The sequence below is a fragment of the Mustela putorius genome, unplaced genomic scaffold (genome assembly GCF_011764305.1).
Source record: "Mustela putorius furo isolate JIRA1106 unplaced genomic scaffold, ASM1176430v1.1 tig00003937_pilon_pilon_pilon, whole genome shotgun sequence".
In the NCBI taxonomy this organism is placed as follows: Eukaryota; Metazoa; Chordata; class Mammalia; order Carnivora; family Mustelidae; genus Mustela; species Mustela putorius.
The window spans coordinates 6,340,072-6,628,429 of record NW_025422082.1 but is presented as its reverse complement, the minus strand read 5'-3'; the positions used below and the strand labels follow the sequence as shown (position 1 = coordinate 6,628,429).

The 288,358-nt window shown below is 43.2% G+C and overlaps 1 protein-coding gene and 1 long non-coding RNA gene across 2 annotated transcripts; both read left to right on the top strand.

Moving 5' to 3' along the window:
• The first annotated feature begins 61,433 nt into the window (after positions 1–61,433).
• EBF2 (EBF transcription factor 2) lies at positions 61,434–256,175 on the top strand. Its single transcript, XM_004763239.3, has 16 exons — positions 61,434–62,130; positions 64,606–64,762; positions 65,776–65,839; positions 66,135–66,190; positions 66,680–66,753; positions 72,872–72,940; positions 199,268–199,349; positions 214,276–214,393; positions 215,902–216,032; positions 216,966–217,092; positions 236,275–236,363; positions 237,714–237,779; positions 237,861–238,038; positions 239,643–239,828; positions 247,944–248,111; positions 252,950–256,175. The coding sequence occupies exons 1-16, from the start codon at positions 62,000–62,002 to the stop codon at positions 252,979–252,981; spliced, it is 1,728 nt and encodes a 575-aa protein (XP_004763296.1). The 5' UTR covers positions 61,434–61,999; the 3' UTR covers positions 252,982–256,175.
• A 13,619-nt stretch (positions 256,176–269,794) lies between these two features.
• On the top strand, positions 269,795–271,039 carry LOC101687067. Its single transcript, XR_200253.3, has 2 exons — positions 269,795–269,916; positions 270,946–271,039. It is a non-coding gene; the product is annotated as an uncharacterized LOC101687067 (long non-coding RNA).
• The last annotated feature ends 17,319 nt before the right edge of the window (positions 271,040–288,358 follow it).

The following is a 288,358-nucleotide window of genomic DNA, read 5'->3' as shown; positions in this document are numbered from 1 at the left end:
CTAATAATGCCTGAATTTGGAAGAGGCATCTACAAAGAATAGGCCAAGGGAATCACAGTGAAAACAAATGAATGAACCACTCATGCTCAACCTGCTGCCAACTTGAAATAGTGTTGTTTACCTCTTAGTCCTTATTCTGAACCCAAAACTCAAGGCTTGGGGTGGGGGGATGAGTGAACTTGAAGTAGGTGATGGAGATTAAGGAGGGCACTTGTGATGAGCACTGGGTGTTGTATGGCAGTGTTGAATCACTATGTTGTACACACAAAACTAATATAACACTGTATGTTAACTTGCTGGAATTAAGATTAAAACACACACACACACACACACAAACAAAATAACCCTCAAGGCTTGAACCAAACCAAAGAATGGTGAAGCCAACACTCTAAGATAGATCTGGGCTGTGACCAACATCATTCCATTCTCAATTCTTGCCTCATATTACTACAGTTCAGAACACCTCTATACAATGAGTGCAGCTCTCAGAGATGGAAAGGAAGTGTGTGTGTGTGTGTGTGTGTGTGTGTGTGTGTAAGAGAGAGAGAGAGGAATGAGTTATTGCTGGGGAGAATTACATTGCTTCCTGGTTCATCCTGGAAAGAACACTCAAGGAAATACTGTAGGCAGTCAGGGAGTCCCGGTCTCCAGGATTCTATCTTTTTATGTATTTCAATTGATAATTAAATCCAAGAAAGAGGCAGTGGAAGTGGGAGAGGATTCCATTTGGGTCCAGCAAAGACAGAGTAGATGATAATGAAAATTGGATTCACAGCTATGTAATATCATCCTAATATCCAAGTGATGGCCTGAGAAGTCCTGGTTATGTGAAATAATAGATTTTATTGTGTAAAATTGAACTGAGTCAGAATTTTTGGTTAATTGTCCTTGATAACTGCTAAAGATCGGGAAGGTAACTGGAGCATCATTAAAACCATGTGAAGCCCAAAGGATGGGGCTGACATAATGGGTAAGCTAAACCAGTGAAGTGGGAAGCAAGTCCAAAAAGCTCTTGAGCAACAAAGATAAAGGCCATTGTGAGGGATGATAGAAATAAGTAATAATAAATAAATAAGTAATAGAAATGGAACATAGAGCTTTGGAGATTCAACCCAAGGTTTATGGCAATTCCTTAAGAAACAGAACAACTCAAATTAAAGCCATAATCAAAGATAAAATTGAAGAAAGCTTTTTGGAAAAAAGCATTAAATACTTAAATAAAAAAGAATCATTCTGTTTCAAAGTGAGTCTTTGAAAAAAAGCATCTCACTTCCAGGAAAAAGTTTTGAATGACAAGGATAAAGAAAAATATTTTATGTGTTACTTTGACTTGAAAACTGATACCCTACAAGGAAACAAAACTAGACTGGTCACAGACTTCTCTTTTGCAAAAAGTATCCGCAATAATAGTGTCCTGAGTATTTTGTATGTTGTAACATTTGCTTCACATGAGAATAACATAAAGATATTCTTTGGCATGTAGAGCTCACAAAATATACTAACCAGGTGTTCTTGAGAAATATTGCTTGATATCACCAACTTAAAGATAAATCAAAATTAAGGACTCAAGCATGGGTAAGTTATCCTACTAAAACACACACACACACACACACACAAAACCTTCAGAAGAAGAATTTTCTTGGTTTAGGGTCAAACTCAGGCATTCGGGTGGACTGCATTCCAGGTGAGTTTTACAGGCTGGGGATGAAACTCAACATGCTGAGTTCTTACCCCGGCCATCCCTCTGCTTTGACTTCTCCTCTGGGCCAGGAAATGGGCTTCTTGCTTCCTATCCTTCTACCTGTGGTTAGCATGTATAGTTTTGTTATGACCACTAACAGTAATGACCTAAACTGGTATGCTCTCCAAAAAAACGGCTTTATTTTGCATGTTTGGAACTGCGGGCTAAGATAATGGGGGAGGGGTGGGAATAACCTCTTGGCAGAGCTGCACAGACCAAGAGAATAATTTTTTGCATCTAAAAATCTCATATTACAGAAGTGGTTATTTTGTATTTTAGTTAATTTGATTAGTTAATTTTTAAATTTTATTTATATATATATTTTTTTATTTTTAAAGACTTGGAATTTCAGGGCTAATTTTTTAAAAGAATTTTTACCATCACAGCAAAATTGAGAGGAAGATAGAGAGATTTCTCATTGACCCCTGTCCCTACACATGCACAGCCTCCTGCACTATCAACATCCCCTACCAGAGTAGCACGTTGGTTATAATTTTCAACCTACAGTGACCCATCATAGTCACTCAGAATCCACAGTTCACCTGAGGGTTTATGCTTGGTGTTGTACTTTCTATGGGTCTGGACAGTCATATAATGTCTTGTGTCCACCATTAGGGGCATCACAGTATCCTACAAAGTACTTTCACTGCCCTAAAATCTTTTTGCTCTGCCTATTCATCCTTCTGTCCCTCAAGCCCTGGAAACTGCAGACCTTTTTACTGTCTCTAGCTTTGCCTTTTCCAGAATGTTATAAAGTTGGGATCATACAGTTTGTAGCCTTTTCAGATGGGCTTCTTTTCCTTGATAATATGCATCTAAGTTTCCTCCCTGTTTCTGCATGGCTTAATAGCTCATTTCTTTTTAGTGGTGACTAATATTGCTTTGCCAGGTGTACCTGATTTATCTATTCACGTACTGAAGGACATCTTGCTTGCTTCCAAGTTTAGTCAATTATGAATAAAGCTGTTATAAACATTCACATGCAAGTTTTCAACTTTTTTGGTTAAATATGAAGGAGCACACTTGCTGATGGTATGGTAAGAACATGTTTAGTTTTGTAAGAAACTGCCCAACTGTCTTCCAAAGTGGCTGTACCATTTCCCATTCCCACCAGTGAGGAATGAGGGTTCCTGTGACTCCACGTCCTCACCAGCACTTGGTGGTGTCGGTGTTCTGGATTCCGGCTCTTCTGCTAGATGTGTGGTGACTTCTCGTTGTGTTAATTTGCCTTTCTCTGAGGACATAGGATGTGGAGCATCTGTTGGTATACGTATTTGCCCTCTGTGCATCTTCTACAGTGAGGTGTCTGTTAAGGCTTTTGGGCCATTTTTAAAATCAGATTGTTTTCTTACTGTTGAGTTTTCAGTGTTCTTCATATATTTTGGGTAGCAGTCCTTTAATCAGATGTGTCATTTGCAGTATTTTCTCCCAGTCTGTGGCATGTATTTTCTTTCTTTTGACATTGTCTTTCACAGAGCAGAGCATTTTAATTTTAATGAAGCCTAGCTCATCATTTTTTTTTTCTTTTGTGATCATGCCTTTGGTGTCGTATCTAAAAAATCATTGCCAAATGCAGGGTCATTGAGATTTCCTCCTGCGTCATCTCCTAAGAGCTTTATGGTTTTGTGTTTTACATTTATGTCTGTGATCCATTTTGAGTTAACTTTTGTGAGGGGTGAAAAATCTGTGTATGCCTTTTTTTTTTTTTGCATGTAGATATCCAGGCATCCGGACACCATTTGCTGAAAAATCTATCTTTGCTCGACTGCCTTATCTTTGCTCCTTTGTCAAAGATCAGTTGATGATAGGGGCGCCTGGGTGGCTCAGTTGGTTAAGCAGCTGCCTTCGGCTCTAGGTCATGATCCCAGTGTCCTGGGATCGAGTCCCACATCGGGCTCCTTGCTCCGCAGGGAGCCTGCTTCTCTCTCTGACTCTGCCTTCCACTCTGTCTGCCTGTGCTCGCTCTCGCTCGCTCTCTCTCTGACAAATAAATAAATAAAATCTTTAAAAAATAAAAAAGATCAGTTGATGATATTTCTGGGATTGTCTATTCTTTTGCCAATATAATTTTTTTTTTTTTTTTTTTTTACTTGTTTTACTTTTGACAAAGTAATGTGCCACCTGGTGGTCATCATGTTCCACCTTTTCCTAGTATAGCTAACCCAGGTGGTGACCGTACTGTTACTGCACTGCAGACCGCTGGAGCCCAGAAGTATAAAACACTGAGTGTTGTTCCCGTGTTGTCACCCGCTAGCCCCTGTGGAGCCCATTCCTCCTACGCATCTAAATGTTCACTCTTCCCCTGTGTCCTCCCTCTGTGCCCTCTCATGCCATGGCCTTGTTAACCTCTCTACTGTCCTTCCAGCATCCAAGCTCTCTCCTGGAGGTGGGTGTGGAGGCAGCAGCAGACCCTAATGTCCAGTGTGTCCCTGGAAGGACATCAAGACCTTCCAATTCTTTAGGGTGACCCATCCCTGAGACAAGGAACATGTTCCTGGCAGTCTCACTGCCTTTCCTTGAACACCTTAGACATATTGAGGCTACCAGGGTCTTTGGTCAAAGACCCACTTCCAGAAAAGAATAAGAAGGGGGTGCCTGTGTGGCTCAGCTGTTAAGTCATTAAGTTCAGGTCATGATCCCAGGACCCTAGGATTGAGCCCTGCATAGGGCTCCCTGCTCAGCAAGAAGCCTGCTTCTCCCTCTCCTACTCCCTCTGCTTGTGTTCCCTTTCTCACTGTGTCTCTCTCTGTCAAATAAATAAAATCTTTTAGAAAACAAAGAAAAGAGTAAGAAGACAAAGAAAGAGGAGGTTCAGGGATGGGGAAAACCAAGAGAAGCAAGGCTTGAAAACACATCGGTGAACTGGGGTATCTGTGACTTAAATAATTTTGTTTAATTTCTCTTATTACTCAATTAGCGCTTGTTGTGGAAGATTTGGAAACTTGACAAGTGAAAAGAAGGAAATAAGAACGTCTTCATAATCCTACCATCAGGAGACAGCCACTGTTTATATCTTAGTTTAGAAACTTAAATACACATTTCCCTACATGATAAAGCCCCTATTTCTATTATTGTCATTCTTAGGACTTGTGAATCTTTCTGTATTAATCACTTAAAAACAAGTATATATGTGGTATCAATAAAATAGATTTTAAGGGTAGGGGTGGAAGAAATGAGTGAAAGAAACCAAAAGGTAAAAAAAAAAAAAAAAAAAGACATGAAACACATTGGTGGTCATATATACATACATTCAGGAGATCTGAAGGAATAATATTTGACTGGAACAGTCACCAAAAAATAGATTTTAAGAGAAAAAAACAAAATGTTTATGGTGATAAGTTCTGGGTGACAGTACTCAAAGGATTGCTATTTTCCCTCTTGCATTTTAAAAGCTTTTCAGGGGTGCCTGGATGGTGGGTTAAGCCTCTGCCTTCAGCTCAGGTCATGGTCTCACGGTCCTGGGATGGAGCCCTGAATCTGGCTCTCTGCTCAGCAGGGAGCCTGCTTCCTCCTCTCTCTCTGCCTGCCTCTTTGCCTGCTTGTGATCTCTGTCAAATAAATAATTTTTAAAAATCTTTAAAAGCTTTTCGAACTTTTTACAGCAAACCCATATTATTTCTATAGTTAAAATAATGGTGTTAAAATTTTTTTAAAAAGATTTTATTTATTTATTTATTTATTAGAGAGAGTGAAGGCTAGAAAGAGAGCACACCCAGAAGAAGAGGGAGAGAGAGAAGCTGGCTCCTGCCTGAGCAGGGAGCCTGATGTGGGGCTTGATCCCAGGACCCTAGGATCATGAACTGAGTTGAAGACAAATGCTTAACAAACTGAGCCATCCAGGCCCCCTGGTGTTTAAAATGTAAGAAGTAATATAGAATCTTTATTGAATAAAACAATGTACCCAGCAAAAAGAAGGGGAAAAACAAAAGCTTAATGGGAAATTATTTCCTGGTGGTGAGATTATGGATACTTTTTTTCCTTTCTGACTTTTTTGTATCCTTTCAATGTTTATAGTGAAATGAAAATTAATATAAAATTTAATGTAGGAGCTTATGTATGCATTAAAGAAACAGTCTTTATGAAGCTGTATGAGGAGTTCTAGTGTAATCTGAGTGGACGTACCCAGATTGAGCCTGAGGAAAGTCTGTCAAGTCATCTGTGGGGCCCCTGGGAAGATAAGTTTCCAACTCGAACTTGGGTCCTAATGGAAGCTATGGAGTTTCCACAGATAGCTTTGGTTTGTGACCTTGACGAACAGTAAAGGAGTAGACTCTTTTAATTATGGCCAACAACTTCCCAGGGGAAGCAGAACCTAAGATTATGTGCTTGACCCGTGCCTCTGACACCAAGCCCCAACTTCCAAAAGTGGTATACAAAGGGTCACTTCCAGCACTTCTGCTTTGTGGCAGCATCCTTTCTTTTCTTTTCTTTTTAAGAGAGAATGAGAGAGAGAGGGTGCATGTGCACGTGCATGCATGTGCGGCGGGGTGGGTGTGGAGGGTGCAGAGAGGGGCAGAGGGAGAGGGAGAGGGAGAGAGAGAATCTCAAGGAGGCTCCATGCCCAGTGATGTCTGGCAGCTTTTTTTTTTTTTTAAGAATTGGAAGGAGTATACAATGAGATAGGAGGGAAACCAAGAGAGTGGTTTCATGGAAGCAAAGAACATTTTTTTAAAAAAGATTTTATTTATTTATTTGACAGACAGAGATCACAAGTAGGCAGAGAGGCAGGCAGAGAGAGAGAGAGAGGAGGAAGCAGGCTCCCTGCAGAGCAGAGAGCCCAATGCGGGGCTTGATTCCAGGACCCTGAGATCATGACCTGAGCCGAAAGCAGAGGCTTAATCCACTGAGCCACCCAGGTGCCCGTCTGGCAGCTTTTTGAAAGGAAAGTGCCTGCCCTGCTCCTTTTCTGGGCAGGTGCACTGTTCCCTCCTCAGTCCCCACCAGGTGATCCGGACTGGGGTCACTTCTAGAGGTGACAGCGAGAGGCATCCGGAGGCAAGGTTGATTTGAGAGTAAGCAAGAACCCCAAATGGCCATTGACAAATATATGTGACATATACGTACAATGGGATATTATTCAGCCTTATAAAGGAAAGAAGTCCTGTCACAGACTGCAACATGGATGGACCTGGAAGACATTATGCCAAGTGACACGAGCCAGTCACAGAAGGACAAGTACTTCATGTTTCCACTTATAGAAGGCATCTAAAATAGCCACACGTGTAGAAGTAAACAGTAGATGGTGGTTACTGAGGGGCAGGGGAGGAGGGATAGGGAGTAGATGTTTAATGGGTACCCAAGAGGAGCAAGTTCCAGAAACCTGCTGTACAACATAGCGCTGGCAGTTAACAATGCCGCATTGTGCACTGACAAATTTGCTAAGGGTGAATTTCACGTTCAGTGTTCTTACCACAAAAACAGAGCGAAACGAAACAAAACCCACAGCAACAGCAAAGGGGCACAAGGAAACTTTTGGAGGTGACGTGAATGTTTTATATCTTGATTGTGGTGATGGTGACATGAGTGTATGCTTATTGGTCAAATTCGAATTGTGTCCACTAATTATAGGCAAGGTTTTGTTTTGTTTTGTTTTTGTTTTTGTTTTTGTATACAATTATACCTCCAGGAAGCTGGGGGAAAAGAAGCATGCTCAGATCAAGGGCTGGAGAAGGCATGAGTGAATGCCTTGGGGACCGCAAAGCTGGTGCCAAATTGAGGAGACAAGCTTCTCAGTTGAGAGAGATCGTCCTGAGGTGGGCTCTCTTCCAGGACTGCATGCTGTAAGGAGGTAGAAGCAGGATAGTACAGCACTCAGCGGGAGATAATCTAGATGAGGAGACAAGACTCATAACCCAAAATAGGAGCTACCACCTTACCCTTGCTGCATCCCCAGGGCACACTGCTTCCTGCTCCTGCCTGCCTCTGAGATGCTCACAGTGTCCCATCACCCAGACAGAGGGAAGGGCAGGTGTATTACAAACTTGGGTTCTATTTTTTTTTTTTTTAAGATTTTATTTATTTATTTGACAGAGAGAGATCACAAGTAGGCAGAGAGGCAGGCAGAGAGAGAGAGAGGGAAGCAGGCTCCCCGCTGAGCAGAGAGCCCAATGTGGGACTCGATCCCAGGACCCTAAGATCATGACCTGAGCCGAAGGCAGCGGCTTAACCCACTGAGCCATCCAGGCGCCCCCAAACTTGGGTTCTAAAGACAGAAACTGAGGTAGAGCCTCCACGGTGGGGCAGGCAGGGAGATGGTCTGTTCAGTGCCCCTGGCAGGTGGCCGGCTGTAGAGTTGAGAAATCAGAGCCTGAGACTCTCACCACCATGTTCTCTATTCATACATTCGTGTCTCTGTTGATATCAAATCATGGGCATTGTTGGTGGAAGGAAAGCTCAAGTCCAACAGGAACCAGTGAGAAAGGAAGAGCTTCATTATTCGCCCATTCTGAGTTCACCATAATTATTGACGTCTGGTATTACAAAGGACTCAACAGAAAAACCTCTAGTACGCTTGCAGAGGGGAGCACAGTAGCAATTCAAATTCCAGTCCTTATCTCTCACGGCCATGGCTTAATGGAAATGGCAGCAACTCCCCAGATTAAAAGGCCTGGCTTACCTTCATTATTTCATTACAGTGTCTGCCCAGCCTTGCAGAAACAGAGAGTTGCCTGCAGTGCTATGTTGCTCACAGGCTGGGCCCAGCCCCAATCTGCAAATGCAGGGACCTGGAGGGCGAGAGAAAGCTCTTGGGTCTGCCCTCGCTGATCTTACAAGGGAAAAGGAGAGAGATGAGTTGAAGTACACACATCTGGTCAACTGTCCCCTGGGGTTTTGTGAAGTGACTTCCCCAGTCATGCCTGATCATTTGGGGGATGCTCGTTGAAATTATTCAACAACCATTTATTGAGTGCCTACTATGTGCCTGGCACCAAGCTACGTGTCAGAGATGCAAAAACTGAGAAGCCACAACCCATGGTCTCAGTGAACTCACCCTTGGTCCTAGTGGGACATTTGTGTTCTTCTCTGTAGCTCTTGACCTTTGTGCTCTCCTGTCACGACCTTTTTCCACTTGTATTCAAAACCAACTCTGAAAGTGCATGAGGAGACAGTTTGCCCAGTATCAGGTAATATTTATCACGTCCTTATTATGTGCTAGGGATGTTAATATTAGTTATCTGCAGGCGTTATCTCAGATCTCATGGAAATAAGTAGATGCTATAATCACTATCTCCATTTCACAGATGAGGAAACTGAGGGACAGAGAAATTAAGAAATTAGCCAAATGACATACAGATAACATCGGGTAGAAGTCTAGAAATCTCTTGCACCTGGGTGGCTCAGCTGATTAAGCATCTGCCTTTGGCTCCTGTCATGATCCCAGGGTTCTGGGATTGAGTCCCACATTGGGCTTCTTGCTCTGCTGGGAGCCTGTTTCTCCCTATGCCTCTCTCTCTCATGAATAAATAAATAAAATCTCAAAAAAAAATAACTCTAGAACATTCAAAACTATTGTCCTCTCTTATTCAAGTTGTAAGGATGGGAACTCTTAGGTCAGTAGGCTGTGGGTTCAGTCTGCGTGGGGTAGGGGGCTCAGACGTATGAATAAAACACATCTACTGTGGTCCACGTAAGGACAGACTTAACAGAGTAGGTCCAGCTGATGTCAATGGAAGAAAGTCTGTGCCCGGCTCCAGAGTTGGATGACCTGTGATAGACTGGGAAGTGGGCCACTCAGTTTGGGAAATGCAACCAGAGGTGACGGGCAGCCTTGGGGACAGGTGATTGTCATGTGGCAATGGAAAAGTCTAGGAACTGGAAATGTGTGGAAATCCAGCTAGACAACCAGGTGGTCATAGACAGAAGAGTCTGGGACAGGTAATTCCTGGGCACATTAATGAGCAGAGCAAGGTTCTTGACTACCTGGCAGATTATTGATACAGGATCTTAGGTGTACTTAGGATCCCAATAAATAGGTCCCCTTTTCTCTACTTGAGTTTTAATCCAATTAAAAGATAGGAATCAGACAACAGAGGCCTTCATCTTACTGATAAAGCTGATATTGAAAAATTGCTTATATCAGTAGGGGAGGGAGTGTCCTAATACTGAATCCCAGAATAAAGCAGACTTACTCCTTAGTCACAGCAACACCTGGCCACCTTGGGCCTCTTCAATAGGGGACAGGACTATTTCATCACAAGGACGAAAGTACAGAGGACTCATGCTATCTGTGGGCAGCGGGGAGTCAAGTTTTGTACGCCCAACATGTTTATTCCCCAATAAGTTACCCTCCTCCCAAGGGCATACCAGTGGGGCGTCTACACATAAGGACCCAGCAGGAGGATGCAGATTCCCCCATATTCCTGCTTCTGTTAACATGGGACACTGGGGAGCAAGAGAGAGACACCATTGTTAGGACTGCAAGGCAAAGTGAAGGACAAGTTACAGAAGTAAGGCAAAGGTCCAGGTGCTTGAACTGGAACAAAGATCAGGAAGTCAGCGAAAATGTTGCAGGGTAAGTTTCTACATATTGGATCAAATTCCCAGCCAGGAAAAGTCACCAGTTGCAACAGCTTTCTAACTGGCTGTTCTCTGTCCACTACGGCTCCGCTATGGTCTGTTTGCCACACGGCAGCCAGAAAGGACTTTTGAAATTCAGAACATAGCACTCATCTCCTCAGTCCTTTCAGTATCTGCCCACTGCCTGGCCTGCCAGGCACCACACCACCTGTCTCTTCTCAGTGCTTACAACTCCCCTGCTATTCTTCTCTACCCTTGTATGAACTTCAGCCCTACTGGCCTTATTTGGGTCTCTTGAACGCTCCAAAAGTTGTTCTTGCCTAAGAACTTCTGCATCTGTCATCCTCTTGGACTGACAGATTACTCTGCAATTTAGTAGTTGACTAACACCACCATTGTATTATTTTTCATGATTTTATGGGTCGGAAATCTGGGCAGAGCTCAACTGGGCAGTTCTTCCATTCCTCATGATGTTGATGTGAGTCACCTGCTGATATTCAGCTGGTGGCTGGTCTGGTCTGGCAGGTCTAAGATGACCTTACTCATATGTCAGTCTCTGGGCAGGGACAGCTGGAAGGCTCTGGAAGGTTCTGGAAGGTCAGGCCCTTCTCAGGAGTTTGACTTCTCACTTGGGTCAGGGGTCCCAGAATAAGTGTCCCAAGAGATAAGAAGTGGAAGCTGCCTATCTCTGATGGCCTGGAAACTGACCCAGCATCTGTCCTGCTATATTCTATTGGTCAAGGCAGTCCTGGAGCCTAGACAGATTCAGAGGATCCAGCTAGATTCATAGATCCCATCTGTCAATGGGGAGAGAGGCAGAGAATATGTGGCTCTCCATCGTTTGCTCCAGAGTGAAATGCTCTTGTCCCAGATGTTCATTTCCCCAGCTTTTTAATGCTCAGGCCTCAGCTCAAATGTTACCCCTTACCATTGTATGGGATCACTGGGCCCCACTGCCCATCCCATGCTCTGATGCTATCACATGGCGTATTTTTTATCGTCTTTGACTTCAAAGTTGTCATCATTTGAAATTAATGCGTTTATCTGTCTTTCCCCCCAAGTGGCATGCAAACTGGAAGCTTGTCTTGTTCACCTTTTTCCTCAAGGGCCTAGAACAGTGTCTGGCACATAGTAAGCACTTAGAAATATTGTGAAATGAATGGAGGGTTAGAGAACTGGCCAATTTGGAAAGTACTGGCTCCTGTCTTTCAGCCCAATTCCATCACACTTTCTTTAAATAAACATATGTAGGTGTCCTTCTGGACCTGCTTCCTTACCTGCTTAGACCAGCCATTCTCAACTTGCCTGCCATTAGAATCATCATGATAGCTTTTAAAATTCCAATGCCTACCCACTGGCTAAGCAAAAATTTATTTGAAATGAATAGAAGACCTAAATGTAAAAACAAAATGATAAAACTCCAAGGAGAAAACATAGGGGCAAATTGTCATGACTTCAGATTTCAGAATGGAATGACACCAAAAACAAAATCAGTGAAAGATGAAAATAGATGAATCATATTTCATCAAAATAAAAAAAAATGGTGTGTCAAAGGGCACTATCAAGAAAATGAAAAACCCCTCTACAGAATGGGAGAAAATATTTGCAAATCATGTATCTGGTAAGGATTTGATATCCAGAATATATGCAGACCTCCTACAGCTCAACAACAATAAAAAGACAAGCCAACCAACTTAAAAATGGGACTTAGATGGACATTTCTCCAAAAAAGATATACACATGGACAACAAGAACATCAAAAGTTATTCAACAATGTTACTCATAATAAAAGAAATGCATATGAAAAGCACAAAGAAAACCAATTTATACCCACTAGAATGCTATTAAAAAAAAAAAAAAGAGGGATTGCAATACAACTCTTGGTAAGTACGTGGAGAAACTGGGATGCCTGGGTGATTCAGTCGGCTGGGCATCAGCCTTCAGCTTGGTTCATGATCCCAGAGTCTTGGGATCGAGTCCCACAGTGGACTCCTTGCTCAGCGGGGAGTCTGCTTATGCTGTCTCGCGCGCTCTCTCTCTCTGACAAATAAACAAAATCTTAAAAAAAAAAAAAAAGAAGGATGTGGAGAAATTGGAACATTTTTGGAAGGATTATGATATGATAACAGCCACTATAGAAAACTGCTTGGCAGATCTTCCCAAAGTTAAGTTTACCACATGATCCAGCAATTCTACTTCTATGTATGCAACCAAAAAATTTGAAATCAGATATTCAAAAAAAGAATTTGTACTTGAATGTTCACAGCAGAATTCTTTACAATAGAATATAACATGACATTCTTTGCAATAGGGAAAAAAGCAGAAACAACTCCCATGTCCATCCCCTGGACAACACTGGACAAACAAAACATGGCTTATCCATGCACTGGGGTATTATTCAGCTATGAAAAGAATGAGGTGCTGACACGTGCTGCAACATGGCTAAACCACGAGAAGGTGATGCTACATGAAAGATAGCAGACACCAAAGGTCACATATCCTGTATGAGTCTTTTTATATGGAATATCCCCAATAGGTAAATCCAGAGGCTGAAAGCAGATTAGTGGTTGTGAGGGTGTTTCACCCTCAGGGGCTCTGTGTTCCCTCTTACTCAACCTGCTCAGGTATTGAATTGTTTTGTATCATCAAGTGTGCTGATTTCAGAGAGCGATGCGGTGACTCACAGGAAGGTTAGTCGCTTTCCAACCATTAAAGCACAATTTGAATACACATCACTTCATTGTTCTCTAATGATTCAGAAGAACTATGGCATCCTAGAGTGTCTTCAATAATCTCTTCAAGCCTGTAAAGAGAGCATGTGCTTTAGCATCACTTAGTGTGCTGATAAAAATATGCAAATTTCTGGGCCCCAATCCAGACCCGTGAAATCTGAGCTGCTGGGATTAGAGACCAGGAATTAAAAAACAAACAAACAAAAAAACACTCTGTGTTTATTTATTTAAAAAAGATTTCATTTATTTACTTGACACCCCTACACTCTGTGTTTATAAAGGTGGCTCTCAGGGTGCTTGGGTGGCTCAGTCAGTGAAACGTCCGCCTTCAGCTTAGGTCAAGATCCCAAGGTCCTGGGATGGAGTCCTGCATCAGGCTCCTTGCTCAGTGGGGAGCCTGTTTCTCCCACTCCCTCTGCACCTCACCCTGCTCATGTTTCTCTCTTTCTCAAGTAAATAAACAAAATCCTAAAAAAAAAGAAACGCTTTAAAAATTAATTAATTAATTAATTTAAAAAAGTAAATAAAAAGTGGCTCTTCGGGGTGCCTGGGTGACTCAGTGGCTTAAGCCACTGCCTTCGGCTCGGGTCGTGATCTCAGGGTCCTGGCTTCGGGCTATCTGCTCAGTGGGGGGCCTGCTTCCCTTCCTCTCTCTCTGCCTGCCTCTCTGCCTGCTTGTGATCTCTCTCTATCAAATGAATAAATAAAATCTTTAAAAAAAAAAGTGGCTCTTCTGTACACTACTGGAGAATGACTTCTTTAGTTCATCTCTCTGAGCATTCAATTCACTGTGTAGGAGCCATAGAAAGTAGGAGAGTGAGTCGAAATTGTTTTGCTTCTCTGACACATATTGGATATAATTTTTCTTTAGTGACTGGCTATTATTAGTTTCTAACTTGTTATCTGCACATCTGCCTAAGAACAGGGGGTGTAAAGTTCAGTGATATAATACCCTAACAGAGTACTTGACTGTCTATCTGAAAATGTATTCATATATTCTTTCTGAAATGGTGCCAAAAAAGTTTTACGCAAATGATTTTGTATCTTCAAGAGATATACCTATTTCCTGTTTTCAGCAGGGTACTTTGTCCTCATTGGATCCCAAACATCTCTAGTATCAGTAATAGCTGTCATTCTGTCCTCTCCGTTTATTTCCCGCGCTTGCACGCTACACAACTTACTCTCCATTAAGTGGCGCTCTTTCGCCAATGCGAGGGGCTGAATTGACATTGAGTGCCCCCACCGTGGGAAAAATTAACTCACAGCTCTATAGCTAGCGTTTGTTCATGATTCAGAGAATATTTTTTTATCCTCAAAAGTGACTACAAAATTAGAAACAATCAGGACTTCTCAATTGTTTAAAGAACACCATTTATTTAAGTGAAATCTTGTGTTCAGATTTGAATGAAATCCAGAATAGAGCATGCGGGAAGGAGGTGGGCAGGACGGCAGAGGTGGGGGTGAGCTGGTAGGGATGGCACTGCATCTCCTCGGGGAGAGGTTATCATTTGGGCAGGAGTGCTGGCCTGGTGATAGAGGCCATTGCACCAATTCTGGACATACAGTGTCTTCAAGGTCCAGACGCAGGGCAAGGTTAGGCTTCATCCTAAGAATCCCAACTTGGAAGTCCAATCCAGGGAGTGGTATGTGACACGTAGAGACGCCAGGCATCCACGTGGGTTCAGCTAGAGGAATACATGTACACTCATGACATTGGCCTCTAAAGGCCGGGAAGCAGGAAATACGTGGGGAGCTTTGACACTCAGGAATGATGAGAGTTGACAGAGGTGCTGGGAACACAGCCAAGCAGGCTAGGTTCAGTGCAGGACATGGGCCTTGGGGGTAAATGAGGTGAAAGGCATGGGAACTGAGAATTTAGGTCAAGAGCTCAGGCAAATGGACCTAGCAGACATCATGTTTCAGGACCCTGGCAGGTCACCACATCTACTGTCACACTTAGTTTGACCAGAAGTCCTAATTAGACACCTGGGAAATGCATTGCACTCAATGGCTGGATGTACTCCTTGGAAGTAGTAGTAATACAGGCTTTCAAGAGGGATTGCTTTAAAAAGGGAGGTACGTCAACAAATCAAGACCTCACAGTATTTCCAAATGCCATATTGAATTTTGCCCAAACTGATTATGGCTTCAGAAGAGGGAGATTTTTAGTGTCGAAGAGAGCTCTTTGGTCTCTTTTGATGTCTATCCTCCATTTCTCTCTCTCTCTCTCCTGCCTTCTAGCTACAATTACTGGGATCAGTCTCCTGCCACATTCCCCTTTCGGGTCCCTCGTGACTTCCTTCATTACTCACTCTTCCAGGACTCTGGATACTCACAGGGGAAGTTTTCTTCTCGTGGATGTTTCCAGTTCCCTGTTGTGCTGGGTCTCCTTCCAGAATGTTATTTATTTCCTCTTGAGGCTTAGTCTTTTTTTTTTTTTTTTAAGATTTTATTCATTTATTTGAGAAAGAGCAAGCACAAGAGGGAGGAGGGGCCGTGGGGGAAGGAGAAGCAGATTCCCCGCTGAGTGAGGAGCTGGATGGAGGGCTTGATCCCAGCACCCCATGACCTGGGCCAAAGTCAGACATTTAACAGACTGAGCCACCCAGGTACCCTGTGGCTGTCTTAAGCTCATCATATGCACATTTATCCAAATGATAAATGGTGTCATTCTCTACCTCATTTCCCTGGATTTTATCTTTCGTAGCTCCCAGCTACTGTGTCAATGGCTGCTTTCCATTCTTAGATATGGGCCTAACTCAATATTGTTTTGTTTTTTTAAAAAAATATTTATTTATTTGACAGGGCATGGGCAGAGAGGGGAAGAGTGAGCTCACATAAGTGGGGGCGGGGGGCAGCAGAGGGAGAGAGAGAGAAACAGGCTCTCTGCTGAGCAGGGAGCCTGATGTGGGGCTCAAACCTGGGACCCTGGGATCATGACCCTAGCCAAGTCATCCAGGTGCCCCTACCTCAAGAATTATAACCATATCTTTACCCCCAGCATCTAACCCACTTTATGAGGAGCAAGCCCACAGGGCCAGCCCAAGCCCCACTACACAGAACTCCATTCTCCCAGTATTGACCTAAATCCACACTATTGGGATCCTGTCTTGGGTTTTTTTCCATAGTTTTTCCAATTTCTCTACCTAGTGCTTCAAGCTCCCTGAAGAAGCTGAGTTTTCCTATGAAGCAAAAGTACTTGGCAATGGTCCTGGTTTCCTGTCTAGCTCTTACTAGCTCTTTTCTCTGCAATAGGAGGATGAAGAGCACTAGTCACTAGCCAGTCATCTGGTGCTTCTCAGATAATTTCCCAGAACAACCACTCTGCTCTGCCTGCACCTCCATTATTCCCCCAAAACTCTTGTGGCCATGTCCCATTCTCCTAATATTAATGCTTTATTTATTCACACTTGAACTTCCCAGGTTTTTTGTTTGTTTGTTTGTTTGTTTTCCTATCAACTTTTAGGCATTTTTTCCTGCTATTTCTATAAAAATAAATTAATTCATTATTTTTAAGCTCAATCCATGTAAATGTCACATCTCCAGTTTTGCCTTAAAAAAATAAAATTCATTAGAACACAGCTATGCTCATTCATTTATATATTGTCAATGCTGCTTTTGTACAAAGGAGCTGAGGATTGTGACAGACAAAGCTTAAAATATTTACTGTCTGATTCTTTTTCTAAAATTCTTTTAAAGATTTATTTATTTGACACACAGAGAGAGCAAGCACAAGCAGAGGGAGAGGGAGAAGTGGGCTCCCCCTTGAGGAGGGAGCCCAACACAGCACCCCATCTGGGGACCCTGGGATCATGATCTGAGGGGAAGGCAGATGCTTCATCCGCTGAGCCACCCAGGCACCCCTACTATCTGGTTCCTTACAGAAAATTCTGTTGACCTCTAATCTTGTCTATCCCTCTGTTTTTTAAATTTTAGTTTTGTTTATTTATTTTTTGTTTTATCAAAAAGAGATATGCTTCTTGTAGAAGATTTTAAAGAACACAAAAACAGAAAAAAGCTGTCCACGATCATATCATCCGAAGGGCGGTAGAGTTCCTTCCGATCTTTCCTCTGTGGCGTTTTCTTCACAGTTTTTCTTTTTCTTTTTTAAAAAAGATTATTTATTTATTTGAGAAAGAGAGCATGAGTGGGGGAAAAGGGCAGAGGGACAAGCAGACTCCCCGCTGAGCTGGGACACTGATGCAGGATTTGACTCCAGGACCCTGGGATCATGACCTGAGCCAAAGGCAGACACTTCACAGACTGACCCACCTAGGTGTCCCTCTTTACAGTTTTTCTGATAGATTTCATTTTTTTATTTCATCCCAAAGTATTTCAGGATGTCTCTCTAAAAGATAAGTACTCTTTAAGAAATATAAATAAATTATCATTATATCATCTGTAAATAACAGTAATTCCATAGTGTTATCATATATCCAGTTAGTATTCAAATTTCCAATTACTTAAAAAATAACATACTGAATGATAATCCGGATCCATATTAAGTTTAGACAGGATATGAGACTGATGTGTCTTTTTAAACTTTTTTTTTAAAGGTTTATGTATTTGAGCAAGAGAGAGCACAAAGGAGAGGGAGGTGCAGGGACCCTGAAGTGGGGCTCGAAGCCAGGACCCTGGGATCATGACCTGAGCCAAAGGCAGATGCTTACGGCAACTGAGCTACCCAGGCACCCCTGATATGTCTTTTTTTAAAAAATTGAGATAAAAGTTACACATACCCATAAAAATTATGAATACATATGCACATAGTATTTACACATGATTAAAGCTGCTATAAAATATTTTGTACAGGTGTTTTTATGGACATATATTTTCATTTTCCTTGGATAAGTATGTAATAACGGAGTAGTTCTGTTACAGCGGAGGTGTATGTTTAAGTTTACAGGAAGCTTTCATACTGTTTTCAGGGAGATTTTTTCATTTTGCACCTCCACCAGAACTATCGTGTGGCTGCCCTAGGGTGCGTAGCATTAATTTCCCACCCAAAATAAGTCTGCATGTCAAGAGTGAAGATGCTGTACACACCAAGACGGTATGAAAAGATTTATGACTTACATGATGGGACTTTCTGGGGCAAGCAGGTAGGCCCAGGCAGGCCCTAACTGCTTTTTTTTTTTTTAAAAGATATCATTTCTTTATTTGAGAGAAAGAGAAACAGAGCACAAGCAGTGGGAGGGGCTGAGGGAGAAGCAGACACCCCACTGAGCAGGGAGCCAGATATGGGGCTTGATCCTGGGACTCGGGGATCATGACCTGAGCCAAAGGCAGATGTCCCATGACTGAGCCACCCAGGCACCCAAGGTCCTGACTGTCTTGAGTGAAGGAGGAGGGTGAATGGCATGTGGATTTGGTTTTTTTTTTTTTGTGGCTAGAGGGGCAGGCAGGTCAGCAAGGGGGGCTTGTTGGTTTGGCTTCCAGCAGTGCCAAGGGGGGGACCTGTGGGCTTTCTTATAGAACTGCCTGTATATGGGATGAAAGGAAGAATGTCAGGCTTGCAATCTATCAGCAGTCAGACATCAAAAATAGCATTGGCCTCATTAGTATACTACCTATGCTTGTGTTTATATATAAATGCATGTACTTACAGACAGTTTGTACTTGGTTTGATTTCTAAAACCCAGTCCAACAACATCTGTTTTTTAATGAAATATTTAATCCATTTACATTTAATGATATTATTGACATGCTATGGGTTGAAGTCTACCAAATCATTATTTGCTCAATCTATTCTTTATTTGTTTTTCCGTCTCTCCTTTCCTGCCTGCTTTTTGAGCAAATCAAATTTTGTTTAGTATTGCATTTTGATTTCTTAGGCTTTTTATGTACACTTTTTAGTATATTTAAATATTTTACTGGTTACAATATGTATCACTCATTTATCATAGACTACTTAGAGTTAATATTGTATTATTTCACATAAAATATAAATATCTTACAACAGCATAATTCCATTGGCTGTGATTGTTCTCGTTATTCTGTCTGCCTGACAAGTGACCCCAAAATTTAGTGAAATAAGCAAACATTTATTATGCTTATGGATTCTGTGGGTCAGAAATTTGGACAGGATACAGCTGGGGATGAATTCTCTCTCTTCATTCATATCCAGAAACTCAGCTAGAAGACTTGAACCCTGGGGACAGGAATTATCCAAAGGCTCATTTATTTGTTTATCTGGCATTTGACTCTGGTTGTCTGGGTCTGTCAGCTGGAACTACACACAGCCTCTCTATGGGGCTTTGTGGCAATATGAGGACTGCATTACAGAATGAGCATCTGAGAGAAAGACAGACTTGGGGGGAAGCCTAACTAGCCTTTATGATCTAGCTTTGGAAGTCACTCTGTATCTTTTGCCACATTCTACTTGTCAAGGCAGCTGTTGCAAAGCCCAGGCCATATTCAAGGGGAAGGAAATTAGACTTCACCCTGTTATGGAAGGAGTGTCAAGGAGCAACTATGGGACCAGAAGGATTTCTTGGCCTTTTTTGAAAAAATACACTTGACCACAGTCTGCCCTCTGGCCACAGTTTCTCCCCTCTCGCATATAAAATAGGTTCCCTCCTTCCCTGTGACTTCCTGAAGTCTCGTACTTGGATATGATCAGGTTCAGTCTCAATGTCTAGAGTGTCATGCTCTCCATCAGACCCACATGTGGATGAGGCACCTTGAGGGTACACCTTGTCTGCAAATCATATCTCCATGATACCTCCTGAAGGCCTGTAAACTAAAGAGACAAGTTATCTGCTTCCCCACCCAAACCAATGGCAGTGGGACGTGGGACAACTATATGACAAGGAGTACAGACGCTGATATTCAGAAGATGAGAGGACACAGGAGGTATCCAAGAGGAACTGGTCCATGGTCATTGTGAAATCCAGCCAGAGACATGTTCCCAGTTCCTTGATTGGGTCCTGATCCTTCTTTCTGGGAATGGTTCTCCATGGTCCTTGTCTCTACCCTCAGCTCTTTCTTCTACCCTTTATGTCATCTTTTCTTTTTTGTGCGAAATGCCCAGTGTTTGAAGTTGCAGTGTTTTTCGATGCTTCCTGTTGGTAGTGGTTTGGAGGTCCATGGGCTTCTTTTCATTTTGCATCATCTATCTCTCTTTTTAGTTCAAGCTGAGAGTGTTTTCATTACTGCAATTCTCTTTAAAGCTTTGTGATCTTTCTATGAATTTATGTGAGATCACATTAGACAAAAGCCATACCCAGACATTTCATGGAGATAAATTCTTCTCTGTTTTGAGATTCCTGTAAAGCTGCAGAGGGTCAACATTCTTAACATTCTTAGAAACTGTACTGTCAAACAACAACAAAAAAAGGAACTGTACTGTACTGTCACAGGAAAATATTTGTAGCATGCTCCTGGGATCCTCAGAGAACTTTTAGTCTTACTGAATATTTCTTGGAGGCAACTATTTAGATCTCACTGAGGTCTTAACAGATGACCACATAATCACACATAGGATTTGATCATTGTTCTAATGCTCCTTCTACATTTGAGAATTTTGAAAATGTTGGAACTAATAAATTGATCTTTTTAAAAAAGATTTTATTTATTTATTTAATTATTTACTTACTTACTTATTTATTTGAGAGAGAGAGCACATAAGCAGGAGGTGGGACAGAGGGAGAGAGAGAGAGAATCTCAAGCTTACTCCACACTGAGTACGGAGAGCTATGTGGGGCTTGATCTCATGACCCTGAGATCATGACCTGCTCTGAAATCAAGAGTCAGATGCTTAACTGACTGAGCCACCCAGGTGCCTCTAGATTTTTTTTAACCTAGGAAATTCTGGATCCTTCATATTTTCTATAAATTTCACTTAAAAAGCGGATGATTCACTGTTCAGCTCATGTCTCGCCTCCCTCATTTTACGATAGGGAGCTAGAAGAATCCGGGAAGAGCCTCTGACACCCTCCCTGGGATTCTCCTTGAAGAGAGTATCCAGGTTATTAGGTATAATTTATATTTTACACATTACCCTAGGCAGCACTGTTGCAAAATTTTCTACCAATATATAATAAAGCCCCTTTCCTTCAATTTCCAATAATATTTCCTTCGTGTTTCTTTCAGCTTGCTGACGATTTTCTCAAGAGTCATCAGACTTCTGTTAACAGTGTTCCTGAGGCCCTTCTCACTTTCATTAACACTCTGCTCGAAGTCCTTCCAGCTTCTACCCGCTGCCTGGTCCCAGAGCCACTCCCACGTGCTTTGGTTTAATTTGTTTGTTTATTTTGTACATTACAAAGTACGGCACTCTCTCTTCTAGTTAATTTGGTTGCATGAGCAAAAGCAATGCGTATTAGACTCATGAATTCTGCGGGTCAGGAACTTGGACAGGACACAGTGGGGATGGTTGGTCTTTGCTTCTCAGTGTTGGGAACTCAGCCAGAGGACTTGAAAGCCCGGGCCTGGAAACGTCTAAAAGATCATTCATTCCTTTGCCTCGCAGTTGATGTTGGTTCTTGGCTGGGACATTAGCCGGGGCTATTAGCTGAAACATTTACATGTGAGCTCCCCAGGTGGCCTGGGCTCCTTTACAACACGGTTACAAGGGTTCCAAGAGAAAAAACCCAGGTGAGTGGCATATCGCCCTTTATGACTTAGCTCTGGGAGTGTTATCCCTATCAATGATCGTATCCACAGAATTTTAATTTATAGAGTTGACTTGAGTGATGACGCAGAGAAATCAGTGCCATCGAAAACAGAATTTATTCCCTATAGTTTCCTAGAGAAGGAAGCATGCAATGCCAGGTTGGGCAACCAGGGAAAGCACCACGTTTGTCAGGAGGCAGAAGCAAGAGCTAGGGGAAAGCATGCCGAGGGCTTTTACTATGTTTTTGGTAGGAGAGGCAAAGAAAGCCAGGGACAGCACTTAAGGACTGATAATCTTCTCCAGGGTGATCTCCAGTGGTCCCGTCCCAGGCCCTGAGGTGATCCAGGGCCAGGTAAGAGAGTTAGGGAAAGAAAGGTGTTTGGAGATACATCTCAGGAGCAGTTGGTCTACATACAAAGGACATGTTTCTGAGTGGTTTTGCATGACCTTGGGAACTCGCTGGGCCCTGGGGAGGCAGTCTCTCCCCAACCAGCAAGGTCTCCCAAGATGTCAAAACATCATAAAATAAAAAACACCATGAACATAATATTTTTTGCCACATTCAAATTTTTGAGGACGTCATGGAGTCCAGCTCATGTTCAAGAAGAAGGTCATTGGGGGCACTTGGGTGACTCAGTGGGTTAAAGCCTCTGTCTTCTGCTCGGGTCATGATCCCAGGGTCCTGGGATTGAGCCCCGCATCAGGCTCTCTGCTTAGCAGAGAGCCTGCTTCCTCCTCTCTCTCTGACTGCTTCTGTGACTACTTGTGACCTCTCTCTCTCTCTGTCAAATAAATAAAAAATATCTTTAAAAAATTAAAAAAGAAAAAGAAGAAGGTCATTGCACTCCAGCTTTTGAAAGCAGCATCGATTGTCTGGAAGAACATGTGACAATAACCTGTTGTGGGCATGTTCCACACCCCCCCCCAGTCTGCCACACCTGTGCTTTCTGTTACTGCTGTCAAGTGTCTCATTTCTGCACATACTATAAAGCCCGCAATACTATGCTATGAATTTTGCTTTAAACAGTCAGTTGCCCTTTAAAGCAATTAAGAGAAGGGGAAGAAGACCATTTTACAGTCCGTCCCTCACTTACCATTTTCAATATTCTTCCTATAAACCCCTGCTCTGGAATCGACTTCCTGAAACATGCAGAATATTTATTTGGCATTTATTGTAGACAGCGTCTACTTTGAAAAATTATTTTAACTGTCAATTCTCCGAAATTATTGGGCTGTGGATGGCTTTCTGGTGGTTTGCTTTGAGAAAGTCACCCCCACTACTCTCGGTCTCCTCGGCTTATGCGTCGCCCGGGACCATTGTCCTCTGGAGGCTCCCCTCCACTCTTATCCCCACTGCCCTGTCATTTACATGGGACTGTACTTGTCTGATTTCTTGATTTGAATTCTGCGTTTTGCTCTTCTCGCCTCCATTCTGTCATGTAAGGTAGTTCCCGAGTCCCTGTAAGTTGGTAGGTGAGTGTAGACGCTTGGTGAAATTCAGTTTTGGTATCTCCGGTAGCCTACTTCACGGTAGTGCTGTGTTAGTCCGTCGGGAGTCGCACACTAGCTGGTGTTCTCTTCTTCTGTGATATGGCCAACTGCTGTCTTGGATATCTATATTCACTGGCTCGTTAGGGGTGCAGCCTTAGTTGTTTTTTTTTTTTTTTTTTAGTTGAGCTCCTAGTATGCATATGAATTTGGTAGCCTGGTTTTTATATCTGAATAGATACTGTATAGAATGGGATTTTCATTAGGTGTCTTGGGATCTAAGTTAGAGGCTCTTCCTCTCTAAACAAGACTGTTTAAAAAAACATTTTGATTTTAATAAAACAGAAGCTGTTGGACACCAGGAGACATGACCTTTGTTAAGATTATTTTCCAGGCCAGATAGGACCTATACTCTGGTCCTTTGTCCATGAGTTGTAGTCTACCCTAATTCAAATGATGTTTGAGCCCTAGAACTGATATGGAACTAGGACAGAGTGAAAGTTTTTTTTTTTTTTTTAAGATTTATTGATTTATTTATTCGTCAGAGAGAGAGTGAGAGAGAGAGAGAGAATGAGAGAGCACAAGCAAGTGGATCCATAGGCAGAGGGAGAAGAAGAAGGGTCCCCACTTATCAAGGAACCTGACATGGGGCTTGATCCCAGGACCCTGAGATCATGACCTGAGCCAAAGGCAGACACTTAACTGCCTGAGCCACCCAGGCATCTCTGAGTGAAAGGTTTGACCCCAAACCTTCAGCTCCAACCTCTGCAAATATGACAGGGTAACTATTCTGAGATGAGGAAACATCAGGAAATATCTTACTATTTCACTAACAGCAAAAGTTACAAGCTTATCAATTCATCTAAGTTTGGTTTTTTTTCATCTTATTTGAAGCACTGATAACAAAACATTTTCTAATCTCGTATATGTGTAACTATATGTATATATCCTGTAACATTTGATTATTTATCTACCTATCTTCATATCTATCCACCATCTGTCTTTTCACTGACCCATCTTTCTATCCTAAGGGCCCTTGGGTGGGTCTGGTCTTGTCCGGTTTAAGAACAAGGAATTATAATTTAGATTGTTGATTGGCCCACTTCCTTACCTTCCGCTCCATGGTTTGAGTCTCAAAGTCTCAGTCCTAAAAAACCCTAGAGAGCTTTTCCAACCAGGGCCCGGGAGAATGGCTCCTGCCAAGAAAAGGTGGTGAGGAGAAGAAGAAAGGCATGCTGCCATCAACAAGGTAGGGATCGGAGAACACACCATAAACATTCACCAGCACACTCAAAGAGATCCAGGAATTTGGAGATGGGAACCCCAGATGTGCGCCTTGACCCAGGCTCAACACAGCTGTCTGGGCCAAAGGAATAAAGAATGTTCCATACCGTATCCCTGGGCAGTTGTCCAGAAAACATAGCAAGGATGACAACTCACTAAATAAGCTCTAGACGTTGGTTTCCTATGTGCCTTTCGCCATTTTCAAAAATCTATAGACAATTAATGTGGGTGAGAACTATCGGCTGATTGTCAAATAAAGGTATAAAATTGCAAATAGAAAAAAAAACCCACAAAAATCTACCACCTCCCCATTAAAACAAACCCTAGAGGGCTGGATCTGGTTTTCTTACTCCTTCCCACTTCACATCAGTGGCAATAAACACATTTCCCCCATTACTAATTACAAGGTGAGTAAGTTTCTTGAAAATGAGTACTCCTTTAAGCAAAGAAGGAGACACAATAAAGAGAGATTCAGAGAACAAAAGACAATATTCGCAGTCTTGTTAATGTCAGTTTTGTTTGATTCTCAAGAGAAGGACAAATGCTCATGTTTTGGAATTAAGGTTGGGGGAAGGTCGAGGCCACAGAGGTAATTTTCCTGGGGAATCTTCCTAATCGCAGGTTATTAAAAACCTTTCTTAGACATCATTTGAAATGACTATGTAATAACCTCTATAGATTCACTGGAGTTTACTTAATGTTCCCATTAACTGTGAGCATATAAGTTGCTTGCAGAATTTTTCATATATATATTCACATATTTTTGCTGAGATGAACACCTTCCAGCAGGGAGTTGGAGCAATGCAGTTTTCAGCTTTCTGGTCTCGGGGTGCAGGAGGGCACTAAGGAGCTGTTGGCCGTGCCTGGACCTCCCCTCTGCCCGGTAGTCTATTCTCTTCATAATATGCTTTGCTCTTTCCATTAGTATCACTCAGCCTTTGCCATATTTGTTGCAAGTTTATTTCCCAGTTTGCTACTTGCCTTTTAGGGTTTTCGAAAAGTTAAATGTTGAAATTTTTTAAAAAGATTTTATTTATTTATTTGACAGACAGAGACCACAAGTAGGCAGAGAGTCAGGCAGAGAGAGAGGGGGAAGTTGGCTCCCTGTTGAGCAGAGAGCCCGATGTGGGGCTCGATCCCAGGACCCTGAGATCATGACCTGAGCTGAAGGCAGAGGCTTTAACCCACTGAGCCACCCAGGCGCTCCTAAATGTTGAATTTTTTAAAAAGATTTTTTAGTTAGTTAATTTTAGAGAGAGAGAATGGGAACACATGTGGGAAGAGGGGCAGAGGGATCGAGAGAATTCTCAAGCCGACTTCCCACTGAATGCAGAGCCCCATGTGGAGCTCGATCTAACAACCCTGAGATCATTACCTGGGCTGAAACCAAGAGTCAGACTCTTAACCAGCTGAGCCACCCAGACATCCCTTAACTTGTTTTTATGCTTAGGAAGTCCCTACCCAGAAATCATACATTCATTTATATACTCCCTTATTCCTCTGTCCCTCCTTTCTTCCTTTCTTACCTTCCCCTCCTATTTCTTTCTCCTCCTCTTTCTTTCTTTCACTTTGAAACATTTAACTCTTTAACTTCTTAGAATTGGTTTGGGGTTTGGATATGAGAGAAGGATTCATATGCATTTCTTCCTTTTGTAATCAAACATCTCAGCGACAAAAACAAAAAAGACAGCTGAAATTTAAAAAAAAAATCTCGGCGACTTTTATTGAATAATTGAAATTCTTAAAAAGTAAAGCATTTTTTCAAAGAGCAGATTTTGATTTTTCTAGTCTGCGGCTCTTGGCAACTTAGTTCTTTGACTGAACAGTGTTCAGAGATTTGCTTCAATATTTCAAAGGTCTATCAGAAATCAGTTTGGGGCAACTGGGTGTTTGAGCTGAAGGTTTGGGGTCAAACCTTTCACTCAGGGATGCTTGGGTGGCTCAGGCAGTTAAGCGTCTGGCTTCGGCTCAGGTCATGATTCCAGGGTCCTGTGATCAAGCCCAGCATTGGGCTCCCTGCTCAGCAGAGAGCCTGCTTCTCCCTCTCCCTCTGCTACTCCCCCTGCTTGTGCTTTCTCTCTATCTCTGCCAAATAAATAAATAAATAAAATCTTTTAAAAAAGAAAGGGAAAAAAAAAGAAATCAGTTTATCCTTTAGAAAAAAAGTTTTATTCACGACAAAATTTCTTTTTCCTTTTTCTTTTTAACTTTTTATTAGAATTTTTTCAACTCAATTCAATATAGCTGATCAAACATGTCCTGAGCACCTGTAGGTACCCGTACATGGCTCTGGATTCTTCATGGCAGTAACACTGACAAATAGAGAATAATCAATAATTGAAGTTTTATGAATAAAACCTTTCAAAACTAAGATCTACAGAGGAGAAGTTGTAGACTGAGGACATGTTGCGGCATCTCTTGAAGTCAGGGACCACGTCTGTTTATTTTTGTATACTCACTCAGCCCCGCGCCTGGTGCCCGGGACCTGGCAAACACTCCCATGATTTGTTGAAGAAAGTTGACTTGAAAAGAACTTCTGGCTGCTGAAAAGGCTATGAGCCACAGCACTGCTTATTCCTTTTCTCTGGGGATAGAGTTTTTAAGCCCCTATGGGAGGCAGAGAATCCAAATGTCCTATATTTGAGCATATTTTTCTAGAGAGGATTAATATTTTTTTAACTCTGAGAAGATTCTATACTGCCACTCCCTCCCAATGAAGAAACATTGTCCTTACTAAAATATACTCCCGTGAAGATTCTGCCAAAAAAACCTCATTTGATTCACGTAACCATTCTGTAAGACCTAGATTCTAGGAAGGCAGAGGGTGTATTTTTAAACAGAAATAGCACTTGGTTCCTTCAAGGAGCTTGAAAATGTGCTCTCTCCTTCCCCAAGTGCCTCAGAGGTTATTGGTACAGAAAGAACCCCAGATGGAGGGTAAGTGCTAATAAAATTCACCAGGTGGATCAATCAATTGGAGACATCACCTGTTCTAGTGTGTTCTGAGTGACTTAACAGTAGGCTGTCTTCACCACCCGTGTAGGCTGGGAATGTTCAGGAAACTTCCCTCTGAGGGCACACCCCTCCAGCCCTCCATGAGAACAGTTGCAGCGGTGACCAGCCTCTGGAAAACATCAGCCTAGCTACACGGCAGGCCTGGCTGGAGAGAACAGAGCCTCTCACTACCTTACCATCCCCGCAGCCCACATGCTCTGTGTGTGATGGCTGCCATCCTGGGTGGGCTGTCGCAGGGTGGTCCCGTTTGTACAAGCTGCTCTGGGTGTGGTAACCTCCCAGGAAGACTTTGGTCACTAATGCACGTATACGCGCGCGCGCGCACACACACACACATCCCTGTCTGGAGACTGTGGTACCAGGAACGATGGAGACTTATACAAAACAAACAAACAAACAAAAAACCGTGATGAGCCCTGGGTGATGCACGGTGGTGTTGAATGACTATATTGTACACCTGACATGAATATCACACTGTAGACTAATTCTAAAAACAAACCAACACAAAACCCAGGAATGAGAACTCATAAAGTTTCAATGCCGAAATGGTCTGTGATATGCAGATGCTTCTTCCAAGGAAAAGAAATACCAAAATATGCTTGTCCTAGTGAAATCTTTTTTTTTTTTTTAAACCAAAGGCCCTGCCTAGGGTGAATTTGAGAGACTGAGCAGGCCACCTTGCGTTCGGTGTGAGGCTCGGCTCCACTTGGCCACTCCGGGCGCCGTGTGGAAATGTCCACTAGATGGCGCCCCAGTCCAGGCAAATAGTCTCCAGTCTTGGCAGGGAGACAGATTTTGGTATTAATGCCAAAGTCCTGGAGGCAAATTAACACAAGGCCTATTGATTCTTCACCTAGATATTTCAGTTTCTACTAGAAGAATTCCCTTCTCTCTCTCACTCCATACTCATTTTTTTTTTTAAGCAGGCAGCAAAAAAAAGAAAGACTGATGTTCTGTTGTTTATTTAACCATGTTCCTAAAAAGATGTGTATAGACTGGATTAATTACATTACACACTTCAGGAAATGATTTTTAAATTATTGGCAATGAGGGGTGCCTAGGTGGCTTAGTCGTTAATTGTCTGCCTTCAGCTCAGGTCATGATGCCAGGATCCTGGGATCGAGCCCCGCATGGGGCTCTCTGCTCATCAGGAAGCATACTTCTCTCTCTCTCATTCCCCTGCTTGTGTTCCCTCTCTCACTGTGTCTCTCTCTGTCAAAGTAAATAAATAAAATCTTTTAAAAAATAAAAATTAAAAATTAAATTACTAGCAATGATTCCTACCACTTTATCTGTGTGGTAAAAGACATCCTTGATTGGAGTCAGATAAAGGCATCTTAGGGACAAGGTTCTTCCTGAGCTGTGACACTAGCTAGGTCTCAGGGTCTCAGTTTCTTCACTGAGGGTAAGAGTAAAACTCAGCAGACTATTAAAAAAAAATGACAACAAAGAACTCTCTTTTATTCGCTGGTGATGCAGTCCAAAATATTTACTGGTGAAACCAGATGTGGAATTTATTTTAAAGTATACTAGGGGAATAAAAAGGTATTCGACGACAGAAAGACTAACACGTCTTTGAAAATGAGTGGGGGTCTGTGTGCTAGTGTGCCTACCTTTGTACCTTAAATGTTCCAAAATGAAAGGTTAGAACACATTCAGCCATGACGAGGCTAGTGTAAGTATGGAACCAGATGTTCTAAGTGCTAAATGATTGTAAATTACTGTTCATCTTTCCTGGGCCTCAATCATCTATGAGATGAGGGATTTGGACCAGCTTAATGGTAAATTCTTCTCATAGTCTTATTTTTATGAATGTTAAATGTTATAAGTGGTGCTCATCTGGGAGCAGGTGTCTACTTGGTCAGGCCTCAGTCTCCTAGGATAGAGCTTCCTTGGCCATCCCAATCTAAACTCAGGCCCTCAGACTTCATAGGCAATATTAGGGTTATCTTCTTCATTATATTTATCACTACTGACATTATAGACTGAATGTGCCCCCCATCCCATTTATATGTTGAAGCCCTAATCCCCAACATGACTGTATTTGGAGATAGAGCCTCCAAGAAGGTAATTAAGGTTCAATGGGACCATGAAGGTGGGGCCCTTAGCCAACAGGACCAAAGAGGAGGAGACACCGTGGTTGTGTGCAGGGAGGGAAGGCCATGTGAGGACACGGCAGGAGGGTGGCCGGCTGCAAACCACAGACAGCGGTCTCGGGAGAAACCAACCCTGCCGACACTTTGATCTTGGACATCCAGCCTCCGGAACTGTGAGAACATTGACTTCTGTTGCTCGACCCACTCAGCCTGCGGTGTTTTGTTATGGCAGCTCTATTGGACGAACATGGTCAGAAATGATCTTTCTGGTTTGCTTCTGTTTCTAATCTGGCTCCCCACCCAGAATGTACACCGGGTGGGACGGTGCCTGGCACGGAGGATGGCCCCAAGGAACATATGCTCAGTGTATACACGAATGAGCTTCAGATGCATCAGAGCACATGCCCTATGTTTGGTTTGAAGCTCAAAGTCCCTAGGTCAATTAGATGTGCCCCCCCGCCTTGAACTATGAATTTTACAAATGTGAAATAGAGAATTTGAACTTGGAGGGCACAGGTGGTGGAGGAGGGGGAGCATCACTGACAAAACCTTGCTGGCCATCCTTCATCATTAGCCATTCCTCGCCCTGAGCCTTGCAGAATGTTCAGCCGTGCTCTAGGAACCAGAATGTTCTTCACCTGGGGGGAGGTGTCCAGTTGCAGAACACACTGTAGCCATGAGTGAACCCCTCATCCTATTTGTTCTGACCTACAGTGCAATTTCACCAAGGATTTGTGTTGTCAGAAGAGTGACCACACAGACTGGGGAACAAGACAGTCCCATTCACATTCAAGTGCCTGGATGTTAGAGGGCGCAGTTCTCCTGGATTCCAGAGAGTGTCCTCTAAACACCAAGACTGTTAATCACAAACAATTGCCATTGTTGCAAGTGAAAATAGCACTTATTGTTGCATGTTATTTATGTTTTCTTCTACACCTTGTTTTTATTTTGTATTTATTTTTAAAGATTTATTTATTTATTTTAGTTGGGGTGTAAGATGCAGAGGGAGAGAAAGAATCCTCAAGCAGACTCCGACAAGTCTGACTCAGGCTTGATCCCATGACCCATGAGATCATGACCTGAGCTCAAATCAAGAGTCAGGTGCTTAACCAACGGAACGATCCAGGCACCCCTAGATCTTGTTTTTTAGAATAAACTTAATTTTGGACTAATTTTAGATTTGTAGAAAAGTTGCCAAGAGAGACCCCCTTCTCTCAGCTTCCCCTAAGGTAACGGATCTTTCGTTGTTATGGTACATTTTTCAAACCAAATTCCAGACTTTGTTTGGCTTCTAGAGTTTTTCCATTTGTATCCCCTTTCTGCTCCGGGATCCCATCCAGGACACCACACTGCATTTCCTTGTCCTGTCTACCTTGTGTTTAGGCTGTGACAGCATTTCCGTCTTTCTGTACTTTTCATGAACAAGACATTTTTTTGAAAGATTTTCTTTCTTTATTTGACAGAGAGAGAGAGAGAGAGGGAGAGAACAAGTAGGCAGAGAAGCAGGCAGGGGCAGAGGGAGAAGCAGGATCTCTGCTGAGCAGAGAGCCTGGCATGGGGCTTGATCCCAGGACCCTGGAACCATGACCTAAGCTGAAGACAGATGCTTAACCAACTGAGCCACCCAGGCACCCCTGACTGAGACAGTTTTGAGAATGCTCAGGTTTTTGGAATGTGCCCCAGTCTGGGTTTGTCTGACATTTTCCTCATGATCAGGTGAGGTCACAGGCATATCACTGAGATGAAGACCATTCTCATCACAGCATATCTGGGGTGTATCATGGCCACATGACATCATGGGTCAGGTTCACCTGACCACTTGTCACGTGAGTGAGACTTTTCTTTTTCAAACATGACAAAGTCATGTTTGTCAGGCTTCTTCTCTGTAAAGTTATTATTTTTCCCTTTCCCAGTTTGTTCTTTGAAAGCAAGTCACTAATTCCAGCCCACCCCAGCTCTCTCCTAGAGTGGAGCAGTTGCTACAGGTTACTAGGACTCCTCTACAAGCGACCTGTATCGCTCCTCCCTATTTATTGATTTATTCACTCACTTGTCCCCGTCAGTAGAGACTCATGCAAAAAATAATGATTTTCTACATTGACACAGTTCTGTCCACATGTAAACAGACGCTAGGTTGTTAAAAACTAACTGTGAACCGGAGTGCTTCTCCAGGTGGGAACAGATGAGCCCACCTGTTCCACGTGGGCTTGGGCTCCGTGGTGCCATCTTCGTTCTACTCTAAGCTCTGCTTGAGCCTCGTGGGGACCGGGTTCTCATCTTCCCTTCCCTGCCGGTGCTGGCCCAGACCATCCATGAGGTGTTTTCAGGGCTGTCCTTCCCTCATTTGGGATGCCTGATTTGATCTCCCTCCTGCTTCTTCTAAATAAATTTTGGGAGGGATTAATTTTAGATTGACAGCAACGTTGCAAAGATAGTCGAGTTCCTGTGACCCCTCGCCCTGTGCCAGCCTCCCCTGTCATGATGTCATGGTCATGGCACATTTGTCAAAATGAATGTGAGGGATATGGACTGCATTTCCCCCATTGACCTAAGTCATCTAGGGGATAGGCCTGCCCTTTTTCTGTCCCTGTGCCCTAGGATCCCCCCAGCCTAGCGTAGAGTCAGGTTCTGTTTGCCCAAAGGAGGGCCAGACATGAATATCCTTGAAATCTCTTGTTCAGGTGGAAGCTGCTCCCAAGACATCAAAGGGTTAACTGATGGGCCCCAGATACCCTTTAGATTTTAGGGTGTACCTCCTAGTATATTTCAATGAACAAATACATTCATTTAACTTATTACTGCCCTTTTTGGTTTTGTGACCTATAGTCATGCAGTTCTTGCTTCCGTCTTGCAGAAGATGGTGGCCACAGGTGCTTCCTTTCCTACATTCAGTTCTATAAGCATTTATTAATGACCACGCCTGCTGTTCCTTACCCTCCCCCTACTCTCCCCCCCCCCACCCGGGTGGCCCCGTAGCCCTGTAGCCAAAACACCCTTGCTGCTTCCCACACACGTGGCCTCAGGGGCTCATTGTAGCCAAGCCTCTTCTGAGATGTACTCCCAACCTGGACCCAGTTAGATCATCCTGCCATGTCCTCTCAGATCACCCCAAAGTCTCCTTGACGTCTGTGATATCTTGATGTCTGTGGTGTCTTAACGTCTGTGATCCCAGACATCCCATTTTTATGGTGACCAATATTTAAGGCCTGCCTTTATGGGTGGTGGGGGAAGACATGTTTCTCCCAGGGAGGGACTCCGTACCTGGTTCCCTGCTTTGTCTCCAGGGCCTAGCCCAGAGTCCGGGCTAGGGTGTGAGTTCAAGTTCAGAATGAATACATGAATGAGTAGAATGAAAGATGAGTGGATAAAAAGCATAAGCAAATTCGTTTTTACAGTTTCAGGAGAGGACAAAAGGCATTTAGTTGGTGAGGTCAGGTAGCATTCCTGGAGGAGCCGGCATCTGTCACTGTCTTGTAGGATGGAAATTCTGAGCTGATGTGCTGGGCACTGCTGATGAGAATAAGCATTAGCAAGAGTGTGGAGCAGGAGCGAGGGATGGATGAGTAAGGGCCACAGGGAGTAATCCAATTTGGCTAAAATCTAGGACAGATGTGAGAGAGAAGAGGGAGAGAAGAGCGTATTATGACAAGGGGCGCTATAGGATCAATGGCTAGATGAACTCAACAACTACTTAGTAACTAATTTAAAACAGAGCAAGAGTTAAACAAAGACCAGATGATCATCTGTTCAAAAATACAGTGCCAAGTATTCTACACTGGATCAGAGTTTGAAGTAGACAATAATCCTAAAGTCTCCTTCCAATGAAATTCCATGATTTCGTGATTCTGGGGATAAGTAGAGTTGAAGATCCCTGACCAAGGGAGGGACATGACTAAACTCAGCTTTAGGAAGAGAAAACTAGTAAGGATCAATTCTAAAAGGAGCTGGTCTGCAGGTTTGGAGTTTGGGAAGGAGGTCAGGCAAGAGATGTGGATGGAGCCTCATCTTGTTAGACAGAAGAGGTGGTTGGAACTGTGGGTGGAGGTTGATCATTTGGGAGACAGCAGAGCAGGAGAAGGGAAGAAAGCAGGGCATAGAGATGGGAGGTGCTCCTAGGAAGTCAGAGAGGTGAGATAGGCAGAGAATAGTCCAGGGTCATGAAAGCAGTGGGAAAAGCTTCTCACAAAAGAGACGTTACTCTACAGGCTCAGGTCCATCATGAACAGGCGGGTGGATGGTGCCACGAGGGTCACTGCTCACCTTGGAGTAAGCAGTTTTGGGAAAAGAGTGGGTGAGAGGCCAAATTGAGGAGAACGTGGGACACGTAAGCAAGGGGGAGATGGCAGAGGTGATGTGGCTTCTGGAAGGTGAGTGAACAGCAGGGAGGAGAGCAGAAGCTTGTGGAAAGAGGGGTGCAGGGACTAGAGCTGGGGTTTCGTAAGTGAGAACAAACACAGTCCCACGTAGACATGTGAAAGGAGGGGAATCTGGAGAGGAGAAGCCAAAGAGGGGAAGCCAAGAGTTGACAGCTTGTGGTTCCAGAGGAGTGGGGAATCTTGGGGCCGAGGCTGGTTTTGGCAACAAAAGCAGGCTCCATCTTTTGCCGAGTCTGCAATGTGGAGGTGAAAGAGGGAGGTGAGGGTCCAGAGACGTTGGACGGTCAAGGCAAGAAAACAAGTCTGTGTGACCTCAATGAAATGGGAGATGAAGTTATTTCTAAGAGTTGGGAGCTGAGGTGGGCGGGACGTCTCTGGAGGAGGACGGGAGACCTGGAAGAGAGTTTAATGGTCAGCAGGAAATGAATAAAAGAATTCCCAAGTGTCACTGGGAACGAACGCAGGCTGCTGAGGTTTGTGCTTCCCTGTGCTCGGCACCCAGGAACCGGAAAGGAGGAGGCGAAATAGATCAGCACAGGCTTCCCTGACTTGTGTGTTCACGGAGAAGGAAGATGTGAGTGAATTTGCGACACGTGATAGGATGAGAAGTGACAAGAAGGAAGACAGCACATGCCTCAAGGTCAGAGAGTGGGAAAGGTGCATGTCTGCGGTGTGTCATCCGTGTGTCTGGGGCTTACAGTACCCACAGCGTTCTCCGTCTTGGTCCTACACATGACACAGCAGCACTGGACACCAGTGGGCCTGACATGTGGGTCTGTGGCGGTCCCAGGGACAGTGTGGACATCTGGGGTAGGTTCTGGAGGATGAGAGCAGAAGAAGGCAGATCCCAGGGGTTGGCCAAGAGGATGGTCCACAGGTGAGCCACACTTCGGGGGGAATCTCAGAACAATTCTGGGGGTCTCTGAGATGGTCTGGCATTCCCAGCAAGTTTGAAGCCAGAGAACATAGTCTTTTAACATTCCTATTGCGACTATACTTAGTGCCACGCTGATGTGGCCCAAGGAATACAGAAAATCCTAACTACCTCATAGCACCATGTGCTTTAAATGCGATAATATAGGGAGGGCATTCCCAGAGTGTCTGAAGGATACTCCATAAATGTCAGTCCCCTTCGTCCCAGCCCTCAGCATCACACTAGGTCATGCACAGGAACAAAGAACGTGTGGACTTTGCTCACAATGAGCTCGCATTCTAGTTGGGAAGAGAAAACACTGACTGTATGGCAGAAGAGGCTACACAGCCTTCCCCGCTTGAAACAGTGATACCTCAGTCACCTGCCAAACCTGGTAAGACTGAGGTTATGAGAAGGACTTGGGGGAGAGAGCTGGAAGAGGCCTGGGTGATTCTCATGGGCTCTAGAAGAGGTGCCCTGTGAGTCAGACCTTGAATTGGGGAGGGAGATTTAGAAAAGCAGGGTATGGTGTGTATTCAGGGCGGGAGAGGCAGATGATACTAGCCATGGTGAGGAAAGGCACCTCCCAAGTGTTTTGAGGTGTAGGCTACTGTGCTAGGCAATCATCCCTCATAGCAATCCCAGGAGATACATCCTTAAGTTTCTTCTGGCTACAAGTCACAGAAGCCTGACTCCAGTCAGCTGCAAAATCAGGCATTTTCCTGGCTCGGCTACCTGGATATGTGGGAGGGTTTCTCCCGCTGCTCTGGCTCTGTTTCTCAGTGCATCTTCCCCCCACCTGCCCCACTCAGCAGCTGCCTCTCCCCTCAGGACTGCAATGTATTTCCTCCATGCTCACCAGGAAGAGGGGGCTTGGCAGTCGGTGGCTTTCACTAAAGAGTCAAAAAGCTTCTGTTTTAGAGGCCTTCATCCTGGCTATCCTGAAACCAGCCACTCACAGTGGGGATGGAGCCTGCAGTAGTCTAGAGGGCTGGTCCCCAGTGGGGATGGAGCCTTCAGTAGTCTGGAGTGCTGATCTTCAGTGGGGATGGAGCCTGCCTTAGTCTAGAGTGCTGGTCCCCAGTGGAGGTGGAGCCTGCAGCAGTCTAAAGTGCTGGTCCCCAGTGGGGATGGCACCTGCAGTTGCCTTGAGTGCCGGTCCTCAAGCAGGTTGCATCAGAAGAGCCTTGGACTCGGGGCACCTGAGTAGCTCAGTGGGTTAAAGCCGCTGCTTTCGGCTCGGGTCATGATCCCAGGGTCCTGGGATTGAGCCCCACATCGGGCTCTCTGCTCAGCGGGGAGCCTGCTTCCCCTTCTCTCTCTGCTGTCTCTGCCTGTTTGTGATCTCTGTCAAATAAATAAATAAAATATTAAAAAAGAAGAAGAAGAAGAAGAAGAAGAAGAAGAAGAAGAAGAAGAAGAAGAAGAAGAAGAAGAAGAAGAAGAGAAGAAGAAGAAGAACCCTGGACTGCTGGACTGCTTGTTGGGACAAACTACTGGGCTCCACCCCCAGATGGTCTGATGGCGCTGGTCTGGGATGGCCTGAGATTTGACACTTCCGAAAGTTCCCAGAACTTGCTGCAGGTCCAGCCACTACACTTGAGACCTGCTGGTTCAGATGCATGGACGGGGATGGCACAGATGTGGAGAGGTCAATATTAATGCCTTCTATGGACCATCTCGTCTCTACCTTATACACAAGGAAATTGAGGCTGAGAAATTTCAAGTATCCAAGTTCATGCAGTCTGATGTGAAAGCCTGTGCTCACCACTGAGCAGGAGGCCTTTCTTGTGCAGAAGACCTCAGCAGTAGGGCATGAGATAGGCCAGACAGGCTGTAAAGATGTTAGAGGTTCTTGAAAGCCAAAGGAGCTTCAACTTGAAACCCTGGGCTGTAAGGAGCCATCATAAGGTCTTAAGGAAGAGTGTTTTATGAAGATTGGTCTGGAGGTGAAACTTCCATTTATTTTTTATGCAATTCAGTTAATTGTTATGTTGAGAGTCTTTTTTTGTTCCTGAATTGCAATAGAAATGGACTTTATTCACTTCTTTATTTAAAGTCAGATAGGCATCTGACTATAAAGGGAAAAGTTTCCCTTGTGTCATAGGTAGAATTCTCAATTGCAAGCAATAGAATCTGGCTTTAGCTCCTTTAAAGCAGACAAGGAAGTTACTAGAAAGCATATCAGGCAGCTCCCAGAATCATAGAGAGGGCTAGAGAACCAGATTTTGAGGCTAAGCAGCCGGGAACCATGCCCAAAACCATGCTGTGGAAACTGGAAACCTCTATGGCTAAACTGAGCACCAGAGACAGCTCCGTACTTGATGCTCTGCTCTGTGCCAGGAGCGCAGACTGACGGAAGTGGCCTCCCCTGCGAGCTACAGCCCCTCCTCTGTGCCGGAGGAGGGTCTGGCTGTTCCTGCCAGGCTGCCGCCGCTGCCTGGTGCCTGCCTCACGTGCTCCAGACCTTACGTCCAGGGCATGAGCCTCCACGGCAGAGGGGGAGTCCCGCGCCCCGTCCAGCACCAGGGAGGAAGGCGGGGGGTGTAGAGCATCCTTAGGTTCCACCATGGAGATCAGACCCTGCCTCCTGTTCAGACTCCCCTGAGGGTATCATGGGTTGAGCTGTGTCCTCTCCAAATTTCTATGCTGAAGCCCGAAGCCCCAGCAGCCCAGAATGTGACTGTGTTTGGAGACAGGGCCTCCGAAGAGGTCATCTTGTTAAAGGGAGGGTGTTAGAGGGGCTCTGATCCAGTCTGACTAGTGTCCTTACAAGAAGAGAAACTGCTGGAACACCGAGGAAACCAAGTGCGTGCGTACACAGAAGAAAGACCACATGAGGACACAGCCAGAGGGTGGTGGTCTGCAGGCCAAGGACAGAGGCCTCAGGAGAAACCAACCCCACCTTCACCTTGACCTCAGATTTCCAGCCTCCAGAGCTGGGAGACCATGGATGTCTGTTCCGTGAGCCCACCAGGCTGTGGTATTTTGTGGCATTTTGTTATGGTGGCGTGAGCAGAAGACAGAAGGTAGTGCTGAGCAGGGGAAGGGGAAGCAAAAGGGGGTAGAGTGTTGAAGAGCCAAAACAGATGACAAATGTGCCTGTGCTCTCCCCACCCCAACTTGCCAGAGGCTGTTCCATGTCACTCACAAGAATGGGTGAAGATTTGCTAAAAGGGAGACCTTCGGGAAGAAAGACCTGGAGGATTAAGAAAGGGCAGCGTTTTGAGCAGGAAGGCATTGAAGGCTCCCCCCGAGACGGACTTCCTACATGCTCCGTCAACCCGTGTGGAGAAGCGTGGGAGTCCTGGGTCTGTGTATTCTTGGGAACCTCCAAAACTGGCAAGGCCAAATTGGAGTTGGCAAATGCACGTGCCCCTGGCAGCCGAAATTCACAAGCTCAGTGGCGCGCACCGAGGGTCTGGGCTCCTTCCCAGGACGCACCGGTTACCAGCACACACAGACCGCCTTGCCAGTTGTAAAGCTCCCTGGGAGAGCCAGGCATAAACACATGCCTTGGCTGAGGGGACCTGCTTTCTGAGCTGAGGTTTGTGGCCTTTGGTTTTGTGTTTTCCCAGTTTGCACGTCTGTCATCTTCACCTTACCTTCTTCTTTCGTTTCCTTTTTATAAGTGGGTAAGCGTCTCTTGTTTCTATCCAGCCACATGTTAAGTGCTGGGGGACTGAGGGAGGAACAAGGAGCAGACGGAGCACCCCACCCCTCACCATGAGGGGCCAGGGATTCAACTGGGGAGAGGTGTGTTTCAGCATCAGAGGAAAAATCCAGACAGTGTAGTCCAGTCTCTTTCTTCTCTGCCTTTGGACTCCAGCTCATGATCCCAAAAGGTCCTATAGCTACTGAAGTTCTTAATAAGCCAGAAGCTACTGGCATTTGGGCAATCGGAGGACTTCAGCCGCTGGTGGAAAAGCAGGAGGATGAGGGCTGGTGGAGGGAGGCCAGGGAGAGCGGGGTGTGTGTGAGGGTGTCACGTAACCACGAAGGTTTGGATCCTGTCCCCTTGCCCATCTCTGGCCTCCTGAAGCCGGAGGTCCAGGACCTTCTGAGTGGCCTCGCTAGAGTCCTGCGTTACAAATCCTGTGGCCTGAGCCAACAGACAGTCTGGCGCTAATTGTCCTACCTCCGCCCGCTGCCTGCTATGTGACCTCGGGTGAAGCATCTGACCTCCCTGGGTCTGTTTCCCTTTCTGTAAAATGGGGTTAATAACATTGACCTATCCCAGAGAGTTAGCCCGGGAGGCATCACTAATAAAACTTGTCATAAAAGTCTTTGTTCCCCTAAGGCTCTGGAGCCCTGAAAAGAGAGGATTTGGAAGCTGTGAACACGGCCCAGGAAGGCAAGGGCTGCTGGCAAGAGGCTGCAGGCTCTGGGGGTGGGCACATTGGAGGAGTGAGTCCTCCAGCATTGACAGGCTGTGCCCTGTGTGAAGGGCAAGCCTCTGATATCCATTCCTTGCCGTGAAACCACTCAGGACATCAGCAGCAACTCACAGGAGTGGCATCAGCTTCTGGCACTTTCTATCTCTCAAGGGCAAGGATCTTTCCAACAGCCCGCAGGTGGAAGTTGCATGCAAATCATGAATGAAAACCCAAACTTTGTCAAGAGTTTGTTTCTGTGTAGTGAACAGGGGTCAGGGAAAGAGTGCTGCCTTCTGCAGTGTTTAGACTGAACTGACCACGGCTTCTCACAGAGGGCGGAGGGTCCGCCTACCCCAAAGCTGTGTGTGTCTGTGTTTGCACGTGTGTGTGTGTGTATGTAGATGTGTGTGGAGGTACTCTGTATGTGTATGTCTGTCTGTCCGTGTGCGTATGTGGGCATGTGTGTGTGTGGGGAGGTGTATTGCGTCTGTATGTGTAGATGTATGCGCACATGTGCACATACATGCACACACACAGGCCCACACATGCACCACAGGCATGTCTGTGTGCTTACCTGGGAGTGTGCATGCAGCCATGTAAGTTTATATGTAAGCATGCATGTGTGCACATGTGTATCCGAAGGCATGTTCATGTATACATGTGCGTACATGTGCCCGCATATGTGTATGTGCACACGTGTAGGTACATAGATGCATGTATGTGTATAAGTGTGCATATCTGTGCGTGTGCAAACGTGGGTCTATATGGTGCCCACACGTGCATCTCTATACATGTAAGTACACACATACATGCATATGCATGTGCACATGAATATGTACATTTACACACATGTACATGGGGGTGGTTAGAGAGCACGGGCTTGTCTCCATGCCTCTCTCAGAGTTGTGTTCAAGTGAAAGAAGCCAGCACACGTGTGCCCAGCCAATGTCGCTAATGCTGAGGGCTGGCGGCAGGGATAGTGTGTGAGCGCTCGGAAGGATGTGAGGAGGGGCAGCCCCGGGGAGGCAGAGCCCTGCGTCATCTCTCTGAAAGGTCCCTGAGCCAGCCTTTCACATTTCATAAGCCCAGAACGGTCCAAGTCAGGCAGTGGTTTATGCTTATAATCTTAGAGACGCCATGAATGTGTCACAACAAAATTTAGTTTGTATTTTGTATTTATGACAATTAGGGAAATCCTTTGAATTTAGCTTTCAAGGTGGTTCTTTAAAATATATTCTTCAGAGTAGCCCTTGGAATCTTTTTTTTTTACGTTGTTTTCCTTGCTACCTTTTCTAGGATTGGTAATGGAGATTCAGTGGATGAAGCCCAGGCCTGAAAACAAGCAAACTTAGGAAGTTGGTCTCTAAGTCCGTCTGTCTAGTTATGTGTGAAGCTAACTTCTTTAGAGCTGTTTGGTCCTTGAGTTGTTACTTGGCCATTCTGAGTCTTAATTTTCTCATCTCTAACGTGAGGACAATAATAGTAACAGCCTGATAGGATTGCTGGAAAGATATAAGATACTAACAAGCTTCCCAGCCTGCGTGCCCGTGTACAACCTGCTGTGAGATAATGAACCCCTCCCACAGAGCAGAGAGTCTCCCCTCAGGTCTGGTAGCCAGCCTTCGGCCATGAGCTGTGTCTAGGGCATTGGCAACATAATGGTGAGTGAAAAGATAATGCCGAGTCTCCTGTTAAAAATTCGTGAAGAATCTCAAGATGGTAAAAGAGAACATGAAATCAAGGGTGGGGTCCTTCTGATGGCGGGGCCCTGTATGATTGCCCAGGCTATACGTCCACAAAGCTGAATCTGCCTGCTGGTGTCAAGCGTGATGAGTGACATCAGCTCTTGCTCCATTTCAGTGTGTTGAGGGGATCATGGGGTCTGAACCTTCAAAACTGAAATCAACAACAGTAGTGAGCCCTTGAATGTTCCTCTGCCCACCACTGGCAAGGGGCCAGTGGGGCTACAGCAGTGTTCATAGTGTTCATGTTCCAAGTGTCCAGTGTGCTGGTGGGGAGGGGGACTGGCAGGGGACTCAGGTGCTCCTGGTGTGTCTTGCTTCAGGGGACAGTCAAATGCTTTTCAAATGCTTTTCAAATGCTATGAGATACTAATGCTTTGTCTTTACTCAAATCAGATGCTTCTGTTTACCTGAGGATGATGTGTCCTTTCTCAGTGTCACCTGAGCTAACTGTAGTGACCCCTTCTCACAATACGTGTATGTCCCAACATTAAAATGTCATCATGATTTTGAAATATTCATCATTAACAAGGTTCGATGGGGTTCAAAGCACTAACATTATCACAAGAAATGATGTTATATTTGTCAATAAAAGAACTTACAGTTTCTTCAACTATAATTTCAACTGTTGTATGTTTTTGAATGGTTGTATAAATGGTTTAAAATTTTTTGACCTTATTGTGTGAACAAAATTTCTCTTCAGTGGTGAACATCAAGAATTCAAAAGGACACCTTTAAAAAGATTTGGTCAGGAATTGTGCATAGACATTTCAAACCTAGAATTTGATATTTAAAAGATCTGGTCAGAGCAGGAAGCTTAAATTTCTCATGAAACATTTTCTCTGGGTATCACAATGTGCAACTGTTGACAACCACCAAGCAACACATACCAAGAGCTTCTTTGCACATAGCAAAAGATTCATAATATTAGCTTTGTCATTAATGCTATTGTCATCATTATTATACAGATATCAAGGACAGCTCTGAGCTAGTTGTCAGAAATTGTGAGTTGGAGGCATGCTTCCATTACAAATTACCTAATGACTCTAAATGAGTGTGCTTGTCTTTTTCATGTCTGCTTAAAATGCAGATAACATTACCTACTCAACCTGTCCAACGTTCAAAGTTAGGAGACTCAGATTAGAAACTCAACATCAAAGTCGCTGAGAAAAAGGAACTATTTTGCAGTTCTGTCCTTTCTCTTCCTTTAACTCAGTGCTGTCCCACCACATGGGTCTACTGAAATTCACATTCATTAAAATGAAATATAACTGAAAATCTGGTTTCTCAGTTCTACTCTTCCAGTGCTCAGAGCCACATGTGGCTGATGGCTACCATCTTGGACAGCACAGCTCGACTACTGGTTACCCCTTCATACAAAATATTCACTTTCTTTCTGCTTCCTGTCCCACTTGTGGATGAGGTAGGGAAGATTTAAGGTTTTACAGAAGCTTTTCTTCCCCTTAAGATTTTATTTCTTTATTTGAGAGAGAACATGCCTGGGGGTGGGGGGGGTGTGGAGCAGGGGCAGAAGAAGAGGGAGAAGCAGTCTCCTTGCCTCAGAGAAGGGAGCTCTAGGCAGGGTTCCATCCAAGAACTCTGAGATCATGACCCGAGCCAGAGGCAGACACTTAACCAACAGAGCCACCCACGTATTCCAAATTCTTCACAGAGTCTTAACCCATAATAGGTATAAATATTTAAAAATCCTGAGTTCTGCTGTCCTTGGTATGGGAAGCTGCCACTGGTGGTGGGATATGGACTTGGAGGGGTTTACTTTGGCTTCCCTGAGCTTCTTGCCCAGGCACTGGGCATTTCAGATGGGGTGAGGTGTTATAAGTAGTAATGAAGGAAAAGAAAACAGGACTGTGGCTTCATAAGCATGATATTCTTACCATCCTGTTATCTTTTTTTTTTCTTACAATTTTATTTTTAAGTAATCTCTACACCTAACATCGGGCTCAAACTCATAGCCTCAAGATCAAGAGTCACATGCTCTTCTGAGTGAACCAGTCGGGTGTCCCCTGATGGCATCTTGATCTTTATCATCACCCAACGTAATCATCAAACTTTTTATTTAAACCACTCTTGTGGACCTTCTATGTTTCTCATGCTCATTAAATAAATCCCGAGTGGAGGGAGTCTGAAACTGTTCCCAGAGCTGTCCCCTTACCACACCCATAACTGGGCATCTGTTACCCAAACCATAAAGGAAAACGGTTTTGCTGAAAGTTCTGAATGCAATATGGCTGGTGAACTTCGGGAGTCTGGCTGAAGTCTAGGACACCCCGGTGAAGTCTAGGACTAGTCCTGTGTAGTGTTTGAATCGTGGTTAAACTGTACCCATGCCACTTCCCCACTTCCCCAGAACATAAAATAGGGGGGAGGAATTATTTGCATAATTGCCACGAGGGGAATCTTCTCTCTGATCCGTTCTGGATCAAATTAGTGTTTCCTTTGGCTGTTAGTTATTATTTAGTCAAATCAGCTGAGGCAGTTTGAGGAGAACATGGACTTTTTCCATTACTTTTGGAAAAGGCTCAAAGTAGATTTGTACACTCTGTGAACTTCCAGCGACCACCACATTTCCCTTCCCTTCCTTCCATCTTTATCTCTCTCTTTTCGACATAAATCCTTGCATCCCTGGGAGGGGTGTCCCATTTCTCACACAGAATTCGGAAGGAGCCCTTGAGTGTCCAAGAGTGATCCTTCAGGAGCCCACCAGGGCTGGCCCCCTTCATTCAACACACGCTGGGCACAGTAAAGAGAAGTTTGCTCTGCAATTTGGACTTGAAAAATGAAATTGGGAAAGTTTCCAACTGTGACAGACCCCTTGCTGGAGGGACATCGAATCTGCTAAACTCCTCACTCTCTAAATGGACTTTGTTTACTCGCAGCAAACTTGCTGTGTTCATTTGCTGGGGCTACTATAAGGAAGTACTGTAAATGAGGGGCTGAGACAACAGAAATGTACCATCTCATAGTCCTGGAGGCTGGAAGTCTGAGATCCAGACTGTGCCCCAAGTAGGGGCACATGGCCTTGAGACCAAGCTAGAGGCAGAGTTGGTTCCTTCTAAGGGCCATGAAGAGAAGTCTGTTTCAATCCTCTGCTCTAGCTTCTGGGAGTCGGCTGGTGATCTTTAGTTTTCCCTAACTTGAAGAAACATTACTCCGATTTGTGCCCTCATATTCACATGGAAGTCTCTCAGTGTGTCTGTGTATATATTTCTTTCCCCCCTCTTTTTTTTTTAGAGTGGGGAGGGGCAGAGGGAGAGGGAGAGAGAGAATCTTAAACAGGCTCCACATTCAGCATGGAGCCCCACATGGGACTTGATCTCATGACCCTGAGATCATGACCTGAGCCTAAATCAAGAGTCAAATGCTTAACTGACTGAGCCATCTGGGCACCCCTCTTTCCCCTTTTCATAAGGACATCAGTCATATTGGATTAGGGGCTACCCTCTTGACCTCATCTTAACTAATTATATCTGCAAAGACACTCTATGTCCAAAGAAGGCCATGTTCTGGGACACTGGAGGTCTAAGACTACAACATATGGGGGGACACAATTCAAACTTACTGTCAAGCAAGTGTTGTATGCCAGGAAAGAGGGTGTGAGGGGCTAAAAAAGGGGGGGAAATGAGGGATACAGTCAAGGAGTGTAAGAGAGATATGTGTGACATCCAAAAGAAAGTTTTGGGAAAGATGTTAAACAAGCCTAGACAGGGCTCAGGTATCCTACTTGCTGGAGGATATGCTACTGTTCCCCCTTGGCAACTCCCAACAGAATGGCAGAGAGACAAAATTTGCATTTTTAAAAGGTTTTATTATTTATTTGAGAGAAAGAAAGATCACGAGCACGGAGAATGGCAGAGAGAGAGGGAGAAGCTGACCCCCGCCCCTGAGCGGGGGACTTGGGGCTCGATCCCAGGAACCTGAGTTCATGACCTGAGCTGAAGGCAGTCTCTAAACTGACTAAGCCACCCAGGTGTTTCCAGCATTTGCCCTTTAATATTTAAGAAAGCTCGTGATTCAGGCTGGAGTGGGCACTGTAGTGTGCTGTCCTTTAGCACAGAGATGCTCAGTCCCCAGCTACTTGGAGGGGTGGCTGCTGATAGCTCATAGTTGGTTCCTTCTCTACAAATCATTCTTGCCCAAAGGAAGCTACCTCCAGCAAGGTCGAGCCCCCTCCCTACCTCCCCCAGCTCCCCCTCCCCTGCATCCTGTGATGCCTTGATGCAAAAGTACAAAAGCCTAGTCCCTTCCTTTGATTTAGGATGTCTCTTAAGGACCATCCCAACTTCAGTGCTCCTTGAAGTGGTCAGCTTCCCCCTTTGCCCGATTCTAATTCCCTTGCTCCTTTACAAGTTTGGATTCCAAGAGTACTTCCCAATACAACTTCTGCTCTCAAATCTGAGTCTCAGAATCTGTTTCCTTGGGATCTCAACCCATAACAGTGGGTATTAGGAGTGGTCCTAGGAAGCAGGCCCTAAAAATGGGGTTACTTACCTGCTGGCAGGCTGGTGTATGGGCTGGAACACTGGTGGCAGGTGAGTCCGGAGAGGCCCTCGCACAAGGCTATTGTGCAAGAAGATGGTCCTGGTGACTGAGACAACTCGGGCCTCTGAGATGAGCCGGTCTCTGCTCAGGCTGCTGTAACAAAATACCACAGACTGGACGGCTTCAATAACACACACTTATTTTTCACAGCTCTGGAAAATGGAAAGTCCAAGGTCAAGGTGCGAGCAGATTCGATTCTTAGTGGGGGCCTGCTCAGTGGTTTGCAGATGGCCGCCTTCTTGTTTGTCCTCAGAGTCCAGGGAAAGCTCTCCAGTCTCTGACAAAGCCACTAATCCCATCACGAGGGCCTCACCCTCATGACCTCATCTAAACCTCTTTACCTCCAACAGCTCCTTCTCCAAATACCACTACATGTGGAGTTAGGGCTTCAACATATGAATTGTTGGGGGCAGTGCACAGACATTCAGTCTAACAACATCCAGGGTAGTAGTCATTTCAAGCTCTGTGGAAGTGGATCCCTATTGCTGAGAGCAGTTGATGCCTTAGAGAAGACCATGAAGGACTGAGGGAGATTGATCGTCACATGGAGTCTCAGATGTCAAGAGTTCTGATCGAGAAGAATGGGGCCCTGAGGGATTGGAAGGTGACTTCTACACTTGGACATCTTGAATTCCCAGAGTTCTGTGAAGATCCTGGGCCTGAATAAATGACCACTGCTCTATTTGCATGCAAATGCACAGGCCTCCACCCTACAAGATGGCACATAGCCCTCTCAGGACCTACCCATTGGACCAAGGTCCTACCATAACAGGGCCAGGAAAGCATTGAGCCCACTGACAGAAGACTATGCCCCCAACCAGCCACAGGGCTCCCACCCTGTGTATTAACAAGAGCCAGGAGACTCTGTGTGAGGATGAATCCTGAGGGCACTGGGCCAAGGTGGGTAGAGCACAGAGTTGGGGAAGGAGGATCTGTGGATATGGGGCGCACTGTAGTATTTAGTATGCTGTCAAAGTCCAGGGTCCCTGAAACTTTGCAATCTTGGGAGACATTGCTAGCATACTTGAAATGGTTTGAAGAAGCTTGTCAAAGACAATAGAAGAAGGAGTCAAAAGCTTCACTGAAGAGGGCATGCCATGTAAGGCTGGAAAACTCACCAGCCAGCCATATTCCCTGGAGAACCTGGAGGGCATTCTGTTCACCAAGGCATAAGGAATGCCAGAGGGAGCATCGGCATTTTGGAGAAATTTGTGGAGTTAGGGGAGGGGAGGAGGCTGACCTCTGGTGGCCAGGGCAGGTGGCAGGAGAGCTCTTAGGTGATTGCAAGGGGGATGAGAAGCTTTCTAAATAACAGAGGCCAAGTAGAGGCACATGGCCTTGAGACCAAGCTAGAGGCAATGATCAGAGCTAGCAAAGTCAGAGCACCAGCCAGAGGGCCTGACACAGAAAGAAGGACAGAGATGGTTAGGAGGACATGGCATTGTTGTATAAATGAGCCAAAGCTGGCCCCTGCATGTTGCCTCTAGGTTGTTTATTTCTTCTGAGCAGACTGAGATCATGAGCACAGAAGCCTGCTGTGGTCAAAATCCAAACTTTAAATTTAAAGCATCCACTTGCTTTAAATATAGCACAAGTAGATTTTAAGCCATGGAGACCCTGCTTACTTGGCGTACCCTGCAGAACATCTGTATCCAGCATCTGCTGGCCAAAGAGAAGGCAAACCCGGGGGGCCACTAAACCCTGGAAGCCATGGCTGCCCTTTGGAGCTCTCCCAAACCAGAGACTGCTCTCTGTGCTGCTGAGTGACATCTCCCAGACACCTACCACCCTCTCACTCCTTTCTCTCCAGCGAGTTTTCTCACATTCTTTCTCTCCAGATGGTGGTCCCTGGTCTCTGGAAAGTCTCTGGTCCTCAGGGATTTCCCTTGCACACAAGCCTATCAAAGCACTGCCCAAAGAAGCTCATTATGTGTTACTGCCCCCTGTGGTCATATAATTTCATGCCCTAGTGCTGGGTGTGTTGGCTGGTGAGAGGCCATGGAAGGGAAGTGACCTCCATGGAAGAAGGCTACCATCTCATGACCAGCTGTCAAAGGCACAGGCTCTGTGCCTTGACTTGGGTCATCTCTGAAGGCCATTTTGGTTTCAGACTTCCCGGTAGAAGTGAACTTCTCCCTCTGCCCAGTCTTCCTCCGCTCACACCCTCTCAGTGACTGTTGACAAGGACATTCCTCAATCAACTTTCTGCAGCCCAGACTTCATCTCAGAGTTACTTTTCCAGGGATCCAACCCATTATCTTCTCTCTCATCCTTTCACCCCACTATTTTTCCTCTTTCTTTCTCCTCTTTCTTCCCCGTTTCCCTTAAGCATAGGGTGACCATATATCCTGGTTTGCTGGGGACAGTACTATTTTACTACTGCAAATTGGATGATTCACCTAGCCAGTATTTCCTTTAATTATTAAAAGGATCTTGACTTAGACTTTAAATTAGGTGATCACAATTCACTGAATTCACCTCTTCTTCCTCACACACACATTTCTCACCTGTATTACAGTTTACTAGGTGATGGGAATAGAGAACTGAGTAAGAGATTCCAATCCTCTGAGCCCATGCTTCAAATTCCTATTGAAGTTGCCAAAAGAATATTATAATAAAAAGACATATTATAGCTGGAAACTAGAAAAATTAACCATTGTTATACTATAAACTTCGCGGAATTTCTCCAAAATATATTGCAGGTGAGACTGGATCGAGGGAAGGGTCTGCCTAGACAGGTGTTTCTTTTGTATTCATTTCAAGTATTTTCTTCAGTTGAAAAACTACTAGGGCCCAGTGGCAGTCAACCCACCAACATACCCTAACTCAAAGCAGCTGGGACTGCAGATGGTCTGGGAGAATTTCATTCTCTCTGTGCCACAGAGCCATGCACTGGACATAGTGAGGGTGTCAGGGTGAGGGAACTATTCTGGCACTCTGAATAGATATCTATTTGGGGTTGTATCCTAAATACAGCTTGTGCCCTGCAGAGACTGGCCACAGTAAGGGCAGAGGAGCCCCCAAAACAAAAGGTCACTGCTCTAATAGAACAATGTTCCCAGATTAACACAATACACATGAAAATAAAACTCTCAGACATAAGGATGATGCTCTTTCTTTTTTTAAAATGAAGATTTTATTTATTTGCTAGAGAGAGAGAGCATAAGCAGGGGGAGCAGCAGGCAGAGGCAGAGGGAAAAGCAGATTTCCCTGAAGAACAAGGAGCCCAGTGCAATCTTGATCCCGGGACCTTGGGATCATGACCTGAGCTGAAGGCAGACACTGAGCCACCCAAGCACCCTAAGATGATGCTCTTTTTAGTATAGCTGCATCTTGCTATAGCTACCTCATCATTTTCCATCGAATGAAAATCCCAAATTTAGTAAAGTAAAACATATAGTAATTCTAAGTATTTCTCTTCTTTCTTCTGAGTCCTAGAGGAGCTCAACAAAATCCATACAAGACTCTATCTCAACTCCCATTACCTGAAAACAGAAGAAGAAGAAGAGCTAAAATACATCCTTATCCATTTTGTAGATGAAATGGAAGTACAGAAGGTGTCCTTGTTCAGGATACTCAAGCGGACTTGCCCCCAGAAGAAGTGAAATCACTGGATAGTCATAGTTTTTTGACATTTAAAGAGATTATTTATTTATTTATTTATTTTTAAAAGAGAAGGATCAGTCTGCTGCAGCTGTGTAGAATCACTGGAAAAATAAGAGTTGCAGCAATGTAACTCTTAAATAATTGTCATCACAATGAGAGTAAAGAATTCACTGGGAGCTGACCCTTATTGTCAACACTCTGTGAGGGGAATATAAGCAATTCTTGGAGATTATTACCAAACAGAACTGTAATGGAGGCAGTGATGTTGTTGTAAAAAATGATAATATCCATATATCATTTCCCAAAAATTACTTCAAGAGGTACTTTGGTGAACTGAGAAGTGTGTCTAAATGAAGAGCTGAAGACTATACACAGGGTCATGAAAACAACTTTTCTGGAAAAATGATTCCAGGTTCCTGTCGAAGCTTTATTTCAAAGTTGCCATGAAGAGTGTCCTGAGCTGGTCATTTCAGAGACTGTTCTCTTGGGGTGCCTGGGTGGCTCAGTGGGTTGGGCCTCTCTGCCTTTGGTCAGGTCATGATCTCAGGGTCCTGGAATTAAGCCCTACATCAGGCTCTCTGCTCAGCGGGGAGCCTGCTTCCCCCTCTTTCTCTGCCTGCTGTTCTTCCTACTTGTGATCTCTCTTTCTCTGTGTCAAATAAATAAATAAATCTTAAAAAAAAAAAACGACTGTTCTCTTGGAAAATAAAATTTCAGAAGAAATTTGATACAAGAAAAGGATGCCAGTTAATATCAGATTCCTCTCAAAACTCACAACTCAGAAGGTGCTTTTAGTTTCAGTAAAGTCTATCAAAAATTGCTTAAGAATGCCAAGCATTCCCTAGAAAGATGTGTAAGTTATATCACATACATAAGGAAGTTCTGTCCTAAACCAGATTTGGGAAAATTTCCTTTCTTACCATGCTACAATTTAGCAATCACATTTTTGTGTCTTGTTCAGTAGAGAAAACAAAATTTAGATCATTATCTTAGACCATGTTACAAGTTAAACTCAAGAGAGATTAAGCACATGAATATGAAAGCTAAAACTATAATAAAAGTGTCAGGGTATTTCTTTGTGACCTTGAAGACAGGGAGACTTTTTAAATAAGACCAGAAATCACAAAAATAAATGGAATCAATAATATAAAAATGAAGAATTTCTGGTAAAAAGAAAAAAAGATGATACTGACCAAGTTGTGGATAAATGACAAGAGATAATAGTTGTAACATCTAAAACTCTCCACTGATTAATATCTCAGCGTACAAGGTACTCCTGCAAATCATCAACACCAACAATGGCAGTAGCAAAAAGCATTAGCAGCAATAATCTCCAAGACTGAAAATCCAATGGGAGAATGAGGAATGCTAGGAAGAAGTGGTTAACTGGAGGGGGACCCCAATGGCTTAGAAGTATCTGAAGAGATGCTCAACCCCATGAGCAATTAAAGAAATGCACATTAAAGCAACAGTGAGGTATAACTTTATATATATCAGCTTGGCCAAAATTAGAAAGTCAGATAATAATAATTTTTTTGGCACACTGTTGATGGGAATGTAAACTGGAATAGTCTTGAAGAATTAAAACAAAATAGAACAAAAATTCAAAGATGTAACAATGGAAATGAGAATTATTTCAGATATAGAAAATTAAAATTACAGCAGAAAACAAGGTATATCTCTATGGCTGTACACTTTAAAATACCAATGATATAAATAATTTTCTATGAGAATAAAAATTATCCAAATATACTCATCAAGAGAGAAAACTTGAATAAATCAAGTCATCAAATAAATTAGATAACTTATCAAATAAATTAGATAAATTAGATAAGGTATCATATGGGAAAATACTGTTAATTTATAAAAAACATAGGTCATATGCTATTTAAACTAATCCTGAACATAAGAAAGGATAGAGGTTATATATATATTTTTAAAGACTTTATTTAGGGGCGCCTGGGTGGCTCAGTGGGTTAAGCCTCTGCCTTTGGCTCAGGTCATGATCTCAATGTCCTGGAATCAACCCTCACATCAGACTCTGTGCTCAGTGGAGAGCCTGCTTCCCTCTCCCTTCCTCTCTGCCTGCTGCTCCGCCTTCTCGTGATCTCCCTCTGTCAAATAAAAAAATAAAATCTTTTTTAAAAAAGGACTTTATTTATTAGAGAAAGAGAAATATGGCATACAAGCAGGGGGAGCAGCAGAGGGAGAGAGAGAAGCAGGCTCTTCACTGACCAGGGACCCCAATGCAGGGCTCAGTCCAAGGATCCTGGGATCATGATCGAACCGAAGGCAGATGCTTAACTGACTGAGCCACCCAGGTGCCCCAAGATGATTTTTTACAGTATTTGTGTAACCTTGATACTAAAACCTGATGTGCTAGTTAGAGTTTGGCACAAAAATATTAACTGTTCTAAACATATAAGCAGGAAGAAATTCAATAAGGGAAATTTGGAGCTTGCAAAAGTGTTGGAATAATTGGAGAGGCAGACTCTAAGTAGGTATTTAGGAATGACTCACAGAGCATTAAAGAAGTTAACCTCCAGGACCAGAAGTCATAGGTGATGGGAATGAATTCTGAGTGTCAAGAGATTAAATACATCACAGACTTGCAAAGACAGATTTAACAAGAGAAACTGTAGATCAATTTTCATATTTCCCACAGTAATATAAATTCCACAAGGGCACAGATGGGGCATTGTTTGGCATGGCATCTCCGGCAAGTGAGGTTTGATAAATTCATAATGAATGAATAAATGATTGTTCCTGTTGGGTTTATTATAGAAATGCAAGGACAGACTAACATTAGTAAATGTGTTAATAATTAATCTTAATAATAGAAAGAGGAGAAAAGTACTATATTCAATCTAATAAGTGCTAAGAGTGTACTTGATACAATTCAACATATATTCTTGACCTGAATTCTTAAAAACCGAAGAAACATACTTAATTAATAATATTTGACACAATAGTCAAATTAATAATGGCATATTACAAAAGTATCTGTAATATTCAGACAAAGACAAAGTTTATCTCCAACACTTCTACTATTTGCCTTTATATTGGAGGTCCTAGCCAATGTGATAAAACAAGTAAAATAAATCATGTGTATTTGTTGGAAAGAAAGAAACCAAATATCAATAAGTAGGTAATATAATTGTTTATTTGGGAAGTCTAACTGAATCAGTTAAACTACAACAACTAATAAGAGATAAATAAGATGACTGATTGCATCATAAACAATTTCCCTTTTTTCAGCAATAACCAGTTAGTAACTATAATTGAAAAAAATATATTCACAAACTACCTAGCAATAATTTAAATAAAAATTTGCTAGAACCATATGAAGAATACTATAAAGTTTTACTGTAGGGCATAAAAGAAAATGGATAGTACATGGTTTTTCTAGTTTCTAAATATATCCCAAATTTCCAATTCGAATTTAAAAATCTCAATATTTATTTTATATATATAGTGACAATTCACATTTAGGGGGAAATTGTGGATTATTTAATAAGTGCTATTAGTACAAATAACAATTTGGTGACAGAAGTTTGACTTCTATTTCATAACATAAACCACAATAGAGTTGATGGCATAGAGTTGATATATAAACATCAAATACATTTTGAATGAAAGACAGAATAAATTAAATATTTAGATGCATTATAACTAATCTATTTAAATTAGTCTTTCAAAATGTTGGTGCATACTGATGAAAGTGGAACCAAGACCACAGAAACAAATTTGGTTATTAAGGGAAAAAATTTTAATTAAAAAAAGAGATCATAAAAAAATAGAGGTCAATATTAAAATTATTTTAGAATGGGGAAAGATTACCTGAGAATAACTCAAAAGGAAAATATTATAAAGGGAAAGATGAACAGATAAAATCACATACAATTAAAGACACCTTTTTTTTTTTCTCGTGGGTTTGTTTGTCTAATACAAGGACCATTCCTAACTCCCATCTCTGAGGCCTATCAGAAAGACTGTGGAAAAGTGGGTGCTTGCTTTCTCAGCTACCCATCTGACTATGGATACAATACGTGATTTAGTTATAGCCAAGGTGACATAGGACTGTATCTGGAAAAGCTTTTACTTTACTACACAAAGGTACAGAATTTTCTGGTATCTCTTGTTCTTCTTGCTTCCTGCCTTGAATATGTGCTATGATGTCTGCTTCTGTATCAACTATACTAACACCATGAGATAGTGAACATGAGATTAAAAACATTATGCAGAGGATGATGGGGTGAAGAGCTAAGGAAATGGGGTAGTTTATGGCACTAGTGAGCATTACACCTAACCTGGGGCCATCTGCCCCCAGACTTCTTGTTATATTAGATAATTAAGTGTCTTTATTGCTCAAGTCACTGTTGGCCACTGAATTTGTTATTTGTAGATGAAAACATTCTAAGGGAAATACACAACTATAGCCACCACCAAAAAATTCCATAAATACAATTAAAGGCAAACAAAGACTGGGGAAATATTTGTAATATATGTGATACATTAAAATGCAATATCTTTATTAACATAAGAATTTGCATCTCCCCAAAGATGTATGATGACCACAAATGGATAAAAAATAGTTTCCCCGAGTGGAAATTCATGAAAGAGAGATAAAATGCAAATAAAAATACCAAAAGACATATAATATCGGCAGAGTTTTAAATAAGAAAGTAATTTAAGGATTAAGGAAGGTTGGACTGGGGGCATAAGAGAGTGTAAATTTAATCTCTTAAGAGGACAATCTGCTGATCTGTATATAGGCTTCAAAACAGGCATAGTCTTGAATTTGCAGTTTTACATTAAGGACTTTATCTTAAGGAAAGAATTACAGTTATGTGAAAAGCTATAGCCACAGAGATGTTCATCACAGTATTGCTTATAATGGTGAAGGATTAGAAACAATTTAACTTCAACAACAGCAAACCAATTAAACAATTTATGGTATGACTTCTCCAGATAATGAAATACTACGTCCAATATTAAGTGTTACCGTAGGGAAATATTTAATGATATGGAAATATATGTTATAAGTGAGTCAAAAGATTACAAATCAGAATATGAAGATATGCATAGGAGAAAGACTGGCAGGAAACCCACTGAAATATTAGCAAGAGCTGATGTTGATGCGGTTAGGGATGGTTATGAATTTATTCTGTCGTGGTTGTTCTTGTTTTCATATATATTTTTTCCCTGCAATACACATGCACTGCCTTTGCGTAAAAGGCGCAGTTTAAAAGGGGGATTCTAGCAGGCTCCAGTCCTGCTGAAAACAAAATCTTGGGACCCACTCCTCCTTCTGTCCTCTTCCCCCCTTTTCTGCGAACTCCAGGCTTGCTCCCTCCGGCTTCTTCCGCCTCCTTGCTTCCCTGACCCCCAGCTTCCTTCACCGACGTCTCCGGGAAGCGCTGCTCAGGAGCTCAGCTCCGCGGAGAGGGTGACCCCGCGCTCCAGGGGTGCCGCGTCTCCCGCGGAGGGTGCTGAGCCGGAAGAGAGGCTCCTGGCTCTCCCTGAACACCGGTCAACTGGTGTCTGTCACACTAGCCGGAAGACCTTTCCAGAGCTCTTTGTGATCTTCTTCAGCTCCCCGGCGATTCCCGCGATCCCTGACGCCTGCCGGTCTGCTGCGGTCCCCACAGCTAACCACACTCGGCTCCTTGCGACAGGCTTGCGACCTGTCAACTGCGGCGCGAAAAGGCAGCGCAGAGCCCCCAAAAGCGAACTCCTAGGGAGTCGCATTCCCTCCGCGGGAAGCCCGGCCAGTTGACTGCCGTCCGTGCCCTCTGACACCTGCGAGCACCAGACTCCAAAGCACTTTCTTAGATCTAATTCCACGCTAAACCCAATGACGCGGCGCCCACGGCGGGAGCCAGCCCCGTGCCAGGCCAAAGAGCTGTAAAGACAAGTGAGTCCGAATTCTGGTCTCAAGAAGCCCGCAGGCCCGGCAGAGAGAAAAACCACCCTCACAGGAGACTCACGAGACCCAGGGAGGTACAAGAAACACCATCACGCTCATTTTACAGATGCAGACGTTGAAGGCAAACGAGAGTTTCTTGAACACTTACTACGGGCCGGATACTCTCATCTAAACCACTTTCTTACCCCTAAAGCAAGTGTAGCTCTGGAGGCCTAAATATCCCCCATTTTATCCATAAGGAAACTGGGAATCAGAGGAATAACACTCCCATTTCACTGGTTTGGAAACGGAGGCTCAGAGAGACAGATCAAATCCCCAAGACCTCGCCGGTAAATGCACGGCTCTAACCCGGGTCTGCCGACACCAAAGCTGGAAGAGTTTCTCCTTGGTCACGTAGCCGGCCCTGTAGGGACCATTGGAGCGCCCCAGCTTGTCCTGGGTCAGAGCCGAAGTGCGGAGTTACCAGGGCTTCGTGGCCTTTAGTCCAGCGCCCCCTACACGGAGCGCCCGGCATTGCTCAAAACCCCGCTCGAATTGCAGCCTGCCGCTGGGACCGCTCCCACGCGTGAGACCGCCAAGCCTGTGACCCCCTTCGGCTCTCCTTCGGGAAACCAGAATAAATGGAAGTAAGCCGCCCCTTGAAGGGTGGGACGGAGCTGCTCAGCCCGGCGAACTAGCTCTGTGTTCCCAGCGGGTTCTGAGGTTTCACAGCCAGCGCCACGTCCTGCACGTCCTGGACCCACCAGCCCCCAAATGAGTGTCTAGTTCCTGGAGGTGAGGGGGTGTAGGGGGTCCCCATCGGACAGAGACGGAGTTCCTGGGCCTTGGGTCGCATTGGAGGAGATTCCACAGTTAAAGTCCTGTTTACGCTTTTGAAGACAACTTGAAAGCATGCGTTTCGCCCAAGTGCTCTTTTTTTCTCGATTTTTCTCTCTTGCCACCTGAAGGGTATGATGCGGGCGGAGGTGACAGTGATGTTTGTGTGTTGGAGGAAGAGATCTTAGTGCCAAATGGAAATTCTAGCTGGTGCCGTATTTGTAGTTGTTACCGCACTCCTCCACTCCCAACTCTGGAGGGGGGAGTTGGGAAGACAAGTGTCTTATGGAGAAGGAAGTTGGATCTGGAAGCCAAGAGTGTGTTTCTTGGGGGCCAGGAGGAAGAAGGGGACCTGGGGAGGATGAGTGGGAGCCTTTTGTCACTCCTCCACTATCCGAGGAGGGTGGTGCCTGCTGGGGGGCTGCGATCCCCTGCGCACAGAGTGCGGAGCGACGGGGCCGGAGTGAGCGCGTGTACATGTGTGTACGTGAAGTGTACGTGTGAAATGTGGCGGCGCCCGCCGCGGCGGAGTTGTATGCTCGGCAAAAATATGAATAATCAACACATCGCTCACACCTCCGCCGAGAGCTGGGAGGGAGCTGGGAGGTCCCGAGGGCTTTCCCCAGCCGGCTGGCGGGAGGCGGGGACCACCAGGAAAAGAGGGGGGCATTTCAGAGTGGCTCTTCAGTTATCTTTCGCCTCAACTGAGCTGAGAAACCGAAAAAAGGGAGAGTGGGAAGAAGTCATATTTATACTTTTTCTGTTTAAAGGCCTTATATTGCATGCCAAATGTGGTGTATTGAAGGTGGAAGACTAGCATGGGTCTTTGTCCCCAGTTTTCCAGTTTATTGGTCGAGAGGCCATCTCCCATCCAATTTTGTACATTTGTAAACTGGGAGCAAATAATCCCACTGCAAATATTGCTGCTGAGTTTAAGGATACTGTGTGGCAGTACCTAGCTCCCAGAAGTGCTGGGTGAACGTCCAGCCTCGGTTATCCTGCATCTTACTCTCCGCCTTATCTTGAGTGAAGACCTACTGGACTAGGTCTCTTAATGCTGGTCAATTAGCCCCTCGATTGCTATACCTTAACTGCTGTGGTGACCGAGATGCCAACGTCTCTGCACATAGGTACCTGGAAGGGGTGGCAACCCACCAGTTCACCCCATCACAGCGCGCCAAGCCCGGGCTTGACGCTCAGGCCACCCCACCCACCCAGGAAGCCAGGCCCCCTGGTTCTCTTGGAGGCTGCACAAAGCACCTCTTTCTCTACAGATCACCTGCCTCCCTACACACACACCTCCTGGACAGCCATTCCCAAGCAGCCGCCGGCCCAGTTCCAACGCCAGCTCTCCCAACGTCCAAACTCGGCTGCTGCTTCGCAAATTTGTTCTCTTGACCTTTCTGCTTCTTTGCCTCGGTTCGGGGTCTGATGCTTTCTGCACCTGGATAAGAAAATGGGAAGAAAAGGTGTTTCAGACAGATGATACTAAGGGGAAAGGGAGCAAGCCAGAGAGGGGGAAGAAAAAGTGGAGAGGGGAGGAAGAGGTTTCTGGAGTTGCTAAGTGCTAGGGCAGAGCCAATTCTGGCTCTTTCGGTCGTTTTGGGCAAACTCATTGTAGTGACCCGAGTGGCCTGGGTGCAAGCAGTATCGTGTGTCTATAAAATGTTCTTCCGTGCCTCAGCATTTCTGCAGCTGTTCCTGTTGCAGTCCTCTTCACTATGCAAAAACAAATCAAGAAGCGAATATAACTTTTTACCAAATTGTCCTGAAAGAGAATTGTTCCGCATGGATGGTGGAGTCCTCCTGAAATTTTTGTGGTGCATTTGTGAATACAGTAGTATCTTTCCCCCCTCCCTCTCTAGGGAATTTTTATTTATGAAGCATACAAGTCCAGTTTCTGCAAGACAAATATCCGCGTTGAAATTTGAAGTGCGAGTTAGTAGAGTTGGATAATTTTCTAAAATACCCGCGAAGAATTGTGAGCTAAATATTCGGCAGGATTCTGAGATGGAGGGCAAATCCATTGATTTCTATTCCAGCAAATAAAAAGAAAATGTTCCAACTAAAACAAACAAACAATTTGGAAAAATCACTGAGAGGCTTACTTTTTCCATTTACAAAACCCAGACTGACTGACTGTCCCTATGGATCGAATTCCCTGGGTACCAGCCAGGCTCTGTTCTTTGGGCTGCATAGACCCAGGCGCCTCCGTGAGTGTCTGAGGGGTGTGGGTGAAGGTCAGGTTGCAAGGGAGGGGTGTTTTCACACTTCTGATTTCACCCCAGGGTACTGCCTGACGAGAACGAGGCTTGGTGAACAATTTTCTAAGAAAAATTTCCGAACCTCTGACCCAGAGGAGAGATGCGGCGCCCAGGAGACTGGACCGAACGATATTAGGGGAAATGGGCCTTAAAACCGATCCGGAGGAAATTGAACATACCGCACTAAGGCGCCGATGTGAAACGTGAACGGATAGAAGACTGGGGAGTTCCTTGGGAAGAGTGAACAAAGAAGCGGACGGGGTAAAAGACGGAACACCCCCACCCCCACCTCAATTTTTTGTAAATAAGAGTGTCGTAAAGAATTTTAGTAGTGGTCATTTTAGATTTTTCTCTTGACCCTGGCAAGGGGCAGAACGAAGCTCGCGGGCGGGAATCAGGGATGCGCGCGCGGGCTCCGCACCCCCGCAGTGCAGTCCTTCCCGGGGCCGCAGCTGCGCCAGCCGGGCCCCCGCGCGGCTCAGAGGATTTCTGTGGCGTGCTCTAAAAGGAGGTTTGTTAGGGGGTAGCCGGCGGCTACAGAGACGAGAGTGACCCTCCAGGAGCAACGGCTCACTTCACCATCAACCAACGCTCCTTCTGCGCGGGTGGCCAACTCTGAGTCCATCCTCCCCCAGACAAACACAGAGCTAATTAAACCCAACTCATTTGGCAGAGACGCTCCCTGCTCCCCAAAGGTCAAGGCGCCGCCTCGTTGGGACCAAGGCTTCTTCCCCCTTTTCCTTGTCCCCTCAGCCCTCCTTCCGTGCTAGCCCAGGAACTTCATCTCCGCCCAGAGGGAACTTGGACGCCCGCGGCTCGCAGCCGGTGGGCCCGCGGCAGTACAGGGCTGTTTGCCCGGAGCTCCCCAAGCCGCTCAGTGAGGGCGCCCCTAGCGCAACCGGCTCGGGAGTGGAGGGTGGTGAGGTGCAGCTCCCACTCTTCCCAGGTCAAAGTTCCGGGGTCTCGGCTCTCCCAGGCTACCTCCTTGCTGGGCACGGCGGCGGCAGAACTTCTCTCTGGGAGGTGGGGTGGGGGCGCCCGCGCTGCGCGGCCGTCTGGTTTGGGGCGGGCGGCAGTGAGCCGGTAGAAAGGACCAATTCATTCGCTTCCTGAGGGGCATAATTTGGGTGGCAGCTGTTGCGGGAGAGAAGTGCCAGCGTCCTCGACCCTGGCTCTGCCCTTTAACCCCAGCTACTCCGGACCTGAGGGCCAGGCTGTCCCGCCAGGCTCAGGTCCACGGTTGCCTTGCGGTCCCTCGGACTTCGCTCGGTACCTCTCTAGGGCAGCGTGGAGGTGCAGCAGATCAGAGGCCCCTTGAAAAAAAATCTCCGGGCTCATGAACACATCTTGAAGAACTCAAGGGCTGTTCCACACTCTCCGCCGCCACCAGAGGCATGGGCTCCGCTTGGCACAGACCGCAGATGAGAATGGGGTGGGTGGTTTAGGTTCAGAGAGATTTAAAAGAGAGCGGGCCAGGGTAGAAGACTCTGAGAGCTTAGTGTTTGCACGGACCGAAATATCCATAAAGCCTGCCTATAATAGAAAATTGCCAGATTGAAACAGAGTAGAAATTTCAATCCTACAAATTTCTCTCCCACCCTCCTTCCTTCTATGGACAACTCCTATCTTTATTTTTACAACAGTCCCGTGCCATATTCTGGCCCCCAGTCTTTTTTCATTGCTCCATTTTGTCCAACAGGACCAAGCCGGAGCCCTGGGGTCTCAGTGCCACAATCAGCACAACCCAGAGGCGGGGGTTTCACCTTCTCCGCCCCCTAAATTAACTACCCCATCCCTGGCCCCTGGATTTGTACATAAAGGGTTCGCTCACCCTCCCCCATCTCCTCCTCTTTGGTTTTCAAGTGAATATCTGTAATAGAGACCTGCGCATCCTGAGCGCGATCCGCGGGCGCAGTCTAGGGTTGCGGTTTGCCCCTGGGGTAGAGGAGAGGCGCAGACCGGTCCCTCTCTCAAGAGAGCAGCATTTTCTGAAAGTGCGAGCTTCCAGTCCGCTCTGGCAAAGGAGTTGCAAGGCGCTGTGTCCTCTAGCGGCAAACTCTCGCAGTTCATTTCTGAGCGCTCTCCTACACCTAAGGGATCTGGTCGAGAGTCAATTCACGCTCAAATTTGAGTCCTAAAAGGGGGGAAAGTCTCCTGAATGTAATCCAGGCTTTAGCCAAGGCCCTCTCAGTAATGAAGCCGGGAGGCTCGGGCGCAGTCGCTCGAACTGTGGAACAGCTGATTTGTCTCCTCCATGGCAGATGGTCTTTGAGCACAGATTTGCATTCATTGTCTTCAAATCTGTTTTCGCGCTGGTGTTCTAGATTTCAGCAGCAGATCTACGCGCAGATCAGAATACAAAAGGAGAAGCAAGAAAATAACACCCAGCCAGGAGGATTTTTAATAGGCACCCCGAGCTGCCCGGCATAGTTAAAAAGCCGTCTAGGGTTTCAGCTGTTTGGCTGAGCCGCCGCCGCCTCCCGGCCACCAGCCCGTGAGCAGCAACGCGGCGACCGCGCGCGGTGGGCAGAGTTTCCGCGATTTCCCCGATGCTTCCCTGCGGCTCCTCTGCTGGCTTCCCGGGGCTTTGGGAACTGGAGTGGGGTGGAATGGGGAGCTCCCGGGACAACGCCGGGAAGCTCTAGCGCTCAGCGAACCACGAGCTGTCAGCAAGCTCTCATCTGCACTGGTGCGACTCTGGCTCGTGTCTGCCCGGGGGTATTTTCCTTAGCTCCTTGACCGTTTTCCGTGACACTCTATTTATTTGAATAGCACTTGAGCCTCGCTTGTCCCCCACCCTGCGGCTTTCATTCATACATCCTCCTCTCTCAACAACTTGTAAACCGCACACAAAATCTGAGTGTCACCACGAAACTCCGGGAGACTTGGGGAGAGCCATTCAGGGTACTGGGTTGCTTTGGGGAACGTTTGCACAAAACATAAGTACTTGTGGTCACACTCTCCGCTTCTTCACAAACATGCACACAGATTCAAGTCCCGAGAATAAGAATGAATATGCCTCCCCGCAGGCTACAAAAATTTGCATCTAGTGGCGCGATCCACGGAAGCTTCTCGCTCCCGCGGCCAGACTGAGCCGGCACATCCCAACCTGCAGGGCCCGACTACTCAGCTTGATTTGGGGGCCCCAGCCCACGCACGCACACGGGGTTCGGGGAAGGACGCAGCGTCCACAGCTTTCTGTCCCCTTTCACCTCCCGGACTCCCAGCAACGCCGAGCGTGGCGCGCGCCGCCGGAGGACGTCGGCCCGGCCTGCCCAGCGCCGGCCAATCCCGAGCGTCCATGCAAATGAGGCTCCTTATCGGGCCGCGGCTCCGCCTCCCGCGGTTGCGGCCGTGGTAACCCATTCATGGGGCCCGCGCAAGGCTGCAGCCCCGTTCCGCGGTGCTCGCAGCCACCGCCTCCTCTCCGCTCCGGGTCTTTCCCTTCCTTTTACAACTGATCCTGTTGGGGATTTTTTTTTTTTTTTTTCTAAATTCGAGCGGTGGGGAGGAGGAGCAGGGAGGGGGGACCAGGAGGAAGGGGAGCGATTAGGCAGCCATCAATCTCCTCCTGTTTCTCCCAGAACAGGTGATGCTTCTAAATTGTGATCACTTTCTGGAGGCAGCGCTGCAGCTGGAAGGATGCGAGCGACCTAGGACGGAGGCCCTGAGGCGGCAGATCTGAACTTGCGCAGGATAAATAGCAAACTTTAACTACATCAGCCCGCACCTCACGCGCGGAGCAAAGGACGGGTTATCTCTTTTTACCGCCCCCTCCCCCCCAAGAGAGACTCAAACTTCGGCTCTTGATCCCCTTTCTTGGATTGCTCTGGAGGAGACGTTTTGGTGTTTGGTGACAGCATTGGGAACAGTAGGGACAGTGTTGTAACTCGTATTTTTAAAGCGACAGTAGACCAGACTTTTTAAATGTTTGGGATTCAAGATACTTTAGGAAGAGGACCAGCTCTGAAAGAGAAGTCGCTGGGTGCCGAGATGGATTCGGTCAGGTCCTGGGTCCGGAATGTCGGCGTGGTGGACGCCAATGTCGCGGCGCAGAGGTAATGATACGGCCTCACCATTATTATGTTCTTAAAGTCTTTTCTTCGTTCCCTTTCTCGCTCTCACCGTCTGTCTGTCTGTGTGCCCCCTCTGTCTCCCCCCATCTGTCGTCCTGGCCCTGCGCGCTGGAGCTGGACTTGGGGCAAGCAGGTCGCTGCAATTAGGGGGACACTTACCCCGCAGCCAACACTCGAGTTTCCGAACTGCCTAGGTCGTTTGTGTTTCTCCCCCACTCCTTCCCCACAGACCACTCTTTGGGAAGAAAAATAACAAAGTGGCATCCAACGCCTTGCGGCTCAGCCCTTAGTCCAGCGATGCGGGCCCAGCCGGGAGCTGAGTGCGAGGACGCGAGCTGGCAGCGGCGGCCGCCGGAGAGCCGGGCTTCCCGGCGCCTCCCGGGTTTCGCCACGCCGCTCGCAAGCGCCTCTCCTCCCGCATCTTGCCGGGTGATTCCTGAAGGCCGGAAGCCCCGCGGCCAGATGGCGGCGGCGACGCGAGGAGTGGGAGAGGCCGGAGCCGCTGCCGGGAAGGCAAAGCGGCCGGGAGCTCCGGGGCGGGGGCAGGCTGGAGGTCCAGGCGCAGAGATAAAACAGTGGACCAGACCTAAGGAAGAGGGGGGTGAGGGGAGACAAGAGATTAAAAAGGGAAGAGGAAGGAATAACAGTAGAAAGAGCTGCAGAAGACGAAGAAAGGCGAGGAGAGGAGACCGGCGGCAAACGCAGCCTTTAGTTTTGCTAGTTACTGAAGTTGACTTTGTTTCTAAGAGTCCGCGTGCTGAGATAGTAAACGCCTTGTCTAGGGTGCCACCCCACGAAGACATTCTGGTCCCTTTCCCTCATCACCACTACTGAGCTGGGATTTATGGTTTCTGCGTCCTTGCCTTCGAAAGACAGCCTTCCTCCCACAAACCCCAAAGAGCCTACGAACTTCTTCCCACGACTCCAGCCTTCCTATCCTCTCCCCTGGCCATCTCCCTCTAAGTCCTGACATCACTCAGAGAAATGCCTCCTTTCCCAGACAGGCCACATCTCCAGGTGTCCCGGGTAGAGCGAACCAGCCGCCACCCTCCGAGGAGAGGAGACCCGGGCGGCCGCAGCTCTCTCCCTTCTCCAGGAGCCCGGGGCGCTGCCATCCCCCCACCCCCACCCCAGGCAGACGGCACAAGGCAGAGACGCCTTTCCGCCGAGGTCTGGGGTCTCTTAGAGCTTCCGCCGAGGGAAATCAGGCAGCTTCGCAGACCCGGCTCCGAAGCGCATTTCCTTAGCCAAGCACCTTAAAGACACCTCCCCTACTTTCCTCCTTTACCCGGATCAAATAATTGTTAAACTTGTAATACGCAGCCCGAGTGACGGACTCTAGCCAGAATTCTACGCCATTCAGAAGAGTGAAAATGCTCGCGCCCTGGGGTAGGAGGCCCAGAGATCCCAGCGCCGCGGGGCAGCCCTGGCCATCTGCGCGCTCGCCTGGGCCCCGAGACTTCTGTTAAATGTGATCTGGCGGCTAGTTTGTCCCCGGCCGCGACAGGTCTGCAGGGAGGTGTGTGCACACATTCAAAACGCTCGAGGGCGCCTCCCGGGTCCTCCAACTTGGGTTTCGAGGTCAGCGGGTTTGGCTGTCGCCGCCAGGAGATGCAGCTTAAGCAGGGATCCCCCTGGCCCCAGGCGAGGACACTCTCCGCCTCTTAATAACATTTTGCCTTCTCCAAGCGCAGCAGTTCTGGGGGCGGGGTCCTAGTATCACTTCGTCCGCAGTGGCCCGCGATCCTTGGTCCTGGGGGATTCCACTCTGCCACTGTCCGGGGAGCAACTTTTCGGAAGAGCGAGGGAAGCGGGAGGAGAGGCCTCTCCCGGTAGGTTGAGGCTTGGGCTCTGGGTTTTCTGCCCGGTCCCAGGGGGTTCCCCACCCACCAAATTTTGGGAGAGAGCAAGGAAGGCGTAGTGACCGGTAGCAATAGGTCAGTTATCTCCAATGAAGATGAAGGAAAAGGGTCGCTTCTTCAAAAGTAAGGAGGCATTTATTGCTCTGATCCCAGGGGCCTAGTTCCAAATCGTGATCCAGCTAGGGGCTTTACCTGAGAGTGAGGATAGGGACGGCCCTATGGGGATAGGACTCGGGCTGCCACCTCTGGGGTTGTTTGGGACATTGGTCCGCATTGGGGATTTTTCGGTCTCCAGTAAAGGCCAGACTGTGAGCTGCAGAGCGCTGGGATGCCCCGGAGGTTGGAACAGCCCGTGGTGGCGGTGTACAGGACGGTGGTCCCCTTAAGCCGACCCCTGTGCCCACTGCAATTACTCGAAAGCATTCCCTTTTCTTACATTCAATTGCAAAAAGGTCTGAGGGGCCCAGAACTCTGGACCGGGGACCAGAACCCTTGACAACCCCACTCCCCGTGGTATTTGTGTGGGCACGTTGGTAATGTGGTGTCTTTCTCTCCTTCCCTCTGTCTGGTGTCCCCCGTGTCTCTTCCTGCTCAGCGGAGTCGCCCTGTCTCGGGCCCACTTTGAGAAGCAGCCTCCCTCCAACTTGAGGAAATCCAACTTCTTTCACTTCGTTCTGGCGCTCTATGACAGGCAGGGGCAGCCGGTGGAGATTGAGCGCACAGCCTTCGTTGATTTTGTGGAGAACGACAAAGTAAGCGAGGTCCCCCTCTTCTCCTTACGGCCTGATAACTACCTCCTTGCACAATACTAAAGATTCCATCTGTCATTCAAGACACCTTTCCACTCATATCATCAGGAATGATAAATCCAGGCTTCTGGCCCCAGCCTCTGAGTCAGTCAATTTCGGGTACCTCCTCACTGCGGGGGTGCTGGCGGCTGTATGAACCCAGCCTCTGGGTCATTAGCAGAGCCTGCGCATGGACTGACCATGGAGCAACCCCCCTTCAAACCAGAGCATGTCCTTTTCCGGGGTTATTCTATTTTATACACACCTGCCAGCGCCCGCGGAGTGGAGACCTAGAGCCCAGTCTTGACCCGCCTTCCCTATTTTGAGCCCACTTTTCCATTCTCGCTCCCCTGTGCAGTGTCCACGCTGACCCAGGCTTGAGTTTGGGGGCTGGATTCGATCTCTGATGAAATGGACATGTGACAAAAGGAAAGTCTTTTGCCCTCTCTGGGCCTGTGGAGCTTTAGGGCAGAAGCTTCCTGAGGTCCCCCTCGAATTTGGGCCCTGGTCCCTGAGCTTGTGGACCCAGAAGCTCCAGTCTTGACGGGATAGAGCCAAATGCTGCCATTGCCAATGGACAGGTCCCTGCATCTTTCTGCCAAGGGAAGTCTTGGGACTCCTTAAGGAGGGACAGAGACCCATTGGGTTGGGAGGGGCCGGTTTAAAGGCATCCTTGGTGGGGTGTCCTATTGTCAGCTCCTGGGGGGCTTCGTCACACTTCTGAGGACATTTTTAAGGGGGAGAGACAGAGGGGTGGCCCAGGGTCAAGTGGCCAGAGCCATAGCAAGTTTCAGAGGTTGGCCCAGGGCAGACGCTAGTGCCCTTTGACCTGGGGCTGGGCAGGGGGTTGTTCAAAGCTGAGGAGTGAGCGGCAGGAAAGGCGGTGGGAAGCCGTACAGGGCGAGCTCTCTAGTTTTTCCTTCACTGCGTGGGGGGTGCTGGAAGGCAAGGGACTCGAACATTGCCTGTCTTTTCAGGAACAAGGCAACGAGAAGACCAACAACGGCACCCACTATAAGTTACAGCTCCTCTACAGCAATGGTAAGCACATAGCGTTGGCGGTGCCTGCTCATTTCTCTTGCTAGGAGGGCGACTGACCACGTCGCAGTTGCTTGCAGTCAGCCTCCAGACAGGGGAACGCAGGGCTGCAGGAGGCTCAGGCAGGGCCAGAGGCAAGTGCGTCGTCTTTGCTCCCAGGACGGCATAGCCCAAGTGCTTGCGGGAATTGGGGAGCCCGGGGCTGCTGCTGGACTTCCATCCCCCGGAGCAGGGACTGGTTTGGGTGCTGCCAGCGGCTCCGTGGCCCTTACCTCTTGCCCCCACCCCTCCCCCACAGGCGTCCGCACGGAGCAGGACCTATACGTCAGGCTCATCGACTCAGTCACCAAGCAGGTGAGCGGGCACCGGTCTCCTTTACTCTCGGGCACCCCTGACCCCCCAGCACCGCACCTCCCTCCCCACCCCTACCCCCCACGATTGCCTGGGTCGGACTTCACATGCCTCTCCACATCAACTAGCACCTTGTCCAACCTGGAGAGCCATTTTTTCCCATTCTCCCCACCGTGTCCTCTTTCTTTCTGGTTGGGGTTGGGGATAGGAGAGCAAAGGGGTGAAGAGAGGAAGCAATTGGTGGGAGATCCCATCCTCCCAAACGTTCCCTTTTGCAGGAAATATGTCCTCACTAGGGCAAACTTCTCTATTATTCTTTCGCTTGAATTAATCAGGCCACAGCTCAGGTTCTGTGCTAACTCCTAATGAAGTAGTGGGCAGAGGGGAAACATCAGTTCTGTGCTCGTTCTGAAGTCCCCTTTCCTTTGTCTCTCCATGGCCCTCCTGTGTTCTCTTCCTGCTTCCCCACAAACTCCCCACACTCCTTTGCAGCCCATAGCTTACGAGGGACAAAATAAGAATCCAGAAATGTGCCGCGTTCTCCTGACCCATGAAGTGATGTGCAGGTAAGTGTCTCTTTTTCCTGCGGGCTTTGCTGGAAAGCGGGACAGGTGAGCCGCGCTGGCCGGCTTGGCTTGCGTGCCTCCCAGCCATTGACTTTCAGGAGTGGTGGCTCCAAGGGATGGAGGCCTTACCCCTGGGGGCTGATCTGCCAGAACTACCCCCTTAAAGGCCAGATTCTTAGAGCATATCCCTTAGGACTCCAAAAGGAAACTAAGAACCACTCAGGATTTTAAAGCCCGCCGTCTCAGGAGTTTCCTCCGTTATGAGGAATGTCTCTGTTGTCCCGAGGTCAGTGGCAGCGCAGGGAGGGGCCGGGCAGCTCCAGACCAAGTTTGGGGTTGCAGACTTTGGGACTCTACCCGAGGTCCGCATGGCTAGGTTCCAGCCTGTTCTGCACGCTCCTGGTAGATTTCCAGGAGGGGCTACTTGTGGAGTATGGAGTCAAAGCACTGGAACAGACTTGCAGGCTGGGAGAGGAACTACCCGAGGGTGAATCCCCCCAACCCCAACCACAGTGGCACATTTCTGTGATGCCGAAGGGTTTCCTTCCTCCGGGGATGTCGCTTCTCCAAAGATTTCCCTTGTCAGGGGAGTTTCTGAGGTCAGGAGAAACTACTGGAGAGAAAAAGCAGTCCCGTTGACCACTAGTGGGAGAGGCGGGGAGACGACCTCATCACAGGGGTCCAGAGCAACAGTTGGATTCCGAGCATCAAGTTGTGAGCGGTGTAGTCTCCAGATCCCTGCATTTTCCCCCATCTTCTTTCCGGAGACCAATCGTTCCATTTAAGTCCCTTCTTCTGCTTGACTAGAGAAGAGAATTAAAAATTAGAAGAAATTCATCCACACACTTAATTATCCATCCTTTGAACAAACTTTTGAGTACTGGGGACCCACCACAGCAAAAGAGAAACAGAAACTCTGGAAAGAGGTGGCTATTTGACTATAAACATTTAAATGTCAAGGTCATACACGTTTTTCTTCCTCCCAAATCTCGGATTGAAGAGAAAAGCCTGTTCTTCCTTACTCTGCTGTTGTCCCAGTGAACGTCCACCAGCTCCAGACTTGCTAGTTTTGGATAATTGCAGGCCATCTGATTTAGTTTGGACTGTTTTATGGGCAGCTCCCAGCTGCCTGGACTCCCTCCCAACCCAGTCAGAAAGAAACCATAACAATCAGCCATGTTTGTTTTGGTTTTGACCAAGTATTAGAAAAACAAACTTTGCCAAATGCAAAGTTCAATTCTGCCCATGGCCTCAGCGGAGGGGAATGGCGTTTCCCTGCCTGAGTAGCTGGGAGAGGCCATGGGTAATGGAGTGAGCAGATAGCCACTCCATTATCCCAGGGTCCCTGATAGATTCCTTCAAAAAGGAAATGCAATTCCAAGAAGAGCTTGCATGTAATACCTGAGATTAAATGGAACACTTTGATTTGGTTGGGTAATTGAAGGACTTTTTTTTTTTTTATCCCTCTTTATACTTTTAAATGTCTTTGTTTGGAGAGATTATCTTCTTAAAAGAAAGGAAAACAAACCCCCAAACTGACCCATTGTCTGACAAATTATACCTATCACTTTAAATAACACTCGCACGCCCCATCCAGCTGTAGTTAAGGCTGACATTTTTATTTTTAAGCCCAATCAAATCCTCCTCATTTTATGCTGTTTAAGTAACAGCATCAATTTTTAAAGCCTCTAGTTTAGTCTGCATTAGTAACACAATATAAAAATTTAATGTACTGTAACTTCTCTGCATCTGAGACCTGGGAAGACGTTCTGTGATTTTCTTCCCCAAACTAGAATTTAAAACAAATATTAATTATGGATAAATAAATGATCCATTGGATGAGTACTGTGTATGGGGTGTGTGTGTGTTGTGTGTGTGTGTGTTTTGTGTGTGTGTGTGTGTGTGTGTGTTTTGGGAGATAGTTGGGGTGATGGCAAATATTGGATGTAATCAGAGGGGAAGATCTCAATTTGTCAGTTAGAGCTGGTTGATTGTCCAGTAAGTGAAAAAAGTTCCTTCTCCCACATTTTAGGGGCCAGGGAGAGCAGCCAGTGATTGAAGGATGAATCAGATGAGCTGTTCTGAGGGGTTATTTCCTACTCTTCGTTCCCTTTGGTCTTGGGCATACCTGAAAATTTCCTTGAATGGTTTTATGTTCTGTAATCCTTAGGAAAAGAAAAAAAAAGCTCATAAATTGGCATTGAGCTTTCAGAGAGAACAAAATAAATCTCTTTAGGAATAACTTTTTCTCCCTTCCCCAGTTGTCTCTGCTCCTCTCTTCCCTGCTTTAGTTCATTTTGCCAATTATTAGCAAGGAGAGATCTAGTTGTTATGTTGCTGCCAGCCAGCCCTGTGCCCTCAATGCTCAGAGGGTTAAAAGATATTATAATTTGAACAGAAGTCGTCTCAAGGCCTACAGCTGGCTAATAACAGAGCTGTATTGAGCGCGAGCAAACCCCACAGCTGTGACTTTTCGCCACAAGGCGCAGGCTAGACAGGGTCCTAATCAGATGGGCCAGCCGGGCAGTGGGGCCAGTGTCTTTACCGGCCAGATGGTGTGAATTTAGACACTTTTGTTATGCAATCGCAGGGAGGAGTTGGGGAGAAGAAAACAAAACAAAAGCCACCATGCTGTGCGCTTATTTGAGTTTGAAATTAGAGACAGATTTTTGAAAGTTGAGGCTTGAATTTTAAAAACGATTTTGGAGGGGAAAGGGCACATTCGCTTGTCTTGAACAGGAGTTTGACTGACTGGACACCCTGTGTCCAAGGCTGGGGCTTTTTTTCTTCTTCAGCCATCCTTTGGCCCCCTTTCTTCTTCCTTTTGGAAAAATGCAGGTAAGATTCATGATTGGGATGCGATTTTCCATATTCCCCCAGCCTCATCACCAACTTGGTTTATTTTTTCTCTTTCCCTCTCTAGAGACTCTGTGAGCTGGGGAGGACCAGAGAATCCTGTAGCATTTGAGGGAAAAGGTTGAGAGTGTTTCAGGGAAAAGGTTCTCTGAGTTAAGAATTAGAATAAAATAAATCAAACACAGCCAAACTGCGGAGTGGAGGACCAACCTGCATTTTCACTCATTAGGGAGAAAAAGCCCTTCTGAGCCTCGCTGTGGTAGTTAGGAACACAATCAACCTAGTGCCAAGTTCAGTTTCCTCTTCTCTTTGTTTATTTTCCCCCTTCCTTTCCTATTTTACAGTCTTGAAATCTTCTGATTTAAAGAAACACCGGGAACATCAGCCCTAGAGCATTGCTTGTTAGAAGATAACCCTATAAAGCCTTTTCACTAAAGTAGCTGAACCTGAAGTTGGTTGCACAGGCTTTGTCTCTACGGCAAAGGGAGAGGAGAATGGAGTTTGTTATCTGAGTAATTCAGGGCCCCAGTCCTTCTCATCCACCAAACACATATCTGATCCCAGGACGATTGTTTGCAGACGGGGGTTCATGAATGTCTTCTACTTTCCACTTCCCCTTGCTTATGTTAATATTACTGGCATGAGGATGGAATGTCATTTAAGAAACCAGATTTAAACAAAAAAGTAACTAAGACATCTTAATGAGAACTTTTTTTTTTTTTTAATAAAGAAAGGAAAAGAAGTAGTTTTGCCTCACCCCGAGAAATTTTGAGAGGGGCTCAGATGGAGCACATGCAGTCCATTCCTATTATTTTTATTCCTTTACTATTATAGCCTGGACCAAGTAAGTATCTCCTATATCTCTTCTGTGCTATTAACATTAGAGATTGTACTTAAATATGTTACCATTGGAACATGAAAGATTGAGTCCTAAGGTTTCTCTGCATTTTTCCTTGAATATCATTTCCTTCCTCTATGAGAGGCACCAGGCTTACATTTTTATCTGTTTTTCTATTCCTTCGGAGAAAATCCCCATGGAAAGCAGCTGAATTCAGCTCAGCAATTCTGCAAACTTACTCAGCCTCTTCAGAATCATTCCTTCTCAAACTAAACAGATTGGCACAATCTGACAGTCTGTGCTCTTGTAATTAAATTGTACTGGTGTCGCACACATATTTGGGTTAGATTGACATACTACTGATGTCAAAGGGGAGTCTAGCTAGAAGGTCTTTAGGTAACAAGCATGCCTGGGCTTCTGAAATCGTGCTGCTAAGAAAAAAAAGCTTTGCCTGAGCTACAGAGGTATTCTGCTGACATCAGCAACAGAAGTAGGGAGAGGTGGGTGAGGGGAGTGGTAGGGTGGTGGAAGAGAGACAAGGGCTTTGGGAGGTGGGAAGGCAGCTGGCCAGCATTTTTATTGGTGTTAATCTTGGGATGCATTGAAATTTTAAAAGTTAAGACCCAATATAATTTCAAAGGCAAAATAGTATTTCAGAAAGTCCCCAGTGGCAAGCTCTGGTATTTAAGAACATTGAGACAGTTTTTCTTTTACTTCCTTCTAATTTGATTAAATTTCTTAAAACCTCCTAGCGCTCATTTGGTGAAACTTGTTTAGCACTTCTCCAGTCTATCTTGCTCTTGGAGAAAGGTAGAGTAAGTCGCCAGGTTATCCCACACACCCTTGTAGGAGTGACCTTGAAAAGTTTTACAAAGACTTCTTTATTTGTTTGTTTGTTTTTTTTAATTCTGTGGAGGACCAGAGAAGGCAAGTGGACTGGAGGGAGCCACAAAGCAAACTGTGTTTGGACTGGTGGTAGGTCTCAGAGTCCCTGTTGCCTTGTGGTCTCGCTCTTTGCCTTGTTTTGTCATCACTTCCAAAGAGGTCTTGGGGATTTCACTGCCTCACTGCTTCCGAAACAAAGAAGGGCCTCTGGAGATAATCTAGTCCAGTACTTTAATTTTATATATAAGGTTGGCAAAGCCCAGAGGGATTAAACAGATTTGACTACCTTCTCTCAGCTGCTTGGTGACAGTGTCTATGGGACGCCAGAGCCCTGATTCTCACTTCAGCCATCTTTCCATTGTGTTGCTTTGCTCTCAAACAGATTGTAGGAAGGGCAGTGCTGACATCTAGTTTGCTTATTTCCTGATAGTTATGAGGCATAGTCTCCGACCAGTGTGGATGGTCATTTTTTTTTTTTTTCTATGCAATGTCAAGGCCATGTTCTTAAGCAACCCTGTTGATGGTAGACCAGGTGCTTGAATGAGCCAAGAGGTATTTGGAAGCCTGAGGTCTGGTGGCAGTGGGCAGCCTCAAGGGGAGGTGATTTTCCAGTGCTTCCCCACCACCCAGTCTCCTTTGCTTTTGTCACATCTGTCTAGGTCCTTCTTAAAGACACCTTTGGATCGGAGCGTTTTGCTCACGGCTTAGGTCTGACAGAGTCCTTCCTGTCTGCTGTAGTTGCTGTATGGCTTCTTCTTTTCTTTCTCTCTCCCAGATAATTCCACAAGCCTTTCTCTAGCATCTACCAGGTATCCAGCACTTTGCTAGGTGGAAGTCTTGGGAGGTAGCAGCTTCAGGATGGGACTTACACAGGAAGTCCCAATTCTGTTCTTGACGTTGGTGGATATCATGGGAAAGATCATTTTAGTTCTCTCTACCTCATTTTGTGTCTCTCTGCCTCATTTTCTCCCAATTTTACAATGTACATCATGGTTCTGGTCTTCCTCCTTCATCTTTAGAAAATGAGAGAAATGGATAAATAACTAAATGTTCATAAAGTATACTGAGTTCTCTGGAAAGATATTATTATTATACACATAAGGTTGATAAAGCCAGGCAGCTACTCGGGGTCTATTTTATGCCTTCTCCTTTCCCTTCTTTCTTCAAATATTTATTAAGACACACAGATCTAAAAGATACAATCATAAAATCAGTCCACATGGAACTGGAAGTGACCTTATAAATTAAAAAATCCAACGCCCGTGGTTCAGAATACAGGTATGGCTCCTGGGAAAGTTGTGATTTGCTGAAAATTACCCAGTTATAAGCCATAGAGTGAGAATTTGAGAGAGTATCTCTGGGCTTAGGGTTCAGTGTTGTGTTTAAACATAGCCATAAATCCTGAGCTCAAGCAACTGAATGCTAAGAGGTTATCTAGGACATAATCACTTTTGTGAATGTTTCTACATTGTATGCTCATTGTATTTTGTTGATTTTAACAAATTTCTTTTATTCTCTTGGTTCCTTCCCAATCTACAGTCGATGTTGTGAGAAGAAAAGTTGTGGGAACAGAAATGAGACTCCTTCAGACCCCGTCATCATCGACAGGTAGGGGGGAGAAAGCGATTGAAGCGATTATTCCTGGTTTCTTTCCTTTATGAATCTCAACGCTGAGTACCAATTGCTTGGGATTTGCCATAAGGTTGGTTTCATGTCTTCAAGGCAAAGCCAGTCCAACATGTGTTTTCTTGTTCTGGTTGACCTTTCTTGGAAGAAGTCAGAACCTTCTTTTCTGAACCCGTGTCTCTAAATCTATGATGGGATTCTTTTCCAGGTGCACTGATGTCAACCTAATAAGGAGTATGTGGATGGTAAAGGATTCCTGCTCTCCTATCTGGCAGAGCTGGGTCTCAGTAAGTTTCTTGGGAGAGGCAGTGTACCCCAAGTTAAGCGGCAACTCCTTTATTATTCTCGGTGATTGCTGTTGGGTTTGAAGACTATCAGTTTAGATTACAGTTTAGGGGATTGTGACAAGCTCTCTCTTGCACTGAGGGAGATTCTGTTTTACCACAGAGCATTGCATTTTGGGTCTTATGTTATATTCAGAGTGGGAAAGATTCTCTGGGACAAGATGCTAATTCATTGAAATGTGATTTAGGCATCCTCAGCTGTCTGTTTTTGTGATTGGAAACAGAACTTACAAACCAATGAAGAAATACCAAATTAACTTCCAGCAATCATGTAATTTTTAAGAAATCCCCTATTCCCACCCCTAATTTTTTCTCTTTCGTTAAAAAACGGAATAATTCCCTATTGCTTCTTTCTTTGGGTTTTCATGTTTCTAGCCAGGTCCTGAAATGGATTGGAGAGACCACAGTCTCCAAAGTTGTTATTCCAATATTCCAATGAATTCTCAGCTGGGAGAATGGAACCTCTGGCATTCTTCCCAGAAAGCCAGCTTGGTTTCTTTGTGGAAAGTATAGCATAGCCCTAGGAATGAGGAGCCTGGAATACTGATCCTGTCCTCACTCCTGACCTTGGACAAAGCACTCAGCATCTCTGCTCTTCAGTGGTATGACCGAAGGGTACTGTCTGCCACTCTAGGTTTCAGGAGGCTCCAGAAGTATCTACCCATGGCAGTTTTGCAGTCTTCTCTGAGATGCTTAGAAGAGGATAATAACCAAATGTCAAATGTTTGTTGGTTGTAGGAGTACTTTTGCCATCATAGGAGTTTCAGGTGAGACTCATTTTAGGGAGCTGCTTGGAATTTCCTTTTTGGTTTTGGTTTCTCTTTTTTTCTGAAAGTGCATGGAAGCTCCCAATGGAAGAGTTGTGAGAACTCTTTGGGGTCAGCCATCTTCCTCATTTGACAGATGGAAACTGGCCCAAGAATGCTGATATGACTTGCCTATGATTGCACAGCTGAGTGGAATAAAGCTGGTCCTAGAACACAGCCATCCGTCCTTCTTGGCTCATGTTCCCTTTGCTGCCACAGCCTCCTTCTCCTGGCACTGTCTGTCTTGACTTATGTGACTTGGATGTGTTGATTGCACATGGCCCCATTTCCCAACATCCCAGGATGCCCTAAGGATCCCTGGGGGGAAATATGAAGCCTATGAGAACAAGCTAGATGCAGACCCTGTCCCTCCTGGCATGCACACTGACCTCACCAATCATCTCTCCTTCACACACTTTTGCTCCCTTTCAAGATGCTCCTCCAACCTCATGACAAGTACCTCTTTTCTTGTGGTGAATAACCCACAAACCAGCTTTAGAAATGGTTGCAAACATATAAATGCTGAGCTGCACCTTACATCTCATCAGCACACATCCTGAAGACTCCTCATGGAGCCGTTCTTGCATTAAGAAACCCAAGGAGCCTGCACCTGAGGATAAAGCCAAACATATTTACATTTTCATCCTATGTGAACACATTACATGTACAAGAGAAGGTAGTCTTTTATCTACATCTCTGTGTAGAGTCTCCACATAGAGAAGAGTTTCAAATTAGGTGCTTTCATTGTTTGTGCTAGAATGCCTTGCATTCTTCTCAGAAGGTGGACATTGTATTTTGGCTGCATGTGATAGAGCTTTATGTGGCAATGGCATTTATTTTTTACTATCATTTGCAGAGCAAAACAGCCCAGTGATGTCTCTGCATCACTTGAAATATGTATTACTTTTGAAATGTTACTCATCTACACATGGAGACATAAATATCCAAGAGTACAGGTAAATTGGCCATCATCAGGTGTTTCAAGAACCCATTTTATGATAAACAGATGCATTTGTTCTGTCTTACTCACTGTCAGGCTTTTGTTTGATGACATTGTTCCTTCTGGTTTTATTATTGCTCCTGGATATCTTTGTGACTTACCTTTGCCTTCTTCCCTTCATTGTGGAAGTAACAGGAGCTAGAGTCAGGTTTCCATTTGTTGGAAGTGAGAGGGGTGGTTTGTGTCATTCAGGGGTTTGGTTGAGTTGTGCGTTCACTCCCTGTGTTCAACGTCTGCCAATTAGAGATGTTGAGATTCCCCCATGAGCACCAAACGGGTGCAAAGTAGTCTATTTCGGATTTCCTCTGAGTAAATATAGAACTCTCATCTTTGCCCTTGTTCCTATAATGCCAACTAATTATCTCCTCCCCCTGCTCACTCAGTCTAACCAGATGCAGTTAATTTACACTGTCTCTCTTTGAGTTTTCTCACACAACAGGCACGCTCCACTCTGGCTCCAGGGAAGCCTGTTTATTCCCTTGGAATTGTGCATGTTCAGAGAAAGGAATGGGGAGCTCAAGGGTGGTTCCCAAAGTTTTCACCACAAAGGACCCCTTCTGTTGTTTCCCTTGGCTAACCCAGCATTTTAAGATTTTGTCTGCTAAACTGCAGTTAACAAGTAATCATTCAGTTGTAATTCCATTTTTATTAATCAAAGACATACAGCAGAATGGGAAGGAAAACCTCATTCCAGAAATGTCCGTGATCTCATCAATGGCCAATGAGAAGTTTTGACTGGGATGAGGCAACCAGTGTTAGCACACTGAGTCCGTAGACTTCCAGCTCAAACACAAAACAACTTGACTTTTTACTTAGCCCATGTGACCACATCCTGGGCAGATACTCAGTTTCCAATAGGCTGTTTGAAGTGTGAAAAATAGCTTTTACTACTCTGTGGCTCCTTCACTGAGAGTCATTGGATTTATAAAAGGACATCACCCATTAGAGATTTGGTTCTTCGTTTCCTAAAACTTAGCCCCAGACCAGGGTTTTTTGTTTTTTCGTTTGTTTTTTTCTACTAAATTATTCCCTGCCCTGATTTCTCTAGAAGCTTATCTGTCTTTTCAGCATGCTTTTGTGAATTCCTGGGCAGCCACACCCCTCTCCAAAAGGCCAGGCCAACACACGGCTCAGCAGGACTTGCTGCTGAATCATGGACCCCCAGCAGAGCCTTCCTTCTGTGTACAAATGTGTGCATATGTAGAGTGGCAATGGGTTTATCAGCTTTTAGTGTAAAAATCCAAAGTTCCTATTGGAAAAGAAAAAAAAACAAAACAAAACAAAACAGCAGAGCAGAACAAAACAAAACCAACAATGAAACCATAATCCTTACTTGGGTCTTCAGCCTTAATCTTGTTTATAAAGATCTGTGTGTGGTAAATAAAAATTAAAAGGCTCAAGCCTGATTTGTATTTTGTGGTCTCAGAGCTAATCCAACCTTATTTATTCTGGGCTGTATTCTTCTCAGACTCTCTTCTCTGTCTGGAAGCCTGTTCTGAATATCTACTGAAACTCTGGGGTTCTTAGGATAATCTGGTGCTCCATGGGAAGAGTGTTTTAGGGACAGGTTCACCACTGTAGGTGAGTGAAAAAGAATCCTTACTCTTCCAGTTCTTACAGCCCCATCAAAAGTCAGATGGATGGCGAGGGCAAGAGTTCTTTTTGAGTCTTTGTAGGTTGTCCCTGCCCCTGTGTATAGTGGTGTGATATTTTCTCTTCAAAGGGCACATCAGCCTATGTTTCACATCCTAAATATCCCAGCTTTTGGTCTTGGGACATTGGTCTCCACATTTCCAAACTCCGTTTCCAGGAGTGCCGTTTTCTGTGTTGATGTATTTCTGTTTATTTTCTTTTTCAAGAAGCCAGACAAACAACAAAATGAACCTCATTCGAAAGGTTGACTTGAAAAGATCTGGCATATAGGTATGCACAAGGGGGTTTTCCTGATGTTATCTTCCTTTTTTTTTAAATTAAAAAAAATTTTTTTTTAAGATTTTATTTATTTATTTGACAGACAGAGACCACAAGTAGGCAGAGAGGCAACAGAGAGAGAGAGAGAGAGAGGAGGAAGCATGCTCCCTGCTGAGGAGAGAGCCCTATGTGGGGCTCGATCCCAGGACCCTGGGATTGTGACCTGAGCCAAAGGCAGAGGCTTTAACTCACTGAGCCACCCAAGCGCCCCCACCTTTTTTTAAAATAAGCTTTTCGTTGTGGAAAAATACACTCAACCGAAAATTGACCTTCTTAACCATTTTTAAGCATGCAGCTAAGTGGTTTAGGTTCATGCACATTGTTGTGCAGTGAGTGCCACCATGCCTCTACAGAACTCTTGTATCTTACAAAACTAAACCTCTGTCCCCATTGAGCACTAACTGTCCACTCTCCCCCACCTCCAGCCCCTGACAGCCCCCATTCCACTTTCTGTCTCTGTGAGTTTAACTACTTTGGGGACCTCACATAAGCAAAGTCATACTGTGTTTGTCCTTTTGTGACTGGCTTATTTCACTTAGCCTAATGTCCTGAAGCTTCGCTCATGTTGTACCATGTGTCAAAAGTTGCCTTCCTTTCTAAAGCTGAATAATACTCCATTCTGAATATATCATGTTTGTTTATCTACTCATCGGTCGATGGACACTTGGGTTCCTCCAGTCTTTGAGCTATTTGTGAACAATGCTGCTACGAACATTGGTGTACAAGTATCTCTTTGATTCTTTGTTTTCCCTTCTTTTGGATATATATATCCAGAAGTGGAATTGCTGGGCCATATGATAATTTGAGGAACGACCAAACCGTTTCCATAGCAGCTACCTCATTTTATGTTCCCACCAACCATGCACAAAGGGCCCAATTTCTTCACATCCCCACATAACGGGACATTTTCTTTCTTTCAAGATTATATTTATTTATTTATTTATGTGTTTATTTATTTGTGTATTTATGTATTTGAGAGGGAGAGGGCGCAAGGGCATGTGTGTGGGAACAGGGGGAAGAGCAGAGGGAGGGAGAAGGAGGGAAAGAATCTCAAGCAGACTCCCTGCTGAGCCCAGAGCCTGACACAGGGCTTGATCCCACAACCCTGAGATCATGACCTGAACTGAAACCAAGAGTTGGATGCTGAACTGACCCAGCCACCCAGGCACCGCTTTTTTTTTTTTTTTTTTTTTTTAAATAGTTATAATCCCAAGTTTTTCTCCTATTGTCATCTTGATAGGCATCTTCACCTGGTGCTTTCCCCTCTGGTTCAGGCTTCCTGTTTGCTCTTTCTCTGCCACTTGGTAAATCCTTTTCTTGCCTCTTTCTACCTCATCAACTGCCTTGTTCCATTGGAGTGCATGCTTAGATCCTCCTTCCTTTGGCCCATACTTGTTATTCCACTCTTCAGTGTATCGCTTAACTCCAGCAAAGTATCATTTGTGGGATGGGAACTTCCAGAGAACAACTGTGGGGGGTAAAGCCCTTACTGACCTTCCATGCATGCTAGAGGGTATTGCATTCAACCTGAACACTAGAATTTTTGTTAATTTATCATATGAACTCCACATTAATCTCTCTTTGATTTATGGTGAAGATTCAGCTTCGAACCTCACTATTTCCTCTAGCGTAGAAGCAGTATTTGGATGGTAGTTGGAGTTGAGTTCTTGCTGAGATTTATGTCCACAAAGCCAAGAGGGTTCCTGCCGTCTTAGGCCACTCAGGCTGGTTTTCAATCTGTGACCACTCCCTCCCTTTCTCTGGAAATGGACAAGCCTGATACATCAGTAGACATACCTCCTGAACAAAGACTTCTGTCTCCGAGAAGGTTGGGTAAGACCAGTGCTCAACATTTAATTGGCACTTACTGGATGATGGGCATGTGCTAAGCAGTTGTGCTTGTTAAATAATCTTCTTAATAATCTTCAATGGTTGATAAAAGTTTCAATTATATGGAGGAAAAAATGAGTCTTAAAGGAGTTGGAGAACTTAGCCAAGGTCACAGGCTAGTTTCAGTGGTGAAATTAGAGTGTAGTTAATGGGTAGAAGTTCCAGAGAAAAAGACTTTTGTCTAAAGGAAGGAAAAACTTCCAGAATTCAGAGCTGTGTAAGAGTGGAAAAACCTGGGACTATGGTCTGGAGGCACTCTTGATGGGATCTTAGAGAAGGGGTCTGTTTTTTGGGAAGTGGTGGGCACTGCTGGCTTCTGAAGTGCCATTTAACTTTGAGGTTGTACAAGTCACATTCATGTGTGACAGGTTTGATGGAATATCAGTCCTCAGTCCCCATGGCAGAAAGGCAGCACTGTATAGCTAGATATGGCCTTGGACTAGGAATAGGATGCCTGCTTCTGGCCCCAGATCATTCACTAACTGGCTGTCTAATATTACAGAGGTCACAAGTTGCTCTTTGGGTCTCAGTTTCCCCATCTGTAAAAAGAAGTGCATTGGATTAATGGATGACCTTCACATTACCTTCCAGCTCTGAATTCTCTGATTGTAGCTGAGGGCCCAGGTTTGGGGCCTGAATGCTAATTCAGCAGCCTTGCTCATAAATAATTTACAGGAGCTATTAATGTGCGCCTTCCATGCCCAGTCTCCCCATCTCTGGTGTGGGGAAGCCCAGTGCTATGAAAAGTCTACAAAAACCTGGCCCTGGGCTATTTTTTTTTTTTAAGCGAAAATTCCATTTTCTCAGAGAGGGTGTAGATTTTCTTACTAAAAAACACAGATTATCTTCCTAAAGTGAATGCATCATTCTTTCTTGTTCTTTGTCCTTTGTTGTCTAGTAAAACCTTTGCTAGTGTCTTGGCCATTTTAGGGGGACACAGATAGAAGGGACTCTTCCACTTGCTGGTGTAGAAAAAAACATGCCTTTTGGTTGAAACACATCATGGGATGACAGCCTGGACCAAGTGGTAAATAAGAAATGAAATTTCCTTTGAGAAAATCCCTCTCTTCCTGCTGATTAAAGAGATGGCACAGAAGAGTTATGAAGTTTACTTCTGTTCTTGGGTTAGTGTTTAAGAGTTATCCTTATTCTATTCGATGGACCAGCCTTCTTAGACTTGCAGAACTTTAAGATTTGGCACAGATGAGCTCAATCATCTGTGCATCAGGTCACTCCATCATTCATTCATTGAGGATATATTTCTGTTGTTCAACTAGTTAGCAAATTATTTGTGAACTCCTGGCACTAAAAGACCGTCAGAGAATATAACTGCCATGGTTCCTGTTCTCATGGAACTGACAGCTTAAACAGTCACACATTTATTTACCAACTGTGAAAAGTACAGGGAAGACTAGGTGAATGGCTGGCAGGTAAGTTCTAACTTTCTAGTCCCATCATTTCTTTCCTCATGAATCAAAACGGAATCAAAATCTGTTTCATCAAGCAGACCTTGAATATGTCCTCCCTCCCTTTGCACATACCAGCTCTACCTGGAGTACCCACCCCAAACTCCGTCGGTTTAAATCCTGTCCATTTTTTAAGACCTGCTTCAGATTCTGCCTCCTCAAAGATTTCAGTTCTTGGGGCACCTGGGTGGCTCAGTGGGTTAAAGCCTCTGCCTTCGGCTCAGGTCATGATCCCAGGGTCCTGGAATCAAGCCCCACATCGGGCTCTCTGCTCAGCGGGAAGCCTGCTTTTTCCTCTCTCTCTCTGCCTGCCTCTTTGCCTACTTGTGATCTCTGTCTATTAAATAAATAAATAAAATCTTACCCACCCCCCAAAAAAGATATCAGTTCTTATAGCCAGAGTCTTCTCACGTGACCTTTGACACCTGTGCTTCCTCTTGTTAGGATGTATAGATATGATCATTTCTTAAATCTATTTGGGTTTGCCTGACATTTGCAAGCATATTGTAATTCTTGGATGCCAGATGCCATGTGTCACTTAAGTCTATCTTTTTTTTTTTTTTTTTTTTTAGTTTTATGATGGTGCTGATAACACTGCCTTTCTCAATGAGTTGTGGTATTAAAAACATTAGTGTGTGTAAGGTGACTACCACAGTACATAACAGAAGAGATGCTAAAAAAAAAGTCATGTCAATTATTACCTTGTATCTTCCACAGTGTCTATCAAGTGGCTTGGATACTACAGTCATTCAGTAAATATTGGCAGACTAATCTGTGACTGCCAAGCCTTGAAGAGTTTGGATGACAGAGTCCTTTGCCAATTCATATAGGACCTTTCCTGTAACTAGTTGTATTTGACTGTTGCTTAGCAGTCTTACCCCCAGTGGCAGACAGGTAAAAAACAATGCCAGGAACAGATATCTAGGGTTGTGAGGCAGAATGAATCACTCAATAAATGTTTATCAAGGGTCTCTTATATTATAGACTTTGAAAGGTGCTCTTAGGGATAAGAACATTGAATACGAAGCTGTCCCATCATCTGAGCTTGCAGTTCAGATGGAAAAACAAAGGATGTGCAGAAAAAAAAAAAATGTGATGCAATGGAAAATGTAAAAACTTCCATAAAAGAGGCAGAGATTTAAGCTCTGAAGACCTAGATTTTCATGTAGGTAGAGGTGTAAAGGGTGATGACTGTAACTTAGACATTCCTGGTTGAGGCCAAAGGTCATTCTAGGAGGAAAGTATGTAGGAGAAGATATATGAAAGGAAAGGCTGCTCGTAGTTTTACAAGTGCAGGGATATGTGTGAAGGGGGAGCAGTAGGAGAAGTAAGAAAGATTATTTGGGTCCAGATTTTGTAAGATTTTATATGGCTGTACAAAAGTATTTTGACGTATTTTGTTGTTCGGTGGAAAGACATCAGAAGATTTTGAGTAATGCAATTTCATGGTCAGGTCAATATTTTGGAGAGATAACTCTGAAGATGAATTAGAAAATCGGGAATGGAAGTAAGGGAACCTATTAGGAAGGTGTTACCAATAGTTCACAAATACTTTTCTTTTTGTGCCTTTTTGGGGGAATTTATCAGTTTATCTGCCAGAGCTTGGGCATATTTCCAGTGCCTTGTACCATCAGGAATTGGGAAGATGGGCAGCTTCAAATTTTGTGGCTTCCTATAAAAATATCCCAGTTTCTGATTTATTTCTTTCATCTTCTTCTGGATGTGCTCCCTTCTACCACCAGTAGTGGTTGGGACTTGGGTTTCCCTGCCAGATAGCAGTCACTGGAGGTAAAAGACCCATTTTCTCACCTCTCCACATTTCACTTCCCCTCCCCCAATACACCCACCACTCCAAAGCTTTTGCTGATGTTGCCACTTGTCCCCATGAGTACACGTCCTTTGTTCACTGGAAAGCTCAGATCCTTTGCAAAGAACTGCTGTTGTACCATCTGGCAATCTGTGAATTTTTTAGTAGCCTGGATGTTTGTGAGAAAGCCGAAACTCAGAGGCCAGAATCCAAACCATTTACAAGTAATTCTTTAGAAAAGAGGTGAAAAAACCCAAACCAGCTCATCTTTACTAGCATTCTTTCATCCAGAGTGCTTGCACAGGTCCCCTGGACCAATTCCCAGTGAAAATCAAAGGACCAAGTGGTTGTATGCAGTTATGCAGAACAAATAATGATATGCTTCAATGTCCAGCTTCTTCCTCATAAAATTGCATGATGTGATTAAATAGCAGGATTGCCAGGAAGAGGATGAGTCAAGAGTAGAAGAACAGTATTCCAAAGTTGTTCTGTGCTAATAATAAGAAATAGATGTTTATTTCTAGGAAAGGTATTTCTTTTCAGAGTTGCCTAGCGGGCTCTCAGGGGGAACAAAGGACTTGTACCTGGAGAAAGATTGATAAGACTACACATTCATTTAGAGAGAACCTTCTAGAACTTCCAGTTCTTTCTTTCTTTTTCTATGTGAGGAAATGGGACTAGATAAGTTCTTCTGGCTCTATTTTTTACTAGCCAAGAGGCTAACAAGCCAAATGGTTGGGAAATATGAGATATCCCAAGGAGATAAGAAGGAAGTTACCCACAAATGATTTTCCAGACTTGAGGTTCTACCCATTAGGACTGGATTAGATGATTTGTTGATAGAAATCTTAGAAGAATTGTTCTCTGTTGCTCTGTTCTTCATATTGACCTAGGATTGCAATTGGAGGGGGTGTTTGCTTGAAAGGAAAGTGGTTGGGTGACAAGAGGCTCAAAGCATGTCAGGCAGCCTAGACCCAAGTCTATAAAGAGTGAGCATTTCATCAGCCTGGACTGGGTAATTAATTAAATCATTGTCTTCCAGGAAGGTTTTGTTCTAAAACTCTCCCAGCCCCCTCAAGACCACCAAGGAGCCAGAACTGGTGAGAAATGCTGCAGCTGCTCACATATAACAGGAGCTTTTGAAAAGGAAATAGGGAGAAATTCCTAATCCCACTGATAGGAGGGCAGGAATGGAAGAATTTGCAGGGATGGATCCAGATGGAGTCAGGCCAGCACTTTGGGGTTAACACCTGCATTTTTTGAGGCACAGAGGGTGCCAGGAGTTTTTAGAAAGAGAACTCACAAAATGGTCATGCATTCTGGGTCGTTGTACCTTCACATGCTGCTATGCACACAGAGGCCCTCCTATAAAGCCCTGAGGTGGGTCTCTATGGAGACAAAGAGAAAGCCTTTTTGTTTGTTTTGGGTCCAGATTTGTACAGGTGTGCAGGACATTTTCCTGATTGATTTAAAGCTATGCACGTGACTCATCTTAGCTACATACTGGGACTGTCACCCCACGTTTCAGATGAGAAAACTCAGTTGAAGAGCAACTTGTTCAATGGCCATGCAGCAAGCAGGTCAAAGATTCAGCTGGGATTAGAGGCAAGATCTCTAGATCCTAGGACAAAACTGTGGCAGTCTATGCAAGGAGAGGACAGGAGATACAATGGTATTCATGCCGAATACAGTGTCACTGAGTCTCAAAGCTTCTAATTGGACTGGAGCATTGGAGGATTCATCACCTTTCCGGCATCATGCCATGGGTCAGACTGATGACATTTTCCTTTGCTATAATCAGTAATTTTGTATGTAGCCAGTTTGTTCTGTGTAAAAGGCTGTACGCCCAACACAGATTTATGACATGTGGTTCATATGCTTGAGGTGGCTATTATTCCTGCAATGTGATAATAAGTGTAGCAGAATCTGGCTTCAGACCTAGGTTTGACCACTCTTCTATGCCAGTCATCCCTTTACCCACTCATTCATTTCCTGCCTCTCATTGAGTTTGAATTTGCCAGATTTAGCAAATAAAAATAGGGGATGCCCAGTTAAATTTAAATATCACATAAACTTGAGTGATTTTTTTTTTTTGGTGTAAATACATCCTAATTAAATTTGTATTTCAAATAAACAGCAAATATATTTTCAGGATAAACCTTTCCCAGGCAATATTTTGGATATACTTAGACTAAAAAAAAAAAAAAAAATCCTTCGTCGTTATCTGAAATTCAAAATTAACTGAACTTCCTGTATTTTATTTGGCAACTCTACCTGAATCCCAGTTTCTTATCTGAAAAATAGGAGACTTAGGGCTGCCTCACAGCACCGGGATGGGGGAGAGACGATGTGTGAGAGCTCTGCTCCATGATTGACCCTAGGGCTGATCAACACATGCTTGGTTCCTTCCTTTCCATGTTTTGTTTTGTTTTTTGTTTTTATTCCTCCCTTCAGACAGGGGTCTTCATTACCTTCTTGTCTATGTGGAAGTTGACTCCCACTTAGGAGATTCATTTAGGAGGCTGATAGGTGAGCAGAAAGCAAGATTGGGAACCATCAGCATTCCCTGACTGCCTCACCCCCCCCACCCTGCCGCCCTCAGTCTTTGCCAGTTTCTCCACCCAGACCCCCTCCTCAGAGTTCTGTCTCTTGTCTCTTTTTGTCACCTCTCAGTGCCTTGCTCTCATGCTCTGTCTAGACCCTGTTTTATGGACTTGTCGCCTCTCTTGCATTGCTTTTGCTTAGTGTCCACTGTCCATCTCCTGTTCACTTTCATTCTGACTTCCCTGAAAGCCTTTGTTCAGCGTTCCCTAAGTCTCCCTCAGCGCTTCCAACATGTGGGATTGTTTAGGCTCGAGTGATAAATTGCCCAGAGTTAAAGGTAAAGGGGAAGCTCCTCTTTCCCCACTTGGTCCTGGCTGACGTTTGAACAAGAGCCAGACTTGACTTCGATTTAATGCTAACAGTTCACTTGATGCTTGCCCAAGTAAATGTAGAGTGGCTAATGCATTTTATCATCCAGATGTTGAGTCACAAGATGAAGGATAACTACCACTTATACATATATCTGGGTAATTTAGTGAACTGAAAAAAAAAAATCCAACTTTGAAAATTTGGTGTCATTTTTGAGTCAACCTATGTTGAAAAATGGATGGCAGATTCCAAAACGGTCCTCTTGCTTTCTTCACTTCCCTTGCACCCCACCCACGCCCCATCTCCCTCTTTTTACCTTTCTTTTTACTTCCTGCCTCTGGTTTTCGGGTCTCCCTTGCATCCCTGCTGCTGCCCCCCCGGCCCCCCCCCCCCTGCACCTTGCCTCGCATTTTCAGTGAGGTGTCTAACCTTGATTCCGACACAGGCTGTCAGAAACATTTCCGCGAGCAACTTGTACCCTAATGCCTCTCTCCTCAATCCCCTCTTTCTTCTTTTCGGTCCCTGATGAAGAATGAAACGCTGGCTTCACTGTAGGTGTTCCATTTATAACTCCGGCTTGGCGGTTTTCACTTCGAGTGGAGTCCATTGAGCTTGTAAATTGTATTGGATCAGTGAGCCCGTAATGAGACCTCCAAACCCAAACAGTAGAAGTCTGCTGGGATTTTATTGTTCATAAAGCTTCTTCCCTGGGGAGGGATAGAGTCATTAGGTGTGCACTGTGTTTAATATTTGGTCATGACAGGAAGCAATAATTTTCTATTTTTATGGTGGCTTCTGAGTTTTTAAAGCAATTGTCTAATTCCCATCACTGAGACTGGAAGCAAATTAACCAGACAGTGAGGTAAGCCTGGATGTGATTTTGGTCGGGGTCTATCTGGTTTAGCATCTTTCTCCATCTTGTGCCTGACCTCCACTACTCTGATGGCTGGCACCTGCCTGCTCATGGGTGTAACTTAGGATCTAGAGTCCTGCAAACTCTTCTTGTCAGGTAGAAATGCTCTTTCTCCAAAGAGGATGTGGAGCTGTGGGCTCTTCTGAGAAGCCCTCCCCTGTCCTTTCAGACCATCCCTTCTTTAGATGAGACAAGCGTGTCAAGTTTTTCAAACCCTGAAAAAGGCTGCCTCCCCACTTTGTAACCTCGAATGAGGCAGCTGGATTTGAGTGAGATATGAGGTTACATCCGAGTGATTTGGATTTGAGTGAGAGATCTCTTCTAAAAGTTTGCAAACTCATCCCAGCATCAAGAAGCCCCTGGTCAAGGTGTTAGGTTTCCTTGCTTCATGAAGGCGGTGGGGGAATGCTTTGGTTTAGAAACCTCTGGAACAGAGCCCAAGCCTGAGTATCTGCAGACCAGGACAGAAAGATCAGTTTGGTGAGTTGGCATGATTTCTGTCAGTTGGGCCATCCTGACCTGTGATACTGGAACAGGAGGTAGAGATTTTCCAAGGACATGGGCTCAGCTGTTCCCCACTCACATCCGTAAAGGGCCATAACTAGTAGATGACTCCATAGGTTGTGGGGTCAGTGGTCCACTGACTGCTGGCTGCTAGTCGACCCTGACAGCAGGGTTTGAAGCTCCGATTCTGTGATGTAATTCCAAGTACAAGGAAGGTTGAATAGAAGGCTGGTTGTTTTGAGACACATTCCGACTGTAGATTGTCTTGGTCTCTTCAGCATTTTTCCCCCTCTGTAGGCAACTAAAAATGAGGCGTCAGTGACATGCTTCTTCGGGAAGTCATAGCCTACAATTTTTTGAATTTTACAGCGTTTAGCAAGAACCAGCTGGGCAAAATTGTGCCCGAAAAATTGTCATGCTTGACCTGACCTGCAGAACTATGGAACTGACTCTCAGCTGTTAATCAGATGTGATGACCTTGAGAAAAACTTCCTGAAAGCTCTCTGGCATGGGAAGCCTAGACTTGTTGCACATAAACGGATTCCAGGGAAGGTTAAGGAAGCCATGGACTAAAGACAGGAAACCAGAGCCAGAGGGTAAATGAAAGTATCTTTTTTCCAAACCCAAGTCACACATATCTATCCTCTGAAATATTATGACTGCAGAGGAAGAGGATGTCTAATACCTTCCCAAGGTGTCAGTGTTTGCATCCTTCCCTTCCCCATTCCCCCACCCCAACTTTTTTTTTTTTTTTTTTTTTAAACCACGGATGCTGTTGATGGGTCAGGGAAGCCCATGAATCTATAATCCTATTGGGGCTTGTTGTCTACATTTCAAATAGAAGGAGATGCTAAATTTCAGTTAGAGGTCAGTGAAAATAAAGATCTAATGTTTACTCTTCCAAGTTCACGGACCTCTTCAATCTCTGAGCACACTGAAACTTCCACCAAGGATGCACTGTGCCCTTTCTTTTCTCTTATCCCGTCACCACCCCCTTTGTTCTCTTTCTTGCCTCTTTACTCCTATTCTACTCTTGTTCTTGCCTTTTTTTCTCCTTTCATTTCCTCTCACTCTGTGCCTTTTTTCCTCTCTCTCCTTCCCCTTGCCTCCCGCCTTCCCCTCCCCAAGTTATCGTGGACTTGCTCGGGAGCCAACTGCCAGCGTGTTTGTCGGGAACTTGGTCTCAGCCGTTCTGGTGCTCTCAATGGCCCATTTGTTTGCTCCTGAGAAGGAAAAAAAAAAAGAAACTTTTCCAACCTACGAGTTCCGTTGTCTCCCTAGGGATCCTTGTTTGAATCTTTGCTGTAAGTTTTTTTTTTTTTTTCCTATGAAGTACCAAAGAAATAATTGCCTTATCGTTAACAAACAGAACCTGGCTCTTATCACCCCATACCCCAGAGCCTTGGTGCAAAAGTTGGGCCGTGCCAAGTGCATGCATTAACCTGATACGCGAAACCCCTTTTCAGAGCTGGTCCTTGGAGGATGCTCGTTGAGGGCGTTTTTGTCCAGAGGTGGCGGAGTGAAAGCACTTCTTACAGCACTGGGTGCCAAAAGAGATTGGCTGGCGTTTACACCCCTGTTACAACAAAAAAGAGTGTATTTTTCCAGGAGGAACATTTTCAGATTGTTCTAATTGTCACTGGCAACGAGCAGTACTTGGAACTTGAGTCTTGTGGTGGCCTCACCGGAGTTTTAAAGCATCACTTGGCACGGGAGACTTTTTGGTTCCGTGGGTGAGCTGTGGCCTGACAAAGCAACGGATCATCGAAAGTGCCAGGCCTGACTGCCCACTGCTGCCCTGTGGAGGGATGTGACATAACTTGGAACCTGGACTGTGCTGTCAGTGTGGATTTCGAGTTTGTTTTTGGAGCGGGAGAGGTCTCCCGTGAGAGCTCATTTGCATCTCGTAACAGTCTCTTGGCCTCCACCTGTTCGTGCTCTTTTTTTTTTTTCCTTTTTTTTTTTTTTATAAAAAGGCGAATTCTTCCTTTGGAACCTGCAGACACTGTGGTATCCTCTCCTCACTGAAAATCGATGGTATCGTTTTCAGAAACGCTGAGTGTGAGCTTGGCCTCTTTCTGTTCCCATCTACTACTGGAGCAACACTGCTTCTGCTGTATTTTGGATCTTTTGACAAGGCGGATAGATGCACAAGGGATCTGGGGAAATGCTTGCTTTGGGGTCAACTTGAATTGCCATCCTTTTAAAAAAGTTTTCCCTATTGCGTCTTCTTTGTTAAAATAAAATAAATAAATAAGAAAACTGCACAGCAAAACACAAAAAAAGATATATGATGTTGTAGCGACATCAGATACTGACAGCGCATCTCAAAAGATCCTTGGGGAAGCTTTTGTTTGGGGTGGGAGAAATCTTTCTCTTAAGCATTTCCCAGCATTCCTTCAAGACATCTGGTTCTCTCATTTTCTCTCTGACTTCTGTGCTTTTTTTTTTTTTAAATAACTCCACTACTGTCATTATTTTTATTATTTTTAACCATTTAACTAAATGTGCTGCTTGGTGATCCCACATGGCATCTTGTCTAAAACTCGTTTGACCTTCGGAAGTGATGACCTTAACCAATTTTTACTGGCAAGTGTCTTGACTTTATTACTCAGGAGACAGTTTATTTTTTTTCCTTAAGGAGAGAGTGAACAAGAGAGAGTGAGCTTTTCTTAAGATCAAAGAAAGGAAAGAGCAAGGAGGTTATACCCACCCATCTCTATGCTGGAGCAAAATTTTCTCTTTCCCATTCTGTTTTATTATGATTCTCAGTGTCCTTATAAAAGCATAAATAAATAAGGTGAAATCTCACCCATGCCTCCTGTAGCCACATTCCCTTCTTAAAGCATTTGGGAGCTCCTCTGTTTGCACTTTGAAATTGGGTTGCTGAGTTAAGGCGTTGTCTAATGTAACCATCGTATTATTTTCTTTTGCCCAGTGTAAGCGGAGGCCAAATTGATGAAATACAAAGAAAAAAAAAATAAAAGGAAGCAAACTGGGTTGATCAACTTTCTGCTCTAACTTTAGTAGACACAGGTCTGAGTGCAAAGGATTAACTTTGCTGCTTTGTGTACCCTGCTGTCCCTAGGCTATATCTCCAAAACCAAATATATGTAGGTGGAACGGTGTGCAGTTGACAGACACCAGGTGAAGAGGCCCCCCAGTGGAATGAACACAGTAAATGAATTGCTGTTCTACCCTGGGGCCGGGCGGAGTGAGAAATATCAGTAGAATAGGGCAGGACTGAGCTGCTTCAGCCTCCCTGCCCTGAAGAACTGGTTTAGGTTTCTGGCATCATAAATCTCAAGTTCCTGTCAACTCTGGGGAGTAAAGAACATTTTAGCTACAGCATCCTTCCTGGGAATAATTTCCTTCTAGGTTCTTTGGGGCTATATGATGGCGAAAATACTAAGGCCTTGGCATAGAGCATTTCTTTTGGGTTGAGGGCCTTGTGGGGCCAAAGCAAAGGACTTTTTTGGGAGGTGCAAGCATGGATGGTGTCACGGTATTGGGAAGGGGTCATATCGAGTTGGAACTTGGAGGCTGTCTCTACTGTCCCCCAGCACGCACCTGCAGTGGCTGCCATCAGGGTGTCCTCTTTAGATGGGCTCAGCAGACAGGTGCTATTGGTTCAGGGTTTGCCAAACATCAGGAGATTAATGATGATTGGCCTCAAGTTTGACCAAGGGACCAGGAGTTTATGAAGAAGACTTCTTCATTAGTATACACCGGGCTAAGGAGAAAATTGCCTTTATGGATACGGTTTACAGTTTGGATTGCTAGAGCCTTTGTAAATGCTGCTTGCAATAAGAATGACCAGTTTATAGCAGTTGGAACCTCTGATGTATTCTCGGTCCTGTCATCCCACACTGCTGCCGTTCTCATGCTGTTTCCCCTTATTGAAGACAAGCAATGCTATAGATTCAGTTAATTAATCAAGCCCTCGGTTGCCACCCAGATGAGCCCTTAAGCACTGTGGCAGTGCTGTAGGCAAGGAGAGGGGGGACAGGAAGACTTCTGGTTCGAGATGGAAGGGGAAAGATGAGCGTGTATGCATGCTCGAGGCTTGTTTCTGTATCTAAGAACTCTTAAAATACATTGCAAGTCTCTGGGGCTGAAACCAAGCAGTCGCGTCTGGAAGTCATGTTGATACTGTGGCTAGGTTGTTTTTTCTTCTGTGGCCACTATTATTTTCTTGGTCCACCCGTCACAAAACAGAGGTCAGAGCACCATGACCTTTTCCTGGTGGAATGGGCCGCCGAAGAAGTCACATGGCCAAGTTTGTACCGGGGGTCCACATTTGTTTCTTCCACTCTTTTAATCAGAATGCTCATTTAATTCTATTCCAGCACCTGTTCAGCAATTAACACCCTACAATTTGCATCTTACCCTGACATTTGCTATCTTTCCAATTAGTTTTTATATCAGTATAATTAGGTAGGGTTATTACAGTGCATCAAGCAGGGTCATGGTTATTCCCAAGCCTTTAAGCGCTTTCCCAGATTTGTTTAGGGAAGCCACTAAGGGCAAATGGTTGATTAGGATCACTGTTTTTCTTCTTCATTCAGATCAGGAGAAAACTGTTTCCCCATGTGGCTCATGAAAGATCAGGGAAATATGTCAACCTATAAGAATTAGTATTATGTAGTTCATGACTTTTGGGTGAATTTACAGAGGATTATAAATAAGGCACATAAGGTGGATGTACTGTGGGTGTTTTCTGTGCGGGGGCAAAGGCAAGACCCTCACTTCACTGGCTTTGGGTTATCAGTGGCAGGGACAAAGGGAAGTGTTACGCGAAATGGAAACCTTCTAAGTCAACTTTGTGTGTGTGTGTAGGGGGTAAGGAAGGGGGGCAGAGAGAGAACTGTTTTTATCCTAATGGCATAAGAGGATGAAGAAAAGATAATTTGAAAATTCAGCTGATATTCATATTTCAGCTTAAGCTTGGTTTTGTGATTTTTATCCACATTGGGAGTATCTAATGAGATAAAACCCCAAATTCTCTATTTACTGAAAAAAAAAAAAAACCACCTAAATTCAGAAGGCAGATGCTTTGCTGGGTCCATTAGTGTGTCTATCTATTATATCCTGGATACTTGGAGCATTGCCCAGATATGATCTATAGGTGATCCATGATATGGGCTGGAGGGAATCTGTGGAATATCCAGAGCTAATCCTTGATAAGTTAAGGAACTAATCTTTAATGAGTTAAGATTTGAACTATATGCCATCCAATAATATATTATCATAAATTAGTCAATGATAATGTGTATATGGTGTTTCTTTGTATATGTCTGGTCAGATTCATAGTTTCCTCATAAATGTACATGTACAGGTCACACACAAATATATAGGTCAAATTCCATTACAGTCAATGGCAAAGTCCTGAGATTTGGAGATCATTCTTGGAAACAAATGAGGACTTTGAAATCTCTAGGCAGAGTTCAGATTTTGGTGGGCCTGGAATTGTTGGTAATGGTATCTGACTTCCCCGCTGAATTGGAAGGATGACATAGCAATATCCGGCTGCTGCATCTGATACAGTTGTTGGAGAAACAATACCATGATTGATGGGGGATGTAATAATGCCAGATTCCTCTGGGAGAGAATTTTACACTGTCTGATTTCATATCGACAAGGTTTTCTTTTACCTGTGATACAAAATTGCATGGAGTCATTTTGTTGTGGCTTGCCTTGATTTTTTAATAGTGAGTAGAAATGTGATTTTGGGACACATGTATCAGAAAACCAGGGAATCTGAATTGTCATAACTGGAGCATATCTATTTACAGCGTTGTTGGGGGGTGCGTGAAATTAAAAAAATCCCAAGTACTGCATGGGGATCTCTGAATGTTTCTGCCTTAAGAAGGAAGCAGAGCAGGGGAGCCTGGGTGGCTCAGTTGGTTAAACAATTGCCTTCAGCTCAGGTCGTGATTCAGGAGTCCCAGGATTGAGTCCTGCATAGGGCCCCCTGCTCAGTGGGGAGTCTGCTTCTCCCTCTGACCCTACCCTCTTCTCGTGCTCTCTCTGGATCTCTCTCATTCTCTCTCTCTCAAATAAATAAATAAAATCTTAAAGGAAAAAAAGAGGAAGCAGAGCAAGTAGAATGGGGGAGGGAAGAGACAGTAGGGAAAAGAGTCATGTGACATCATAGATATTCCTTCAACACCATTTTGATATTTCCTCCTCGAAATGTTGACACAGAATAGACACTCGGCAAATATGACTTAAAGGAATGACAGAACCTGCTGTTAAGACAGCAGGAACCAAATGGTGCAAGTTCAGTGGGAAAGAAGCAGCAAAGGGTGCGGGAAAGCGCAACCTCGTGTCTGGAAGGAAAACGGGGAGAAATTCAGCTGTTTTACTATTGGCTGTAATCAGTAATTAAAGTCTTAGTTAATTCATAGCTATTTTTAAATTGTGACTCTGTGTTTCAGTGTCAAGTTTTTGCTCAGATGTCCTTGGGTCTTAGCCGTCACCTCGGTGAAGTGCCTCCTTCCGGGCCCCGCACTTCTAAACCCCCTTCCCTACTTGATTTGTCACATCACACTTTTCACCAATTAATGTGCTATTTTACTCATTTGTTGTTTGTGGATATTGCCCTCCCTGACTCCCACTACGGGGGGACAGAGAGGTTTTCATCTTTCTATTCAGTGGTTTATCCCTAACATCTAGAATAATATCTAATACAGAGTAGGTATCAATGAATGTTTATTTAATGAGTGACTAAAAGAAGACCTACATTATGGAAGCCTTTGTTTAATGTTTCAGTGGTCAGAGGTACCAGGAATGCTTTGCGCATACACACTGCACACTGACCAAGGAGACAGGGAAATTTCCCTCTACCGGGGTGTCTCACTGGTAGCACCTGTTTGAAATCTAGCAAACAGCACAAACGGGAAAATGTCTCAAAGGCAGAACATGTCATGGAAGTCCAGAATAAAAACTGTAACTATGTGCATTAGTGGAAGAGTTAAGAATCCTATCTGCCCATCTTGGCTTATACTTCATCCTTGTCTTAATAGATTTCATCTGGAATGCAAACACTTACTTGTAGAATGAATGGACCTGTTTCATGTACTACATACTGACTCCAGGAAGAGACAAAAGAGTACGTGTGAGAGGGTCAAGCTTAGTAAGCATCAGGACTCACTTCAGTGATTTTCAGCTTGAGGTTAAGGCCAGTTTCTCTATTTTAAGCTAGTTATTTTTTATTGCATTTTTCTTTGCATGGGATTATAAGCTACTATTTTCATATAAATGAAAATACACTTTTCCTAATGTTTCCTATACTAGTTAAGTGTCATGTTAACTTTATATATATATGTGTGTGTGTGTGTGTATACGCATATATGCGTGTGTGTGTGTGTGCGTGCGCAAAGGGACGCCTCCAGAGAAGGTTACTCTGACACATCTTGCCTGTGGCTTCCTCTCCTTTGCCTAACCGCCCCCACCCCCATACACCCACCACTTTTGACTTTAGGGACAGAAATACAGTCTCATTCCTTTAACCAAAATCTATAACACAAGAACTCTAGGAAAGTGATATGCTTACAAAGAAGTGAGAGAAGTAGAAAAATAAACAGGGCATAATTTTTTTTTCTTTTCTGTCTTGGAATGGAAGCAGACAGATTTGGCTTCCTAAGGTGATGAGGTTTCTTTCCCCACTTCGGTTTTCTGAAGCTCTGGCTCTTTCAAGGCTCCCTTTGTAAAGTTAGTACAGTGAGGTGGGGAAGCGTTTACCGCTCTAGGGGAGGAGCTCTGGGAGGACCACTTGCCCAGGCATCAGCTTCTTATTCATACTGTGCCCTTTTGTTGGCTGGGCAAGTGCCCCTGAAATTTGATAACACGTGGGTTTAAAAAAAAATGTCCAAATAAATGTTATTTTCCCCTAACAATGTTGGCAGGATGGTGAATAGCACCTGAGAGGTGCACAGGGCTGTTGCAACAAATGTGGACTCGATTCTGGGAAGATGCATTTTGGGGTCTTGGGCAGGATCCTTTTAGCAGATGATGCTAACGCATCTCACTCCTGCAGCACTTGGGGAAAGACCTCTGGGACGCACATTGTTGTCTGATCCGATGCGTTCTTCCCACAGCGCTATGCCCTGGACAGAGAGAGCATCTGGTCATTATTATTTATCGATTGGCAAACTTTAAGAGTTGAGGTGGGGAGAGAGGGAGAAGTGAGCTGGGGGATATATTTAGTGGGAATACAGTAGGCGAGGACAACATTCAGAGCCATTAAAAATGAGAGAAGGGTGGTGGGGGGGAGGCTTATTCCCAACACAGAAAATCCGAAAGTGAAATGTTTCTTCTGTTCTTCCTCCTCCTCCTCCTCTTTTCTTTCTCTTTCGTCCTTTTGCCAGAACAACTTGGTAGTCTCATAAACACACCAACTAAGTCTAAGAAAGCAGAGCCCATGTGAGGGAGAGCGAGATTAGCAAAATAATCAATATAAACAATATTACTGGCTGTATGCAATTTCCTTGGGAACAACCCCCAGTGACCAGGATGCAATTTCAACTGCTTCGATAAATGCAGTTTGCCTTTATCCCTAAATAGCTCAGCTGATCAGCTGTTGAGTACTTGTTTAGAACCAGGGGCTGTGGAGAGAGTTAGGAACTTTTTCTGCAAATCTGAAGGTGAAGGCTGCCTCAGAGACGTATCTGTACGGGTATATATATTTCATGAATATACACACACGTATATGCACACATGGCACACGCGTAAATATGCCTATATGCCCCCCCACACGTATATACATGTTCCGTGGGGGGGGGCATGCTGCAGACCTGCTTAGTGGGGGCAGGTGAACGTCCCCACATCAGTGCCCACTTCAGTCCCCACCTTTCAGCCATCCGTCCCTCGGCAAAGGCCCATTGATGAGGGACAGCACGGGGGACAGCAAGAGCCACCGCCCTCTGGGTCTGATGCGCCGGCAGGCCTCAGGGAATATTCTCGCCAGCTTGGTGCCCTTAAATCCGAGGGAAGGCATTCCAAGATGTCAGAAATAAATAAATAACATTTGCCGTTGTTTATAAATCAATTAATTTGTAAGTTGAAAGGTCACGCAAAATATTTAGCGATTGCCGAGGCAGCGCACAAAGCTGCGGCGGGCGCCCGAGCAGCAGCTGTCAGGATGAGGCTCCCGCGCTCGGCGCTCAGCTGCTCCGCACCCGGAATTTTCTGCCGGGGGACGGGTGACCGCTTGATTAGTCGCTACTGGGTTTTGTTCAAGGGAGAGCTCTGCATGGTTGCATTTTAACACCTTCTCCACTAAGCAGGAGGCCAGCCCAGGGTGCTAAATTCCTGTCTGTGGCTGTCTGTGAAATAAATCTGTGTGCTGTGCCGTTCCAAGCTGTCAGCAGTGGTTCGCCCTGATGGGCCCCTGAAAGGAGTTTCCTTTCGCTCTGTGGAACAGTGAGCAGCCACTAGGGAGCTGTCTTTAGCTCAGATTTCAGAGTTCGCTCATTAGACCAATAACAGCAGACACTCGCTTAAACATATTCACAAAGTTATATTATGAGAAGGAAAAAAACCGCCTGGGGGGCCAGACAATGCGCATATTCGGTTTCCCCTCGTGCACCAGCCGAGATGGGAGACAGGAGGGCTCCGCTTACCTCGGGGCCCCCCTGTCCGTCCAGGTTGCCCCCCTTACTTCCCTTTTTGATGTGTGGCCTATCTCCGTGACAAGTTTATTTATAAAAGCAAAGTTTCTTCCCTTCCTGGCTGGGCAGGGTCTCTCATCCATTTTCTCTGTTCCTGCCTACCGGGAGCCTCAGCCCACGGTATCTGAGGTGGAGGGCGGCCAGCGAGATGATTATTCCGTGTTCTGGCTTCCCCGGCTCGTTCCTGCAATGCATGTTTTTCCTCTTGGCTCTAGGATGTCGGCAATCTCCTCAGATATTTATGCGAGATTCGTGAAATGAGGCCAGGGATGGAATTTCTGAGTGGGGTGTTTCCCTGCAAAAACAGGGCTGGCCTCTACCCTCCACTTAACTTGTTCATCTCTTTTACTTGCAACGTTCCAGAATGTCTATACCTCTCTGCCCCGCCCGTTACTGGCACAGCTCGCCAGGCTATACCAGATCCCACGTGGAGGCAGTTTGCAAAGAATTTCAGAAACCTTTAATTTGGGGACAGCGTTCCTCAGAGTCACGGCCGGAGGACGTTAGAATTCGTCAGCACCCCATGGCCCAGCTTTGGCCGTGTTGGCCTTTCTGTCAAGGATCTCTATCTTGGAAAGGATTATTTCCGTGTTCAATGCTTTAAAATAATTTTAAACATCGAATTCTTTTTTTTTTTTGGATGCAGGATGCTAAGTACATGCTTGCTTTCCTGTTCTCAAAGTTATTTATCATTATGATGTGCGATCTGATTTGTGTCTGGTAATGCTAGTTTTACGGTTACACATAGATCTGCCTCAAGAATTCCCTGGTGCGCATTTGTATAGAGAGAACATGCTGAATACGTTCATACTTGGCTTTAGCACAAAGATGATTCTTCTCTCTGAAAAAAATTAAAAAACTTGGGTAAAGGATGTTCAGCCATTGTCAAGTAACTCAAAGAGAGGCAAAGAACAAAACTTTTTTCTTCTTTTATGACAAATTCAAACTCCTACTCCGTGTGCTTTTTTTTTTTTCCTCCCCCTTTTTCCCTTTCACTCATGGATAACTTAAAAATGGCTCAACTTGAAATTTTCCATGTGTCCAGGAAAGCTCCTGGGACTTCTGAGGGTACGTAGGCAGGAAACACTTCAGAATATATAAGCAATCAAAAATTTGTTTTCAGTTTGTGAGCATGCTGTATAAAATATCACAATCTCTCTGGCTTAGCTAGCTTTGCCTACGATTTTATACACACGTGGTGTGTTGTTTTCATTTTAGTTTAAGTGTTTTATTTGTGAGTGGTGAATAAATAAGACTAGGAGTAGTTTGTTTATGCTGGGGAAGGTTAGTTAACTGGGTGTTTCTATGTAGAATCCATTTTTTTCTCTAATGTTTAGTTTCTAGGGGAACAAACGCCTGGAGTATGAAAAGCGAGGCTGATAACATGCTGCTAATTTAATGTTGGTATTAGAATTTCAGGTGAAGGGGGGAAAGTAAGATGTAAAACCACAATTCTTGTCCTAACTCTACTTTACTGCCCTTTTCAACAGAGGGCTCCCCACTGCCCCCTGCCCCGGTTAATTACCGTTACCTTAGTGAATATTTTGGTGGTTAACTGAGTAGATCATTGTGCCAACTGGCTCTGGCAGCACCCAGTCTGTCTCTGTGGCCCCCGGCAGACCGACATTTTGCTCTTGAATGGTAGCTTAAACATCAATTTAGTGGCCATGGATCATGACCTCACCAGGTCCTTGTCAACCGAGGCTTCTCACAGTGATAAAGCAGAACGTGTTTTGCAGGTTTATTGGTTGAACACAGCCTTGGAGGGATGTGAAGGGAACTGGAGTAAAAGACAGAGAAAAAAGTATCAATGCAAGCTGAGCCTTGAGCCAAGTGTTGGGATTTTCGGTGTACTTCCTGGGGACTGGGCGTTAGAAGGCTTCCCTGCTTTGTAAAAACAAGCCCACGCCCGTGTATCGCCGAGGTCGGTCTTGTACGCAATTTGTGAAAACTCATATTGACCTCGAAGATATCCCAGGCCCTGCTGGTCATGATGATTGCATTGGAATTGGGGACACAGTCTCCCAAGTGAATTCAAATATTAGCCTCTGTGAACAGCCCAAATGTAGGACATTTAAAACGATTTCACTTGGAAACTATGCAATGATATCTTCTTCTTCTTCTTCTTCTTTTTTTTTTTTTTCAGGGAGAAATGCTGAGATATCTGGTAAAATTATTTTTTGAGGGGAACCTAAGGGCCACACTTTTCCAGTTATACCAGGCTGGGCTCCATTGTGACCTTGGGACTGCTTTCTTTTTGGTGTGTGCATTTTGCGCGTGTGGGGTGTGCAAAAAGTTGTGAACAGCTAAGAAAGTGATGGTCCTTCGGGGTGGGGGTGGGGAGGTCAAGGTCTGAGTCCGATCTAGGAATCTGGGACGATCCCAATCTTGTAGCCCAGCTGCTACTCTTTGGTTTGGAGGCCCCGCGTGAGTCTGGGATCTCTAGGAAGGATGTGGAAGTTTTCTGTGTCTTTTACACTTCTCCATCCTCTCAGTCGGACCTTCCTAGCAGCCCCTATGGGTGCTTTTGTTTTCTAAATGAGGCTATTTTAGTATCCATTGCTTTCCATAGCTTTTTTTTTTTAACAAATTGAGCCTAGATTTGATGATTTTTTAAAGCGCAACTCAAGTCAACTCGAGGAGAACAAATAGTAAATGACAATATGAGCAGGAAAACATGATGAAGCAAATTGCATCTCTGGTTTCCCAAAGGAACTGATACCAAAATGATTCATATATTGTGAGTAGAGAATGTCAGAGGCCGCAGGGAGTGCTCGGGGACTTGGTCACGGCCGCGGAGTGAGTCAGTGTGGAAGGCAGGACAGAAAGCCTGGTGTCCTGATAACTCACCCAAAAGCCCGCCTCTCCCCCTGTTGGCCCAGTCATTTAAACTTGGTGATGTGAAATGATCAGGCCACAGGAACAACCTTCGCTGAAGTAGTTTGGCCCAAAGGAGCAAGGATAGACCGCAGGTCTTGTTGGGTTATGCTTCAGTTCTCAGTGAGGATATGTCTGCAGGTTTCTATTAACTCATGGCTTCCTGGAAAGGCCCCTTCTTCGGTAACAGATAGACTTATTTGTCCCTTCTGGGGAGGAAATCTGCGCTGTCATCTTGCGCCACACCGAGGTGACAATGTAAAGATGGCCAAGGAGCATTTCCTTGATGATAATTGCAAGGGACTGTGGACTGAAAACTATGTGCTGAGTGGGTTCTGCTGTGTTCGTATTGCTGAGTCCCACGACCTCTAAGGGGAAAAGAAATTACTCTGGTTCTGAAGGGACACAACTCAGCAGTGAAAATGCTATTTCCAGTCTCTCAGAAACAGAGGGACGAGGCCTTGGCAGTATGCCATGTCTTACTGAAGCCAACATCAGCCTTGCTAGTGGGCTTCTAAGTTTTGCTTTGAAAGCATGCCTGCTGGGCACTGGCAAGGAGATGGTGTTGGGAGAAGGTAATTAACTGGACAATGGAGTTTTCTCACTAGGAAGTACATAGGAGGTTGCTTACTTAAAAGTAGGTTCCTAGGGGATAATGTAACAGAAAAAATCCCTCCCTCCATGAAGATGTTCATTGTCTTGTGTATTATCCAGAAAAGCGAAGACCTGAACAACCTAAAGCATGTTGTGGCGAGGAGAGAGAATGAGTAAGCAGAGATAGCAGAGCAGTCTGATGCAGCAGGAGAAGAGCCATTGAAGAGAACTATGGGGGCTGGCTAGCAATGTGGGAAAATGTTTTGTGAAAAACAGAATTGTTGTCAATACACAGATTGCTGCTCTGTAAAGCATGCCACAGGAAGCAGAGAGAGTAAAGTCATCAGTGGTTAAGGTGGTGCAGTTATGGCTCTGGATCTGTTTTTTATTTTCTTTTATTCTCCTTCCCTAATGTAATTACAACCAATGTTCCCAAGAAGGATCACACAGACCAGCTTTTTGATGACTTGACTCAGAGTAGTTTTAACTTCCTATTCCCTCTCTGGGTTCGTCTATGTTCCAAGATGTTTAGCCGTTTGTAAAAATGAGTCTTTATCCTGCAGGAAGGGATTTTTTTTTTTTCCTTGTGCTAAGGAGGAACCAGGTTGCTGATGGAGATGTGCTACATGGAGGCCCTGGCCATTTTAAAAATGGAAATTAAATTGTGGTTATTTTTGGAAAGACTCCTGCTTTGGCGTCATCACGTATGGAATGGTCCAGTTTCTACTATCATTTTAAACTCTTCCCATTAAAATAACACACAGGGTACTCTGTCTCATAATAGAGACATTGCTGTGCACATCAGTGTAGAAAACATCTCTTAGAAAAAAATAACCCAGCTGTTTTCCAGTATCCAAGTAACTCCTTAGCAATGTTCCCTAAGCTTTTTTTTAATGACCTGGTAAAAAAAAGAAAAGAAAATCCTGCACTTTAATTTGATTTTTGCTGTTAAATTTGTGTTTCTGGACAGGTGGTTCTTCCTCTATGTGCCTCAATTATCTTCTTCATGTCCCTTGTCTACCTCAAAGGAATACCGGCAGCCCCACGGGACTGTTGTGTATAATCCCATTGTTCTGGATGAATGAAGAAATTAAAGATAATTCTGTTATCTATATTGTGGGGTGAGGGAGGGCTCAGTTTGAGCTAGGAAACCCATCTCTTAGCCCTGGTTATAAAGCTACCATTTGGAATGTTGAGGGGTTTAGGTGTCTTTTTTTTTTTTTTTTTTTTTAAAGATTTCACTTATTTATTTGACAGAGAGAGAAAGAGAAAGCATAAGCAGGAAGAGGGAGAAGCTGACTCCCTGCTGAGCAGGGAGCCCGATGTGGGCCTTGATCCCAGGACTCAGGGATCACGACCTAAGCCGAAGGCAGGTGCTTAACCAGGCGTCCCGGCTTAGGTGTTTTTTAGGGGACTATTGTACTTTAAAAAATTACAGTTTTAATTTTGGTGGGGTAGTTTTTTTTTTTTTAAGATTTATTTATTTATTTGACAGACAGAGTTCACAAGTAGGCAGAGAGGCAGGCAGAGACAGAGAGAGAGGAGAAAGCAGGCTCCTCGCTGAGCAGAGAGCCCAATTCGGGGCTCGATCCCAGGACTCAGGGATCATGACCCGAGCCAAAGGCAGAGGCTTTGGCTGAGCCACCCAGGTGCCCCATGGGGTAGTTTTAATAGGTAACATTATATAAGGGACCACTTTGATTTTGGTCCTGTCTCAATAGCTGAGGTAATTTGCACTTGGAGTACAATTTGGAGGTTGAGTATTAATAAAAGTCATGAAATAATTCTATCTTGTTAATTTTTCTTACAGTAATTTTACTGAATGTGTGCTGCTTTAGAGACACAGTTTAAAATTGTATTCCAGGGAAAGCCAGTGTGTGAAGGGTTTATAAATATTGAAACCGATAGTAACAACAAATTACATGTTGACTTTATTTTGAGCGGTTTTAATCCCTTTTTTTTCAACATGTCACTGTTGTCCTGAGGAAATTCTTTGGGCGTGGGGGAAATACTAATTCAACAATTAAATGACACCTAGAAGGAAAAATCTTTTGCAAGAGTAGGAGGAAAATGCCTTTCCTAATGAGATGGTAAACAAAGATGAGGGAGTTCTAGAGACAAAGAGCTTTGGTACAAACTGCACCCCCCACCCCCCGCCCCGCCATCCCTGGAGAGTCCGAAGTCTTGCTGGCAAGAGAGAACACTTTGGTTAATTCCTAACTGTTCTCTTGGTGCTTTGCCAGAGAGGTGATTTTTCTGGAGAACATGTGAGCTCAGATGAAAGAAACTGAGAATTAGGGAGTGGGGAGGGTCAGTAACATTTGCCGTCTCAGGGCATGGCTGGAAGCAAATCTGACCATTACTGGCTCCTACGGATCACTTCTGAGCAGAAGCAGGGCAGTCCCTCGCCCACCTGTGCAGACACTCAGTGTTCTAAGATCTGCTTCTTTATCTCACCTGCCATGAGCGTTGCCCCAAACAATTCCTGGAGCTGCAACTTACAGAGCTTCAGATATCAACGTATGCTTGCCTGTGACCAAGGAGATGTGCTACCTCCCTGCTCTCCACCCCCTGCAACCCCCTGCACCACCTGTGCTCACCATAGAAACAGCTCCATCCTCCTGAGGCTGCAGGCTCTGTCCTCCTGAGGCTGCAGGCTCTGTCCTCCCGAGGCTGGATCTGATTCCAGAAGTTCAAGTGCAGGACATTGATCTACCTGCTGCTTTAGCTGCATATAAGGAATTGTCAATGATGTTCATTTGCCCTCTTTTGAGGAAAGGATTAGGAGTAATGGGAAAAGACAGAGCTATCAGAGAAATCCTGACAATTCTCACTCACGGAAAATAATTTAGCAGCAGGGATTGTATAAGGGTGTGGAAGAAGAAGCAGTAGGCCACTCAGCGCTTTTCTCAAAGGGCCTGAAGTTTCCAGCCACTTTCTAGCAGGTTTTCCCACAGGCTCAGTGCCCACGGATGAGTTATCCCCCTCATATATCCATCACACATGATACTCAAACCCTCCCAGCACCATTTTTGTTCAAAGTTCCCAGGCACTCCTACTCTGGCTTGAGAAGGAGCCACTCAAAATAGTCTCTTGGAAGGCAAACTAGGATTATATTCCTTCCCCCAAAAGATTGGGGGGTTTTCTTTGTTCTCCAGGCTCCTTGTCTGCAAAATGAGGCCAGGAACCGGAAGGACACTGTCCCCAGATGAAAGCCTCTGGAACTGTCCTGGAGCATGGCTTCTTCTAGGCACCTGCTCTCCTGCCTTAGACTAGCTATCCATCGGCTGCAAGATTGAATCAGTTTCCACAAGCAGCCACACTGACTTTAGGAGATGCTCCACACCCAGGGGGAGAGGCACAGCCGGGAAGAATCGGGCCCATTATTACCCTCATTATTTATTTCTCACCCAGCACTCCAAAGTCTGCGAGGGAAAGGAATATAATTCCCTCTGCATTTCAATCCTGCAATATTTACTCCAAGCCAGAGCCTCTGCCTGTTAACGTTCTCTCTGAGGAACGCCACTTGCTTTGAGGCAAGGGCCATGGGGAAATAGAACACAGAAGGGAGAAGGAGGCAGAAGAGTGCTCAGACCGGGCCCTCGCCGAAGAACTTGGGCTGTCATAATTTACACACCTTGCCCAATGCACAGCACATGTCTCGGCTACAAAAGGCGTTGGGTAGACTGGCGCTGTCTGCCTCGCAGTGGGCCTGCTGGGAGCGTGTCAGCAATACTCTTAACGATGACAAAGTAGTTCATCAATAATTTTTTCCTAATACCCTTATCCAAGAACCAAACAACAGATAAAATCCATCTCCTATCAAGCCCATCCCTCAGCACTCTCTCCCCCACTTTGCCCCACCGTGGCAGACTTCTGAGTGTCATCTTGGACAAGGAGGCCATCGGCTCCAGAGTGGGCTCCTGGCCCTGGCTGGGACCTTGAACATGGCTTGAGGCAAGAGGCCCCATATCCCTTCTTCTCCCCTTTTTCTGAATACTTCACTCACCTTGTCCTGCTCAAGTCAGAGAGTACCAAGATTCTTCTGGCTCTCTTGCCTCATAAAGGGAAGTTCTCTTATTTTTCATAATCATTTTTCTGAATTCGCTTTACTTCAGGTCACTTTTGTCCTTCATCCTTCCTAGTTCTGGTGCCCCCATGTGAACAGCGTCAGCAGCATCTGGAGGCTGCTTAGGGAGTGGGCGGGGGACGGCAAACAGGTAGAGCTGTTTTAAATATATATACTAAATATATTTCTGCATCTGCCATGCTTAATGGAGAAAGAGGACTTGAAATTATACACATTGTAAAAACAAAACAAAAAACAACAACAAAAAAAAACAGACCCAGCTCACAAGCTAGGACTAACCTCTAATAACCAAATGTGGTTAATATCCTTCCAGATACCTAGTTAACCTAGTTAGATCTCTTTCTATCAACCTCTTTCCTCCTTCCCTCTCTTCCGTCCTTCCTTTTTTCCTAGCAATACAATTGACCCTTCAACAATGTGAGGGTTAGGGTTAAGGGGGCTGACCATCTCCTCACAGCCCCAAATCCAGGTATAAAACATTGACTTCCCCAAAACTTAACTACTAATGGCCCACTATTGACCGGAAGCCTTACCAATACCATAAACAGTTGGTGAACACATATTTCGTTGGTTACAAGTATTATATACTATATTCGTATAAAAAAGTAAGCTGGAGAAGAGAAAATGTTAAGAAAATACATTCCTAGTACTATATCTTATAGGAAAAAAAAATTCCTAGTACTGTATCTCATAGGGAAAAAAAAAAAAAAACAGTTCAAACCCAAGTTGTTCCAAGAGTCAACAGTATATGTAAGGTGTTGGAAATGTGGAAGCCAGTTTTCGAAAATGCTGGCTCATGTTTGTCTTTCCTTCCCGTGGCAGGCATACATGAATGGCTTAGGGGGATTTGGCCTTTTGAGTGGGAGCAAACCATTGCCAGGCACGGTGCCTGGCACTTCGCATGCACTCAGTCCTCCCTGAGTTACGCTTTACTGCAATTTTTCTAGGTACCCCACACACCATATGGTTGCTTTGCATGCTAGAAATCATATACTAAAGAAAGCGTTAAATCTGGAATTTATGTGAGCAGTCAGAGCTCCTCCCTGAGGTCGGTCTGACTTTGACTCTTCACTCCCCTCTCTTACTGGAATTCACTGCTCGCTCTCCACACTTGACCATTGGTGGCCTATCCATAATACGAGGATTTTTCTTGATTTATTGGATTAGCTTCTCGGCTGGCATTTTTACGGTTTGTGTCGTGCCTGTTGATTGTTGTTGGCTAAAGAACAAAGGCGTGGGTAATGTCCGCGGGGAAGAACAATTTGCACATTTATTTTATCCTTTTGTTGATATTTCAGTTCCAAAAGCTCAAGGTTAGTTTGCTTAACTAATGCGTTATCCCTTGATCCCAGGTGTTTCCATATGACAGTGTTGTCTGGGCTTGGTTCCCTGGTGTGACATTCAAGACCGTTAGAATGTACACATCCTTATGAAATACTAACCATTCCATTTATTAGGGGGCTAACAGAACTAAGGTACAGCCAGTTGATTAAAGGAACAAATGAATAGTGCATTCATTTATGTGTCAACAGAGGCTACTTACTGAATTTGACTGTCTGTTTTTTCTCATACGGTATGGCCTCAGCACTGGTGAGCCTTGCTGGTGGCGCCTGTTCCCAGGCTGCATGTGCTGAGACGGCAGGGACCATGTCTCCTGTCCATCCTCCGCAACGCCTGGCACTGGAGGCAGTCTATGTCTGTGCTTCGTAAATGCTGCTCGATGATGTCGAGAACAGTGGTATTTGCTAGTAGTATTTGCGTTGCTTTGTTAATTGGGCGAGCCAAATGATGTGAGGTCCGGTGGCAAGCCCTCTGCTCCACCCTGGGCTGCTTTCCACGTAAAGCCAAACACAAGACTGGGCCTACTTCAGAGCTCCAGGGGTCACGTGATTTGGGAAGAAGGATTTGAAATGCCAGGTTCTCATTGGACAGTAATTTAGGAGGTTCTAGGACTCCAAACACATACTGGACAGTAACAGTGTGATTTCTACAATTTTCCTAGCCCATTTTGCAGCATCTGGCTACTGGGGAGTTTTCAGCCATGGTGGACAGATCTGTTGTTTTTGAGCTATGGATGCTGTCGGTTCTGAGGTCAAAGTCAACTAGGGGAATGCCCATTTCCAAGACCTTGATTAGATATCTTGGTCCAAAAGGAGCAAGAGTTTGAGCCACACAGCTGGAGCTGGGGAAGTTTGGTGGAAGGTGGGAAGTGAAGAAAAAGGGGAGAGAACAGAGACTTGCTGCAGAATGGGATTGTGGGCAAAACAGACAGAGCAGAACTGGGGGTGGGGGGAGACTGAAGGGAACAACGGGGGGGGAGGGGCGGACGAGGCCACTCATGGAAGGAGCATTATCGGAAATGTGGAAATGTGAAAGAAGAGGAAGAGGAAATGTGAGCGCGTGGGGTTGGTTTGGGAAATGAGAGGCAAAGGGGAAACAAAGAAAAGACGGGACCTAGAGTGAGACCATCTGTAGGGAGATGAAAGAGGAAATTAAGAACCCAGATGGAGAGAGACCCTGACTGCAGAGGGAAGGAAAGGCAAGAAGGCAAGAGATGGAAAATGAATATAGACCAAAAAAAAAAAAAAAAAAGGAAGTGCTCTTTGAGGGAGATAAATAGAGCATTAGTCAGATGAGACTTTCTACGAGACACAGTACATTTGTTGGGTGACCCGAGAAAGGTGGGAGCTGAGAAATACAAAAATATTTTCAACCTGATGAGTTTTTTAAAATATTATGTATTTATATTTTCATTGGCACCCAAACCCTCAGAATGTAGACCCAATCGCCACAGAAAGGTGTTGGGGGGAGAAGAAAAGAGACAAAAATGATTGTTGCAATAGATTGTTTTTCATTTTCCATTTCAGAGACAATTTAATAACAATTTGGCTTTGATGCTTTTATTTATTTTGCTTCCTCTTCTCAGGGGCCTACGGGACCCCTGTCTGTTTTGCTTGCCTGTGAGCGTCCTTTGTTTACAACTGAGAGGGAACCCGATCTTTTACTTGAGAAGTATCAACCTCAGTTTCCCTAGGAGACCGAGCTTCTTTCTTTCTTCTCCAGCTTTTCTCCAAGAAATTGGCTGGATGTCCGTCTTTCGTTTTCTGGAAAACTGTTTTCTTCCCCTCGCGGGGTTCCTCTGGGGCGGTTCCTCTGCAGTGCTGATAAGTGGAACCCGCTATTTGTTTATTCAGAGAGAGGGGGCGGTGACGAGTGCATTTCCTGTATTGTGAAATCAGAACTCATCTGCACTCGTGTAACGAGATATCAATCTTTTGTGTAATGCCAGGTACTGCGCTTAATTGCCCTCTTGTAATGTGTTATCCCTGAGATGATAATTTGAGTTATTTCTTTGTTAACCTTTACACAGCCAATAACAAATTAAACATCATTATCTGAGTTTAAAATAGGCTGTAAATCTCTAAGCCCTGGTAATACTCAGACACTTACAACCAGGGAGTCATAAAATGACATTAAATGACACTCTGAAACACAACCCAGAAAGTACTACAAATAAATGGGAAGAAAGCAGAACGTTACCAAGAAGAGTGTATGTGGGATAATTTCTCTCAGTTACAATGCAGAGACTATTCAACTTATGGCAGTTTGGCGCTAACATAGCCACTTAAAATGCGCTCTCCTAACCTTTCTTTGGGTTGCCTGGGACTCCTTCAAGACCTGACCTTTCTTCCTTGTGCACTGTCTGAAATACTGCATGGAAGTTCAAGTTTGGCTTCGGCCCCGGAGACCGCCTCGCTCATTCTCCTTTGCACTAAGGTCCTCATCTATCTCAACTATTGCCTAAACTGCCTCTTTGGTTACTTAATTCTCTTCTCTTTTCCGTCACTGCTTGATGTCATCAGTTGTCTCTCTTTCATGACATGGTGAGCCTCTCATGAGTAGGGTTGTGTCTCATTTTATTTTGCAGAGTTGGTGTCCAGTGGAAGCTTCCAAGTGAAAGTTTCTAGGTTCTGTCCCGTCTTCCCAGGGCAAGGAGGGGGAGGGGAAGAAGGTAGAAATATGTGTGCCGAGGAAACTGCTTTTGGAACCAATGTTGCTGTTCTTTCTCTCAGGTTTGTGTGAAAACTAGCTCTGGATCATAGCATATGCAAACTGAACCTTATGTGGCAGGTGTGGGCCAGAGAGAGACACTGCCTTCTCCCTGATAGTATTCAAACTGTAGTTGGTGGTAGAGCAGGACTAGAATTCAGGGTTCTGGGCCTCAGTTTAAATGCTCTTTCTGCTATACCCTGTGTCACATGGAGATGGTTGGAATTGGTCTGTTAGATTAAAAAACAAAATGGGGATTGCCTAAACAATGGTGACAATCTGAGGAATGTAGCTTGGGACCTACTGATCTCAGTATAGTGTAATCATAGCTTGAAATAGAATGTATTTCAGCACAGGATGGGCTGGGGGTGGGTGGGTTACGCAATGAAAACTGTAAGGTCCCCTCCAGCTGTGTGATCTCCGGGATTTCATGCTGACTCCTCCCCTCCACCTCCCAGGTGTTCCTGACCATTTGGAATACAGAGTCTTGGCTCCAAGATGCCTTTTTACCTATTTTACTTAGTATAATACCCTCTAGGTCCACCCATGTTGTTGCAAATGGCAGGATCTCATTCTTCTTTATGGCTGAGTAATATTCTACCATGTATATATGCTAGCTACTGACAAGCAGAAAAAAAAAAAGAAAAAGAAAAAAAGAAACAGATTTATAAATGTAGAGAATAAACTGCTGGTTGCTGGAGGGAGATGGATTTAGGAGCAAACAAAATAGGTGAGGGGATTAAGAGGTACAAGTTTCCAGTTATAAAACAAATAAATCATGGGGAATGTAATGTACAGCATAGGGAATATTGTCACTGATATCGTAATAACCTTGTATGGTGACAGGTGGTAACGACCCTCATGGTGGACATTGCATACTATAAAGAATTGTCAAATCACTCTGTTTTACACCTGAGACTAATATAATATCATTCTGTTGTATGTCAACTATCCTTCAAAAATAAAAAATTTTTAAAAAGGATCCCTTTGAAAATCTTCCCAGCTTTATAATAATTTTTGATCAGTTTACATTTTCTCCTTGAGGAAGTTTTATTCTAAAATTCAGTATTATTTTAAAAGTAGCAGATGTAAGTCAATATTTTCATACTTATTAATGATCCCCTATAATTTTAAAGATCCCCACTTGAACTGTGGTAAATTTCCCAAGTCCCTCATTCTGGAGGAGGTAGATACATTTGTGTTCTCTCTCACTCTCTTACCCTCTCTTCCTCTTATCCTTGGCAGTTTTTCTAATTTATATTTAAATTATTTATTTAAGATTATTTGTCAATTCTACTTACTTATGGTCTGCTTTCATTTCTGCCAATTCCATCTTCTTCCTTTTTGTAGGTTTGTTTCACTTTTAAGTTTCACACTCTGAAATTTTAGTCTATTTATTTATTTATTTATTTAGTGTGGTGTTTTTTTTTTTTTTCTGTCTTTTCTTTTTTTAATCAAAGAAAACATTTGGGGACATGCATTTTCCTCTGTGTACAGATTTGGCCTTGAGTTTCCATGAGTTTTAATGTGTTTTTCTTTATATTTTTAAAAGATTTTTTATTTATTTGAAGTGGGGAGGGGCAGAGAAGAGAATCTTCAGGCAGTCTCCCTGCCAAGTGTGGAGACTGATGTGGGTCTTGACCTCACGACCCTAAGATAATGACCTGAACTAAAATCAAGAGTCAGACATTTAACCAACTGAGCCACCCAGGTGCCCCTATGTTTTTCTTTCTGATTATCATTTATTTGTAAGTACTCAAATTGTGGTTTTGATTTCTAAGTGATTGAAATATTTTTTGTTAAAATTAAGGAGATTACCTTGAAATATCGGATTTTGGTTAGAAAATAAGGTTCACACCATTTCTATTTTGGGGCATTCTAAAAAAACCACAACTTTATTAATGCTATTCACATCTTCTCCAACTTTGTTTTTTTTTTTTTTTTTTATTTTTTTATTTTTTATTTATTTATTTATTTATTTTTAATTTTTTATTTTTTATAAACATATATTTTTATCCCCAGGGGTACAGGTCTGTGAATCACCAGGTTTACACACTTCACAGCACTCACCAAATCACATACCCTCCCCAATGTCCATAATCCCACCCCCTTCTCCCAAACCCCCTCCCCCCGGCAACCCTCAGTTTGTTTTGTGAGATTAAGAGTCACTTATGGTTTGTCTCCCTCCCAATCCCATCTTGTTTCATTTATTCTTCTACCCACTTAAGCCTCCATGTTGCATCACCACTTCCTCATATCAGGGAGATCATATGATAGTTGTCTTTCTCTGCTTGACTTATTTCGCTAAGCATGATACGCTCTAGTTCCATCCATGTTGTTGCAAATGGCAAGATTTCATTTCTTTTGATGGCTGCATAGTATTCCATTGTGTATATATACCACATCTTCTTGATCCATTCATCTGTTGATGGACATCTAGGTTCTTTCCATAGTTTGGCTATTGTGGACATTGCTGCTATAAACATTCGGGTGCATGTGTCCCTTTGGATCACTACATTTGTATCTTTAGGGTAAATACCCAATAGTGCAATTGCTGGGTCATAGGGCAGTTCTATTTTCAACATTTTGAGGAACCTCCATGCTGTTTTCCAGAGTGGCTGCACCAGCTTGCATTCCCACCAACAGTGTAGGAGGGTTTCCCCTTTCTCCGCATCCTCGCCAGCATCTGTCATTTCCTGACTTGTTGATTTTAGCCATTCTGACTGGTGTGAGGTGATATCTCATTGTGGTTTTGATTTGTATTTCCCTGATGCCGAGTGATATGGAGCACTTTTTCATGTGTCTGTTCGCCATCTGGATGTCTTCTTTGCAGAAATGTCTGTTCATGTCTTCTGCCCATTTCTTGATTGGATTATTTGTTCTTTGGGTATTGAGTTTGCTAAGTTCTTTATAGATTCTGGACACTAGTCCTTTATCTGATATGTCGTTTGCAAATATCTTCTCCCATTCTGTCAGTTGTCTTTTGATTTTGTTAACTGTTTCCTTTGCTGTGCAAAAGCTTTTGATCTTGATGAAATCCCAGTAGTTCATTTTTTCCCTTGCTTCCCTTGCCTTTTGCGTTGTTCCTAGGAAGATGTTGCTGCGGGCAGAGGTCGAAGAGGTTGCTGCCCGTGTTCTCCTCAAGGATTTTGATGGATTCCTTTCGTACATTGAGGTCCTTCATCCATTTTGAGTCTATTTTTGTGTGTGGTGTAAGGAAATGGTCCAATTTCATTTTCCTGCATGTGGCTGTCCAATTTTCCCAGCACCATTTATTGAAAAGGCTGTCTTTTTTCCATTGGACATTCTTTCCTGCTTTGTCGAAGATTAGTTGACCATAGATTTGAGGGTCTATTTCTGGGCTCTCTATTCTGTTCCATTGATCTATGTGTCTGTTTTTGTGCCAGTACCATGCTGTCTTGATGATGACAGCTTTGTAATAGAGCTTGAAGTCCGGAATTGTGATGCCACCAACGTTGGCTTTCTTTTTCAATATCCCTTTGGCTATTCGAGGTCTTTTCTGGTTCCATATAAATTTTAGCATTATTTGTTCCATTTCTTTGAAAAAGATGGATGGTACTTTGATAGGAATTGCATTAAATGTGTAGATTGCTTTAGGTAGCATAGACATTTTCACAATATTTATTCTTCCAATCCAGGAGCATGGAACATTTTTCCATTTCTTTGTGTCTTCCTCAATTTCTTTCATGAGTACTTTATAGTTTTCTGAGTATAGATTCTGTGTCTCTTTGGTTAGGTTTATTCCTAGGTATCTTATGGTTTTGGATGCAATTGTAAATGGGATTGACTCCTTAATATCTCTTTCTTCTGTCTTGCTGTTGGTGTAGAGAAATGCAACTGATTTCTGTGCATTGATTTTATATCCTGACACTTTACTGAATTCCTGTATAAGTTCTAGCAGTTTTGGAGTGGAGTCTTTTGGGTTTTCCACATATAGTATCATATCATCTGCGAAGAGTGATAATTTGACTTCTTCTTTGCCGATTTGGATGCCTTTAATTTCCTTTTGTTGTCTGATTGCTGAGGCTAGGACCTCTAGTACTATGTTGAATAGCAGTGGTGATAATGGACATCCCTGCCGTGTTCCTGACCTTAGCGGAAAAGCTTTCAGTTTTTCTCCATTGAGAATGATATTTGCGGTGGGTTTTTCATAGATGGCTTTGATGATATTGAGGTATGTGCCCTCTATCCCTACACTTTGAAGAGTTTTGATCAGGAAGGGATGTTGTACTTTGTCAAATGCTTTTTCAGCATCTATTGAGAGTATCATATGGTTCTTGTTCTTTCTTTTATTGATGTGTTGTATCACATTGACTGATTTGCGGATGTTGAACCAACCTTGCAGCCCTGGAATAAATCCCACTTGGTCGTGGTGAATAATCCTTTTAATGTACTGTTGAATCCTATTGGCTAGTATTTTGTTGAGTATTTTCGCATCTGTGTTCATCAAGGATATCGGTCTATAGCTCTCTTTTTTGGTGGGATCCTTGTCTGGTTTTGGGATCAAGGTGATGCTGGCCTCATAAAATGAGTTTGGAAGTTTTTCCTTCCATTTCTATTTTTTGGAACAGTTTCAGGAGAATAGGAATTAGTTCTTCTTTAAATGTTTGGTAGAATTCCCCCGGGAAGCCGTCTGGCCCTGGGCTTTTGTTTGTTTGGAGATTTTAATGACTGTTTCTATCTCCTTACTGGTTATGGGTCTGTTCAGGCTTTCTATTTCTTTCTGGTTCAGTTGCGGTAGTTTATATGTTTCTAGGAATGCATCCATTTCTTCCAGATTGTCAAATTTATTGCCGTAGAGTTGCTCATAGTATGTTCTTATAATAGTTTGTATTTCTTTGGTGTTAGTTGTGATCTCTCCTCTTTCATTCATGATTTTATTTATTTGGGTCCTTTCTCTTTTCTTTTTGATAAGTCGGGCCAGGGGTTTATCAATCTTATTAATTCTTTCAAAGAACCAGCTCCTAGTTTCGTTGATTTGTTCTATTGTTTTTTTGGTTTCTATTTCATTGATTTCTGCTCTGATCTTTATGATTTCTCTTCTCCTGCTGGGCTTAGGGTTTCTTTCTTGTTCTTTCTCCAGCTCCTTTAGGTGTAGGGTTAGGTTGTGTACCTGAGACCTTTCTTGTTTCTTGAGAAAGGCTTGTACCGCTATATATTTTCCTCTCAGGACTGCCTTTGTTGTGTCCCACAGATTTTGAACCGTTGTATTTTCATTATCATTTGTTTCCATGATTTTTTTCAATTCTTCTTTAATTTCCCGGTTGACCCATTCATTCTTTAGAAGGATACTGTTTAGTCTCCATGTATTTGGGTTCTTTCCAAACTTCCTTTTGTGGTTGAGTTCTAGCTTTAGAGCATTGTGGTCTGAAAATATGCAGGGAATGATCCCAATCTTTTGATACCGGTTGAGTCCTGATTTAGGACCGAGGATGTGATCTATTCTGGAGAATGTTCCATGTGCACTAGAGAAGAATGTGTATTCTGTTGCTTTGGGATGAAATATTCTGAATATATCTGTGATGTCCATCTGGTCCAGTGTGTCATTTAAGGCCTTTATTTCCTTGCTGATCTTTTGCTTGGATGACCTGTCCATTTCAGTGACTTTGTTTTTTAGTTTGTTTGATCTGCCAAAGAGCAAGAGGGCTGTGCAAATCTCTAGCTATAATTATCATTCTGCAAATACATCCTTAGAATTCTAATACTTTTAAGATTCATATATTTTGATACACGTATTTGCATTCTTGATTATTATGCATTATTTTCAATAAAAATTTTAGCTCTCTTTATTATTATAAACTTTTCTTTTTTATCTAGTTTCTTGTTGTTTGCCTTTAAGTTTACTTTGTCTACCATTAGTTTCATAACCTCTGCTTTATTTTTATCTTTGCCTCCTAATCACTTGCCTATCCTTTTCTTTCTGATTTCTGACTTGGGTGCTCTTTTATTTAAAACAGTTTTATTGAGGTAGAGTTGACATAAATAAAATCCTCCCATTTTCAGTGTGTAATTTTTGATACTGTTATGGGACATCTGAGTGTCCTTTTAAATAACATACAGTTGGATGTATTTTTAAAATAGATTTTATATTTATTTATTTATTTGACAGAGAGACACACAGTGAGAGAGAGAACACAAGCATGGGGAGTAGGAGAGGGAGAAGTAGGCTTCCTGCCGAGAAGGGAGCCCGATATGGGGCTCGATCCCAGGACTCCTGGGATCATGACCTGAGCCGAAGGCAGACACTTAACCGACTGAGCCATCCAGGCACCTCAGTTGGAGATATTTTTTGATTCAGTGTGAATATTTCATTCAATCCCCCTTTAATAGGAGAGTTTACTTTATATACATTTATTGTTATAGCTGGTGTTTTTTGATCAAACATCTGTCATTTTATTCCACTTCATTTTCTTTGTTCTTTTTCTGTATATTGCTCTTGGTTTTTTACCTTTAATCTCAAATATTTTTGGATGTATAGATCTTCTTCTAATTTTGCTATTGGTTAGAATTTTTTCCAAAATATTTCCTAGGATGTATGTCTATTCTTGCCAACCAGGAGTGAAATGGATCTCTCTCTCTCTATTTGATGCAAATAATTGAGCACAATTTGCTTTTATATCATCACTTTTCCTCTCTCTGTTCTTATGCTGTGTCATAGTCTTTCAAAATAATAAACTTGGCTTTTATAACCAGATTGATGTGATTATATCAAATTTTTTCATTATATATCCTCTCTTTGAATAACTATTTTTTGGCATTTATATTTAAATTTATAGTGATATTTGTGTTACTTGTTAAGCTTGCTTCTATTTTAATTGGTTTCAGTATCTCCACTACTTCCTTCATACTATAATACCCACATTTTGGAACTCCTAATTTTGTTTTGTTTTTTAGGAGTTGGATTACATCTTTGATATTCTTGGCAGGAAGCGTGCATAGGTGCTATGTTTTCTGACACTTGTATTATCTAAGAGTCTTTTTCTGAGGTCTTCACTTAAAAAATATTGGCTATCAAACTCTTGGCTCATATACTTTTCTATTTAAAACTACTTAAGCATAGCCCATTGTATTCTAGTATTTAATGTTGAAATGTGAAAATCTGGTAATACTTTGGTTTTCATTGATTATTCCTGGAACATAATGAGCTCTTTAAATCTGTATACATTTCTTCAAGTTAGAAAAATATTTCTCTATTATTTTCTTGTCTTTCATCTGTTGCATTATTTTGCAATTTCCTTGTGTTTTCCAGGGAGCATCTCAAGCTCATGGTCCACACACTGGTTTTAATTTTCTCCTTGCCTGCTGTGTGGAAAGTGGACCAGAAGGTAGTTTGGGATGGAGACAGCTAGGAGAGTTGTTAAGGTAGTTCTTACAGAGGAGGGTGTATCTCAGAATGAATTTGAGATACATTTTATAAGTAGTTTTCCATGTTGTTGTGAGCTCTCTTTCTTCTCCTCCTTCTTTTTCTTTCTTCTTCTGTCTTTCTGGATCTTAATATTAAGAAGGTAGCAGGACAGGGAGCTGTTAGCTGGAGGCCACTTTGAACCAGAAGTTGGCTCACAGATTTCTGTGGCAAGTTTATAGGGAAGAGGAATCCTAACCATTGGGCATTTGCAAAGTGCCTTAAAACTTATACAGTGTAGCCTTAATTGAGCTTCTTACCCAGAGTGGTTGACAGTACAGATAGAGATAGTGAAACTAAGATGCTGGGTGGCTCAATGATTTGCTTGAAGTTACTCGTAGTTAGTGGCCAAATCTATGACCTCATGTTCTGTTTTTTAGTGCAGTGGACTTCCTACTTAGTGTATTTGGAACCTTGGGGATGTGTAGAAATAGGAATAGTCACTGGGAGTGGGACGAGGGGCCGGGAGAGGTGGTAGATCTACTCTGCACACAGGACCAAGCTCCCATGACCTCTATGTTGACCAGAGCATTCCCTGCTTTGTCTGTTATAATCTTATAATATATAAAGAGAAAATTTTTCTTTAAAGCAATTTTATGACTAAATAATAAATTTTGAAAAACATTTCAGGATACCACGTTGTCTCTAGTCTTTGAGCTTGCTGAGTCAAGTGGCTTTAATACAAAATGCACTTAAATCCTCTCCACCCTCTTAATCCAGATTCTGACCAAGGGCACCACCAAATGCAAGTGGCAGGGCAGCCACCGAACAGGCCATGCAAGTCATAGTCCAACTACGCTGAGCGGAGTGGTTTGGAAAACACCAGAGCTGCATGTCTTGTCAGCCTGTAATGGGGCCTTTCTCCTTTTTTGTCTTGTTCAGCTCACCTCCATCTGCCCTTAGTTTGCTCCTTTCTTATTGCATATATTGTCCTCTCTTCCCTCTCATTTTTTCTTTCTTATCTTAATACTTCCTTCCTGATCTCTGTTTATATTTCCTAGCATCCTCCAACTTGACTTCCTTCTACGTCTCCTTTCCTAGACTTCTCTTCAGTGTCTTCCTTCTCTGTCCTTCTCTTTTCCTGTTCTCTCCCTCCTAGTCTTTCTTCTCTCCCAATCCTCCTGCTCTTTTCCAACACTTTAATATGAATCTGTTTAAATATATAGTATTGAAAAAAATCTTACAGTGATACCAGCATACTTACCCCTTAGATTCCATTATTGAGGTTTTACAAAATTTGCTCTATTACATACCTACTTATCTCTCTATCCATCCAGAAATCTGAAACTGTTTTTAATCCCGAAGTAAATTTTAGGTATGAGTCATCAGCATGCTTCCTATAAGTACTTTTGCATGTGTATTGTTGACTAGAATTCAATATTGGTTTACAGTTCCCACTTTTAAGCTACAATTTACAGACCCCAAACTGCACAAATCTTAAATGTACCATTGCATGAGTTGTGACAGGTGAATACACCTTGGTAACCCCAACCCCCGACAAGATAGAGAAACTTCCAGTCACCTCAGAGTTTTCCCTCATGCCCCTTCTCAGCCCATCCCTGTCCCAACTTCCCCCTTGAGAGACCACCACTGTTCTGATCATTTACCACTTTGGATTTGTTTTGCCTGTTCTAGAAGTTCATAAAAATGGAACCAAACAGAATGTACTCCTTTCTGGAAGGTTTCTTTCACTCAGCAAAATGTTTTTAAGATTTGTCTGACTACCAATAGCTTTTCCTCTCTGATTGCTAAGTAGTACTTCACTGATACTCTCTTAGTGATGGTCAGTGTTTACTATTAGGAATGAAGCTGATTCTCTCCCTCTGCCCCAACCCCCACTCACCCTGGCACATGAGCATGCTTTCTCTCTAAATTAAGTAAATAAATCTTAAAACAAAAACAAAAACAAAAAAAAAAAACCTGAAGGTGCTGTTAATTCTCCCTTTTGTTTCCAATGTCCTTTATTTTCTGCCCCCATGTCTCCCCCTGTTTTGGTTCCTGAGCGCACTTGGGATGTCTGAGTAAAATGGTGAGAATAATTCCTATCTCATAGGGTTGTGGTGTGAAGAAAATTTAGGTAATGTATGAAAGGCTTCTAAGTCAGTCCTGGTACACAGTAGGCACTCAATAAATGGTAGCTGGGATTTTACAGGGAAGGCACAAATGCTTCTGATTGGAAGACTTTTTATGGTTGGATTTCTGTGTGATTTTCTAGCTCTGTGGCTTTTGCCAGGTTATATCACATCTATCTGCCTTCATTTATTCCTCTAAGATCTTTCTTCTTCCTTATGAGTTACATAAGGATAAAAATATAAACTTTCCCAGAATTATTGGAGGAGAATGATGAAGAAAAGTGATGGCAAAATAGTTTACAGAAGAAATAGCATCTCTCTCTCTCTCCCTTTTTTTTCACACTGCTCGGGTTTTGCAAGAAATTGCTTCGAGATTCTTGGATGAGAAAATCTTATTCAAAAGCCAAGAGCTACAGTTTGAGGGATATCCTTTTCCCAGACCCATTAGCTGCCATTCAGCTAGGACTTAGCAGTTTCCACTGGAGCATAAAGAAGTTTATTTTACCATTTTAATTTGGTGCTGCTTTATTTACCCTGTTTGTGCTAACCCAAATTTGGCACCCACTCTGTACTCCAAGTGCTAATTTAAGTGACATATTTCCGTTCTGCCTGGGAAGAATACACAGAAGAGCTGAAAGACGTGTGTTTATAATTATAAGGTACCGAGTTGGCTCAAACAGCATCTCATAGCATATGGGAACTATGTGGGCTAGTTAGCAAAAGTTTATGCTGAAGCCTAATGCTGTTTGGCTGAGTTTTGTAAACTCAAGAGTTGTTAAGCTGTGTCTAATAAAACATGGGTTGAGTCAATTTAATATTTCCAGTCTATTTTGTTGTGGTGGTAAGGACAGCCCCTTTCCATTTTCTCGGCCTAAAAATGCAGAGGATTTGAATTCAGTTCTGGAGATGGTAGATTTTGTTGGGATAAGGACATGCTTTTCTTTCTTTCTCCCTTTCTTTCTTTCTTTTCTGTTTCTTTCTTGCTTGCTTTTTCAGCATAATCTTCACGATCCTCGATATGAGTGCTTGGCCCCCAGATGACTGCCTCTAGCTTTTTATTTTTCATCATAGATTGACATCAGGGAGGGTTTTCAGATTATTCCAGCATTACACATTTTAAGTTTTCTGTTTAAAATAATATTATATGATCTTATAAAGTCTCTACCCATAGATTTTTTTTATTATTACTTCATATAACAACGCACATATATGGAGAATATTTTGAGCCCAGAGGAAAGATGAGCTATTATAGAAATTGGTCCATTGATTTTGTGGAGTGTGTGTGTGTGTGGGGGGGTGTACACCCAAAGCAGTGTATTTTATGCATGCCTGTGTGTAAGGACATAACTACATAGGTTATATATAAACAGGTTGTGTAAAAGTGGTTTCAGTAAGATGTTATCGTACACCTACTATGTGTAGATTACTGCAACTCTTGTTCTTGATCTTGGGCTTCCTTTTCTATTTGCAACTTTTGGGGCTGGGAAGAGGAGCCACCAGGGGCTGAATTCCCATGCTAATCCTAATGCAGCTTTAGGCTCTAGAAGTTGACCCTTGGGCCAAGTGAACTGGCAGAGAAGAAAACCATTAACCCTCAGTGGAAGGCTTCCTGGCAAATCTGCTCCCACTGCTGCTTATCACATTTCTTTATTGGTAAGTACAGGAACAGGGCAACCCACTGGCCCTTTTATCCAGAAAGCCGAGTCAACTGAGCTTGTGGGAAGGGAGACTCTCGTGCCCTTCTTCCTGTTATTATATGGAATACCTGGCACCTTTTTGTTGTGGGAGTGCCAAAAAGAGATTGGAATAAAAATTTAAACTACTTGTAAATGTAGGAGAGTTCTCTGCAAACATCTGGATTGTCATCTCTCGGCATAGTTTTTATTCCCGAGGGCCTCACATATTTGAGACTGAATGGTAGCATGCCTGTACTCTCCAACCCCGCCCTGCCCCTCCCGTTAGGTGAATATTTGTTTAAAGAACCGGAGCTTCACATGGCAACTAACGTGCTTCGCGAATTGTATATTTTTACATCTTCTAGGGTGGATCCGATGAGGTCTTGCTCACAAGTTGGCTACATCATACGTCTTTATAGCTCAGAATGTGCTGCAAGCCAAAACCTTGTCCTCAACACTTCACATGGGAGGTAGTGAACCTGCTCTAACGTGGCCTTGGCCCACTCAATGAGTGTTACATCCATCAACATGCCCCCGCAGAGGGAGCCCCCTTCCTCCTGTGCTACTGCCCCCACCTAGTGAGTCATGTTCAGTTGTTCCTTTTTTGTCTGTAAAACATCTTCACATACCTTATTACCTTAAAACCCCTCCAGTGGGTAGCTGCCATCATTCCCATTTTGTGGAAAACTGAGGCTCAAAGAGTCTAAGCAGTTTATGGAAAGTCATACATTTTTACCAGCATGTTACAGAGTCCGGGTTTTCTGATGTTGGTTCCTCTATAGCTCAGCTGTCTGTCAAGGTTGGGTCATACATAGGTCATTTAATGTAATTGAGATGCTGGTCATTTAGTTTTCCTGTGTTTGTCTTGTTTGCACAACATGCGTAGTTTCTGTGAAAGAATGATGGATTTGGAGTTTGAAGCACTGAGTTGAAATTCTCACTCTCATCCCTGTTACTGGTGTGATTTGGGGCAAATCCATTTTGACTTATAATAGATGTCTTGTAAAGCATGAGGGATGGTGTTTTAGAAAGCATTCTGTAAAACATAAACTATTATGCAAAGTGTGGAAGGTTATTATAATTTTCTCTCCAACTAGAATGTCCGTTTCTTGCTGGACTATGTCCCACTACTTGCGTAGTAAGTATATTTCTTACTTGCCTAAGTAAGAAATTTCTATAACTGGCATAGTGCTACCTACATAGAATTTACTTGATAAATATAAGCAGAATGACCTACTGGTTGATTGAAAGCTGAGATCATGCCTTCCCATTCTTCTGTTTCTTTTCCCTGGTGCCTAATATATATCCATTTAAATGGTGACATCCCAGAGAAAATTTCTGACAGACTGAAAAATGTTTCTTTTTTTTTTTTTTTTTTTTTTTTTTTTTTTTTTTTTTTTTTTTTTTTTAGATTTTATTTTTATTTATTTGACAGAGAGAAATCACAAGTAGATGGAGAGGCAGGCAGAGAGAGAGAGGGAAGCAGGCTCTCCGCTGAGCGGAGAGCCCGATGCGGGACTCGATCCCAGGACTCTGAGATCATGACCCGAGCTGAAGGCAGCGGCTTAACCCACTGAGCCACCCAGGTGCCCCAAAATGTTTCTTTTTTTTAAAGATTTATTTATTTGACAGACAGAGATCACAGACAGAGATCCCCGCTGAGCAGAGAGCCCGATGTGGGGCTCTATCCTAGGACCCTGAGATCATGACCTGAGCCGAAGGCCGAGACTTTAACCCACTGAATCACCCAGGTGCCCCTGAAAAATGTTTCTTAATATATATATTTGAATCAATGTTCCTCTGTGTGTACATGGGCTTATGCGATTTATTTAAATGTGTGCATGTGTGACCACATAGAATATTTCTGCACATATGTGAGGAGTTCACTGTTAGTGGGGGGTTACTAATGGCTGATGCACAGGGACTTTGCAAGTTCAAAGCTGGTCTACTGATCTATGGCTATTACAGCTCTGTGGACAGCTCTCTGATGTTTCCAGGGCCCTCAGAGCTGTGGTAAGGGCCTCAGGATAGGAATACATACTCAACTCCTTATTTTCCCACCTCTTCATACTCCTCAACCTTCTATCCAGTGGCTGGCCAAATGGATCTATAGATAAGAAGTGCCACGTTAGGAGAGGCAGGTAATCCTAAGACAGTAGGTCTCTTGTAAAACACTTGGTCAACATGAGGCTCTCCTTGGAATATACCTGTGTCAAGAAAGAATAGTGAGGGGCGCCTGGGTGGCTCAGTGGGGTAAAGCCTCTGCCTTCAGCTCAGGTCATGATCTCAGGGTCCTGGGATTGAGCCCTGCATCAGGCTCTCTGCTTAGCAGAGAACCTGTCTGTCAAATAAATAAATAAAATCTTTTAAAAAGAAAGAAAGAAAGAAAGAAAGAAAGAAAGAAAGAAAAGTGAATTGTAAGATTCCCTGTAAAATGAAAAATAAAACCTACCAAATCTGTAAATGACCTCAAGAGGCTTTTTTTTTTTTAAGTACTATTTTTTGTGTATTACCGTAACATACACTTGAGTGGCTGATGATATGTTTGTAGACCCCCAGCTACTCTCTGGAGCCCGAGTTCATGCCTGGAACCCCCTGGGAGGAGGCACTTTTAGGGAACAAGGCAGAAGCTTTCTGAAGGGGCCTTAGATAGGTGTGGGGTCCCTGTGAAATTTGGTTTAGAGAAGTTCTATGTGATAGAGAAGCCCTGAACATAGAGGTTGGGAGACCTAGGTTTTGGTTTGGCTTTGTTACTCAGAATAGAATTTAACTTTGTGTGCCTCAGCGTGCTCAGCTGAGGAGCCGAGGCTGTGGTCCTCAGACATGATAAGTTGAGTGGCTCAGATGGGATACGATACACACAAATTCTTAGACGTCTCTAAAGTACAGAGCCAACGAAAGGTGGTATGGTTGTTTTTGAAGAGTTGAATGACCTGTAGAGCCAGCTGTCGTAGAGTGATTAAGAGAAGGACTCGGGACTACCTGGGATCTACTCCCAGCCCTGCTATTGCTAGCTGTGTGACCTCAGGCAGGCTTCTGAACCACTCTGTGGCTCAGTTTCTTTATCTGCAAAATGGTGGAGAACCATGGTGTTTGAACACATGGTTGAGGGCCCACTCAATGTTTGATTTAATACAAAACACATATATAATGTATGTATACGTACATTACGCATATCATATATAATTTGGATTATTATCTAATGAACATGAACCCTGAGCAAATCAGATTCCTACCTCCTTCTCTCTTTAGCCGCATCCTCCTCTTCTTCTTTAATGAAAAAATGAAAATCATGGATTTTTAAAAATTCCAGGCTAAAGTCTAAAGTGGTAGTTTTGGGACCTCGCATAGTGGGTTCAAGGGAATGCTGATGGGTTGTGAGGGCAGGACAGCCAGACAAGGGCCAGGGTTCCCCATTTTGGCTATGGCAGAGCCTTTATCCACATTGGGCTTCTCTGTATGAATTTTTTTTTTTTTTTAACAAGAGTTCAGCTGGTTTAATAAGTTTGAGACCCACTGGCTCGGAGTCAATGCATATTCATCCCCCATCTCAGGACCTTCTCCTTCCACGTCTAGGACAATTCACAGAGACATGCTGGTGATACTGACAACAAACCACAAAGGAATGTGCTGTCCAAAAAAAAAAAAAGATAGTTTTTTTAAAAAATTGTTTTGGTGGATGTGCCACTTTAAGAAAGGGGAATACTAATCTGGCTTGAAAGGATTTAAAAATAAAGGTTGAAATAAAAATTAACTCTCAGATAGGCAGAAAACAGCCTCTTTAATTGAGATTTTTCAAATAGTCCAGCATCAGTAGAGGTGTAGATGCTCAGAAATCACTACGTGTGGTGCTGTGGGAGACATGACCAAAATAAAGCATGTCCCTTTCCCTGGAGATGGCCATTGTCTAGCAGGGTAGTAATTTGGGGGCACTTACCAGCAGTTCACAAGCAATATGGTTTCACGCTCAACAGTGCTCCTAGAAACTTGCTCCTCTATAGCCCAGAGGAGAAGAGGCCAGAGTAGACTGCAGTAATACTAAAGGAAGCCTTCATGAAGGAAGGCAGAATTGAAATAGGTGGAGGGCACTGCAAGTGGGAGCTGCGGCAGGGGCCAAGGAAGATGAGTAGACCCACCTGGTACATATAAGCATCCGAGAGGGCGCTTGATCGGCTCAGAGACAACCACCGTGCTGAACCACGAGTTCCATGAAGGCAAGAACCATAGATTTTTGCCCTCCTGGGTATGTGCCCAGCACATAATAGTTCCTCAACAAATACGTGTTATATAAATGGATGTGTATCTTAGAGCTAGGTAATATCACTATTAAGCTCATAAAACTTTTCCAACACCTAACCTCGTTTTTCAATAGCAAGATTCCCATTGCTTCCTGTCCTTCTTAACTTCTCTTTTGGCTGGATCAAGAAGTGTGTTTCTGGAAACATCCGGGACTTGAGAATCACTATTAGTGTATACCTTAACAGAGGAGGAAATGGAAAGCCAGAGAGGTTAAGTGACTTACCCAAGGTCACACAGTTACTTGGTGTCTGCTCTATAATATTTTCTTTGTTCAGAAGTCTGGCTTCTCAAGTAAATGCCTGGCTTTCTCATCAGGACCAAGTTGACTCAGGAAACCTCTCCAGTCCCCTGGATCATTTATCCATCCTTGCTCTCTGGAGACCTACCACCTGGGTTTACTGATGGAGTATGGTGAAATTTTATGTGTATACCATGTGCGAAGAAATCTGCTGTGGCACCATATATTTTATATGTAGCCACTGGGTATTTCAAAGAAGACAGGAGCTAAATTCCCAGCCTATTTTAAAGGGCTTGTCTTATATGGCATTGGTAGAGAAAGGGGGCTAGCCACATGGAGCCCTGGAGAATGCTGAGACTTCATTGGAGGCTTGAATTATACTGGGTAATTCCCACCTTGGTGATACTCCTCCCTATCACAGCCCATACCCTGCTCAGTTCTGTTTTTATCACTTTTCAAATATAAAACAATTCTCTCCCTGAAGAGCAGAGTATCCTGCCCCTGAGATCTGGAGGCAGAAGAAAGATACCTTTCCCTTTGCTTATTGTAGAAGCATGTTCATTATTTTCCTTCCTTCCTTCCTTCTTTCCTCCCTCTCTCCCTCCCTCCCTCTCTCTCTTTGTTTTTGGCAGAAGATGAGTTTTTTTTTTTTTTTTTTTTTAAGTTTCTCAGTTTCAGAGAGTAGGCGGATACAAATCTTTGAGAACACCCAGGATGAGTAGCTGCAGATCTGAGCTTTGCACATCTCATTCTGTAAAAATCAAACAGCCTTTACTCAAAGAAAGAATGCTGGGCTGTTCCCAAAATGTAGACATCAAGGAATGCTGGGCAAGTTTCATTGCCTGGAAAAGGGGTTTCAGAGGTGCAAACAAGTTTGATGGACCTCGCTGAGTTTTCCCAGGCTCTGTGCCTTGTTTGCTGGTGAATGTTGGTTAACCTAGGTCTGCGGGTCTGTTTACATACGCTTTTAATGATATGGTTAATGCAGCCATGTGTGACTCTGATACTCCAGTTGAATTGGCCAAGATTGTTCCCATGAAACAGCCATTTTTTTTTTTTTTTGCACTGCTCCCTGAAATGCTCAAGTTCTTATAGTCTTCATAAATGTGGAGAGCCAGCTCCTCTTCGATTTCATGTTCCAGAAATAACCTTTTTGGATTCAGTTTGTATGCAAGTACGCACATCAGCCTACAAAGTTGTACACCTTTTGGTTTCCTTTCCTCTCTCTTTGACCCCTGGTACCATGCTCTATTGGAGGAGAGAGCCCAGCATATGGCACCGTGACAAATGTGGAGGGAATCTATCCACTAGTAAAAAGATGCTTAGATTTTATTTATTTTTTTTTTTAAGGCATCCTTGAACAGTTATCTTGGGGTCTCTTTTAAATAGCACCCCACTGACATGGAAGGTTATAGTTCACAAAGTAAAGTTTTTGATTTTTAAATTGACACTGATCCCAAGGAGGGAAATCCTTTGTTATGTCTCCAGCACGGGGGGGCTCAGCTGATCCATATGCACCAGTGGGCACACCCAGAGAGCTTTCATAATTCATAAGCTGAGAGGCCCCTGACGAGCCGGGGCTACACACAGCCAGAGCGAGCAGAGTGCCCGGGAAGCTGGGGCTGGGGGGATGCTGGAGACTGGAGCTCAGAGCCCTGGCTCTTCCTTGCACTCCAGCGTGTTGGGTCCTGTGTTGGGAACCTGAAGCCCAGTTCCCCAGTTGGGGGCCAGGAGATGGTTGGCTGAGAAGACAGGCTTGTAAAAGATCTTCCCACTGGAGGCAGCACTGAGCTTGGATCAGGAGACTTAATTTCAAGTTTTCTTGTCTGTTGCAAAACAAGCTAGCAAAACAAAACGTAAGCCTGGAAAAGAGCAGGATAAAAATCACTGCAACACTCAGCACTTTAGCATTATAATTTTCACTTTTGTGTGTTCCCTGCAGTCTTTTTTATAGGTGTATAATGATGCATGGTAGAGGACATGTGATTGTGTGTTCTGTTGTTTTAGCTTCCTCATCGAGTGATGAGCATTTGGCATGCTCTTATATAGTCTTCATCCTTTTACTTTTTTTGATGAATAAATACTAGTCCATTGAGCAGATGATTGTGACATAGTTCACATAGCCATTTCACTATTATTTCTGATCTGTTGAAGTTCTCATTGTTTTATTTTGAAAAATGTTACAATGAACATATTCACTCATGAAGATAAAGGTGTAAGTCCTTTTTCCTTTCTTTTAATTTTTATTTATTTATTTATTTATTTATTTAGTGAGCCCTTTTTCTGCTGCATATTATCTGGGTGATTTGTTGAGAGCATTTGAAGTATTCTGAGTCTCATTTCTTCATCATGGAATTGAGTTATCATGTCTCTCTTACTTAGAAATATATATATACAACATATTAATCATATGTCAATATGATATAGTGATACATAATTACACATTTATATATACTGTTATATATTATAATAACATGATATACTATAAACACAGAAAGGTTGGCCCATATGTCACCATATGTCACTCCCATGTGACTATTTAATGACTGGTTCCATATTCTGAAAATCAAAATAATCTAAATCAACCTTAACTTAAAAAAATAGAATAGAATACTTTTCCCCCCTTGTAAAGGTGAAGGGGAGAGAAGGAAATATTCTGGTAAATTCTGACAGTGCTAGTGTGTTACCACTCTTAAAAGGTTAGGGGCCACTGAAGAGCCTCTTAATGGTCTTGGAGGTCAGTGTAAACACAGATCAATGAAATCCACACACAACCCCCAGCCTCCTTTTAGATGGTAGTCTCAGGCTCCTTCCTGGTGGAGCCTGGCATTAAAACTCTTCCCTTGGGACTGATCTGAATTTTGCCTTTTACTTCCCATGCCCACCATTTGGGGAGGGTGAAATGCACGGAAGCAAGGAGGAGGAGGGTGAAGGATGAAGAAGCAGGGCCACCAGCTGACTGGGTGGGAAACTTTTGCTTCAGAGCAGAGCTGGTGGAGGGCTCGGGCTCTGTCCCTCTGAGCCTGAGCTCTGGGAACAGGGAGAAAGGGAGCAGCTCAGTGTGGGTGTCCTGGGCGGCTGTCTTGCCGCCCACCGTTTAGCACATGTCTGAAGGACTAGCTCACAGAATTGGCAGTAGAGTCCAGAAAGCCAGAGTATGAAGAACTTCAACAGTTTTTGAAGCATAAATGGGAACTTCAGCCCAGGTGTCTGAGAGCAGGAGCTAAAAATGCCCATCCAAATCCAAACTCTAATTGGGTCAACTTTATATATAATATGAGGGGCTGAAGCTACTGAGACCTCCCTCTGGGACAAGTGCAGCCAAGTACTTTAAAAAAAAAAAAAAAAAAAAAAAAAAAAAAAAAAAAAAAAAAAAAAAAAAAAGATTAGTCCATGAGCTATATGACTACCTGAAAGTGTTCTGGTCCGTAAAAAAATTTTATTCTGTTTGATTAACCAGCTGGAGGCTCCTAATTTGCATTTAAGTGGTGAGAGTACTTTGAAAATTTATATGTAGATCCTTCAGTTTAAGGAAGGGAGTCCTGGTTACCGATCCCGTGTACTGTGCGTTGAATGCATAAGCACATGCATTCTGAAACGGACGAATTGCAGATACATGCTATCTGAATGAATCTGTTTATGTGTTCTTTCCCACTTTCTTTGCCCTGTAATTTTCATTTTGGAAGTCAGACTCTTCCCTTTCACTTTGCAGTGATCGATTGACATGGATGACAGAGCACTGATCAGCACCTGTGACACAGTGTGCGGTGTGGGAGGGTGGGGTGGGGGCAGGAAGCCCCTGCTGGTCAGGAGTCAGAAGTGGGGAGATGGCAAAAAAGGCACATGTGAAAGGGGGTGGTGCAAAGCGGCAAAGCGTTGGGGCCACACGTGTGGCAGGGTGCGGGCGATGGCAGCTGCAAGCGGGGTAGTCAATGGGGGTGAGGAAGAGGGCTTTGGGGGCACAGTAGGGAGAGGGAGTGGCTCCACCTAGGCAAATTCTGGAGGTGGAATGGGCAAACCATATTCTTGGAGTTTTAGGCAGAAGATTAAGGGTTCCTGGGGCTGGGACTCAAACATTGGTGGGAATTCAAGTTCTCCATTCATGGACTTTCTACCACTCACCTGGTCAGAGTTTCCCAAGGACAAATCACAGTTAGCAGGGGGTCTGGGGACCATTCCCCACTGCAGTGCAGAGGCTGCAGTTTCCTTGTGGCCCCAATGGTACCCCTTCCCCCCCCCCACCCCGGTGTCTTTCCTCCAAGGCATTTGGCATCTTTTTTTGTGTGTGTGGTGGCCTCCTAGTGTCATTAAGCAAGTCAAAGGTCATCAGTCTAGAAATTGACACACTTGACCCATTTCCTTTCTGTGCTGGACCTTGAGTCTGGACCCAGCTCCCCCAGGGACCATGTGGAGGGCTTGAAGCCGAGTCTTCAGTCCTTTCTTCCCATGAGGTGTATAATTCGATATTTATTGCCTCTCTCCCCAACAAGGTCTATGGTGCCACTGGGATCCATTCGGTAAAGAATGCTGATCCCCTTTATGAATTTTTGATGGTGGAGGAGGAGCGTTTGAGGCCACTGGGGGACCTTGTGAAATGGAAATGTTTTTTCTTTTTGATCTTTCTTTCTTTCTTTCTTTCCCTTTCTTAATTTAAAGATACACATGCCATTGTGGCAATGCCTGAACTTCTCTGAATCTAAGTGTGTAGCATCTTTTCAAGAAAGCCGCATCACAGCTCTTTAAAGCAGTGGCCCAAACATCCCCTTACACATCTATCTAACTGTATTTATAAGAACAGTGGAAACTTTATTCAGGAAAAGAGACGTGCAGGCCAAAAAAGCAAAAATTAAAAATAAAACAAAGCAACAAACAAAATTCACTCTGGAGTGGGAGAGGATAAATGATGCCCCCCCCACCCCCTGGCTGTTCCTTTTTTGGTGGTCTGAGGGGGTAGGACTCGAGGGACCAGGAGAGTCAGGATCTGTATTTCATTGCTGAGAATTTGACAGCTACAGTGCAAAGCAATACAGTCCTGCTTTTTATTAGCCTGTGTGAGTCCAGCACAGAACGAAGTTTTTTTTTTCTCTTTTCATTTTTCAGAGGTAGAAGTTTTTGCCAAACTATGAGATGATTTAACCACAATTTCCTTCCTGAATTTTTTTCCAGAGGGGGAGGGGATGGTTGGGTGGGTGTTATTGTTTAATAAGATTTAAACAGGGTATCTATTTTGTGGCCGGAACAGCCTTTCATGCCCTTTATCTGTACTGGGATTTCAGCTGGGTTTTTATTTTGGTGACATATGGCCCATCGTATAATAAAAAGAGACGAACCATTCAGATTTAATTTGAGCAGCTAAGGACGTCAGAAGGGCTGCGAGGGGAGCCTGTACCTGAGCTTTCATTTGTTTAAAAAAAAAAAAAATTGTGCAGAGAAGTTGAGAAGGTGACTTTTGGAATTAGTTTGGTTTGGAGGCATTAAGTCCCAGATCAAGAGAGAAGGTCAATTTGAAAGTTTGGGATATATGCCAGCTTTGCTCGCTCTTTTATTGGAGAATTGCCTGTGGGGCCTTTCAAAGTATCTGCCCTTCAGGGGTTCTGCTTTCCACCTGCTTCCCCCTGAACAGGGAAATGGGCTTTTAAAAAATATTACGCAGCACGCCACAGCCGTCTCCTGATCCAAATGCTGTGTGGCATGACACAATGTGACTCGAGGGCCGGGGGCAGGCCTTGGGTCTGCAGCTGGCACATGGAGCCTGTCCGGTGCGGGGACCGCTGCTTAGCCCAGCACGCCTTTCCCTCAGAGGACAGGGCCCACCTGGCTCCAAACACCGCTGGCAGCTTTCCCAAATCATTTACTCTCATTTCATCCCCAAACACTGTCATGGAGGAAATGCTTTTTGCATCTGTGGGGCGTACAGCAAGTGGCTGCTAATGGCTTTGTGGGACGGGAACACAGCGATGACAGTGAGCAGAAATTTGTACCACCAAACGGGGACCTCCCCGGGACTCTCCATGTGGGTCCTTTAGGCAGGAGCATGTCCACCCACACTGAGACAGGTAGCGATGTCCTGAGCCCCCTTCATGGTGAGGGGGTCAAAAGTGCTGGGAGGTTTGGGCAGCCCGTTTTCCAGCCTGAAGTCACTGCACGTGCTGGAGAGAAACGCCCCCATGTCAGACCCACGATTTACTTTCAGTGTCCAACATGCATCTTTGGCGGTGTCTTGTAAAGGCTTTCATTACTGGATGAATTGTGTCCACTGTGCACCGAATCACCCTTTTGTGTTGCTTCTAATTAACGGTAATGACAGCATTTGATACCACTCTGTGTGCTGGAGTATGGAGCCTTGGTGAATTTTCCCGGGGCCAAGCATTGCCACAGCGGGGAGTTCAAGTTGCTAGGTGCTCTTGTTCTGAACCTGCAGGGGGAGGGCAAAGCGCCCCTTTCCTCTTTTACCTGCTCAGGCTGCAGGAGGGCTGCTACCCTCTCTCTTTTAGCCATAGACCACAGCTCCGCTCGGGCCCTGGCTGCAACGCCCCTCATCTCTACGACGGAATGACCAGGAGGACCATCCGAGCCACTCACCACGACAGCTGCCAATAGCCTTCTTGATTTATGTGCAGCAACTTGGAGATCTGCTGCTAACAGCCATCTTGATGGGAAGCAGCCCTGTAATTGCTTGGGGAGAGAGGCAGGCGTTTAGCAGTCATAAAAGAAAATCTGCCCGCCACCAAGCCAAATGCCGCTACTCTCCTTCCGTGTGGCCAGCTTACTCGCCCCCTCCATTCTGAGTTCCCCCCGCCATCTTCAAGGCTGGTCTGGGGATTCCCGGACTTTTTGAAGCCCCTCCATTCTGAATCTGGGGTTTGAGTGATTCTTTTTTATTCCTCTTGGGGGAGACTGAGCACATGGTGTGGGGGTTACAGTATTCAGTGCATGTTTTCTGGGGCTTCCAGTGTGACGGGAGTCCAGTGACAGGAGCTTCTGACGGGCTCTGGGGCTGCCCAGCAGCCTGTGACCATGGTTGATCAGCTGGGGGTTCATGGTGCTCTCTCTCTACCTCTTCAAAGTGACAACGGAGTAGGGCAAAAAGAAACACACACACACACACACACACACACACACACACACACACACACAAACAGTAAAGCCCAGGGCAAACCAAAAGCCTGGCTGGAAGGGAAAATAAAATAGTAATGATCCTTTATTTCATTTCCTTTCGCGGGCATCAGGGACATAGCCTTCTCCGCACCTGTACCCCCTTATCTTTAGTCTCTGCCCGCAGGCCTCAGCTCACCTTTTTTTCTAGCCACGTGTCTCTCACGTGTGCTACCAGAGACTGTCACAGTAGTATCTGTACTTCAACACTTTGGGTAAAGGAGTAAGAACTGACTCAGAGCGAAGTACCGTGTGATTGCCAGAGGTTTTGGGGGCAGGGTGGTCCATCACTGCCTTTGCCTGGGAACAAAAGCACAGCTATCTGGTTGAATGAGATGCTTTCTCCATGCTCCTGAACTCCATTATGTTTCTTTCTTCTCCTCTCGCAACTTCTACTTTCCTTGTGCTGTCGTGGTCCGGACTAGCTGGGGGCGGGAGAGAGACTCGAAGGCTTGCGGGTCTGGCAAATCAATCATCACTCATAATGCATCGATTGTGAGCCCTTCTGCATGTGGGTGTTGCACTAGACGACGTACGAAGTCACGGGCCCTACCCCTTTTCACTGGGGGAGAAAGTTTGTGTCGGGTTGAGAAATTAGCCGAGCTGAGATGCCTGCGTGGCTCTGTTTGGGAGGGAGGAGATCACCTCGTAGAAGTAATTGGCCTAAGTGATAAAGTAGGAACCAGGTAGCCCTGAACCCCCACCATCCCCCTTCTGCGTGCCTCCACGCGCCCCTCCCGCGGCCCGAAGTGCCTGTTGGTCCGAGACCTGTGCCAGGCAGCAAGGACAGGCTCTGGGCTTGGAAATGCCTCTCTGCTGTATTCCCTAATCAGATCTCAGTGAGATAACAGCTCAGACCTGGGAACATGAGATTTTAATGTGAAATGAATAAGTACCCTGAGACTGAAGCTTGTCACTGCGGCGCATCTGGAATCACTTACAGCTGGGTAAATTCACTGGGAGCTGCAACACTGGGGTGGAAAAGGAGGCACACAGCGCGTTCCTTTTAATGTCTAAACAATCTGATGTTGACAAGCCTTTCACATTAACCCCAAAGTGGCAAAGTTTAAACCCTTTATTATCCGATTCGGTTTGGCAAATCATTTAGAGGCTTAAGAGTCCATATTTACAGGGAAAAGGCCAACCTTTTTTTTTTTTTCCCCTTCTCAAAGCAAGCACCACTAATGTATGCACATTGCTGTTTACTTAGAAGGTTTGAAAGACCTTCAGCATGCAGGCTCAAGCTAGAGAAAGTGAGTTGATTTTTTTTTTTTTCAGGGAGCCCCTAATCTCTTTTTAGGACACAAAAGGCATGAACATTCCAAACCCTGGAAACTATATCAGATTAACAAATAAGTAGAGAAGGAATACAGGAAATCGTTTCCAAATATTATTAGTCTTCAGTTGAAATATATTGTGTCTTGGCAGCTAGCTCTAACTCTGTGTCATTTTCCTATGGTTTTGCCCAGAACATTATGAGTGATTCTAAAGATGGCGAATGGTCCTCTGAGTTCTATAGAGGACTACAAAATATTATAGAAGTTAGAAAGCTTAACAGTCGAGCATGGCTTAATAATCATTTATTGGACCTGTTGCCAAATTGGCAAAATTTTAGGGATCTCCATTATAACATGTGGAAGAACATGGAAAAAAGCTGCAAGTGGTTTTTGAGAACGAGATTCAGTAATAATTTAATAATTTAAACCACATTCTTTAAAAGCAATGAAGACATTTTAATTCATCTTCATAAAAAAGCATGATGCAACAGAGCTGAGTTTTAAATTTTCATCTGAGGAGAGTCTTAATGTAATTGAATTTATTATTATTTTAAAGAAGACCGAAACCTCAGAACATGGTAATTCTGACTCGTTCTGTGTAAGGAATCTATTTGGAAATTTCTGGCACTGGTTTGAATCCTATCGAAGAAGCTCATAAAGATTAACACTGCAGCGTAATTTTGACCACAGCTGTTCATCCTTTAGATGTCATTTTTAACTTTCCTTTGGCAGCTGTGCAAATTTAGATTTGAAATCACCAGTCACCAGCTCTGCTTAGACAGAACTTTCAGATTCTGTGATGATTTTCTGCCCGTTAATCCTCCTCAGTAATTCTGCGCACAATGCCAATTTTTACAACTTAAGATAAGTTTGATTACTGTAGAAATGAAAAGAAAAAAACCTTCTTTAAAACATGTTGCTTGGAAATAAAAAACTACTTTCTTAGCATAATACTGCAGTTTTGGGGTTGGCAAGAAAAAGATGAAAGAATCTTAGAATCTTGTTCATAGAAATACATATAGCACACAAAAAATGCATATCTTGTTTTTATAAAAACATACTTATGGTCTTAAAACATACAGTTTTAAGAAATGAAAAAGCAGGTTGAATAATTCAAATATTTCCTTTAATAAAGCCAATGCATATGATCATATTAATGACCCACAAGGCGTATTACTTCACTTATGAACGCTTGGATGCCGATTTAACAGTGTCCCATTATTCAACCAATAGAAATTTGCATCCAGAGTTTATCATAATGAGAGGTGGGAAAGGTGTCTGATACTGCTCTCAATATTTGTTACATAACCTGTGTGCCTGGCATGTTTTCCTGAGACCTTGTTGATTCTGGATGAAACCACTAAGGCCCTTTCCATTTTGCATGATGTAAACTCCTGTAAAATTTGAAACATGTACCATTTCTTTCCTTTTCCCCTGTAGTCCCTGCTCACAGAGTTGAGCAGAAGATGTGATTTTCAGTTCAGCACAGTAGTTCCTGTGTTAACAGAAGCTCTGAGACAGGATGTAGTTTCTTTCTTTTTTTTTTTTTTTTTTTTTTTTTTAACTTGGGCACTGGTGCTTAGAGAATAGGGTTTAGACCTGGGTCTGGAACTGCTACAACTTTATCCTGTCTTTATTGTGTCTCCAATTCACTTTTTCGGTATTTCTGATAAACAACAATAACAACAAAAAGGTAACACTTACTTGAGAAATTGGCCTCAGGCAAGTAACCAGAGTGGCGGGGCAGCCAGTAGCATGATTGTTCTGGATGAGCTATCAGGGATCTTTTGGGAATACTGGTGCCTTGACCCCTGGTGGCCCTCAAAGTGCTGAGTGTAGAAAATGGGAAGTCTCCCTGGACGTCAGAATGTACAAGATGTCAGAAAAATGCCATTCTTGGAAAACCGTAGTTTTTGGCTGGGGTGGGAATGGAGAGGGGAGGGGGTGCGGAGAAGGGGAGCAGGGCTCCTCATGTTCTGCAATTCAAGTCCGACTTACTTCACTGTTCATATGATTGTGTATTGTCCGAAAAAAAATATTTTATAAAGATGAATTAAAAACACCTATTTTGAAATACTTGGTTGGATAGTAAAACTCTCAGGGCCTTGTATAGGTCACATGACATTAAAAGCTCCAACTCAGATGGCTTAGTTTTTGGCTGTAGCAGCTAGCTAATATCCAAATTAGAGGTTTACCCGGACAGGTATGAGGGTGGAGGTTTTCACTTTGATGACTAGGGTATCTGTGAGTGTTCTCAGTTTATAGTGAGTACAAGGGGGATGTACTAGACTTTGATTAAATCTCTTATTTTCTGATGATGGTCAGAGCCGTAGAATAAAGTTGCTGGTGGCTCAAATGATGACTGCGGTGCTAGGAAGCCAGTGAAAGTTTCCGGCAAGAGCACTGAATCCGGGGACTTGGGTACCAGCCTCTGGCCTCCACCTGCCCTCTCCATCTGGGACCTGTGTCGGTTCACCTGGGGGTCTCTTGAGCGCATCTGTAAAATCAGAGTTTGACAGCACAATCTCACCTGCCTCTTCCTGGGCTGAAGCTCTGATCTTTAGCAAGAGGCTAAAATCTCTCAAATAGTTTCTGCTTGGAACTCTCAGTAGGGTTGTGGTCCCCCACCTCACGTTCTGTGCAGAGGAGCAGAGAGCCCTGTACATTTCCTGATGGAAGCAACGCACTTGGACTAGTGGCAAGGGCTGAAACAGTCTAGCCCAGCAGAAAGGCTTGAGGTTGGAGCTGAAGTGAGGAGAGTTGTGATGTTTGCAAATTCTGCTTAAACGGAAATAGAGCTTTTCCATTTTTTTTTTTTTAAGTTAAACTTGTTGCATCAGTGACTTTACATACCTTTGGAAGTCCCACCTTCTCCTAAAGTAAATTTTCAAAGGGGAAATCAAAATATTGCTTAGCAGAGACAGGGGCCCCTGTGCACTCAAGCCAGTTAAATGTGGCAGGAAACAAAGTTCTGCCCATAAATATGGTCTAGATTAGAACAGCATCAAAGGCACAGAAATTGCATAAATAATATTCTGTTTGGGGGACTGATGTGGAAAGTAAGGTACTTTACGAAAAAGAATGAAATCAGCATTTAAAAATCCCTCAATACATGTTTTAATGTTTGCCTTTTTTTTTTTTTAAGTCTGCCCAAGTTCATATTTACCTGCGAGACCCAGTTGGCACTGAAGGATGGCCTGAGTCTCACAGGTAAATAACAAATGCTTCTGCAGACCGCCTAATTGTGTTCCAAACCCTGGAAACTGCAGGCCTCCTGGGTAAACGGTGTGCTTTGGCAACTCCGTGAAAAAAGGAGCACAAGGATGTGTATCTGGGAGCAGAGTCGGAGCACAGGGCGGAGCCCAGTGGAGCAGAGGAAAGCCGAAGATCCCACCTTTGGAGTCGGGGAGGGGGGAGCAGATATTGAAATAGAACGTGAGTTTAAATATGATTTATAAAAAAGGTCAGTTAAAAGACAACACCAGTAATGCTTTCTACTGTATACTGTATCTGTTTACATTTATGGAAAACAGCATCTCTCAGTTACTGTTTCCAGCTGGCACACGTTGAGTCTCCTTCAACCCCTCCTCCCCTCCCTGCTGTGGGTCCCTGCGGTGCCATCGCCCTGGGGGTGTGGGACCCAAGCAGGCGCTGGGTGCAGGCTCTGCCCCTTGTCCTGCGACCTTGAGCCTTGAGCAAATCACTTCCCCTCTCTGGCCTCCTTTTTGTCCAACTGTAAAAAGGGGGTGTGTATGCCGGGGTTGGCGGGGGTTGGAAATGGTCCACAGTTTCTTAAAATCCTTTCTAGCTCTGGCGTTCTATGGACTAATTCGTGATTTCTGTGTCAGGGTGAAAAGCCTTCCGCACCCACTCGGAGGATCCCGTGCTGCTTACCCAGATTCCAAAGTTCTGTCTCACTTTGTTCCACTCGTGACGGTCGTGGGCACGTGACCCCCTCAGAATAACCCCAGATCACCCCCAGGGGGGTGCGCTGTTGTCTGGGGGAAAGTCTAGCTAGCTCTTCTGACCTTAGCTGGAGGGCGACTGTACCTCCCTCATTGCCCGGCCTTAGGTAGACCCAGATTGTGGTTTTCAGCTCTCAGGCTCTGCTCAGGCGGGATGAAGGAGATCCAAGCTTTCCCTCTCTAGCTGGGCACCAGGCCTCTCCTTTGCGCTGGGAGGGAGCAGCCGTGTCCTCCGGCTCGCATCCTCGCCCGTTGTCAGCTGCTGCCCGCTCCGCCACCCTCTTGCAGAGCACTAACCTTTTGATTTAACTTTATTTGCCACAGCAGGACTATCACCAGAAAGGGAACAATATGCCCCAGCCATCTGGCCCCCGCCGCCCTGAGGCGCCTAGGCCGCTGCTCCCAGTCCTTGCAGGGGCTGCTTTGCCTTCTTCCCACCAGCCTCTGAGGCGGCGGGTGCCCTGTTTTTGTTTTTTTGCAAATCAACCTTTTAAAATCCAGAGACAGGCTACAGCTAGTGACTCAGAAAACCATAAATAATACAGCAGGCTTTGCTTGAGGGGAAAAAAAAAAAAAAAAACAAACTCACAACAAAACCAAACCAAACCCAAAAGGTGTATTTATCATTATACTTAGCTGGTAACAATTCTAAGATAAAGTTGTGTGGGTTCTCTCCCCCCCCACCCCCATGACCCTTAAGCAAGTGTGACAGGCATTAACCTATCAATATTAGTGAGTGATTTAAAATACCAACCAACATTTGCCTGCAATAATTTCTGTTGTAAACGACTCCTTCTGGGCCCTCCTACCAATAATTCAGTGCCCATAAATCAGAACTCAGAGCGTGTTGCTTCTCTCTTTCTTGCCCTGGGCGATTCTTGAAGTCTTTTGAGGGAAGTCTAGAATCCATTCCTATTGTATTTCCCTCGTCCTTCTGCTGCCATCTTCATATGGGACATTAAAAAAGAACACACGTCTCCAGAATGGGACAGAACTCCATGCCCCACACCGTCTTGTTCGGGTGACAGGAGGTCTGGGGCTCCTTCTTCATTACTCTTTCTGGACACTTCGTCTAGGAGGTAGGCTGGTTCCTAGCGGAGGGATTCCGTCTGGATCCTTCCTCGTTAGCCAGCCCCTTTGGAAGGTTTGCACATGGTGGAGATTTTAGTTTAGGTAAGGATGGCGAGACGTGAAGATTCTGAATCTGAAGGGAGATGGCGGTCGCCTGGGGTGGGGGAGGGGGCGGGGGGGGGGGAAGGGACAGTGGTGGTCAGTGAGCCAGGGTTGAGGGGAGCTGGGCTAGGGAGGCAACTGGTGAAAGCTCTGGATGAGTCGCAATACAGGTACTAACCTGGCCTGAATTGGCAGGCTCAGCCTCCGGCTTCATCCTTTGGCCTGCACCCTTCTGACCCACATTCTTGCCCACAGAGGCAGCTTGAGTCCACATATGAGACCTGATAAAACACCCACTTCAAGAAAGGTAATTTCTGTAGACTTAAGAGATTTATTAGGGGAGCCTGAAGAGTGGGGAGGGGGTGTTGGGGAGGGACTGAGACCCATCTGGTTTGTTGTGGGTCTTTTTTTATTAGAAGAGAGAAAAAAAATCTCTCTGTGGGTTGATATGTCTAAGGAGAGCTCAATTAAAGTTATTTGCTGGAGCTTAAAATATGCCCGCACCTGCTTCAGCGCTGGGCTCCGAGACTAGCACACTCTCCCAGAAGGCAGAGCAGATGAGGGCTCCTGTCGAGGCAAATGGTGGAGCAGGGGCGCAGTGTTTCACTTACACTTCCATAGGACCCCAGGACAGGAATGCCAGCAGCCAACCTGGAGGCAGTTTCCCGGTTTACCTGGAAACCAGAGCCTTCTGCCTGGCCTGTCGGTGGATCCAAAGGGCTCTTCTCTTCTGAAAGAGAGAACAGAAACCAGAAGAGGGAGCAATGTAGACAGGGTGACATTATCCAAGTCACTCACTTGGATGTGTGGTCCCTTCCTTCCTAATAATGGCAGGATGATAAACTCGATCAGAAAGGCCTGTTGTGAGAATAGTAAACAATGGTGGTGAATATTCGCCAAACCTTTGTAAGGTGTTAGGCACTGCATGAAGCCTGTTTTACACATCACACCACTGGGTTTTTATGGCAGTCCTAAATAACGGGTGATGTTGTCATCCACATGTTGTACATGAGGAAGCAGGTACCAGGAAAGATGAAATTCCTCGCCCGTGGTTACTCAGCAACCCAGATTCTTCTGAATCCCAAGCCCGAGTGGTTAACTACCCCGTCTCCAATGAGACTCGTGGGTGAGAAAGAACCTCCAAGTAATACAGTTATAGTGTCCTGAGAGATGCTTGGGTGATGCAAGCATGATCTCATTTAGCATTTCCTCTGCCCTCTTACAGTTTCAGTATAGAAAGTGTCTTCCCAGGGTGGGTGCCCCCACCTGTGGGTGTTGCATACCCTGCCAGGCCCTGTGGAACTCGGAGGGGTCCATATGCCTATCGCCCTGCCTCCAAAGGCAAGTTTCCACTGTCTTCCGTTTTCTGAAACAGGTGGTTGATCTCAGAACCTCCCTTTTTAGCTCGGGCTGCTCCACAAATTCTCTTATCCTTGCTTCCTCAGCTGCCCACGGAAACGGAGCCAGTCCCAGGCCTCAGGGTAGCAGTTCCCAGGTGGGACAGAGGAATTTGCCAACTTTCACTGATGGATTTTGTTGTTCATCAGACTTAAACCTGAATCTTCTTCTATTTTTTTTTAATAAACATATAATATATTTTTATCCCCAGGGGTACAGGTCTGTGAATCGCCAGGTTTACACACTTCACAGCATTCACCATAGCACATACCCTCCCCAATGTCCATAATACCACCCCCTTCTCCCAAACCCCCTCCCCCCAGCAACCCTCAGTTTGTTTGTGAGATTAAGAGTCACTTTATGGTTTGTCTCCCTCCCAATCCCATCTTGAAAACCTAAATCTTCTTAGACAGTTCCTTATTCTCCCGCGTTTGACTTTGGGATCGCTTCAGAGAAGGAGTCTTTGGTGCAGCGAGGATCCGGAGACCAGGGGCTGTAATCTGCATTTGAAGCAGACTTTTTGATTGGGAGATTCTTAGGCAGCTCTCCATGGCTCCATCTTTCACTACATAGCCCACCAGTGAACAGAAAAATTACCCCCTGCAACCCAGAAAATTTTTTAAGGAAAAAAAAAAAAGCCTTGGCCCTGATTGTTTCCATCAACCTGTACCCTGTAGGTACCTACTGTTGGTGTGCGTAACTGTGAGTTCACGATGTGTGTGCCAGGCACTGTGGTAAGGATCTCACCTGGACCTGGCTACTTCATTAATTTATTTTTTTAAAGGTTTTATTTATTTCAGAGCGAGCATGAGCGTGAGCTGTCAGGGGAGGACAGAGGGGGAGAAGGGCAGAGGGCAGAGGGAGAAGCAGGTTCCCCACCAAGCAGAGAGACTAATGCAATGCGGGGCTTGATCCCAGGACCCTGAGATCATGGCCTGAGCCAAAGGCAGAGGCTTAACCCACTGAGCCACAGGGGCGCCCCCTGGTTACTTCATTTAATTTTCACACTAACACTTCGTATGTCGCAGGTTCTGTGATCACCTATGTTGTACAGCTGGGCATATTAAGTCTTAAAGATATTAAGAAATTTGCCAGAGTTAGTAAATGAGGGAGCAGGACATGAACCTGGGCAGTCTGGCTCCAGAGCTGTAGTTACACTCCACGCTGCTCCCCATGGGGAGTGGGTAAGGAGCCTACCCAGTGTCAGCTCCCGTCCAGCACCGTGCTGTTGGCACCATTAATTAGAGGTTTGATTTCCTGGATATATAGACTCATCTTCATTTTTCTGCAGCATCACTGATGATGAATTTATTGATTAGCCTTCCCTTCATCTACGGTCGGTGTATTCACTGCAGCTTATCCGTTATTACTTCTCCCATCCATTGTTGATACTGACTCAAGAAATTATATATATTTGGGGATAGTGTCTGGGCAGGCCATCCACGGACAGTCCACAGAAAATGATCTCTGGTCGACCTTGTGCCTGGAAGGGCCCTTGAGGTTTGTCATAGCTTCGTTGTCTTGGTCTTGAGAATTCCTCTTTGTCTTCTGGTACAGGGGGTGGGGACAGGCTACCTGCACTGGGAAGTGGGTAGTGGAAGTGGGTAGCCTTGCTTTATGAATTCTTTCACCATCCAAATGACAAGACAGTTGAAACACCAGGAAGGAGCAGCAGAATAGGCTGTCCTTTCTTAAGAACTCAAAGAGGAGATGGGCCCCTCTCATCAGATGGTTGGAAAAGAACTCAGGTTTGTGAGACAGTTCCAAGGCCTCCGTCTCATACTTTATATATATAAAGGAACACAGCATCCCTGCCCCACACCCTGCCCCCCCGCCCCAGGGGTTTACAACAAAACTCTCCGATGGCAGTTACACCCTTGCAACTCCTGCTTCTTTTCTTTCTGCCTAGATTGATTTTTGTTGTTGTCATTTGGTAAATGTGTGAGTGAGGGAACCGTCCAGGAAGTGATTTCCTTTGGTCTCCCTAGGAACAGGCTGGGGCTTGGGTGGGAAGTGTGTGGAGGGAAAGCAGAGCCTTACACCACTTTGCAACTTCCTTTCTCCCTCTGCTTGTGTCCCAGTGGCAGGTTGAATGACTTATGCCAAATATACCTATTCTTTATAATTTTTTTTTAATTTGAATAGAATTGACATGCAATGTTACATTAGTTTCAGGTATACAACATAACGATTCACCAAGTCTATATATTATGCCAATGCTCATCATAAGTGTAGCTGCCACCTGTCACCCTCAAATACTATGACAAGACCATTGACCGCATTCCCTATGCTGTACTTTCTCTTCCCATGGCTTGCTCTTCCCATAACTGGAAGCCTTTACCTCTCACCCCCTCTTCACCCATTTTGTCCACCCCCAACCCTCTTCCCTCAGACAGCCATCAGTTCCTTCTCTGTATTTATAGGTCTGATTCTGCTTTTGGTTGGTTTGTTTGTTCATTTGTTTGTTTTTCTAGATTCCACATATGAGTGAGATTATATAGTAATTTTCTTTCTCAGTCTGACTTATTTCACTGAGCCTAATGTCCTCTAGGTTCACCCATGTTGTCACAAATGGAAACATCTCATCCCTTTTTTATGGCTGGGTACTATTCCAGTGTGTGCTTGCATGTGAGCACGTGTGTGTGTATATACCACATCTTTTTTACCCATTCCTCAATTGACAGACACTTATATTGCTTCCATATCTTGACTATTGTAAATAATGCTGTAATAAACATAGGCGTGTATACATGTTTTCAAATTAGCTTTTTCATTTACTTTAGGTAAGTAAACAGTTATGGAATTATTGGATTATATAATATTTCTATTTTTAACTTTGTGAGGAACCTCCAAATTGTTTTCCACAGTGGCTGCACCAATTTACATTCCCACCAACTGTGTACGAGAGCTCCTTTTTCTCCAGACCCTCGCCAACACTTGTTTTTTCCTGTCTTTTTTATTTTAGCCATTCTGACCTTTAGCCATTCTGACTCTGTGAGGTTATAACTCGTGGTTTTGATTTGCATTCCCTGGTAATGAGTGATGTTGAGCATCTTTTCATATATCTGTTGGCCATCTGGATGTCTTCTTCAGAGAAATGTCTATTCAGGTTCTCTGTCCATTTTAAAATCAGATTGTTTGGGGAGTTTTTTGGTGTTGAGTTGCAAATATACCTGTTCTTATATTGCCAGGCTGCTAACCAAAATCTCCAGAACCGAGAGGTAGCTCCCTCCCTGATGGGAAAGATCAGACTGTCCCCTTTCCCTTTGAGGAGGGGCCGGCCCAGTCCAGAGTGGGGTAGAATAGGTACCCGTGTCTGGGTTGCTAGAGGGTTCCCTGTTCTTACTTCCCTTTGGCTTCCCCCGCCTTGCACGTTTCAACCTACTCCCCAAATAGTCACGGAGGGAGGTGATGCCCCTCCCCAACACTTAGTGATTCTCAAATGAGTTGTGTCATGGCCACAGAGTACACTGGCCAACCACAGTCAGTACAACTGGAGGCAGGAAGCATTTTGCTCATGTCCTGTTAGAGAAAGTCACGGCTCTTGCTGCTCTTGGTCAGGTACAGAACTCTGCCTTTCTCTGTGCCTCACTTGAGCTGAGGTGGGCCATTCTAGTAAATATCCTCCCATCCTCCACCCAGCGGGGGGCTGAGGCAATGAGCAGAAGGGATGACTTTCGGGTCCTATGATGCGTTTGTGGATGGGATGGGGAAGGAGGTGGGTCCCCTTGACCAGGAGGCTCTAATTCCTCGGGTGACCCTCATAACAGCTGTCTCTCCTTGTGTTTTGAGTGGGAATGGTTAAAATGGAGGAACTGACAGGAAGCTTGAGTTGGTACCATCTTGTGTCTGTCATCTCCCGCTAAAAGCTGACAAATAGGATTTCTCCCTGGGTGCATGCTCAGGTTCGGGGCATTCACTTTTCACTTCATATATTATTTTTGGCGACTGAGGAAAATAAATAGAACTCTCATTCTCAAAAGGCGTTGCTAGCATTTCCATGCAACCAGAGCTCATCTTAGCATTGGCCTTGTTGGAGAACTGGGTGAAATCAAAAGTGCACAGAATCTGCATGTAAGCAAAGCAATATAAGACAAGATCTGTCAGAGAGCACTTTTAATGTTGCTTAACAAAATCCGTTACACTAAATCTTTATAGACTGAATAAGTACTCTGAGTTCCAACAAAGTAAACCAAAGTAAACATCGCTCTTATGGGAAATAAAATTCCATGTGGTTAGGGGCAGGGCTGTGATTAATTCAGTGGCAGTGAAAAGACCATGAAAATATAGTAAGGTTATTGACTCTGTCTGAGAAACAATTTAATATCTGCCATATATATATGTGTGTGTGTGTGTGTGTGTGTGTGTATCTAAATCTATATGATTTAATACCAAATGATAGGAGGTGGGAGAGGAACTGGTGTTCCTTATCTTTAAATATAAATTAGTGTACTGATGCTCTAGGTATCATTGCTCTGTCAATTATTAATACTGACCTCACTACAGAAGTCAGTAAGGAAAACAGTGATAAAAGGCAGCACTGCAGAGAGGGGGACCAGGTTTCTGTGAAATTCTGTGTGTGTGTTTGTGCATGTGTGTGTGTGTGTGTGTGTGTGTGTGTGTAAGTGTGTGCGTTTACCTTTACAACCATTATCTCCTGAACTAGAGATTTCTCAGAGCTCTCTTGGACTGTAGCCTTGCCCAAAGTACAGGCTTTCATAATGTGCATTTTAACGTTAAATGATTTTTAATATTCTACATATGGTTTCATGGTTTTAAGTCTCCTCTCTGGGAAGGAACAGGGCTGTGGTATTATGATGAATAGTGGATTGTGTCCAGGACACCCACTTACTTCCCTACATATCAAACATGTGGCGCTCCCATTAAACATGGGACTGTCTCTAGAGATTACAGTTGTCCTATCTAATCCAGTCCTGTTTTGTTCCCTCGACCCGGATTGAGAAGGATACATTGTTCTCATACATTCTTCTTTTAATTAAATGCAGTAGATATGTCACGTCCATGAAATATTCCAGGTCTGTTTTCACATCTGCGGACATTTTCTCCTCCTCTACTTCCATTTGGCTTCTTGGAAAGAAAACTAACCCTAAATGTATACTTGGATTAATTGATTGGTGGTATGCAATTTGCCAGGACAGTTTAGATATGATCTTAATATTTTGTTCCTAATTGTAACAGAATGTGCTGCTCTTTGTGGACATTCATTCAAGCCCTCTTTGCCTGTGTCCAACAATTGGTTTGAATCCGGCACTGTATTCTCATTCAAATTGGCTCATCCAAGCTCCTGTCTACCTTCACTGGTGCTGGCGCTTGTAGGAGAACTTTTAGGTGTGGATGTATCCCTGTGTGTGTTTTAAGTTTTAATTGCTGGGGGTGATTTGCTAATTGATCCTATTGATACAAAGTACCCGTCAGGAACCTTCTATGTACATTGTGCTTCCTCATCAGCAAGGAAACCTGATATCTCGTAAAATTATCCATTCAATTATAATTTTAAAATACTGGAGTAAACTCCTAGCAATTCACAAGAGGCTAAACCAGAGCCCCATTAGAAGGGTACTACAAGTAAACATTATTAATTATAAAAAATTGCCTAAATTAGATTTTTTTCACACCTGCTTCTTGCTTAATTAGCTAGCAATCCACATATTCCATTCAGTTGAACTCTTACTATTTATTCAAGCATACTTGACATTAACATACTGTTTGATGTTTGATATCCTCAGTTTTAATTTAACCACATGACAACAAATGGTGTTTATGAAATACCAGTGAGCTGGAAAAATATCCTGTGTTGGAGTCGCACATGGGACTGAATAGAGAAATTTTCTCTAGGAAGAGCTTGAAGGCAATAAGGAAACAAGAGTCTAATTTTCTTTAATTTTCCTGTGTTTTCACTCTTACTCTATCGTGCCTTTAAGAGAGCTTTGGAAGGTCCTACAAGATGGCACCAATGCTATGAGGCTAGATGTCCTTGATAATGTTAATGATGGAAAAAGCACTGTCTGCTTGTTGACCCCTGGGAAGGATCTTACAGAGCTATCCTCGTATTGGATGGCCACATTCTGGCCATTCTTGAGGATTTAAAGAAGACAGCAGGGACATAAAGGTCTTTTGGGTAAATGAGGGCTATCTGGTGTTACAGATGACAAAACTGAGGGCACAGAGGCCCAAGCCGAAGACTAGAAGTCTTGGACTTCATCAGCGAGTCATTATCTCTAAGTTGTGGCTAAGCCAAGGTGATGATACGGTTCCTTCCCGGGGGCGGGATGGGGGCGGTGTTGGGGATGGAACTCAGTGTTTCCCCCAGTGTTGTTCTTACACCTGATGACCTTAAAGGGGTTAAAACAACAGGAATGGGCTAGATGAGTTCAAAAGAGACCTGCCAACAGAGACCTTGGACGTGTTATTCTCAGTCTCCCATGTCTCATTGGATTTATTCTTTTAACTTTTCCCCTGTTCCTCCAGAAGAGCCACGTGAGCGAGTCCTGGTTGTGATTCCTGTCAGCCACTTTGTAATATGAGTGCCTTGCAGTCTAGTGATGAAACTCAACTCAGAAAATTCCCTGGGCCAAGAGACAAGAAGAGAAAATTGTCTCCATAATGTATTGATTCTGACATCACTTGTTGTAGGGGATACGGATTGATAGCCCCTGGCTTGTCTCCAGTAAGATACCATTTTACATCTGACTCTGATCAAACTGTGTGTAAATCATTTTTAACTTGAGTCCTGTAGATTTTGTGTTCACACCACGGAACTATGGCTTGGTGGGGTTTGACATCATTATTCTTTGTTGGGCTGTCTTTGTTTAAGAGCCACTTAAAATTTTTGGCTGCTGGTGAATAGAGAAGCTTGTTAACTGAGGAAAACATGTTGATGTCACACACTTGCTGTTTTTTTTTGTTGGTGGTGGTGGTTGGGAGGAGTCGGGCTATGTGGATCCAAGAAAGTGTGTGGTGTTACCCGTGATAGATGAATGGCTTTAGGTTCAGAGGCTAGATTCAGTTAAGTCTGGAAAATAGAAGCTGATCCAAAGGGGTTGCCATCCCTTGGGACCCTGAGAATTTACATCGAGGCCAATACTTCTTGCTTCTGGAGGGGCTGGTTATCCTGGGACTAACTTGTTATCCAAAATAGCCCTCCTGCAACTGGGGTCCAGGGGAAACCAGGTGCATCAGTGAACTAACACCACCAACACCCTGTGCTCATGTTGCGTATAATCCTCAAGAAAGTGGGTCCTGGATAGGATTTGGAATCAAAATTTGGACCACCTTCTTGTGTCTTTGTCTGACCCATCAGGTGTAGACTGAACTCATAATATGTACTTGAATGGAACAGAAAACAAATAGGATTTGGCATTCAGAGTGCACATCCCTCTCCCCTTTATTGTCTGTTTAAATCTGGCTGCTCCAGAGAATTTGTATTCCTTATGCCCAGGTCAGCTAGGTAATGGGTAGAAGGACATTTTAGGATGATGGAAAATATGCTCTGGCTTATAAATTTTCTAAGGACAGTTTGGAGAAGCTGTAATCTACAGAAAGATAATAAAAAATGAGCTTTTAACTTCATAAGAATAATGGCAAATGCATTTTCCATCTTGAGGGTGTTCACAGAATACCATTTGGTTCACCTCCCACCCATTTTCAACTGTATGCTCCCCTGGTGCTTGGACCCTTTCCAAAAAGACTCATTATTATCTTTTCTGTTCAAAAAGTTTAGAGCAGTTTAGGAAAACCAGTATAATGAGGAAGAGTCTCCATGTTGTTGATTACTTGAAATGTCCCATAATTAACAAATTATAAAATTCATTCTATAGGGGCACCTGGGTGACTCTGTCAGTTAAGCATCCAATTCTTGATCTCAGCTCAGGGTTGTGAGATCGAGAGTGTGTGTCTGGGCTCCACGCACAGCTGGGGATTCTACCTGAGATTCTCTCTCTCTCTCCCTCTCCCTCTGCCTCTCCCCCTACCACCCCTACAATAATAAATAAATAAATCTTTAAAAATCAATGTTCTTTACTCCAGGGAAATTGAATTTTTGTCTTTTAAGTTTAAATTTTAAACTTTCTCTTATGGAGCATTTCAAATGCAAGAAAAGTAAGGAGAATAACATAATGAAGAATTTGTGTTGTATGTCACCCAAGCGTTTTTCATGTCTACTCCAACTTTCTTTTTGAATTTTAATTATAATTTCTGCAATTTTTTTTCATATGTACAGTGCAACATAGTATCCATATATCTGTCTCCTTCCCACCAGGTGCCATGCATATCACGAAAAGAGTCTTTGGTTGTGTTTTTACATTCATTGATATATAGGTAATTATGAACCATACATAATATTTTTTTTGTTTTTTATTTTTATTTTTTTAAATATTTTATTTATTTATTTGACAGACAGAGATCACAAGTAGGCAGAGGGGCAGGCAGAGAGAGAGGAGGAGGCAGGCTCCCCGCTGAGCAGAAAGCCTGATGTGGGGCTCGATCCCATGTCTTGGGATGATGACCCAAGCCAAAGGCAGAGGCTTTAACCCACTGAGCCACCCAGGCGCTCCCATGCATAATATTTTAAAAACAATGTGGATATATACATATATTATGGATTTGCATGCATCCCAACCAGTAGCACCATCCTTACCTGTAATTTTAAGACTCTAAAATTGGAGAATTGAAAGAGGTAGGAAAGATACCTTTTAGTGAGTTTAATTATGTGTTGTACTCTGGCTTTCTGAAGAATCTACCAGTGAGTCTTCACTGGTAGAAAGAATTCTGACCAATCCAACATATCCAGCTCTGAAGAGACTTTAGGATGATGTGTAGGGAAAGAACAATGTCAAAGAGTAAAAGCTCTTTACCAGGCAAAATATTTTCAGGGGACCAATTCTTCTTTTACTGACTCATCCACCATGATAAGCATGTGAAGGTATCCCCCAGCAAAGCAGAAAATTTGCAGTAAACTGAAACTTTCCAGTGAGGTTCATCTTGACTGTTGATGTGACAAATGATACCCCCACCATTTTAATTCCTTGTTCATTTATGAGACAGGAGAGATCTGATGAATATTTATTCTGGTCATCTCTGCTCGTTTATATGGACACGAAGTTTGTTGTCAGAAGCGTGGTTTCGCTTTGCGGCCCATTGTTGGGACAACAAGCAGAACTGTATATTTTCCAAGCTAGCTTTTGGGGCCTGGAGCTGAGCTCTTGAAAAGAGCCACAGCTGGCTCTGAGGTATGGAATCGCTTCTTCTGGTTAGAATCCCACTTCTTTAAAAACAGACTGCTCATGTGATGATAGACTTTCCTTCACTCAGGATCTCAAATGAGGCCCTGATGTTGAATACTCCTGCATGACTGAGCAAAGGCTAAATCTGTCAGTCCTGGTGTGGAGACCCCAGCGTGGACGGCCATGGTCTGCGAGTCACCAGTGAAGCTCTCCCAGCACCTCCCACCTTAGATGTTGAAGTCATTGCTTCAGGGTAATAGATGGGTTCAAGGGTAGCTCCGCTAGAAAGCAGGAAAGACAAGTTGCCTGCGATTTGGATCATTTGTGTTTATTCTGCCTTGGTTGCAACGCTGAACTGTTGATTTCTTATCTTGAGGATGGAGCACTCTTACATAATTATTATTCCCATTCTTGAGAAGGACAGAAACCCCCTTCCCTATCACACACACACTCACACGCTTTTTAAAAATCTGAGAAATGCCTTCAAGTCTTTTGCATTGTACAGGTGAGAATTATACCGCTTGAGAGACTATTGGCTTGAGTTGGGTCAAGAGGATGACCCAACTCTGCTCTACTGGAAAAACGACTTTGCTCTTACATGGGAATAAAGTAAATCAACACAAAGTAATGCTTTAACTGCACATCTGTCCCATAAAATAGCACCTTCCTTTTGCTCTCCTAAGAATTAATATTGTTGCCATGCAGGCTGCAGAAAGTGAGATTGTGTCTGAGAACATTGCAGACTGTGGGATGGAGGTTTCCTCTTGATACAAAATGTTCTCACTACAGCTTCAGAGAAGGAATGCTGTAAGGAGAACCTAAGGATCAGGAGGCCAAAGGCGGGATGTGGCCGGATTTCAGGGAGGCTGGTCCACAGCTTAGGGTCAGTAGCAGAGAAAAATGGGAGAAGAGATGGTTAGGAGTGGCTGACGTCCCTTAGCATTTGTGATAACTGATGGTTTTCTTTCCTTGCTCCTCAGTCATATTTGCTACTGAGGCATCCTGGTTCTTGACTTCTCATCCTTCCATTTTGGATGTCATGTTTTAGATAGAGCTACAGAGTTGCAGTTGTAGGTAATGAAACCCAGAGGGAAAGGAAGGGGGACAGAACCTGGGGGTAGAGATGTGTGCGGTGATGGTGAAATGGCTCTGGTGTGATGGACAGAGCTGGCCCCTGAGTTATAGATTTTGGAAGAATAAAAAGAAAAACAAAACTGCAAACAACAGACCAGGATCAGTCCCAATGTGGGTGGAAAAAAATGTTGATTACCTTTTCATACCACAATTCATTTGCTTATAAGAGCTTATTTTATTTTTTTAAAAAAGATTTTATTTATTTATATGACAGAGAGAGACCACAGAGCAGAAGGCAGAGGGAAAGAGGGAAGCAGGCTCTTTCCTGAGCAGAGAGCCTGATGTGGGGCTTGATCCCAGGACCCTGAGATCATGACCTGAGCTGAAGGCAGAGGCTTGACCTACTGAGCCACCCAGGGGTCCCTAAGAGCTTATTTTAAAAAAGAGTTCTATCCCCAGAAGCCAGAAAACCCACCGGAGATTGCCCCTGGCTTTGCAGAACAATCTTAACAAGATATCCCTGAGCCCAAGGAACACTAAGTGGTGATTCCTCCAGATCACTAAAACGTTCGGCCTCAGCTTATGCCTGCCCTTGGCCCCCGGCGCCTTCCCCTGGTCCCTTTCCTGAGCCTAACCTGCTGAGGCTCCCAAGGACCCAGACCTTCCAATAGGTTAGAACGGGCTAGGATGGATCATGTCACTAATGGCAGGGTCCACAAACTTTCCAGACTCGATTTTCTTTCATTTTTTTCTCTCGAGAAAGAGATGGAAAGGGGCTACTTCAGAATCTACTGAAGTAATAATAAAACCAGACCTACTGGGTCACCATATGTGGGGAAAAGTTCTCTTGGGCCTTAGGATACACCCTCAGGGAGTGAAACAAAGAAAGGGAAAGAAGCAGTCCTATTGGCAACTGTCGTTAGGTAGTATAAACAATGGCCAGTCACTGGCATGGAGCACAGGCTCAGATTCCAATAGCACTCAATGGGGAGCCTTCCTTAAAAAATTAGAAGAAGCTGGGCTGGAGCTGGTCCATGCTGGGAATGGCAGAAGAAGCAAAACAAGAGTAAATGAATGGAAATTAAGCAGCAGGAAATGGGGATTTGGCACAAAGTTGGAATTTGAAACTGCAGAGAGGTGTCAGTGATAAGGTTGTATAGAGTTTCGGGCCAAAAAAAGAGAGAGAAGGAATGCAGATGTGTTCATTGAATAAAGTGCAGATGGAGAAGGGGGCAGGAAGGGGAAAAAAAAAAAGCACGCTGGGGAAGTCATAATGAGTGGAGGTGCATTTATTCAGCAAAGCTTTAAAAATTATTCTCCCCGCGTGTCTGGATGAAATTACAGGTTGATTCAGATTGTTCCAATCTACGGGAGAGATTAAGGCAGCGTTTATTTACTTTTACCTTTTCCTGCTCTCGGCCGACTGGGCTGTTTCTGTCGGGGGCTCTCGGTGGTGTTAGGCAGGCTGAATCCAGGTGTGAGTGGCCGGTTGGGGTCTTTTCGGCTCAGGAACGACATCCTCTTCAGTTAGAAATGACTGGGCCATCTCTGGAGAGCCTGAATCAAGAGCTTGAACTGTCTGTCTGGGGAGCTCATGGGAAGGCAAGCAGCGAGAAGCTCTGACCCTCTCTACCAATCATGCTCTCCATTGGCTGTGGAGGGGAGCCTGGCCACTTGGGTTCTGTCCCATTCACCAAACCCCACTCCTATCCCCGCCCCCTGTCTGTCAGTGATGGGTTGAACTCTTTCTAGGCTGACTGGTAAGACCGTCTTTGAGCTTAAACGCTGTCTTATTTGGCTTAACTAATAGGAAGGCTGAAGTTATCTTCCATGGTTCTACCCTAATCCCTTCCATTCCTCATCCAGCCTTGGGCATAATCCAGTAATGTAGAAGCCCCAGCCAAATGCTAGTGTTCCAGAGGCGGCGGGGATTGGAGGGAGTGGGAGTAGCAAAGGGGTGGCCCATGGGGGAGCAGAAAGGTCTCTGACTTTGAAAGACGATGATGACCCTGGAAAAGGTCACTTTGCCAGCATTACGTGTTGGCTTGTCATTTTCCAAAAAGGACTAACAATAACCAATCAGTGAACTTTAGAGATCCTCATTTGTTTGATGAGACACCTGTGAAGAATTATGCATGAAAGTGTCTTGTAGAATATCTTATATTATCTTGTGCAAAGTGCCATGGACTTTGTCATCCGGCAGTGGGGGCAGTGGGGAGGGGGTGTGGGGTGGTGGTAGGGGGAGCTGGCTCTTGGGAGTGAAATGGCACTTTTAACAAAGATGTTTGGTAATATGTTGGTGAGGTGTTGCCAGGCAGGAGGGCTGTCTGGACAGCCTGCTGCTATCTTTCTCTGCAAGAGTGAAAGGGAGTACTTTTTGATAGGTGCCCTGAGCCCTCTGCTGTGTTTTAAGAGCCATGGAAGATGGAGATATAAATGTGGTCCTCGGCAAAACTTCCAATTTATCGATATGAATATTGGCAAATGCACAGCGGTGGGTAATATACCAGTCTGGGCTTCCTGTTTTCCTCCATTTGATGAGCTTCCGTGGGGATAAGCCCAGATGTCATGTGTTCTTTATCAGTGCCATTGACATAATAGTCTGGATTCCATCCATTCCAATTGTGTGCCGTCTTGGGTAGGCATACTGTTAAAATGTTAGCATTTAAAATGGAACTTAGGTGAGAGTTGGAGGGCAGGTGACCATGAAACCCTCCCTGTCATACCAGTGCCACCTGTCCCCATGCAGAGCTCCACCTCTGCCTTTCCCCTTTCTCTGATGTTCCTGGGTTAGAAGTCAAGGCTGTCCATTCCCCATCCCCTGCAGATCTATCCGCACATTGAACCCCTCGGTGTCACCCTTTTGAGAGGAAGGAAAAGTGTATTGGTACCTTAATTTTGTATTTGTCCTCATCAAACACAAAGGTAGCACTTACCTGTACCAAAATAACTTTTGAAGGGCTCCACACTGAAAGGGAGTAGTTTAGTTAGTAGCAAGGGCATTCAAGTGCCCTTGAATGTCGCTTGTGGTGGCAAATGTTGAGACTATAAGCAGCTGACTCTCCTGAGTGCTGTCCTTTTTCCTTCCTTCATAGCCTTTATTTCTTGTCCTTTTATCATCAGTAGACTATCTAAAAATATAGAAAATGTGTTAAAATAACAATGTTTTAAAAGATTTTTATAAAAATCCATCTTCATTCTTGTATGTCCCTGGACACATGAGTGTATATATTTTACAGGTTGCCAAACATTTACTAAGTTTCTATTATACAGTGAACTTTTGAAGCCCCCCAAAGGCCTGGAGTTTCACAAAAGTTATGAGAATTTCGTCCCCTTCTCCATTCCCAAGGCCTCTGTTAATTTGGGTGCTTATCTCCCACCATGGCGAATAAAATGGCCTGCAGCTGGTTTCCTGTGTCCAAGCCCTTCTTCTGCCTCAGAAATTAAGTTTCTAGAGCACAGACTTGAGGGCATCTGCCCTCTGTGTCTGGACCTGGCCCCGGCTCCTAGTGCTTGTGAGGGAGGCCCACCCCTGGGGCCTGGTCACTGCCTCGGCCAGGCTAAGATGGAGCCGTGGCTCTCTCTGCTGGCAGTGATCTGTCCAGTCTCTTCACTTTGCTGCAGCCTGGAGCTCTTCTCAGGAATGTGTGCCGGGCTGTCTTGGGCAAGCCTTCTCAGATCTCCCCGCGTACCATAGTGCTCAGGGCACCTTGTTTACAGCTGTCTCCCAGGCTGGCATGCTGTGTCTGTGTCCTCAGCACGGAGACCCCAGCTCCCAGAGCCTGCACAGCCAGCATTGCGCTTAACAAAAGAGGCACAGCTCCTACCTTCGCAGAGGCAACAATCCATTCGGAGAAGACTGCCGTATTATAATTTAAAGTGCAATGGGCATTCGTATCCTCCAGAAATGTAGGTTGCTACAGCAGCAAATAGCCAGGGGACCCCAATGGGGACAGAAAGCAGGAAAGATTTCCTGCAGGGCTGCAGGGCCAGAGAGGAGTTCCATAGGGGAGCGACTGTGCGGGGCTGGAGGGGGGTGGTGAGAAGGGAGATTTGAGTGGGGCCTTGAATGGCAGGAAAAATCTAGATGAGCAGAGAGGAAGACACAGTAAAAACAGTACATGATATATATGTGTGTGTGTGTGTGTGTGTGTGTGTGTATATATATATATATATATATATATATATATATATATTTCCCTATTGACTCCCTTGAGGAAGGCCGTGAAAATGATGGATTCTTTTTCTTCGGCACTTCAAAGTGTGAGGCATTTGTGAGAATCAAGACCTATTGATTGGCCTCACCTCTTAGGGCTCTTTCTTCTTGGACTTGCACTCTCTCTGCCCCTGATGGAGAGAAACCTGGTGAAGCAGGAACACCTGTGCTCCTAGGTGGGGCTGCTGAACAGCAAGATGCTTCTGGAGCTCCAGACCCAGGTGTCTACATAGAATTGCAGGCATCCACCACCAGCTGCCTTCCTGGATGTTATGAGTGCCAAAGTGGAGGCTTTGGGAGAGCGGTTTGGGTTTCCATGTAGCCTGATTTCACTCTTCCTCCGCCTGAACTATTTTGAGACACTCCTGCCATCTTTCTCTCTCCCACACATACCCTTACTATGACTAGAATATAGCTAGTTCGAGCTAACATATGTTCTTATAATTATGTTGCTAGCATGATAGATTATTTATTCTACTCATTTCTTTTTTTTTTCTTGAGTCCCAGCTCTGTGTACCAAGACTAGAGAGGTTGTTTAAATAAAGATATACTAATACACCTTGACAGCAGCTTATATAAAAAAATAAATAAATAAAAAGGAAAAGCCCCAACCTTTAAGAGGTCTCAAATCTGCATCCCATCTGTTTATTATGCAACCTAATGGTGCTACTGTGAGGCTTACTTTCCCACTGGGAAGCAGCTGAAGGGAGAATCAGAGGTTCTGTCTGTTAAGCTGTCAGTCCCTGACTGTGGAGAGCAGGAGCCCTGGTGTATCCAGCCCTGCTGGTATGTTACCCTACCTGGGAATCAGCATTTGCCTAGAGGAATGTTTAGTGACTGGGCCAATCAACACTGGGACCGGAAAGGGCCCCTATCATCTTTGGGGCCAGACTTACCTTATTTCTGATGGAGAGTCTGAAGTCTAAAGCACCATGTCTTGCTGGTGGTGGGGCAGACTCAGTGAAAGATGGTCCCCAAACCATGTCCTCTGGCTCTGAATCCAATGTTTTGTTTTGTTTTTTTCCCTACACGGTATGGGGCAAGAAAGCCAGTGGAAATGGGCTCTCTGCTAGCCAGTCTGGAAGGCAAGCAGAAGCTGGGAATCAGCCACCCCAGTGTGCTACCTATGACTTGTCTCTTCTCTTCTAGAAAAGAAAAGTTTCTGTCTCTTCTCTCCTAACTAAATTTAGTAATTTGACTAAGTCCAATAAGTGCCTGTTTTATTATGTTAAGGAAAACCATTTGTTCATTCATTCGTTCAGTTGTTCATTCAACCAACATTTACTCAGTGTCTCTTCTATGTTATGTTTATTTATGGAAGATATGATAATCGATGCAACAGAGTTCCTGCCCTCTAGAGCTTTCCAGTATGGTGATGGACAGCTAAGTAAACAGGTCATTGCCATCCAATTATTACAGTAAAGAAATACCACAGTGTGTGTGCCATGCAGTGAATTACACAAGGTCCCATGGAAGCCCGGAGCAGAGGACTCTTTCCAAGGCTGTGTTAGGGCTGGGAGGTCTCAGGTTCTCGTGCTATAACTTGACTAGGTAGTCTCTTAGAAGCTTGTTTCTTTGTTCTCCTATCCTAACTTCCTGAATCAGGTGTGAGGTTGTCCAGTGGAGGATGCAGGAGAAGCCCAAGAAAGATCCTAACCTTTCAAGGACTCTAAAACTAGTTGGGAAAAGAGCTTCATGCTCACAGAACAAGGAGGAAAAAAATCCAGTTTTTTGGAGGCCAGTGCTATGTTACATGATACACACAATAAATATTTTTTAAAATTCAAAAAGGGGAGAGAGTAGAACGAGTTAGAGTAGGCAGAAATCGCTGTGTGGGAGAGATGGACATTCATTTGGGTTTTAAATAAAGTGTAAGATTTCCTTAGATGAAGGGCAGGTTAGGGAGGACCCTCTAGGCAGGGAGTTGGGGAAAGATTAACAAAGCCTGCAAAAGAAGTGAACATGGCAGATTGGGGAAGAGCCAAAAGGCTGAAATGATTTGTAATAGTTCTTAACCTAACGATTGCCCAGCCAGATTGTAAATTCCACATACACAGGGTGAGCACATGTCTCAGGTAGCCTTGGACAGGTCTGGTTTATGTGCCTGCTTTCCCCATGTAATTATTAACAGAGCCCCTTTCAAACACTCTTCAAAATGTTCATATCAAGAATGATTAAACAAGTATCATTTCTGATAAATCCTGAATGTTGGTCTTGACCTTGCTTTTTTGTCTTAGAGTGTATGCTTGAAGCCATTGCTACTCCTTTCTGTGCCTTTGCTTACCCACGAAAGGCTTGGGGCTTTAATTGCTTCCTAGGAACATGGGGAACCCAAAGAAATCTTCAGCCTCATTTGGCTCTTGGTAGAACATAACAATTCACCCTTAGAAGTGAAAAACTCCCTCATTTCTGCTTTAGCAAAGTGTGTGTGTTCTCTCTCCTCCCAAGTGAATTTCCAGGTTTCCAAAGATCTGTCTTTGTCTAAAAGGGTTGGAGAACTGAGTTGAATGACTTGGAAAGTGTTTAAAAATTCTTTGGACAGAGGCATCATAGAAATACCAGGTGGCCATTGGGAAGTGAGGGGGTGGATTCTATCCAGTGGTGGCGCCATTTATCATGTTCACTTGGATGGGCCAACTAGGATTCTGGAGCAGGGAATAAAGGACTGTCCCATGTGGGACTTGCTCCTGCTCTCACAGCTGGTAATCCCAGCCTGGATGGGTCTGGGCTCCAGCTCACGTAATCACTCCTCAGATCTCTTCCAGCTAGGAGGGAAGATTCTAGCTGCTGGCATAGTCAACCCAAAGCCTTTTTATGAGTGCTGAATTTGCAAAAATAATAAATGTAAATGAGATTGTGTGTCATTTCAGCATGTGTTCTATATAATGACATAAGATGGTGATATCAAATTACTGATAATTTAATTGCCTGGAAAAACTAATTTCTAAAAATGCCAAATAATTTCCAAATCAGATAGATTACAGGAGCAGCATCTATTTTGGGGGTTGTTATTTGGGTAGAAAGACGTACACCATGCTCAGAGACTTTTTTTTTCAAAGATTTTATTTATTTATTTGACAGAGAGAGATCACAAGTAGGCAGAGAGGCTGAGAGAGAGAGAGAGAGGGGGAAGCAGGCTCCCTGCTGGGCAGAGAGCCTGATGCAGGACTCAATCCCAGGACCCTGAGATCTTGACCTGAGCTGAAGGCAGGTTTAACCCACTGAGCCACCCAGGTGCCCCATGGTCAGAGACTTTTATTTTCTTCGAAGATCTTTTAAAAACTACTTTGTCCTAGGCTGGGATAGGAACTCAGTATGGGGGTAGGTGGAGAAAAAACCCTTTTATTTTCATTTTGTTTCCGAGTTACACTTATTTTTATTCTAGTTTCTTCTTGTCAGCTTGTGTTAAAATTGTGGAGAATTGGCCTTGTTTGTTAACTGTTCTGTGAATTATGCATTTCTGGGACAATTTAGAGTACCAAGGCATTAAAAGATTGCCTGAAGGTTGCCCAGACCCAAGTTTGTGGTTCAAGTCTGAGGCAGGTGATGAACAATTATGGTGACATCTTTGACCCTGGGTCAGTGGTTTAATAGACTTTAACCCATTCCTCCCAGAAGGACACCCAGTTTTTTCCTTATTCATTTGGCTCTAGCACATCAACACTCAGATGCAGCAAAGCATGAAGTGTCATTGATGGATACTCCTCTCTCCCTCTGAACCATAGAGATGAGATGTCTGGGGCAGTGTCCAAAGGTGGCTTGGCTACCTGCCTTGGCAACCAGGAACCTTCAGGAAAACAAGACCGTTTAATTCGGAGGACCCATGTGTTGCAGAAGCATCTTTTATGTAGAGACTTTGCATATGTTTTCCAGTGTTGATTGTAATTGAAAACTGAGGCCAATTTTATTGCACATTTCTATTAATTTTTAAAATAAAAGTGTGAAAATCTGATTCGGGTGGGCATCGGTGATGGCAGCCTTCTTGTTTTAGCAAACTACGGAATCTAAGAGACCATTGTATGCATTTAAAGGAAGAGGTCTTTGCAAAAGTAATGGCATCTAGCAGTCAGTGATAAAAGGGGGAAACAGACAGCTCATTTCAGATGCTCTGATTAAGGAGGTTGCCCTTTATCAAAGTTGGTCTTCAGACAATGTTCATTAATACATTTCCAGACTGATGTGCTATGTCCTTGTTGCCTTCTGTAAAATCCCAGAGCTATTTGGCCTCTTGCTTATTGGTCCAGTTTTTATTTCAAAAGGGGATGAGGTTAATATTTCTAGAAATAAGGATTTAGCCCTTAACGGATTTTAAAACATCTCACCAAAAATGTCACCCTGTGTGGTACTGATGAATGCCCCCAGACTGGCTCTAGGCAAAACTGTGAAGTAGGCCAAGTTTATTTTCAACTTCCCAGACTGCCTCCAAATGCAGTCATTTTTCCTTCGTTTTCTTTCTTTCCCCCACTCTCAAGTCCCCTTCCTCCACTTCCAACATTATCCTTCTCATGCCCTTGATTTTTTCTTTCATGCTAATGAAGGAATGATCCAGAAAACTCACTGGTACTAAGGTACTGTGACTTTTCATATTACCCTTCTTAGGGTACTTGCGTTTTAAAAGGACGCGATAAGGGCCCCCTTCACACCCATGGGTGCGATCTCCGATGGCCAGCTTTGAGGCATTGGTAGAAATATTCTGTCAGGGAGTAGTTCTTGCAACCTTCTTATTTGGCCAATTAGGAGTTCCAAACTACATGAGGACCCTTGTTAAAGAAAAAGAATATTAAAAAAACCCCACACTCCCAATATGATTATGGCGGTACTTTTAATAATTGTGAGCAATGGAGGAGGCAACGTGTTGTCATAGTGATAAGGCATGCTGCAGCCACATGGCCTGGCTTGAATCACAGCTCCACTTCTTCCTTGCTGTGAGACAGGGGCAAGTCCTGAGACCTCTCTGGACCTCAGTTTTCTCATCTGTAAAATAGGAACAACAATGGTCTTGTGCTTCACTGGGTGGTTGTGAGGATTAGATCAGTCAGTGTGCTGATAGTACTGGGAAAGTGTTCGGCATGAGGTAAGCCCTTAATAAATGGTAGCGATGATGATGACGAGGAAGATGACGATGATGACTGAGAACATCTGAGAAGTAGACGGGTGTATTTGTGCAAGACCTATTATTTACTCAGCCATGATTTTTGATATATGTTTGGATTCCTAGATTGCTTGTGGTCACCTCCCAGCTGCCCGGGGGTCTGTAGTCATAGTTGGAGTTTGGATTAAAGGCATATCGTGGTTGGTCCCTTCCAGCAGATAGCCGGAGAGATAGAGGGAGTCAGCGGCAAGACAGGATTAGACTTTAGATCTCCCAGAGTTCCAAAACCCAGGAGATCTCTGAGATATGTTCATCTTTCAGTTAAGGCTCCGATTATTTCCCTTGTGTTCAGGGCTCAAGGAGGGAACTACTATTTCCTTTGCTTTGTGAGTCATGGTTCTGTTCTGTCATTTTGGGAAGGGCCTGAGGCGCCTCAACAGTGCTATCACTGTACAATTATCTTTAGTGAAGGCACACAGCAAAGAGCATTTCCTTTGTAATGTAGTTATAAATGTCACATCAGTTTGAGATTTAAGAATGGATCCATAGCTCTTTCTCCTAGTCAAACAGGGTATAATTAGAGTGGGACTCTGGGCCCATCCCTCACAAGACATTTTAACTAGGGAAGGTGAAGCAAGGGGCTGGTTTGCTTCCTCTGGATCAGAGAGGTATCTGGAAAAGGAGGGCCTTCTTGCCAATCATCCTTCAAGCTGTTGTTTGTGGATACTTGCTCAAAGTGAGAGAATTGGTTTGTATCCCCTGAGTAACGATGCCTGCTCTCCTGAGAAATAACACGTTAGAGTTTTCATTCATCCGCAGAACCCCTGAGCTGGGGTGAATGTATGTGGCAGGTGAGGCACTGCACATTGTCATTTCTGGTTTCTTCAAGGCAGACCAAGGAGAAATCAAATCACTTAGAAAAGCAGCTCCCTTAGGATTAACTTCTAATCAGATTCTAGCACCAAGGTGCAGGAGGCTTATAGAATGGCTCTATGAATGAATGAATGAATGAACGAACAAATACATGCTTGGCCAACCAAACTCTTTGGAAGAACTTCTTGGCATCATTCATGCCCTTAAGAAACATTTATTCCACATCTTCCATGTAACAGACTTTCTGCTCTATGGAGAGAGTTGAGTGTCATAGTCACTGCCCTCTAGAGGGTCCCAGTTCAGCTAGCAAAACAGACGAGGAAACCAGAAATGACCAAAGAGAATGTGTTTATCAGAGGTCTGTATCAAATTTATAGGAGGGACCCCCTACCTACTTCTGCCTGGGAATAAAGAATCTGGGATCATTTCCTAGAGTGTGTGATTTCCTAGACTGGGTGAAGACTGTCCCAGACAGGTGCTACCAAGGCAGGGAAGGAAGGAGGGAACAGAATCCAGGTAGAAGGAACAACAGAATGTATGAAAGAGAAAGAAGGATGTGCCACATTGCAAACTTCCGGTAGAGCTCATACCAATAGGAGCACGTTATTAAGGGACTCTAAGGCCAACCGAAGGAGCATGGACTCCGGTCTGAACACAGTGGCAGTGTTGGGGATGGTTGGGCAAGAATCAAAAGTTTTTAAAAGGGAGTGCAGCCTGATTGAATTTGCCTTTGACTGGAGGTAGGGTCCGGAGTGAGGGTTCTGTAAGAGGGGAGAGCCTTAGCAGGATGGCAGTTAGGGGACTGTCGGCCTAATTCATGCAAGAAGTGAGGTGAAGCTTGAATGAAGGCTTAGCAGTGGGTTTAGGGAGTACTACTTGAAGTACCTCAAGCTTGAGGCTCTTTTGAGGTAAAATCAGCATGACTTGATTGGATGTGAAGGTGAGGTGGAGGGAGAAGTCTGGGCTCCTGCCCAAGTTTCTGCCTTGGTTGGCACATTGAATATGGAGGGTGGCGTCATTCCCGAGGACAGTCTGGGAGTAGTTGCTGGTTTAGGTAATGGAGATGGGGTGGGTGGAGGACAGAGAAGGGGTTAAACCATTTCATCTGTGTTGAGTCCAGAAGTGTCCATCTTTCTTGTTCATGGTAGTTGCCCCTCACCACCCTCGCAAGGTAACGACTGGGAAAATTAGGAAGTCTCATTCGTTTCCATTTTCTTTTCAGTCACTTCCCTCTCAGCAAGCATAACGAATACATACGTTTTCAGATACCATGCCAGGCCTTGGAGAAATAGTCATGGATAAGGGACAGGTCCTGTTAGCAGGATCTGTTTCCTAGACACTGTCCTTGGCCTGTGTCATCCTGCGCTTACGCTTGCGGGGCTCCACGCCCAAGGGAATTAGTTCTTAGTTAGCTCCTGCCTCATTCCAAATACAGTGTTTGCTGATAAAGTCTTAAGAGACTTGGCCCTTATAAGTAGATGCACTTTAATAGGAGATTCTGGAAGAATTCTTTATCAGAAAGAATTCGTTCTAATGATGGCATTTCCCCAGCATGTCAGACAGTAGGAAAAATGCTTTTTGGCCCATGAGGACTTCCTGGTGTTTCAGAAAGCAGACCACAAAGATGGCGGTCTACTCTCCTTCACTTTGGACCATCCTCCCAGTTCCAACCCCTTGCATATTTGGACACTAAGCATTCTTGATTAATAGTAAGAGGCTCTCTCATCTTTGGAGTGAAAGAGAGATGACTCTGAAGCTTTAGGAGTCATGAATCCTTTGCAGTACCAAGAACATAAATTCCCTTTCCCCCAATCCATTTAGTCACCCTCTGACAGCATTAAACATTTAGCAGAGCTCAAATCAAAACCACCTTCCCTCCACCCCTCTCTGTGTTTACCCGGTAATCCCCAGTACAGACCCATTATTCAGAGGCCCTCAAAGCATTGCATGAGCCGCAACAAACTTCATAGGTTTTTGCTGTACCCTGGAAACCAAACACAGATTAAGCTGAAAGAGAGATAAAATAGGAGAAAGAAATAGTTGATTCTGTAAAAATGTTGCCTCTCACATCCTGATTTTGGTATAAAAAAACCCTGAGTGTTGGGTGAACCTGGAAGGACTTGTTTCTGCCTCTCTAACCAGGTGATGCAAGAAGCTTTGTTCAGGCCAAGAGTTTGGATAAAATGCAGGAAAAATACAGAAAAGGATGGCATCATTGTCTGGCTTGCCTTTGCCCAGCTGCCCCTGAAGTTAGCAACCCATGGCATTCCATTAAAAATGTTCAGGTCAGAATGTGGCATAGAACAAGGGAGATATTGCCTCAAAGAAATTCACATGGAAAAAGACAAAAGTCTTGAGTTCAACTCTGGGGCCACAGCAGAAGATTATTGACAAACTGCGTCTATGACAAAGAGAGAATTAGAATCATGCAGGCTATGGAAGCTGGTGATAGGACCCACATTCCTGGTCACATGGCCTGGGAAAGCTTCCAGCAAGGAGGCCGGGGTGGAAGGAGAGGGGGCAGCACAGTGATCCTCAGGTGCTTGAAGGATTATTACTTGGAAGAAGGACAGGTCTCTAACCCTCCGGCCTTAAAATCCAATCCATTGTTTTGTTTCACATTTGAGATATCGCACACCCAAAGACATAAGCTCTTTACTTAAGAGCAGCCCCAAATACCTACATCCTATCCTATGAAACAGGAGTCTTGGGTCAGAACACCATTTAGGCCCCGACTCTTCATGGCATCTACCACTGCACCTAAGAACAGAACCAACATTCACTTTTTTTTTTTTTAAAGAGTTCATTTATTTATTTGACAGAGAGAGAGATCACAAGTAGGCAGAGTAGCAGGCAGAGAGAGAAGGGGAAGCAGGCTCCCCGCTGAGCAGAGAGCTTGATGCGGGGCTTGATCCCAGGACCCCGAGATCATGACCTGAGCAGAAGGCAGAGGCCCAACCCACTGAGCTACCCAGGTGCCCCCCAACATTCACATTTTTGAAGGTCCAGCACGTACAAAGTCCTATGCTGGATGCTAAGGACAATTCAAGCAGCATACCTTGACCTCTGCCTACAAAAACTTCATCGTATCGGGGGAGAGAAGACTGATACTCAGGAGGAGTGGACTGCCTACAGCAGGCAATACGCTGGAGGTCTGAAAAGAAACAGGAGGGTGGATGTTCTTGGGAGTTTAGAGATGAGAAGGATTACTTCAGCTGAATGGTTACATTCATTACAGGTGTTTATACACGTTAGGGGATAAGTTTCTTTCTAGCTCTCTGTCACTTGTGTCTTTTTCTCTCATGAGCTTGTGGCTTCTTGGAGGGTTGGAACACTGCCTTATGCTTTTCTTTTATCCCTGTAGAGTATCCAGTATGAGCCAAGCAAATAACGTATGCTTAGCTTAACTTAGATTAAAAAAAGGTTTTTTTTAAAGATTTTATTTGTTTATTTGAGAGAGGAAAGAATAAGAGTGGGCAGAGGGAGAGGGAGAAGCAGGCTCCCTGCTGAGCAGGGAGTCCAATGCAGGGCTCCAGCCCAAGAGCCTGGACAGATGCTTAACTGAGGCCACCCAGGAACCCAAATTAAAAATTTTAAGAAGATGAATTTTGTTTAATGCAGATGTCCTCTTTTTTAAGCTTATCCATTCACACAGTCATTTTTCAAAGGGAAACAGGGGCCCCTTTGGGGTGTGGCCCGGGGGCCATGGGTCTGGCTATGTTCTCCCCTAGTCTTGTTCTTCTGCTTGAAAGCTGATAAGGACATTTGTGATCCCTTAAGATATCAGGACAGTCATGGGATTCTCTGGTATCCTATTCTGCTCTATTTCCAACAAGGAATGGGAAGGAGGAAAAGAATGTTCCAGATCAAAATAGACCTCTTCATAGTGTTTTGGGAAGAACTGTGTTTTTCTGGGCTGTCCAGCTTCCCAGATTAACCCAGAGGTTTTTGTAAGAGGTAGAATATTGTCACCTAACCCATGAACTAGGTCTCCAAACGAAAGCAGTCACAGTCTGCTTTCTGGAAGGCCAACCATGTATGAGATTCTTTGCTAGCAAGGCAGTAGAGAGAAAAAGCGAACCAGGAGGCAGGAACCTTCGGTTTTAAATGAGGTGTTTCTACCAGATGTCCTCTGAAGTTCTACCCTACTTTAACCAGTTTTCTTCCATAGAAGAAACAAATGTTTGGCTCTTAGTCCAATTCAGGCCCTCCACAGCTGGGTCGAGTTGGTGCTCAGGCTGCAAGAGACAAGAGTCCTGTGAAGTTCCTGCTGGATGTGAACTCTGGTTTTCAGGCAAGCTTCATGAGAAAAAGCATGTGCCCAAGGAAGTCAGCCCTTCACTGAGGTAAAATTCAGGCACTGAAGTAAAACTCACCTGCATTCACATCTGCAAAACATCCTCCCAGCCATTCCACACAAAGGTCTGCCCAGCAACCCATGACCAGTAGAAGAGCCTGGAGAATAGTCATTGGTTCTGTGGCACCAAAGGGGTGCAGCCCCCATGCTGGCAAGTGAGGGGTGAGTGGAGTCGAGCAGGGCTCCTCTTTCCAGGGTTGCTCTGGTCCTCACAGCCCAACTTCCTCACTTAATTATCAAAGAAAGGAGATATGTGTAGAATCTCCAAGTGAGGCTTAGGTCAAGTTAGGAAAGGCTTTCAGTTTCTATTTGCAGACTGATCTTACCATATATGTATCTCTGAAGCGGCCTGAGGAAGCTGCGAGGGGTTAGCCTCTGCCCCCGCTGACCTTCCACAGCACTCCATCCCCACAGAGCCTCTCTAAAAGAGGGAGAAGCTCTACAGGGATGTTGGGTCAGGCTACTAATGACTGTAAAAAGCTTTGAAAACTCTCAAGTGCTGGAGGATGCCTCTCCCAGTAAGGGGAAAAGGAAAACAGTGTATTTCCAGGACACTGTAGTCTGAAGCCTTGCTCTTGCCGGGGGGAGTTTGCAGCTTTTTTCACTCCTCACCAGGACTTGGGTGAACCGATTTTCAGACTATCTAAGGACCCCGGAACTTCCAGATAACAAAGAGCTCGGCCCTGGCAGGGGGAGGGGAATTCAGGTTTCGGGGAACATCAGGATATAAGAAGGAAAGCAAAGGGAGAAGAGAGTTTTAAAATTGTCTTACTACATCAGAACTGCTGCTAAAATGCAAGGGTGTTGGCAAGGGAACAGCTGAGGTTACTGAGTGTCTTGGTACATGTATGAATCCAACAAATACTTATGGAGTTTATTATGTTCTGTTTCCTACATATATTCTTATATGTGATATATGTTCTATTTTATAAATATATATATTTAATGTAATATATATTATATATAATGTATTTTATTAAATATATATATATTTATAAATATAAATTATTTATTTATAAATTTCTCAAATCAAGTAGATCCCTCAGAAGAATCCTTTGACATTTTTCAACATTGAAACATGTGCCCATTAATAGGCATGAAATGCAGGCCATTCCCAGTATCACACTGCATAGTGTACATAAACCTGAGTGAGTGCCCAGAGTTACTGTCAAGTAGTGAGTCCATAAACCCATCCTGTCCCGGGAACTGGTGGTCAGCAAGCACATGGGCCCGTGTGTAAGCCTTTTTAGTTAGCCGTTTTTTAAAATGAAAGTATGTTTTGTTACCGGTTTTCCATACTGCAAATTAGGAACGTCTCCAAAAAAATATCCTGTAAGTGAATCAAATATAAATATACCATATCTTAAAAAGGACAGAGAAATTGAAAGCTTAACAACATGATAGGGTTTATGCCCAGTTCTTCTGTTTCCACTTCTCTGGAAACACCTTTTCTGGTGGGTTTCTTTCACTCTACAGACTGAGGACTGACAAGGAACCAACATTATACCAAGGAACTGAATTGTACATTCTTCAAAAAAAGTGGTGTCTGATTTAGCTTACTATCTAACTAGACCTCCTGCCTTTAAGACACACACCAAATCCAACCAGGGATATAGAATTAGAATACAGGTTGCTGCAGCTGGCTCTTAAAGTCTAGTTTTCAAGTTGACAGGTATGCCCGAGAACCGTTCCATGTTCCCTGATGGGGTTTGTTGTTCTCATGTGTTTCCCCCACATCTTGGGCTCCCCTTTATCTCAGGTCTCCACATATCATCTTAGAGTTTTGTCTCTGGTGTTTGTCTCCTCCACTGGACCATGAGTTCCTTTCTGTTTCCAGCTGCTAGCACAGGGTGTAGCAAATAATAGATACTCAATAAACATCTGTCGAATCAACAAGTGATCCCTAACTTAGCCACAAGAGACTAAAACCACAGGCCATCTTAGGAATGGAAATGGCTTACTTTGGACACCCCCATGATATTTTAATAATTTCGTTGGGATGTTCTAAATCATGGTTTGGTGAGAGAGGGGAGTTTTGTAAAGAAGGGGAGAAGACAGGAGCGGTGGGTAGTGTGGATGTGAGTCTGGCCCCTCTGGCAGCAGCCGGTAGCCTGGAACTCTTGCTGGATCCTTCTGGTCAACCTGGGTGTCTTTAATGCTTCTCTGTGCATAAGACACAGACTATGGGGTCAGATAATGGAGTTATGGTTTCTATTGCCCCATCCTTTCCCAGACTCCTTTGCTCCCCTTCTTTCCCAGAATCCTTTGCTTCTTCTGTAGAGCTGTTGTTCCAAACCCCCCAAAAAATCCAGATGGCAAAGGTGAGCAGAAAGGAGGGGTGCAGTAATGACTTGGGAGATACCAGTCATCATCCAGCTCAGTAGCAGAGGAAGCACAGGGCTGGGAAAGTCCCAGGGCCTGGAGAGGAGTGGCCTGTATCCCTGCCATTAGTGTCACTCCACTCTTCATACCCATGAGGTTTGCTGTCACACCCTATCAACTAACCAATGAAATAATGCTTGAAAAAATATTTCAGAGATAGAGTGCTGTATAAATATAAAGTATCATTATAATTGTTATTAAATCCTGCCAGAGTAAAATATTTCCTTTAGGATGAAGTTGTTTGGCACATGGGAAAAATTATCCCTGCTGTCAGCCTTACAAATAGCTAGCAAACATTTACTAGTCTACCATGTGTGGAAGAAGGGGGAGGCCATGGAGGTTGGGGGTCTCTCTCCATATACGTATTCCACATGCCTTCCCTCAAGAGGCACATGGAAAATGCAATGAATGAAATCATTCTTGCACTCACCTGGTTTAAATCATGACTTGCCTGGTCAAGGGGGCGGGTGCCTGCTTTAAGGTCTTTGAGGAGCCATGCAGAAATCAAGGTTTATATTTCACGTGGTGCACTGAATGAGGACTTCTCCAAGCCTCAGTTTCCTTTTATGAAATGAAAGAATGGAGGCTCCTTTCTATGTCTGGTAGTTAATGATTCTCTATGGCTAACAATTCTTTTTTATTTTTTTTATTTTTAATTTTTTATAAACATATAATATATTTTTATCCCCAGGAGTATAGATCTGTGAATCGCTAGGTTTACACACTTCACAGCACTCACCATAGCACATACCCTCCCCAATGTCCATAACCCCACCCCCCTCTCCCAATCCCCCTCCCTCCAGCAACCCTCAGTTTGTTTTGTGAGATTAAGAGTCACTTATGGTTTGTCTCCTTCCCAATCCCATCTTGTTTCATTTATTCTTCTCCTACCCACTTAACCCCCCATGTTGCATCTCCACTTCCTCATATCAGGGAGATCATATGATAGTTGTCTTTCTCTGATTGACTTATTTCACTAAGCTTGATACCCTCTAGTTCCAGCCACGTCATCGCAAATGGCAAGATTTCATTTCTTTTGATGGCTGCATAGTATTCCATTGTGTATATATACCACATCTTCTTGATCCATTCATCTGTTGATGGACATCTAGGTTCTTTCCATAGTTTGGCTATTGTGGACATTGCTGCTATAAACATTCGGGTGCACCTGCCCCTTCGGATCACTACATTTGTATCTTTAGGGTAAATACCCAGTAGTGCAATTGCTGGGTCATAGGGTAGTTCTATTTTCAACATTTTGAGGAACCTCCATGCTGTTTTCCAGAGTGGTTGCACTAGCTTGCACTCCCACCAACAGTGGAGGGTTCCCCTTTCTCTGCATCCTCACCAGCATCTGTCATTTCCTGACTTGTTAATTTTAGCCATTCTGACTGGTGTGAGATGATATCTCATTGTGGTTTTGATTTGTATTTCCCTGATGGCGAGTGATGTGGAGCACTTTTTCATGTGTCTGTTGGCCATCTGGATGTCTTCTTTGCAGAAATGTCTGTTCATGTCTTCTGCCCATTTCTTCATTGGATTATTTGTTCTTTGGGTGTTGAGTTTGCTAAGTTCTTTATAGATCTTGGACACTACAGCTAACAATTCTTAATGCATAGGTCTTGGATGTGGCTGGGAGCACTGAGACGAAGAAAGAAATGTTCAGAAATCCTCCAGAGGAGAATGTCAGGGAACCAAGGTATAGCTCAGGATGGAGGCTGCTAAGAGGTGCAGTCTCCACTCTTCGACTTGCTAGCTGCCCAGACTTGGGCAAGTGCCGTACCCTTCCTGTCCTTGGTTTCAGTGACAGTAAAATATGCAGCCAGTGAGTTCCACCTTAACAGATTGGTGGGAGGCTCAAAAGAGGTTTATGCAAAACTGTAGTGTAAGACACTCTTCACACATAGGTCATTGTAACTCTGGCTCTACCACCAGCTTCAGGGGGATGTGGGCACTGTCCAGAGCCCCCCCCCCCCCAGTTCTCTTTCAGTTTTAATAGTCTATTCTGTAGTGGTATTTCCAGGTTATTTTTGTGAAACACCCTCTTCTCTAGCTCTGTATCCTAGAATCATCAAATATAGATGTTCTTAATTAGAAGGAAATTCGGTGTCATTGAGTCCAACATGCATTTTCTTTGTGGACTTCTGGGCAATGGGTTAGTTATCACGGTGGGGAAACCAGGCCTAACAAGGGAACCGATTTTGATTTTAAGCAGTGTTACCCTTCAGCAAATTTTTCCCCAATTGAACCAAATCTACTCTTCGGTGAATCCTACTTTCTGTCATCTGGATCCCTAAAAACCTAAAGTTATTTACCTTTGTTCTATCTCAAACTCCTCTCTTGTCCAGGTCAATTGTCTTCTCTCTGCTTCACAGATAAGCAGAAAGAACAAGGTTAAGTGGCTCATCCCTGATGACATTGTGGGACATATCCTGAGGAAGCTGCTTTTACCACTATGGCGTCCCCCTCCAGAGACCCGTAGAAACGGTCTTTGAATTTCTGTAGGGAAGTCCCTGTGCCGTTTTGCAGACAAACCGCAATCCATTGCTTTGTTTTGAAGTCCTTTGTTCATCTAAATGTTTTCATTACATTAATTGTAAAAGGTTTTCCTGGTTGACCAAGGTTGACTCATTAACCTATGTGTGTGTTCAGACCCACACAGGCTGGGAACCAACTTATAACCAAAGTGATGAGCAAAACTCTGGGGGAAGTCATCCCATTTTCATGTTTTTCTATTAGCCTTGAAACAGTATAAGGAAAATAGCTAATACACGGACATAGAAGAAATATCTCTGAGGTTTTTTTAAAAGATTTTATTTATTTATTTGACAGACAGAGATCACAAGTAGGCAGAGAGGCAGGCAGAGAGAGAGGGGGAAGCAGGCTCCTTGCTGAGCAGAGAGCCCGATGCGGAGCTCAATCCCAGGACCCTGAAATCATGACCTGAGCCAAAGGCAGAGGCTTAACCCACTGAGCCACCCAGGCGCCCCTGTCTCCGAGTTTTAAGGTTCTCAACCTGAATGAATCCAGCAATGTAAAAGAATAAAGGAACTAAGGGGAAAAGATCAGGGAACAGAAAAGTTAGCAGCCTTTGAGCTTCGTTTTGTTAGAATGTAGAATATTACCGTGGGTCACGCACTTTTAAATGCTAAGATGTTTGTCTTAAAAGGGAGGTTGTTACAGCAGAAAAATTCACGGCAGCTGCATTTTGTGTGATGCAGAAGGAAAAGGGTGAGAGTAGAGGTGAGGGCACTATCCCGTTTGCTGAGCTTCTGTGGAAGGGTTGCCTCGGTCTCTGAGAGGCTCGGTGGTGAGTGGAGGAAAGCAAGTAATCTGTGACTGCTGGATACGAGTAGTCAGCTTTGCCTTAGAAGATTTTGAAGCTCCTAAAGGGAGACATGGAAGTCACTCGGGACTCCCTGCCTCCTCACAATATCAACCATATCGTACAAGTAGGGAAAGCAAGGCACAGGCAGTGACTTGAGTGGCACCGTCTAGTCAATAAGCAAGACGGAGCCAAGCCAACAGCTTTGGCCTCTGAGTGTGAGCCCTGCGCTCTCGGACGGCATCACTGAACAGAGTAGATGACTTAATTCTCACCGTCCAGAAGATGGACACCCGAGAAACAATTGCCCTTCCACACTCTGAAAGCGTGAAGACTTATGTCTTCTATCCAGCCACAAAGAAAATCTTACTGTCAGCTCCTTCAGTGATCGTGGTACAAAATCACAGTCGCCTTGGAAGCATTTCGATTTAGCGTCTTATAAGGTTAAGATATTTGTCTTCTGTATTTACTGGAAATGATGGAAGAATTTCAACAGCTGTACAACAACAGCCAACAAGAACGACAGACAGACAGACAGAGAGAAAGAAAAACCAGGCTTTTTTTTTCCCCCCCTCAAAGTAAGGGAGGAAAAATAACATTAACACAAAGGAACACTCTTACTAAGAGTAGGTGGAGAAAGGCATCTGAAAAATAATACCTCAAGATGCATTGAAACATTTTAGGGAATTAGGGAATTCTGATCTCCTGAAAAAAAAGAAAATTAATATTAAAGACAAGCTGTGAGTTTCCATCTGGCCTTGCCGCTTTCGACTAACGCTTCCATGACGGAATTCATCTGTCCATCAACTGTCAAAAATTCTCCTGTCAGTAAATCCCACGATACCCCGGCAAGCCCACCCCGCTCAAAATATTCCATGCCACAAACTATTCCGAATTCTGAATTCTTTTTTTCAGATCTCTGTACTATAAGACATGAAAGTTGTTGCTTCCCCCCCATCCTTTTTATTTTTTCTCTTCGGTTTCCCCAAATCTCTCCCACCCACACCGTGTTGTATAGGGGTGCTGAGGGAACTTGAGTGGAAAATTTGGGGAGCCCTCCATCGTTTGGAGATTCCCACCAAGCTCCTTCTGAGCTTCTCCACTAGAGTCTGACAACAGACAGCCCACATCTGTTTTAAAACCCTGAGTGGTTGTGAAGTGTGAACTCCCCACTGTTTAATGTAACTACATGACTATTTAATGTACACAGTGGTAGAGCCGCTTGCAATGCCAAACTGTTGTGACATGCCTGAAGGACATATATAAACAGAATATACTGTGGTTTATTGTGACAAAGAACATCTATGTCACAAACAGGGAGATGGGTTTGTTCGCCAGGACCGTCGATTGAGAAAGGAAAAACGTCTGGGAGATCCTTCCCCCTCCCCCTCCCCCTTGTCAGCGGTGAAACTGATAGGAGGCTAATGAATCGATAAATCCAGAATGGGCATAACATGCCCTATTTTAATAATTTCAAATCCAGAATTTCAAAACCACTTATCTTTTAAATTAATCTGAATGTATAAGGCAGAGGGAAGGAGCGGGGGTGGGGGAGGACAGGGAGGGAGGAGCGGAAACAGGGATGGCTGAAGGTTTGGGCCTCTTCCTCGAGCCCTTGTTAATTTGTATGGGTGTTAGGGGAAATCGGAGAATATTTTGGTGCCGCTTTTTGGTAGATTTGGGGGTCATAATTTTCTGTACATTGTCCTAGGTGGAAAAACATCTACAGCTGCTCTAGTGTTAATAAACTAAATAGGAGGGAAGACATTATGGCTTTACAAATGTATTTCATTTTTAATATGTTTCTCCCAAAGGTGAATTCTTGTACCTTCTGACATCTCATTAATCAATTGATCAGAATCTGTTCTTTTACATTTCATTGCTACAATTCTAATTAACCTTTGCTAGTTAAATACTCACCAAAAATCAACTCCAATTGTTTTCCTCTAATCCAAGCATTTCAGTAAAAGCTATTCTTTTTTTAATCAGTCTTTAATTAGGCATTAAGTGGAAAAAGATCTATATGGTGTGATATCCACAGCTCTTTAGGGGATTTTGAAAACCTAGAATAAAATCTTTAGACACCAACAATGTACAAAGATTTCGCTCTTAGTAGGCCTCCATCGGGTAGACTCAGGCATCCTTCTGTGTATATTTAGGAAAATGTCTCTTTTTTAAATTCCAAAGTTGCTGTTTCTCAGAAAATAGCTATTTCCATGGAAGACAAAGCAAAACAAAACAAACATCCCGAAACAACAACAAAAAAGTTCCTTTTGTCAATAATACCGAGAAAGAGGAGGGAGATTTATTTAGAAAATAAATTTCAGCTGCTATTGTTGTTGGTATTTTAACTTAGGCTATTTTGGTACAGAGCGAGATTATTCAACTGCGTCCATATTTCTAGATTGAAAATACCAACGCTAAGGCCCTCTAATTAGGAAAACTTACTCTTGACTCTGCCTATTGCATTTTGGGGTTCCCATGATTTGTATATTACTGTGTCCTGCGGTTTGCATAATTTTCCCTAATAACTTAGCGGTCGCCGAGGGAATAAATCTGAGAAGTCCTTTAAAACAAAACCGTGAATGCTTTCCCGTTAGCCTCAGGAGTGCAGCTTAACTGCAGGCTGTGGATGAACCGTCCAGGTGGGCACAGAGGACCTCCCTTAAAATGCATGTATTAAAGGACAGCGTAAGGAAAGCCGCCCAGGAGAGGAGCAGGGCACGGGGGAACCCAGCAACACAGCGGTGGAGGGAAAAACCACTTCTGCAGAGCGAGCAAATGAGTTTTGGTAGAAGGTCTTTGAGAAGCCCATCGTCCCTTAAAAACATGGTCAAACAGTCGTGTTTTGTTTTGACACAATTTCATATCATGTTCTTCTCCACTCATCTGCTGCCTTTCATCACACTGAACATTACCATTACCGAGTAACACCTCACATTAGCTCCTAATGTGCAGAAGTTTCTGGTTACGCGCTGCAGATGCTGGCTTACGTTACCACCCTTGCACAGCCGAGCGGACTTGAACGGGCTTTTATTTTAATTTCCTTTCTCCCGCTGGTTGCAACTTTGGGGACGGTGTGCAACCCTCACCGCGCAAACAGGGTTAGTGCCTCTTTAAGGAATATTTAAATTGCATTTCCTACTGTCAGTTAAGTCTCATCAATCATGTTTTTAATTAAAAAGAAGGACATCTACATCCCACTTTCCACTCAAAGTGCATAATGAAATTGTAGATTGGGGCAGCGCTGGAGAGTTTCAGCCCTGCTCAATGCATTCGGCGGGGATGCGGGGGAGGTCAGAAACACTGGTGCATATGCAAGTGGCGAACAAATAACACTCCTGATAGGGCCGGGTGACATGTGTCAACCCTTGTCATCGAGAAACAAGAAAGGCAATGTGCCCAGACAAAGGGTAGGGCGGAATCTCTACACACTGGCAGAACCTGACCCACGCGTGAGGGCTTTGTGTAGCAGATGCCTCTGTCATTGTTCTGTGCCTGCCTCCCCCGTACCCCTGACAACAGCCACTGCCGCTGGCATTCCACCCTGACATCTGTTCAGCTTTATTGATGCGGCCCTGGAGGAATTCCCAGTGTAAACAGGGAATTCTCTAAGGGAACCCCATGTTGTAAAGGGATGAGCTGCATAATGCAGAGATTTAACCACTATTTAAAGGTGTGACACTTGATTGAAAGTGACTTGATTTTTACCCCCCTTTCCAATCTTGCCTCCCTCTCCACCCTTAACTGTATTTGGCAACACACCGGCTGCAGCGGCACCCCACCTCCCCCTCCTCACCGCTTTGTTTTCCCCGTGCGTAACTGAAGGAAGGATGGGAGGGCGGGGGCTGGTGATGCCCGGGTACCACCGTCCAAAACAGCCATTTAAAAAAAAAATTCCGGGTTACAGTCAATTGAGTCTAGTTGTCGCGCTGGGATCCTGCCTGCTGCCCACCCACACTCCTGGCGAGAAACAGCTTGGAAGTGGCTTGGTCCTGTGGCTGAAACTGATGGCGCGGGCTTTGTGTGCCTCACTAGAAGCCACCGGGGCAGCTTACGGTCCCCGGGCACAGCCTAGCTGGAAAACTTCTGGCCGGACTAGAACTTAGGGGACTGGCCTCGGGATTTTATGTTTTTGGCAATGGTGTGCCATAGGATGTTAAGATGGATTTTTTTTTTTTTTTTTTTTTTTTTTTTAAAAGCAGGCCTGTTAAGAACTGCAGCGTCTCTCTCTTTGGCCCGGCCCATGTACGTGTGCTGGAAGGCCAACTCTGAAAGGCTGCAGCCTCACTCAGCGTCTTGGCTGGTGCTCAAGTACCGGGAGTGTCGTGAGAGCTCAAGGCACAAATATTTTGTGGCTGAGGGTGGAAGAGACAGAGCTCCATCAACTGGGCCCTACGCGGCGTGACCGTGTCTAGCGGAAGAGCGAACTTTTCTTGTTAGGATGCAAGGGCAGAGTGTGTTCTCTGAGGCCGTGGGCTGGATTTGGAGTTGTGTGGGTCCAACCCCCGACTTCCATCGAATCGACCAGTGGATAGATAAAATTTGAAAACTTGCCATGATCCCCCCACCCCCTGCACTGATTCAAAATAAGAGATGTTCCATGCTGTCATAATAAGGGCAAAAGCGAAGCGGAGAATTACCAGGACATGAAGTTCAGAGTTGTGATGGGAAATTTGTCTGTATCAGGGCCTGAGGTGTGGCTGACCTACCCGCATTTTCAGAGAACAGTTAGCTATCAAAAAAGAAGGTCGGAGTGAGTGAGTGAGTGCGTGTGTGTAGATTAACCATAAGCAGCAGGCCAGTTTCTCACATAGAGTTCTGAGATCTGCTTTCAGTTGACCCTTTCCCTTTCTTTGACTTCCGTGGACTCATGTTGTGTAAGGCCACAGAGCTTAAAGGCAAACAAGCCTACCTGGCGTTAGGAGTGCTGTCGTTCCCGCTGTCACAGTTCCAATTTTTGCTTAACACAACTGCAGGAAGCCTCCAGATTTTTTTTTTCCTTCCTAAAAACAATTTATATATTTTCTTCCAAATGAACCAGTGCATGATCGGTTTGTAAGATTTACAGAATGTGGACAGGCAAAAGAGAATAAAATGGAAATGAGGTCACCAGTCAGGACAAGCACCTGTCCCCTTGGCTAGCCCTCTTCTGCTCTTCTTTCTCTGTACTTCTAAAGGAGGGATTATCCTATATTGGCTCTCCTGTAGTCTGTGTGTATGTGTGTGTGTGTGTGTGTGTGTGTGTGTTTAAGCTTACTAGACTATCTTTCAGTATCATTAAATATTCTACAACATAACATATTTTAGGTAATGATGTGGTATTCTCCTGTATGTCAGAGTCAATTATTCATTTCAGGGCAAATGTGGTTCCCACTATGATATTTATTACAAGTGATGTTGGAAGAAATATCTTTTGGAAGTAAAGCGTTAAGCATATCCAAGACTCCTTCTTTGGGACAAACCCTTAAAATAGAATTGCTGGGTCCAAGGCCCTATGTATTTTTAAGATTCTTGACCCACATTGCTGTACGACCAGGGAGATGGTACCAGTTTAGGCTCTAAGCACCATTGGCATCAGCGTCCCTCCAAAGTGGAAGTCTTCTGGGCATATCCATGTGTGTCCGCATAACACAGAACTCTGGGTGGCGGAGTTGCCGTCTTGATCAGTCCATAGATTCATGGCAGCAATTCTAATTAATATGTACATTCCCAAATCCCTTTCCATCTGTATTTCTCTGCCTGCAGCGCTTGAAAAATAATAAGTACAAACAGCTAAGTGCTGATAGAAACCTCATAGTCTGGCAACATCCAATTTCCCTTCTTGTCCACTTTAAGGTGAAAAACTAGTGAACTTTGACATTTGTACCAGTCACAGACTTGAAGTATACTGGAAAGTAGAATTCAGGCCCAGCTCTGAAAGGGACACAATAACGCCCGGGTGTGTCCACCACCCGCTGGGAGGTGGCGCACAGGAGACCCCCCCATGGTCTCAGAGGAACGTGGCTCCGTTAGAACGCCCCTGCTGATGGGCTGCTCCCTGAAGCCCGCTCAGCCTACATGGAGTCTGAAGCTTGAATCTACCTTTTGGGAATCAAAATAATTTTGCAACAGTGGATACAGACCTTTTTTTTTTCTTTTTCTTTCTTTTTTTTTTTTTAGTGTGTTATTGGTCTGGGAACAGCAACAGATTAAAAAAAATATTACCAGGTCAAATAACAGCTGTTATTATTAAGTTCAGCTTTTATTATCAATTTGCTAGTAGAATCCGGCAGTAAAAAAAAAAAAAAAAAAAAAAGTCTGCATCTGAGCTTTTTACTAATCAGTACTCTCATTTTGCTAATATTCTAACGACTGTCAATTTACTTCAGTGCTGCCATTTGCAGAATTTTCCAATTAGCAGCAAACCTGTTCCACCTTCTCCTGTAATTACGGGGGACTCAGTTCAGATCAGCTGTGGCCAGACAGCATATGATGTAGTTGCCAAAATCTGTGCAATGTTGTTTTTAACCTTTGCATGTGCTGGCACAGTTTTCACATCTCTGTTTGTAGGCAGGAGGCTCCCACAGTTAGTCATGTGTCAAAATATCAAAATTATTTTTAATAAACACACAACGAGGATGAAAACACAGATATGGGCATATTTGGTTTTCGGATCAATTTAACGTCTGTTTCAGATTCAGAAGTGTCCCTGCACTGCCCCCACCTCCCAACAGCACTCAAACACCCTCCTTAAAAAAAAAATCAGGAGTCTTTAGAAAGGAAACAGTTGAGAGTCGCCAAATCGTACTATTCTCTTCTTGTTTTGTTTGCCAGTAGAAACCACAGTTATTAAAAATCCTGAATTTCGGAATGGAAGGGACCTCAGAGATCCCAAAGGCTAGCCCTCCCATTTTTTGAAGTAAAGGAAACTAAGGCCCAGAGCAGAGAGGGGGGTTACGCACGCTCCCACAGCTGGTTCTGTGCAGTGGGCGAGACTAGAACCCGGGTCTTTCACTTCCATTCTGAGGCTCCTGGCACTACAGCACTCCTTTCCCCTCTTCTCTTGACGGCTTCTGGGTATGGCAGGAGACACAACAGGAAAGCCTCCCCCCCACCCCCGCCCCGATCCCTTGTTTCATAGAATGCCTTGCTAGCAACATCAAAACCAATCAAACTCTCTGAAAGCTGCCTAAACAGCTGACATTGCAGTAATAACAATAGTGCGGCAATAACTATTATTGCTACATGAAAAAAATATATTTAATAATAAGCTCATTGATTTTTAACAACATCTCTGTGTTGCCTAATTGATGGGAAGTTGTATGTTTGTGTAGCCGATGGGGGTTATGAATTAAATATGGCCGTCTTTCCTTGAGGGATGCATGTCAATGCAAGGAAGACGGAAGATCTACATTTCCCCCAAGCAAAATAGTCCCCTTGTAACAGAAGCAGGGAAGACTGAAATACGAACAAAAATAAAAACCATCCATCACTGTTTATTAAGTGCTGCTACTTGAAGGTAAAAGGGATATTGAACTGTTTTTAAATTGGAAGGAATGTAGCTGGACAAAATATTGATGGTAATATTAGCTGGGTGACAAATTTTATTCTTTTGTCCACATTCATCAAAGGAGCAATTTGGAGTGAATTATTCTCTCTATGCCCATAAACTGATTTTTTCCTCCCTTTTTATTTTTTAAGCACACATGTTTATTAAGGAAGATGGTGTAGGAGGGATGCTACCTTCTTGTTCAAGTTGTCCCAACCTTGTTGTATGAGTCACAATTCCACAAGTGCTCTGGACCAGGCCATGCATTGATCTCCAAGGTGCTTGTATAAAATTTAATATGGGCTTAAAAATTGAGGCAGACTGAGTCTGTTCCCACAATTTAAAAGAAAAGGGGTGGGTCAGATTTGATTTCATTTTTAGCTGTGGTTTTCAAGTGGAAGTTCTGAAGCATTTATTTATTTTTCCAAATTTATAGTGTGCCCCTTCAGTCCAGCGTTCACTGGCTGCTGTTCAATGAAAACATCCAAGTTTCTATGGCAAAATGGGCTGAGGCAGGGAAATGAAAATTGAAAATGTCGGCTGACAATGAAGAGAATTTCAATAAAAATTTAGTTTGAAGTTTCATTCGCTTCAACTGTATTTAACTTCAAGTCACTTTTGTTTTCATGAGGTCATGTAAGCTCTGAGGTGTTTCTCAAAAATCTTACAGGCAGTCCAGGGTACCGTGCAATAGACAGATGGCTGGATTTCAGACTTGACTCAATCCCCAGTGTTTTTAAAAATGCCCTACTATGTGTCCAGAGCTGGTGGGGCAGGGCAGGTGGGGCCTGGCACTGCCGACTTCTTCACTCTGATGTTTGGAGTCTGGCTTCTTCCAACTTCAAAATGCCGTTAGCCAAACTGATATTCTTGTTTCTTCGACAAATTTCATCATCCCAACCAAAGTGAAATTCGTGAAACGACAGAGGTATTGTTTGCAAGTGAATTTCTAAATTTAAAAATCTCTTGGAGTACGCTGCTGTGAAGCCCTGTGGATTGTCTGGGATGTCGCTCGACTTACATGGCTATTCCACTTCTCAATTAAACGAGCACACATTTAAGGAAGCTGGCCAGAGTTAATCAATCAGTCAATCAATCAGCAAGATTTTAATGAGTCCCAGCTAGGCGCTGGGAGATAATAACAGAAATTGCAGAAATTACTAGTGAGGCTCAGAGTGGTTCAGTGACTTCTCTAAAGTCACACAGCTTTGAAGTCACGGACTCTAGCCCAGTTCTTCCGGAACTCTTTTTTCAACTCTACTTGACACAGTGAGGGTCAGCACAAGACTAAGTACCAAATGAGCAGTACTGTCCAGAAGTACACATGATCTTGGAGGGGCCTCGGAGTGTAGTCTGCCTAAAACCGAGTCTGTGCGTGCCTGTCTCAGCATGGTGTCACAGCTGAACCTTTCAGTAGCTAAAAGTAATTGGAAGTAATTCGTTTTCTTCCAGGCATCGTTCAAGGAACAGTAAAGTAATTAAAGGGAGCTCCATTCATACGATTTGGCCTCCTCCTTTTCTTCTCCATCCCTCTACCATCCTCAGCTACCACGACGTCTGTGTCCCCACTGCTCATACTCCGTTCTTCTTTTTTTTTTTTTTTTTTTTTTTAAAGATTTTATTTATTTATTTGACAGAGAGAAATCACAAGTAGATGGAGAGGCAGGCAGAGAGAGAGAGAGAGGGAAGCAGGCTCCCTGCCGAGCAGAGAGCCCGATGCGGGACTCGATCCCAGGACCCTGAGATCATGACCTGAGCCGAAGGCAGCGGCTTAACCCACTGAGCCACCCAGGCGCCCCCATACTCCGTTCTTCTAAGTTCTCCCCATCCCTCACCCTCCTTCTACCCCCCCGCTCTGTCTCTCTGAGGGGTAAACCTTAGCCCTTTCTGACACAGCCCCAGCATTACTCCTCCCCTCACTATTTTTAAAAAAGATTTTATCTCTTTGAGAGAGAGAGAGAACGAGCACAAGTGGGGGGAGGGGCAGAGGGTGAGGAAGAAGCAGACTCCCCACTGAGCCAGGAGCCCCGTGTGGGGCTCGATCCTAGGACCCAAGGACCATGACCTGAGCTTAACCAACTGAGCCACCCAGGCACCCTCCTCCCCCCTCTATTATCTGGATCTGGATCAGGCTCAGCTTGGGGTTGGGGAGAGGAGCTGTGAAGGATGCCCAGGATCAGTATTATCTTCCTCATGATTGTCTGTAGATATGCCGAGGAGGGGAGCAACACCGTAGACTGAAGGATGGAGATTTATAAAGAAGATAATGTGTGTGTGTGTGTGTGTGTGTGTGCCCCCAAAGATGGGTAGACCCCACCCCTTTCCCTGGAAGGAATAAAGGGGCAAAGTAGATAAAAACAGAAATGAAGAAGTTTTCTGCCTTAAAAATATAATAATTACACAATAAATAGCTGTTTTGAGTGCCTGCTGTCAATAAACAGTGTATGAGGTGCTTTAAGTCACCGATAAAATGCTTTAGAGAAATAAAAATTGCAATGATCACTTCTTCCCCTAATAGAAGTTGGAGTTAGGGCACTGTTTAAACAAGTCTGCTCTAGAGCCAGGATACCTGGCCGCACATCCCTCCTCCACCATCTAGGAGCTGTGGGACCCTGTGCAGGTGGCTTTACCTCTTCATGCCTCAGTTTCCCTATCTGCGTGCAATGAAGATATGACAGCCACCTGTCTCACAGGATTGTTGTGAGTGTTCAGATGAACTACAAGCACATCATTGGCCAACATCCAATAAGCATTTAGGGAGCTGCATTATTTCCTTCCTCTTTTTTTAGAAGATTATTTTTAAAAAAGATTTTATTTATTATTTGACAGAGAGAGACACAGCAAGAGAGGGAACACATGCAGGGGGAGTGGGAGAGGGAGAAGCAGGCTTCCCGCTGAGCAGGGAGCCTGATGCGAGGATCGATCCCAGGACCCTGAGATCATGACCTGAGCCAAAAGCAGGTTCTTAACAACTGAGCCACCCAGGGGCCCCTGAAAGATAATTTATTTAGAGAGAGAGAGCAAATGAGCAGGGGGAGGGGCAGAGCGAGAGGGAGAGAATCTCCAGCAGACTCCTTACTGAGCCCTGCATGGGCCACGATCTCACCACCCTAAGATCATGATCCAAGCTGAAATCAAGAGTCGGCTGCTTAATTGACTGAGCCACCTAGGCACCCTTCATTTTTCTTTTTTTAAAGTGGGCTCTGCCTGGGCCGCTCCACCTTGGGCCCCACAGATGGGATGTGAGCTTCCAGCCTCCTGCCTGGCTCCAAGCCCTCCTCACACCATGCTGCTGAGGAGAACTCTGCCCTTGTAGACCACAGACCCCAGGGTGCCCAGCCCCTGGACACCCCTCCCCCACAGCCCCAGGCATTCCCTTACCAGGTGTATTAATTTCAGTTGATCTTTCTCTGTACAGTTCTTTTTGAACCAAAAATAATAATACTAACAACTATCATGTATCAAGTGTTGATGTGCTAAGCACTCTGTACATAAGGGCCTCCCAAGTAGCAGGTTCATCTTGGAAAGTAGAGACTGTTTCCTGGTGTGTTTGTGGTCCCACCAAATCTGGTCTGCTTCCTGTTGGAAGAGGCTTGTCCTCTAGTTCATTTTCAGTCTCCATGTCTAAGGTGAAATATGTCAAGTAAGAGCAAATGAAGCATCTGGGGATTCTCTTTCTCTCTTGCACAGCGAGCAGTAAGACTTCAGCCCATGATGACCAGGTATCTGAAAGGCTGTTCTCTTCCTACAGCCTGTGAAGCTCCAACCTGTGCATCTTGGATGCGAAGCAACCCCAAGAAAGCAGGGTAAAGATTTCAGGAATCCATGCTAACTGCGCCTTATTTTTTCCCCCCAACTGAGTTCATCCTAAAGAAAAACATTCACGCCTACCAGATTCTAACCCATTTCTGACGGTTTCTAACAGTTTGGCTGCAGTTGTGCAGAGAGAAGGGGACAACCCTTCTTCCTTTATACAACGGGCATGACACCTTCTATTTCCATTTCTGTTGAATGGAATAGATACATTCTGGTTTTTTTCCTGAGACAATGCAGGCCAGGTTTTTCTTATCAGGGTTCTGGAACTCTTCTGGCAAAATAGAGGATTTCTCACAGTAATACTCCCCGTTCCTCTCCCCCACCCCCTCTTCTACCATTCAGAAAGGATGTTTCTCCAGGAGGTTTCATGCACACCAAGAATAGGATGGCTCACCCAGGAGTTATCCACCCAGGCAGGAAAATGCCTACTTTTTGCTACTGTTTGTTTCTTTGCATCTTTAAGTTTCTAGAATGATGGAAATTCTTTCTAGGGAGAAATCAATAGGAGATTATGTATGTATATGAATTGGCACATGCAGTGTTGGGGTGGGGGTTAGCAAGTCCAAAACCCATGGGGCAGCCTTGCAGCCTGGAAATGTGGGCTGGGGTTGGTGCTTTAATCTCGAAGCAGAATCTCTTCTCTAGGAAATGTTGGTTTTTGCTTTAGGCCTTCAACTAACTGGCTGAGACCCACCCACATCAGGAAGGTGAGCTCCTTTCCTTAAAGCCCACCAATCACAGATGTTAACCACGTTCTACAAACATGGTTTGTCTACAAACAACAACAAACGTTGTTGTTTCCACAGCAACACCTAGATTAGTGTTTGATTAAATAACTGGGCATTAGAGCTTAGCGGAGCTGACCCTCAAAACCATCCCAGTCCTGAAACTCTCTTCCTTTTCCTGCATCCGGGGACTTCCAGATCTTCTTGCTGTCCCCATAGGATCATAGGGAAGTCACTTCCTTCTTGATTTCAGAGGATTTCTGATCTGGTGGAGATTCTCTTCTCATACCCTCTGGGTAGTTTGGTGAACCTCAATGGCTCCAAAGGATATGAATAGAACTTTCTAATGTAATTCTCAAGTCTTATATGCAACAATAAACGACTGCCTGGATGGATGGTGTTCAAATCTCATAGGAAATAGCCTGGAAACATGGGAGGGACTAGTGCCTCTCTGAGTTGGTGGAACACGTCTAGGGTGTCAATGAGAGTCATGAGTGGGACCACTCATGAGTGGGACCAATGAGACCACTGAGTGGGACGCTCTTTGACTAAAGGAGAACCCTTAATATGGTGAACTCTGAATCAGAAGGGGAATGCCTAGAGAGAAAGCTCTGTCTCCTTTGCCAAAGGTGAGGTATAAACACTGATGGTCCACCCATGGAGACACAAGTCTTACCCACCTCTTCACGCTCTTTCCCAAGAGACTTGATTACCATCCAGTCCAAGCACCAGTGTATTGTTCGTAGCAAGCCTTGAGAAGAACAGTAGAAGGACAAGGGGTGGGGGTGGGTAGAGGGATTTCATGGGCTAGGCATGAGGTCTCCTAAATGCCTTCTTTTGCAATAGCATCTACCATGGGTGAGCTAGCCTGCCTCTGACTCAGTCCCAGGGATTTCACAGAAACCCTTGACTTCTCAACCAGGCAGCCATGTGGAGAGAATAAAGAGGTCCTCCTCCCACTTTGCACCGTGGCCTTGGTATCTGGGGCCATGCGGCCATTGGTCCTGCCTCAAAGGAAAAGGACTCTCTTCGCCCCTCTGAGCTAACTGCCTGTTTGAGTCAAGACTCTTTAGGGCACCTGTTAGGTAGGGCGGTTGAGGAATACTTTGCAGTTGTGCAAATCAGGAAAGTAAGAGAAACGTTACAGTGAGCAATGTGCATAGCGAAGTGGAGTTAAGCCTGCAAGGAGTTGGCTGGTACTTGCAGGTCTCAGTGGTGTTCTAGGATCATTTATAATCAGGGTCTGTGATGCTCAAAACCAAAGTATAGGGAGAGTCATACCTGATTTCAAAATGCATTCCCTGTATGGGCTGTAAGGGTTTTGCAAAAAAAAAAAAAAAAAGAATCTTCCTTTCTGTCATGGAAATGAAAAGCTGAGTACTTTTTCCCTCTCCACAGTTCAGCTATGAAGGGATTTGGGGCCCCACAGCCCACCATGACTCAGAGGCAGCTGCTCTGACCGAGGCTCACAGACCTCCAAAGGAGCCTGTCCAGAGGCTTGGCCGCCAGTGATTAGGCCCTGAAGAGCTATTCTGTGTTTCTGGCAGTTCACACACACACACACACACACACACACACACACACACGCATGCACACACATGCACACATGCACACTCCCAGGCTCACTCACTCATCAAAGGGCAGCTGGTGAAGTGTATTCACAAGGACTGGCCGACATGATGTCATGGTAGGTTAGGGGTGAGGGGGTAGACTTGAGGATTAGAGAATCAGGGCCAGCAAATGATAACGTCCGCAGCCCCCTTCTACAAGATTTCCAGGGCTCTGCCAACACTTTCCTGCACGGCCAAACGCCCGTGGTGGAACCCAGGCCCTGACAATTCTCCAGTTTCCGCCTACACCAGTCCTTGACTCGTTTTGTACGCCTCTGGTTTTCCGAAAAGCCCATTCTTGTGTAGTTATGAGAGCCTGAGAGAAAAGTTGAAATCCACAGGGTTGTTTAGGGATGAAATTTGTTATAATTCTCAAAACTGGCAAGTGATGAGGAAAAAAGAGATGTTTGAATTTTCAAAAAAAAGGGAAATATTCTCAGGGTCAGAGGTGAAAAATCTACCAAGCCTTTAGTTACAAAGCCCATTCAGTCCTATAATCATCACAATAGGAAAGGGACCAACATCCCGGGGGCTGCTGGAGAGCTGTGAAGAAAGGCCTGGTTTTTGAAATTCCCTCTAAGATTGTCCCCCCAAGACCAAAGCAGGTGTTTCTAAAGCACCCCAGAAACAGGTCTGGGAAAAGCCTCAGCCCTGCACTAAAGAGCGAGTTCCTCATTTTCTGGGCGTTTGGTGTGTTTCCGAGCACCAGTGGGTGCTGTCGTGGCTAATAGGGATGCTATAAATGTCACCTTGCTGTTCTGGTATTCTGCATGAATGTCAAAGGCACAGAAAAGCTGGATTTACAACGTCTTATGCCAAACTATATATTTTGAGAGTCACAATTCAGGCCTAGACGGCTGATTATCGAACCCCAGAACTTTGGGCTTAGTCCTGCTAATGAAGGCCGTTTGGCCCTGTTTTCTCTGTGAACAAAGCTATCTGTGTTGGTTCATTTCATCTAGCCTCTATCTGGCAATTATTGATATTCAATTGATTTAGTGTTCCAAAAGATGTTTCACACACCAAACACAGAACTCCCAGTTTGTTTTACAGCTGAATATAGAACACGAACTCCTTCTGGCTGTAATCAGCTCTTGGTTTAACCCCTGAAGTGTAAGCATTGCTCTCTTCTTAACTTGGTGACTTAATTACTAACCACAGAGCTCTCCTTCTGTGTCATCTATGCTCTGGAAATGAACGGAACCCTTTGGGTGGAGGGTTACCTGCGTGGGATCATTTTTTCACCGAGTAGAAAGACAATTTGCTAAATGTGTCATGGTTATTTACTGAAGGCTGACGCCATGGTGGGGACATTAACAATGTCTGCTATTTCACAAGAAAGTTCTAAAAGGTGTTTTAAGTTGCCTCCCAAAGCACCTAAGTAATTCTCCCAGCATCTCCCTGAGGTAATACCCAATTTTACAGGGAAGATATGTGAGGGAATGTGTATGAGGGCCGAGAGCAGGCAGTGAAACAGGGAGGTGAAAATATTGTCAGTATGACAGGTAGTGATTGAACATGCTAGCCTTACTCTGAAGTCTTATCCTATGGGTCACACTGCCTCCTACACTACATTATCGGTATTAACATAAGCATGGGAGATTAATTTTATAGATCACGTGGAAGTAGGTGACATTTATCTTCACTTTTCAATGAGTCATCTCATTATGAGAAGGGTAAACATTCAGCTCAGGTGAAAATAGTCAAGTTTAAAACCAAAATGAGTCCACTCATTTTATGGAACTGCTTTATCGCTTTTTTTTTTTCCTGCTTTATCCCTTTTTAAAATTGTAATATAAAGGTCCATCTGTCTAGCTCACTAAAAAAGGCTTTGGCCAGCCTCAAGGTAAAATATATTCATAACGAATCATAAACCTAAAGCTGAGGATGAACTGTGAAAGATGGTGAACTACGTCTGGGCCTCTCAGTTGGACTAGATCTTAAAGTTGAACTTAAGTCCCCCCTCAACCCTGACTTAAGACCCTGGATCACAAAGTAGGGAGATGGAAACACATTTTGATCAGTTTAGAACCTGCAGTATCTAAAGAAAACTTAAAGCCATCATGATCCTGGGAGTGATGAAATCTCCTTTTTCTTCGAAAATGAAGAACTTTAAACAAGGACTGGATGCCTAGCTATAAGCTCAGAGTGGCTTAACAGTAATTACATGGACAAGCTGAGGGACGTAACAAAAATGAGCATGCTTTTTCCTGTTCTGTCATACTTCAAAGCAGGATTCTACCAGGAGGAATGGTAGAATTATAGCTTCAGCTCAGGACTAATGGCAGCCAATAAACTCTGACTCTTGCATGAGCCAAGATGACTTCCTTGGGACGGTGTTGGGCTAGAGGCATTTTTGGGCCATTTCTGGGGGTGGCAATCCTGCTGATGGCATTACCAGGGAGAGGCTGGCATCGGATCCCTGGCAACTGAGTCAGCAGAAGATGCTGGGTTGGACAGAGAGGCCTTTCTCCCAGCGTGGCTTTGTGACCTTCCGTGCTTCTTCCCTAGGGAGCTGTGGCCGTTGCTTTCCCATGCTCCTGGACCCAGTCCTACTGCTCACTGGAGTCCTGGCAGCTCTCTGAGAAAGCAGAACAGGCTCTGTGGCCTCGGAGTAAAGGGCTGTGATGTTTTACTTCCGGGTCAGCTGCTGACTCCCCAGGGGAAGTAATTTTTTTCTTTAATGGCTGTGTTCCATTCTCCACTGCATAAGGAGAAGCCACAGACTCAACTCTAGGCTTTGGGATAGGGAAAGCTCATAGGGGTAAAACCACGTTTCTGGGTCTTGCAGATTATTAAATATGGAGATTGTTAGTTATCCAAAACTTCCTTCCCCTCGGGATGTTAAAATTTGAGCCATTCGTTGAATTCTTTACCATATTCTAAAAAGAACTTGCGATGGTCCATTTGGCTTACCAGCACTTACTTCAAAGGCCATTTGGATGGTGAGAAAGCCAATGGCATTGAAAGCCTCAACTGGGTTTGGGTTTTGGGGACTAGAAGCAACTTTTATATAACTTTTGTGTTATCCTGTTTCACGCATGCATATGTATGTGTGTTATGTGTTTTGATGCAACAGTGATATCTGTTCTGGTGAAGGAAATGAGTAGTTGAACTATTAATGTTTGGGGAGCCAGAGAGAGCAAACACCCTCATGATCTTTTTCTCAAGGTTTTCCTTATTCGAGGCATTGTGATTATATGGTCCCAAGCGAACATACTGTTTAGACACATATTCTGCTATACCTGTCTGTAAGATCAGATCTTATTTGATGACGGGAAGGAGTAAGTACCTAAAAGCAATTCTCATCTTTAGAGAGGGTCTGACCTGTAAAACACTGTATATCATAAAACTGGGTGAAAAAAAAGAAAAACAATTTTCATCAGTTTAAAAGTTATTTGAAAAGCTAGAGTTTGTCTATGCTAGGTCTAGGAATTTTGAAACCTTAAAATGGACTTAGGGTCTGTTTTAAGCAAACTGGGGCTGACATGGGAATGTCTTGTGAATCTTCCCCATTCACCTTTAGACTTTCTTTGACCTGGGGGAGAAGTCCCAGTCACTCAAATCAGGGGGAGGACTTTACGCCTAGCCTCCATTTCTGAAATAGAATGGCTCCACATCACCGAGTTCTGGGAGTCCAGCATATTGAGCAACAATATGATACGGTGTGGAAGAGAAAGGTTAGGAATGTGGGTTGACCCAGGAGAAGTTCCAGGGACTGCTTCTGTTCTCTCTGAAGAGTGTTTGAATCTGCTTCTATCAGGAGATTTTTTCACGAGAGCCTCTGTTTTTTAAAGAGAAAATGAGAGGAGATTCTACTGGTGCGTCACTTAGTCAGTTAACCATCCAACTCTGATTTTGACTCAGGTCATGATTCTCATGGTCCTGAGATGGAGCCCTGCATCACAGAGCCCCTTAAAGATTCTCGCTGTCTCTCTCCTCTTCTCTGCCCCTCCCCCACTAAAGAAAACAAAAGAAAAGAGGAAATTCTCGTTATCCATGGATGGTAAAGTGAGAACCCATAGTTAGTGGCCTTTGTGAGAAAACCAGAGTTAGTAAAAAAAAAAAAAAAAAAAAAAAAAAAAAATGCAGTGGTATTATAGAGAATAAAGAAAAGTAGAACAGATTAAAAAATCTCTTTCTGGCATTTAGAAACAAGATTTCATTTTTGGTACTGAGATTTGGAAATTTCTGAAAAGCTGGTGATACCTGTAAAGTAAATAGAGGCTTTAAAATCAACAAAGTTTTTGAAAGAAAAAAAAAAGCAATCAGAAAGAATGCCTGATTCCTGGAACCTTATGTAGATATAGGGGTTGGGTTGAGATTAGACTAATGTCATCATATCCTGCTACACTGACAACACTCTGGAATATTATTAGCTTTATCTGGATGCCTTTTGTATCAAATTCTTGACCTGATTTTTGTCCCAGTTTCTCTTTTATATCATTTAGGTTTAGTGCTTCCTTTAAGGAAAAAAAAGAAGTTAAAAAAATTCTAATGAAAGCCGGCTGACTCTACTATGAGTAATATAAGAAAATCTGTTTTGCTAAGGGAGTGACAGAATATTGAAATACCTGGTTTTATATTTTTATGTGGGTTTGGCAAATGCAGTCTGAAAGTGGCTAATATGATACCCGACCTGGTGTTAATAGCCAATGATAATTCCATATGTACCACCTGCTACCTGTCAGGTTACACTTTCTTTCTTTTTTCCTTTTTTGGCGTGAAGGTTACATTAACTGTGAATATGAGTCTTCGTGGCCAGAGTGGAGGCAAGCCGTCATACTTTTCAGATGAAGTAGATCTTTGATGTCATTATCATGCGTTTCTTCAGTCGCCCCTTCTTCCCAACCCACCCCCTTGCCTCCTACCCTGACAACTTCTGTGTAGCCCTTAAGGGGCACAACACACCATCTTGAATTTGGGAATGGGGAGAGAGCGAGAAGGAGACAGAATGAATCACGAGGATAAACTAGACGTGATGTTCGTGGGGGAAAATCTTTCTACTAAAAAGTGAAATTAGAGAAATTTCCTGGAATGTATATATGGGGGGAAAACCCATTAGCCAAGGGCAATGTGGATTTGTTAACTAATTGCTCTACACCTTAGTTTTTAAATGCCGCCAAGTCATTTCTCTTTCTCCCTAATAATTTGTCTGGAATATCTCAAAACCTAACTCCACATAGGTCCCAACGGCTGCCCCTCAGCTCTCTCCCACGGGTACATATTTTGAAATCGGCTGGGTAAAGCTGAAGATAATATCCCCAAAACCCCAAACCGAAACCAAATCACTTGCCTCTCCATGCGTGGGGCTTGATTGGGTGGCCTTCTGGCTCCTTCTAGCTCTGAGCTCTTCTACAGATAGGATGCAGCATGCTAGGTCCAACACAGTACATTAAAATGATTTTTCTTGAAAGGTAAAGACATTATTAAGGATCCATGGCCATTCACATATTTTTTTGAAAGAAAATAGTTTTAGCCTCTTGTTCATATTATTCCAGCTGTTGTTATTATGTTCCTTCTGCATAACTCTGAAAGACACAGAAAACTCCCTTTCTTTTAGGCTTTTAAAAATACCCTTAAACTGGTTAATCTCTTCAGGTGGAAACCAAAGGCGAACGCTATGGTCTGGCTCAGAAAAACTGTCCAAATGTCTTACGTTTCCAAACTATCCAAGTAATAACATTGCTTAGCTCAGAAAAATTGTTGTGCTTTTTCCAGGTGCTTTCAAAATATTTTCCTCAGGCTGGTTAGTCACTGTAATAACCCCATGACATAGCTGGAGTTAAGGTACATGCCTCTTGGGGCAGAAACAGAAGCTGCCCCTTGGTTTGACCCCCTGGCATCTGCTCCTGGCGGTGACCATGGGCCTCTGAGACTACTTCTAAATTTTCAACTCAACTCCTAAGCTAGCTTATGTCCTCACTTTGTCCAAAAAAAAAAAAAATTGGCTGACTTGTAACAGGGAAGTATATGGTAACGAACCTGGAGAAATCATTTCCCATTCTTCAGAAGAAGTTGCTGTTGTTTGTAGAGTCATTGTAAAAACCTAAACCTCCAGGGATAGACGGCCAGGCACATTTTAAGTGGCTTGTTCTTTTGGTCTACCAATCTTTTGGCGGCTAATATTAGTGATTTAGCTGAGTGGGAGGGCCAAGGAGCTCTCTCTTTCCTCGTCTCTTTGAATGTTTGATCACTTAACTCCGCCAAAACACGCATTTCCCACTTTGTTTCTCGAGGTTCATTCTCAGTTCGTGTCACTATTTGTTAGGCTTGCCTTGGCCTTCCAGATTCCTGCCGTGCCTCAAATTTTCGAGCCAGGTATCTACAAGTACGTTGACTCTCCTGATCCTGGTTTATTTTGGGGGGTCAAAATTGTGCTTCGTGCTTGGTTGCAAAACTATTACAGTTTCCCATTTTCAAGAGCACAGATGCATACGTTTCTTTGAGACTGTACTCTTCAGCATTAAAGAGGGACCCTTCATTGTAATCATTACCAAATGGATACAGTACTAATGGAACTTAATTGTTTCCACTAGATGGATCTCGGGTGTTTTTGGCAGCCAAAATGAAAATGATTCCAAATACCATCAAAGGGGCTTATAAGCACCCAGCATGCACAGAGTGTTTTGATATACAGTGGAGTGTTAATATCATTATCTCTCCTAATACAACATACGGTTACTTTAATCCTCTCCCGCCTCTGTGATCTTGGAAGATCCGACGGATAGAAGGCAAAGAATAAAACATTATATACAAGGAGACAAAGGGAGAATTAGTCCCCATCCTCTGAATGCGATTTTTTTGATTGTTCGGATGTTGGCTTCAAATATGTACCTTTATCAATACTGACTTCTGTATCTTCCACGCTAGTTTGAGTTTGTATGCGACATCAAACATACCTTTTCACACATGTTCTTTCCAGATTTTTTTTTAACACTTACTTAGCAGTTTATAGAAGGAAGTGAATGATCTCCTCAAGCTGCTTACAAATTAAAAAAAAATCTGTGCTTATTAATTATGCAGGATTAGTCTAATTATAATTCAGCAAATTAATTAGCGACAGAAGGTGTTCTGAAACATTGGAGTACATTTGCATGTTAAATGGAGAGGCTAGTCTGTAATATATGTAAATTTATGCATGGCTTCATAGTTTAATTTAAAAATTTGCAGCTGCATATGGTATGGGAGCAGGTGAAAAGTCAGTTTTAGTTTAATGATGCTAACAAACATTGGATGGTGTCCTGTCTTAGCAAGAGAATGCACTCATATCTGCTAATCTACGACACTGTCATAAGACTATAGTATTGAATTGATGCTCAAACTCAAGGTCATTAGTGAGTGGACCCGTAGGTGCAGTAAGTCTAAAGCTAAAAGCTGCAGAGAGAAAGGCGACGATAGGAAGGACCCAAACCCTGAACTTTGTTTGCCACTTTGTCCAGGAGCGAATATTGAGACCGTCTGCTTTAGTTTCGGGAAAGTCACATTCCAGCCCATGTAAAAAGGGACATCTATTTGCCTGACTGTTATCTACTCTGGCAGGTATAAAAGAGTTGTCCAACCTTGATTCTCTTTCCAAATATTCACATTTGCACTTCATTTCAATTTCCCGGAGCCGTGGGAAAGTTATTACCAAGTTATGAATTAATGGTAGGGTAGAGAGTTTTACACATTGGCCTCAACCATCTGGCAAAACAGTAAAACCAGCGGACCAGGCAGCAGCAAAGGGCTCTTGGTGTAATTGGTGTTCACTGCTCAGCCTAGCATAGATGAGCTTCACAGGGAGGGCAGAGTGCCGGGAGGGGGAGGGGAAGGCTGCACAAGGGGAGAAGGGGCGCTAAGGAAATAGGACGGTAAGGACCCATTAAGCTGATGGCTGGCTAATAACTTCATTTCTCTCCTTCACCCGAGTAGTCGTGGCATTAGAAAGGGAAATAGATTTGTATCCCAATTCTGAAGGCTCACGGAAAGATGCTTCCCAAAGTCAGTCAGTAACATGCGCAGTTTCCGTCTGTCTTTTTTCCTTTTCTTGATCAGAAGGGCTGGGAAGGGATAGGGCAAAAGAGAGGATTTGGGTTAAAAACAAAACAGAACAAACAAGCAAACAAACAAACAAACAAACAAAAAAGGAAGAGATGGAACTGTGCACATTGCAAAGAGCCCTCCAAAGACATTTAACGATAACAACTGGAATTACAAACATGCTCTTCGTGTTGTGTTTCATTCCAATTCAAGCCCAAAGAGTTCAATTATTATTTTCATTAATGGTGTCAGATTTTCATCCGAGTGCAAAAACAAGGACTTTTCCTTGGAGATTTTTTTTCCCTACCAGCCTCATGTTGCCAAGTAATGGAATTCAGAAGAGTGAAGATGTCTGAGTACAGAAGAGGGAAAAAAAAAAGTCCCAACATCCAGCCCCAGGTCCTTGGACACTAGAGTGGGTTACCGGCCAGTAGTGAGTGAAGAATCAAAGTGGCCCCTTGGTTATATACCTTGGCGATTGTTTGCCATTTGAGCTACGGGAGGCATTCAATTCACTTCAGAACAAATCATAAAACGAAGTCTATCAGTACAGAGTCAGAATTACACGGTGGGGCAAGTGGCTTCCTCCCGGCGCCTGAATGAGTACAGCAGACTCACTCCTGAGGCAGCGTGTTTGGTAACGAAGGATCTGTTGCCACACTGAAATGCCACTTCCAGGAGCTTGTCATTGGAGTGAACACCAAAGAGAATATGATTTGATGGGGCCTGCTGCCAGGTAGGAACCAAATGATTTTGCCTGCCCGGAGCTTACTGAAAACAGTGGCGAGGATCTTGACCCAGTATCTTCCACTGTTCCTCTTTTCTGGCAATCTGTGGTAATAAAGTTAATGGCATACTCTTTTTCTCTTTGGAAAAGAGCTCTCCCTCAAAAATCAAGGGAAGAACTTTAATATGGGACAGATAAGCAAGGCAGAGAGAACCAGATCTGAATTATACCCCCTCTGGTATAATTTCGTTTGGAAAATGGGCTATTTTAAAAAGGTGGTGGGGAAGAAGGAGCAGTTCAAGGGCGAGTGGCAGAAGCTTGCCCAGCGAAATGTGAGGGAGCGAACTTTGCCTGGGTAACTAGTCCTCACTACTGGCCTAGAGGCTCTATTACAGGAGGAGAAGAAACTGAGGGTCCTAATTTTCACACTAAATACTAAGTAAGCAAAAAAAAAAAAAATAATAATTATAATAATAATAATACAGAAGCTTTGGCATCATGTGGAAATGACTTGGTAGGGAGGACCCAACGAGCTGCCACATGAAAGACTGAAATTATCTGCTGCCGGAGAAATTAACTTGCTGGTCTATTTAAAAATGTCCAAAGGAGGAGAGTCTCCACTGTCCCTTGGGTAATGCTTTCAAAATTTAGCTTGGTGACTTGACTCTGAAAAAATGTTTTCCAAGACTTAATTCAACTTCTTAGGTTATACATTTGACTTCCAGCCTTTTTTTCTCCATAGTCTTAATGGACAAATGGCCTCGAGTCTTCCTCATCCACTCAGGGTAATCGCTGACCTTCTTTTTGTAGAGGGTCATCTTTGGACCAGATGTGCTCTTGAGATGGCCTGTTTTCTGATGTCTGATAGACTTGTTTGTTTTCTTCCCTACACTCCAAAATAGCCACCTAATTTTCAGAGAACGTGGGTCCTGATAGGAGTGATAGACATTTTTGTTTGTTTGCTTGTTTTGTTTTGTGACGTGAAGAATGATTTCACTCTCATTTCCAGAGAGTAAGATGATGGACGTGACATGATGCCCCATGTGGATCAATGAGGCCATAGTTCCCTAAACAAAGAGCTGCTTGGCAGTGTGTCCTACCTTTTCCTCCAGGAGAGTGGCCAGACTCCCACTAGAGCAATGTTCCTTCTAAGAGTCGGACAAAGCAGAGTTCCCCTCCTAGCTCTTCTACTTATTAGCTCTTTGACCTTGGACAAGGAAGCTAACCTGGCTGAGCCTTGCTTATTTCCTCTGTAAAATGGAGACGTTGATTCTCCTGCTGTCAGAGGTGGGTGGATTAAACGAAACCACACATGGCCCATAATATGGGGTCGATGAAGGTGGGGCATTTCTTTGTTGTTATTATAATCATCATCATGATTAGTCTTTTAGCCTTTGGGAGTTAGAGACATCGAGTATAGCTGTAAGAAAGAAAATTTAGTGCTTCAGAGTTTTTTGTAGACTTACATTTTTCAAATCTGAGATGGCCTTTCACTGATATAGCCTGAGTGAATTAATGGTCATTAAACTCTTCCATAGGAATGTCTGTAGAGATTAAAGTTTCTGTGCCTACTCTGGTCCTGTATTCCTACTTACATTTTAAGGGCTTGTTGAAATAAATGGAATAGATAGAAAATCAGCTTATAAAAATGAGTATTTGACTGAAGCCTAAGGAAGATAGTCAAAATTTTTAAATTTCTCCTCTTTCCATGGATCTTCTTGAACTTTGTGCCTGCCATCATCTTACCAAGCAGATTCCAAGTACGAAGCATTCCCAGATGCCCCACTGTCAAGTTTTTAAGGTGCAGCAAGAACCAATGGGGAATTTGACCTCCCAGAGTGTCTTCATTTTTGTGGACTTCAACGAGAGTCTTCACAAAGCCCTAAAGCTTCAGGGCCCTTTCTCAATTGGGCTGACACCTAAACAATCAATAGGGCATGTCATTTTCAAGCCAAGCGTGGGGCCTACTGGCGCCCTTCACCTTACTTTAACTGCCTGGATTTGGATTCTGCTGGAGGCTTTTGGGAGAGGAAAATTTATTCTTTCTGTGGTAGGAAGGTTCAAAGAGGATATCACAGTTAAGACCTAGATTAAAGCTGGAACATTATCATCGTGTTTTTTACTGGTCTCTAGTGGAAACCTAACACTGAGGGGTTTTCTTACCTTATAAAGCAGAGTGAGCTGCCATGTTGGCCATCCCGAGTGAGAAAATGGCTCCAGGGGTATATCCATCCTGCATGAGACCCCTGACTCTGCCTAGTCCCCTTAAGGATGTAAACTTGACAGGGCCCTGGGAGAGGGCTGCCCATTTCTTTCAAATATGATTTTATCATCCAGGATATCCCAGGTAGTTTTTAGAAATGATTATTTGACAGTTCTTAGAAAGGTCTGAGTGTTTTAAAGTGTTTTCAGAAGCACACACAAACAGTGAAAGCCAATTGAATTTTAATTTATTGGACTCTAGAAAAGGAGGGTTAGCAGTTAATCCAGATAAAATGTGTCTTCCTCAAAAATCAATGGCCTTAGGCTTTTAAACACCTACACGGTTTGTGAGGCTGATTCAAGTCTATGTACAGGTCAGACTTCAGTGAGCCAGCCTGCCTATGTGGCCATCACAGCAGAGGGAGAGAGAGCGAGCACTCCCTGGTCTTAGCTTTTGGAGAGTATGGGGTTGCTCTTGTCCTCATGGTGTGTAAGATGTGACCATGGCATTGTAGGAGTTATCCCTAGGGTTGGCAGAATTAGATTTCTTTAAGGGAATAAGTTTCAAAGTGAAAGGTATTCTACATATTATTTTGCATAGAGTAAGGTTCTGCTTAATGGTAGCTGTTACTAGTGCTAAGTTCACATTCTTTGATACACATCCCTGTCTAATCTTTCTCTTGAAAGAAGCTTTCATGCCTTCCCACAGTGCTTTCCTTAACGTTTTTTTTGTATTGCAATTTTTCAGAAGGTGCTATATCTTGGCTTTCAAATGGGAGATGAATGGAATGACCTCTACCACAAATCTGGGCAAAATCAGGCTAGGTTTTGTATCCATCAGATCATTGGTTATAATTCCGGAATCCAGCATGAATACTAAGTATTTGCCCTTCCTTTGCTTTAGACACAGTACCTCCTTCTCTTCCCCCACCCCTGGACCTTGACTTTTCACCTTATTTGTACAACTAGTTTGAATCTCGGTTTCTGTTTGGGAAGGGCCCAGGACACATCTAGACCCATCTAGGAACTTTCATTCTACTCTCAAACAGTGCTATGTGTTCCAATATTCCAGAGATTTCGAGACAAAGAGACTTCTGGGTGGCTGGGCAGTCCCCTGAAATCTTAGACCCATATTCAGGGATCTCCAGATTCCTCTCAGAATCTGAAGAAGCATATTTTGAATAGCTTGGTAGTGTGCTCCATGACAGCCAAGATTTGGTCCATCTTATTTGCCATGGTGTCTGAACGTTTGTGGAATATACTATACACTTCGTAATTGCTCAAATGGTTAAATCAATGAATTCAGCAAGGATTCTCATTAGTAGGCATTTATTTCCATGCAACTCTATTTGACTTAGTGTTTTCTTCTAGGGAATGCTATAGTCTTCTCATTCTCCAAGAAACCAGAATCCTTCACATTGCTCTTTTTCTTTCCTCCCTCTCTCCCTTCCTCCCCCCTTCTCACCCTCCGTCCTTCTTCTTCTCATTATTTCCCTTCCTTCCTTCTTTTCTTCCTTCCTTCCCTTTTCCTTTCTTCTTTCTTTCAGACCATTTTCTGAATTTCTAAAACCCGCTATATTGAGATATAATTTACACACTATAAAGTTCACTGATTTAAAGTGCGCAGTTCAATGGCTTCTAATGTATTCACAGAGTTGTGCAACTGTCACCACGATCTAATTGGTTTAGGAAACAGACTGCCAGATGGAGCTTGCTGTGAGAAAGACCCAGGTTCAAATCCGTGTTTCTGCTACTGACAAGCTGTGTGATCTTGGGCAAATTTCTTAAATTTTTGGTGACTTCGTTTTTCCTAGCTGTGAAAGATTCATTAGTCGTGAAGTTGTTGTAAGAAAAAAATGGCGCATTGTATATGAGGTACTTCCACCTAGCCTCAGAGTATGGCACAGAGTAGATGACCGACAAACTTCCGAAGGATCTCCTCTGTGATCCCTGTACCCTTCAGCTGCTGGACCAACACAGGATGGTGAGCAGGGACACAGATGGCTCTGATCGGTGATGTTCCGAGCCACCTTCTCCTGCTCGTAGAAGGGAGCATGTAGAAGGGAGCCTAAGATGATGGTCACTCAACAGTTTGCCTGTCAAGCCCCAGGGGACTGCCTGCTCTGACCTGTTTTCTCTCTGCACTCGAGATGCCCCACTGCCCACTGATCAGCAGTCCATGCTTACTTTTTCCCCCCACCACTTCAGATCAGTGGGTTTGACCTACCTTTCAGAAAACCCTGCACACCGCCCCCCCCTGGACTGCAGCAAATCGTGGTCTTTTTGTCTTCAGTGGTTTCTTCCCTCAGTGTAGCCATTTCTGGAGGCTCTCAACTCTACACACTTTTCTTTGCCATCACAGAATATTAATGTTAGAAGGACCCTAGTGATAAGCCAGTTAGACCCAGTTGAACAAACTGAGGCCCAGAGAAATGAGCTAATTTGGTTACACAGTTGGCTCAGGTCAAGACTAGACTACCATGCGGCATGTCATACATATGTGTGGAGTGAAGAAACGCCCTTTGGTTCATTGCATCACCCCAGCTGACCTAGGAACCAGGTTGCAATGTGCTGCTTGAGTTCACATTTTGATCCCACCTCTCTACTCCTGTGTATCTAGAGACCAAGGATAAACCTGTTGTTGGTGGTGTGTCCACTCCTAAGGAGTGAGATCAGAAGCTTTGCAAAGTGTACTGTGCTAAGTGGTTATGATATTTATGTAGTCAACATTGTTTGGAGAAAGTGGAAATAACAACTTCCAGCCTGATGAGAATCTGCACATTTGGTCTGAATCTTGCAGTTCATTTGGGTTTCCCGTTTCTGAGCGCAGAGTGCTGACATTTCCCAGGCAGCTCTGGCTTCGGAGGGATCCAGGCCCAGGGGATTTGTTCCCTGCAAGTCACCCTGTGGTTAATGGATGGTATAGTTAGTAAAGGGTTCTGTATTGAGCCCCTGAGCATGGTGGGCGGGGGTGGGTTGGGGGGATGGAAGGGAGGGAGGTGGAAGCTAGCAGTAAAAAGAAGAGAAAAAATTGGAGAGAGCAGTAAACCCCCAGGACTCCTTTAAATTAATTTTTAGGCTCACATATAAAATATCCAGGTCATAATTTCTGGACTAGCCATTTAGAAGCAGCTATGTCTTCTTTTAGGAAGCAGTGTACAGTGTAAGAGAATTTTCTCTCCCTCTCTCTCTCCCCACATATCTCTCCTTCCTCCACTACTCTCTTCCCCTTTATGAACAGAAGATTATATCCTTAGTGTGCAGGGGCTGGGCGGGTTACAGACTTAGACTCCAGGCGAGCAAAAGAGTCAAAATTTTCCACCCAAAGAACTGGTAAGGGTCCTAATTGAAACTGAATCGAGCCTTTCAGCGGGCTCCTTCTTTCCCTAAATCAATTTGATTTCATGTAAACATGTATTCCTTCTGCACTTTTCCACCTTCCACACCATGCATCTAATAATGTCTTCACGAACATTCATGTTTTCGCCAGATATGTTTTAGAGAAAGGGTCGGGTAGGTAAGGGAATGTATCAAACACGGGCAGTGCATTATAAGGAGCTCAGTTGAAGCAAAACTTTCCCCAAATCAAGGACTCAGTAAGAAAAAGCACTTGATTTGGCTATAGGAGGGGAAGAGGTGTAAATCACGCTTGGGGGTTTTGGAGGATAGATGTGATGCGGGAGGGGGAGCTATTGTTTGGAAGGAGACCCGAATGAGAATAAAGCAAGTTTGAAGCATATTGTAAGAGCATCTCCGTGGGTTGTGAGTGACTCTGGCCGCCTCTTCTGTAAATGCACAAGTGCAAGGACGTTTCCCTTTAGAAAAATAAAATGTTTGCCTTGTGATCAACCTCTGAGCGCTACTGGAAGACGTTTCACAGCACTTTAGGAAGCGAAAGCAGGTTGTGAATTTGAACGCTGCATAAAGCAGTGCGGAGCAAAAGGGAACAAACAAACAAACAAACAAATAATAAAGAAACGTGGAGCATTCCTCTGCCCTGTCGCTCCAGAGGTAGCTCCGGTGAAGACCCGGATACCTTCGTGGCACAGGAAGTCGTGCCAACCTCCCGGCCCAGCCAAGATGAAAAGAGAGAAGGGAAAAGCAGATGTTACCACATCACGAACAAAATTTTAGCTGTTATTTCCAAATTCCCACCCCACCTTTATTTGTAGCTAGGGGTCAGGAGCAGTTGGCCAAATATTTTTAGCAAATCTAGAGTAAAACATCCTCAGATACAGAAATCATTTTGAAGAACCCAGTTCCCATTCTCTCCTCCTTGATCATTTACTATTTATCTTTCCATCAGATTTTTTTTTTCTTTAAGTGCTAGATACAATTAACTGGAGCACTGTCCAATTCTTTTGTGTGATTCTTTAAAAAATAAAAAATAAACAAGGTCACCCAGAGAGCATCTCACCAGCCGTTGCCTTAAAATAGAATTTTTGGAAGCATTGTTGATTTCTACTTATTTTTGTTGGTAAATCCTGAGGAAAAAATGTATATCTTTTCCTTTAAAGTTCTAATTCAAGGCATGGATGTGAGAGTTCTGGAGGGACTTTGGGACTGCGGTAAAATTTCGTTGTCATAGTAACAGAAAGGGAAATAGGCCTAGCTCACCTGGGACTTTAACACTGCAAAAGCTGGATTTTTTTCTTTTCTTTTCTTTTCTTTTTTTCTTTCTTTTTTTTTTTTTTTAAGGAAAAGGACTCTGCAAGTGAGATAAATGAAAAACTTATTGTGTTTTGAAACAAAAATCCCAAACATTAAATAGGTAAATGGCTGAAAAGGTCACCTCTGCCATTTTTCTGGTTCGACGTAGTTGTCTGATTAAAAATGCCCAATTTAGAAATTGCACAAATAGTTTATTTTGGAGACAGTTGGCTTACCAGTATGCCTCACGATGAATGATAACCTCAGACGGTGATTCGGTGACTTTGTATTTTTCCCGGTAATCTGCAGAAGGTCTGAGAGGACATTCACACTTGTTACGAGTCCTAAAAACCCCAGTGTGTACCTGCACAGACTGACCTGCCTTTGGATGGCAACGTTACTGTTTTCTGATTTTGTATACATTGGTTAAAAAGAATAGGAGTGCTTTGTGTGTGAGGTATGTGAGCACGGAGGTGCGTGTGGTCGGCGGAAAGCCACATGCGTGGGAAACCCTGGGATTCTGGGGGAAGTCATGCCATTTTTTTCCCCCCGGAGCAAGACATTTTTGCATGGCAGGAGTCACTGCTGCTTTGGAAGCCTTATTTGTGGGAGACGGAGTGCCCTTGCAGCTTGGGGGGCAGGTATATAAACCAGAGCCCAGCTTGTGAACCGCTTCGCAGGCCTCAGCGGTGCTGGAGCCGGCGTGTGATCGCAAACATCCAAATTTGCAAATTGCAGAAGGTCAGCAGTGTTCCTTCCCAGGCAGGGCCGGCTGAAACTCCCCAGACATGAAATACAATCCCTTTCAAATCAAATCTAATATAATGCAGATCTATTTTCTCTTAAAAAATGTTTACTCCACCATGTAACACATCGTTTTCTCTTCACAGATTCTTTCTAAAATTTTTCCTCAAGTGCAATCAGAATTGTTTGAAAACAGCAGGAAACCCGAGGGACATGAGAAGGTTTCAGGTAAGGGGCCTGCCATTCCTCCCTGTTCAAAAAGTCGTCCTGTTTTCTCTCTCTTTAGCACTTTTGTTCCTTTCTTTCTTTTTTTTCCCCCTTAGAAAACATTATTCACGGAGGCTGCTAACAATACAGATAACTCTCATTGCGTGGAGGGTTTCTGCATTTTGTCGTGTTTAGGCCTTTTGCCTCTGTTGCCCAGGCCCCAGGGGAAGGACACCAACCCCGACTGGAGATTTGATTTTCAGCCCTCGGGCTGCCCTTCGTGCACACAGCTGCCCACAGCAGGACCCGTGTTCTTGATATTCAGCCACTTTGGGATTTTTCAAAGCAGCTTCTCTGTGCTCTCTGCAAGCAACAGCCTCTTCCCTTCCTCTCCCACCAATTAACTATTCAGTGGTCTCTCTCAGAGTCCTCGGGAAAGCAGCAGCCCAAACAGCCGTGGTCACTTTAAGATCGCAGCATGACAACAAGACCCACGGGACAGTGACCCAGCTGCCTGGCAGTTAAATCTGCCACCGGTTTCATCACCCTTGCCACTGATGTACTGAGGATACGCGCTAATAAAAACACAGAGAGAGGCAAAGTGTGTCAGGTTGGAGATGAGAGGAAGTGCCCCTTGGCCCCCTTCCTTAATCTTTGAAGGACCCTTATTTAATCCGCCAAAAGGCTTTCCTGCCATTCGTACACCCCGTTGAAATATAGAGAGTGCCCTTCCCCGTAGAAACATGGAAAACACATTAAACAATAGCATCCAAGCTCCAAGCTTGAGACTTTAAAGAAAAAAAAAGTCTGGCAGCCATGGGAGGGATGGGGATATTAGACTCATATTTTCGGTGAGAACAGTGAGGTTCTGAGGGTTTGGTAACTCGCCTCGAATCACAGGAAGGGTACAGTGGAACCGGGAACCAGGAGGGTCTATCTGGTCAAACCCCTTCCACCAGACCACGAGTTTGCACCGTCGGCAGCTGCTAAGTGGATGCCTAGTTGTTGGCTTTTTGAAATTCTTCATAATTTCTGAGCCAGGGGTCACATACACTCGTTTAGCACAGGATTGCGCCAGTCAAGGGGCTGCTCCTGCCTGCCACCCGGAGAGCTGCTGGGGCTTAGGAACAGAGTCCTTCGGGAGTTAACGGGGGAGATGGGCGCACATAAGGTGAGAAAACTACTTAGTAAAAAAAAAAAAAAAAAAAAAAACCCTCAAGTCATCCCCCCCCCATGTCATGGTCATCAAACAGCCTTGCTGACACTGGGACATTTTTGGTTAGTTATTTAACATGATTACCAGCCTCTCTTAAAAAAGTCAACCCCCTCCTCTCTACCATACAAATTTTCCCCTTTTGCACGGTGTAAAGATGAGCAGAAATAAAATGAGCTTTCTTGGGGACCACACGGAGCATTGTGCGGGGAGAAGGTGGATGGTGTTTTGTGTTCCAAATGCAAACGTAAATAATATCAGTCCAAAAAATGTACAAGATTCAAAAGGATTCCAGAGCACCTTGATGGCCAAAGCTTGGCTTTCACTTCCTGAAGAAACAGAAGTAGGAAGAGGGGTTGGCAGTTTGGATTCCTATCCCCTACTTTACCACCACTTCCATAGACTTTTAAATTTGAGAATGCTCCCATCAATTTCAAGAGGCTTTTAACAGAATGTCTTGGTATTTTATTTTTCTCAAATTTTGGAAATGTACAAACTAAGCACAGACATGTTCGTATTTCCTATACTTTATCCATTATTTACTAAGTAATGGTTTCATGTTTCAGTGTGCCTGAGCTGTTAACAGCATTAGAACAAATACTACTGATCTCAAAATGATGGGAGATTCTCATCCAATGTGAAAATATTTGACTTCTACAAAGAAAGGGAAAGAATTTTTTTTTAAGTTTAGATTAAACTAAACTTAAGTTTAGATTAAACTAACTTTAGACAATTAGATTCTAATTGTCTTATTTTGGGGATAGAGCTAAAATTAATTGGCAATTTTGTGGGAATTTTTTTCTTGAGATAAAATTCATATAACATATTCATCATTTTAACCATTTCAAATTGTGCAATTCAGTGACCTTTAGTATATTCACAGTGTTGTGCAACCATTACCACCCTACAATTCCAGAACATTTTCAGCATCTCTAGATGGAACCCCATCCCTCCCAATTCCCCTTTCTCCCCACCCACTGACAACCATGGATTCATCATTTTCTGTGTCTATGGATTCTTCTATTTGGGACATTTCATATAATTGGAATCATTCAATAATACATGTCAACAATATACAAATCAACAATACATAGGATTTTCGTGTCTGGTTTCTTTCTCTTAGCATCATGTTTTCAGGTTTATCCTTGTAGCAGGTATGAGTAGTTCATTCCTTTTTATGGCTGAATAATATTCCATTGTAAAAGTTAGCACATTTTGTTTATCTCTACATCAGTTGACGGACACTTGGGTTGTTTCTACTTTTAGGCTTTTATAAATAATGCTGCTATGAACATTTGTGTACAAGCTTTTTGGTGTGTGAACATATGTTTTCAATTCTCTTGAGTATATATCTAAGAGTAGAATTTCTGAGTCATATGTTAACTCTATCTTTAGCTTTTTGAGGAACTGCCAAACTGTTTTCCACAGTGGCTGCTTCATTTTATATTCCCACCAGTAATGTATGAAGGTTCCAATTTCCCCACATCTTTGCCAACACTTGTTATTTTCTAGGGTTTTTTTTTTTTTGTTTTATTTGGTCTTTTGTTTTTGTTTTAATTTCTAGCCATCCTATGCGTGTGAAGCAGTATCTCATTGTGGTTTTGATTTGTCTTTCCCTAAAGATGTGAGCATTTTTTTCATGTGCTTATTGGCCCTTTATTTGTATATCTTCTTTGGAGAAATGTTTGTTCAAATCCTTTATTCATTGTTAAATTGGGCTATGGATCTTTTTATTGTTGAGTAGTAAGACATATATATATATATGTATATATATATATATTTGGGATACCAGGCCCTTCCTTATCAAATAAGTGATTTGCAAGTATTTTTTTCCTATTCCATGACTGTCTTCTCACCTTCTTGATAGTGCCCCTTGATGTACAAAATAATTGATAATTTTTATACTGTGCTCAGATTCTATTAAGAGTATAACCTTTAATGAGCACTCTTTACATGGAGAAGGATACTGTGGAGAAAGTCTTGACTATGTGCTGTAATGATCAAGTGAGAGACCTGGATCAAGTTCAAAATATGAAACCAAACCGGAGATTGTAGGTAGTCATGGCGAGAGGATCTGAAGGAATGGTAACTTAGGAATTTCTGAAATACATATTTATTCAGAATGACAAAGATAATACTTTAAAACCATATAGACAGTTACTTCGTTCCTCCATTTTGTTATATGATCGATCAAATATATTTCCTAGAGAGGAGCTTTGACCAGCTAAGCTACGGCACCCGCTGATCAAACATATTTAATCTGAAGCATTCTTTTGTAGAGATTTGTTGAGAACAGCATATAAATAGGAAATTCTTCTTACCAAATCATGAATCCAACCAAACTCCCTCTTCTCTCCCACCTCTCTTCTTTCCCCTGTCCCCAAACATTTGTGGAACTTGTATTCTTTTTCCCATAATGACCAAATGAGAACAAAATCATTACATGAATTTTTTTCAAGCCTGAAACAAACCTCTCTTTAATTCAGTCCAAGTCCCAAGTATCTCAGACATAAATAAATACATATACCTATTTATCAAAACACAATAGATTTTAATCCTTTTCTAGCTTAGATCTTTTTGAAAATTTGGTAAAAGCTATAGATTCTATTGCCATAAAAAAGCTGCATTTAAGCCAAGCTTTGCTTAAAATGTCAGGTGTTCCCACATCTCTTAGGGTTCCATGGTCTCCTGACCTAAGGAAATGAAATTCATCTACCAAATGGGTATCCTCCGTGTAATTTAACTCTTACAAAGGGGACTTGTCCCCTTGGGAGTTCACTTGATAATCTTCCCACCTTCTTAAAAGTGCCATCTGTTCCAGGTGACTCCTGGATCCATATCCTTAGACCTCAGCCTTCTCTGGAGCTGCAGAAATCCCACTCCACCTTCTTCCTGGGCATCTTCCCTCGGGTTACTAATGAGCACATGTTCATGGCAGAATTCAATACTTGCTCTCTGGATCCGTGCCTTCCTCATTTATTGGTGAAGTGTCACTTCCTCCCCCTAAGTATATGCTAAGTCTATCTCTTCTCCTGAACACAACTGCAATAGGTCCTTGCTTCTCCTTCTTCCTTGTCCAGTCCTAAAGCTCAGATTTGGAAAGGCACGGCTGCTTAGTATCTTCATACCCGGCACATCCCCTGTTGTTTCCATATACCCGCTCACTAGGCACACCTCACTGATTTCTATTACGTGGACTATTACTTGAACCTTTCCACACATTTGCCCCTCTGCCTGAGATCCCTTTGCCCCCTTTAATTTGTGACTTTTACCCATGCTTCAAGACTATACGTGAATGGCACCTACTTTTTGAGGCATTTTTCAGACTCTCTCTGGCAGATTCATTGGCTCCTTCTTCTGGGCTATTGTTCCATTCTCTACACATTGCTACCACACCATCAATCACATTGTCTTGCAATTATTGTTCATCTAAGAGACTGTGCTGCTTGAGGGTAACATATTTTTTTAAATTTTTGTATTTCTCTCCAGTGCCTAGCATAATACCTGCCACTGTAAAGAGTTCAATAAATTGTTTTTAAATATTTTTTTAAGAGAGAGAAGGAAAAAAAGGAAGAAATAAAGGGAAAAAAGGAAAGATTTTTTGTGGTCCCAAAGTATCTAACCCCATGGGCCATACATGCAGAAAATCATTCCTGCCCTTATTGAAATGGAACAATTGGGTGAAACACCCAGATTAACAGCTCAGTGAAGGAAAAGAAAGAAATTTATGTCTGCTTGAAGCTAACAGTCCTGTTAAGAGATGATGAACCCCATTCTTTATTTCTCTGCATTGTGGGTAGAGGGCAGGCGGTTGGAAAATCCGGAAGAACCCAAGCCAAGACAAGGAGAAGTCAAACATATTGTGCCCACATTCAGGTTTTAAAACACAGAAGTTGGTGACCTTTGGGCAACTGTTGCCAACTCATTCTCAGAGATAGATGGACTGGGTCTCCTCCCAGTCATGGTGAAAACACTGATGCACTCATTCATTAGTCCAGCCACCCACTGGGTATTACTGAGGACACTCTGTGTGCCAGGAACTATCCTAGGTGCTAGAGATACATCAACAAGCCAAACAGATATAATTTGCCACCCTTGAGGGACTTACCTCCCAGTGGGGAGATAAGGAGAATATGACAAACGAGTGACTCACATAGCTTAGCTACGTTTCTCTGTGGTCTTCAAGTGACCTGCCTGGAAGCATGGGGCCTGGCGTGATGCCAGTTGGCTGGTGCTGAGTACTGAGACTTAGTGCTGTGGTCATGGGCAACTGAGGTAGAATCTCAGGGATGCCTGCCATTATAATGATAGTAAGTGTAGATGCTCTTCCCAGTGGCTTTCTAAGTTTTCCATGGTATCAGCTATAACACGACACTGATGTCAGCAGATCACTCACTTAGTTGGTATTGAGAACATTCAAGATCTGGGTGCCAGTTATTTTCCTTTGCCTCAACAAGACTTTGTTTTATTTTTTTTAAAGATTTTATTTATTTATTTGACAAACAGAGATCACAAGTAGGCAGAGAGGCAGGCAGAGAGAGAGAGAGGAGAAAGCAGGCTCCCCGATGAGCAGAGAGCCCGATGTAGGGCCCGATCCCAGGACCCTGAGATCATGACCTGAGCCGAAGGCAGAGGCTTTAACCCACTGAGCCAGCCAGGCACCCCAATAAGACTTTGTTTTAAGCAGGCATGATCACTGTAGAGGCCTGGGGTATTTTCCATCACACAGGTAAACACCAACTTGCCTGTTAGTCATTCTGGAATTAGGAGCATGCACCTGGCTATATCTCTAACCTTAGGATAATTTTAAATAAACTCCTTTATTTACAAACTTATAGCTTTCATGTAGTGAGGATAAGATTCTTACCATCATTTGCTGAACTTTTCTGAGTGACTCTTGTGTGTCTCAGATTCACCCCTAAATTATTCCATTTTTAGTTTAGGTCCACCAAAATCATCATTTTTTTATGTACTTATTCTAGGGAGAAGACTAAGAAATATATCCTGGAAGGTCTTGCCATCTGTTGCCTCAAGACATAAAAGGTCAAGATAGATGGGGAGCACATGCAGACATTTGCAATGAAAGAAAAGTTATTTTGGGATCCAGACTAGGGAGGGACATCAGGGCTGAGCTGATTCTTGTTTATGGGGGCTCTGCACATGCCTCCAGGATGGGCCTAACAAAGGGAATTTTGAGGGTCCTTAGAGGGGGTGAGGGAAAGAGTTGTGCTGTGGGGGGACACAGCTAACAGGTCTGTCAGACATCTGAGGAAGAGAGAGCAGTGCATGGTGGCGGGGAGAGGGGAATGGAAGACGCAAAGATCTCTATCAGGATGAAGAAAGGAAGTGAGGCCATGTGAGCACCAACTGGCATCCGTGGGGTAGTTGATACTGTGAGAGGCCTTGGGCCTGGATGCAGCCACTGCACGGGAACAATGGGGAAATTAATGTGGATGACAGAGACACCCAGTCCACACAGCGGGGCGTTAGCCACCAGTCTGTTTGACTGAATGACGCAGGAGCAAAGGGCACGGCTACTCATGTCTTGGAACGGGGCCAAGAGCCATCCAACAAACTCTTATGATTTCTTAAACCCCCAGTTCTTATATAAAACTTTTTAATGGCACCACCATCTATTTTCCTTAAATAAAAAACGTTGAGTGTTTCTCTCACACCCATTGAAGAGGGAAACGAGAGTTTAAATTAACTCCAAATGGTAAAAATTTAACACAGCTCCAGCTGCCTGCAGGTCTCTTCAGTTCAGATCTTTCAATTCAAGAGCTACTCCAGCTGCTCTGTGATCTCATGCACCATTTGAAGGTTGTTGTGCTACCGAGCAGCAGTTTTAAAGCTCATAATGAAAATCACTTGACTTATGGCCTCTCTAATCAACAGGTGAGTCCATTATCTGGTGGTAAAACAAACCAGATAGTCTGAGAAATAATAATTATCTACTTGGAGTCAGGAAAAAAGAAAACAAAAAACCTCTGAGGGTCTGAGGATATTTCCCTTGGTCCAGTGCTTTAAGCTTAGGGAAGGTTTTCTGTGCGTTACTTCAAGCTTTTGTCTTCTCATAGGATACCCTTCTGCCATCCCTACTCCATGCCTTTTTGCATCTCAAATGGGGACAAGAACCAGGGTGATATAAATTTTAACCAACCCACAAAGGGAATGTGTTTTGAGTTATTCATGGGAGAAAAGGAAGAGAAGCAATAGAAAGTAGCTGCCTGCGTGTAACTCTTGGGAAAGATTGTCAGATTTCAGGCAGGTGGAAACAAAGCTTAAAGGCTGAAACATTTTTAGGAGACTCAAATTTGGGTGCTAAAGCCTAACACCAAACACATTCCAGAACAACCAGATGCAGAACTTCCTGGAAAGCAAAGCTTTCTTAGTTTTGCAATAGGAGTACATCGGTTTGTAGCTGCTTATGGGGACTACAGGCTCCTGGTTTTTGATGAACGAGAGGTGATTCATGAGGTCCCTGGGGGGCAGGGTTTGGTGGAAGAGAATGGCCCAGCGAGTCAAGAACTACATCAAATATGTTAAGGCTCCCCTGTGGCTCTCAAAATGTTTGCTAGTAAAATACTGCCCTTGACCATAACCATCCCACTTGGGGAAAGCAATGGGTTCAATGGAATAAAATGAGGTAGGGTAGATGTAGCCAGTGTCTATGTATGACCTTTGAGATGGGGGAAATTTAGTAGTAAAGCAGGCTTTGTGATGACATGAGAGGCTGGTTGAAAAAAATTGCCATTTGATTTTTAGTAAATCAAGGAAATTTAGTAGTAAAGCAGGCTTCCTGATGACATGAGAGGCTGGTTGAAAAAAAATTGCCACATTCTAACTGGTTTTTAAAAAACAAACTCTTAAAAGATGGCTATCCTAAGCCAAATTTGCAAATCGTGCCAGTGGAAATGGTCTTCGGTATACTACTGCGCTTATGCCAATTAGATTTTATTTTTTTAAGTGCCAGAAGAATGATTTCAGTGACCTCGAGTTGTGTAACAAAACTTTTTCAACTCTTCAAGGCCTCTCTCAAATCTCATTTCCTTGATGGAATTGATAGTCACCGCCTTCATTATAGGTTCATTTTTCTCACCTCTGGGCTCCTGGATTATACGGTGGCCACACAGTTTAGTCCTCAGTTATGCATTGCTATCTAGTCATCTCTTCTGATTATATGTAGTGTTTGTTATGCTTCATCAACTCCCTGGTAAGCTCCTTGAAGTCATGACAATGTTTTCTGTGAGTCTCCATTGCACGCAGCAGTACCGTGTCACTGGGAACGTCACCGGGAGTGTCAAAAACCACATCTGACTGATCAAAACATAGGGCTGTCTTCTTACTAAAGAAAGTGTCTTCTCAGGAGCTATATCATTAATGCCACAGTCTCCCCTCCCTTGGTGTGAGCAGCTCCCCCACGCCCCACATCTGTCTCGACAGCAATCAACTTCGTGTTCTCTCGTTTGGCACTTGATCCTTAAACGAACAGAAAATTTAGCCTTAGGGAATATGAAACAACAGTGATTGCTAAGAATTCTGGGAATTCCTTTAAAAAAGAAAAAAAAGATGACAAAATCCATACTTGTGGGGTAGGTGTTTAAAGGTAATTTTGGAGACCCTGGAGTCCAGTAACAAAGAAGAATCTAGGCTTTAAATCTGGTTTGAAAATACGATGTGTGCCAAGAATAAAGTGGTGGGGAGAAACAATTTGCAGTAGCCAATTGTTTGTTGTTAGCCTGGGTTGGATTAATGGAGGCTTAGACAAAATTGTTTCATCAGAGTCCCCTTGTCGAATGCGAAAATTAGCCAGTGTATAAAAACACCAACGGAGTATTTTTTCCTCATGGTGTAGACTCCAGACTTGGTTGCCAGCACAACCAGAAGTCTGTCTTGCTTTTCTCTGTCCCTTTAATGGTCTCTATGTCTCTTTCCTCCTACCACAGGTGGAAAATAAAATCCCACATAATAGTTACGCTTTGGGAAAGCTGAAATAACATATATAGCAACTGAACAGTTATAAGGGAAAAGCACATCATGAATTTAATTCCATTTCCAGATGTAAAATGTCATAAAGAATTTTTTTTCCATACTTGGCAAAATAACAGGAATTTTCAAGACCATTTTATTTAGCTTGGTGGATGCGTGTTTGTGGGTAGGTATCAGAAAGCCTTGCACCTCGGGTGTGCTCTAAATGCTACACATCCGGGCTTTACTGAGATTAAACTACCAAAGATCCACGTTCAGCGAGAAGGTACATGACCTTCATTGAAATGGAGGGGAAATGTGTCCGCCAAATGGTTGAAATAGGTGTGTTTTCAAAGCAAGGACTCTGATCCGTATGGGAAGGTTTCTAACCCAGTGCAATTATTCTCCCGTGGGTACAGACGCTAGGATACTCATCTGTTTCAAAGAGCAGATCATGTAGTCATTCCACACATTTTTCATAACGACTTCTCTTTTTCCTTTACCCTTCTATGTGAGACGTAAGGCCTTTGTAGGAACACCTGGGCATGAGCTGAGAAAGGCTGGCTGGGGGTAGACTCCAAGCTGGTCGTTCCTCTGACTTGAGTAATTCAACCGAATCATACAGTTATAGCTTGGAGAAAGAGAGATGTTAAAAAAAAAAAAAAAATTTAAAGTGTGATGTTCCAACAAAGCCGAAGACATTTTAGAGTGAGACATAAAAATGCCCCATGGGTGGGCATTTTTATGTAAGTAAGTCAGGTTGGTAAGGGTTCCCATGTCGCCTGCTATCATTCCAATACCAAAGGTATTTCCTCCATTGGAAACCTGATTGTACAGATTAACGGATGTGCCCACCTAAAGAGTAACTCCCACCGTGGCCTTGTATGGGCAGGAAAGAGCGCTTTACAACTCAGCTCCTGCTTCGTGTAAATTATTAGAGTGAGGGACGTGGGAGTACTTTTAGATAATGAGAAGAAAAAAAAAATAATTTGAGAAAGCCAATCCGTTTTCTTGAGTACTTTCAGCAGATTGCTAACACAGTTGCAGATTTCGGTCTCAAAACTGTCTTGTATTTTTCAAGGGGAGCTACTGACTTTTTCTTCATGTGGCTAAAACTGCCATGTAATCGAATGATTCAGAACAGAACCTACACTGCCACTCTCCAGTTGCTCTGTGTGAAAACTCACTAAAAATTCGAGATCACATGAAACAAAATAAGGAATCGCAAAAATTGGAGAAACTACTTCCACTTAAAAAATGCAAGCAATTTCAATGGATCCCTACTTCTCTCTCTCTCGGAATTTTGTCTTTTTAAAGTGCCATGTCATAAAAAATATTTGCATGAGTATCATGGGTTATTGCTTTTGTGTTGAAATGTCTCAGCCGAGGAGAACTGTAATCTATGGTAGCTTGGGTTTCTGACCTGCAGGCTTTCCCTTCGGAGCTTTGAGCTAAAATACAGATATTTCTCAACTATGAGAAACAAATGAACGCTGTCACAGTGTCAGCAGCAAAAACCGGGGGTCCGTCCCACACAAATTATAGACATCTGTATTCCTAATTGGCATTCTTTTGGGCCATGCCAGCATAACGGCAGTGCCAAGAGAGGCTGACAGCTTTAGAAAAGACCAGGTATCAGGTTTAGGTGATAGGAGACACTGATGAGACATAGAAGTTCCTTTGTTGGCAATATTCTCCATATGTTTGTTATAAGGCCTATGACTTCTAGTTTCGGCTACCTCCAAAACAGCACCCTTTGACTAAATTTGCTACCCTGAAAATAGATCAGCTCATGAGCTCGGGAGAACAAGTGGTACTGATGGTTATATGATCAGAAGATCGTTGGCAAAGATGCATACAAATAGTTAACAAGGTAATGGTAAGAAATGTTGACCTTGATTTGTTTAGCTAAGATGTAAAGATTTTTGAAGGTCAAAGGTGTCCTTGTGTAGTGTTTTGGAGTCTAACTGTGTCTGACCCTCTAACATTAAGCTGCTGTGGCCTGCAGTTTTGAAGAGTGAAGCAAACCAGGGGAAAAGAGAGAAGGGGGGAGAACAGGAAATGGAGTGAGGTGTTTCAGGAAGTTGTCAGGGGTTGACTGATTGATTCCAGATGGAAAAGGTCAGCCTTCGTGACCCAGGAAATACTCACTAGGGGAAAGAAGTTGGCTTGTGGAAAGGGAAGGCCTGGGAGTGAGACGACGCTGGAATGCACATTCCACTTCCTTTAGTCCCCAAACATTCAGAAACTTTAACTTGTCTGAATAGAATAATATCAGTGTTGTCATCATTCATCAGAAAACAGGGAAGGAAGTTAAATTCAAAGCTTTGAATGGACCAAGTTAAATTCAAAGCTTTGAATGGACCAAATGTATCTTCACCTCCATAATGTAGTTCATTTTCTTCCAGAAGGAGAGTGGATGTATGTAAAAATCAGTATTTGCGTTAGTTTGTGTGTGTGTGTGTGTGTGTGTGTGTGTGTATAAAAACAATGAGCAAACACGTCCTGTTTTGCATGCTGAAGTTGGAGGATTAAATTCTGTACGTTTTCCCAGTTCCCTTTAATTGACAGACTCTTCTAGATATCCCACAGCCCAAGATATTTGAAATATTAAAAATGGGAACTTGCCTCGTATCTATATATATACACACACACGCACATACATTTGGACATAATTTAAAATCTTGTAATAAATTTTGCAGACACTGAAATAATTCAGGTTAATTCCCTTGCTGTCATGAGAGGCCAGCGCTAGCCAGCAAGAGATTAAAATTTATTTCCATTGTTAATAGAAAATAATGAAGTGCATCTGAACCATCAGGGTATGTCATTCGGGAAATGTTCACTTTGGAACCGAATCTCACTCCACCCAAATGGACAATGATGAAATCAGCTGGCTCGAGAAAGCCCCATATTTTGTGGCAGGAATGCATGTGGAGCACGAAAGTACAGTATGACAAGAAGCTTGTGGAATGAATTAAAATGGTCTCAGAGAGAATGCTCTCTCTCTCCCCATAATCCTCAGACAGCCTGGGGTTCCCCTCCCTGTGCCTAACACAGCTCATTAGCAATTAAAGCCTGAAGCGCCCTCTTGTTTCTAGGCTTTCCGGAGATGGCAGCTACGTCAATCAGTTTACACACACAATTTATAAAAGTTACCTGATTCCTCTTGTTACTCCACCTTCTCCTGTTATTTTCAGAGCGTAAGCGCTTGCAGAGGTGAATGCTTTCAACCCTCATACTCCCCTTAATCCCATGCCAGGAGCCTGGGCTTCTCTCTTCCTTTGACTATGATGCCATCTTGTGCTTGTCCTGACAAGGACTTGGGCCTCCAAACACTCGTGGACAGCGACGGACGTCTACATCTTATGGTGGCCACCGTACGATAGGAAATTTCTGAAAGCATTTTCCCCAGACTCTGAACATGTTGACATGAGACAATCCAGACCCAGAGCTAGACAGGGTGCATCCCTGAATTATGGGCTATGGACAATCATTTTCTGAATGACAACGGAGATTCTGTTAAGTTCCTTTTGATGTCACAGAGAGGTGGGGACACCATACCTGTAGTGTATTCACAGGAGAGGAACTGAAGTATGCGAGAGACACATAGCTGACTGGGAACACGTTCTGTCGTCTTCGAATCTCCAGGGTCTGATGTAATACCCAACATGTAGTGGGAGTTCAGTGAATGCTTTTGGGATGAATGATTGAAACCCGCTGATGTCTGTGGAAAATTCCTGTATGCTACTGTCATGCCCATGGGACCAAGGTTAGGTGAAACATTTTGGGGACTCATGCCTTTAAGGGTTCCCCTGAACCTCTAATATATTAAAATATATATTTTAAAAAATTAAAAGCTACCATCTAAAACTCCATTGAAGGTAAAAAATAAAAAATTCAGAAGGGTTTCCTTGGGGTGGGGGTTAGGGAGTGGGGAGGATTGACTGAAAAGGGACACTTTCTGGGGAGATGGAAATGTTCTGTACCCTGATGTCTGTCTTATCTGGACGTATCTGTCAAAACTGTGCAGCTGGGGCACCTGGGTGGCTGGGGCACCAGGGTCCTGGGATCGAGTCCCGCATCGGGCTCTCTGCTCAGCAGGGAGCCTGCTTCCCTCCCTCTCTCTCTCTGCCTGCCTCTCCATCTACTTGTGATCTCTCTCTGTCAAATAAATAAATAAAATCTTAAAAAAAAAAAACTGTGCAGCTAAGATTTGTGCATTTCAATGTATGTAAATTTCACCTTAAAAAAAAAAAGGATGGATTTATTATACTACCCCATTCACTTTGTTTGCTTGAAATTACTCACAGTTGAAAATTTTAAATGCCATCTAATGAATCTTACTTCACATTAGAGATAAAGTAGAGCCGAGGTTCCCCTCACCTTCATTTCATGAGAAGGAAGGGTGGCAGAAAAATTATAAGTAGAATATCAGCAAATTTAATTTGGGAGTAGACAGGAAGAGTCATTTTTTAAATACAGCTCCCATTACGTACCTATTCAATGCCTTTCCTTCAGAGGGTGTGTGTGTGTGTGTGTGTGTTTGTATATGAAAATGTATATAACAAGTTATTTTCTCCAAAAAAATTACATGCAAAACAGACACACAGACTCATGTCTAAGACAGCCCATCCTCCTGGGTCAAGTAGGTAAAGGGTGCACTCAAGTCCACACACCTCTTCTATACTTTCCCAACGGCTCTGGTCTTCCCTGACCTCTGCCTCTTGGAACTACAGCACACAGATCGAACTCTACTTGATCACCCAAAAGCGAGCTCTCTGAGGATAGCGTCCAGCCTGTGTGTCTGCCTTTCTAGAGCCTCCCTCAGAGCTTACACTATAGAAGGGGCTCAATGAGTAATGTCGCCTGTCCTGGTGACAGGCCAAACGAGGCAGAGGAGAGGCAGTTAGAGGGGAACTCATCTCTGTGTGGCATGCACCAGGCCCTGCACCTAGGGCTTTACATGTAATATCCTATTTTATCCTTAGTTTATTTATTGAGCCCTGGAGATAGTCATTGTTGATTACGTTTTACAGATGCGAAAAATGGAGATTAGAGAAGGTGAGGTAATTTGTCTCACGTTACCAGGTGGCAAAACAACAGTTGTTGTGTTTTTAGTTCTCTCTGACTCCCAATCCACGTTCTTCCACTGCCCCACACCCAAATATTCCCTTCCCTCTGCCTAGATTACTAAATATCCTACATTTTCAACACCGAATTCCAGCAAATTCATCTCCTCACCAGAAATCGGAGCTTCTCTGCCACTGCTCTCTAGCGGGTGGGGACAACCCACCAACGGCTCCTCAGACCCATCTCTGTGCCCAGCATGACATCAGCAGCCATTAGAAGTGTGAGAACCCATTGCCAAGCTGGGAGACATGTCCTCCCAGCTGGTGTTGTGGTCTTCCCTTCCCGAGTGCACACAGTTGGCTCCTTGGCGTGACCACAGCTCCAGGGTCAGCTGGGAATGGATTGTCCAGGTCCTGTAAGAGAGAACTCCATCACCCCACTCCATCACCAGGGCATGCCTTGAACGCAAATAAGTAACAGCATCCGAGTGAAGTGTGGCCTCTTTTTCCAGGAAGTTCGGCCATAATCACAGGGGGAGGATGACCTGTTGAGATGCCAAGGGCATGGCCCTGGCCCAAGATTCTGTTCCATCTCTTATTAGCCATAGGGAAGTCTGCAAGACAGTAGACTGTGACTTTTCCTACTTTATGTACAGCTAACTCCCCCCGCCAATTTTTTACTTTAACTATGCAGGTTGTGTTGTCAACAACGGTGAACGTGGATGGACATGTGCTGGCTGTTTCCGACAACATGTTTGTTCATAACAACTCCAAGCATGGCCGGCGAGCAAGAAGGCTGGACCCATCAGAAGGTAAGGCTGCCTGTCATCCCGGCTGAGAATGGGCCAACAAATCAAGGTCTCCGCCATGGTCTTGGTTTGAATTTTAAATTTCTCTCTGGGAGGGCATGGAGAAAGTACACAAGATCATGTGGGTTTTAAGTGAACTTGTAAACACTGACTCCTGCCTGTTTTGTTGCAACCCCGCATGCCTCCCAGCCAGCACTCTGGCCTCCATGTATCCCTGCCTCTGCCATCCAGTCCTATGTTTTTCTTTTTGCTAGACGGGCATTGAGGCAAACCTAAGCCTATGACATCTTAGTTAAACAGCAACATTACAGTGCAGACGTGTATGAATAAGTGTCAGATGTGCCCTTAAACAGATTCTGGCCAGAACAAAACAATGTGCAGAATGAAATTGACACTAATTGATTTTTGTTTGCTTGGACAAGAAGAAATCATGATCTGCTCTGGGTACTTTTCCATGTGCATTAAAGTCGTCAGAAATACTGGTAACTGTTCAACTTCAAGTTGTCCAAAAAAATTAAAGCATATCAAGGAAGATAACTGACAAATACCTGAGTAAATTCCATCTTTTACACTCCCCAACTCACTGGGCTAGTAAGGCTTTATAATATAGGGTGAATGGCTAACCTAGGCTACTATTTTAGTGTGATGTTTTGCTGTATACTACCCACCAGCTCCCAGCTCAGCTTGGCCCTTAAAATGTGTCTTGTATCAATTTAAATAGGAATTAATGAACTGAAAGAAAATGATTGAATCAGTAAAGAATTTGGAGTGGTGTTAATTCTCCCACAGTGGGCACTGAAAGGGGAGAAGAAAATCCCAGGGTTCAGAACTAGGAACCCATCCAGTTTCTTTTGACTGATTGGATGTGATTGACTGGCTGTTCAAAGGGGGCTCATGTTTTTGGAGTCCTGCCAAAGTTCTCCTCCACCTTTGACCCTGTCAACTTTGGAAATGGAGTGATGGATTGACTTTAGTTATGGCCTGAAAACCATATTGGGTTCCTGTTGGGATGCAAAGTCCAGAGGCCTTGAACATATGGAAGGGGGGGGTGTGCTAAATCTGTCCTACAAAGTTAGGAAAGTGATTAGAAATTGTCTCTTGATAGAGTTGAAAAAAACCCCAACTATGATAGATTTTACTTTCTCCTTCTCTCTAGCACATTAGCAGGCCTTGTAAATCTTAACGTCTTGGAGCAGAGGAGGTGGGGAGAGAAAAGGGATTTACACATTTCCAGTGTAATCAACTTATAAAAATATGGAGAAAAACAACATGGTTTTAAAAACACTCCTGGCACAATTAGTTAAGTGTTCCACGTTTTCATACATAGTGGTCAAGTCATTAAGCTTTAATGATCTGGTGAAAACCAACAACCAATTAGGGAATGATGGCAAGTCAGCAAAGATCGACTTGAACCTGGGATAACCAACAGCTTGCAAGAGCAACCAATCCTCAAAACTTCAGATTTCAACCAACAAAGTACAGCCTTGACTTTTTCTTTTCTATATTCTTAGCTACCCCCTGCATCAAAGCCATTAGCCCAAGTGAAGGCTGGACCACAGGAGGAGCCATGGTCATCATCATTGGAGACAACTTCTTTGATGGCCTCCAAGTGGTGTTTGGGACCATGCTTGTATGGAGTGAGGTAGGCAAAGGCTACTGGCTTCCCTGATTTTCTTTGGCCCAAAGATGGTTTTGATTTGGGGAAATGTAATTCCTGGAGCATCAGTGACATGAATGCGCATTACTGAGAACCTACTATGAGCAAGGCACCAAGAATTAAGACATAAACTACACTTTATTGTAGGCATGGATCCCTTAAAAAATAAATATTTATTGCACCATTGTTTATAATTGTAAAAAATTAGAAACAGCCTAAATATTAGAATATAGCCTAAAAATTAGAAACAGCCTAAATATTGAATAATAGGAGAATGATTCAATTCCACCATTAAAAATTTGGTTTTGAAAAAGTTCTAATAGCACAGGAGAATGTTGCTAAGTGGAAAAAAAAAATCAGGACAATGGTGTCTACAGATATAAAATCTCATTATATAACAGCCATCCACAGAAAAGTCTTGGAAACACACCAGAATTAACAATGGCCATCTCTGGGTTACACAAGGCTAATATTTTTCTTCATATTTTTCTGTAATTTCCTAATTTTGTAAGGTGCATATGTTCTAGTTTCATAATGAGAAAACCAACAAGACATTACAAAAAGAAAAGTAACAGTGCTAGGTTGAATGTGGGAATTGCCAAGTCACTACAGGAGAGAATAGCAGTGTAGGAAACAGGGAGGGAGTGAATATAGGGATGGGCCCTGGAGGTGGGGGCAGTCTTGAGCTGGGCTGTTGGGAAGGCAAGGATCTGGACAGGTTAAGTTGAGAGGACATTCCAGGGTGGGAGGGAGAAATGTGAGAGAGAGGGACAGGGCCTTTGGCGCCAAGAGTACAGCCAGTTTGTCCCTGGGTGGTGGTGGTGGGGGGGGTTGTCGTTAGAGATGCTCCTGTCCTCTGTAGCCTCGGTGATAACTTGTATAAGAGGTATTTTATTTCTCTGCCTCTTCATTCCTCAGCTAATAACTCCTCATGCCATCAGAGTGCAGACCCCTCCTCGGCACATCCCTGGAGTAGTGGAAGTGACATTATCTTATAAATCCAAACAGTTCTGCAAAGGAGCTCCAGGGAGGTTCATTTACACAGGTGGGTGAGAAAATGATCCAAGGGAGACAGGCTCCTGGTTCACCTTTGCTCTACTTCCCAGTGTCTCCGCTTTATAATGATTTTACATTTCTAGGTCTTTTTACTAGTGTGAGAAGAATGGACTGAATGATAGGCATTGAATGGGAAAAGTGTAGACTTGGTTTTCAATTTTATTTTATGCAATCAATTTCTGAATAGTCTGGGAGATGATCATGGGAGCTCATTTCATGAGTGCATCTTTATAAATTTGACTCAGCTAGAACCATGCTAGAACAGACTTTTATCTAAGCGATCGGATAAAAAATTAGACCAAGTTGCCAGCTATCACTGAATTTTCTTGAAAAGGGTCTGTAAAAATTGCCCAGTGGTGCTGCAGAATGATTCAAATTACTTTAAAATTTTGTGAAAGTTGGAATTATCTATGATTTCAATTTTTGTTGAAATTTGTTGAATATCTACTTATTCTAGGTGGAAAATATAATGACTTATGAGACACGGTCCCTATTTGGAAATGTAGAAATTTTTAGAGGAGGCAATGTTATATTGCACAGAACAGCTGAGGAATTAGAACATTCAAAATGTTTCGTGTTTCCAATGAATGGAATATGAGTTACAGAAAGACAGAGTTTAGTGTGGACTAGGGTAGACAGAAGGGTTTTCAAGGAGGAGGTGGAAATAAAAAATTATTTCTAAGGGTGGGGAGGATTTGAATAGTTGGAGAAGAAGGAAGAATGTCCTAACTGGGAATCTCATGTGCTAGAGCCCAGTGGGTAAGGTGAGCATGTGTCTGAAGGAGAGAGGGCTGGTTTACAGCTGTGGCAATGTACTTGGGTAGAACTTAGACCACAATTCAGCCCACATGAGCGAGGAATGGGAGGGAAGGAAAACATAAAACAGCCTAAAAGCCCTGTAGGGTACCTAGAATGGTCAAATTCAGAGATGGTAAATCAAATGGTGGTGCTCAGGTGTTGGGGTAGGGAGAGTGGGAGTGATGTTTAATGGGAACAGAGTTTCAGTTTTGTGAGATGAGAAGTTCTGGAGATTGGTTGCACAGTGTGAAGGTACTAACTAAACTAACTAAACTATACACTTAGAAATAGCTTTGGATGGTAAATATTATCATGTGTGTTTTACCACAGTTTTAAAAAATGAAAAACAAAACAAAACAAAACACACCACAAAGCTTAGTATGGGAATGAGACTTGATTCGTAAGACCACATCAAGTGTTTCCATGCAATGGAGAGTAACTCAAAGGGGTTCTCGTAACAAACACAAATGCTATTGATATAAAGATTGAGTTAGTCAGGAGAATGATTGAAGACAGGAGGATCAACTAGGACATTGTACTTTGAAGGAGAAAATGAGGGCTATGGACAAAGAAATATATAAACTTAGAAAATATATCAGGGACACTATGAAATTCTAATAATATTTTATAGTGTCTTCTCTCGTTTGGATCCAGCCTCCCCTTCTTGTTTATGTGTAAATGCCTGGTTAGATATCACTGAGGGTAGATGGAGGAGGGTAATTTTTAGGTATATTTATTTAAAATTTCATCTTTGAACTTTCTCTCTTGAGATAGATGCATCTTGGTTGGGTTATAGTGTGTGTGTTTCTATGGAAGATGCCATTGTAATCACAGTAAAATATTTACTGCTCTAGCCCCCAAAAGGACATAGTTTATTCATTCATTTAAATGAGTATTTATGACGTGCCTAGTACCATGGGCTGGCACAACTCTAGGCTCTGAGATATAGAAATGGGCAAGATAAAATCCCTCGTCTTGATAAAACTTATTTTTTAGAGGGGAAGACAGATAACACAGAAAATAGATGATATAATTTCAACAGTAATAAGTAAGGGATAGAGAATGAGGGGGGCTTTGGGAGCAGTGGTCAGGGAGGGTCTCTGAGGAAGGGACACTGAATGGAGACCCATATTACAGGTGTGGAAATCTGTCCCCCTGCCTCCATATCTTTCTGACCTTTTCTCCTCTGCATTCACATTGTCTTCCTTCTGTGCCTGGAACTCTCCAGGGTTGTGTTTCTCTTTGGTTCACCAGTGTTCTCTAGAATAGACTGACTGTCAGTGAATTGGGGGTGAGTGTCCCAGGCAGAGGACCGATTATAGCCTGAGAGGTGGGAATAAGCCCGGCATCATCAGGAAAGGGCATGAATACCTCTGGCCAGAGTGGTGCTGGTGGGGAGGAGATCAGTGGGAGATGAGGGAGGAAATGCAGGTCGGGCAAGGGGTTTGGATGGGAAGACACTGTGGATGTTGAGTAAGGGAGCAATCAGCATCCAGACAAGATTTGAAGCCACAGGGCTGGAGGAGATGGCCCCAGAAGAGAGTGGCACTACAGGATGGAAGAAGTCTCAAGATGGCACCTCAGGAGCTCCAGGATATAGGGCTCAGCGTGACAGGAGGAGCCAATGAAGGTGATTGAGAAGAAGTGGCTGGTGGGGTAGGGGGGAAGCAGGAGTGTGGGCAGTCCCTGAGGTTAGGTGAGGAATGGGTCTCACTTTGGGATAACTTCCACTTCTAGGGCTCTGGCATCTCTGTTTTAACTACCCACTGTATATGGATGACCATCTGGGCTGTGAGGAGACAGGTAGGACAAACCAGGTTGCAACCAATCCTCACCTCTCTTCTAAAGTAATGAAAGATACTCAGTGAGGCTGTGGACGTGTGGAGCCTGGTGTTGTGTGCACGTGCACGCACATGTGTGTATACATGTGAAAACTCTCTCTGCAGCACAGGTCCTCACCCTTGGCTGCACTTTAAATCACCAACACCTGGGCCCTAGACCAAGCAGCTCTGAATCTCTGAGGGCAGGACCCACATATCAGTGTACTTGATCTATTCATTCAACAAACATCAGTTCTAAATTATGCTCAAGGCACAAAATCAGTAATTTCAGTATGCATCTAGCAGCTTACAGTTCTAGAAGGGGAGATAGACACCTGGAGATTATGATAATTGGATTAAGTCCCATATGAGTTATAAATGCAAGAAGCACTGAGCAAGGAGTGGCTGACTTTAGGGACTCAGTGACGGCTTTCTGGAGGAGGTGACAAAAGAGTGACATTTCTACAGCGAAGTGGGAATTTGCCACACAGAACAGAGGAGACCATGATCCACAGTTTGTGGAGACAAAGCGTCTGGTGAAAGGGGAGCCCACATAACCATGAAAATAATAGATACTATGCTACTTGTAAATTCAAAGAATTATAGAGATGGTGAGACATTGGAGGTCACCTGATCAAACTCCCTCTTTTGCAGATGGGAGAACTAAGACCCAGGCAGAAGCAACTTGTTCACAATTGTCCATTGAAATCAAGGTGGAATTAGAACAAGGACTCAGGTCTTTGGCCATCCTGCCTGGTATCTCTTATTTAGCAATTATTGTCAGCAAATATCTCTGTTTTCCTGACGTGCTGAAATTTTATTGACTTATTCATGAAGCAAATGTCAGCTGAGCCCACCCACCATGCTCAGCTCTGTGCTGTGTGCTGGGAACACTATAGAGGAGTCAGACCAGCAGGATATAGTGATGTGAAGATGAACTACTTGGGCTCTAGGTTTGGGCTTCTTGGATGCCTCTAGTTCTTAAATCTCGTGTAAGAGACTTAACTTCTTAGTTTCCCCATCTGTAAAATGGGCCATCTATCTCACAGGACTGTGGTGAGACTAAATAATATTGTGCATACCAACAGTGGTGTTTGGCTCTCCAGGGAAAAGTGGTGAGGAGGAAGCGGGAGGGTGGTATTTGCTGATTTCCATGGTGCAAATACTCTGACTATGGCTGATTTCAAGCTACCAGTATGACATGAGCTGGCTCACATAATTTCTGAACTATTAACAACCTGCTGTCACAGGCTGGCAGAATCCAAGTCTAGAGCACCTCTTCATGTAAGTACTTAGGATAGACAATGCCTGTATCTTACTATTCAAGGGTATTTATTATTAATAATATTCTTATGATTACTATTGGGTAACCAGCATGGAAACTTCTTCTATTAGGGTTATTACCATGGAAACTTGAACAAGTAATTACAAATGTGATGAGTACTAAAATGAAGTTATACAAGATGCTGGGAATATACACCTGGGAAATCGAACCTTCTTAAACTAAGATAATGGGGAAGGCTAAGAATAGTGCAAACACAAGAGACAGAATGTGCAAAGGCCCTGGAGTAAGAAAGGACATGGGGTATATATGATGGCTACTATGAACAGGGCAGAAAAAATGAGTTAAAGCACGGTTGGTCTCAAACTGGAAGGGAGGGTTGGGACCTGCTTGTTTGGCTCTACCCTAAGGGCCGTGGGGGGCTATTGGACTATTTGAAAGCTGGGGAGTGCAATGATCAGATTTGCCTTTTAAAAGGTCATTCTGGTTGAATTGCAGAGAATGGCCTTGGAAGCCAGGGTAGATTCAAGGAGGTCAGTCAGAGGCCAGTATGGTGTCCTCAGCCAGAAATGATGGCATCTTGGACTAGAATACTGGTAGTGGGGACAGGCAGAAGGGGTTGGAAGCTAGGGGGTCACACTGGCAGTGCTTGATGATGGATTGGATGGGATGAAGGTTGAGGGAGGAAGGGGAAGAAATGCCTCTCAGGTTTCAGGTTTGAAAAATTGGGTGGGTATAGTGTAGAAAGTGATTTTTAAAAAGGTATAAATTGCTAAGGGAGTTCAGAGGAAGGACAAAATACTTCCAGCTGGTGGAGAGGTGGGAAGATTTAATATTGTAAAGATGTCAATTAATGCATAAATTTAACACAATGCCAATCAAAGTACCAACAAAATGTTTGGGGAAAATTTACAAGAGTTCACCTGGAAAAATAAAGGTGTTAAAATAGGACCCCTCATTCTGAAAAATGAGAGGGCCATGCCCTACCAGACTTAAAACTATTTTGAGTAATTAGAAGAATATGGGGCTTTGGAGGTACATGTAGAAATGTTATTCAATGGAAGAGAACATTTAAAAATAAACAGTTCTCATACACATTAATGATATAAACACCTAAACATGTGTATAGGTGAGAAGCCATCCCAGTCAATGTGGAAAAGATGGAATGTTTAACAAATGGTATCAGATCAACTAGCTAAGTATCCAAAAAAAAAAAAAAGTTAGATAGCTAATTTTATATTATAAACTAAAACATTTGAATTAAGTCTTTTAATTAAAAATGTACACATTTGCAAAATATTGTTATTATAATCTGGAGCCTTACTAACCTTGACCCCAGGGAAACCATCAAGCATAAATCTATGATTATGTAAAAAGAAAATTTTCGCATCTTGTGGTGATGGTCATTAAATCAAAAGGAAAAGGACAAAGTGAGAACATATTCATTACGTGTGACATATTGTCTTACGTGTAAAGAGATTCACTCATTTGTTCAGCAAAAGCTTATTTTATGCCTATATTTGTCAACAACTAAGTTATGCATTGCAGATAAAGAGGTGAATGTTAGATATCTCACAAATTAAAAAGAAAAAGAAGTATGTAAATCAAAAGCTAGCAAGGAATATCAGGAGTTAATTCAGTAAGGAATTTAACAGTAAACATTTTTTAAAATCCCAATCACATTAATAAACAAATACATGCAAATTAAGACAAAAGGATGACATTTCCCCCCCATTAAGTTGGCAAAGATTTTCTTTTTTAACAAATGAAAATCTCCAAATTGGCAAAATAGTAGAAAGTGGGAACTTTCTAACATATTCCTGTAGGAAGGTAGAAGGCTCTAGGAGAGTATCTCGATGGTACTAGCTTTAAAAATGATTTTTATTTATATCAATGTAATAACATTAAAATCACCATTCAGAAAAACGTATATACCCTTTGACCTAACAATTCTGCTTTTTTGGAACGTATACTTAGGAAATCACTGGGTTTGCCTGAAGGCTGTTCATTGGAGCACTGTTTGTGGTAGTGAAGAATTGAAAATATCCTTAGTGTCCATGAGGGGACTCGTTAAATAAACAGTGAACAATCCTTATACTGAAACACTTTTTGGACACTAAAAGTAGTGCTGTGAATGGATATTTAGTTGCATGAAAGATGTCTGTGATAGAAGTTTTTAAAAAACTATATGCACAGTATGGTCCAATTCATATATATATGAAAAAAGAATAGCTATAAGTAAGATATAGAAACCTGCATATGAAGGCACTACCAATAGTGGCTTCTAGATGTTGGTATTATTATTTGTTGTTTAAACTTTGCTTACTTATATGTATTATTTTCTGAAAAAATTAATTAATAATGAAAGAAAATGTGGTGTAAAAAATTAGTGTCCCACATATTGAAATACTGAAACAGCATACATTGGTAAACTTGATTCTTTAGGTACAGAAAGAGTATTTCCAGCCCAGGAAGCAGTGAAGCTTCTTCCTGAAGACTGCTTTGGAGAAGGAAGGACCATGGGAGGCAGTTAAGGGTGAAGAGGGTGGGGAAAAGTTATACATTCTTTCACAAGCAGAGAAGAAAATAAAAATACAAACACTCTCAAGGATAACTTGGGAGGCTGGTCATTCCCTCTAGAAACTTGCATGTGAGCCAAATGCAACTCAGATCGGTAGAGACACCTGGCGAATATTACTCAGGGAGGGTCCCAAGCACTAGAGGGAATGGATTGGTGATCTCTAGTCTGGCCCACTCAAGGAGAAGCAACCGGCATGGAAACCACTTTACAATCCATTGGGGATCTTAGTCCAATAACTGGAAAGGCAGTGGCTTTCCTAGGTGACTGGAGGTGGGGCTTTTCTTCGAGCTGAGGCCTACCTTTTCTGAGCCTGGAGAATCCCGGCCTTCTCTTTCGTGGGGGGCGGGGCGAGGGGGATGGGCAGAGAACTTGTGAGGGTCCAGCCTGCTTGAGCCACACGTTCTGAGCCTCAGAACGTGCTCAACTGCAGGACAGAGTATCAGAAACCGCCATATCCATCTGCCGATGGATGGGTACATTATCCAGTCTGGATACACTATCCAGACCAATACTCTGCTCCATTGGTCAGGTGGAAAATATCATCTTGATTCCAGAGGAAAAGAAAATTTTGAGAGGTCTTGAGAGCTTTAGTGGGGACAAAGTGAGCACCAGCGGGAGGGTGGCGTCTGAGAGGAGGATTCACCAGACTCAGCCAGAAAACCTGCTTTCAGATGACAGCAGGAGCATCAGTGACTTGTTTGTCCTTTTAACAAGTCACCTAACCTCGCCGAGCCTCATTTTCTTCATCTGTAAAGCTCTGGTACTAATTATATTATTACCCATAGGTGTTTCCCCAATTTGCCTGAGTATGAGAATCATGCTTGGCTCCATTCCAGACATACCAAATCATATTCTTTTGGGAGGGTCTAAGAATTTGTATTTTAAACAAAGAAGGGAGTTTGAGAAACCTGAGTCCTGCTCATCGGGACGTTGTGGAGATGTTCTGGCTGGTAAAGCACTCTGCACATGGGGCAGTTCCTAAGAGACCGAGTCATCCCATGGTGAGCGCAGTATTTCTTCTTAAGTGGAACTTTCTAGAAGGAGACTCAAAAAGCAAGAGGTGGGAAAGGAGGCTCGCAGATCCAACCATTGATTGTTCCTGTATCCAAGGATACACCACCACAATAAACCCAAGCCTATTAAATGTAACTTACCTGTATAATTAGCCAAAACGCAGTAATCAGTCCCCATGGCTGTTGCTGCCAAGTACAGCATAAACAACATCAGGGCCCTGAAAAACAACACATTTTCTTCACACGTGTGACTTTGCAGGTCTATTTTCCTCCAACCATAGTTTGCTAAAGTGCAGCTTGCTGCTTCAGCACTGAGAGATCCACATGAGAATATAACACCTCTGAGAAGGTCTGCTTGGAGACCTAGAGGTGGTAGGTATGCCAGCCTGGGCGCCGAGGAGAGAGGGTCCTCTGCTTTCCTCGAACACTTCTCCACAGAGAACCGGCAGGGCAGAAAAATAATCCTGGTGGGGCACCCAGTGGGTTCATGGTCATTGGCTGTGCGGGCTTGCTTGGCTGTTTTGAGGATGCAGGAAGAGAATGTCTGGAGCATGCATTTCTGGTGGAATGGCCATTGTGTATAATGATAAAATCTGCCCACTGTACCCCCACCCCCCGCCCCCCGAGACCAGTGTAAAGCCAGGATGTATGTGGCCATGGCAGGTCACTGAGTGTGTGGGGGTAGATGAGCACAGCTTTTCAGTATTATTCCTATGGCTCTTTGCAGAGTCTGGTTGAAACATTTGATTGTTGGTTAAGAACTCTCCTGCAAGTTCTGTCATCAGGTGGAACTCATAAGAAAAAAAAATGATGATAGTAATTCAGTATTCCCACCTGTCATTGTTTGAGGAGGTAGGGCCAGGCTCTGTCTCATGAGCTCCTGTCATCACTGCCTTTCCTCACTGCCATGGTTCTTTTAGTATATCCACTTTAGAGATAAGAATCCTGTGGCCTGAGGTCAGCAAGTTAGGTGCAGTCATAGTGGTCTACTTCCAAAGCTGCTCTCTCCACCACTGATCTGTGCTACTTACCAATCCCGTGTAGCTTCATAGGAGAAATTAAACAAAGCCTATCTGTTTGACTTCACCCAGTAGTTTTACCTGCAAATGCCAATGGCCTTGGCTCTCTGGTTGTTCTTCTAAGGAAATGCATAGGAAACAGGCCTGGCCAGTGAGCCCGGAGGGGGCTCAGAGGATGCCTTGCCTGGTGTTCCACATTGCAAAGTGGGATGTTTCTATTATGTGATAGGCTGGGAACTTCTGAGTGCCTCAAGTTCCCTGGAAGGCATAGAAACTCTCCTGTCCATGAGTAACTGAACCTGCGGAAGGCAAAGGAGTACTAGCTCCACTCTGTTATTAACAGAACTCAGCGCCAGGATGGAAGACCATGACCAAGACTAAAGGCCTTGGTCTGAGCCCCAATATTCCTGCAAGTCACTTAACCATTCTGTACCTCGGTTTTCTGAGTGAACAAAACAGGAAGGTATTTCTCTTACAGGGAAAATGAAATGATAGATACACAAGTGCATTATGGACAGAAATTAAAAACTACAAGTCTAGTTCACTACTGTCAGCATTTGGCAGAGGCATACAGTTCCTGGGATGAGTTCTAGGTGGCTTTGCCCTCATCACTGTTGGATGGAGTATGGATGTTTTTGCATGTCTCCCCTTCTATAAGAGGCTTCTTGAAAGACCTACCATACTGTGCCCTTAATATCTGGATGTAGTTAGAAATGAGGATTTTGTCAGTGATGAAGAAGGCCAAGGCAACCTGAGAACATGGCTCTGTAGGTGAAGTGAAGGGAGAACGGGTTTTCAGTGGAGAATGAAAGAAGGAGCAAGAGATGCTCACTTGGCCAGATGAGCCCAGGTGCACACGGAAGAGCTGCTTGTCAAGGTGTGTGGTGGACCTTAGAAGCTGGCAAATGAGAACTAGTGGAGACACTGAGAAACCAAAGAATCCATGTCAACTAACCTCCTCCCCCAAAGATTAGAAAACTTCTTATCTTTTACTCTAGCACAAGCAAATGCATTTGATTACACACCCCTGTTTATTATTTGGGGGAAAGGGTTCATAAGAAAATGACCAGGAACAGGCAGCAGTTTGGAGGAGAAATGGGAGGCCTAGATTTTTCCACAAACCACCGGATCATACCCTGAACAGTCTTGTTCCCGAGGCTCGGTGTGGGGTGTGGGGTCTTCTTTGCATAAAGCTTCTGTGGACAGGTGTGCATGCAGGACTGCAAATGTTAATAGCTCAGCTACTTCACATTCCTTTCTTTTTTTCTTATAATATTACCCTGATTGAAAAAAATCCCATTTAAGAAACGAATCTGATTTTGAGTTAAAAATACCCCATTCAAACATCAAAAACTGGCCTGAGTACAATTGTTCCCCATTCACACTGGAAACAGCTTGACTCAACAGCCCTCCTGGTAGCCCGTAGTTTTACTGAGGTTGCTTCTACCCTCACCTCTTGTGAAATCCAGATTCGTCCTCCGGCTGAGTCTGAAGAATGATGTCTCCGTTGGAAGCCCCAGTATAGGGGGCTGGTGTTTCACCGGAGACATCCCAGCCCCTTAATGGCCTGGTGATCTCGGCTATAATATTCTAAATACACATTACCGAGGGCAGGAGCACATTCATAACTGCTCCATTGTGGCATTTAGATTTACCCTTGAAATTTATCTTTAATTTTTACAGTTGTCTCCTTAACCATGTATATTACTCCCTTCTTCAAACAATCTGTCTTCCTGCTGCAGTTTTTCTTGAAGCCAAAGCGTAATTAAATATTAAATTAATATTTCATTTTAAATTAAATATCAAAAGCTTCCGTCTAATCTTTCACTTGTGCACTGCTGGTTCTCACCTCGTGTTCTTGTTCCTGTATCCACAAAGGCAGGTGCCGCCTCTTAATAATGTGTTCCTATATTATCTTTGTCCTTTTTTTTTAATTGGTGACACTGAACTTTTGCTGCATTGAAATAAACGGATGTAGGGAAAGATTTCAATGTAGCAAAGGTTAACAACAACATAATTCAACAGCCTATGATTTCAACCCCACCCATCTCCACTTCTCGCAGAATTTCACTGTGCCAAGTAGGTAATTGTCTTAGAATCATATAATGCAAGAGCTCACAAGGGATCTTAGAGGCCATTTAGCCCAACTGTTTGTCTCTGCAGGGAGATAAACCAAAGTCCACCAGGCCTTGAAGGTGATGAATGGTCAGTCAGGAGTGGGATGTAAAGCAGATCCCAGGCCAGACCAGTTTTTATCTCCTTGGACTATCAGATGCTGTGAAAAAATAGAACTTGAGAGCATTAAAATGCTAATTGAACATAGGCTCTGCATGCTGGACCCATAAGCACTAGGGAAGAAGGTAGACAATTAGACAATGAAATTGGGAGGAAGTGGTGGGAGAGACAGAGGAAAGCAGTCAAAGCACAAAGAAGGCAGACCTTACAGGAATCAATGTGGAGACTCAAGGCTCTTTGAAGACATGGATCCTGGGGGGAAAGCAGAATAGAGAAGTCCCAGAAGTAACATGAAGGCAAGAGCTGGAGTCTGTATATCTGAATTCTTCCCAATGCTAGATTGCTCTACACCTTCCTGGCCTGCTACCAGAGTAACTGTCTTTGACCAGAGCCACACAGAGAGGCATTCCTGATGCATGGTTTCTCCTTTGCTTATTTATCAAAGTCCATCTTCTGATCTGGTGTTTGTCTGGCAGTCACATTATATAGATTTTAGGTTTTTTTAGGCAGGATCCTTTTCCATTGTTTTCTTTATTATTAGAGAAGGATAAGATTTCAAGTTAGGACTGGAGAGAGCCTCTGGTTCTGTGGGCTAGACCCACATGGTCCTCAGGGTACCATGGGCTTTATGCATACCTGATGAAAGTGAAGATCCTTTGCTGCAGATGAATGCACATATGTGCAAACATACAGCTAGGCTCTGACTTCTGGAATTTTCTTGGCTTCTTGATGGCCATCCATTCACTCCATGATGATCCTAGGCTCCAAATAGACACTTACTAGTGAGAAAAGCTGAAATCCAGGCCAAAATCCCAGAGCAACCACCCAACTGATCACTCAGATGTTCCTTCACTCCATCATCTTATTTGTCTCATCTCAAATTTTTACAAAGGAATTTGATCAGCCTTTGATGCTGCCATTTTTGTGACGAGTACTCCTATTGGTCAGGACATAAATGATCCTGACTGCAATGTCAATGCTGTCTTTGTTCAGGGTTGACCAGAACTCTTAACAAAGAGTCCCCTTTACATATTAGCCCGTGTCCCCTATATTTTTGGGAAACAAGTAGAGGTGTTAGCTAGAGTAAGCGTTATCTGGTCTCTGTGCCTCCTCTTAAGGAAAAAAAAAAAACATATAGAATTTATACATCTCACCAGCCTCTTGGGAAAATTAATATTGAACACCAGCCAGTTTTTTTTTTTTAAATGAGTAGTTCCCAGTACATATTTTTAGTTAAATACTATTTACTTATAAAATAAAACCTTTACACATTGCTTAAACTTTATATCTGTTTGCTGGGTCCAAGATATGTAAGTAACCTCATATATTATACCCGCAATCAAAATGAGAAATGACACATAAGATCCTGGCTCTCAGGAGAAATATTATGAAATCTCAAGGTATTGATGAAAGTTTTTCCAAGGCTGATCCAAATGGGATTTAGATTCTGTGGCAGTTGAAATGTGTATTATTAAACTCCTTAAGCAAACCCGAATGACTCCCAGTGGAGGATTAAGACATTCTATGTATAGCAAAGACGAAATTCTCATGTCTGAGTTTTCTCTATTGAATTCCCCCTTGATTAGCTTCTGTAATATTTAACTTCATGCCATGCCATAATTATTTAATAAAAGGTAAATATAAATTATATTTCAGTGGGGATATGACCTTTTACCTTAATGTTATGTTACTAAAGAAAGACATAGATAAATAGAGCCTATAGATCGAAGCGTATTTTTAATTTACTCTGTTTTTGCCTTGCTAGCACTTCTCTGTGTCCCTGTCAGCCAAGGGCTTGGCAGCACTTCACAGCACCCCCCCCCCCATGTGGTAGGAAAGGTTGTAAATTCACACTGATGATGGCGGTTAATGATCTGGTCGGCCCTTAGAGGCAGTCTTGGTGCTGGTCTTGGGCACCTCATTAGCTAATTGAGGTTTGCTTGGCTCACACCAGGCCTGAAATATCAGAGAACACCCAGGGAGGTTGGGGGGTGGGGGTGGTAGATGGAATGAAATTGGGATTCAACATGAGGCTGAATATGTAGGATGCAAAAAGCAACTGGTCAGTTGGGAAGTCAGTTTGGAACCAAAGTCAAAGTTGTCCAACCTCATCTCCATGTTTTGAAGGCTAAAAACTGTAAGGATTGACTGACTTTCCTTCTTATGGTTTGGTATTGACTAAATGGTTTCGACTTCACGGTTTGTATTTCAAGAGAGCGCATGATTAAATGAAATCGTGTGTGCACGCGCATGAGATTTTTTTTCCCTGTCTGTATAGATGACAGCGTGTTTTTACCATTGTCCTCTGGGGTACACCGCCCATCCCACTGTTTGCGCTATGAAGTCTGGCAGGGGCCTGCCAAAAAACGCTCAACATCAGAAATAGATGAGTATGCCTAGTCTACTTACTCATTTTAAAACACGAGTTGCTAAACCAGTGAGGTCAAGGTAGTCTGCTATTTCGGATTTGGGTTGGGACTGAGAACCTGAGAACGGGAGGGCAGGCAAGATAAACCAGACATTATCCATGGGAACAACAGTGGGTACAAATGTGGGATCAATTCTGTGAAAGAGAAAGCACCATCTACATCCCACTTCCCCGTGCTGATTAAAGCCTGGCTTTAGAGAATTCATCTGCAAGCAGCAGGAAGGACAAGGGATAATGAGATTAGTGGTGGTCATGGGGAGACCCCTGGAGCTCTAGTGAGAGGGAGTGAGAGCTTGCTTGGGGGAGTGGTTGTGCAAATGGGAAGAAAGGACAAAGACAGTAGTGGAGACCAGAGGGGCCTTGGAGGGGTTAGATAGTCTGCCTCAGGGGATAGTCCCTTACCTTATAGCCAACATATTGTGAGCACACCCCTATCTATCATTTCCATTTTCTCCATGTAAGAAAATCGGTACCCTACGTAATGAAATAGTGCCTATTTGAAAAAAGACGAGGCAATGATTGATTTAGAGCATTTTGTCACTAGGTCTGTTGGCCATGCAGCACGGGGAGGGGGGGGCAGCTTTTTATGCTTGCTGATTGATACCACATGGGGCCCTTCTCCCATACTCCGTGATTGAGAAGTCAGGCAACCCGGCAGGGCTGAACTTTGCAGATCTGCAGCCCTTTGCTAGAAGCTGAAGAGGAAGCATGGGGGATGAGTGGGTGCAGGAGTGTGGGTGGAAGGAGATGGCATGGCCACTTTTCAACACTCTTCTCTGCTCCTCACCAGCTCAGAGCAGAGAGGTAGGCTTTGGCCCAGGCAGCTGTTGGCATATATAGATAGGGCTTGGAACAACATCTCTAATTCAGCAGAAAAAGTTAAAGCGTAGGCCTTGGAGTTAGAGAAACGAGGGTACAAATTCCACCTTTACTGCCTGGAACTGCATTGAAAATGGAGATAAAACCCAAATTGTGGGATTGTAATGAGGGTTAAATGAGCTAACATATGTAAAAGGCTTAGCACAGTGCCCGTACTATAGCAAGCCTTTGGTAAATTCTAACAGCGGCAGTAACGATTTTCATTATTGAATACAGCCGTGGAAAATACTGTTATTAAAAACAAACAAACAAACAAACTTCAGAAACTGCTGACGTTATAATGCTAAGTGGGGGGAAAAAAAGTTTACAAAATGATTCCAATGATACACGCAGCTATTTTTACATGTGTTCCCGGGTAAAATGGTAATTTGAGTCCAAGTGTTTATTCTGCCCCCAGTCCCAGAATATACCAGAGGATATTTTCAAGAAAACAAAACGACAACAAAAAAGGGAAATCTAGTATTCGTGGTTGAAGCTAGGTTGGTGTCATCAATATTCCAGAAATTCTGTGCTGTTGTACTGGTGGGAGCGGACAGAGTCCTATCGGAGCATGTGTGGAAGCTGGACTCATCGTTCCCTCTAGGCCTCCTCTGTCCCCACGTCTCAGGGTAAAAAACACAGAACACAGACAGAAATTTGATTTTGAATAGAGAGAGCATTCCTAACAATGCTGCATGCAGTGACACTGTCATTTATATGGGAGGAAGACAAAGATACTCTCTTATTTCAAGGGCATGGACAGCATTCAACTCTTTTTCTTACCAACTGGACCCTGATTGCTGGAGGACTGAACCAGAGAAGAACCCAAGAATGGGAAAGTTCTAGTATCACAGGACTCCTGGCTGGGAGAAAAAGTAGTGAAATTAGATATCTCAATTATTGTTAATATAATGGCAAAGCTTAATGTCAATGTGAAAACTAGTTTAAAAGATACAGATCATAGAAGATCTAAAGATAGTAATATTAGCTGAAGAAAGTGACTGACCAAAATGTAAAAGTGGAAAGTGTGAGGTGCAGGAATGAAAGGTGGGCAAAATTCCTTATATGTGGAGGGGCTTATCAGACTCAAATAATTAGAAATATTTTTAGAAAAATCTGAAAGTACTACTTTCAATTAAAATAGGATGTGTATCTTTCCCGTTACTAGAGAAAAATATATTCACTAAAAAACTATCAGAAAGATACAAAGATACAAAGAGAATGTGGAAGGGTAAATTTAGAGCAGAATGTGGAAGGGTAAATTTAGAGCAGCAATGTTAGATAATAGGGTCAAAGAGATACATTACATAATGCACTTAAAGCCTTACCCATGGAACACAGAAAAAATTCATTTGCACTAATACATAAAAAACATAAATTCCAAAAGACAGATATTCTGAAGGACACCTTTTTGAATCCAATGCAATGAACTAGAATAACTAACTAATATCCAGGCATCTCAAAATTTTAGGATATTCTCTTCAGAACAAAAGGAAAATAAAATTAGAAATGTGATTACTTAGAAAGTTGCAAAAAACAGTTTGGAGGGGGAAAACCACAAATAGATTAGAAATTTTAGATATCGGTGTAGAATCTGTGCTAGAACATTTAAAATATTGATGAGGTACGTGAGTTTTCTAGAAAAATACAAATGATATTAAGAAGTAAGGAATGACCCTAAGGTTTCTGATTGGCAATCTGATGGATGATGGCTATTCTCTCAAAGTCAGGTGAGCTTGGGGTATCTTGGGTGGGAGGAGTCTATGAGCCATCCCGGGGGAAATTTCCATCCAATACTTGGAAAGATAAGGCAGAATCTCAGGCAAGCTATCTGGACTAGAGATAAAGATTTGTGACAGTTAGCATGTAGTTTGACATGGAAATCACAGGGGCACTGATGAGATTGATGAAGGAGAACATATAACCAGACAGAAGAGTGGCTTGGTAAATAGGTGTGAGGAGCAGCAGTGCTTGTAAGATGGAGGAAGAGCGGCCCTCAATGTGGACTGAGATGCGTGGCTGGGGAGGTAGGCATGAAACAGGGCAGTACACATTTAGGAAAGGTGTGGGTGGATACATTTCCAGCAGGATAATATTTTCAGTGTCATAACTCACATTTATGATAAGAATGGAAAATTTCTGGGTCACCTGGGTGATCCATTGGATAAGCAATTGACTCTTGGTTTCAGCTCAGGATCATGGGATGGAGCCCCAAGTCAGGCTCCACACTCAATGGAGAGTCTGCTTGGGATGGTCTCTCTCTTCCTCTCCCTCTGTTCTTCGCTATTCCCCCTGCCTCAAATAAATAGATCTTAAAAAAAAAAAAAAAGAATGGAAAATTTCCTCTTCGTTTGACTAAAATATTTTTGGTGACTTTGACAAGAGAAATTTCACAGGGTTCTTTCAAACTTTTAGCCAAGAGATAATGATGATAAAATGTTAGCGTCATTCCCATTCAGAGAAAAATAAGCAAGGATATCCACAATCATCCTCATTTTTAGGCAGTAGGGAACATTTTAGCCAACACAAGAGTGGGATTAAAGAACTAATTGGAATTAATATACAGATAAAATACATAGATGCTGTGAACGTATGATCCTAAGAATGAACAGAAATAATTAATGATATCTGACAGGGGGTTGGTTACAAAATAGCAGATAACTACCATTGGTTAAGAACTTTTCTGTGCCAAGAACTATGTTGGGGGCATTCTATAAGTGGTTCCTTTTAATTTTTACAGCAGACCCATGAAATGGATCTTAAACATAAGTGTAGAGAAATTAATAGTGGAGCTGGAATTCAAACACAAATCAGTTTGACTCTAAAACTGATTCTCTTAATGACTCTGCCATATTCAGCCACCACTCCCCTCACAAGCTGCCTGAACAGACATATAAAAACCAAAAGGGTTTCTAGGCACCAGTAAAACTTGTAGAAAATGTGAAGAGGGAGTAATCATATTTACAAAAAGATGATAAAACATGAAGATGATAAAAACATAGCAAAAAACAAAATAAAAAATAAAAAACTTATTACCTAGATGATAAGCAGTACACATTTTACTGGTAGAGCTAAAGGAGAGGAATTCATATATGTTGGTATATGTATATGCAAATACAAACACATATTGTGTGTGTATGTGTGTGGGCACACACGCACGCATGCGTACTTACTGTGGAATTGGGATGGTCTTTCTACATATAATACCTAAAGACATGTTAGGATATGATATTGTAACATGGTGCCAGAGCATTAAAAATATGAATATGTAAAGTGTTTTTACAAAAAAAAGAAAATGACTAACCCCTAGCAGAAGAATGCAGGAAGTATCAATGAGCAGGTCATAAAAGAAAAAATTAAAATGATCAGCTGGTATAAGAAGCTCTTCAATCTCACTGATTAATAACCAAATAGAAGTGACCACATGCATTGCTGGAGGGAGTATGAATTTATACATTCTTCTGAGAAGTGTTCGACGTGATGTGTGTTAGTCCTTAAATACAGTTTTTGGTCCAGTAATTCTGATTCTTGGAGTTTTCCCATTGAAATCATTAAGGCTATACATGGTGGATAATTATTGCTCTGATTTTTATAATAGTGAGAAACTAAGGATCACGTTAAATGCCAAACATTAAGAAGCCATTTAAATAAATTATAGACCATGTCATGGAAAAATATTCAGGAATTTTAAATAACATTATAAAAGAATAATTAATAAGCTGGGGAAATTTTGATATATTGTTAAATTGATAAAAAGTAGGTTATGTAATGGTGTGAATAGGATGTCTCTGAATAATTTTAAGTATGTGCATGTGTTTAAATCTGAAAAGATATAAGCAAAAATGTTAACCCAGATCATCTCTGAAATGGTGAGGTTATGGATGATTGTATTTTTACTTCCACATTTAAATTTTTTTATAATTCTTTTAAAACAAAAGGCGTTGCTTTGATACTTAGAATAGCAGCAACAAATATTCACAAAACATATGTGCAAAAAGGAAGATTAAAAAGGAAGTACACCCTCCTGTGTTTACTGCTGCCTAATGGGAGTGCAGGTGGTTATTATTTTATCTTTTGCATCTTTTTTCTTTACTTTGATTATGCATTAACTTTGAAACTATAAAATTTAAACAAAAGACTTTTAAGAAGTCGAGGAAGAGGGGCACCTGGGTGGCTCAATCAGTTGGGGGACCTCCTTCAGATCCCAGAGTCCTGGGATAGAGCCCCGAGTCAGGCTCCCTGCTCAGTGGGGAGCCTGCTTCTCCCTCTCCCCCCTGCTCGCGTGCTCTCTCTCACTATCTCTGTCTCAAATAAAATCTTAAAAAAAATAAAAATAAAAGAAGTCGAGGAAGAGAGGAAGGTGAAAGGAGAAGGGGCTCAACTCCAAAAACTCTTCAGCACGGTAGAAATGCGAAGTTAAGTCGTTCATTCATGCCCTGCCTCCCTCATTGTACAACCACTGACATTAAGCACTAAGCACCTCCTATGTGCCCGGCACTGTCTTCCGCAACACAAAGCAAGTATGCATCCTATTTTATGACTCTTTCCGGCTATGGTAGAGCCTGACATCGAATGAATGTACATGTAGCAAACGGTAATTGCAAATTCTGCAAGTGTACTATGCATAAGAACAGGGCTTTATGAGAATAAACTCACAGAAGGTTTGTATATGTATGTATGTAAATATTTGAGAGAATAAGAAAAAGTGATAATTAGGAGAATGAATAGATGATAAAGGTATACTTGGGAAAGAGAAGGGGGAAGGAGGAAAACACATGTAAGGGTAGTTTATTATCTTTATAAAAAACTGGGATATGGTTAATTGTGTAATATTTCTGATTATTTGAGAGTGAGCAGAAAATTTTAAGTTGTGTGCACTTTGGGCAGAAATAATAAAATAAGTGTAATCATCCTGATGTTTTGAAATATCATTCTAGTGCAAAGACATTAAACTACTATGCATTCCAGACTTATAAATGTGAATTAACCAATGTCACCTTTATCCTTAACTAATTGTATTCATTATGTGTCAATTCTCAAATAATACCAGCACCTTTCTATTACCAGTGGAAGACTTAATTAGAGCCTTTGTTTATGGCCATGAAACATACTCAAAAAGAGGACTTTTCTTTTTCAGCATTAAATGAACCCACCATAGACTATGGCTTTCAGAGACTCCAGAAGGTCATCCCAAGGCATCCTGGAGACCCAGAGAGATTAGCTAAGGTAAAAAAACAAAAACAAAAACCTTTTGGAAATTGACAGGTGAAAACCTTATTGTGGGATTTCTGCAAACTTAGATAAATCCAGCAAATTAAGTCGCTTTAAAATTACATTAGGCCCTGAAATTTGGCTAAGCTTTAAGTACACATAAAATATCTTCTAACTCTGAGATATAGTGTGATTAATATCCAAGGGAATAGGAAATCTGAAAATTGGGTCCTATGAAATAGATACACTACAAGTATCCAGCTTATGAAACATTGGCAACTTTATGAAAATAAATAATTGCATAATGGCTTAAAAATGTAAGTTCCCACTCCTTTGTATTTGAATATAATTTTATTCACCCATAATTGCAGGGACACATTAATCTACAGTCATTTATTCATCGAGGAACTACCCTGTATATAGATATTAAATTAAGCAAAAAATGCCTCCATAGAAAATGTCTATGAAGTGTTTTGCTTTTAAGTGAACTTGCTTATAACAATCATATCATAAATCTGGCCCATTATTCTAGCTTTTGTCATTGAAAAATACATTAATTTATTAGCTATTCAATTAATGAGGTGTTATTAAATTTTAACATCTACATTTGCATTTTGAGCACACAAATTATCATATGCCATGTTCTCTTTTCTGTACTGTGAGTAAAATTCAAGTACCACATTTGCTTCTGCATCACACCTTCATTTTCCTCTTGGAAAAATCCCCAGCCCCACCATTAAATTAGATGATATCTGGAAAGTAGGTTAATAGCAATTTAAAAGGCTGTTAAAAACAGGAGGTAGAAAAGACACAATGAGACGAAAGGGATTACTGATTACTAATTCTCTCTGGTTAAAGTGAATAGGGGGAAATATTATTGAAAGAATTCATCTTTATTAGAATAAAATTTTGCAGAAGGCACTGCCAAGATAATTTCAGTATTACGAACAACTCCTTGGCAAGCAGCTAAACTCAGGTCAGTCAATCATTCTAAGAATTTTTGGTTAATTAGAGTACCAGATTCTTTAATGGAATGGTCTGAAAGTTTTTAATGGCACTTCCATGACTTAGTAATTTCAACCAACTCCATCTTTCATCTGGTCATTTTTTATTTTGGTGGCGCAATCATGGATGGAAGGAACCGTTTTGGTCTAGATGGATTCTGTGTACATATGTATTTAGAGAGGGATTTATATGTGCAGTTACATTCTGCCTGTCAAACCAAATAGAGGACCTCATAGCCAGTTATTTATATTTTAGGGATGACATCTGGACTTTTTGTTTTTATACATAATTTTCATTTGAGTTGGCCATTTGCGGGTTTTACCTTTGCTTCTTCCTCACCCCTTCTGCTTTTTTTTCTAGGAGATGCTATTGAAAAGAGCGGCGGATCTAGTGGAGGCCCTCTATGGCACCCCACACAATAACCAGGTTAGATGCTCCCATCTTACACTGTTGAGTATGACTCTTCGCGCTGCCTAAAAATGTTCACCTCCACCTGCCATTTTCCAGGACATCATTTTGAAGCGAGCTGCAGACATTGCTGAAGCCCTGTACAGCGTCCCCAGGAACCCCAGCCAGCTCCCAGCTCTCTCCAGCTCCCCGGCTCACAGTGGCATGATGGGCATCAATTCCTACGGCAGCCAGCTTGGGGTCAGCATCTCAGAGTCAACACAGGGAAATAATCAAGGTACTACCCTTTCTCCGAGTCGAAATTCCAAACATCCTATCCATTTACAAGGTTGGTTTTGCTTAAGCAGAGGGAGGTAAAGCTTGATTCGTATACCATCAAAGAAGCATGTCCCCAGATAAGCAGTACCATCCTATATTGGATTATCTCAACATGATAGGTGGTGTTTTGTGAGATTGGGGGGCTATTTTGGGCCCAGTTGGGACCCTTTAATTGCAAATATTTAAGGTTAAGATGAACTGTGATTAACTTCAAAGGGTTTTGACTTCCTGAAACTAGACTTACAGGTGTAGTTTGATGAAAATGTGCAGTTCTGCTATTGTGATTATCATCTTCGACAGTGGAAGGAAGATGAGTCATTGCCATTGTCATTTGTTATGCATGACCCTCTCTTCCCAGCAGCAGAGGCAGAGTGGTTCGGTTTCCTTTAGTGACTTCTGTTTGTGTATCGTCTCATTTGCAAATGCAGAGCAGCACACTTTACAGTTATCTGTGCTTTTCACACATGAAGTATATTGCGTAAAGATTTTTGTCACTGAGGTTGATTTTACTAAGGGGCTAAGTTGATCACAAATCATTTTTTTATCATTTTTAAAAATTAAATCATAAATTTCCTAAGGATGTCCCTAACCTTGGCATAGTTGTATTTCCAGTTTCATTCATCCACTGGAAGGGAAGTCCTCATTCTCATGACCAGGGTGAGTTTTTCTTACAGCAGGGTGCGTGCAGACAGATGATTGCCTTTTTTTTTTTTCCCCCTTCAAATTTAAAAAAGAGCTTTTCAAAAAATAGCTTTAGGGACTATTACCTGAACCGGGTTATTTCAGGATGGGTTGGGTGGTCTCTCCGTGCCAGGGTTTTGGAAGTATGGAGAGGACTTGTTCCTTCCCCATTCCTCCCACAGACCAGATCTCCCTATACTCAATTGCTGATGCTTCCATGTCTTTGGTCAAAGAATAGCACATTTAGATGAACTTGGCAACAATTTTTAAATAAAGATGTTCCCCAACTCCACTCGGGCATGGTAATAGCCTTGAACTAACTTTTCTAAAGGTATGATCTGCAGATTACGAGTGGCCCTTGAGATGTTATTAGGATGCCTTTTGCTCACCATTCCCAGAAAAGATACTGTGGCATGCTAAATTTGGGAAACACTAAGTTAGCAAAGTTAAACTGGTTTATTTATTCTCTGGGACCCACATATGCGAATCTTCAAGGAATGGCTATAGCACACAAAATCTGCCAGGCTTTACTTGATCACAAAATGCTTGCCTCAGTGATAGTCATTAAGATCTCATAGGGCTCTCATGAGTTAGGAAGATTAGTCATCACTCCTTTGTGTGAGCTGGAGATGTTGACGGCGAATGGGAACAAAGAGGAAGGAGGGACCCTCAGAGACATGGCCTTGTGTAGGGCGGGGAAGGGAAAGGAGGATAGAAACGCTGAAGACAAACTGCAGACCTTCCGCCCCTGCCCAGGGGTGGCTTGGAGCGCTCTGTAATCAAGGGGACCTAGAATCTATAATCAGGGGGACCATGTGGGCCGATGCCGCCATATTTGGTCTCTGCCATTTCATTTATCTGGGCTTTTTCCTTGCTGTCCAGGGTACATCCGCAACACAAGCAGCATCTCTCCACGGGGCTACTCTTCCAGCTCCACCCCCCAGCAGTCTAACTACAGCACCTCAAGTAACAGTATGAATGGCTACAGCAACGTCCCCATGGCCAATCTGGGCGTCCCAGGGTCACCAGGATTTCTAAACGGCTCCCCCACAGGCTCCCCTTATGGAAGTAAGTGGCTTTTCCATCTTTCCGGCTCTCCCTGTGTCTCTATCCCTGGGTTTTACTCTTCAGCCTTTTGAGGGAGACTTACACCCCTACCGATGTCTTACTGACTTCTTGAGGAATAGCCCATCCAAGGAAATGTCTTTCATGCCTTTTGTTCTTTTCCCTTAGCTAGACTTTGGTGCACTTAGTTGCTCCAAACCTTCTGAAGGGAAGAAAAGGAGTGAAGCTATTTGCTTTATATAAAGAGAGGGTAGATGTATGTGGCTGGTGTGGATGGGAACAAGGAATGAAGTTTCCATTTCAGTTACTATTATGCTCTTCATTAGACAATTTCAGAGGTTTTTCTTTCATCCTCGTGAGAACTTTCTCATTGTTGTGGGTGAGGGGGATGAGGTGCACAGCAGTTTACTCATCCAAGATCACACCAGTAGGATAGTGCAGAGCCATCATTTGAACACAATTTGTGGCTTGGTCATCTGTGTGTCATACCACACTCTTGGGTCACTTTGTTACATGGCCCTCCCTTCCTTGTGTACCTTCTGAGAGATGGAATTTAGCTACTCATGAGAGAGTGATCTGAGATGGACTTCTCGATCTTAATCTGGGCTAGCTAGATGTCCTAGGGGTTTGTGAAAACTCATTTGGGTGCTTTGAGGACTAAGAAGCCTGAGAGAATATGTGTCCTCAAACCTACCTAGAGAATAATACTTTAGGCCAGGAGAGAAACCACCATGGAGGGTCTGTGTGAGTGAGTGGAATGTTCTTGAAATGCTGGCTCCTGTCGCAAGGCTCTAGAGCAGACCCTATCTTCACCCAGAGTAGTGGTTCCCCTATGCCAGGAACAAGCATGAGTCAAGGACACCACACAGCCATTTCCACGCAGCTCAGGGAGTGACATGCCAAGGGTCTGGAGGCTGCTTCTGCAGCCTTGTTGCTTCCCTGGGGACATACAACCAGGGGTTACTTCTGGGTTCCCTATTTACTTCATTAGCCTTGAGAGTCTACTCAGTGTGTTAAGGACATTGTGACCAAACAGCAGAGGTAATAGAGGCTGTTTCTTCTACTAAAACTAAAATCTTGTTGCTGCCAAGACATGAGTTCTATGTTGTGTCATGTTGGATGGCCCAGATCTATTAGATCCGAGTGGTCTCAATGAATAAACTTGTGCTGGCTTGATTTATTTCTTTACTTATTTTTACCTTCTCTTGTTCCAAAACATTTTGGGAGATACTAATAGTGAGATGAGTGTTATGAAAGTATAAAATAACAGCTATAAGAAATGGAGATAAAAGAAAAAAATATGGATAGGAAAATCAGATGAACTCAAGGTCTAGTCTGGACGTTATTCAGTGTATTCAAGGGAGCCATTAACTTGGTTTGGAGGCTTACAAGAAGGGAAAGCAAAGAGAGAAACCCTCTTTGTTATCAGATTTTATGTCCACACAGTTTCACCGGGGTTGGGGGTAGGGTAGCACAGGAGAAACATGATTTTTCTGTTGCTGAGATCTTGGAGAGACTTGTCCCATGAATTACTGTAGAGAGGTTACCCCATGTGTAGAAGGGACCACATCTTCAACAAGTGACACAAGAGCAGGGGAGTCACTATGAAAGGTTATGATAGAATGATGGCAACAACAATAAGAGTAACCCACAACTGCATTCTGCTTCGCAGCCTAGAAAGCGTGTTCACATATTGAGTCCAATTGCCTCCTCAGAACAACCTTATGCCATGCTATAATCATAATTATTACTATCATTTTCCCTTATAAGATATGAAGAATAAGCATGACTTAACGATTCATAAAAGTAAAAATAGGAATAGAAATAGGTGGTCAGATTCAGAAGACCATGTTCTAAAATCATTCAATAATATAAGAAATATTTCATTTATTTATAATATACAATTAAACTGACCCCTATAGAATTACTTGTTTTGTTTCTCCAAATGGTAATTTTACATGTTCGATGTACCATTTATGAACAAGCATCTGTGTATGAGGCTGAACCACATAAATTGTCATTTTTTGTAGCTCAAAAATGGCCAATATAATAATATAGTAGTAGTAGTGTGGTGATGAGGGAGAGAGAGCAAAAGACAGACAGGGAGGGGTTAGGTGAGTAGGGTTGAGAGAGACAGACAGACACAGAGAGAGGAATGAAGAGATAAATGAATATATCCACTGGGTAATTGCTTGATGTTTCTTACAAGGTAATTCCTTTAGTAGGGAAGGGACCTTCCCACTCCAGCAAGTAACAACTTCCTTCCACTAGCCTTTCTTGATTATCCAGTCCCATTGCCGCAAGGAAAATGATAGCACCCATTAAGTCACCCACCAAAACAAGACAGTGTATGCAGAATAGAAAGAGGCCCCTTGCCCAAGGGAAGGGGGAAACGCAACAGCAAACCTGCTCCTTGTGCCTCCTGGGTCCCTCTGATCTGCACCTTTTTTTTCTGAAGGAGGGTCTGAAGAAGTTGCAGACTGGGAATGGATTCCAAACAGTGCCTGCGTTATGATAAAATCCCCTACTGCAAAAATACTGAATACCCCACGGAGTTCATTACAATAACATCTGACCTGTATTTCTAGCCAGCTAAGTCTTAACTTCTCTGGGAAATACCAAAAAACAGCCCAGGGGAAACCATTTTGTCAATTCTGTTGCCTGTGTCTAAAAAACACCAGTCTACAATTTTTCGTTGTCTTTTTTAAACGAGTCCGATGCGGCCAGACCAGGGCATGGAGCAATCGTTTGCCAGAGTCCTTCAGAAGAAATAAAGCCAAGCCTCTCGGTCAAGTTGATTCGCATTGCGGCCAATGCAGAGTATCAGAAACCTGCATCTTTACTGCTCTTGCTCTCACACGACTTCAAAAATGGCCAAACAGATGTTTTTTCAATTTCACATACAAACTCCACTTCCTGGCGGTAGCAGTGTGTGCCAAGTTCCAGCTCAGTGCAAGTTTTTATGGCTGAATTCTAAACCCCTGACAATAGGGGGTTATAATGAAATGCTGACAGACCCCTTAGCGCCAGCAAATGCAATAGCTCAGTGCAAAGGAGGATATGGTGGCCGGTGAGTTCCAGCTGGGACTCGGCAAGCCAGTCAATCCTTATAAGAAGAAAAGTGGTTTTTCCTTAACTCCCCATGTTCACAGAGATTTGGGGGCCAGACTTCCTCACCTTTTCTTTGGCCTCTGTCCATAGAGAGAGAGAGAGAGAGATGTCCAGAGACATTCTCAGTTGTGATCAGCTTTCCTAAAATGGTGCACTCTGGTGTCCCCACAGTTGGTCTACTCGACCAGCTTGCAACACCCATGGGCCCACTTCTTCCAAAGCAGAATCGCCACTAAACAGTTCCAAAGTTTGGGACAGAATCTATACAGAAATCCAACCTATGTTCAGGGAGTCCTACTTCATTGACATCGCCTTAGACTATGCCCTGGGGCTCAATATTTTTATATTTTCAAAATAAATATCAAGACATTTTCTATTGTAGAGTATTAAATGATGATTATAGAAAATTTAGAACATATGGAAATAGTTTCAAAAAGAAAGCCTACTCCCACCATAAAAAACAACCCAACCTTGTTAACATCTTGACATATTGCTATTGTCTTCTTCTCCAGGAAAGAAAAAAATCCTGTTACAATAGTAACATTCTCATTATGCACAATTTAAGAAGCATGTATAGGTAAAAAAGGAAAGAAAAATGACACATTTTATTTCTGTGCAGGCATGACCATTGTTAACTTTTAAAGTATGGCCTTCCAGCCATAGAAGGATACATTTTGGAAATTATAATGTCTACTCTGATGCACAGCTAATGGGATTCTGCCATGAGATAAATGAAAGAGGGAGTGGAAGAAAAGTGGCAGAATTATCAAAGCCGCAGATATGAAGCTAGGCTCCGTAAAATCTGTCAATGATGCAGACTTGTATCCTAAGACTGGGGAACAGAGATGAGAAGTGATGTTTGCTTTGTGAAGTTCACGGCAATCAAGAAGCTTTTCCTAGGAATTTGAGAATTTATTAGTCTCTTTGCCTTTGTGTGTGTGTGTGTGTGTGTGTGTGTGTGTGTGTGTGTGTTTAGCAGAAAGGTTAAAAGGCAACCTGGTTTGCAGGTAGTAAAGCCTTAAATAGAAGAGGAACATTAACACACAGGAAATCTGTTATGCCTATTGTTAAGGGTTATATTGTTTTTTTTATACCACCCCCCCAATGGAGATTTTCCACTTGTTTATTTTAACAGCTTTGGTTTTTGCTACATCAAAAGTAATGCAAGTTCATTACAGAAAACTTTGCAAATAGGGACAAGTGAAAGGAGTAAATTCAAGAGCATTCATAATCCATTGACCAGAGAGAACATTGTTAAAAGTTTGGATTATATCGCATCCTTCTAAACTTTTACTTTGTATGTTTTCTTAAAAAATAAGCCTGGGTTTGAGGTACATGTTATGACATAATTTGCATTATTCATCTTAGGAGGCATATCTTTCTGAGTCATCAAATATTCTTCTCCAACATTAGCATTAAAATTTGCGTAGCATTCTATTTTATAGAGTGAATATACTTTACCCTGTTGCTTAGTCACTTCTGGGTTTTTTTCCCTAATTTCTCACAATTATAAAAATGTCCTTGAATCTATTTTGGGTTTTTTTGCAAATTTATGATTATCTCCTTGGGATTAATTTCTCAAAATTAAATTACGAGGTTAAAAAATATGCACATTTTAAAACACTTTGGTTTTAAATACACATTGCCAAAGTCCTCCCCAGAGAGATGAATGCTCCCCTTAGAAAAGGAAGAGTATCTGTTTCCCTGGCCTGTTCATTCCTTCTTAATCTTTGTCAATTTCGCAAAGTGGTAAGTATCCTCTTGTTACTGTTTTAATTTGCATTTGATTACTTAGCAGTTTGAAGGTTTTCAGGTCTGTAAAGAGCTTTTGGTCATTTTCCTTCCTGTCTCCTTTGGTGACTTTGCTTTTCCTTTCCTTGCCCACTTTTCTAATTGGGATGTTTTCTTTTTTCTAATTAATTTGTAAGAAACCTATCAGTTATCAAGGATATGAACATATCTAAATAATTATCAGGAAGATTTTTTTCTAATTTGTCATCTGCCTTTTCTCTGTTATGGAAGGTTTTTTTGGTCACATGACCAGTCTTGTGATGTTCTCCTTAGGCTTTGAGGTTGAAAGAATTGTGTAAATTATATAACCTTCCTAATTTTTCTACTAGTGCCTTCATAATTTTAACAAATAACTGATTAGTCCACTTACATTTACCTTAGTGTTTAACATGAGGAATTGCTTTAAATTTCTGTCTCTGGGGGACTTGCATATTGTTCCCATGCATTTATGTCCCCATTAATTTGAAATGTCGCCTTTATTAAGTTTCAGTTCTCATATATATCCAGGTCTGTTTCTGGCCTCTTTTTTCTCCAGGGATTTGTCTGCCTGTTTCTGTGTTAGTATAACACTGACTTCATTGATGTAAATTTTTTGTTAAGTTTTAATATCTGTTAAGATAAATGCCTCCTTAGTACTTACGAAGTATTCACAAAACTTTCTGGGTCTTACAGTGTTGTTGCTTTTTAAACAGACAAACATAGAAATTGTGTTTGTTGAAATACACAAATTAAAATTCCTTTTGGAATTTTGAATATAGTGGCATTAAATTTTAAATTAATTTGGAAGTTAATTTACCATTTTACAAAAATTACATAAAAACTATTTTAAATGGTATTCATCCTTTCTGAAGGAGGCATAATATTCTATTGTATGTACAGACCGTATCTTCTTTATCCATTCATCTGTTGAAGGTCATCTTGGCTCTTTCAGTTATCATGTGGTTTTACTTACTTGTGGAGCATAAGGAATAACAGGGGGGACATTAGGAGAAGGAAAGGATAAGTGAATTGAGGAAAATCCGAGGGGGGATGAAGCATGAGAGACTGTGGACTCTGAGAAACAAACTGAGGGTTTTGGAGGGGAGGGGGTGGGGGGTTGGTGAGCCTGGTGATGGGTATTAAGAAGGGCACATATTATTGCATGGAGAACTGGGGGTGGTGCATAAATAATGAATCTTGGAACTCTAAAAAAAATAATAATAAAAAAATAAATTAAATAAATGAATAAAATCCTAAAAAAATACACCCCTATTTTAAATGGGCATTTTATAGCCCTGTGCTTATTCAATCCTACAACAGTTGTCTTATGTCACTTAAAGTAAAGTTTGAGGTGACTCTTCCACTGAGGCAGCCACATTTGACCTAATACATCTACTTTAGGTTGAGGATTGTTATTTAGAAAAGAAATATTTGTAAAAGTGAGTCCTGCACTGAATATAAACAGAATCAGGTGTGTATATGTAGGCTTAATTCACCTTATAAAAACCCCCCTCTGTAACAGTGTAGGGGGGAAGGTGGTGTTATAGCAGACACAGAAACCAAGGCGCTATCTTGATGCCTTCATGGTTCATATCATGGCAGCAGAGATTGGACTGTGGTCAGAATCAGGGCCTCCTGAGTCTCAGCTTTTCTTTGGCCTCTAATTCTGCACCTTACACAAAGAGGAAAGGTCTCTGACCCCATTTCATTGACGCTGAAGCCAATGTGAAAAGAGGCGATTTTGCTTGAGAGTGTGACTATAATCCATTCTCAATGTTTAACCCTGTATCCTATTCTATAATAGTGAATTAGCCCAATTTTTTCTTCCTTTTCATCTTCAAGTATTATGTGAGATTCTTCCAAGACTTTACCCTCCTTTCCAATTCTTTTGATTTATGTTACTTGAGGAAAGAAAGAGATGTACTTGGATACTTCCTTCTACATAGCTCTTTAAATCAGGACTATATAAGGATGAGCAGTTTTTAGATAAAGCTCTTTGTTTGAAGTCTTTGGTTTGTCTATATAAGACATCATATTGGAGGTATGCTGTATGATTGCTTTATATATGCAATTCTGTGAGCTAGCACAAAATATATCTTTATAGTGAGAGGGGAGAAATGGGGACTGAATCTTACACAGGTCATCAGAACAGCTGACCTTCAATTCACCTTGACTTGGCCTTTGAATCATCGGTCACTCTCATGTCCTCACTTTCAAAATTTACTTTGCGGAGTAGCTGGGTCACTGGAACCAGAAGTTTCCATTCCTGGCTTTGACCACTAGGTTCCAGTAATTCTTGTACCAACTCATGTGACAGCTCAGAAATCTGGAGATTGTGCTAAAATAAGTCCCTGGAACTTGACCTTATTCCACAAGATGCTGTATCTGACAATTTTACCCTTGTGAACTCTAGTTTACCCCTTACTTGAGCTAGTTGAACATAGAAGATAAAATTATCTTCTTGTATGGTGTAACTTGGTAGAGTATCTGACATTAAGAGGTAGGGCATTTCATTGTGGAAATCGCCTTTATTTTTCTTGGAAATTAAAACACTTAGCTTTTGGCTTCCTTTAAGTAATTTTATTGTTAATATTGGTGTTTTTCTGAGCATTACATCAGAGGGGTCTGACTTGCAACTTCATTTCCCAGGAGCTCTGAAAGTAGAGAGAGAGGGAGGTAATCTAGATATTAATAAACATTTACATTTAATGAGGCAGTGGCCCATAGAGATGGCACTCTCAGAGATGTTAACACCATAGATTAAACATCCTGGGCCGTGATAATTGCCAGGAAAGCACAGAGCACCCAGGTAGGACTTCTTTCTAGGGTGAAAAAAGTTTCCATTCTTGAGTAGATTTGATGATTTTTCAGATGTTGATCTCCATGTTCTCCTGTCAAGCTTCTCCTCATGAACAAAGACCTATCAGAGTATTACCTCCTGCTGCTGCCTTCCTGATTCCCTGGCAGAAGAACAGTCTCCCTGCTGAGTCTCCCCAGCATTGTGTACATTCCTCCAGTAGGGTTGTTACCCTAGTCATTGTTTTGTTTGTATGTTCCCCCCACAGGGCAAGGCAGGGATGCTGTCACATTCAACTTGTTATAATCCCTAGAATCTGGGATAGTGCCTGGAGTGAATGAGTAATTTCTCAATGAATGTATACAGGTTTTATGTCTTGAAGACAGAATTTAACTCCTAGGTTTGTCCTTTCCTAAGAGGATTGTGCATTTGCTTTCCAGTCATGTCATCAAGTCCCACTGTTGGATCTTCTAGCACGTCCTCCATCCTCCCATTTTCCTCTTCAGTTTTTCCTGCTGTCAAACAGAAGAGTGCCTTTGCCCCTGTCATCAGGCCACAAGGCTCCCCTTCACCTGCCTGCTCCAGTGGCAATGGAAATGGATTCAGAGGTAAGCAAAGATATCACTTTGGTACCACCATAATAAATGGGCCACAGGACCAACAAAGTAAGAGCAGACAGCACAGCATCAGTCCCTATCTCTAGCCATTTACCTACAAAGAGATGCTTTGGTGTTTCCATGATGGGACACAGAAGGCTTGTACAACTGAGCCACTGCACCACCCAAGAACAAGAAGGGGGAAAACTGAGAAGTCGGACAGCTCTTCAAGGTCACAAAATTAAGTATGATAGAGCCATATGTATCTTCCAGGACTGTCTGGAATTCCCAGACCTTTGCTTTCCATAGGCCCATGTCATGATTTCCTAGAGGGTGCCTGGTCACATCAGATCACAGCAGACCACATGGTGAGTGCTACTTACCTAATAGGCTTGCCCATCTGCAGTGCATACCTATTCCCATGGTATACATGGATAGGAGCGACCAGCACATTGTGAGAAATCTGGTTCCATGCCAGTCACATTGATAGCAGTTGTCAGATAAGGGTGGAGCAGGAAAGAAAGAAAAAAAAGACATACACTGTCTAAGAACAAAAATTAATATCATCCATCAAACCAATTTTTGAGCGATGTCTGAAAATATAGCATGACGTAACATAAAGGAAGTGTGATGAATACATGAGAATCTAATCATCTCACTGTGAATGGGAGGCAGCTGAAGACGAAAGAGCAAATTGGAACCTATTGAAGACTATGGATCCTGACAAGCCACATTATTTTTAGGCTCTTCTTCATGTCTTGACCTGAAAACATTCATGACAAGCAAGTGTTTGATAAAACCAAGCAGGGCAGAAGTTGGTTAACCCCTTGCCTCTCAAAGCCTCTGAGGACAGCTGAGCCTTGCATTAGCTGTGTGATCCTTGGGACGGCATCTGTCTAGTAGCTTTACGATTGTGCATAGATTCCTGATCCTCTGGGTCACATGTAAAGGTTCATCCACCAGTTGTGGCTGAGCAGAGCTCTGGGAGTTATGGTAGGTTCCTGTGTCATTCTACCATAAAAGACAGGGGTGTCTCCTCAAAATCAAGTGACTTGACAGAGAAACTATGAAATAGGAACTGAAACCCAGCACTCAGAAGAGTCCCTGAAAAGTCTTACTTCCATCTAGACAAAGCAGCTAGGTAACATGCCACCCAGTGTGTGAGCAGCCAGAAGCATCTGTCTATTTGAGAGGGAAAAATAGGTATATATATATATATATTTCATTTTCATCTAGATGTCGGATCCCTAGGGAAACAGGTTCAGCCTGTAGCTGTGTTGCCCACTTGCCCTGTCTCTCCTCAAGGGCCAGTGGTTTCCATCTCACCCTTCGTGGATATGCTCAGAACTTTTTCTATGGATGGCTTCATCTCCAGACTGATAACTGTTGGCAATTGTTAAGTTTTTGCTTTATCTTTCCCTTCTGCATGCCTACTCCAGTGGCAATATCTCCCCTTTCTAAGTTCTGTGGTTTTAGTCCATTCCTTAACCAAGTGGGGGCCCCACAGGTCTCATGGGAAATGCAGAGTGGGAACCCCACGAAAGGCTAAGAGGGAGTATAGGTGTAGGTGAAAGTCAGGAGGGATGCAGACCTTTCCTTGTTCCAGACAGCCCTGGCCAACATTTTCAACTTCACTTTGAGGAGAAAAAGTATAACGTGACTTCCACTTACCGCCCCTCCCTTACCTCCTCTCTAGCACATTGGGGAAGTTGAGCTGGTGGTCTCAGATCTTCTGGATCTGTACTGTCCAGGGAGACTCGCATATAGGGCTTGCTTGGCTTTGGCCCACCCAGTAGGCCAGGATCAATTTTTCACTGGCTCCCATGGCCTCGAATCCCTACCCTGCCTGTTGCTGTATGCCCAAGTCTTGCTGTGGTATTACCTGCTCCGGGTTGAGTTGGCTCAAAGAGCTGGAAGTATCTGTGTGGTCATAGCGAGGTCTCTCTGTGGAGGTAGCAGTAGCTGAAATAGCCAAAATAAGGATCTCTCTAGGGTCCTTAGCCATGTGAGCTCCTGGTCAGCACAGGTCAGAATAGTTAGACCGAGGAAGTGGCTGAGCCATCCGTTCTTTGTCTGTGGGTGTGATGATGTCACCAGTTACACGTAGGCTCTGGGATCTAGTCTCATTTCTATAGAACACTGAGAACTCCCAAGCCTGTTTTATTTTTTATTTTTTAATTTTTTTAAAAAGATTTTATTTGACAGACAGAGATCACAAGTAGGCAGAGAGGCAGGCAGAGAGAGAGAGAGAGAGAGGAGGAAGCAGGCTCCCTGCGGAGCAGAGAGCCCAATGCATGGCTCGATCCCAGGACCCTGAGATCATGACCTGAACTGAAGGGAGAGGCTTAACCCACTGAGCCACCCAGGCGCCCCCCCAAGCCTGCTTTAGATCCTACAATTCCCTCTCAATTTCTCTGGTGATCTGAATCTTAAGAAGAAGAAGAAAGACTGGGATAGGAGGGTGAGGAGGAAGGGGGTAACAGCATACAGACTCCCAGGCTTCCTCAGTTTGCATCCAGGTCCGATGCGTAGAGCGAGAAAATGAGCGGACATCAAATGCTCTAGTCATGGTTACTGAGTGAAGGATTCCTGGGATTCTAGGGGTGATAAACACGAAGCTTCACCTTTTTAGAAACAGACAGTAGGAGAGGCAAAGTGTGTTCTGAGGTGCTTGAGTGATCATAGGCTGATGGAGAGGTTCTGCTCATGACTTGTAAGGTGAGATGGTCTCCGTCATCTGCAGAGGCCATGTACAACCAGCCCTCTCTGAGACTGGCTGGTTTTCAGCAAGACCTTGAACCAAGCGCTTTACACAAATTATCTTGCTCAAGCCTCACATGTGACTGGAAGGGGAAGGTCATACCATCCTCATCATCTTCAGTGAAGTAGTTTTCCCGAGGCCACACAGTAAAATGACCTCAGACATTTCGGCTCCAGGGCCTGTGCTGTGACAGCCCACTGTCTCACCATGGACAAGAATAGTGCAGTTCCTCTCCGCACCCTTCACCCATATCTACTTTCCACCTGGACCAAAGCGAGATTATTACCTTCTCATGAAATGCCAAAGGCAGAAAGAAATTGGACAAAGTGCAGGTCCACACCCCACCCCCAACTGCCATACACAAGCTTACTTTTTTCCCAATTAACTTCTGCTTTCTGTCTGTTGGCTATGGTTTCTACAAGCAGAAATTCAGGGTCACCACATAGCAGAGATGGCACTGGATCTTCTTCTTTGAGCATTCTGCCCTTTTAATGAGCTCCTTCGGTAACTCTCTGAGGACCCAGAAAAAAGAAGTGGCTGATGAGTTTTAAGTGTAATAGACAAGTTCAAGTTGAAAGCATGAGCCAGAATCCTACTGCCAGAGAGCTTACGTGCAGTGTTCACTGTCCCACCTTCTACCTCATTTATCAGGCATTTGCAGTGATGAGTATAGATTGTCAAGATAATATTATGCACTATGTGCCTGATTCATTTTCCAGCTCCCTCCAGGAAAAGAAAAAAAAAAAAAAAACCCTCCTACACTCTGGGATAATTACCAGGGTTGCTATGTCTCCAAATCATCAGGGAGTGTCCAGAATTGAACTCCCTTTATTGAAAAGTTACATCGATTCAATATATAGTAATACAGGCAAAAATAATTAAGGCTTTGCTAGCTGTGTAAGACCTTAATCCAGATCTCACAAACATTCAATAAAGGCTGTATGGGCAGGGAAATAGGCAGCTGACAGCTTTGCCTGAGAAGACTAGCTGGCCTGGAGAGAAGGGGCGGAGGGGGGGAGTGTTGGGGGCAAGCTGGAAGAATTTTGGCCATTTGCTTGTCAGTTTAGTAAGCACCACTCAGCAAAATACTTCTGTGATCATTGATAAGCTCTAGATGAGCCAGAGACAATAAAACTCAAAGGATCAAATACTAGATATGGCTTGAAGTTTTGACACAAGGCAACTACTCTGGTGATTTCCAAGAATGTGAAAATTCTATGGGTTCATCACCTGAAAGCCAAGGTCAGAGGGGTGCATTTTGCGGTGTGATTTTTCCCCATTTTGCTGATGCTGCTTTGTTTCCCACATCAAGGGGAAACCTTGGACCCAGTACCCCGCACAAAGATTATCTGTGTCTTCATTAGCTGGAGGAAACATTGGGCACTACTAGGGAATGGGAGGGGTGAAGAGTGGAGATTGGGTGACTCCCAAATTAGTAACTAAATTAAGTCTTCAATCTCAGTGGATCAGTATTCATCAGTGAACAAGCATCACATACCAGTAGTAAGCATTAAAGACAGATGAGCTTGGGGGTTGGGGGGGAAGCCCACCACATTTCAGCCAGAGTGGATAGAAACCTAGAATCATAGAAAGCCCTGTTTGTTATAAATGTTATATATGATGTTATAAATGATGCCTGGAAAGTACTTGATAGGCTTGGCACCTGGAGTTTTCTAGATAGTTCTAGAATATGTAATCTAGATATAATCTAGAAATTATGATAGTCTAATGATGAAAAATAAATATATTGCAAATACATTAAAACATAGTTTTTTTTGTATGTTTGTGTCTATCATGTCAAGTATACAAACCATTAATATAACACAAGGCAAAACCTAGCTCTTGGCCTCCCCGCAAAATTTCAACCAGCCTGTTTATATTGCAGTGATTTGATAATAAGGCTTCCGTGCCACTGATAGGCTGTGTTTAGACCAAACCTGGAGAAAATGGGTTCCCACATCAGCAGAGTGCACCATCTCCCTGCGTTGTACCGGACTCTGTCAGTCCCCACCCCTGCCCCTCTCTCTGGGTTAGAAACCAAAGCATAAGCATCTCTGAGTCTCATTCCCATCCCTCTCTTTCCTTGTAGCCATGACCGGGCTTGTCGTGCCCCCAATGTAAAGAAGAGGAAGAACTGCTTTCTGATAGCACAAAACTACTTACTCTGATGGACCAATAATGAAGAAAGCACTAGGAGCTCTTCGGGGATAGTTGTGCCCCAGAATGAACATGACGGACAGATTTGGGTATGCAAGGACCTGCATCTTACCTGGTCTCACGTTTCTCATCTAGCTCTCATGGTGGCTACACCAACTGACCCTCTTGGGGACAAGGACAAAAGATGTCATTGACGTAGTCAGTGCTAAGAGCAGAAATGCAACTCTTTGTTATGAACATTATGAGAACCACCTTCCTATGTTTGTAAAATATTTAAGAAAAAAAATTGGCAAACAATTCATGCTTAATATTTTGGATACTATTTGTTTTTCTTTGTAGGAAAAAAAAAGTTGAAAGTTTCTATTTTCTATGAAGCCTTTCAGATACCAATTTAGTTTATGCAGAAAAAAAAATTGAACAAAACAGGGTACCAGCATGGAAGACTTTCTTAAACAAAACCTGAATTGAATGATGAAATGTTGTTGTATGTGTGTTTGCTTATAGTTTAATCTCTTTAAAAAACAAACAAACAAAAAAAAAAACAAAAAAAGGGAAAAATTTTAAAATGTTTTACAATTATTTAAATAAATAAACGTGTAACTTATTGTAAGTAGAGGTAGAAATTAAGACCTTTTTGGAAGAGAGAGGAATTTCTCTTCCTGTTGTAAAATGAAAATGATGCAAACCAGTAGTAACAAGTTTAAAAGGTGTGTGATTATTACTGCAGTTACTTACTAGACTTTTATCCCCCATCCTGCATCCCCCTCTTTTTCCATCATTTGATTGACCCATGGGCAAGAACATGTACATTATATAGATTCCTACAGAACAGCCTGATGCAGAAACAGTGATTCGGTCCATGTGTGTACACAAATACTCAAACTCATCAGTTCATTCATTCCCAGCTCCATCCACTTTCTAAATAGTCTACATGTCCCTTTTGGTATTCACTCTTTGTGGATTTTTTAAAAATTTATATTGGCTTTCAACCTTCTCCTCTTGAGCAGTGCAGAGAATTCCCATGTGGTAGTGCATCCCAGGCTTTGCCTCCCGAGCAGAGACACGTGTCTCACCTAAAAGAAGAGCCAAAGCCATGTGACTTTCCCAACCAAGTGGCCCCTTTGGAATTCTCCCTTGACAGAGCCACACATCCCCTCCTCTTTGGTTACCTGCTTGAGCACAGAGGTGTGAGCCCCACAGAACTTCAGAGACAGGATTTAAGGAAGATGATCCTGTTTCTTGGACTCTTAAGCATGAATCTTAGAATGTCCACGTCCTTTCTTCTCTCTGCAGGTTTCCCCTCTCATGGCATTCAACTCACTTAAAAAGATACATATCTTAGCTGACACAGTTTCCAGGCAAGAAAGGGATGGTGTGTGGAAGAGGAATGTTAAAAGCCCTAAACTCCTCTCCTAATGTTCAGAAAGATGGTAACCCAGATTCTTAGCAGGATTAGAGATTAGGGGTTTCTGTGTTCCAAGCAGCACAAAGACCCAGGGCTGCAGTGGGCTCTCCATACTTCTGGAACTAGCTCTTAGGCCAAGAAATGTTGCAGGAGCTGCTAACAGTGGCTGAGTTTTCAAAGTCTGTTTGATCCTGAAGATGTATCTGGACTTATTTGGATTTCCAATAAGGATGCCATTTCTTCCTAGTTGGATATCCAGTAAGGGTTTTTCTTGTTGACTCATTAGTACCATAATACAATCCATATACAGATTTTCGTCTGGGGTTCTAACAGTGAAAGTTGTGGCAGCTCTCATGGAAGAACATCTTTTGTGCATCTGAGCCAGTTTTAGAGGACCTCACAAATGCCGCCTCCCTTCTGTTTGTCACATTGATACCTGTTCACAGCTATTCAGCCTCCAACAGTCTCATTTGTCTTCAACTATTCTGGAATTACTCAATATGACCCAAATATAATTTCTATGCACATGAGAATCCAAAGTTTTGGAAACTTGGCATGCTTAGAATTACTGCTGATGGTCCTTCGTGGTCAGGGCTTATGGCACCAAGACACAGGCACAGGAGAGAAAGCTCTCCCATGAGAAATCTGATCGAAGGGGAAGGGTGTGCAGAATACAAACATGACCGTCCCAAAGTGAAGGCGGAACAAAACTAAGCATGTTTCAACCTGGATTCGCGCCAATCCAACATAAGGAAATGTTTTTTTAAGTAGCATTGCTTTTAGAATCTGTGAATTTTGCTCTTGCATGAAGATGATGCAGTACTGTCTTCAAATTGATTGTAGAATTTGTTGGTAGCTTTACACCGAAAAATGTGTGTAACTAAATACCAGACATCCTTGACCATTGAGCTAGAATCTTGGCAGCAACAGATCTATTTAATTGTACAAATGTGTGTAAGGATTATTTTTAGTGTACTAATAAATTAAGAACAAAGCTACTCGGTCCTCTTCAGTCTTGCTGTTGAATCATTCCAGTCCCAGATTAATTTTGTGCCACTTGGAATACGAGTATTTCTATAGGTAACTACAAATTCTATCCTATCTTTGTAAGAGGAGCTGTGTAAGATTTTCCATTTAAGGGGACAATTTACTTCATTATTTATCTCATTTTTTGTTATAGCGTCATATTTTTTCCAGTTTTTCTTTGCACATTTCAATATGCATGGTTTAAAAACCATTATCTTCTCTACCTTTTGTATAGTAAAGTCTCATTTTCAAACTGTATAGTTTCATTTTATCGTTTTGCTTTGTCAGTTATATACAGTATAAAGTTGCTATGCACAGAGCTTTTTGTAAAGACAGCTTTTTTGTTTACTGTTTTTAATGGTCTTACTTATTAAAGAATATCTTGTTTGTAAAATGAATATGTCTACTTCAGTTTTAAACTTTAAATTATCCTAACAAAAAATAAAATTTTTGTACTGTAAAAATGATTGGAACTTTGCCTTTTTTTTTTCCTGAAGTGAAAAAAATTAGTTTGGGATTTGTTCTTCAGTTTGGGGATTTTTCTCATAACTGCTAGTCCCTGAGCTCTGGTTGAGGAAATCTTACTACAGCTTTTGCTTACATGGAAAGCTTTCTGAGCTGTTCACTTGGAAGAGAGAATATGTATGACTTTAGGTCATTTTTCTCTATGTATTCACCTGTATATCCATTTGGTCGAATTCCTTCATAAATACTCAAAATAAATAAATACTCATAATACTCATAAATACTGACTAAGTTGGTCTTTGGTCGTACGGAATTCTTGAGGTAGGTAAGTAGGTGGTCTGCTTAGGTTTGAAGCTGCATGTTGAATAATGTTAAAACTGATTCGTCAGACAGCGAAGAGCTAGAGGCTGGACACGAAGGCTTGAGGCCAATCTTAGATCTCTTCTTAGAAGACAGCAAGATGTATACCCCTGGAAGGGGATGACCCATAGGCAATGGTTCATACAGGAAGATAGAAAGGCTGCAGGATCTCAGAGAACACAGCAATTACAGAGGGTTGGAATGATCAGAGAAGGTTCCATGGGGGAGGTAAGGCTGGATGAGCCTTCCAAGAATGGTAGGAATTTTGTTTGCAGAGGTTGGTAGGGAGCACTGCAGATGGGAAAGCCATCGCAAACCAAGACCTGTAAAGGGAAGTTCACAAAGCACATTTAGGTGAATGTGATTCTAAATGTCATTTTCTAGCAGACTGTTCACAAGCATACACATAATTGGATTATCTCATTTCTCTCTACAAGGGTAGAGTGTTCTTGAAAACACAAATTATTGTGAAAACATAAATTGTGTCCCTTGCATGAGTGGATGAGATGCTCTTGCTGAGCACGACTCTGAGAAAGCCCCCACTGCAGTTTTCTTTTTCTCTGTGAAGACAAGATGTCTGCCTGGACAGAGCTCACCCTTGATCTTCTCATGGGGAAGAGCTTGCTCTGTGCAGCCTGGCATCCTCTCCTCCTTCGGGCCTGGTTCAAGTATCTTCTAGTTATGGAGGTCTTGGCTGACCTCTGACCATGCAAGCTTCCCAGTGACTCTCTTTAACTGAGCTCTGCTTGTGTTCTTATCACAATTTGTATTCACTCATTGTGTACTTTAGACTGAAGGCTCACAAGTACAAGGGCCTTATAACTCTCAGTACTTCCTGTGGAGCACCTAGTTCAGTGCCGGAGGTGCCTAACAGATACCTGTTAAATTAGTGAATGAGCATATTGGATGCTGAGCCCAAGAGGCAGCTCTGCCTTGTCGTGTGGGAGAGGTAGCCAATCTGTCACAAATGAGAGGAAATAGCATCACTTGGAGAGTCCACTCCTTAGGGAGTATCTTGTCAGTCAACTAATCAAAAAAAGTGATGAAGTGTGTCTATAATGTGATGTGGCTTGTTGCTTAATAAACATAGAAATCTCAAAAAGGGAGGAAGTGAGGAAGCAGAAGCCTCTGGCTGGTAGCCTCTTGGGTCAGTTGCTTTGCCCCTTGGCCCTGGAACTTATCCCATATGGACTTTCATGATGCTCAGATGTAATTCCAGAACCAGAACCAGGGCCTTTTAGGAAAATGTGCATTCCATTCCCGTTCCAGATATGATGCTCGACTTGTTGGCTGCACACTTGAATCGCAAAGAGCTTATAGTGCCTTCACCAAACTGCAAGTTCACAGTGACTGTAGGGCAATGAATAAGACAGAGTGAATGTGAGACTTTACAGATGAGGTGGGAGCAAGGTCCTAAAGGATCTTTATGCCAGAGAGTTTAGACTGCATCGCCAGGACCATGCGGCAGGTAATGGGAAACTTCCAGGAACCTGTCAAGGAGTGAGACAGTACACTGTATGTTGTAGAAAAATCACAGTAGCTATAATATGGATTCTGGATTGAAGCAAGTGGATATTGGAGGCAAAGAGACCAAGCAGATGAGGGACAAAAGGCAGCTGATACGCACCAGTGTGCTGTACCAGTGCCTACAACAGACACCTATTTTTGACTGGTCAGTACCTGCGCCATGCCAGCCAGTAAGTGCTTTTAAATGACCCTGCAGTTCATTATAATAATCCCGATAAAAGTGACTCATACCTGACCTGAGGATTGCCAGTAGAGATGGAAAGTAGTGGAAAGATTTGAAAGAAAGCCTTACAGTTTGACAGGCCTTTACTGACTGATTAGATGTGGGAATGAGGGAGAAGACAGGACTAATATAAGTCCCAGTCTGCTAGCTAGACAATTGGATTCTGTGCTAACATTAACTGAAGTAGGGAATAAAGAGGAACGTAGTGTGGGGAATGGAGAGATATAATGATTATAAATTGGGGCATAACTACTCTGGTTCCTTTTTTCTTTCTTGGTTAACTGAAGATTGTTTTCCACAGTTTATTTAAGAACTCCGGAGAATTATACTCTTTAGTGGATGGATACACAAATACATATATATATATATATATACATATATATATATATATTTTTTTTTTTTTTAAATGATGGCTCTATTTCTCTTTGAATGTCTGTTTGGTTGGGTATAAAATTTCTGGGGTTACACTTTCTTTCTCTGAGAATTTCATATGAGAGGTATTTTATAAAGCAAGTTCCCAAGATTGAATGTTGCCGTGGTGATGTCCTAAGCCATGTCTCTCCTCATTGTTCTCTTTTATTCCCCTATATAAGCAAGAAAATCTGTCATTTGTCCTGTAAGTCATGACACTTCTGAACATGCAAGGGGGGCCAGTAAATAATGATGCTTGGAAAACATGCAAACTGACAGTTGATCACCCTTGATATTTTTATCTGCCTGCCAAAGCTACCTTTCTTTGTAGATGAAGTCCAGTGATTTGTCTTAGTGTTGATGTTCTGTGTATTTTTTTTAACCCTTGGGATGCAGCATTCCCTCTCAATGTGTAGCTTCAAGGCTTCTTTCATTTTGGAAACTTTACTTTAATTGTAATTTAAAATACGTTCTCTGTTCCTTCATTCTGGTCCTTCTTGCTGGAGACTCCAGTTGTTCATATGCTGGATCTCCAGTATCCATCATTCATACCTATCACGGTCTCTAGCCACCATGGACTCTTAATACACCTGTAGATTTCTATTCACATGCTTGTCCTCCTCTGTACTCCCTCAAATGTGGCCTTAATTTTCCAGATACTTCTATTTTTTTCCGTCACCCTTTCATAAGCTGATGACTAAAAATGCACATAGCTGAGGATTATATATACACATATATGTATACAGACATATACACATATATGTATCATTATTATGATGATTGAATAAAAACACCTATGTACATTAAAGAACGAAAGCTCCATGAGTGCTGAATTTTTGTTTTTGGTCTTCACCACTCTCTTCCCAACACCTAGAATAGTACTTGGCACAGAAGAGGCACTTAACAAAAAATAACAATTGAATGAATATATAAAATCCCAGCATTACTTTACCATGTGTAAAATCCCTTAAATTCAACAACAGCAACTCCAGCAGGCTCTACTGAGTCCCCCAGACTCAGGTTTGCAACCCAGGTCTCCCACTGGCAAGTGTGAGAACTGAGTGAGCACTGAAGCCCAATGGACACTAGTTTATCATCTTTGAAAGAGCAGAGCGACAGCACCTGTTCCTGCCTTGGGATCAATTCACATCTCCCTCGGGGCCTCAGCTGCCTCTCAGCCAGGTGCTCAAAAGGGAAAGAGTCAGGGCACTGTCTCTTTTGTGGATGAAAGAGTGAACGGCACTGGGACCATTATTCGGTCATGATGCGCTGTGAACCAATGGTAAATTTCAAGGTGGAGGAACCAGCCCCATGCCAGGAAGTTCTCTAGCACTCTGCATACCCAGGAGTGACACACTCAGGAGAAGCCACAGTCTCAGTTCTTTGTAAATGATAATAGGAGTGAAAGATGTGTCCTTAACACCAGTCTATGATTTCTTCCATTCAAAATGAAGAAGAGTTGGGTTTTTTGTTTTGTTTTGTTTTTAATCACAGACCAGAACATCTGGTGTGTCTTGAACATAATTTTTGAGGACAGAGCAAGCATTGTTTTCAATTCCAGATTTTTGCGAGTTCCAAGAGTTTGAACCCATGAAAAATTGCTCGTAGGACAGAAATGAGACCAAAGTGACTTCTAATATCAAATCCAAATATTTGCCATTTCTGAAGTGAGCAAGAGCAGAATAGCTATGTAAAACTCTAAATGCCTCAAAGATCATGACTAAATAATTTAGAAAGATTATGGTCGTCGAATAATAATAACACTTGTTGCTAACAGTAACAATGATAATGACCAATACAGCGAAAATGCGAAGCTTCTAGCCTGTGTACGATGGAGTAACAGAGTGTGAGTCCTGGAAATTAGCAGACCTGAGTTCAAATCCCCCCTCCAGCCTCCACTCATAACTGTGTAACTATCGGGAAAGTATCTTTAGGAGCTGTAATTTCCCCAGCTGTAAAACTGGTGACAGGAAGATCTTTGTGCCAAGATCTTTCCCTGCCAAGACTGTTGAAAAGGTTTCAATAAAATAAAGAATGTGAAAGTGGCAAACACAGCAAGCGTTCAGCTCTATACCTTTCGGTTTCTTTCTCCTTAGCCTTAGATAAAAACGAACATGTGTTTTTCTGGAAAACCACCCATCACTCTTTCCTTACAACTTCTCCCTGCCAACCCTGAAGGGAGGCTTATTAATTAGTCAGTGTTTGTAAAAACTCTTAGAAGATGAAAGTGCTGGGTGTGGAACAACATCATTTACATTACAATACATGAGTTGGCTGCTCCTTCAAGGGGATCTGCTTACAACGTGAGGGAGTCCTCATAGATGTGCTCCAGTCTTGCAAAAATCAATGTGAGAGTTTCTGGAAAAGCCATGCGTCTGCATGCTGTGCTACGGACCATTCTGAGCAGGAGGCCCGCAATTCTGGAGATGTGGTATTTTAGATAATCCTCTAATAGCCAGGCCAATGAGAAACCAATAAAAGGAGGTCAAAAGTTGATCTGATTGAAATCTGCAAATCACCCTCAGTTTCCTTTAGTGACAACTTTACCAACAAGAAGGACAGAGACCCATTTGGGTTTCACATTTTCTCCTTGCCCTTGCATATCTTGAGCTAGAGAGATAGATCATCAGTTCTAAATGGATAAAAGCAGTATTTCTCAAGCCAAGATTCCTAAATCCCTGGGGTGGGGGAACATGCTGTCTTCTGGGAGGATTTGGGCCTTGTGGGTCTCTCACTCTGGTCTCTAATATTTCCTTCTCCTCTGCTCTGGTCACAGGGAGAGATTGCGATGTCTGTCCCATGTTGTTTCAGCAAAACGACGTCAGCTGCCAGTATAAATTAGTGTTGTGAATGCTCGATTGATTTTGTGATTTTTACTTTTTTACTTTCTGAATTACTTTTATTTATGAAAGCATAAGCATTCCATCTTAAAGTATAATTCTATGCAAATTTTACAGTTTTAGTATAAGTAATTTAAGAAATACTCTGGCCTTTTAGGGATTTTTTTTTTTTCCCCTGAACGCATTACTCAAATTTGAGAAGCCCTGGACTATGGCAATGAGAAAAGGGAGGAAAAGGTTTGGTAATCTGCAGATTGGGTCATCAGTCCTTGAATAATCAAGACTTGGCTGAATGCTAATTCCTGTGTTCCGTAATGCAGCATCAATAAAAGAAATCTCCATGTATTCTTCCAGTATTTCATTTTTGCCTCTGAATTATGTTCATATCCACAAATCTCAGCCAAGGACCTATTGAATAATTGTCCCCACATGTAACATTTTCCTGGTCATGTTTTCCTTGCCTTGGTTCTATGAAATATGGAAATGTGTTTCTAATTATTAGCAGAACCACCTGGTAACTGCACTGTATCATCTCAATAATATGACTCATTTGTACAGTTTGGTAGAGCTCAGAGTCATCTTTGACACCATCCAAGAAAAATTCGTTACCAAAATGACCTCAACTAACACAGGCTCACCTATAACCAAGGTGATCATATTTTGTAAGCCAAGAATCAGAACTTGGGGCTTGACAAGTAGAGCTGTATCTGACACTGGGTTTGTCCTGGAAAATTCTGAAGTTCCATGGTATAAGCCACAAAATCAGCCACTAAGTTATGCACTGGTGCCTTCATGTTCTTGTTTTTGAGAACTTATTAAAACAACCGGTTCTTGTCTTTACCATCCTTACGTATGTGTGGGCTGAGGCCCAAGAATCTATCACTTCCCTAAGTTCACTGAATGGGCAAGAGGTGAGAACAGAAATCGAACCAGCTCTTCTGGGAAACTTACCCTGACTTTGCAAGGAAACCAAAAAGAAATCTCTTCCTGTATAATGAGCCTTCTAAAAATCGGCCCTTTCTTCAGGCTTAGCAGAGTTGGCATATTGATGGTAGAGAAGTGGTATGTTCAGAAGCTCCGGGAAGTGCCTGTGCATCGGGCTAAACCTTTCTTCCATGTTGAATCTTATTGTATTGGCCAAAGCCTTTTAAGTTTGTAAGCATATGCTAATTTGCATAGCATATAGTTTTCATCCCAGCCCCTACTCTCTTCCCTTCATTGTTTGACTGTACTTTTGGTAAGTAGGAATGTCAGAGTGGAAGAAGAGGGAAAACGAAGAGAAAGGCCGGTATGTACTTGATGTTTTTAAATTGAGTTATAGTTGACATACAATGTTTTATTAGTGGCAGGTGTACAACATTACGATTCGATACTTGTATGTATTACAAAATGATCACCATAGTTAAGTCTAGTTAATATCTGTCACCACACATAGTTACAAAAACTTTTTGGGGGAGGGCGCCTGGGTGGCTCAGTGGGTTAAAGCCTCTGCCTTTGTCTCGGGTCGTGGTCTCAGGGTCTTGAGATCGAGCCCGGCATCCGGCTCTCTGCTCAGTGGGGAGCCTGCTTCCCCCTCTCTCTGCCTGCCTCTCTGCCTACTTCCAGTCTCTCTTTCTCTCTCTCTGTCAAATGAATAAATAAATAAATCTTTAAAAAAATTTTTTCTTGTGATGAAAACTTTTAAGATCTACTCTCTTAGCCACATTCAGATATGTGATACAATATGTATTTGATCTTAAAACAAGAACAGAAGAAATTTTCTAGCATGGCAGGTTATGCTGGCATGGAACAGAGTTTCATGCTGAAGAGAAGTTCAGTTAAGTAAATTCTCAGGGGCCTTAGGCACACGTAGAAGTGAGACCGAGGTTCTGTCCTATAGGACACATTTTGATGCGGGGAGTAAAGAGAAGTCTGTTCCTTTGTGGGAGCACAGGAGACATGATTGATGGCATCCATTCCTCAGAAATGACAGCAGAGCGTGGAGCTTCACCTTGACATTCATCAGAATGGCAGAGGAGAAGGAGCCCGTGGCAAAGGCAGCAGGTGCAGGAAGTGAGGAAGGAGCAAAGGAGACACGAAGCCTCAGGCAAGATGCTCCAGGTCCCTCACAGGGTGCGGGCTCTTTCTGCCTAACAGAGCACTGTGTTGGTAAGAGAGCGACAAGAGGGAATACATCTGGGAAGGGTGCTTTTCCCAACATGCTCTAACTTAGCTTTCTAAAAGCCAAGGACTTCAGCAATTGTAACAAAGAAATCTACATAATTATGCCAGCGCCCTTTGGCAGCATCCTTTCTCAAGCCTGGGAATTCTCACATCCCCCCCCCCCCACCCCCGCCAAGCTTCCTGAATTCAGGACCTTCATAAGGCTTGTCTTCAACCCCGCAAGGTTTAATCACATGCGCAGGACAGGCTGCCAAGCTCTTGAAAGTACATACAACATGTGACTTCTAAAGTCGGCGTCTCGGGGGCAACAGAAAGACTTATGATCAGAAGAGCTCTTTTCAAATCTCAGTTTATCTATTGATTGAATGTGTCAGTTCTTGGCCTCTCTGGGACTCCCCTGTGTTCTGCAAAATGGGCTGACTCCTCCTTTCTTTGTGAGGTTGTAGTAAGGATCAAATGGGATGACTCCTGTGAACATACCTGGCAGAGAGCAGAACTCAACACCTACCAGGAGACTTCAGTGCTCTTAAATGTGAATCAAGAAATTGGCCCTTGTGGCGCCTGGGTGTCTGAGTCAATTAAGCACTCAAATGTTGATTTTCCCTCAGGTCGTGATCTCAGGGTGGTGAGATCAAGCCCTGGGCAGAGCTCTAGCTGAGCATGAAGATTCTCTCTCCCTCTGCCCTCAACCCCTTGCTCACACACACACACACACACACTCTCTCTCTCTCAAAATAATCTTCCCAAACAAAAAACTAACCAAAAACAAAAGAAAAAGAAAAGGAAAAAAAAAAGAAAAGAAACCAGCCCATGTTAGAGACTAACTTTTTCAGTTTTGGTATATTGATAAGTAATAGATCATTCAGTAAGCTATTACAGAAAAGCCTTACTAAAATAGATTAGAAGATCTAAAGAATTAGACTAGAGGTAGCTTTGGTCCTTCTCCATCTCATAACCTAGATGGCAAAAAAAAAAAAAAAAAAAGAAAGAAAGAAAGAAAAGACATAGATAAACTCTAACGAAAATATGTTCAAAACCTTGGGGTGACGAAACTGTAATAAAACTAGGTTGTAGGTGGGGCACCTGGGTGGCTCAGTGGGTTAAAGCCTCTGCCTTTGGCTCTGGTCATGATCTCAGGGTTCTGGGATCAATCCCCATGTCGGGCTCTCTGCCCAGCAGGGATCTTGCTTCCTCCTCTCTCTCTGCCTGCTTCTATGCCTACTGGTGACCTCTGTCTGTCAAATAACTAAATAAAATCTAAAATAAAATAAAATTGGGTTGTAGGTGATAGTGACACACTCTAGTAAATGAAGAGATGAAAATTACAGAGTTGTACACCTGCTGGCTAGTTTTATATCACCTTGGCTGGGCTACCGTACCTATTCATTTCATTAAGTACTTCTCTAGGTATGGCGGTGAAGGTATTTTATGGGTACAGTTAATATCTACCATCAGTTGACTTTAAGTAAAAGGGATTTCCTTTTGATAGTGTGGACGGTCCTTGTGAAATCAATGAAAAGACCTTAATAAGAGCAAAAACTGAAGTTTCCAGGAAAAGAAATTCTGCCTCACGATTGTAACATCAACTTCTGTTTCTTCCTAGCCTCCTGGCCTACTCTAGAAATTCAGAATTGCCAGCCCCTACGATCGTATGAGCCAATTCCTTAAAATCATTCTCTCGCTCTCTCCCCATATATATATTAGCTATGTTTCTCCGGAGAACCCTGACGGATGTTACACTTAAAATAAGTACCTTGTATTGTATATGAATTACATCTCAATAAACTGCTTATTTTTAATTATGCACTATGGGATTCCATTTTTTAAAAATATTTCATTTATTTGACAGAGAGGGACACAGCGAGAAAGGGAACAGAAGTAGGGGGAGTGGGAGAGGGAGAAGCAGGCTTCCTGCTGAGTAGAAATCCCCATGCAGGGCTCTATCTCAGGATCCCGGGATCATGACCTGAGCTTAATGACTGAGCCACCCAGGCACCCCCTGGGATTCCATTTTTTATAAAATTCTAGAAATGGTAAACTAATCTATGGTGAGAGGAAGCAGATCATTGGTGGCTGGGGTAGAGGAGGAGGTTAAAAAATGGGCATGGGGAAGCTTGACAGGGTGATAGAGATATTCACTAGCTTGCCTGCGGTGACCTGTACATGAGGGTTTGCATACGTCAAAACTTATCAAAGAGCACACTTTATATATGCACAGTTTATTGTATGTCAATCATACCTTCATACGACGGTTTAAAGGTGAGAAAGAAAAAGAGAGGAAAAAGAGACACAAGATGATAAATCCAAGGGAAAAAGTAGTTAAGCCTTATAGTAGCCAGGGCTATCCTGCCTATTTCGTTCCCCCTTTATCTGGCTCCCCACTTTGCTGTCCTTGGGCTGTATGCAGGACACAGGGGATGAAAAGGAGCACTTCACTCCGGCACTCAAGGACGCTGGAGGCATGCCAGTTCCCTTCTTATTCAGGTGAAGATGTCAGCAAAGGTCTGGTCCCTGCACACAGCGCCAGCCACCCACAAGTGGAAATGAGTAGAAAAAGTGTTCCAGAGCAGGCTGCTATAATCAGATAGACTGGCGACGAAGAGGAAAGCTTCTGTCCACCAAGGAATCCATTTTTATCTCGGAACCTAGGTTCTGTCTGAAAGGAGTGGAAGACAGCTCCTGTTCCCTCCCTGCCACACACACACAGCTAGGCAGAGAACACAGAGCTTCCAGAATCAGTAGGGATGTAAGACTAGGGGTTAAGGGAACAGTAAGAGCCCTTTCCCTCTCACCAAGAAGAGGAAGTGACAAGCATTTTGTGGAGCACACAGGGATTGGCCACACTTCCGCTCAGACAGAGCCTTGAGCAAGGAACTGCGCAGAGGCTGAGGAAAATCACCCGGGGGTGTCCCGGGATCCATAATGGGGAGGAACTGTGGCATGCTCTAACTCGGAAAAAGAAATCTGGTCATGCTCCGCCCAGAGATTCCCTTCTCTGCACTTGCTAAGCATTTTGGTGATGAGGCAGTAATGCTTAATCAGACTTCATGTCAGAAGCCACCGGAAGTTGTTTAGACTCAGAGTCTAACGCAACAATGTGTCTCCTGATAGCCCCAGGAACCCTTCTTAGGAGTTTAAAACTATTCATGATGCTTTTGTGGATCCTACAGAGCCCTTTCAGGAAGGATTCTGGTGCTCAGAAGAAACAGGGCTGCCAAGCAAGTGTGTGGGCTTCGGTGCATTGTGGGGACCCGGGGACTTGAACCATGTTCCTGGATTTCACACACCGGGGACTGCTTGAGCCTCCAGTCTACCTGGGTGCGGGGGTCCGGCGAGAGGTGGAATTCAGCTCCAGGCCACAGAGGAGGGTATTGACTGTGTGAAAGGGATAGCCAGGGAAGCAGAAACAGAGAGCCCCGGGCCCGTGGGACAGAGAGGCCATAGAAACACAACCTTTACAATCAGACGGCCCAGGTGCATGTTCAAGTCACCTTGTTCATGAGCTTTCTGATACGGGAAAATTACTTGCTTTTTCCAAGCGCATTTTATTCTCTGTAACATGGGACCCAAGGAACAGGCTCACGTGAGTGTTGGAAAGATTAAATGAGATCGTGTGATTGTACACGAGGAAGTGCTTTATAAGCTGGGAGATGAGTGTGGACGTGCTGGGGACTGCTGGGGGTAGGGGGAGATGCGCCACATTGCCCGGGGGCTTCATTACCCAAGGGAGGGGCTGGTTTATGGACACACAGTTCCAGGACACCCTGTGAACACGGCCGTAGGGGCTGGCTGTGCAAATCCAGGAAAGTTGTCCCAGAGGTACTGGGGACACTGCTGTTGCCTTTGAGAACCATGCGCCTGTTTTATTTATTTATTTTTTTAAAGATTTTATTTATTTATTTGACACACAGAGAGAGATCACAAGGAGCCAGAGCAGCAGGCAGAAGGAGAGGGAGAAGCAGACCCCCGCTGAGCAGGGAGCCCCATGCTGGGCTCCATCCCAGGAGCCCGGGACCATGACCTGGGTCACCCAGACGCCCTGAGCCTGTTTTATTTTAATCCACGGAAGACAGTAGTAATTTTTAGCATTTTTAATTTTTCACTCAAAGGAAAAAGTCGGTGCAGGGAGCTTTCACTACTTCATCTCTGATACTCCAGGCAAGCCTGTAATGACTGGTTAGCCATGGTTCAGAGGTGGCCTAACTGAGGCTGAGAAAGGTCAGGGGCCTCACCTGACCTTGAACAGCCGGGCAGTGGCAGAGCCAGAACTCAAACTAGCTTCAAATCCCCCTGATTTCCCATTTGAATTTTAAAATAATGTAAGCAAGATGTTATAGCTTTTTGAATTTAGAAATGTTTTAAAATAAGATTATTGTTTTCCTGTACGAGTTTCAAGCTGGACGTCCAAGAAGAAGGAATCGGGAGAACTTGGAAAGGCTTGGGAAGGACAAGGCCAAAATGAACAAGAGCTCAGGGGAGAGGCAAGAAAACTCTGCCTGACGGGGAAAAATTAAAGAATTTGTTCACTAAATGGTCAGTTCCAAAGAAGCCAGGAAGAGTGTCCTATAACTTTGCTCAGTGGCTGGCCTCTGCCTCTCCCACTGAGGGTCCCCACTGGGAGCGTGAGTATCCTGGTTGGTCACCTGATCATTCTATCTGCAAAAGGAAAGGCTGAGGGGAGGGACTTCATTACAACCTCCAAGAACTGTGCATAAAGGAATCAGAGGGGCGTGGTGATAGAGGAGTGTTCTTCATAGTGTCAGAACAAGAAGGAAAGTTCTAGAAGGTGTCTGAAAAATAATTTTGCCTTTTCCCCCTGAAGTGGATGTGAGACACTCGACCAAAGGAGGCAAAGCCTCTTTCGTTGCAGACCTTGAAAAGAATGTTCAAGGGTCAGAGTTTTGAATGAGTGGAATGTAGAACCATCGTCCTTGAGGCAACCTCTCCATGTAACACCCAGTCTGAAAAGCCTCACTCTCAACCCCTCTCACTCGGCCTGTATCAAAAGGCTAATTCCAACATGACTTTGCAGGCTAAAATGACTTCCCCACCCATGGCAAGTCCCACCAACACCCAGAGGATTCCAGCGACGTGGCTAAGCCACCAGGAAGACCAGGAAGAGATTTTTCAATATCATTCGAGGCTTTGTGGGAGAGCGAACTTCGAGCCCATAATAGATGCTTTCTGATCCTCCTCACACTGCATCTGGCTCTCCTAAGTATTGGTCTTATTACGTTTTTAAAAATAGCTCTGAAGTAATTTGTGTGCTGAACTGGCTACAGGATAAAAAAAAAAACCCACCTGAATAAATTCTACTTGTTCCTATCAGCCAGAGACCAGGAACTGCAGCCAGTTTCCTCGGAGCTAATTTTCAGCATTAGGGTTTATCAGAACCTAAATTCCGTTCTAATAAACGATGAAACAGCAACCACTCTTTCAGCCACTTATTTGGGCGACCTGGGAATTGGCAGACGAGTTAAAAATTTCCATTGGTGACAACACACAGCTGTTGAGGTGCAAAGATCTGAGACTCTAATCAGACCAGGTTATATAAGTAGCACTGTCTCATTATCTTTGCTTGGGGGATAGGGTGCACGGGGCAGCTGGGGCCGGCGGCCCTGTCGGCAGAATAGCTAATGGGAAGTTGACACACAGAGATATCCAGTTCAGAGAGAAGAGGTGGGTGAGCGATGCCCCTTTCCAACCTTGAAGAAGAGTGCGGAGCGGGAACGGTTCCTCCCCAGCTCTTTTTGCATGAGGCAGTGTCAATAGCAAATGTATTTATTCTGTATTTAGCAGAAAGGGCACCCGGGGCCTCCCTTCGGCACACACTGCAGCGTTCTCTCACGGACTTCCTCTCCCCTCACGGTCTGAGGAAAGCTGTCCTGTCGAAAGAGCCGGAGATGCCCAGAGTAGGAAACTGTCCTGAGTGCCCAGCACGGAGTAGGGAGAGAGTAAGTGGTGCCCACTCACTCTACCAGTACTTGACAGCCTGCAGTGCCCTTTTAAATTCTGGTTTCAAAGTGGGCGATGCTTATCTTAGAACTAATAAAGGTTAACCACCGTCTTTGGCCAAATTACATCATCATCAGGAATCCACAAAATATGTTCACATCCATTATTTGCTTAACTTTCCGATACAGCTCTGTGTGGTAGCGGTGCTTATTTCAGCCTTTAAAGGTGAGGTTTCTTGGGGGTTCTATGGACTAAACAAATATCCCTGTTCTTGCCCAAGTTTAAAACCTACAGGTGCCAGGCAAGTGAAGAGGAAACCGTCAGCTTTGTTACTGATAAAAGTTACCAGGCAGAGTGGCTGACGTAGGCAAGAAGTCGGTTAGCATTCCTGCCCCACTCCCCACAGGCACACACACAACTCAGATCGGCATAGACCCGGGGCCGCCCATTTAAGCACGATTTCGGGTCTTTACAGCAGATTTCAATTATCAAGAATCCAGGAGGAGCACAAGCTCATGCTTAAGGTAGGTGAGCTCCCTGCAACTGAGAAGCATCTGCTAAAGGCTGACATTTCATGAGTGGGTAATTCCATCCTCCTGCGGGGATGAGTGGGTGAGGGGGCGGGAGAGCCCACAATATTACTCATAGAAACACGAGGAGAGGACGGGAGGTGATTTCTCCTGATATATCGCGGCTCTTTTGTTCAAAGTACTGAGTTTAACCCCCAAGCTCATGGTCATCACAGATGGGGTTCTTTGTCCTAAGAAGGCTTTTTCTCATAGCATTGCTGCTCCCACTTTATAAGATCAGCCCTCCAGTACTAGCCACTTCGCCTTTAGAAAATTCTTCTGGGATCACAGGTGGACAGTTTGGAATTTGCCCTCCGGAGACTCTGAATGGATCTAAAGACTACCTTAATTTAAGTGCAAATGCGCTTGTGATTCTGCTTTCCTCCCCACAAGACTGTTCAGCCATGTCCTTTGATATAATTCTTTTCAGAAGTTTTGCAGTGTGGTAAAATAACAATATACTCAATTACATCATGCCAGCAACATAGAGGGGACCAAATTTGAATATGAACTCCTGCCCGTTAGGAAATTCCAAAGGAGATCTTGAAGTCCAAAAATTAAATAATACTCTTCTAAAGAAAGTCCAAAGAAGTTTCAGTCCAACAGAAGTAAAGTCCAACGTTAAATTTCCTTAACTTGTGAGGTTAAAAGTCCAAAGAAATTAAAGATGAATTCGAATTTTTAGTTTTTCCTGAGACTTGATATGCAAAGGAATTCATATCCAAAATTTCATTTCTCCATTTCCAGTCCTGCTCAGTCTCAAACAGAGGGTCTTGGCCTCTAGCAGCTGCAGACTGGGCTGTCTTCCATGGGAATGGGTGTGGCTTCTTCATGGTCTCTCAGGAGCCCCATTTTTAAAGAGTTCAAAGAGTTAATGGAACACATAAGATTATTATCGCATCAGGCCCATATTCCGCAAAATTTAGAACCACAAGGAATCTCCAGCCACCAAAGAAGTTAACTTATCACAATTCTTTTTTTCAGAATGCAGTATTCAGTGTTGCCAGAGGCCAGCACTATTTGAGGGAAGGAGAAAAATCTGCGGATTAACTCACAATATAGGTCCTAAAATCTAAAATCTTGGTTGGTGCTTGTGTATTTAACAAATCAGAGCCAAACTGGATTGACTTCTGGAAAGTGTGAATAAGCCAGGTGAATCCAACTGGGCTTTGAATCCCTCTTCTCTCTCCCTTAGCTCCGAATGAGATCCAAAGCAACACAGTGAGATGACATCTGAGACATCTGATCTACCTGTGCCTGGCACAAGACACCTTGGGGCTCTATAGATGAGTGCTGACTACACAATTTAAATTCTTGGCCTGCACACTTGTCTGTGATTCACAGTCAAAGCTGCAAGCACAGTTATGCCTACTGATGCCTGACAGGTGACAATAATTCCTCATGCCTGGGTAGTTACAGGTGATGTGCAGAAGACACAGAGGCACATGGCTTCACCAAGACCCCAGCAGACTTCTCATTCTGACAGTCACAGTTTGTTATAGTCCATGTTTATTTAAAACTATGAAAATGGCCATTTTCCCATGGACAAAACTGCCATGGGTAGAGTGACCACATAATTTAGTGTTTAGGCCAAGAGAGTTTTGAGAGTGAAAAGGGAAGAAATGAATAAATATCATGAGAAAAGAGCATTAATGGGACTGGGCAAATTGTGATGTATGGTGACTTGAACCATAAGCCCCAGTGTCTAGCAAAGGAAGACCTTAAATCTCTAGGGAAGCCCCTCAAGGTGGGAACATGAAGAGCAGGGCATTGGAGTTTTCCCCAAAGGAAATTGAGGCTCAGAGATTTAAGGGATTTCCCTGCAGTTAACAGGCTTATCAATGGCACAACCAGAAATGCATCCAGATTTGTAGGTAGAGTCACAGCTCTTTCAATACACCACGGTAACCCATTGCCCTTGGATTCTGCTTCCCAACACCTCACAGCTCTGGTATGGTTTCTTACAATCCCCTCATTTGCCTCTTCTTTTTCAGTAATATAAATTTTCCCTACTACATGAGTAATAAATGGTCACTGTAGAAAATTTGGATATTGTAAAACAGCATAAAGAAAAACATCAATTGTTATTTTACTGTCAAGGAATACGTCCTGGTATATGACCTGTTACCCTTTTCTCTAGATTTGTGTTCTGTGTGTGTGTGAATGTGTGCAGTAATATTTTTGAGCTGTTCCCAGTTCCTCTTGTCTTATTTTTCTGTATATAACCCTTTTCCTTCCCTCTCTACTTGAAGCAGATAGAAGTCCTTGTTGCTCATTGCCCCAGGGGAGAAATGAACTAGGCAAAAAAACAGAAAATAAGGAGAATTTGGTTTCCAAAAGCCTGAGCCCATCAAGAATATTATTCTCATAACCTCTGAGGCAAATCACAGTGTTTCTCTCCTTTCCAATATTTATACTCCATATTTCTTTCTGTTGATGTACTGTTGATTAAGAGTTCCAGGAAAATATTAAAAAGTTGTGATGAGAGCAAGCTCCCATGCCTAGGTCGGACTTTAATATCCAGGTTGCCCAATTAAATGTGATATCTGCCAATTAGACATAAATATTCTTTCTCTCATTAAGGAAGTCTCTTATTCTTTTTGCTAAGAAGTTTTGTTTTAACATTTTTTTGTGAAAAATCAACAGCAACATTGAAAATTGTCAAGTGGATTTGGCCTCTAGGAAGATAATCATGCAACTCATTCTTCTGTTTATGAAGATAATGAATTATATCAATAGATGTTCTATCAGCCAACCATTTTAGAATTCCTGGTTTTGCTGTGTTCTTTGTTTGAACAAGCTGCTGTATTTGACTTGTACTCAAGTCAAAAGTAATTTTGGCTTATATTTTTCAGTTTTACAAGTACCAAGTTTATATTCTTGAGGGATATGTAGAATCATAAAATAAATTAGAAAACTTTCCTTATTTTCTAGCTATGTAACAGGAATTATTTTTCTTAAAAACCATTTAAAACTTGTTCATCAAACTTTTGGGTTTGGAGCTTTTGTTAGAGGTAATATTCTGACACCTTCTGCTTTACTCATAATTTATTGACTAATTAAGAATTTTTATTTCCTCTTTTGTCAATTTTATTACTTAAAATTTTTCTGCATAAATGACCATTGCATTGAGAATTTCAAATTGATTAGCATAGAATTACAAAGAGTTCCTACTAGATTTCTCTGGTGGTCTAGTTTAGTATATTTTTTGGTTCGGGGCGCCTGGGTAGCTCAGTGGGTTAGGCCGCTGCCTTCGGCTTGGGTCATGATCTCGAGGTCCTGGGATCAAGCCCCGCATCAGGCTCTCTGCTCAGTGGGGAGCCTGCTTCCCTCTCTCTCTCTCTCTCTGCCTGCCTCTCTGCCTACTTGTGATCTCTACCTGTCACATGGGTGGATGAATAAAAACTTAAAAAAAAAAAAAAAGCATATTTTTTGGTTAAACTTTTAGTGATTTGGTACTTGATCATTTTTTGCAAAGAATCAGTTCTTAGGGGTGCCCAGGTGGCTCATCAGTTGAGCATCTGACTCTGGATTTTGGCTTGGATAGTGATCTCAAAGTTGTGAAATTGAGCTGCATGTCTGCTCTGCACTGGGTGTGGAGCCTGCTTGGGATTCAGTCTCTCCTGCCCTCTGTCCTTCCTCCCCATTCCCCTACACCATCCCACTCATGCATTCTCTCTCTTTCTTAAAAAAAAAAAAAAAAAAGAATCAATTCTTAGATTTAATACTAATTCTCTATTAAAATTTCAGTTTGCTTTTATTATTTTTTTCTTATTTCTTTCCTTTTGGGGGATGGTATAGTGGAGATGTTTCCTGTTTTAACTTAAGTGAAATTTATTTACCTTTTCACTTATTAAAAATGAAATGATTTAATGTTTTTTAATTTCTCATCTATGAGCTATTGTTTTTGTCTACTGAACCCGCTACTTCCAGGGTTAGCTAAAGCCTTAGTGAAAACTCATGAGCTCCCAGTGTGAGAGTCCTGGAACAGCCCTCCTCGGCTTTCCTGAGACACCTGGCATCTTCTTGACTTTCAGTTCCTTGTGTTACATCAGGATCATCTCAATATATCCCTCTGTTTCATATAATCTGATCAGGTTTTGTTGCTTAACCATGCAACTGACAGAATATTCTTAATTTTAGTTTTGCATCTCGACCCAAGTATTACGTACTGTACATTCTAATTCCTAAGCAATGGGGACTTTTATTTTATAATTTTGCCATTAATTTCTATTTTTTCTTGCATTATTTCAGAATGTGGACTGTACAATTTCTGATTCAAGCTTTTTTTAAATCCATTTTCTCTGTAGCCTAACGTGTGACCATTTAAATAAATAGTTCAGGATATTGGAGGAAAAGGTGAAGATTTAGGGTAGAAAGATATTTATTAATCAATATTATTGCATTACTAAGATTCTCCAGCCTTATGCATGCCTTGTTTATCATTTATCAAGAACTGAAAGGGTTGTGCTCCCAAATTGTACCCAGCTTCCTTTTTATTATATAGGCTATTATTTTCCCCCCCAGTGCTGTTGAAACATAATTGACACACAGTACTGTGTAAGCTTAAGGTGTACTACGTGGGGGGCTTGATTTACATACATTGTAAAATAATTATCACAATAAGTTTAGTTAACAGTCATTATCTCATATAGATACAAAGAAAGAAAAATATTTTTTCACTGTGATGAGAACTCTTAGGATTGACTCTCTTCCTAACTCCCCTATATATCACGTGGCGGTGTTCATTATAGTTAGCTTGTTGTACATCACATGCCCAGTATTATAACTGGAAGTTTGTGTCTTTTGACTACTCTTGTATGTGCCTTTTGACCTCACCCCTCCCACCCCTCTCCCCACTACTGGGGAGTTTTTTATTTTTTAAATTTCAGATATCAGTGAAGTCATACAGTATTTATCTTCTCCCATTCAGTAGTCTTTTCATTTTGTTGATGGTTTCCTTTGCTGTGCAAAAGCTTTTTATTTTGATGTAGTCCCTGTAGTTTATTTTTGCTTTTGTTTCCCTTGTCTGAAAAGACTTATCTAGAAAAGTGTTGTGTGGCTGATGACAAGGAGATTACTGCTTATTCTCTTCTAGAAGATTTATGGTTTGTCATCTCGTCTCTTTAATCATGGCCATCTACCAGGCTTGAGATGATATCTTATTGTGGTTTTGATTTGTACTTCAACTAATGATGAGTGATGTTGAGCACCTTTTCATGTACCTGTTGGCCATTCATATAGTTTCAGAAAAATGCCTATTCATAATATGTATGTTACATGAGTTCTCTATAAGATTTGAAATATTAATCCCTTATCAAATATATGAGTCACAAATATTTTTCCCATTCCATAAGATATCTTTTCACTGCATTGTTCGTGACTTTGTAGTTGATATAGTCCCACTTGTTTGTTATCTTGTTGCCTGTATTTTAGGTGTCATAATAAAAAAAATATGGCCAAGACCCATGTCAAAAAATATTTACATTTATGTATTCTTTTAGGAGTTTTATGGTTTCCAGTCTTTATGCTTATTTAAAGTACACAGTGTGATGAGTGTTGGTGAATTCACACCACTCCAATTGAGATGTATGTTTCCATCATCCCTAAACACATTCTCCTGGCCATTGCAGTCAGTGCTTCCACCTGACTGCAAGCATCTGCTGCTCTGCTTTCTGCCTCCATAAATTAGTTTGTCTCTTCTAGAATTTCATATAAGTGGAATTATATAGTATGCAATCTTTTGTATCTTTCTTCATCAAGCATAATGCTTTTGAGATTCATCTGTGTTGTTGCATGTGTCAGTTCATTCTTTTTTATTGAGAAGTAGTATCCCATTGTATGAATATACTATAATTGATTTACTCATCCACCTGTTGATAAACATTTGTACTTCTATTTTTTGAGATATTATGAATAAAACAGTATGACCATTCACATATATCTTTCTGTAGACTTACATGTTCATTTCTGTTGAATATGGAATGGAATTGGAATTAGGAATGGAGTTGCTGGATCATATAATAAAAATGTATTTGATTTTATTTTTTTAAAAAGATGAAATTGTTTTCCAAATTTGCTGTACCATTTTCACTCACACCAGCGATGTATGTGATTTCCAGTTGCTCCAGATCCTCAGCAATAGCTGGTATTTTCAGATTTTCTGGTTCTATCCATTGTAATGGGTGTATAGCCTATCTCGTTGTGGTTTTAATTTATATTTGCCTGATGACTAATGATGTGAGGCATCTTTTCAAAACCCATTGTATTTGTCACTTATCATCTTTTGCAAAATGTGTGTTCAAATTATTTGCCCATTGTTTCACTGGGTGGTTTGTCTTACTATTATTAAGTTTTGAAATTCTTTATTTACTCCAGATACAATTCCACTGTCATATATATCCATTAAAAATATTTTCTCCCAGTCTATGGCTTGCCTTCTCAGTTTCTTAATGAAGTAACTTTTGTTTTAAATTAAACCTTTATTTTGAGGTCATTGTAGACTTGCATACAATTGTGAAAAATAGTAGAGAGAGATCTCTTGTACCCTTTACTCAGTCTCCCCCAGTGGTGACATCTTGTAAAACTATAGTATTGCATTACAACCAGGAAATTGACATAGGTGCAGTCTACCCATCATATTCAGATTTTCCCAGTTTTATGTATACTTCTTTGTGTGTGTGTAGATTTGGTTCTAGACAATTTTATTACTTGTGTGGGTTCATGGATCTGTAATCAAGATGCAGAACACAAGGCTCCCTTGTGTTGTCCTTTATAACCATACCCACAGATCTTCCTTCCCCTACCCATGCACTGTCTCCATACCCTGACAATTACTCATCTGTTCTCCATCTCAGTGTTGTTCATTTCAAGAATGTCACGAAAATGGAATCATATAGGATGCAATCTCTTGGGATTTTTCCCCCCACACACCGTAATTCCCTTGAGATTCATTCAAGTTGTTGCATGTATCTGTAGTTTGTTGCTTTTTAATTTTGAGTAGTATTCCACATACCAGTTTGTTTAACTATTCAATCATAGAAAGACATCTGGGTTGTTTCCACTTTGAGGATATTATGAATAAAGCTGCTATGAACATTCATGTACAGGTTTTGATGTGAATATAAATTTTCATTTCTCTGGGATAAATGCCCAGGAGTGCAATTGCTGGGTCATATGATAATTGCATGCCTGGTACCATAAGAAACTGCCAAACCATTTTCCAAAGTGGCTGTACCATTTTATAATCTCATTAGCAAAGTCCGAGCGATCCAGTTTCTCTGCCTCCTTGCCAGCATTTGATCTTGTCACTGGTTTTTATTTTAGCCATTCTGATAGGTATGTAGTGATTTTCATTGTAGTTCTCATTTGCATGTCCCTAATGGTTAATGAGGTTGAATATCTTGTCATGTGCCTTTTTGCCTTCTAAATGTCACCTTCAGTGAAATGTTCTTTGTGATTTTTTTGCTCGTTTTCTAAATGAATTTTTGGTGGATTTTGTTTTGTTTTGTTTTGTTTTTACTTTTGACTTTTGAGACTTCTTCATATACCCTAAATAATAGTTCTTGATTGGATAAGAAGTTTGCAAATGTTTTCTCCCAGTTTGTAGCTTGTTTTTTCCTCCACTTAAGAGGGTCTTCTGCAGAATGAAAATTTTCATTTTAATGGGGTCCAATTTATCAGTTTTTCCTTCTATGGATTGTACTATTGGTTTCAAGTCTAAGAGCTCTTTACCTAGTCCTAGATCCAGAATATTTTCTCCTAAAATTTGTATAATGATCCATTTGGAGTTAAATTTTGTAAAAGTCTGAGGCTTAGGTCTAAGGTGAGGGAGTTGTTTGGGATTGGTTTTGGTTTGGGTTGGGTTGGGTTGGGTTTTTTTTATATATGGATATAAAATTCAAATGTCTTTTGGATAGGCGAAATTTTTAATTTTTGTCGAATTTAATTTGCCAGTCTTTTTCAATTTTACAGATAGTGCTTTATGCATCTGGTTTAAGAAATCTTTGCTTCTCCAATGTTGACTGGTTGACTGTTGCAAAGATTTTCTTTTTCTTTTCTCTTAGAACTTGGAATTTTAGATTTATATATAAGTTATGATCTATTTTAGGATTTGTGTGTTTGGTTTGAAATAAGGGTGAAAAGTTCTTTTTCTCCCCAATCTCATAAGGATATCCATTGTTCCAGAACCATTTATTGAAAAGATTTTTCTTTCCACATTGAGTTTTATTTTGGCATTTTTGTCAAAATAGCTTGAGCTTGTATTTGATGTGGGCCTATTTCTTGTATTCTGTTTCATTAATCTATATATATATATACACCTTTATGCCAATACCACACTGGTCTTAAGCTGAGCTTTTATAATAGGTCTTGAAATCAGCCTTTCAACATTATTCTTTTTCAAAAAACAATTTTGGCTATTTTAGATCTTTGCATTTCTGTATAAATTTTAGAATTGGCTTGTCAATTCCTAGCAAAAGCCTTTTGAGATTTTGATTGTGTTGAATCTATGGATTAATTTAGGGAAGATGAATGTCTCAATACTGAGTCTTCTGACAGATAAATATAGTGTATTCCTCAATGTGTTTAGGTATTTTTAAAAACTTGAGCAATGTTTTCAGAGACTGCATTTATATGATTATTTGATATTGTCCTGTGAGCCACTTAACTCTATTCATTTTTCTCAATGTTTTGCTTTCTATTGTTTGAACAGTTTCTATTGCCTTGTCTTCAAATTTACCAATCTCTTCTTGCTCTGCATGTAATATTCTGCTGAGCACATTTAATTCTTAAATTTCAGATAATGCATTTTTAAGTTCTAGAATTTCCAATTGATTCTTTTTTATACCCTTTTCTTTCCATATTATGTTCATAATTCCCCCTAAATCCTTGAACATCTTTATAATAGCTATATTAAAGCCTTTTTCTCCTAATCCCATTATCTCTATAATTTCTGGTCTGTTTCTACCAACTGATTCTTTTCTTGGTTATGGATCATATACTCAAGCTCCTTTATATGTCTAGTCATTTTTTTTATTTGATCCTAGATATTCTGAATATAACATTATTGAGTGTCTGGATTTTGTTGTCTTTAAAGAGAGTTGCTTTTTATTTGGAAAAGGATCAGCTTGATCCTTTGTGGATTTGGTTAAGCTTTGTAAGGGAAAATCTGGAGTAGCCTTTTTTTCTTGGGTTGAGTTAGCCCTCCCATTAAAACATGACCCTTCTGGAGTATCTACTGAATGCCTAGTTGTTCAACAATGTCTCTTCTCTTTGGCTGGTTGAAAGTTGAAAATCTCTCTCGTCTTGTGAGCTTTGCCAGTTTTTCAGCTTTACCAGGAGATTTTATATGGCTTCGTGGAATTGCATCCTATATATGGATAGCTTAATATTAACATCAGACTCTAAGACACTCCTCTGAAGATTTCTGCATCTCTCTCTCTCTCTCTCTGCATTGCTTCTTTTTCTCCAATAGTCTGACTCACAACTTCCAGCCACTTTAGACCATGTATATTCCAATCTCTGTCTCCTCAACCCCGCGAGACAACCCTGTTCTGCTTGAGCTCCTCCTCACTGTGCTGAGGTCCTGAAAGTGCCTTCAGGCAGAAGGCCACAGTAATTGTAGGGCCCCGATTTCTCCCACTGTTTCTTTTCCTTCACTGTCACAGTCCTTCTCTGCTCCTTTCCAGTGTCTGAAAGGAGTCATTTCATGTATTTTGTCTAGTTTCCTCATTGTTTAAGAAAGAAGGACTAGCCTGGTACCAGCTATCCATGAAGGCTGAAACTTTTTACAACATTTTTTTTAAGATTTTCTTTTTTTAAATTTGACACACAGAGCGAGATCACAAGTAGGCAGAGATGCAGGCAGAGAGAGGGGGGAAAGCAGGCTCCATGCTAAGAAGAGAGCTGGATGTGGGACTTGATCCTAAGACCCTGAGATCATGACCTGAGCCAAAGGCAGAGGCTTAACCCAGTGAACCACCTAGGTGCCCTTACAACTTTTAATTTCAGCCAGAAACTGTGTATATATAGATGTTTGTGTGTATATGTGTGTGTGTGTATGTATATGTGTATGTGTATATATAGAGTGATAGATATATCTTTTTTCTTATTTCACATTACTCTTTTTTAAAATTTCAGCCTAACATTTTAATCAGTTCCTTTTACTTTTAAATTATTTTAAATTATATGCTCTTTCTCTGCATCTTGGCCTCTATACTCTTTAACTTTACATTTGCAGAACATTTGTATTGGTTTGTGGTTTGATTTTCTATTCACTCACGCAGGAGCAGACAGGTAGCCGTGCCATCCTGGTGTACTGGGTACAAGTGTGCATGGAGTCTCTTTTCTAACATTCACTGTCCATCTGGATGCTATTATTGCCCTTTTCTAGGTATTCATCTGGAATGCTGATTGATGGCATTTTTCCATCTTTTTTTTAGTGTCAGTCTGTTGGTTTGACAGAGGATATTTTTTTAAAGAATTTATTTATTTATTTATTTGACAGAAAGAAAGAGAGAGAGAGAAAGCACAAGCAGGGGGAGTAGCACACAGATGGAGAAGGAGAGGCAGACTCCCTGCAGGGAGCCCAACTTGGGTCTCGATCCCAGGACCCTAGAATCATGACCTGAGCTGAAGGCCGATGCTTAACCGACTGGGCCACCCAGGCAAGGTGGCCACCAGAGGATATCTTGGTCACCATGCATGAGAAGTACTGTTTTTCCTGCATGATCTAAGTGTTTATGGTTTTCACCTTGTAAGAAAAATAATGACCAACTTCACAATCCATCTCTTCTATAGGTTAAAGTTCAGGCTGAGTTTATTTTACTGGTTGATCTTTAATTTTAAGTTAATTTTTTTTTCTTTAAGAAGTAATATTTTAAAATGATTCAAAATTCAAGATAGACAAAAGTATGCTGTAAAGTTTCCTTCTGGAAACTGCTCTATAGCCACCCAATTTCCTTCTTTGTAGGTAATCAGTTTTACCAATTTCTTGTGTATTTTCCCAGAGGTAGTTTTTATATATGCATGCACAAATTATTTTCTGGCCCCTTTTCCACAAGCAGTAACAAATGCTACACACTTATAAAAAAACATAATTATACATCTTAAAGATTTCCAATGCATGTAACTAGAAGTTTGGCTTTTAATGACCATATTGTATTCCCTTTTTTTTTTTTTCCTTTAAACCCAGAACAGAGCCCAAGCTCTAAAGGGTTCTCTCAAGAGGGAGGTGCTCCCCACCCCAAGAGCAGGAAGAGTAAGGACCAGGAAAGAAGCCCAGGGTCCAGCTGTGGCAGAGGCTGCGGGGTCACCCCACTCTCTGGCTGTGTCCCCAAGCCCAGGGGGCGGTGCTTTTCCCCCCTTTCATACCTTCCATTTTTGTGGGTCTATATTTTATTTGGCCATTTCCCTATTTATCGACATTTATGTTGTTTTCTATTTTTTGCCATTATCAATAATAATGTAGTTAATACTTAATAAATGTGCCATGTTTACACATATGTGAGAATACGTATAGTTAATTTGCAGGATAAATTCCCAGAAGTGTGTGAATGAACATGTGCATTTGTCATTTTCAAATATTGCCAGATTACCTTCTAGAGAGAGAAGACACAATTGCTCTAGTTTGCCAAGGACCCTGTCCCGGTGTAGTTATTAACAATAATACCTCTTGTTCTTAAGTGTCTGGTTTGGATGACAAACTACATGGTCACCTCTATCTGTAGAACCTGCGCCAGTTTACACGCTCAGCCTGAGCCTGGCTTTTAGTACCTGTTTATATGCTGACATGTCTCACTTATATATGTCCTCTTTTGAGGTTTAGACAGCTGCCTATTTGGATATCTCACAGAAAGCTCAACCCAAAGTGCCCATAATAAACTTTTCAGTCACCCCAAAACTGATGCTCCCATGCAAGTTTTTTATATCAGCAAATGACAATACCATTCATCCCTTTGTTCAAGCAAAAATGCTGGGATTCATGCAAGATTCTTCCATTTTTTCTCCACTGGCTGAGTGGCCACGAGCAAGCCACTATCCTGCCTAGCCTCAGCTTCCTCGTTAGCAAAACTAGGATCACACTGCCTGCCCCATGGCTCTGCGGGGGTGATGATACGAGACAGCGTATATGCAAGCACACCTCTCATTTTCTGGCATATACTAGAGGATCAAAAATAGTCCTTCCCTCTCCTTCCATCCTTCCAAATCCTGCTCTATGTGTCCCCAAAACCCTTTTGTATTCCAATCCATGTAGTATAAATATGACTTTTGGCCTGGAACGAGTTGTTCCAAATGTCCTTCTTTAGGCCCTTGTAGAATATGGAGTTTATTTCTGTAAGTCTATATGAGAAGAGTCCCCATAGCCAGCCTGAATACTGAAGAATAAACTGCACATTTATTGGACATGAAGTGAACTAAATACTACCAAAAGTCAGAATTTATATCTTTGTGAGTTGTTTCCTTTCAAAAGTTTTTCTGGCCTGGCAATGCTGTGGTGATTCACTTTTCAAAATGACTTACACTCTTCCCTAAACTTTAATTTTAGAAGACTTCGGGCTTACTGGATTACAGAATTTTCTTTTCTTTTCTTTCTTTCTTCTTCTTCTCCCCCCCACCCCTTTTAAAGAGCAACAACTTCTGAATGCAATTGCAGTGATTCACAGGGAAGAACATTGGCCCAGGTTGAAATCCTGTTTTGGCCACTTCTCATCTGAGCGACCTTCATCAAGGAGTATGAGGTCCATGAAACTCAGAGTCCTTATTCTCTCTTTTGTATACTTTTGTACATGTTATTATATCTCATCCCTATACTATTATTTAGAAGATGAGCTTCAAGGAGAAAAAGGTGTGTAAAAGTGCTAAGCATCCAGCCGGCATCTGTCCCAACATTCATCAAACCTGATCTATATAAGCAGAAAAATTGCAGCCATGTGACCTTGTGGTAGAGCTGAGTACAGAAGCTTAAACTGTGAAACCCAACGAAGAGTATCCGGGACACAGAGCCTTCAGTTCTTTGAACGGTTCCATGGAACTCAAAGGGCCATTCCTTCACAGCACAGTTAAGAAAAGTAAGGCCTCCTGTGCTCTTTGGGCTGCTCTGGCTCACAGGTAGTGGTGTCAGGGCCAGATTTAACTCAAGCTCAAATGCAAACTGTCATACAATGTTCTCGAAACTGGACTCTTCTCCCTCATAGAAATTCTCTTGACTCAAAGACCAAAAGTGACCTCTCCACTGACTTCCTTATGGAACAATATGTCCTAAGCCCCTGTGCTAGGTTTTAGGAGAAGGCTGTTCAAAGGAGCCTGTGTTTTGAAAGGAGACGAAGAAGAGGAAGTAGTGAAGAGGAGGTGGCCATTTGTGAAACATCTCTCAGGTGCCTATTGGGCCAGATACATCAGAATAGATCAGAAAGTGATGTCCCAGAGAAGGAACCCACAGACCTCCTTCTCTTCCCTAAAGAATAAACCTGTGGGTAACATGCATGAGGCCAAAGTCCATCTTCCCCTCTTAGTCTCCATTCATGACTTACTTCCATAGCTGGACATGGAGCATGTGTGGACAATGAGAACCCAAATCACTGACCCTGCTGCAGGGTCTCTGTCAGCAAGTGTTGAATGACCAGAAAGGAAACAGAAGAGGGAGCACTAATGAGGGACAAAGGTACTGTGGTCAGTCTTCATTCTTCATTTCCCTGCCACTGAACTCTGACTACTTGCAGGGTGGCTGTCCTCACAATGTCATGGCAACATACAGGCCATTCTGGCTTGAATCTATTCATTTGTAAAAAGGAGGAGAATTGGTGTCCTCTCATTTTCCCCAAATGGGAACACTCAAGATAAAAGAGGTGACTTGACTTCTCAGAGTACATCCCACTCTACATGGATGACATTAATAAATATGGGAGTGTGTCTTGCCCCCCAAATTAAAATGCATGGTCTGACAAAGTTCTTTATTTTTGATTTATGAATTTATTTTTGAGAAAAGTCTTATAGAGGTTTAATAACTGAGTGACATTTAGTTGAGAATTTACAAATCACTTTTGCTATAAAAAATAAAATGACATGGAGTCTGCGCCATCCTGGAAAAGGCAGGCCATATGGTCACCATAGGTATAGGTGACGCCTTGTGACAACAAGAAATCACTTTATGGGTTTGCCAATTTGCCACCTAATTTTAATCAAATATGTAGTTATGTTAAAGAGGAAAGTCTTTCCTGTGGGATGGTAATAATACCAACAAGCAATACCTTAGATAGCCCTCCAAAAATTTCAAAGTGCTTTCGCATAAATTATTTCATTCGATCCAATCCATATGTGTAAGAATAGTCACACATACCAAGGCAGAAATGTCAAGATCGATAAAGTTCAAATTCTCTCATTCCCAGGCAGGCCCTGTTTTTCTCACAGGCGTGTTCTCAGTAAACAGAGGAAGGCGACCCAGGGCTGTGGGGAGGTGAAGGGTCAGGAGGACAATCCCCTCACACCGTCTGGGGAACTTCTCCAGTTTCAGGTCACCAGGCTGGTTTCCCAGAAGCCAGCATCTGCTGTTCTCTCTCTGCTTTACTCCTTCCCTCAACTCTAGAAAGCAGTAGTCAGGCCAGTGACCAGGTGCCATGAAGTGATGTAAGGGCCCAATGCTACTTCTCACAGGTTGGAGCCCACCAGGGGCGCATCTCCGAGGCCAGGCTAGATCAGGTAGGGAAGCAGAAATAACCCACAGATTAGAATTGGCATGAACCGTTGAGGGAGAGAGCCAGGGGCTGCACTAGAGCAACATAATTGGCTTCAGATTTGGAAAGAAGGAGCAAATCTGCTTCACCCAGAAACCAGGCAAGAGGGTTGAAAGGTAAGGGGAAACAACAGGGGAGCGAGGGAAGTTTGGGGAACAGAGGGAGCCGTTCCAACTGGGTCCTGGCCAAGTAGGGCAGGAAGGGTTGGCTTGCTTAAAAGGCCAGGGCTTAGAGGGACACAACATAGTCCAAACCTGGTTAGATGGGTGGGTCGGTGGGTGGATGGTACAATTTTGTTGTCTATTCTCCAGGTTAAGAGACTCAGGAGTTACCAGATATCTTGTCTCCTCCTCCCCAAGGCTTCAAATACAGTGTCTATGTCCATATCCACAAGTTTATTTCTAACCAAGACTTCTCCTCAGAATGCCAGAACTATATATATCAACATTTGACATGATTGCTTGGAGTCTCCAAGGCAGTTCAAGCTTAACATGCCAAAAAGACCTTCTTACCTCTGTCACTCTCACCTATTCCTGTGATTTTTTCTCGAAATCTGCATAAGCATATTGTTGCCTCTCCTTCCCTGTCTCCAGAATATTATTCGTCATTAAGCTGTGTCAGTTTGATCTCCATACATATCCAGAGAGTCTTCCTCCGTTTGCTTTGCAAGCCACCAAGACAAACCACTGTCATGCCTCCCGTCTGTTGACTCCTGAACTCTTGAGTGACCTTCCTGCTTCTACGCAGACTTCTCTCTGTCGGTGTCTCACAGATCAGCTTGAGTGTGTTGTTGTTTGTTTTTTTTTAGTGTTGATTGGGTCATACCTCTTCCCTTTTTTTTTTTTTTTTTAAGATTTTATTTATTTATTTGACAGACAGAGATCACAAGTAGGCAGAGAGGCAGGCAGAGAGAGAGAGAAGCAGACTCCCTGCCGAGCAGAGAGCCCAATGCGGGACTCAATCCCAGGACCCTGAGATCATGACCTGAGCCGAAGGCAGTGGCTTAATCCACTGAGCCACCCAGGCGCCCAACCTCTTCCATTTTTAAAACCTTTAGTGGCTTCCTATTGTACTTAGGATAAAATCCTTCATATTGCTTACAAAGCACTGGAAATTTATTATTTTCCCACCTCTCCAGTTCCATCTTCTGTCCTCTTCTTCACTTCTCAACCTCCAGCTAAATAGGCATACTTTATGATTCTCAAACTCTGTAATTTTTTCTACTTCAGGACCTCTGCACATAGGATTTCCTCTGCCTTAAAAACCATTTTCCCGAGCACAGATGTCCATTGACAGATGCATGGATAAAAGCAGATGTAATATACATGAGATATATATATCTCATATATATATATGAGATGAAATATTACTCAGCCATCAAAAAAATGAAATCTTGTTATTTGCAACAACGTGGATGGAACTAGAAGGTATTATATTAAGTGAAATAAATCAATCAGAGAAAGGCAATTATATGATTTCACTCATATGTGGAGTTTAAGAAACACAACAGAGGAACATAGGGGAAAGGAGAGAAAAATAAAACAAGTTAAAATCAGAGAGGGAGACAAACCATAAGCAACTCTTAATTATGGGAAACAAACAGGGTTGCGGGAGGGGAAGGGCGTGGGGGGATGGGTAACTGGGTGACAGGCATAAGGGGGGGACATGATGCAATGAACACTGGGTGTTACACAAGACCGATGAATCACTGAACTCAACTGTGAAACTGATACTACACTATATGTTAATTAATTGAACTTAAATTAAACAAAAATTTTTTCCCCACTTTTTGCCTACTTAACCCTAACTTACGCTTCAGGTGTCAGCAAAAATGCTGTTCCTTAGAGAGACACTGAACCTCACAACCTAAATCATACCCCTGTGTCAATTAGTTCTTTGGTGCAAGCACAGAAACCAAGTGGTTAATGCAGGAAGAAAGCGAATGAACTGGAACTACGTGAGGACCTGCAGAGACTGAGAGGAAAACCCATGAATAGGCTCGGGAAGGATAGGGAGCAGGAACACACAGATCCAAGTGACAAGAACTGATGTTTACGCTATTTATCATGCTTTCATGGCAGAGAATGAGATCCTGCCTTCCCTTGTCTTTCGTGTCTTTCCAGTTGAGGTTAAGTTCCAGGGAGAGAATCCGATGGGCGCAGCTCGTACTGTTGCACGAGCCTCATAGGAATGGTGTGGAGCCGGTCAGGTTCTCCTGCTTGAATGGAGAGAGAACATGAATGATAGCTCCCTGAAAACTGCACACGATGGAGGGTAATTCCCTTCGCAGGCAATGAATCCGTTCTTTTCAGAAGGAGGAATGGATGCGGGATGCCATGTGGGTGAAGTTTCCCATTGCACGCTTTCGTTGTGCCTTGTGCTTGCCTTCCACAGCACTAGTCGCCATCTGCAGTTACACAGTGCACCGAATACTGGCTGAGTGTTCACTTCTTCCTTTCCTTTTACATTTTCTTGCCTTTTTTTGCAGTCAGGAATAGCCCTGTAGCCAGTTTCAGCCAGTAAAATATAGGGAAAATGGTAGATGGCCCTCTAAGCCTGGTCTCGAAAATCTCCCAAGATTCTCCACACTCCCCTGTCCACACAGCTGGGAATTAAAAGTTCCATGATGACGGGGCCACAACATGGGAGAGCTGGGTCCTTGAGCCACCGCTTGGACAGAGCTGACCAAGATCTGAGCAAGAAATAAAATTTCATTATATGAAGTTGCCGAGATTTGAAAGGTAGTTTGTTACAGCAACTACCAAGCATTACTCTGACCATTACCAATTTATTTTAGCGTTTATTGCTTACGCTCTGTCTTCTCCACAAGATTATAAACTTTACAGAGTCATAGAGGAGGTCTATCACTTAGCACAGAACATAGTGAGATTCAATAAATATTTGATAAATAAACAGATGAATTTTTCTTGTCCAACCTTTCTCGCTCCAATTTTTTCTCTGAATAGAGGCGGGAAATGAGAACTACAGAGACTTTCCTGACACTCCACCCACCCGATGGGCTTCCCACTAGGCAGTGGGTTCACAGACAGGAAGTCTGAGGCCACTTCTTCAAGTCAGTGTCACAGATGCATCAGAACTGCTTCCACACATCATGGGCACGTGAGGAATGTGATTGAAATCTAACAGCAGGTTACCTGTGACACTGCAATTGCTTCAGTCATTTCTTTGTCTTTAAAATGCCATATAATTGCTAATGTAATTAGTAATGTATACAGAGGGGGCTTGTGCAATTACTGAGTCCTAAGATCAAGTAATTAATGTTCTGTCAACAAAACAGCAACTGTTTCATTAACAACTGCTTGGATCTGGAAACAAGCATAATCAGATGCAGACAGATCAACTAAACATTATCAACTCAGCTGATTTTTTAGACACGAAAATGTCAACCCCATAACAGTAAACACAATGGAACTTTAAGACTTTTTCCAGTTCAAAGAAATCCATATTGGGTGGATAAATAGATAGATAAATAGAGAAAGGGGGTAGGGGAGAGAAATGATAGATGATAGATAGATAGACAGACAGGGACAAAACCAAATAGCTTTGGTTTTTTCCAACCTGAAAGATACTAAGAATCATACATCTAAATACTATATGAAACTGAAATCTGAAAATCAGGAAGGTTATACGAATTTTAACCTCAG

Excerpts from the sequence above, each read along its gene's own strand:
- EBF2 (XM_004763239.3), top strand. The coding sequence starts at position 62,000 with ATGTTTGGGATTCAAGATACTTTAGGAAGAGGACCAGCTCTGAAAGAG. Across the intron at positions 64,763-65,775 it reads ATTTTGTGGAGAACGACAAA|GAACAAGGCAACGAGAAGAC; the intron begins GTAAGCGAGGTC and ends CTGTCTTTTCAG. Across the intron at positions 65,840-66,134 it reads ACAGCTCCTCTACAGCAATG|GCGTCCGCACGGAGCAGGAC; the intron begins GTAAGCACATAG and ends CCTCCCCCACAG.